Below are 284169 nucleotides of genomic sequence, written 5' to 3'. Positions count from 1 at the left end.
GTTTGTGATTACATACAGTACACACTCACTGTACATTTCCTCATATGTACACACAATCAGATAAAACCTTCTCAACTGCTGCTATTCATTCCTCCTCCCTCCTCTGCCTTCCTCTCATCTGACCCTTAAATAATGAAAACAAGATGTTCCTATGCTCTTAAAACAGAGGGTAGTAGCAATTCAACCAGAATCATGAGTCACTTTCTTTTCACAGCCCTTAAGTCTCATAACTTTCTTAAATATGTGATTCAGAAATGCACTGATAGAGTGTTGGCACACACAGAGTGCTCTTTGAAAGAAGAAGGCGAAGTGGCATCTGAGTTTGTGGACCTCCAATGGTCCAAGATGGCCCCTTGAATGGAACATGAGAAAACAAGCAGTTTCTGTGCCTCTAGGCACAGAAACTGTGCGTGTGTACATACAGTAAGCGTCTGAGTATGGAGTTTTCACTGGCAGAGGTGAATATTGCTACCAGACTCTGCACCTGACCTTCATTTTTCAATTTGTAAACCAATCTTCGTACAATTGGGCACCAAATTTGAGCATAAACACACAAGATATTCATCTTGTTTACATCAAAGGCCCTAAACATCAGTATGCTTGCCTTGCTTTGACTTCCCTACTTAAGCCCCCATCAGCAGTATCCCACCCAGGCAAAAAATCTGCTTTGGTAACTGCTACTGCTTCTTTTCCTGTCAGACATTAGTCCTAATCAAGGTCAATTCCTCTCTTTTTTAACTTTATTTAGATTGAAGCCAGTCATTGCTTGTCTCTGTAGTAAGGGTGTAATGACGATAAATAGCACACATTTGAGGATGTGGCGAACGTCCCAGGCACAACAGTTTGTACACGCCAAAGCCAGAGTGGTAAGTTTTAGATGACTGGATCTTCTGTTTGGGCCTGTCAGTCTTGAACACAAAAGTACAGTTTAAAAAGATATGTAGCTTTGAAATGTCAGCAATTAAATACAAAACAAAGTTTACTTTATTATGCAGCTCTTATTTGCTTAGTAATCTCAGTGGCTCTTGATCGAATGAATGAATAAAAATAGTTGCATTAATATCGACAGGGAATATTTCACTTTTAATGTTCTTCTCACATTGTGCAGAACAAAGAGCACTGTTCTTTTCATATAATTCACTTTACCAGAGGTTCCCTCAAGAGAACCCCTGCCACCATGTGAGAACACTCTGTGCCTTATGGAGCAAGCCTGTGTTCGTAATTAAAGCCAAAATCCCTGACTGACAGGCGTGTGTAGCTGAAACCACAGTTGCACTTAACACTGCTGCCCAGAGATGTTGAGTAGAGAGGAAATACTGTGTTCTCCTTCCATGTGTGATTACCATGAGGTTTTATTTATGGTAGTTTTATCTTTTGCTATTCTTTGACAAGAATTCATTTTGTTGTGGCTCTACTTTAGTAAATCTATGCTTCAAAACTTCTGTTTTTCAAGTGTTAGTTCATCTTAAATAATTTAACAATCCACATCATTTAATTAAAAATAGGGAGATTTTGAGCCAGCATCATCTGAAAGAGAAGACATATCACAAGCACAACACGATGGCAGAAATGATGCAAATAAAGTGTTTTTTTATCTAAAAATACACGCTATACACAATTACAGGAAGAAATCCGTTCACTCTTTCCATTAATGAACTTAAATGTCCCCAGAAGCAGATCATAAATTAACAAGATTGATATATGCCTGTTCCTTTGGAACACACCATTTTGATTTTTGCTTGTTGACAGCAAATTTATAAAAAAACAACATTCCAGAAAAAGCATGAGTTAGGCTTCATTCAACAAACTAAAGAAACATAAAGTCATTTTGGTGGATTATTTAAGTTTACAGCTTGCAACCAAAACTTGTCGATTTCTTTTTCGGGTGATACAGACTAAAAGTGTAGGAGAAGTTTGACTGTGTCTTAAAATGATGTACAAAACATTCTGGCTCAAATCATTTTTACTCTTCCACACCTTTGTGACATTCTTTCAGTGAGCAGGCCATATCTAATCATCTTACGTAAATTATTTACTAACACACATTTGACAGGTAGTTTATGGATTATGAAAGATGAAAACAAAAAATAGCCAATTGACCAGTGGAGTTTTGCCAGAGTCAATAGCTAACACGAAGCACTACTTTGTGTAAAGGGACAAAAATACAGGGTTTTCAAACTTTTTTTTAATAAATAAAACTCTGGAAAGTGTTGCATGCATATTTGTTGTAATATGTAAAGCACATGGTGGAGACCAAATAAACAAGCCAAACTTGTCAGGCCTGAAGCTGCAGTTTAAACCAGAGTTACATTGTAAAACATCCCAGGCTTTTAGCATATCAAAGAAAACCTTTCAGTTCATCATGAGAAAATGGAAAGAGTATGTCACACCTTCAAACTTTCTGACATGACTGTCCACCTAAACACACAGGCCAGGTAAGGAGAGCATCAATCAGCAATGCAGCCAAGAAGCTCATGGTAACTCTGGGAGACCTGCAAAGATCCACAACTCGGCTGGAAAATCTGTTGACAGGAAACCATTACTCGTGCTCTATGGAAAATCTGAGCTTCACTGAAGAGTGGCCTGAAGAGGTCATGAGTAGTCCCCTTTGGAGTTTTCCGTAAACAATGAAGGGAACACAACAATTGTGAATGACGGACCACAGGTTAGAAGAGACAAAAAACGAGCTATTTGGGATGCATCAAAACCACTGCAGGTGACTGAAACAATCCCTGCACATCACCCAAACCACACAATTCCTAAATTGGTCACAAAAGACTCGTTTTACCTTATAACAAGAAAACAGGATGAAACACACAGCCAACCCCACAATGAAATTATTTTTATGAAGAATATTAATGAGAATGATCTCATCAAAGTCCGAACTCATGAGAATTTGTGGCATGACTTGTTTTGTGAATACCAATGGACTAAATTCAGATATATAAAGACTTGCAGCTATAATTGCAGTGAAAGGCAGCTCTATAAAATATCTGTATGAAATAAGATTTTTTGAACAAGTATATGAACTCAAAATCACAACAATCATAAGACAATTATTACTTGATAAATTTTTCTGCAGTTAGTACCATATTTTTCGGACTATAAGGCTCATCAGATTATAAGACGCAGTATCAGTGAACGGATCTATTTTTATGTATAAGACAGACCGGATTATAAGGTGCATAAAGTGAAACAAAATACTGTAGTCAGATGGGTCAGAGTTTATTCAAGTCATTAACAATAACTGTCAATATTACACAAAAAAGTACACTCACTTTTTCAATTATTAAATCTTCTACAAATCCATCAAATTCCTGGTCTTCTGTGTCGGAATTTAACAGTTGGGCGACAGCGGCATCAAGCAAGCCTGGATCCCTCTCGTCATCATCCGATTCAGTCTCATTGCTGTTGCTTGGTTGTTCCGGTCTTCGTGAAAGCTCAGATGACAGTTGAGAAGTGGTTCGCCACCCCAAAGCAAGTCTGTCTAGACAGCATAGAAAGCTGACTTCAGGTTTCTGACCAGCAGCGATTATGTTTTGACAATCAAGGGGAGTGGCTTCGTCGCCTACCAAAGCCGTAATAAAACATATGGTACACTGTTCATACATGAGGTGCACCGGAATATAAGGTATTGTCGATTTTTTTTTTTTTTTTTTTTGCAAATATAGGGATTTTATGTGCAGCTTATAGTCCAAAAAATACGGTACAAACATGCATGTCTGTGCATTCTTGTTTCCCTTTTGTAAGTCTTCAAACGTCCAAGGACAAATGTGTAGTGACTGTCTCTAAACATTTTGGGCTGACTGGTACTTTAGGCCTTCCTTTGTATAATTCCTGTTCTCTTAAATGTATTTAGTATTAGTTTACATCCCTTCTGTGTTTTGGAAAATCATTTATCTCAATCAGCAGCCCATTAATCTTACCAAGCACTCATCCACATAGCTACTTTTGTGCTCAAGCTTCTATAAAGCCACAGGGGTCCAGTGTAACTCAAGTCACTTGTATGAGCCTTGAGGATAAAGTAGACTCATAGAGTCTACTTTCATAAACACAGAAGAGCCCATTTGCACGGGCCAGGTCAGTTAGTGGCAATCTAAATACTGAAAGATGAAACTTCCCTAAAATGATGTTCTCTAAAACGTTTATTCTTCAAAGTAGACAAATTTTGTGCTTACGGTTTTGATTAGTATAAGCAGCAATAAGATTTCAAATGAGAGGTGAATGAGTGCAATGACCTGGTGAAGTGATTAGAGTGAAAACTCACAGCATAGGAGTTTTCTCCAAAAAGAAGTTTTGTCTTTCCACACAAGAAACAGTTTTGAGTAACTGAAAACTGACATTTTAAAAACATAGCAGAATGAAGATATTCAGAAGCTCAGTTGATAAGAGACATGCTTACAGTACCTGTTTATTCACCATTTATTATTATTATTATTATTATTATTATTATTATTATTATTATTATTATTATTATTATTGTTGTTGTTGTATTTATTTATTTTTACACCAGCTTCTACTTATTTTTCTTGTTGGTTTGTTTGTTTGTTTTGTTTGTTTTTGATAAGAAAACCACTTTGAGTTTTTATTTTAGGAGCAAAAGAAAAGTTGATCTTGCATGTCTTAAAATAAAACAGACAATTCCTAAAAAGGGAAGAGGAGCATTTAGGGATTTTTGAAGTAGAACATTAGTCACACAGCAACTACAGACAAAATATGCTATCCCTCTTTAAAGTTTTTCTGCATATTATTACATTTTGCACATTCCATAAAAATACTACATCCCAATATTTGATCCCTAATAAAACTGAGCATAAAAATATTTCTAAAATAGAATGTCACTAAGAAACAACACTATCTAACAATGTTAGAAACTTGTTTTATTATAGGAAATAAAACAAGATTTAAACCGCTGGCCATTGGCTTCTCTGCAAGTGTGTAATTATGCACATCTGATCTGGTCACAAACACACTCCGATTTCAGCACACACAGCCTTACTTTGGCTCTAGCTCTAAAATGGATCATTTCAAATAAATAATTCCAAATAATTTTTTAGGGGTTTGTCCAAAAAGATGAAAATTCTTTTCCGCAAACCAGTCTCTGTACTCCCATCAACAAGCAGACAATGTCAACCAACAACTAGGTACACAGTGACATACAGCACTAGACAAAACATAACATAACATCACAGCACAAGTTTCAAAATATAATGATATCCTCAGCGGGTCCTCTTGTTCAGGGCTGCTATAACTGTGGGCACCAGGCTTTTCCCAAATCAAGCCCTCCTCCACTGCAATGTCCTACATCTGTATCCCTGTCAACATTTTTACAATATGATTCAATTCAATCTAATTACAAAATTATTTCTTTATGATAAAATAAAATTTAATGTTGTTGGAACTCATATTAAGCAATGTTCTATATAGACTTGTAGATGATGTCTTAAAAATTGTATGCTTTATTCTATGATTGAGCACAAGGTAATTAGAAATAACTAATTGCAATAAAATGTTCGTTCTGTGGAAAAGGACAGATGCACACTGTTTTCATGCAATGCAAGATTTGAAAGGCTAATTTTACATATTGGCCAAACTTCACCGTTGCAAAATACACAGCTTTAACTCTTTCAAAAGTAGGTTATGCTAGCAATAAAATTTAAGGTGCCTATATAATATGTAAAGTGCTGAATGGTACATGGTGATGTTGGAGCGAACACCAAAATAGTGAGAACTCTCAGAAAATTGCTGCTGTAGTATGTTATGAAAAAAAAAATCAAGGGCATATTTAAAATAAAGAACAGCAATCCAGAACAAATATAAATGTAGACTTTAAGCTCTTTAATGGCCCTCATACCAAGATTTGGCCTCAACTGGAGTTATGAGTAATATTGTCTACAGGCACCTACTTCATTTAAGAGATGAGTAATAAATGGCTTAGGGAAGAAGAGGATTAGGGGTTCTGTCTGTAGTTAAGTTTTTATGTTGTACACACTTATCTGTTTTTAGGTTTGTTTGTTTTTATTTTCAAGTTCCTGAATGAAAATAAAATCGTAAATGATAAAAATTAGCCATTATTTTGTGATTGAGCCTGAACACCACCTTCACTGAAAACAAAAAAGCCTGCAGCATGTAACCAAATCCAGATTTTTGGATGAAAAGTTTGAAGGCATCAGAAAGTTAAAGCTATGCATTCTATCTCTCATTCTTATTGACCAATAGTTCTCTTCAACAATAAAAAAAACACCCAATACATTTTAGCAGTGACACATTTAAAAAAAAGCATTTCTTCTCTTCCCCCTCTCATATTCCCCAGTCTCCTTTTTTCTTTTTTCCGTTTTTTTTATTGAAGCAGTCCTCATGTTTATTCCAGTGGTGCCTGTCCTAACCTTGGGGAAAAGCCCATTTCCTCCTGGTTCCAAGTTCTCCCACTGAGGGACAAAGTGTGTCGTTAAGTTCAAGCAGGACCCCAGGCAGTGAGGACTGGTGAGTAGAACTGAGGTGGACCAGATCTAGAGACAGGCAATGCTAACCAGTGTGTGGGAGAAAATTGCGGGGTGACTGACCTCACAGGGAAATAAGAAAGGCTTGAGAAAATACACAACAAACAAGAGGCAGATCACAATCATCTTCAAGTCATGGTCCTTATAAAAATTGTCTGCCTGACATGGAGAGGGCACATCATGGGTCAGTCGTTCAGCTTTAGGGGATAGTGGCTGCTTTCTGTTTAAGCTTTCTGCTTTAGATTAGAAGAAATGACAATTGCAGACCATGAATCATTGATAATGCCAACATAAAATGAGTTTGTAGTTCTTAGGAGGAAAAACAGCTAACCAGTGTGTGGGAGGACATTGTGGGGTGACTGACCTCACAGGGAAATCACTTCGCAAATATTAATGAACAAATTAGTTTTGCTTCAGAAATACAAAAATTATTATGTGCTAAATGGTTTGGTAGTTCCGATAAGGTTAAGATAATTGTATTGCTGCTATCCAACTACAAAAATGGCAGAATGGCGTGAAGTGGAAAGGTCTGCAACCTGAAGTGGGGCAGGGCATGAAATGTCTCAGTCACATTTAAGAAGACGGCACCAAAATGATGAGTTGCTCTAAGAAGCTCCTCAGAACAGGGATAAACAAGGAGTCTGTGAATATGCAATAAGGAGAAATTCAGACCAAAGCATTGCAGTTTTACTTTATATAGACTGTAAGTGAACGACTTACATGTTTTGTTTTCATGATATCAAACAAGTATTCCGCATTCCAACCAATCTCTAATATTTTTCTGAAGGACAAACAGAACAACAAAATATCATGGTGGTAAATCATATAGTCACCTGATGATCCTTCATTTACAGCCCTGTATGGATTTGTCTTCGCATACATGAACAAATATTGAAAATGTTAGGCTTTCTCTAAATGTGGTCTAATTAATTGGCCCAGAATTCTTCCTCTTTCCTTACTGAGCATGCTCACAACTTTAGTTCAGTTGTGAACTAAAGTTCACAGTCTTCCAGAATGCATTTTAGCCAGTTTGAACAAGGCTAAAGAAAAGTCAATTTCTTTCAGGAGCATGTTACTTCTTACATTCATTCCTAATAAAGTCCAGCTAAACGATATATGACTTACTTGTTAAAATGTCAGAGATGTACCAGGAAATTGTCTGGTCCCCCGAATTTGTCTTTATTCAGCCAAATTTCCTCTGTAAGTGAGCAGCCACTGAGTGATCAGCCTCTCAAAAACTCCTATCCTTTTCAGACAAGTGAAATAACTATACTTGAGAGTTTCAAGAAGCAACAACACTCTTCAGTGTTAGTAGGTGTTACCAAGACAAAAACATTCAAAGTTTGCCTTGTTTGAGATGTTTCTTAGAGAAGTCAGAGGAAGCATAGAAATGAAAGAAATATTTTAAAAGCAAATTACATTTCTATGACATTTTGGCATATCTGCAATTCTTCCAGATGGTGTGAGACCAAGATAGTGTGACACATTTTAAGCAGATAAGATAGGTAATTTTGAACAATAAATATCTGAATCAAATATTTTGATTGTTGTTCTATTGTCTTAAATAAATTATTTTAACAAGTTTTATCTTTTTTGCCCTTTAAAGCAGATAGTTATTTTAGTTTGTTTTATCATATTTTAAAAGGTGCCGGTCTCATTTTATCAGAATCAGAGGTCTTATGGAAATAAAAATTATTTTTGTTATAAATCTGCCAGAGCTATGAATAATTTTTGCCTCACCCTTGAAATCATTTCTAGTGTGCTGACATATTTTACATAACACAAACTCACAGGATGGAAAAACAGAAGACTCTCTGGACAATTGGAGAGGAAGGAAATGAGTTGTGAATATTTTTTATTACAAACCATCAATACAAGTTTTTCATAATACTGTAAATGTAGAGTCAAATATTGTTGATGTGACAGGAAGTAGTGTCATATGAAAGACAGATTTGCAGCCCTGCTTATTAAGAAGGAGGCACTACTTCTGACCAACTGATTAGCAAAGCAGATTCCATCAGACTCCGGACACAGAATTATGAGGAGGACAGGGACTAAAAGACAATTTTTGCCTCAGGACAAGATTAGACGGCAGTCAAATGGATGTTCCGCTGCTTCTAATGAAGCTCCTGCCTTGTATTAGCCTTGGGTGAAGGAAACAAAAAGGAAGGGAAGGGCAGGAGGCTGTAGCATAGGGCCAAGAGGAGAGTTATCTCATGATAACTTAGTTAGCTGATAGACTCCAGGGATACAAGAGGAGAGGGGTCAAGACCCCTACCAACGTCCCCCAAGTGACGAAAGCACATTGAAGTCAGCATTCCTGAGAAACTAAGAAACCTTCTTCCCCCGGAGAGATGGAGAGATGAGGGAAAAGCTGACGGGACGAGGGAAAAGAGAGCCTAAGAGAGAAAAGGAATGGCACGACTTTGCATGTTCTTTCCATTTGTCTCCGTATGCTAAGCAGAAAAGACAGTGCCGCACATTTTTAAACACTTTCCCATTTGTTTGTTTCTTATTAACGTGCTGAAAAATTCATTGGCATTTTCAATGACATGAACTCAAACTAACCTATTATTTTTTTATGAAATGTTTTTATTAAATCCCCAAAATAGTCCAACTTCCCTATTTTTCCCCGCCTTCATTTTGATCAGTCATTTCCAGCTCACTGGTTGCTGGCGCCTGCAGAAGTCTGAGGGGCAAGAGGAATTCTTACAAGATGTTTGGCAGTGAGCCGTTTTTCTAACAATGTCAGGTTTATCACTTACATACACATGCAAAAGCAATTTGCATAATCCCTGCCTTTACTAACCTTCTTAAAAGGAATATGTGCACACAGCTGAATAGTTTGGCAGCTATGAGTTTCCGCTGAAATCTTGAATGTAGGACACTGGTCATAATATACATACTCGTTACATTATTCATCAACTTTATTTTAAATGCTCACTCAGTTGATATTGTACTTGAGCAGGCATGGGCTACCAAAAGTGATACTACACTTTTAGAGGTGTGTTGCAGTTTCTTGCAGCACACTTGTCAGCTCTTTGTTTACTTTTGGCTTTATGTACCAGGATTAAATTAAGGCCCAATAAAATGGGCCATAAGGTGGAAAACTTAAAATCAGTGGCATGGTATTGTCAACAGGTGACGTTTTAGATATAAGAAAGTTCCCTGCAACAAAAAAGTTTAGATTTGTCTTTACTGTTCTTTTTTTTTTTTTTGAGTATTTTTTTTAAGTATTTAGTAAGAAATAGCATTTCATTTTATTTCATTTATAAATAATGCTAATATTTTTAGTGGATAGCTACTTTCAAAGGTGTCAATGATAACAAGCAAACAAAGAAAGGTGTTTACAAAACCAAAACCATGTTTCCTTTTGAAAAGCTGACTGTTTTGTAACAGTAATTTTTGTAACTTTAGTTATTGTAGGATTTTACGGCTGCATATGGAGTTTCTAGTTTTTATTCTTTTCTGTCATTTTTTAAAAATGTTTTGGTTTTTTTTTCTTTGCCTGCTTCATTGGTGTTTTGTTTTGGATTTGTTTTCTAAAGTATATCAACATTTGTATAAGTTATGTAGACGTGGGTTTTATTTCTTTTGTGTTTTCCTGTATCAGGACGATGGAATCTTTTTACTTTCAAATTTTAATGTCTGGGACTTTGTCTTTTTCCTCCTACTGTACAAACAGCTTTCAGTTTTTGAACAAATTTAAATCTATGCAGTATGCTTAATCATAATCATGAAAAAAATTATTATCACATGCGATACAGCTCTATCATTCCTAATGAGCGGACTTGCAACTTTGTTTGTTTTTGTGACAACAAGCAGCTGTGAACTGACATGCTAGTCAGAGAATCTGTAAAAATACAACAAAAACATTGTTTTGGTTTCTATACCATTTCCCAGTATAGAATACAGAAGCACCAACAACATGGATTCCTAGCTGTTCTTTGGTGTGAACATTATTTTGACATCTTTGACAGCCCTCATTCTGTTCACAATTCTTAGTTTGTCCTTTGCGTCTTTCTCTTGACAGCCCCCACTATAGAATCTTCTCCAGAGATTTAGGAATGTATGGGAGACACAGCTCGGAATGCCACTCACAATTTCTGTCAATCAAGAGAGAATAAGATACATTTAAGATACATTTATTTTGAATAAATGTATTCAAAAACTCCAGACCATCTTTACAGCATTTTCAAACTCTAAAAGCTCTATTTTGCTTCCTAATCTGGATTGTAAGAAGAAAAATGAAGTAAATGTTGCATTGCCTGTAATGACACAGTGCCATCTGGCTGATTTGCCATTGAGTTTCTGGCATCGCCTGTTGATGTGCACAAGGGCTAAAGGGATATTCAAACATTATGCGATGGCTAAAAATAGCTTTGCACTCTGCCTTGAATAAAAAAAGACAGTCCTGCTAATAATCACAGCTCTGTACAGGCTGACCAAAGCATCTGGTCTGAGAATGTGTCATTTTTTAGGAGTAGCCTGGGAAACTTTAGACACCACGCTTGCTGCCCGGAATAAGAACCATGGGAATGATTGAAGAGGTAGTTTTATGAGTGTGGGCCAGAACCTAGAGCTAGTCCACTCCGAGATTAGACTGCCTTCCCCTCTTCTTTGTGGCCAACAATCCAGGCATAATTCACTCAATGACTGGTTTGCGAGAAACAGATGATTTTATGGTAAAGTAAATGGCAATGTACACAATGAGGTCAGGGAATCATGGGCTGTAGGGAGAAGTCACATCTTGCTCAGACATGGTCTTATATCACTTGGTAAGAGATTTTTCAATGGTTTACGGCATGGTTGCACAGAAATGTTAAACTGCAACCAAACAGCAACCAGTAAGCCATCACTTCCAAGGAAGAAACAATTGTGACTGCTGAAAAAGACAAAAAAAAAAAAAACAATATTTAGACCCTCTTTCATCTTTCTATATTGTACTTCTGCCAGTCGCTTCTTTGAATATTCCATGTTATAGGTTTCATGTGCAATTACTTACAAGACATTACAAGTATATGTATACAGTACAGTCAAAGATGTTTAGTAATTGGCATAGTCACACTATGACATATAGCAGGGTTGCCTATTGATAGCATATCCTGCCATAAGACAGGACATTCCATATTTTACTGGAAATACATCTTCTTACATTACTGTAGATAAAGTGCCGAGGTAAAAATTAAGATTTAGTTTTTTATGACTTAAAATGTTTCTGACAGTTTTGAATAGTTTTTATACATACTAAAAGATAAAAAAGGGCGTATGGCATCCATTTCATTAGTTAATGTGTTGCAGATATTATCTTGAATTTTTGCAAAGAAAAAGCAATGCCATTGCTTGACTGAGAAAGAAAATGCTTTTGTTAATATAGCTAAAAATTAGCTTTTAGAGCAGGGAGAGGTGTTCAAGGGCAACAAACTGGTTAATGAGTGCGGTCAGACAGGAACTTGTAAGGCCTTCTGAAGGTACCTTTACGGAGAAGACAGGTTTTAGAAACTCGATTTTAGTTTTTCTGTTTAGCTTTATCTATAGGTAAATGAATGGTTTTTGTATTGTATTAGGGATTATCATTTCCATGTCTCGTGATTCTCTGGCTTTTTAACAATATTAAAACATTACAATGGAAGTAAAGGCAATTGCTAAACTAAAAAAGTAAATAGAATGCTTAGATAGTAATTGTCAATGTCCGAAATCTCTTATGAATTTGTGTACAATATTAACTACCAGTATGCTTATACTGTCTTGGGAACAAAACATTATATGAGACAATATGGAGTTAATTTGCGCTTTCATTGATACATTGATTGCATGTCCTACAAAGATTATGTAATAGCAACTGTTTAAGTATTAGCTTACTATGTACAGTAGAAGTGTGTCTTGTGCCTGCAAAAATAGTGTCACCTAATTTAAATTTACTTCATTTGAACAGTGGGGTTTATAAGAAATATCCCCTATTTAAATAAACATTTGAAAAATGCTTGAAATAGATATGATTTGTTAATTCAGTAATGAGCTATGATCAGTTCTCATAACTTTGGGGTTTTCTACTCTACTACTTCATTTTGTGGCGGCACCACAATGAGCAAGTGACAAACTGTGAGTGAAGCAGTCATTTGGCATCCTTTTTCCTTTGTCGGCTTCGTTGAGTGCCAAAATAATATAATTGGTCACAGATTTGTTTGAAACAAATGAAACCAATGCAAAATATAAACTGAATGAATCACAAACTAAAACTAGTGTCTTTGAAGATTGGTGGGACCCATGTTTAAAAAACAAAATAAATATTTGCAGGTGCTGAACAGGACAGTGCTGTTTAATGTGCAACTCCCCCATAATAGTAGTAAAGCAGAGGAATAAGGCACTCCCAGTTATACTGTAACTCATATAGAATTATAAGATTTAAGTGTGACAAACAGAGTTCTTGAGAAAGGTTTTGAGATGAGTAAAAATTGGACAGATTATGTGCAGAATGGTGAAGCTCTCGCTGGCTTTGGTTCACTTTATATTGCAGAGGTAGTACAGAGCTCTCTAATAGAACTAGTTCAAGTAAAACTGATGTTCTTTTGTAAGGAGTACTGAAGTATCCCCATGCTGTTTTGATTATTTACTTTTTCCACAATGGGCCAGGTTGAATTGGATTTTAATGTTGTTTTTTTTGTTTGTTTGTTTGTTTTGTTTATTTGACTAAAAAGACTGGTACCCACCTTTTTCTCAGTCACTGGTACCAGATGATTATGAAGTCAACAAATAGATAGTTGGATGACTCTTAACTTAAAAACAATGGTTAAACAAAGGACCACTATGCTTTAATTGCAATCTATAGTTAAATATTTAGGACTTGAAATGGTTTTAAGCTGTATTTCAAACAATTATAAGTAAATTTGTGGAACATATGTGTTAAGACATTTTTTAAAGAGGTAGCTGGAAAAAAATATGATTTGTGTACCTGTATTTTCAATGTTTAAAAGTGAAAATGATGGCTGTCATCAGTTATGTGTGTCAGCACTGTTTCATCATTGTAGAAATAAGTTACCCATAAATTTCCAATGAGTTACACAGTAGGTAGTGCTTAACCACAGATAAGGGCAGTATTACACAGTCTTTATCATGTCATCTGGTCTTCATTGGTATTGGGATTCTTTTCCAGATACAAATGTTGTTATTTGTGATCATAAAGTGTCTTCACAGAAAATCTCAGTGTGTTTTTTGTTATATTTTTTTTATTATTATCATTTCCAAACTACATAATTTAGTGAAGGGTTATTCCTAAATTGTCAGATATATTTATCATAGTTATTTTGGGTAATCTTTTTAAATTTCTGAAATATTTGTTCTTTCCAGCATAGAGAAGGAGTTTTGTGTCTGTGTGTTTGTGTTTGTAATGTGCATGTATCCACTTACTACCAATCAAAGCTCCATTACTACTGCTTTTAAGGCATTAGAGATGTCAACATTGTTAAGGCATGCGTATTGTTTTTCCAGTCAAGGAAAATTAGAAAATGAATTCCTCTGGGCTTGAAGTAAAGTGTGTTCACCAGGGGTGTGGGGAAGAGGGCCAGAGAAGGCAATGATAACGTGTGGTTAGGGGGTGGGGACTGCTGCTGGTGAGAAGGTGGGGGTGAAAGAAATGCCAAATTGTGCTCAGTCACCAGCTGATTATTTTTAAAGAGAGCTAAAAGGTGAGAAAAGAAGATACCATTGTGGCTCTGCCATTTGTTTACTGATACTTTACACTGATATGCTGAATGCATGCTAATTTAATACAGTAATATCCTGCTTTCTGTATACAGTACAGAATTCTAATTCTAATTGAATTGCAATTCAATTAGAATTAGGTGTGTCCAAAGTTTTGGTCTGTACTGTACATATATAGTTAAATATTTAGGACTTGAAATGGTTTTAAGTTGCATTATAATCCATTATAAGTAAATTTGTGGAACATATGTGTTAAGACATTTTTTAAAGATGTAGCTGGAAAAAAAATATGATTTGTATACCTGTATGTTCAATGTTTAAAAGTGAAAATGATGGCTGTCATCAGTTATGTGTGTCAGCACTGTTTCATTATTGTAGAAATAAGTTACCCATAAATTTCCAATGAGTTATACAGTAGGTAGTCCCCACATAAGATCATCCCTACATGACCCAAAGAACGTTTTGAGAATTAAAGCACAAATGTCCCAGCAGGAATCAAAAAAACTCACTCATACGTTTGTCTTTGATTATTGCAACAGTGCCCTTACTGGTCTGCCTTAAAAAAATCAAGAACAATGCTGCTTCTCAATAAATCCAGGAAGAGTGAGCACATCAAACCAGTTCTTAAGTCCTTTCACTGGCTTCCTGTCTCTCAGAAAATAGATTTGAAAATGTTATTGTTAGTTTATAAATCACTGAACAACTAAGGACCAAAATACATTAAAGATGTTTAATTGACCTTCCAGATCTCAACAAATATGAGATCTAGAAGCTGTAGTGCACCACAAATCTGGAACAACCTTCCAGAAAACGGCAAAACATTTTGAACCATGATAAATATAACATTGACTATAAAATGTTCATTAAAATCTCACGGTTGTCACAGGTTTCTCTATTGTCGACTGTATATTTTTTTCAGATTTTTTTTTTTTTTTTTTTGTGTTATTATGATGTAAAGCAGTTTGAACTGCTTTGCTGCTAAAATCTTTTATATAAATATATTTTATTGATTAATATATGTTAACCTAAACCAATATAAACCATAATCAACATTTGGGGTGTGTCCAGCCTCAAGCGAAGGAACAAATTGTAGGTAAGGGAGGAGGGCTAAGAGCCAGCAATGACATGGGATACGGGGTCAAGCTACAGTCCCAACCATGTGAACAGGAAAGGTGTGTGAACTTTTGCCTTGTCCCCTTCTGTCTATCATTTAGCAAATGGAGCACATCAGCCTCACTGGGGGAGAGAACCTGGCTGAGTAGGAGAGTGAGAGCTGGGAGGTGGGGTTGGTTTAACACCTCACACAGACTCCCTTTGTGCTGTGGGCAAAGGTTAGCATTGCTTTTGGAGGCGGGGGGAGATGTAGGGGGCGGCAATATGGAGTGAAAGGTGTTAGTTGCAAATAGCGGGGTAGCACAAAGAGGTGACCAAACTCATGGAACAATTACCAGTTGGTCATTACCAAACTCAAACATTCTGTCATCCATCTTGTCACCTTGCCTAATCTGACAAGATCAAAGCTCTAAACCTTGACTTAAACCTCCTTTTTTCTGATTGCAAAGACGGTGTAGAAAACAAAAAAGGTCAACGTTACTAATTATTTTGTTGATCTCTGATTATGATGCTTTTTGTATTTCCTTTTTATTATTTATTACTACATATTCCATCATTAAATGGAACATGTAGTGATGGAACATAGAAATGTCCAGCTTTTCTCAGATTGCATATGGATTAAAACAAAACAAGATACCTGATTAGACAAGACATAACTAAGTCATAATTTGGCATATACAGGAAGTTTTGTCTAACAATATTGACCTTAGATGCAGAAAAAAATATATATATATACTGATCTTCACATCTGGGTTTAAAACCTGCCCCAAGTATTTACATGCAAATAAGCTCACAGAGTGGGCTATCCATTGAGCAATCTACATATCTGCAGGTGTTTCTGTAACTTTAAACATTTATATCTTATAAACCTGTTTCATAAGATATAGTTTAGTTTTTGAGCTTATTAAACAAATAAACTACTGATGAATTGTTTGCCCATTTTTTTTTTTTTCTTATAGGTAAGTAACATATTACTGTATAAAAGTGGTCTAACATTCCACATAAAGAGGTGTTCTGCCCTATGCCTAAGTCCTTTTATGCAGCACATTCAGTCAGTCCAGATATCAAATTTAAAGATATTTAAATTTCACATTCTCATCTTTTGATGTACAATTATTGAAACACTTTTTATATCATCAATAGGATTTATGGACTTTAAAACACTCATCTGATACACATATTTCCCCAAAAGCTCCATTTTAAACAGCTTTTAATGCTGGTTTATGTTTGTACTTTTTTGAACTTATCATTCAATCCACTCCATACATCTATTCCACACACCGATAAACAAAATCTCTATTGGTTGTTCTAATACATTGTTTTTAAAATGTCCTTCTCCTCTTAAATTGTAACCCCCCTCTCTGTCACAAAACATTTTTTGTATATTGGGTGGAAGTTGATGATTTCTTACCTTAAAAATTAATTGTACAGTTTTAAATCTTACAAGGTCCCAGAATTTCAGTATATTTGATTTGAAAAATAACAGGTTTGTGTGTTCCCAATATCCCACTTTATGTAGTATTCGGATTGATTTTTTTTTGTATGATGTATAATGGCTGTAATTGGGTAAGGTTGTCAATCATTGAACAGAATTTTAAGAGTAAAAGAATTTCAGATTTTGTCCCTCCATACGATTGATTTAATTACCTGCAAATCTCTGGCTGTGACCCCTGTAATCCTGTTTTTTTCACCCAGTAAAAATTAAAGTTTAACTATAAATAGAGGGGGATAATGCAGTTGACCCAAGGGGTTAATTCTCAGTCTTTTGGATGCTTTCATCCCCTGTAGGCTCTCTGTCCATGTTCTCCTCAGGTTACATTACCATGAACCCGAGAACTACCACAAGGAAATGAGTTCATATGGAGAAATTAAGCTAGGATTTGGTCCGCTTGGGCACTTTCACAAGCACTCCCAACATGAGAGTCTGGAACAGAACATGCCTATAAACTATAGTTAATGCCTCCACTCCACTCTACATCATGAGGTCAGTGGGAATTAAACTAAAGTAGAACCTGTGAAACAAACAAACAAAAGAAAACATTAAATCACTGAAGGTCTGCAGTAGACAGGAACCGAATGTGGAGTAGCCTTCTTCTTTCAACGCCTGTCAGAAAAACAGACAAACATGCATTTGAGAAGAAAGAAAGTTAAATGAAATATTTCAATTAATACCAGATGAAATGGTTTGCTGAGTACAGCCAGTGCACAGTTTGTCCTTGCAGTTTACATAGCCAGCAACTTTTCTGACTAATTGTTCCTGTCTATAATCCTTAAATGTTTTACATGTTCCCAAATATTGTTTAGATTTGAAAACTCCTGCAGGATCTGTTTTATAAAGTACTTCATGGTGCCAAGATAAATATACATCTCATGGTACTGGGCCCAATCGTTTTAGCATTTATCTTCCTACATTTGTTCACCTAATCAAAATACATTTGGTTAAATAGATATATGTGGCCTGAGTACACATACAGAAGTCAAACAGCTGATGACACATCAGTCGCTCTTTATTGCCCAGTGTTTGTTTTTCTATGGTGGTGACACTTTTAGCCTGAAGCCAATGGATTTATGTCACACAAATATGATAAATGCATGATGCTAAACATGTTCACACACCACAAGCTACACAAACTCCCAGAGTACAAACAAGCACACGTGTCTACGGTTTCACCAATTAGAAAAACACTGATTGCCAAAGCAGCTGAGGTCTGGAGGTTCCATTGGAAGTGCTACTGCCTCCTGAGGTGTTGAGCTAAGAAAAAAAATGACCAATGAAAATTTGCTACAAACAGATTCAAGTAACACGAAGTCTGGACTCTATGGCAGGTGTCTTGCCAACATATGTGATTGTATAACAAGTAAAGTTAATTTGTTGCTGAAAGAGTAGATTCAACAGATTTTAAGATTAAAAAAGGATTTGAGAAATAATAATCCATCAGACAGCCACAGCTCAGAAAACAATTAACTGAAGCAAAAGTCAATAAAAGCAAAGGATAATTGGAAAAATGAAATTACATAGGCTATGTATGTCTTTTTATTCAGGGTGTACAAATAAATAAAATTTTTTGGTTTTTTGTTTTCTTATTATTTTTTAATCCACTCTCACTGTTCTGTCTCAATTTGATTAGGAATGTCAAGATGTTATACCTTCATTTAGTTTGACAAACCACACTTTTGATAGCACATCAAAAACATCCTGCACTATATTAAAATACTTGACCGTTTGGGATGTTGTCATTCAAAGCTATCCCAGTTTGAAAGAGCGAAGCAGCTAGCTATCCAGTTTGTTCCAGTTTGTTGCTTCTTTTTATGAAAGAAGTAGATGGTATATCTGAAATCTTCTTTTTGTGGGTTTGAAACTTGCATAAAAAGCATTTCCACTCATAACTATCTAATATAAAGGTCGGCTTTACATTCACACAAGACAGCTGAGCTTAAGAGAAATGTTTTTACATCTTTTTTACTCAGCATTTTCCCCACTGATACAGCCTTTCATAATGTTGACATTACTTTGTAATGGTGTTGGAGTTTTGAGATGGTTAAAGTCCACTTTGGTGTTATACCTGTGTTAAGCTAATCTGGATTTGTAATAAATAATAACATAGAGAGAATTATACACTACAGGTAAAGTAAAAACTCCTCAAAACCTTTTCACAGAGCCTCAGTTCAGAAACCAGTTAGAGCTTTTAGACAGTGACTCTTACTCTATGTTGGAAATGACAAAATAACCAAGCAATAACATCACTGAAAGTTTTGCTTTAAGGGTAAACCTTTTTGATATTTTAGGTAATTAAATATTTCAAATAAATTTAGCTAATTTTCCTATCTTTCACTAGTCCTTTTAAAATCTTTAGACATATCTCAAACCATTCTTACTTGAAATCCATATGCCTCTATAACTTCTTACTGCCTATGTTCCTCTAAACCCCCAGTGCATGCATTAATCTTGTCGACTCAAGAGGGAAAAATTCAGCAGCTGCCATCGCAGTCCCACCCAGAAAGCTGTGTCCCAGGAGTTCTACTAATTCCAAGGTCATGTGCATGCCTCCACCCCTTTCCTCTCACCCTGTCTGCTTACTTCAGGGAGGAGGATGTAGGATGGAATGGCAGAAGGGGACAGAGAATGCAAGGTTTCATAAGTTTCTCTGTCACACAGACCTTTGGCTGAAGGGAAAGCAGAGATTATTAAGGTGTGACGGGGCACGTATTTCTGGAGGTGGGAGGACAGGGGAGGCCCAGTGCTGTCCACTGGCCTCTCTCCATCTTCAGTGATTGAATACTTCATCAGTGGCGCCCAGACCAGTACCAGACATTCCTAAGATTTCCCTCCTCCTCTTCCTCGGTGACCCCTGGTAATGACAGAAAGAGATGTGACCACTATTAATTTGCTCCACCAAGAAACTGTGGCCTATCAAATTCTGCTTTGCTTTTGGGGATTTGTGAGAAAAATCTCTGACAAAATTCATTTATATATATATATATATATATATATATATATATATATATATATATATATATATATATATATATATATATATATATATATATGGTATGTGGTAAAATTCTGGCAATTGCAGAATTGCTGGTATTTTACCAAAATTTGAGACTGTTCTCTTAACAATATATTGTCTCCATCTGATGATAGCCCAACCTAATTGCTGATGACAAACTTTGCAATAAAGCTAAAACAATACGTTTTATTGCAGCAATCTTCACATCCTCACATGTTCACGTTTTCATGAAGTACATAGGAAAAAATGATAATGTCAAGAAAAAAAATTCATACTCCTTTCTGATCCAGAGATTACCATATGTCAAACTCTTCATCCAAATTTTAATGCACACTTGCACAAATACTGACATAGGCTTGTCAACATCAGAAGTTAACATTTACTGTTTGCATATTTAAATGTTTTCTACAGTATCTTTCTCATTTGTACATCATTGTGGAATGTTAAGTTATATATTGTGGTTTGTTAAGTTACATAAATCTTAAATACTTGTAGCCTATGGTTTTCTACAAATATTAGAAGAAATGTTTTATGTCACCTGACCATGCACCCCGGGGCTTTGAGTAAGATAAATAAAAATTTATAAAGTGTGACAGCCCAAACAGTGAAGTGCTGCCTGAGGGCTTGCAATTTCTGAATATTCAAACAGCAAATTTCTGCAGTGTGTATAGTTTACAGATAGTATTGTATACAACCAATTATAAAATGTATTATCTCAAACTGGAAACTTAAATAATGTCTAGTATTAATATCCTAATTGCTCCAGAAACATTTATACAGCTAAGTCATGTTTGTTTGGTCCTGCTTCCTGAACACACTTTAATGCATGACATGTGCTGAAAAGACAGTCTCCATACTGGTTACAGGTGAGATATTCATTATAAGAATAAGCAACTTTTGTCAGCAGCATTAACTCTCTGGCTAACCTTCATCAAACACTGTTCTATCAAACTTTGAACAGTGTGCTAACTTCTCTCAAGCTGGGAAAATATTTCTTCTCCACCATGATGTAAAGTGTAATGGGAATAAATGTTATGCATCCAACAAAAGTCATTTTAAAATAAGGTCTTTTCTTAGCTTTTCTTTTCTTGAGTAACTTTATTTGTGTATTTTCTTTCCAATGAGATATAGGGAGTTAAATAAATTGTGGTCTGTATGCCTGGTCTCCCTCCAGTATTTGGTAAAGCTGTAGTTTTTGCTTAATCCAAGCTGTGGCAGGCATAAATCCTTTTCAGGCGGGCAGATTATAGTATAGAACAACCATGGAAGAAATTATCAGCTCAGTCATTCACAATTAATTGACTTGCCTACAAAAGGCAGATGTGGAGACTTAGAGGAGAGAGAAAAAAGCCTAAACCTTGGTGTCAACAAGGTCCATCATCTTTAGCCCAGGTTGGTGGGGTTGTGGGACGCTGACAGTGGGAGATAAATGGGAGGGAATTATCTACTCACTCGGCCAGATAATTGCTCCATTTGGCCCTGAGTTAGAGAATAGCTTCTAATTAGCTCCCTGCAGTCCCCTAGAACTTCGTTCAACCCCCTAAAAGAAAACACTCACACACATGTTGGAGGTTTAACCAACTGGGTGACTTTAATGACACCTAAAAGTTTCTAACTCATCAGCCAGTTGGCAGCATGTCTGATTCAATTGTCCACTTTGGAAAACAAAGAAAATGCTTGACAAATTTGACATAAGGTGCAAGTTAGATTTCAAACTGCCCTTGGCTAGCAAATGACATTCAAGTTTTCACTGTTTTGTTAGTCATTGTGGTAGATATTTCCAAAGACCATAAAGTGATGATATAATTGAAATAAACATCTCTGAATAACTCTTCCTTTAGGAAAAAGTGGAGAAAGTAAAAGTTAGCTTCCAGGAGAACTTCTTAAACTTTTAAATTATTTTTCATCAGTAATTTATACTGAGAAACAGTATATATGCAATATATATGTACCGGTATATTAAATATAATTTAACTGTAGTCATTTGTATTTCAGTTATTGTGATAGATGATTTTTGCTTTTTAGTTCAGTCAAAGGATTGAAAATAGCTCTCTTGAATAAAAGCAAGACCCTTGATGAGCAGTCTTCCTTATTTGGGCCTTTACAATTACACCTATCTAGAGTAGCATTATTTGCTCCTTGACACACCTCAGCTGTTTCTTTATGTTGCTTAATTCTTGTAAATAGAGACACATTTGTAGTGTAATCTAAAAGAATTACATATATTTTTGAACAAACAAAATTCTGCTAAATCTCAGAGTTCCAAATCAAAATAGAGAAAACTGTGTTCAGCACCACACTTTGAATTGGGAGTATTTCTGTTGCTGTGAGTTTGGTTCCATAAATCTTGGCAGCTTTTGTGAAGAGTCCAGATGGACATAGTTGGATTAGCATCACATATGATCAGTGAAAGAATTCACCCTTTATCCTGAGAAGTTGTACTGTAGGGATGCTAGGGCATCTGGCTGGCAAGGGTGGTGTTGCATTTCTTGAACTTCAGATACCTGGAGATGGTTAGGGAAAGCACAATGAACAGGAATGAGAAAGGAAGAGAAGGACTCACTCACTGGAGACATAATGGAAGATTTGAATTTGGTTTTGAGAGACAGGGACTCAGGAATGTAAGCAACTTTAGTCATCTAGAAAAAAAGCAGTAGGGTAAACGTCTTTACTGAGACATTAATCTAGCAGAGAGCAGAGGTTCATTCTAGTCTTCTTAAAGTCTTCAGTTGCAACAGTCTTGATTGTAGTTATTGAAGATGACTGTGCTCCCAGAAGAGCAACATTACCACAAGAAGGAAGTGAGCGGAAGTAGAAAAAAAAGATATATATTAAGAAAAACAAAGTCAACCCAACCATCCAGTGGTCATGACACAAACTTTTTTCTTTGTCTAATTGTCTAATCAGTGTGAATCAGTGTTCCTTTCTCATGCACCTCTGGATCCAGAAAAAAATATATCTTGGTGGGGAAATAAATATGTGGATAAAAGAGAGCTATTACAAAGTAACTCATCACTTTAGACTGAAGCCATTCTGCCCCAATGATGCAAATATAACATCCCAGTTAAGTAGGTACTCTTTCCTTATGGCAGTTCACAAAGATAAAGCTCAGCTTGAAAACAAGAAGCCTCCATTGTAAACCAGTAGAGTGACATCAATTTTGCCATTACGGCTATGTAAATAAATCTGTTACTGGACAACAGAACATATAGCCATATGATTAACTTTGTCTCTTTACTCCATGTACTTTCATGTGATAGCCATGTGAAAAAAGCATGTTGGTCCCATGGCTGAAAAAAGGGCTTGAGACTACTTTAGCTGCCAACTTAGAGGGATACTTTAACTTGACCAAACTAGAGATGTTTTGTTGGCTATGCAACAATGTCCTTCCCTGTATTAAAAGCTTAATCCCAGTATGAAAATATGTTTTTGAACATTTCATTCTGATGAACTCTGTAATCAGTCCACATATAAATTTTGGTGACATAAGAGGCTTCTGTAGGGAAGACAACCCCCGGTGCTGGCACGTGAAGAAGGTGGTGACAGTTTTAGAGCGCATATCTCTGTCCTTGCGTCTGGACTGCAGAGGAACCTCTGCCATGTGTTCGCCTGCAAAGAGTGCCTCATCTCTGGCCTGCTGTTAGGGTTGAGTGGGGTTAAAGTGGGTGATGATGGCTACAAGGATAGATGAGTTGCAAAAGGTTTACAACTTTGCGATAATCACTTTGATGATTTCTTGCGTTAGTCTTGGAAGCAAGAAGGACAGAAGGTCACTTTAGGCATTGAATGCATTTTATCCTGCATGATGTGTTTCCAGAACCACCATTAAAACTGACTTGGTTGGATGTCGGATTGTGAAGCACTCTCAGTTTAGGAGATGCTGCAGAGTGCTGTTTCACTGTCCACTTTAAAACTGATTAATATAGCCATTAAAACTTTCATTAGAGCCTCACATTCAAGTCTCTACTTTAATTTTTTCAAAGTTTCTTCTCCAGTATCAGCTGTTTGTTTGAAGGGATTTGAGATATCCCAATCTAACCACAGTAACTAAGAGCTACGGAGATTTCACTGGCAAATGGGTGGGGATAATGGGAAGGGCAGCCTGGGAAAATAAACTACAGCACGTTATCCCTGTATGCAACACAATCCTTTCTCAAGCTCCCCATGTTTATGGATGTTGGGATTTCATCTGCAAGTGTGACATATTTCTGACCCCAAACATAAGATCATTCATCCAAATAAAGATGGTATTTATAAAGGCAATGATTTGTCCATTAACCAGACATGTTCAACTGCAGGAAAACTCTTGGTCACTAAATGATGGCACTACACCAGGGGTCCTCAGAGAGAGTGGTATATCATTAAGTCATTAGTCAATTGTTTTGTTTGAAATCCAGGGATTTATCACTTTTCTTTTAAAAGTGGTTTGGGGTAAATGAGGGTCAAGATAATATAAAGATTTACCAAACAAAAGAGACGGAAGACTTGTTAGCTGTTACCTTATTGTCGTGAGTAACTTCAGCAGCATGTAACCTTCTTTTGGTGATTTAAATTCCTATAAATCACCCCGTAAAGCTGGTATTGGCGAGTTGAGAATGTGTCACACATCACCTCTGTGAGAATGAGCATAGCAGAGCTCAGCAAAGTGGATGGAGCTGATAAAGCTGGATTGTCTGGCTGTAATCAGAGCCAGATGTGGTCAGGCTCTCGCCACGGTGGTCCAACCACATCTGCTATTTCAGGAGGAGGGAGCGGAGGGGGAGTCACAGCTGGATGACCCCTGACCCAAAGAAAGGAACCACGAGCCAAGGCTGACAGCCTCCATAGTAGAGGCAGGCGACCTGCTCTCATCTCCTTCATTTATATTGTTAACAATTCAGCTCAAACGTTCTAGATGAACCCGTTATAGCTGAGGTGATTTTAACTTCTCAAGCAAGCTAAGGACAAATTAAAAATAATCTGATTTGCTGCTGAGTAACTGAGTCTTATTTTATAAACACAGCAACTATTTCAAATTGATTAACGTTATTAGTAACTGTTGTTATAATTATAAAAATTATTCATAGAGAAAGATCAAACAGTTGAAATATAAAGTCAACATATTTTGTAGAAGCTAAAATCAAATAAAAATAAATTTAATTCATTCTTTAGTTAAAGGTTTATAAGGTATAAAAATTTTATATAGTTATACCAATCAAACCTGAATAGAAATATTCTACAATGATTACAGATTCTTTATGATATGTTTTGGATTTGCTAAACCTATTTGTGAGACCCCACCATAAAATTCTTTCTTTTCTCCCAAGAATTTTATGATGTAATCACACTCATAAAAACTCAGTATTGTGCAAATGTGTATGCCATATACACATTATAACAAAACTGTTATAAAGTCACTTTAGTTTTCAACTCTGGATAATTAACTAACATTTAGTCTCCTTTGAGTTTTTCCCCCAATTTTTTTCATTGGATAATGTCACACCTTTATTGTACACTGGATTTTTAACACAGGTCAATCTAAGGTGGAATGTACGTAGAAAGTATTTCGCTGAATGTGTTTCATATATGTCATCAGTTCCCCACAGGGTAACACCCCATTTCAGCCAAAAGAATGATACAATAAAGGCTTTTCATATTTGGTTTTGATGGATAAGGTGGGCAGGCAGTCAGACGTAACTCCCTACACTTGGGTGATAGGGGTAAGTCAGTGTCGCTGTGACAGCTGGCCTTCTATCTCCTGGACCTGATGATGGAATTGGCATTAAAAAATAGATGTATCTGTCTTCAAGGCACAAGAGACAAACGAGGTGCTGCGTAAATATCTCCACAGTAACCTCTCCACTTACTTTCAATTCTCCTCCACTTTTCCCTCACGTTTTACTTGAGTAAAGGCATGCAGTTGAAGCTATTGGAATGCAATGGCTAAATTGGGTGGAAACACAAACTTGCAGCGAAGCATACACATACACAAAATATGTTGACAGGACAACTATTAGTTCCGCTCTATACAAATCTGACCTTTATCTAAAATGGATGAGTAAGTCTCAGGTGAGAGGCTGAGACTTAGGCAGAATTTCACCTTTTAACAGAACATAGACCCTACTCATGCAACCAAAGCTGCAGCTCAAGTGTTTTGGTCAAAGAATCTTCAATTGTTGCAACAGTGCAGCTAAAATCCAGGTACTAGTCCAACTGAGAATACTTTCCCAGACTTGAATATAAAAATTAACAAACTCTAATTAACTGATCCTTGAGTTAACCAAGAGGTTGAGCTATTTTCTCTAAACTTGCAAAACTATTTGAGGCAAAATAATAATAATAATAATAATAATAATAATAATAATAATAATAATAATAATAATAATAATAATAATAATAATAATAATAATAATAATAATAATAAGACTTGCAGCTTTAATTGCAACAAGTAAAGTAGAGCTTAGACTTTTTCTATCAATAAAATTTTAATGAAATGCAATGTGAAAAATGTGGAAAAGTAAATATAAGCAAATACAACTGTTTAGAATCATTATAGTAAGGATTTTGTCATAATCAGTGTTGTTAAATGTGAACAAGTCCATCTAAATTTCACTTTATTTCTAATTACATATGCAATTAAATAATTGAGCAAAAGGTTAATATTATTTACTCCCATCTTAATTTAACACTACAATAGACATAATCATTTTATGGGGTTTCATCTGACTAAACTTCAGGTTTGTTGTTGAAAATCAAACATTTATTACTTGATGCTTGCCTTAAATAAAACAGAAAGAGCCTTTTAAGATCAGTAACAAAAAAGATAAAGACACTGTGTCTTCAATTAGTTTGCCTGTATAAACAATTGTATAAAATTAAATAATTCAGTGTGCTTTTTTCACCATTTGTCAAAAATTAACTGTGTGAGATGATCAGTCGTAAACTTTGCCACCAAAAAACTTGTTAAGGTTAATAGTCTTGTTATGAAGGAGGGAGAGTCAGTGTGATTTCTTCTGACATCCTGTTATCAGCACCAAATTACATAAGAGTGATAACACCCAGGACAATGCCAAACGCAGTGAGGGGAAGATACAAAGCACAGGCACCTCCTTCAGACCTCAGGCATTTCCTTCTGGGATATCCCCCCATTATGACCCACGATAGTAAAAGGAGAGATGGTGGTGAGGGGAAAAGTAAATGTCAAACTGGCAGGGCCCATTAGGAAGTGTCCTCCTGGGAGGGTTTGCGGGTAGTAAGCTACACTGACCTATAATGGGTTTGAGTGACAGGCAGTCAGAGTTGGATCAGCCGGTAAGGAGTGGCTCGAAAGAGGCCCTTTCTCTATTGTTCTTTCTATACTCCCTGCAATGCTTGAGTGAGGGCAGGTGCTTCAGAGTGTCAAAATAGGAAGACCCACAGACAGGCCTGGCTGCAGTCCATGCTCTTCTGACATATGACAAAAGCTCACCTCTCACCTTAGTACAAAAGGGACTTAAGTGAGAGCTGGTCATTTTACAAATAGTGGCTGGAGACTTTTTGACTTGCTTGGGTAGGAAAAGCTAAATAACTGATCCAAATAATCCATATAATTTTGTTTAGTCACAGGAGTTAGTCAAACCATACTTCAATATCTTTGGAGTTATCTTTTTCATTCAGTGTCAATCTGATATAAATTAAAGAGAAATTAAAATTCAATAGTACATTTAGCACTTCATAACTATGTGCGAGCCTCAGAGAAGAAGTGAATTCAGAACAGTTTCTGAATTATGGCCAGAAGAAGTAGCATAGTTGTTATCAGAGACCAAGTGATTATTTTCCACAAGATTTTCCTGTCAGGATGTTATGAATGTCTCCATCTGCAGTGGTCAGTGATAAATGGTGTCCCTTTTGCTGAGCTGATGTCATAGTCAAGGACTTTCTTCCCCTTCGGTGAGTGAGAGAGGGCCGAAGAGTGAACTCACAATGTCCTGTCCAGGACACATGGCTAATATCTGTGTGTCAGTGTGGCACCAAGGGCTTTATGTTTCCATATTTTCCACCACTATAAAAAGTATCTTGGGGGATTCTAGTCTTTTCCAAGCCACATGACCCCCCCTCCATACACCCACTCTTGGAGTACTGGAAGTCCTGAGCACATTTCTGTACAGAAGCAATTGGATCTTTCGTCATTACATCTGCACCAGGGGGCATTATTTACACTAGATACAACTTTATTGATTGCTTTTAATTCCCAGTGTGAGACTGGAATGTATTTATGTTGGCAGCCAGGAATGCTTCCTCCAGAATAATTTATGTCATAGCATTACATTAACAAGTCTCAGAGCTTTGTTTGTTTTCATTGGGTATCTTGCCTTTGCTTTGCATTTGGGTGACTGGGGGTTAGGTTTCCTGCTGTACAAAGGAACCAATGACAGCAATGTTTTCATTTGACTGGTTGCACTTGAGAAGAGAGTGACATAAATTTAGCAAAAATGGATTTCAGCAGGTTTAAGTGTAAACACTTATTACTCCATTCTGCGCAAAGAGAATACAAAGTCATTTAAGCTATGAAAGGAAACATATTGAGTTCATATTGACGTAATGTACTTTGCAGTTTATTCAAACATGTGACTTTTTTTATTACACACATAGACTGATGATTTTATTCGGAGTCGGTCTGAGGCGCAAGCAAAACACTTATAAGAGTTCCCAAATCAACAGGAGACCACTCAGCAATCCTACAATTTTACCAGAAAGTTCTGAAAACTTAATATTTGTATTTATAAGCACTTAATTGTTTTGTTAAACTAGAACCTTTATTTAGAAATAACAAATTTAAAGCAATTTCAGATTATTTCAAGTCACATTTATTTAAGATTTAGAGGAACTGGAAGTTGTATTATTTCTAAGCAAAAGAAAACGTATGTAGTTTGATGTTTACGTTACCATAAATAGTATCTTTCCATAACAGTTTTTTTTTTTACTCTTGCTGTTTTGTCACAATTAAATCTTTCAGATCATCTGACAAATCTTAATCTAAAACTCTGCAATTTCTCACTTTTGTTTAAAATATGAGTGGCAAATTATCACTACTGTTTTAGTTCAATAATCATTGCTGTATCTTCCCAGGCTTCACATCCTTTGTAACTGTCATTTGTGATTCTTCCAAGTTCGTATTAAAAAATCGAGACACAACTGCCAGACCAAATAGGTAAGAAAAGGAAAGTGTTAAAGTGACAGTCCCATGCCACACTGTGAATTTATTAAATGTATTGCTATCTAACTAAACCTGTAATGAATGTACAAACCGTAAATGATCAAGCTTGCACAATTCATTAAACATTTAAGTAGTGACTGATGATTGGTGGTAAATAGGCTTGCAATTTCAATTCTCCTTTAAGCCCTATAATGCTTTGGGACAGTTCTGCTTTAATTTAAATATCTGGACATGGTATGACCACATGTGCCTCTGTAAAGCCAATTTCCCTGATTACTTTCTTTTATTTTCCTGTTAACTTTATCTTCTCTTTTCCTGCCAGTGAGATTACGCACTGAGTCAGTTTTTCCCAGTACCAGAGGGAGTCTGTGGCCATTGTTCTAGACTGTGACGGCAGCAGGGCTGTCGTTAATGGACAGCAACACTGATTCGCCTCAACTTCCTGTGCAGACTTTGACAGAGCTCATACCTCGCTTCTCTGCACCTACAGCATTCTTCACCATACCAAAAGAGAAAAAATGGAGTGAAACTTTAGGATACAAGACATGTATTTATTATTATTATTATTATTATTATTATTATTATTATTATTATTATTATTATTATTATTATTATTATTATTATTATTATTATTATTATTATTATTATTATTATTATTATTATTTGAGTCCTTTCCTGGAAAAAGAGTTGATGTTTAACTACAACATCCTACAAGTTGCAAATTAGTTTCATTATTAATGTGCACAATGTTGTGGAGGAGTGTAAAGCTGCAAGACCACTTTCATGAAAGTTCTTTTACTCCCTGTTTGGGCACGACTCAATGTCAGATTGTTGCTGCTGATTAGATAAGAATGTTGCAGCCGTCAGCTCTGGTCGCTGGTGCAGAAGGAGGAAATTCCGATCTGATGGGGTTTAGAAATTGAATTCTAGATGGTCAGGCTGGAAAAAGAAAAATATTTACATAAATGACATCTCCGTCCCTCTCAGTTGTAGGCATGGCCTATTCACCATATTATAAACAACTGAAATTCATACAATTAAACTGGGAAGGTTTACAAAGACACTCGTCTTTAAAAATTTGATAAAACTTATAGCTCACATTATATTCATGACACTGGTTTTGATGTCAAAGATTTAAAATCCAATAATTCTTTATTAAAGATTGTGTTTGTTCAATTTCCACAAAATTATTAAGTGATACTAACTTTCTGTGTAGGGTTTTGCTATTGTTTTAGGACAGTGCCATTTTTATTTCATCTTTACCATCTACAGTGCCATCAAAAGGCTTTACATGTTGTTGATCACAGGAACAAACTTCATTGTATTTTATTAGTATTTTCCGTCATAGGTCAACACAAAGTAGCTTTGCACATCTACAATTTGAAAATACGATATTATTTTAGCAAAAATACCTCAAGGTAAGTCACATTTGAAGGATACCATCCTTGACAGCATCCTTTTTTAAGTCTTACCTCAGATTCTCAATTGGATTTTAGTAAAGACAATGACCTTGAAAGGAAATATCATAAAAATAAAGCAGTGTTGTGTTTTTAGGGTGGAAGGTGAAACTCTGCTTCAGTATTAAATCTTTTATAAACACTAAATAGATTTTCTTCAGAGGTTACCTTGTATTTGGTTACATCCATCTTTCAATTAACTCAGACCAGTTTCCTTTTCCCTGTTGAATAAAAGAATGCAAAAGCCCACATAACGATGCCATGTTTCCCCATGGGGGTGGTGTGCTGTATTCATTCTTAAATTAAATTGCTTACAAGTAGACTACATCTGCAAATAAAGTGACTTCTGAATGACATTGATTGCACTGGATTCGGGGAAATCAAAGTAAAGAAAGCCTAACACACCACATCTTTCTGATTGTTACTTATAAAACTAAACACATGTATTCTTTGCCTTTCTTTTCTCTATTGTCCTAGTTTGTGTTGATCCATTTTGCTTTTTGGTTCCACTTTTTCTTGCTTCCTTTTTTGACTTCAATGTTTTGACGCAAATACCTATGCTGCATTTTGGGATTTCATTTTCTATATTGTTAAGGGAGCATTTTATGTTTTATTTGCAATGCAGAGTAATGCATTGTCTGCTTTGCTTGTGAAACACTTTGGTTAACCTCAGTTGTTTTTAAATGTGCTATACAAATAAGTTGTATAGCACAGTGTCATATCACCGATATCAGTGCTGAAAGAAAAACACAAGAAGCCATTAGTTGTTCAACAACCCGCATTAGAAAGGTGAAACCTGTTCGTACTCCTGAGATACAGATACGGTGCCTTTCTCTCTGGTCTTAGATAAGTTATCATGAAATACTCCCAACACACACATACGTTTATTTTATGTTTTATTTATTTTTATTTTTTGCTGTTTTTTGTTTTGTTTTTTTCTTTCAGTAAAAAGGAACCATAGTTGCCTTTCCAGGTCAGATATTCAAGATGAGGCTTGTGGAAGAAACAGAGCTTCAAGGACATAAGAAAATTCTGTAATGGCAGCATACATCTTGTACATAAATGAATTATGGTGACCTATTCACATTATCATATCACATGAGTCACTTACATAATGTTTCCATTGTGTGCATTCTCCCTGGCAAGAACAACGCTTCCTGAAAGAAGCGTGTGCTGCTTGGATCCCTTTCAACTTCTTTTGCCAAATGCCAGAACACCACAAACAGAAGCTCAGTTCAAGTGAACTGGCTTACTGGATTCTTGACCTCACTGTCAAGCATTGATCAGACCCCATACATTTGTTCTGACACATGGCAGAGGCAAGTCAATTGTTCACAAAATGCATGAACGGAGTGGCTCGATGTGTTTCTTAGAGGTCAATTTAAGAGAGCAACTTCCCAACAGCATCATGCCAACCAATTAGAGAACACAGCTTGGGAGTTTTATAAACTTCTGAGCGGCTGGAAGCCCTGGCCCTCAGTTTAAAGGATGTGCTTTGCCAGGTGGCTGCAGCACAGAGCTGTTTATTTCTGTGAACTGCTGGGGATTGCAGTCCTGCAAAGCTGCCCGAGCGCTTTCATGTTTCCATATACTGCATGCCCCATGCAATCCGCTCGCCTGTTATGAACATGAAGTAAACAAAACATTAGGTCATCATAAATCACCAGCCAATGACATGTCTGGAACTGAGATTAGACAGCCAGAGTGGAGCAGTGGAGCACGAGTAGACTGGCCTCTCCTCCAGCAGCTCCTCCTCGGTCCCAATGTGTAAGATCATTATTAAAATTGCTGCTCAATTAAGATAAGGCTAAATGACTTTCTCTGTCTACTGCTTTGATGTACAGGGGATTTTTCTTCTTTCGAAATCTAAAAAAAAAGGCAGTTTAGAAGGAGCAAAGGGGTAGACAATTGCTCTAAGCACGCTTTGATGTTTGAAGTCACAGCACATTGCACGGGATTTGGATTTGATTGGAAACGTGCATGATTTCTTTTTTTTTTTTTTTTTTTTTTTTTTTTACCAGATTATTTTCAGACAAACCTCCATCTTCAGAAGTAAATGTTACAACTCATTTGCTCCACTGCAAAGAAAATGTAGCCGTCTGTAACAGTGTGTATGTTAGGGTGTGTATTTGTGTGCCCTTTTTTTATTCCTAAATTTCTCATTTGGGTTGCTGCAGGCTCTGAGTGCTGAAGAGAGGCTCAGCCGATGGCTATGCTGAATCAGTGTAATTGAACATGTTTCCTACTGTTGCTGGTGTACAGACCCTGTGATAATTTTGTTTTTATAAAGTTTCAACTTCCATGAATATTTGAAAATTTTTGCTGGAAAGGTAATATTTAATACAAGAACCATAGATTTTCAGAAGTAATGCACATCAGTCAGCAATTTTTGTTTGGTAAAAAAGTTTATTCTTTTTTTTTTCTTTCAAGAAAATTATAAATGCTGCATCATAAAAAGTATAATGTTTCTCTGGAACTCATTCAAGCAGAAAGCTTCTCCTTCTATTGTTCATCCCTGTTCTCTTTGTCCCAAAGTTCACATATTTGCTTGACTTCTCACTGTAAACACAAAGGCAGAAACATCAGAGGCCCATGGACTGGGGATGTTTATATGAGCAGAGAGCCTGGAGATGGAACAGAGATATGAGTGCTGATCTGTGAAAGGAACCACTGCAGTAAATCGCTGCTGCTTGCCATCACACACAAATGCCATCTGGCTGTTTCACGAATCACGGAAACAACCTCACACCTGGACACCTCCTCAGAAACTCACAAAGAACCACAGCAAATATATGTAGCTCTTTGAGACTTAGTTGATTTTTGACAACAACTGCTTTTGTGGTTTCCACAAGGATGATTTTCCATTTTTGAGCTGTTTATGATCTGTCATTCCTGTGCATGGAAGAGTTGACTTAAAGCAAAATGACTGCTGAAAAGAGTCACCGAGATGAAGAGCTTCTACTCTCAGAAATCAGTGTGGAGTTTGTCTGCAGTCAAAAGTTCAGACAACTCCTCTGTGTTGACCTCTGCTGAGCTCTCCATATATGGAATGTTATATAGACATTAATTTCTCAGCCCTATACTGAGTACCTCCACTGTTTTAGGTCTCAGGAAATATGCTCAGATTGATGCTGCCATGTTTGAAACAATAACTTTGCAAGACATAAAACCATGTTGTGGCATGTAAAGATAAGCACAGAACAATTCTACATTTTCTTTTAAAACTTAATTTAAAACAGGTTTTGTCTACATTTATTTCCATCCATTCTATAATCAAATCTGACCAGGTTTCCTATACCTGATAAAGACAAGCACTCCCACAGAATACTATCAACCCCTTTTTAAGTTGTCAAGCTCATGTTATCAGGGTGATGTACAATGTTACTTTTTAATGAGAAAATGTATTTTTTAAAAACTTTGTCTTCTTTGCCAGTGTACATATTATTGAAATAATGGGCCTCAAGTCTTTTTTTGTTTTGTTTTGTGTTGTTTTTTTTTCTTTTTCCATCCCAACGTAATGTTTGTAAAACCATATACACATTAATAGTTGAAGAAACAATCGTTTTGGCAAGCTCTTAAGTTTGGGGATGTATCTTCCATATTTTTCAGATGTTGTCCGGGTTTTTAGTGCATTTTTTAAAACCAAACTGGCTTTATAATAATTTCAATTGTTCATAATTATTTGGAGTTTTCCTCATATATTTATTCCAAACAGACAAACTTGCAATTTAACAATGTGTTGTTTAATTTTTTTTCTTTGGAATTTTTTTAAGACCTAAAATCTGTGGAAGAAGCACTAGCTTATCGATCCTGGTGATGCCCATTGCAGTGAAAATGTGAAACATTTGAAGTGCTTGGATTTTTTTAAAGAAAAATAAATGTTTTGGGTTTTTTTTTTTTTTTTTTTCTATACTCACCAATGTTTCAACTTAAAATTTTCTTCCTGCAAAATAGTTCACCTTGTAATGTGACTTGCTGAAATTTGTTGGAGGAGGTGAAGATGATGCTTTTTGTTTCAGTGGTGTTGCAAGTGTTCAAGTTGTATCGAATGTGAACGATAAATTGGGGGAAAAAAAGAAAATGCATTTGCACAAGCATGGTTAGTTAGCATGCTTGTAAAATTAGTTTTTAGAGACTAACAGAGTAAAATACATCTGATGAAAATCCAGGAGTACTGTAATGAAATGAGATATTCCTTTGAACCTTATTTGACGGAACAGCTCATATCCACTCTGTCAGCAGTACTATAAAAACAGGACACACTGAGGCCAAGATAGAGGAAAAAACTGTTTTCCCACTGAATATGTTATTATTATTGTGTAATTAGGTCTAGTAGCTCTGAATCTGATAACTTTATGACCTGGTGACCGCTGTAGAAAATCAACAGTTAAAGTGTTATCTGATATATAAATCTCTAGGCTGATCTGCTCAAGTATCTATTTTCCATGAATAAATCACTTAATACCAGAGAACAGAGTGCTGATTTTGCTGTTATCTTTATTTTCAGCTTTGAAGCTACTGCAAAATAATCCAACCAGAGTAATATCTTTAAATAAGCTTTATTTGTAAATTTCAGGTAACACAGTTCATGCTCCTGGGACTGTTTGGCTGGTTTATACACACAAGTACGTGTGCACACATGCCTTATTTAAATTAAATTTCAAGGTTGTTTTCCAATTGGTTTCCTCCTCCACTCCATTTTTTTCCTCATTTTTGGGGAAAATTCATCAATGCCTCTGTCTCTGGATTATGTGACACTCTAGGGATTATTGTTAGTATCAATCCCCCATCCCTGATTCTTCTCCCTTTTTTTGTCTTTTCATTTTTTGACTTACTTTAAATGAATTTGGCAAGATGTGCTGACAAATACTGAATGAACCAGAGGTAGATGTTATATCAAAACATCTTTCTTGTCTATACAGGCTGTACCTATAGTACTATACTTAGAAAATCCTTAGGAAAAAGCAGTTTGGAGTTCTATTACCAATTTTTCAATGTTATACGTTTTATTCAAAATTTTCATTTTATTCTTTTGACCATGTTTGAGGGAAATTGCACTGGAGATATTTCTTGAACAACTCTTACAAACCATTATTTTATTTATTTATTTATTTATTTATTTATTTATTTATTTATTTATTTATTTATTTATTTATTTATTTATTTATTTATTTATTTATTTATTTATAAAAAGAAGATAAAGGATAAACTAATTGTGGATCGTATTATTAAAAAATGTAGTCATAAAAATGTTATTAATATTAGTGTATGAGTTGTTTAATCTCTAGTGTGTAAATAAATCCTACTTAAGCATAGTGATAATACATTAACCCGAGATGTATTAGCTGTTCTCATACATTGTGTTGAATGTCCAACAAAGAACAGTATGGCCAAAAATTGCATACATAGTATTGTGAATTAATTTTATTCAAGGTTTTCTCTTTAGGAGATTTTTTTTTTCTGGGGTGAGAGGGTGGCAGAAAGAATTTAGATATATTCCAAGTTTTGCTAGTTTTGCAGCAGCACCAATGCTACAGTAGCAAGATGAATTTTGCTATTCTCCTAGCAAGGTTCAGCTTGCAATGAGACTGTGCAATTCATAGCTAATAATTGCACCCCCTTAGATAAGGTTGTGAAGAAAAAATGTTTCAATATTAATTTAAAATTTGTATCTGGCTTAGTAGCAGTTTTAATTCTTAAAATAATAATACAAATATCTAGAAAGCCATACTAACCCCAGTTGTTAGTATGGCTGTAAATTTCATATTTTTAGAATAGGATTTCATATAAAATAGGATTCTATAGCTAGAAACCTATACTATTTTTTGTTTACTTAAAAGTAGAAGTGAGTTCGTTTAGCAAAGTGCTCATAATGGCGGAAATGTACCATCCAGTGAGAAAAAATTTGTTAAAATTAAACTTGTGACTTTAACTGCACTTTAAGTTATTCAACTTACATAATTTATCATCCGAAATATTGATCCGAATCTATCAACAAATAAAATCCACGCAAATTGTTTAACCTGTATTATTGATAAAAAAAAATTTAACAGTTAGGATCTTTTTCAGTGCAGTGGACGAATCACATGCAGGGAAGGTTCTATCGCGGCCTTGTAGTAAAAGTGGTCTGCTGCTGACGTTTACACGGCTCAGTGCTCGCCTTGCACTATAAAATGAGATGGGACCCTCAAAAGACACAGACAACTGCTACTGTGGCTCAGATAGCAGGAGCCGAACTGCTTTGAAGTGATACAGAGTTCAAGTCTGTTCTTTTTGACCCTCTCTGAAAGTGAATTTGCTCCTCCCTTCGACTTCATGTCATAACCTAATTGCTCACATGTAAAATACTGAAGCTGTCGTATATTGTTTTTTATTATTTTTCAAACCACAAAAAATGGCTATTTTTAATTGCTTGCATTTTTATTGAATTGATTTAATTTATTAGAAAATACATACTGTCCTTTAATCAGAAGCGATGCTATAGAGACGTACTTAGGTATCATATGAATACAATTATGTTCAGACGCAAGCTTTGCCTTTTATTTCTCTATATGTGAATAACTATTATGATGTTTTAAATACAAAAAAATGTATTTTGCAGTTTGACTTTGTTATTAACGTGCTCCAAACACATATGGACTGATACGGAAAATATGACAATCAAATTACCAAAGGCAATACATTTTGAACAACTTGCTTTCCTTCGGAAATGATCAAATTCACTAATATTAGGTTTTCTAAAGCATCGTATAATGTTTTTTGAAAATCATCTTCCAAGTGGACCTGAAACATTTTCACCAACTCCTGACTTCCAATACGAAACATTTGTTAAATGCTCTCCACGTTTTTCATTTTCTAGATATAACTGGCCACACTGTGCAACCTCATCTAGCACTGCATGATTGTACAGTCTAAACCTGTCGGACTGTCATACAGTCCTTTTAAGACACGTGACCAAACTATTGCATTAAATTATCAGAATTTTACAGATTTATTTATGTGACTGTTGTAAAAAAAATAATAATAATAAAATAAACAGCCCATTATATATGCTACTCTGAATACACTGCAGACGCTTCATATTTAAAATTAAACTATACGGTTGAAAATGTGTTACCGTATTTCCTGCTGTTCTATAATTGAAACATTCATTTACTCGCTCCTGGCGTGAAATTCCCATAGTTTGAAACCGCGGGGCCGAGCTGCAGAAAAGCAGGTTTTGTGTGGCGGTCTTGAAGGCAACTCTGTTCCTTTCTCAGTCTGCCGGGTTATTCGCAGGTCGGCAGTTTCCTCCTGGTCTGAATCCACACTACTCCATTATCCCACCAGAAGGAGTTAGTTTTATTTAATATGAATACAATCTCAGCATAACTGGCCATAGCCTTATTTAGGCCCCAACATTTCCTCTACACCAAAAAACAACGATCGGTCTATTCACTTAAAAGAAAGATAACTGATCTTTTGCCTTAAAAAAGTATATATAATAAAACTTGCAACATATGAGGCTGCATGTGGTGATTATATTTCCCTCTGAGAGACAAGTGTTGTACCTCCAGCCTTTCCCTCGGCTGGCTGTACAGCAGAGCAGACAGAATTTGCGTCTGTGAGCTCCTAATTAGAAACAGATGGGTGCTTGGAGCAACCGAGAGCTGAAGCAAGGCATTTTCCATCCTGAGCTGCGGTCACTCAGCCATACAGGTGCATACAAAGTCTGCAGGGACTCCCCGACTGGCCTTAAGTCCATTTATATTCCCATAGTCTCCCCGCGGAGAACTTAGTGAAACGAAGTTAGTGTAAAGCAGTATTTTTAGTGGAATTTTGTGATAGTAAAAGTAAAGCTGACACAGATTTCATTTTGGAGCAAAATGCACTGCGAGAAATGATAAAGTCGTCGGGGGGAGGGGGAATGATTGAGTCCCAGGTTGGCAGATAACACCACAATTTCTCAACTGCCTCCTAGTATAACTGCGACTAAAAAAAACTGCGCTGGTAAATAGTCAACAACATGATAAAAAAAAAAAAAAAACTTAAAATATACAAATAATTATCTTCAAACGTCGTGGTTTGAATAGTCTAATTTGGGATATGAAGGAAAAAAACTCAGAAACTAACCCAACCAGATCAATTATACTCTGTCTTTGTTTGTGATTATTTGGGATAAACAGGACAAAATGTGATCACGGAGGTAATGGGTTTAGCTTAGGTAGGTCACTTAGTAAAAGTGACACTAGTTTTTAAATCCATGAAATGATCATGTTTTCGTGTCTTCTGTACATTTCAGGAACTTTTAGTGACCTTTAACAAGCTGCATTGGCCGCATCAATCCGAACGTAAACAAACCAATATAATTTTGGTGATTTCCTTGGCACTATAAAATCATGGTTCAGGGTGATGGAGTGTCGATGATATGCGTCTTTAAAAATAACATTCAAAACACCAAGAATTAATATGCACCATTTTTTAAATCAACTAAACAATCCCGATTCTGGACTAATATGAAAGGCAGGCCCGACAGTGCGGCTTTTGTCTCTGGCATTTGACCCGAAGCACTGAGGGAAGTTGTGCATTTTCAGGAATGTGGCGGAACGCTTCAGGAAGACGCAGAGTATAAAGTCTGGAGACAGACTCGCACTGTGGCCTTCAGATTTTCTGTATGTTTGGGTGCCCCAGAAAGACGCGAGCCCTAGCTTAATGACGTCTAATCCCCACGAGCCCCATCTGATTGTTGTGTTTTGTGTGAGAAAGGATTTTTATCTTTACCATATCTGCTTTAGGTGGGGCACAAACAACAGGCTGATGGCAAGTTAATTCTTACTACCACCTCTGAAAAAGGGAAATGAAAGTGAAATTAAATTTGTGCTTTATTTTTGCTGTGGCTCAGAGACTCAGACAGAGCAGCAGGACCCACTAGGAGAAACTACAGGCCTGGTGCCAATTGTTCAATACGTTCAGTGCCAAAAGCTCTGTTTTTTGACATTGAGTCTGTAGGCCTTCTCGATAATAAAAACAAATATCATCCAATTGCAATTAAGAAAAAAAATGAATAAAATCAGAACGTATAGGCTCCCTGTCCTGTTCCTTCTTTGTTTGAGCTTCGTCCTGTTGTATTGTTGATGATGGCGCTCTGGCGGCCGACATCCTCCTCATTGACCTCCGTCTCCCTCTCTGCCTTTTCCGTCTCATGAAAAACGATTCCAGCTCTCTGATTGAATTTTATTCCTTCCTGACCTGGTCCGTTCTCTGAGAGCGCCATCAATCTTTCGACTAACACGACGTTTGTTTATTGGGCCCATACACTCGAAAGGGAATCTAGGAGTCTGATTGAGCTCCAGTTGGAGAGGCTGCGCACATTAAAGGATTTTGGCGATAGCATCAATAATTAGATCAGAGACAGATTAAAATCCACAGATGTTGATTGCGTGGATCGTGTGTTAAACGTGGTTACACTCAGATATATGAACGTGCGCTAGATTAACTCTGAACACTTCGAATTCTAATTTTGCCTTGATGATCTGCATTTTATTTTTATTTTTATTTCATTTTATTTATTTACTTATTTTTGTAGCATACAAAGCAACAGATTGACAGGTGTGTCTTGAATTGTATTTTGAAGTTTGCAAGAAGAAGCTACCAGCCAGTGCGTAAATAATTCTATTAACGGATTGTAAATTTTGGGATTAAAATGTGCTAATTATTCAAGTGTTTAAATTTTGAAAAGTAAAAAAAAAAAAAAAACAAAAAAAAAAAAAAACTAAGTTTAATTTAAATTAAACTTATATTTTTTTGTTATCCTTAAAATTACCGGATATTTTTACAATCCATATTATCGCAGTGGTATTGCAAAGATAATGTAGTGTTTATTATTATTATTATTATTATTATTATTATTATTATTATTATTATTATTATTATTATTATTATTATTATTAAGAATAATTTTCTTAATATTATTATGTATTGTTGTTATTATAATAATAACAATAATAATAATTTGTTTGTTTATTTAATTTGTTAGTTAATTATTATAACGCTCCTGCGGCACGCCTTTTGAAGTATACTTGCCAACTTGTCTTTGAAATATAATTCAGAAATATTTTCAGCACTCAAAACCAACATAGCATATAGTCTAATATATGTTCCAGCATGTAAAAAAAATCAGAAATGTGGATTATTGATGTATATATAAAAGGATTTTAGATTGACTTGATAAAAGATATTTTACAAACCTTTTATGATAGCTCTACTGATACAACACACAATCAGTGAAAGTCTGCAGTTGAGATTTCCAAAATAGCCGTCTTAAACACACAGACTCAGAGTTAATAAAAACGTGCTGGTCACATTTTCTCTTCCTTTGAGTCAACAACCTGTCAGACTCGAGAGAATCGAAACGTCCAATCTAAAGTGACAACGGGAATATCTTTGGCATGTTTGGTATGATATTAAATCAGCAGCGGTGTGAGCCAGTAACACACGACGCAGTCCAAAACAAAGTTGTGATGTGTGTACGGCTGACCTCCATGCTTCATAGCTGCTGGTTCAGGTTAATTTCATTTATTCTGTTACACATTCTGATGATACAGACTGAAACAATTTAAATTCAGTTATGTCAACCGAAGAAAAAACGTAAACACGCTATTTATGGCGCTATTTGTTTAGAAACACTCAGCAAGATGCGTTTTAAATTATGAAACTCTTTGTGAAAAAGAGGCCTATATTTTAGGATACTTTGATAAACATGTGAATTTAAAAATTAAAACTACAAAAATTTCAACATGGACGAGACTGCATGTAAGTTACCATCCTAAATTCTTGTTTGTAAGAAATGAGGCGCAACTCTAACTCACATAAAATGACAATTTATTTAACAAAGAAACAAATCCTTCAGAATACTTTTCAACATTTAATTAAAATATCACGGTGATATACACGTTCCATTTCTTCTTCTTTACTTTTATAGTGGAACATACGTTTGGACAGGTATGGCAATTCAATTTAGAAACACTTTTGGAGTGTTTGGTCCATAATATTTGGCGACAGTTTTAGAAATAAATTACTATCTATGCAATACACGTCCAAGACAAGTGACACATCTCTAAAATATCACATAAAGCCAGAAAAGCAAAAAAAGGAAAAAAAGAAAAAAAAAGAAAAGAAAGAAAGAAACTTACGTGTTATTTGATGTAACACTGTTCTTTAGAAAAAACCAAGATCAAGTCTTTTCTGTCTTTTTATGTCTCACATTTGTCCATACTGTCATGGGGCAGGAAAAAGAGGTAAAAAGGGGTTTTAATGACAGAGTTCAAACACCGTGTGGTTAAGAAAATACTGAGCTTTCCTTCTTTCTTTTCATTTTTCTTTGGTTTTTGGTCAGAATTTGCTGCAGTCGTATACAAAAGCTCCCGAAGTGCGATAGATGGACTGACTCGGTGGGAATGACATCTGACAGCTGTTATTCCCATTCACCGGTGAGTTATTCAAGCCAATCCTCTGGGATTCGAACATCTCACGGACTGAGTGGAAGTTCTGCTGCTGCGCCGGGTACGTTGCACCCAGATGGCCCAGGTCTCCGGCCTGGTTCAGGTACCATGACGCTAGCCTCCCTTGGTGGGTATGAGGGCCCTCCTGCCCTGAGTTCAGGTTAGCGTGGGTCAAGGAGGACGAGGTGGTTGTGACTGAGTAATCTGGCAACGTTTCGTCCACGGTGCTCGGTGCCAAGTGGCTCGACCTGTCCCCAGCGTAAAGGCTCATGTTACAATGATAGGTAGCGTTGGAGGTAGTAGAGATGGAGTTCTGGTTACAAGGCGAGCTATAGACAGATGTCTGATTTGGAGAATAGTTTAGGGACAAAGATGGCGTTATACCTGTTGTTCTAGTGGAAGCGGTCAGGCTGGAGGGGAGCTCGGTGACCCCTTGTGGAGACCCCCGGAGGGAGGTCATGATGTTGTCCACACTGAAGCCCTGCGTAGAGGCCTGACTGTGGTGCTGCTGCTGGTGGTGCTCGGAGCTGTCCATAGCGATGGACCTGCTGGAAGGGATGCTGTGCGGGCTCCCGCTGGACATGCTGCTGCTGCTATCTGGACTCTCGATTTTGGGCACTGCGTTCAAAGAGGGCGAGTCGGCCTGCGGCGGCGTGACGGCCCCGTTTTCTGTCTTAATATCCTGGATCCGTACGGGCTGGGAGCCTTGCACTGGCTGGTCCTGATCCCTGCCCTGCTGTCTCGGCGGCAAGTCCTTCTGCAGCCGCTCCTCTTTCTCCTTCAGCGCGTCCTTCTTCTTGAACCGCCGCCTCCTCCTCAGGAAGCTCCCATTCTCGAACATGTTGTAGGAGTCCGGGTCCAAGGTCCAGTAGCTGCCTTTGCCGGGCTTCTTATCATCGCGGGGCACCTTGACAAAACACTCATTCAGAGACAGATTATGTCTAATGCTGTTCTGCCAGCCCTGCTTATTGTCTCGGTAGAATGGAAACCTCTCCATGATGAACTGGTAAATCCCATTCAGGGTCACTTTCTTGTCGGGCGAGTTTTGGATCGCCATGGTGATGAGCGCGATGTAGCTGTAAGGGGGCTTCACCATGTCCTTGGGCTGAGGCTGGGGAGTGTATGGTCCGTAAGCCCGGGCCATGCTGGCGGGGTACTGGTCATGAGCCGCATGAGAGTACATGTTCATAGGCGCTGCCATCCCCGTGTAGCCCCCACCGGCAGCGGCCCTGTAGTAGCTGGGGTCGCTGCTGATGTACGGAACGACGCCCAGAGAATTGGGGCTGGAGACGGAGTAGCGAGCCTGCATGTCTTCGCTTTGATCCGGAGTCTGCAAAGGGTGAGCTCCACTTCTCCCTCCGATGATGGTTCAAATCACAGCGCCTTGCTGCTTTACTTTAAAAAAAAAAAAATAATAACAATATTTATAATGAAAAAAAGAAACGTCTTCAAGCGGTCCCCATCCTTGGAACTATTCGGAAAAAGTTCTGAACTTTGAGACATCCGTCACCACACAGGACTTTTTGCGCAGTTAAATTCTTTCCTCCTTTTTTTGCTGGCCGGGATGCCCCGCCCCCTTTGCCAGAGTGTACGGGTTGTCCAATGGGAGGCCAGCCCGTGCACTTGCCTGGCCGCACTCACAGCTCTCAGGGAGAAGGTTTCAGGAGGTGTCGGTAACTCCCAGCGCGCTCCTGCCAAAAAGCTTCAGACGTAACAGAGCAACTAATACGAACACTGAGACACAACATGATCGCATGTTCCTGCGCGGTGCATCCTCTGTCAGTTAAAGCTGTTGCTGTTAAGGTGAAAGGAAGAAACACAGCGCGAGACGTTGACATTCCAGGGATAGGTTGTTTCATTTCTGTTTTGAAAAAAAAAAAAAAAAAAATCCATTTTTTCCCCCCTCAATTTCAAACTTATTTTATAATACTAAAATATAGCATACCCATTTTAAAATATTATTATTTAGTTTTATATATGTTGTTAAATTATAGCTGATGGTTTAATTAAGTTATCTAGCAAAGCAAATGGTGTGTCTTACACCCATGGAAACGTCTCTAGGGTGTTGACAAAAGAGCTCCAAATGTGGCTCAGTGTGAGATCAAAGGAGGAAATAAATGTCCTTTTTTATTGAGCAGTTAGATGCGATCTTATTCAGACCAGAATTAGAGACAATTTGGGTTGAAACTCACACCCTGCAGATGTGAGAAACGTGAGGAAGTAACAGAGATCAGCACAGCACGGTACGAAACATTTTAAATAAAACGGTTTTGTTTTTTTGTGTCGGAAACCAAACAAACACTGTGAAGATATTTTTTGTAATCTTTTAATTAAACATTGCTTTATTTATTCTTACAATATAGAAAAAAATCCATATTAAAATATGGATTTATATCATCACATGTATTAACGTGAATGCTATAGTTTAAGAGCCTAAAATAGAAAAGAAAAATAATTAAATGTAATTTTTTTTTTTTTTCACTAAAACACAAAAGGTTCAAAAATGCCGACACGTAAGGCCTTTCTGCTTTAGGTCGACAGTTGCTGCTCCTCTGACTGTCGGGAAGAGCTGCGCATTGAAATCAGCACCGAACACCCTGAGACAACAGTAATAGTCCCAGTTTCACTGAAATCCTCCTCAGGTCTTCTTAATTAAATGTCCGTGCGGTGGCCTGCAGCGTTCCGCTGGTTTCTCCTTACATGGACCCGGGCATGAACTTTTTCCACCGCCCTGGGTTGTTTACACAGTTCACGACGGGCCTTTTACTTAATGCGGAGCTCTGCCCACCCAGTCCCCCCAAAACTCCTGATAATTTAAACTATTCGCAACTGAGGCACCGTGACAGGCATAACAGAGTGTCAAATTATTTCACACAAAAAGACGACGCAATGATCATGAATATTTCTTTGAAGAAAGGTAAATTTTAGGGGTCACTTAAACGCCTTCAGTATGGTACTGCACATGTTTTGGTGTAATGTCATATTGGATCAAATTTAGCTCACTATAGTTTTAGAATTATTTTTGATCTTATGTTTTCATTACATTTAACCACAAATATATGTCTGAAATAGCAATAAATAAATAGAAGCATGTTTATATGTAATCAAAATACAGCATATTGTGATGTATTGAGATTACTGTACAGTATACACTAAAGTCTATATATATTAATAACAAAAGTCCTGATTGTGTAATCAGTGTAATCAAATTATAATTTTGATGACAAACTTGAGTGATGAACATGTGACTAACAAATGGAACAAATTATTGTAACATAGAAATGCAGTGACTTTACTATCGTACAAATTACTCTCCTACGACTTTAAAAGTGAGCAAGAAGAAAGACCACGTTGTTTAAGTCTTACCACCAAAATCAAGAGCTCGGTTCCCTCTGGTGGACAGGAAGGGAACATTGTACAGAAGGTGAAAATAATATTGTCATTTTTAGGCCTGTATGGGATTTCAACTTGATATTTGTTAGTAACCATGGCTTGTTTATTTTTTAAGGCCATGCAATTATAAGAAAAAAAAAAGTAAAAAAATTAACAAAGAAATTTTAAAAAGCACGTGTCAAGTATTCCTCACCCTCATATTCATTTTTTAAAACCATTTTTTAAATCACATACTTAGTATTGGACAATTTCTCAACATAGACAGAACAGAGTTGCAGGAAGTTTCTGATGGGTTGCTGCCATCTCTTGATACACTTTAGTACTACATCCCTGCACTCAGATGAAGTATAAATCTCAGCGGTTTTTCTCAGTCGCTTCTTGAATCATCATGCATTTTGCAAAGCAATAAGTGCATCTCTCAAAACATTTCATACAAATAGCAACACGCTGTGTATTTTCTGCAAAAGCCAGGGTCTTTCTCAAAATACTTAGTTGATCTCTCAAACGTAAACATCTGTCAATGCACGTCAGCACCATTAGTATGACAAGTTCTTCCTACAGGGATACAGTTTTTTATTGCTTTGACGCCGTTCTCAACTCAAACTCCACATTTTAGACTCAGTTAATAGTTACAGCTTGGGAAAAAAATGTTTTGCAATCAATACAATTTGCATTCAAGCATTTCTGATTCTGGATTTATGCCTGTGTGAGAGACAGAATTGATTGACTTTTAGTATCTAAAGCTACAGAGTCTGGGCAAATAAAAATAATGAAGTATTACCATGATTACGTAAAGTTGGAATTTTCATGGCTTAGATCTAAAGACACCCCACTGTCAGTGTTGGGTTTGATAGGTTTGATAGGAGGCTGATTGAACTGCGATCACAGCAGAAAGAGTTAATCATTTCAGCACTGTAAAGGACAAGGCTACATGAAATTATGCTTCAATGGCCTTGCCCATTACACTACCAAATTCTCCTCTTGCTAAGAGTTGGATCCAGAATCAGAAATGCTTAAATGTAAAGCTCATGCACTATTTATTTTAACTGTGACTTGTAAATGAAATACTATAAATAATATGCAAAATAAAGTAAATGTAAAGCAAAATAGAAACCCAAGAATAAGAAAGTTAGAAAACACCGCACTCTAGAGCACAAAAACATGCTCTGCCTGTAGAGCAGGCAGAGCAGGAGGAATTCTCCTGTGCTCTCCATCTCCATACTGAAGAAAATAACTCAGTGGGTTTAATTAATGAGAGGAACTCCATCACCATCTTGTTGTGGATTACAATCCATTACCTGGTGATGTTGGGGCTTAAGTCCTTCCAGTGTTTTGCCTCCTAACTTCTCTGCCACGTCCTTGTTCCTCTTCCTCCTATTCTTCTCTCTGGCTGTTGATCACGTCAAAATCTTTGTCCTTCTATCTGTAACACTTCAACACAGTGTTACAGAACTGTAACACTGTGCTGTTCTCTGCCGCACATTATGCTTGATTGGCAGTTGATGGTTCATGAGCCATACCTTTGAGCTATTTCAGAAAATGGCTGATTATATCTAATGTTTCACATAATTTACCTATATTGGAGAAATTCAGGACTCACCCGGGAGCAATTCACCAATTCAGTACAGATCAATACGTTCAACATGCATGTTTTCTACTCTGTTATCTTTTTTCTTCATTACAGGCTGTTTGGAGAGTCATTCCAAATCATGTTTTGACAGCCTGAAAACACTGTAAGGACGAAATACTGAAGCAAACACCTGGGGAGACTAAAAGGGAATTCAATAAAATGCCACTGATGGACAAAATCATTATACATTACCTTTATTTTCTGGTGTATTACAACAATTATCATGAAAGTTAGATGTCAGTAGCTGAAAATCAAGATTCTAACTTCTGTAAAGTTGGTGTTTGATGAGCAATGAGTTGTACATTTTTTGAGTTACATGGAAAGATTTGGCCATCAAGTATCCACAAAAGATTAAATGTTCAACCTCCAAAATTATTAATTTAATTTTCTTCCTTCTACAGAAATAGTAGTGTCACATTTGTGTTTCTTTAACTCACATTAAGCTTAACTTCCAGGACTATGCACAGTAAAGAAACAGGTTGCTGAAAGTGAAAGAAACCCATGCACAATTCTTAGAAAATAAATAACATTGTTTTCAGAATGTTTTAACGATGATTCGAGAATAGACTTTTAGTTAGCTGCATGCACTCGCACTTCTGCATCTGCACATTACCAGTTCAACGAAACCAGAATTTCTTATAGAAGCATGCACGCATCATTAAAGCCTCTTTTGCCAGACATTTTATTACAACTTGGCTGTTGCTAAATGCCCTGAAACCGCGTCTTTACATTTAGACACCTCAAGATGGCAGTGCAGAACAAGTCAATTGGATCGAAGGATTTGAACTTTGCAGTAGCGCTAAGTTGATAAAATGACATCTCAACTGAATAAGCATAAGAAACTGGGTATTTCAAATAGATTTCAAAAGATAAATTACATTTTGTATGCAGAAAAGGGAGAAAGAGTCTAAGATTGAAAGCAAGACAATCATTGAACGGAAAGGAAAAGAAATGGGTTATGTGTAAATGTGTGGTCAACGAGGCACACATGGCTTTACGTCCTGGCAGTCGCTGTGGTTGTGGTGGTGATGAAGCTGAGGGTAATCGGATTCTCCGGTACTCGGATGGAAGGAAGAGATTCCATTTAGGTTCAAAACTAATTTTTTCCTTTCCGTCACTTGAACAGCTGAGGGGCTGCAATATCGAGGCGATCCCGCTGGAAACAAACAGAACCAAAGGCAGAATCAGCATGCGTGTGGTGGTGTTGGAGCTTATGGCAAAGCCACGCGGCATTTTTTTATTTGAAGGACAGCTTTTAAAAAAATGTCAACAGATCTTTCATGTTTTGTTTTTGTTGCTACAAGGAATATCGCATAGCATATGTAGGACGTACCAAAGGTCACAGATAATTAAAAATCTTCTCAAATTGCACCACACAGTTTTTAGGCCCTGAAATATAGCCAGTTCTCTCTTCGAGCAGTTTAGCTTCCTTTTCACTTATCTGTTATTCTTTTTTTTTTTTTTTATTATGACAGGTGCCATTTTAAATGGAATAAATTTATCAACATTAAAATGTATCACAATTGAAGAAGCTTCTATAATTCACCCTCAATATAACGTCCTAACGTTTAGGATCAATCATCGTCTTTTTTGGAAGACTTTTAGAAATAGGCGTTATTTTCTGAAATGTATTAAAACATTATATTAATAACATTTAGAATCAAATATTTAAAACACACTACAGGAAAATGTCAAGAATATACATCCACATTTTTAATTCAAAATTAGAAATATACTGGACAAAAAATTTAAACTCGTTTAAGACAAGCCAACACCAAATAAGTGACTAAAGTGCAACGCAGATATCAGCATCATAAAACAGTTTTCTTTAAGTGGATTTTCTACCTGCCACCTCAGATGATTCTCGTGTGTTATGATGAAAATGGATTTGAGGCAAAAAATAAGGTGAAGTTGCGGGATTGTTGCATCTTGATGGCAGAACATGCTGTTTTCTGTGTGAGGACACCCCGGGTGCGTTCCATTGCGAGGCGGCATTTTCATACGCACATGTACGGTCCAGAGTGGCTCTTGTCGTTGATGAAGAGTGTAAGGGACAGCTGCTACCGCTGCTGTCTGGGTAATAATTGGTGTGAGATGCTGTCTCACATGCCGTCACGTAGGATGTCATGGAGGTGGGTGAAATATGCGGGATGTGATGGCCTACTCCAAGTCCTTCAAATCCCCCTTGAACTGCACTACCCACTAAATCTAGGTTGTAGTTACTATGGTATGATATTGAGGCTTGAGGAGATTGGAAATCAAAGTTCTGCGCTAGCATGGACGCGCCAAACCCGATGCCATTCATCATCCTGTGCACTGGTTTCACAGCTTGGCTTTTCCTCCGGAATCCTCGCGGTCTGCGGCGAAAGGACCCCTCCTCGAACATGAACTCGCTTCCTGCGTCTATGGTCCAGTAGTGACCCTTGCCAGGTCTTCCCAGACTTTTGGGCAGTTTTATAAAGCATTCGTTGAGAGACAGGTTATGTCTGATGGAGTTCTTCCATCCCTGGTACGTTCCTCTAAAAAAGGAGAATGTGGCCTGCAGGAACTGATAAATTTCGCTCAGAGTTACTCTTTTGCTCGGTGAGTTTTGGATTGCCATTACTATGAGTGCGATATAAGAGTAGGGCGGTTTTTCAGGGCGCCTCAAGCTGCTGGTGGATTTTTTCCCTCTTAGTGCGCCCTGAGCGTTCTCCAGGTCTGGCTGCGGGCTGAGCAGCGCGGCGCAGGAGCGCGCAGAATCACAGGGATCCAGCTGTTGCTGCTGAGGCATCTCAGCAGTCATCTTCGCGCTTCTGTTTGAATGCAAGCACTCCCGCTTCCCTGTGTAACGTAGTTTACTCCGCTTTCCTGACGCAGCCTTTCAAGAAGTTCCTTTAAAATGCTTTGCGAGGTTTACAGCCGTGGCAATAAGCGGTCCTCTGCCGTCATTCGTCTCACTGGCCATGTTGGCAATCATCCTTTATAGACAAGAAGAATAAAGATCTTGCACTTCACTTGTGCATTTGTTTCCCGGCCAAACAGAACTCGACTGTATCCGTTTTCTCCTCTGTGCCCTTAGCCCCATTACGCATCGTTTCCCCCAAAATCCCAGCAAGAAATCAGGAAATACTCCCTGCCCCACTGGCCAAGATCCAGACAAGGAGTCGGACACAGCGCATTAGAGCAAGACTAATCCCCACCCACGATTCACTCTTCAAAGCATTGCTGTCCACATTTGATAAACAAATATCTTACGTTTCAAAAATGACTTTGACAGTTTGTGCAGAAGTTGTTTAGTATTAGAGTATTTCTTTCTGTGTTATCTACAAGACTGGATTTTATTTTTGTTTTGTCAAAACATGCAGCTTGCTTAAGAATACCACACACACAGATTCCATGTGTTGTGTTTCCTCTTGAGTTTGGACTCGATCCCTTGATAAATTAATTCTTAAGCAAAAATTCTTTTTAAATGAAAAATTGCTCAAAATTGCAAGGGGTGTGGGGTCTTTAAAGGGCTTTCTTAGAGGGTGGACTGAAGGGGTTCACTGATGTTCATGTGTCAGGTGACACTCAAAAGATATGAGCAAAAACAGAATTTCAAGTGTTTTATTAGCCTCTCCAGCAAATTGAAAAAGCAAACAAAAACATAAAATAGTCATAGATAAATGACAAAAAAGAACCCCAAACCTGGAAATATGTAACCTATTTTCCTCTCCCCAAATTAATGTAAAAAATTGGTTAAGCATTGATTAAGTGGTATTTGGCAGCAAAGTCACAGTCCAATCTCCCCATTTGCTACAATTGTTTGGCACCACTGTTGTCTTGCAGAAAGAGAAAGTCTATCCTGGATTTGAACACTGTGGGTTCAGTCTGTGCCCCTGCTTCCTCCCACAGTGCAAAAGCTTGGCTTCTCAATTTTAGAGAAATTGATCTAAGATCAGTTTCTCTAAAATTGATCTTAGATGTATGCAATGTTGCCCAGGATGGAACGGTAACCTGTCCATTGTGTGAACCCCGCCTCTGCCCCCCCCCACCCCCTGCAAGGACAAAGGTATAGACCAAGGGTCTCAAAATGTAGGCTTCAAGATCCAATGTCCAGCAGCTTTTAAATGTGCCACTGATCCAACACACATGAATCAAAGAACCAAATTACATAATCAATAGTCTTGATAATTACCTGATTATTTGACTCAAGTGTGTTGAAGCAGAGGCATCTAAAAGGTACAGGACACAGAACCCTGAGGCTTTGATTTTAAGGCCCTGGATGGATGGATGGATGGATGGATGGATGGATGGATGGATGGATGGATGGATGGATGGATGGATGGATGGATGGATGGATGGATGGATGGATGGATGGATGGATGGATGGATGGATGGATGGATGGATGGATGGATGGATGGATGGATGTAATAGGACAGCATTCAAAATGAACTCCATCCAAATTTCCAAGATTTATATAAACGAGCAAGCAAATAAATGAACACTGTTGCTTTGGTATCTGAGGAGCTTTTTATTGGTTCCAATAAGAATAAGACACACAACAACACCATTGTAACGTTGTTTTTTTTTTTTTGTTTGTTTGGTTGGTTTTGCTGTTTATATTTAATGATAGAGGTTTTGACAAAGAATACAAAGTGCATTTTGAGACTTTTTGACTATCAAATAATAAAAGTGTTAGTGTAGTGTACACAGTCACATTTACAATTAATTGTTGTCAACAAAGTAATAAATAAAGAAAAGGTGTCATGTAAAGGTAAAAAAACAAAACATGCCAGCATCAATATGGTAATAAATTAAAGTATCACTCACTGATGACTTTCAATTCTCAAACAAGAAAAAAAAAAAAACAGTAACAAAATGAGTCTGTCTTTTGTTCTGTTCGTAAAGAAAAGCATTCCAGCACCAGGTTCAACCAGCGGTCCAGCTAAACGGATGGGGGAAAGCAGATGCACTTGAGTGATGCAGCATAAGTTCAGAGTATGGCCAGATAAATGCAGGGTAAAATGGCTGCTTGGTTGAGTCTCTTTTGAAAGGTTTGCTGAGGATACTCTCAATAGCAAACGAGCTTGTAAACTTGGGACGAGGCTCAGTCTTGCTGCTTGGGTCAGGCTTGTCGGTACCCTGAGGATCCTCTGCGCTCTCCGACACGTCCTGCACTCGATTGAACTGCTTACTGATGCGCTTCCTCCTGCGCCGGAACACCCCATCAGCGAACGTGTACTCGCTGTTAGGGTTGATCATCCAGTAATTGTCTTTTCCCCAGGGCCTGGATGGGTCCCTGAGCACTTTCAGAAAGCAATCATTCAGAGACAGATTGTGTCGCACAGAGTTCCTCCAGCCAGTGTAGCTGCCCCTGAAGAAAGGGAACTTTTTCATCAAGTAGTCGTTTATCTCCGCCAAAGTCAGACGTCCGGTGGGGGAATCTCTGATAGCCATGGCGATCAGGGCGATGTAGGAAAGAGGGGGCTTGGGTCTCCGTGTGTATGGTTTCGATTTGCTGTTCCCACTTGGAGCAACCAGTGGAGGGCTGTGGGCCACGCAGTCTCCATCGGACCCCAGCTCCTCCTCTGCAGAAAGGACGGACTTCTCTTTCCCCTCTCCATCCCTGGGAATCTCAAGCTGCGTCATTTCATGGCTTCCACACAACACTTCTAACTTCATGCTGATAGAAGTGCTGAGTTGCAAGATCCAGCGTAAAATGCAGAAAAGTTGTTTGCGTAAAAGTGGTTTGTGCGTCAAGACGCGCGGTGCATTGGAGAGTCTCTCAGGGCCAGTATCTTACCAGTCATACCTGTCAGAGCGCAACAATCCTTCTCACCTTTACTCTAAGGACTATTGTTTATATCATCCTCACCTCAGGACCAACCCAAAAAAGGCGGAGCTTTATGTTTTGTAATTTTTTAAAAAAGAAAAATGCATTTTTACCATTTGAATCGGTATTACAAATAGAGTACAGGCGTAATAGTGTATAGAATAACATAAATAAAGACTGACTGATCATGTAATATAAAACGAATATAAAGAGACAACAACAACACTCACACTGCACCGTACCTGCTGAAGGTGTTCAGTCAAACCCTCTAGACCTATCTCACCTGTAACAACCAGGGGGCGTAACTCTCTACTGTAAGATAGGTGCTTAGTGTTAATTTCAAGAGGCAGCATAAACAACGAGTTACATGAAATAGGTGCATCTAAAAGAAATTATATAGCTTAAAAGTTTGCAGCTTTTGTTCTACAAGTGTTATACCTTTTGGAATGATTTTCTATGTCTGGTCAATACAAGGAAGCATTTTGTTTTTGTTCTTTCAGTTTGTTTGTTGCAAGTGGGATTACTTATGGGTTTTATTTAATAATGACTTCATTTTTTGACTCAAGAAAAGTTGATCTAGGGAGCTTCTTCAAAGTTTTGATGTGCGTTTTGAACACATATCTTTATTAATGCTCTCATTGTCATGTCACTAACTTTAGTTGGAAAATCCACGTCTGGGCTGTGGTTATGTTATACCCTTTCCAGTTTCACATGATAAATTTGAGCTTTGTGAGATGTCTGCAGCTTGAGAAATTGTTTGAACCAAACCCTGCTTGAAGGTAATTGATCACACTGTAATTTACTGAGGAGCTAGAATTATCAGAGTAAAAGGGGAGGTCACTACAAATTTCTGATTTTTATTTACAGAAAAAAATAAACCATATTTCAGTTTCCCTCTATTTTATAAACATGTTACTTTCACACTATATGCTAATAAAATACATTTAACTTTGTAGTTGTAGCAGGAGAAAATGTGAAACGATTCAAGGGGTGTGAATATTTTTATGAAGCACTGTAAAAATTTCTACAGTCTATAGTGGGTTTTAAACTCACTAGTATGACATTCAGACAAGTCAACAGAAGTGCTGTTTGTGCCATCAATATTTAGACAGTTCAATGCACTCATTATCTGTCACATCAAATCTGTCAGCAGGTTGTAGCTTTCACAGAGTAGAAACCAGTGCTACAAAAACTGAGTCCTGTTCATCTTGTTGCTCAGTGCCAAGAGGATGATTAATGACAAATTTCTTCCAGTGATTTATGTTCTCTCTAAATGAAAAGCTTCTGTATTAGACAATTTAAGTCAAGGCTACAAACCAAACAAACCAATTAAAGTCTGGACTCTCCCTTAAAGTCCTTAAAGCTAATGTTTAGGTCTTCTTACTATTTCAACAAATTATCCTCATAGTCATATATTTCCCTGGGAGTTTGGTTCAGCTAAAATAACTATTTGTTTAGGAGTCACCGTTGCTCTGTAAAAACAAAACACCAACACTGCTTTTTTCTCTGTTCTCCAGCAGCAAAAGGTTGTCTGAAAAACAATACCTTTTAGACACACCTGCAGACAGAAACAGACATAATAGTCATGCTACATATAGTCACCAACTGCTTCCATAGAGGAGTGTGCAAACCATGGTTTAAAACTGTTGCTTACACATGTTTGTACTGGTGTGGATGTTTGGATTGTCCATGTAGTAATCTGTTTGTGTTAAGTGTGACACCTGAAGCTGTGGTAAGGTCACTATTTTCAATGGTGGCATGTCAAGTGGAGATTCCTTTAAGCCAACCACACAATGACAGGAGCCCAAACAGTAGGTATTTGTTTGCTTCACTGCAAGTAGGAGCTTGTGAGAGCACAGGGTGCAACTCTGTGAGTTCTCTCATGCATTGTGATTTGCTGAAGGAGAGCTTAAGCCATAAGTTACAGCGTCATAGCTGGAATTTCAAGTATGAATGCACAGTGTAAATAAGGCGTACAAAGTGCGATCTATGGCTATATTTAAACACCATGTTGCTAAGCTGAGACAAGCTAAGGTATCAGTATGAAGTGTGTTTCTAAAATAATATAATATTCTAAATATATTCTGCCATTAACTAGTGTCAGAATTAATTTTTTATATATTTTTTTTCCAAAATCTGTTTATTGGTTTTTATATTTCAAAAGAGACACACAGGCAAGTAACTCATAAAAGCACAAAACACCTAACAAGATCAAAATAAAACACATTAACAGCTTAAACATTCAAGGTGACAAACATTAGTTGGTTGCAGTGAGACAGAGAACTTTAAGTTTGCTATCTCAGGGGTGTATGTTGAGACTTAGTCCAAGAGATTTAATCACAGTCCACAAGCTAGGTATCAGGTGACTGCATTGTCCTCCCCAAATCTAAGCATCCCAACATCAGTTTCAGTTTTGTACATTTTTCGAGCAAGGGAGTACATTTGGAATTAACATGAAGATAACAGACTTACAGCCACTATAAGAATAAAAACATGAGCAAAATTAGCCAGAGTACATTCAGTCAATCATCATTATGAGTATTTATATTTTCAAAGAATAGCAAAAACTTTTCCCATATCTTTTTGAACACACAATATTTACCCTTAATCATAAAGGTGAGTTTGATAATGTATAAAGAGAGCTTGATAATGTAGACATCCAAGTTTTTAATTGAGGTCTGGTTACAGACTTCCAGGACCTGGCTATACTATTTTTGGCCTGCATCAAACAGTAAATTATGGACTTTTAATCAACCTTGCTTATTTGAGTTTGAGTGTATCCTATGATACACAACCTAGGACAGGGATTAAGTTTAATACCAACGATAAGTGAAATTTTATCCAAAACCTCTTTCCAAACATTTTGAATCTCAGGACATTCCCAAAGGCAGTGAATCAAATTGCCTTTATCTCCACATTTAGCACATGTATCCGGGATATTGGAATTAAATTTATTTAGTAATGTTGGAGTAACACATGTTCTCATCAACCATTTGCATTGGATTAATTCAAATTGATTATTAATAGACTGTGTCTGTGCCTTCAGACAGGCCCTCTGCCATTCCTCTACTGATATGTCAAGTCTTCACATCATGCCACTCGTCTGGGAGCTGTCTTTTTTTAGTAAAAAACCCGTCGGGAGGATTAAGAGGGATAGCCTGGAAAAAATATAGAAATTTAGGGAGTAAGTTCATTTTGAGAATATTTATATGACCAATTATAGATATAGGCAAGATAGACCATCTATCAAGTGATTCCATATTGAATTAACCACTGGCGTGTAGTTTGCCCGAACCAGATCATTTATGTTTGGAGTAATTTTTATGCCTAAGTAGGTAAGGCTGTCTTTTGCCACCTGAAATGTTGTGTGAATTGTTGGATTGCTTCTTTCACTCTGTTTTAAAAATATGATGGCAGATTTAGATCCGTTTAGTTTATAACAGGAAATATAGCTAAACTCTTTAATAGTTTTAAGTAGGTGGGGGATTGAGCAATTTAGATTGGACAACATTAAAATAATATCATCGGCAAATAGTCAACTAGTGTCAGAATTACTTAACTTGTGAAAATGTATTTTTTTATGAAGAGAAGAAGTTTCCCAAGCTTTGAACATTCTATGCTTTTGTTTCAGAAAGCTTTTGTCTTTTCTACTTACACCCATTGCCCAGATTTTTGCCTGCACAAAAAAGTGATTCTTGGCACATAAATTCAATACAGTGTAGTTCAATTTGAAAGTTATTGCTTTGCTAGTTTCACTTTGTGTCTTCTAATATTTGAATTATGAAACTATTACCGTACATAAAATAGTAATAATAATAGTTTGTGCAGATACACAATCAGATAGCATCTTCACCTTTCATGAACTCATTTTTTCTAGCTAAAATATTATCAAGCGTTATGGTGAAAACTTCCTCAGTACATTTTTTTTTTTGTCTGAGCTGAACAAGTATGTCAACTATGGTTCCTTTTTAACAGCACCAACTGTAAAATAGTTATTCTGGGTTTGACACTTGTCTGGAAATTTTAGAATGAGGAAATCAATGACGCAAATAATCATGTCTTGGCGCACACCACTCCCACACATGCAAAACATAGCGCAACAGTACACCTGACCATTTGATTAGAAAGCACATAGGAATCCCAGGCATCTGCCAAATTAAATAAAACTTCCACAAACAGATTTCAAAATAGATGACTTTATTGTGTGTATGAGTATTAATAAGCAGGAGTTGGACTAAGTCACTAACGTTCAAGTCTTTCCGTGCAATTGAAGTCACAAGCAAAAACATTTCATTAATTTCTCATCAAACACTAAAATACTAAATTAAAATAAGTTGAAGCCTAAATATGTCAAAGGTATGGATAACTTTTGACTTAACTGTACAAAACTTTGATTGGGAGATTGTTGTGCGGTGCATCATGCACATTATTTTTTCCCATGAACATACTTTGGACAAGTCACATTAAAGTCCACAGAGACTTACCAGACCATAAACTTCACCCATGAGTGGTTTCTTTTGTAGCTCTTATAATTGAAAATAGATTAAAGTTGATAAAGTGACATATGCCACCAATGTGTTTGACATTTTAGAATTGGATATCTTCAGCAAACTGAGCAGCACATCATACAGACCCAGCTGAGTTTCACTGGACACCTCTATTGGTTTTCCAATGCTGGCTTCTCCAAGTTCACATATGCACAGGACATGGCCAGTTTGACTGATGTCTTATGAATGGCCAGAGGTAACTGAAGGATGAGTTCCTCCTTGCAGCATTATGATACTGTCTTATGATTTTGTCCTATGAAAGGACAAGGTGTTCTTATTAAAAATTTCTGAACACAAATGCAAGGCACACAAATATATAATTTCCTGGAAAGAATCCTAAAAAGGTACAGTTGTCGAGCAGCACTAAGTTGGTCTTGAGGAGCCTGTAACCTGTAATCTCTAGCCTATAAACTGGCTCATAAATTTATTCTCCTGTGTTTTTAAGGAGTGTAACAAACCAGTCTTATAGACTAAAATCAAACCAGCAATGTGTTTTACTGACTGGATGGCAACCTTTAAGTTGCAGTTTTGTGTTGTTATTCAGTCAACTTTCTTTAAGTTCCCCAGTTAGAATTTGTTTAAAGAAACACAGAAGTGAATCAAGAAAGTTGCCCATGACTAAATGTTGGCAATGGAATTTCTTCCAGTCCCTTGTTTGAAAGTATGAGGAAGAGTACACAGACTTGGATGACTACATGTGTATGGAGTTAAACTGTTGCTAAAAACAGCTCAAAAAGAGTAAGACACAACAAAATGTTCAGAGGTGTTGCAGTGTGAATGTCAGCTTAGCCTTATAATTTTTTTTTCTAATGCCATCAACAAATTAGGAGTGGTCCGCACACCATTCAAACATTGATTAGCTCCTCGGTGACGTAAAGAGCTGCAGCACATACCACTTTGTCCAAAATGAAACGTATGATGATGTCAGCAACTCTATCGGAAAGATTTCAATAATAACAAAAAGCCTTTGCGTGCAAAACTGTGAATGACTTCAGATGGCCAGATGTCTTGCACTTGATTAGAAGTATTGAAAGTCAGTGTCTGGAAGACAGTTATGGCTCTACCCATTCCTTAGAAGGGCAATTCTAAGACGTTCAGAAGCACCATAGAGAGCATTCTGACCAGCTGCCTCTCTGTGTGGTGTGGAGGCTGCAGCGCCTCCGACTGGAAGAACGTGAGGAGAGTGGTGCGAACAGCAGAAAGGATCATCGGGGCCCCCCTTCCCTCCATTCAGGACATTTCATCCCAGCGCTGCGTGTCCCGAGGCCGAAACATCGTCAGTGACCCCTCACACCCCCGCCATGGACTGTTCTCCCTGTTGCCCTCTGGAAAGAGGTTCCGCAGCATCCGGTGCAGGTCCACCAGGTTCCGAAACAACTTTTTCCCACTTGCCATCAGACTGCTGAACTCTTAACTGGACTGCACTCAAAAACTGGTCTCCACTTCATGTACATAGCTAAATAACTTCTATTTTACTGTCATTCCTGCACTTTATATTTAATATTTATATTTATATTTATATTTTATATTGTATTTTATTTATTCTGGAGTAACCAAATAACATTAAAACCTCAAAACATTGTCCTGAGCCATATGCAACGAAATTTCGTTCTGTATTTACCCCTGTGCATACAAAATGACAATAAAGTCAGTCTAAGTCTAAGTCTAAGTCTAATTAAAATGTAATTTGGATCTAAATCCAAAGAGTTCCCCATATTACATATGCTGTTGTGCAACTCACCAAAAATACACCTCAAAAGGCATTCTAGAACTAATTATAGTTTTTGTTCCTGTCAGGTCATGATAATATGCTGACAGGCTTTCAGTGTGTTAATATTCTATACATTGCTAAAAGATAATGGCTGCTGATTACATGTATGTGTTTTCACAAGCTGAAGACTGAAACCATGTCAGCATATTGTCATTATGTGACAGAAAAAAAATATCTATGATTAGCTACCGAGTATGCATTTTGAGGTGTATTTTTGATGTGTTGCACAACAGCTTAAATATTATAAAGAAACTTGGGATTTAGGTAAAATTTTCATTACACTTTTTAATTACACAGCTGGCAGAACCCCAACCGTCTTCCATTGACTTTCAGCAGCTCTGATCTTGTGAGGAGCATCTGCAAAGTTCATTCCAAAACACACCAGGATTCAAACCCAAAGTGGAAAAGCTGCAAGGCAGGAGGGCTACCAGCTGTTCCACTCTGCAACCCTGCAAAAAAACTTTTGCTCCTTTAAGTATTTATCTTTGTATTACATTGGTATTTTGTGTACTAGACTAACATAAAACATGGCATTTTGAAGCAAAAGAATAGTGATCTAAATGTGAAATAAAACTAAAAAGTGAATTGTATTTATTTGATTAAATGCAACAGCTCAAATGGGACTGAGTCATTTATTTTTGCAGTGATTGCAGCAGAGAGTCTTTTTGCCAGGTTTCTACCAGCGTTGCACTTTCAGAAGCAAATAATTACGGCCATTTGTCTTCAGATGGATATAATTTGCAAACATAATTTTTGCAAGTTTTGCCACATATTTGCATTTCACTTTAGGTCTGAACGTTGAATGCGCCATTTTAAGGCATGAATACTTTGATCTAAACATTTTATTTGTACATTTGGCTAATTGTTCAGGGTATCCTGCTGGAAGATGACCCTACATTTAAGTTTGAAGTCTTGTGCTGCTTCTTACAGGTTTTCTTCCATGATTACTATATCTTCAGCTCCATCTAACTTTCCATCAAATGATTTTTTTTTCTGTCCCTGCTGATCAAAATCAATCCTACAGCATGATGCTTAAACCACTGCACATATCATTCACCACTGGGACAAGCTAAGGCATTGATCAGGCATGATGTGCACATTGGGATAAGATAGATGTTTTCTTTTATTTTCTTTTTCTTTTTTTCCCCTTTTTTTGCATGTAGGTAAATAAATTTGGTGTTGGACCTATTAGATCAGAACACATCTTTCACAAGTTTACTGCGTCCATAAATGGCTTATGGCCGACTATAAAAGGGAAACCATCTAAATTTCTTTCAGAAGTGGTTTTCTTAATGTAATTTCTATCCCCTTTTTTACCAACAAACATATATGGTACACAGTTGGACACTATTTACCGCTAAGGTAACTTCTGAAGGCCATTTGTTGCACTAGGTTTTATTTAGGGGTATCAGAGTACAGATAACTGAATGCAAATGCATGCAACATTTCTGATTCTTAATTACCAGCCATGCTTGAAATGCTCACTGGAAGTCATTTTAGGTCAGGCATACATGGCTTTGTGGTGAGCTCAGATGCCCTGTGTGAAGGACTTATAAAAAGCAGACGTCTAAATGTTTTCCAAGCCATATTGTAGAGCAGCCTACATTCCAAACTTCTCTTAAATAAACTTACTCTAACCAATAATTTTTTTAAACAGCAAAATGAGGGTAATTCAGCCAAAAACATATCACAGAATGTTCAGAAAACATCATTGGTATAACATCATAACAGCCTTAGCGATGACAGAGAAAGAATCAAAAGACCAAGTCTTTCTCTGTTTGTTATCTGAAGGTTTCTATTTGTAGTGATGTCGGTGCTGAGTCTCTCTTAGTGCAGACAAACGCCCATAAGCTGTTACTGACAAGCAACAGAGCTTCAAAACCACTGCCAGCCTCTCTGGATGATGACTAAACGTTGCAATCTGTGTAAGGGAGGCGGTGTGGGAGCAAAGGAAGATCCATTTCAACACTGGAACGGAAACTGTTACAGTTTGGACAATTTTTACAGATTAACTGCAATTATAAAATAATAAAGTCTAATAAGAACTTTGGTACCATTCCTTTGGGTTCATATGCTTTTTAAGTGCCAATGAAGCAGCTCTCTAGTACTGTCACTTTCCCCAAAGTCACAGTTTACAGACAGTTTCCCACGGAACAACATTAGAGGAAAAATTAACAAAGATATGATTAGATCTTAGATCTAATTATTACAAGCTATGTAGGTGTTTCCCGAAAATTACATCTTGTGGCATTCTGTGATTCCTGTGGTTACAGATAATTGTAATCACTGGTCAGAGTGATGGCCAGTAAACCATTAAAAGAAAAGTTATTATTTTTTGTGCCAAAAAATCTTTAGAAGATTTCTTCACTGAAACACAAAAACATTTTAACCAATTTGAATAAGTAACTGAACTCGACTGCAATGTTTGATTAAATGGAAAATGTACTTTTTTAGAAATCAGTCTGTATGATTCGATTGAATTGACTTTTGTTTTCTGAATACTTTGACATGATGTGTGCTGTGAATTGGAACTATACAAATAAACTGAACTGAATTGTATTGTATTTACTCAGGAATCAATGTAATTTATTGGTGTTGCATGCTGTCATAGAACCAAATTTTTTTAAGTGAGAGAGGGACATGATATTTAAAAACAACTCCATTAATTACATTAGTCTTTGCATAACCAAAGACACTAACCATTTTCTGGTGATAAAAACCTCAGATCTTCTTCATATGAGCATACGATTTAAACTTTTACACCCTATTAGGATGTTGAACACAGTAAAAATCTTTTATATAACAGTTTTGTTGACCTGCTGGAAAGTCAACCGCTGCCTGTGTAAGTCAGCCTCAAAAAGGTTTTCTTCCTGGATGGCTCTGTCCAGAATTGCCCTGTATTTCCAAAATTATGAATCAATTTTCTTCAACTTCCCAACTATGTGGCACTTTGCATTAATGGAGAACATAAAATACCAAAGAAAAAATCTTGAAACTTGTGGATGTGACAAGATAAGATGTAAAGAAATAAATAGATAAATAAGAATTACTGTAAAAACAAAATTGTTTCAAAATACTTTGAACTGTACAAGACAAAACATCACAATTATTGTGTTTTTTACTTGTTGAACCTGTATGACCTTCAACATCTCCAACCTTAATCTCGAATGGACAACTGTTGCGTGAGGTCATGGTCTGGTGCCCTGTACCTAAACATTTCAGTCCTTTTATAGATGTCTGTATGTGGAATCTTGATGGGAAAAAGTTATGGCAAAAGTGTTCAAGTTTGTTGGTGCATAATTGTTGAATGAAGCCTGAAATATAGCAAAAAATTTTAATTGACATCTCACATGTGAAATCACAGCAACTACTTGAAAACAGAACAAAAATATCTCAAAGCTGTTAACAGGATTTAACCTGTTCCAACTGTGCTCAACCTGTTTTTGTTGCCTCCAGGCACTCCAGTCCTATTTATAAAAAGAAAAACACACAAACAAAAAAAAAGAAAAACCTGTGACTGGGATTCCCTTCAAGCAAAGCATGCTTAGATAATATCAAAGTTACTAAGTCTGCAGGTCTTGTTTGGGTGAGTTTCAAACAAGATAAAAAAGAAGGTATGAGAAAAGTAATGCCTTGGCGTGTAGACAACAAAAGGCCCTGCGTGCCAATGAGAGGAGGAACTCCCTTCAGGTGAGTGCCTGTAAATTGTTCGCTTTGCACGAAACCGACACTGATCTTCTAACACACACCTTATTCACACCTACTCCGAAAGGAGTCATTGAAAGGCCAAATGCCATCTTTTCAAAGTGATTTAGAGCTGTATGGTTTCAGAGCAATCATAATGTTAATAATCCCATTTTATTTTTAGTGTTTGATGGCTATATTTGTTGTTGCTGTTGCCAGGGTTGTCTACCAAGTTTAATTGCTTTGTTTCTACAAAACATCACAAAGCAAAGTTAAAAATATTAACCGTTATTTACTTAGCCACAAAGCAGTTCTTGTTGTTTTCCCTCTGGGCTTTTTGTTGTTTTATTTTATTTTATTTTATTTTAACTGAGTACTTTTTCCAGTGACATAAGATGTTTGGTAGTTGAAAGTAATCCAAAGTGATTCGTGTTTTGTCGTATTCAGTAAAACAACGCATTTCACTAGTACTTGAAAGAACCTGCATATGCATGAAGTAACATTTATCTATTTAAGTGATGGTGGAGCACGCTTATGTTAAAAAAGGGAAGGAATAGATAAAAGCAGCACATCCACTGGAGGACAGCCAAGCTGTCTTGGCAGCACACTCTGCAGAGTAAAACACAATCTGACAGCTAAGTCAAATGGTATTCACTTCCTAGCAACTCACTTCCAGACTTGTTCTGGATCCTTTCTTTTGACAAGTTAAGTTGAATACTTAAAGTTTGTGAGTTTACTCATAATGCCTGTAAACAGAGACTGTTTACACAATGGTTACAGCAGTGTGTGTTCCAACTACAAGAGCATGAGAGCATTGTGTTGTTTGTTTACTGATTCTCTGTGTTTTTGCACAAGCGCTGAAAACAGTAATGGATCATTTCTGACGATTTAAATACACAAGCTGTCCTGAGGGGGAAAGCCTTCTCCTACCTGCCATGCTATGAAGATTAAGCATCTCAGCTGTAGTCCACAATTTGCTGTCCCACTTTGGCTCTTCACATAGCTGTATCAAATTAGCACTCAATGTTTCATTAGTTTAAAGGGGTTTTATGTATTTTCCAGTCACATAGTGCCATTTTATAATGCAATGAAGTAACTATGTTACCGTCAGTTTTTCTAAAAATACTGTGCGCGTCAAATATAATTAAAAAGAAACTTCACTTTGCAGACTGACAAATTAGTTGTTGTAAAAACAAATATAAATACAGCCATTTTGTAAAGACAGCAGTGGTTTGTTATAGAGGGTTGATGAACAAACTGATTCATAAAAAACAAAAAACACTCCAGGTTGTCAGGGCTAAACTTTTAGGGAAGTTTAAAGGAAGAGTACACCCTGAAAAGATCATTTCATCTGCAACGCACGTCATGCTGTTGGGAAGCTTTTCCTTATCAGGGATAGATAACTTGATACAGCAAAAAAAGCTTGAGAGTGGGGTTTAAAACACCTTCCAGCAAGTCAAATGTACTAAAGTAAACGGCCATTTTAATAGACGCACGTTTTATTGTTTAAGATTTCACTGTCTATTAACTTAGCAAAGTGGACACTTGAAAACTAGAACAAAGTTTAAAGAGGCAATGTTATCTTACTGCATTTACGATTTGGATTTTAAATGATGTTTTCAGTGCCTCCAATGTTCTTGTGTTGTTGGAGAGGTGCTGAGCTCAGCACTGGGAATGATGTCACACCGAACCTAATCTAACCTAACCATGCTCAGCTTGCAAGTTGTAAAACCAGGATTTGCTAAATGTTGTGCCTATTTGCGTTTTCAGGAACTTTGAGAAGTACAAGCTGGTAACATATCGAGCTGCATTTAGCATATATAAAAATGCCAAAGGGTTGACATCAAAACCACGGATTATTCAAACCAAGGTCATGGTTTTAAGGATTTTATGTAAGATTTATCTTTCATAAAGTTATAGGATCAGTTAAATAATAATAAAAAAGGTTTGGCCAAATTAAGTAAGACTCTTTTTATGTTTAATGTAGCATCTTCACACCAAGTGGAAGGATTAGATTTCTTCAACAATATGCAATAATATTTAAATGCATGAAAGTAATACTTTTTGATTTTATGGAGATTTGTTTAAATAGGTTGACATCGTAATAATCTCTAAGTCAAGCAATTATAACTTTTCTTCAAAAATAGCAGTACATTTTAAAGCGCTGCTATTTTACACTAGCTATGATTCCAGATTTGTCTGCTGTGAAGAGAATAAAAATTTTATGTTTCTAAATTTTTTCCATAGACTAAGAAGACACATTGTATCAGAATTCATAACTTATAATTGGTGTTACAGTCTTAGTGGATATGGCAGACTATGAGATTTTCTCTTTCACTAAATGAACTCAAGCTACAAGGACATTCTTGCAGCAAGACTTTCCAAATCTTCCAAATATTTTTTTTTTTCCCAATCATGCCCTTGCAACCAATGGCAGTTGGTGAAGGTGTGTGACAGATTTGGTTCCACCCTTTGGCATGAATCTTTTCTCATCTAACTGATCAGTAACTTCAGATAAAGCAAAAAATTATTCAGTTCTTTACATAAACATTCCCGAGTGTGAGAAGAAGGTGGGTTTGAGTGCTTGAAAAAAAAAGCCAAGTTGGCTTATGAATCATGAGGGTAGAGCTTGAACATGAAGACAGGAACATCAAATCTTCACCCTGGTTTTCGGTTAACTAGAAATTAACTCATGTAAATACAAATATTCTTTGCAGGAAAGATTGGAAGGAAAGCCAAACACAAAGTTTCTGAGTAACTAAAATCTGACATCAAGTGTACATGTCAAACACTACAATTCCAAACCAAATTTTATTTAAGAAAAGGGAAAAAATAAGGTTTGTAAAACCTTTACAGTCTCCCAAACCAGGAAGTCTAGACAAGGTACATTTCATTCTTCAGATGGAAAAATATCGACAAAATGGAGAAATAGCACCTTGTGCTTTAACCTCGACTCCACTGTGAGTATTGTCCGCATGTCATCTACCATTACACTTTGTTTATTTTTATTTATTTTAACTTTTTTTGGACAATATCATGTCAGGGTTTTTCTGGAAACAGTTTATTGCTTTTATCTTTTAGATGAATCAACCGAGAAAATCAGTAATGATCATGATAAGTTACAGTCAACACTTTCATAGTTCCAGTTCTTTCCATTGGGACAACTTGCTTATTATGATGAAAGACTTTTGTATACCCACAGGTACACACTTAAAGCTAGTGTGTAACTTTTATAAAAACAAACATGTTTTTTTAAATATGTGCTAAAACTGTTGATATGTCAGTTTACTATGTTATGAGACAGAAAATCTTTGAAAAAAATGAAGGTCTACCACCTCCTCCCTGAGCTACTGTAGTTATCTGAAAAAAATGACTCACCCCTGAGATCCCTAAGCCTGCTGGATATTATCCTACATCACACAGATCACACTCATTAAACATCCACTTCCCCATAATACTACTGGGTCTTGACTTCTGATCTGATTGTGACTGAGGTTTTAGGAGATCCTTTGGTGAGCCGGGAACATAAAAACACAATGCAGGGCCATTTCCCATCAGTTGACTTGGTCATGCCCAGCTTGTGAAATTTCTAAAGGAGATGGAAACAAAGCATTTGAAATCTGATCTCTATTCAGCATCAAACAGTCAGCACCAGCAGGACACAAGACAGTAAAAGAACATTCATAGTTTGGAGAAGGGCAAGAACATAATGCCTTAGTGAGTGTAAAAAAGAAACCAAATACCAGATTTTTTTTATTATTATTTTCAAATTGGAGTAAGTGTTTTATATTTGGTATAAATTGATTTAGTTAAGTTTAATTGCTTTGTAAAATTCGTAGTAAGTACAGAAAACAGGTGACTGACAAGAATTTCAAGGATCAAATGTCTTCTGAGACAGTAAATGTTGATCTCTATCTCACACACACACACACACACACGCACACACTAAAAAAACAATTAACAGTCTCATCAAGTTACAAAGAAAGCAAAAAAAAAAAAAAAAAGAACGATGGAAATTCCTCACAACTCAGATCCAAGTTAGAGTATCTTCACCTCATCCAGAATGAATGCAAGTTTCCCAGGCTAAAGGAATGTGTCTCTTTTTACCACCCTTCAAAAATAGACCAGCAAAAGAAATATTCATGTATCTTGTTCAGTTATAACTTATTTGGCTCAGTTCACCTAAACATATTCCATAAGTGTACATTCAGTGCAGAAAAGGTGAGTCCAGAACAACAACGATCGACTAATGAATGCTTACAGTTGAAAAACCAGCAAACACTCCCTGATTGTAGGAGGTGATGAGGTCTATTTAGAAAAGCATAAACACTGTGTGACTCATGATGACACATTGACTCAACTTTACAAAAACAGTTTTCTGTGGCTTCCTTTGGTAAACACAGCATTCAAATATCGTATAGAAGGGTGTTGTTTGAAGTCATACAAAAAGAATAACACAATAAGAGTATTGAAAAGAATGAAAGATGTTTTTAGCAGCTGTCACATGACAAAAAGTAGTGTTACGTTTAGTTTAACATTTTTACTGTCGACGGAAATGCTTGCAACACGTGTGTAAACTGTTTTTAAACTATCATTTTATACCCAAATGGGATAAAATTAAAGGGCTTATGCCAGAGTTAATTCTCACTTAATCTTGAACAAAATAAAATTAAAATTAAATTGTGTTTCTGTTGTGCAGGAAAAAAGAAGTTGTATCTTCAGATACTGCTTTACTAGCATGTGCTCAAGCAGCACATGTTAGTAAAGTAGCACTCATCACATCTCTTGATAACAAAACTGAAGGAGATCTTGTCAAAAAACAACAACAAAAAAATGACACTTCCTGATTAACAATCTCTGCCCAGCTGGTTGTGTAACCCCACATTGTATTGGGCTATAGCTGGTAATTTGCATAATTTTTCATTATAGTTTTGGGCTTTATAACTCAGATTTGCACCTAAGCATCTGGGAAGGATGTTGCTAGCTGTCAGCCTGTTGGTATGTCTGGCTAGATGTTCCAACATCAAGTTAGATACAGCAGTGTGGTAAGAGGCAGTCAAAAGCAAAAACCCAGCAGTCCCTTTCTAGTGGGTGTATGTGCTTGGTGGCTGTTAATCAAACATCATAACATTCAAGCAAACCACATAGAACTCTTAACATTAACATATGCACACAGCATTTAACTCCTCAAACATGCAACCAGGATGGGATCTAAATGTTTCCGATACTCTCTCAGAAGAAAATGTTTCAAAAGAATGTTTAAATCATAGAACACATTGAGCCTCTTTTAAAAAAATCTATAATAATTTTTCACTGTGTCGGCTCACCATTAGCATCTTATACTCATGCATCATTGTGTTTCTGTGCAAAATATATCAACCTGCCAAGCATCCAAGCACTTTGTTTTTTTCTTCTTTAAAGTAGTCCCAAACATTTGAATCCTTAAGTCTCGGAAAACCTTAAGATCTTTGCTAAGTGATCTAAGGCTGAGTGTACTTATTGCACCTTTATGAAGTGACAGGCTATATTTGGTGAGTCATCGCGATATGTTTTATTATATAACAATATCTTATGCATGTACAATAAGGCACAGCAAACTGCCTGCCTGTTAGGAAAATTAAACTTGTTCAACACCTGAACATAAACATGCTTTCTGTTGTACCAAAGAAACAGTTCCAAAACAAAACCAGAGTTTCTTCTGCGGGAGCTGTCAGTTAGGGTGAGGCCCAAACAACCCAATGAGAAGCAGGGAGACACACATTCATACAAGCAACCTTGAAATTCTTCAGTGTAATCCTCCAGGAGATTTTACAGCTAAGGTGACTGATGACCAAGACACAAAGCAACGACACAAACATTGGATATAGTAAACAGTAATGACTAATGTCTCCATTCGAGGGAATTCTATGATTTGAGATTGGTGTTGACATGGGTGACTGCTGTCTGGCACGCGATGTGGGATTAAGGACATAAACAAACCTGCGTCTGGCTCCACCCAAGACTCACATGCCCAAACTCCCTCAGTCAGGAATGTTTCCCCAGGTCCACAAAGAAGCAGGTTTACAGGGATACTACCTCAGATCTTGTCAATCAAAGTACAGCTCAAAGAAATATGTGCATTCCACATCAAATAAATAACATTATACATTTTATTTAGCATTAAGCAGTAAAGCATTGAATCAAAAAGGCAAGGAAAAGATGGAGGGAGAAACTAATAGTGATTTGTTTTGGAAAAATCTTATTTTTGGTACTAAATGACAATCATCTTTAAGGAACCTGTTTGGCCCTCTTATCCCCAGTTGTATGCAAAAGTTTATGGAGAATGCATCCATCCATCTATTATCTGAACCTGCTTGTCCTTCCAGGGCTTTGGGGGCTGGTCCAGAAGTTATCAGGTAGGAAGGGGGTAAGACCTGGACACGTCACCGGTTCATCACAGGGCAAAATAGGGATACAAAGGACAAACAATTGCACACACACATAATCACACAGGGAGACTAATCAATCCAATAGTCATGCTTTTGCACTGCAGGAGGAAGTTGGAACCCAAGATTTAAGTAACTACCTGTCCAAAACATGCAAACACTTCATAACATGTAGACAGGTGTCTGAGGCTGAAGCCGTTCACCCAGAGAGGAGGCGCCATGCTGAAAAGCTAATAATAATAATAATAATAATAATAATAATAATAATAATAATAATAATAATAATAATAATAATAATAATAATAATAATAATAATAATAATAATAATAATAATAATAATAATAATAATAATAATAATAATGTCTATGTGTATATAGATATTTCTATATATAGGCATATAAAGACAATTGCAAACAGTTATAGATCATATTATAATTATATGTAAACATAAATGATGCTTCCTTCAGATAGTTCTGAAAAGCTTCACATAGGTTAGTAAACAGGAACTTTTATCTTGCTTTCTGATGTTACATCTGCTTCTGTCTTTGTCAACATTTACAGTAAGTAAACAAGTGGTTTCAAGAACTTGATGTACAATCAAACCATTAACTTGTTTAACTTTACCAGCAGTAATATCAGTAGTGAGAAGTAATGGGAACGCTGACAAGGTTTTACTGCTCGGTAAGAAGTTATTCATAAGGCCATAAAAATCACCTGATAAAACAAAAAAGTGTCTGCAATTGTGTCTATTGTCTGTGTATGTAAGAAGGGAGAGACATAGAGAGAGAGATAGAAAGATAGAGAGTGAAACCATTTCCAGCAAACCATTTTCCAGCAAACCATTTTAGAGCAAGCAGGGTGGGATTTAAAGGAAGAAACTTGAGATGAACGACTGTGTTGGCAGATCTAATGGGAAACAGTTATAATGAGCCTGTGTGAATTATTATATTCACCTATTTCAATTTTCAGGATTTTCATTATACAGCTGGAGATAGGCACCACCACCCCACCCAACCCCAATGGGATAAGAGTGCAAGAAAATGGATGGATGGATGGATGGATGGATGGATGGATGGATGGATGGATGGATGGATGGATGGATGGATGGATTTTCATTACCTGCTTTATTGAGGACTATAATTTAGACAATCTCAGACCTGAGACCTTATAATTTCCACATTTAAGCAATCCTCTTTTATGGAACAATTTGTTACTGCTTATAAAATCACAGTGACTTTCTAGAGTGACACAATAAAACACACCCCCTACCGGACGAAAGAGAAAACGTGTTTGTAAGTTTACTTTTCATATTAGAGTCTGTACAATGAACGTGATATAATTACTTTTAAAAGACATCTTTAACTATATATTTCCAACAGAAAGTCCGTTATAAAAATGATATATTGTGTTTTGACTATTCTTACTTTGCATGCTTTTAGCGATGCTTGTCTTTAAGGTATTTAGACAATATGAAAGAAAACATATCTGTGACAGAATCCAATATTGATTGCTTTAGAGCTTTCAGTGGCCTTGCTCAAAATTTGCACAAGACTGTCCAAACAACATAAAAAAACAATCTTACCACAAAAAAGCTACATTCACAGAGTACCGACAGATCGGCTCATCACTAAACAGTGTTATTATACAAATCCAAAGATATTCTGTAGCTAAGTACACCTGTGTGATTTTCTTATTGATGTTCATAACATTGTCCTATCTAACATGTGCAGGGCTGCAGCATGTTGTTCTAACCTGAGTTGTTAAAACAACCTCACTGCTATAAAAGTACAACCCCTGGTGGGTCTTCATAGGTCTTAATGTTAAAGAAGGAGAGAAGGCTTTGGGTCTCATTTTAATAGAAGATCAATATTAGTTTGAGGATTACAGTCTTTCTCATTTCTTCACGTTGAGAAATTCAACTCCTGTCACGTAGTTTATAATGATTTTGCATGCATTTGTCTGTTTTCTTCATTCAGATGAGCAGGTTTGAATTTATAGGGATCCATGATTAGTTGAACATGTTGGCCTAAATATGTTATAATTGTCCTATTTATTTAAAAATAAGTAATTACTTCAAAAATGTTATATCTTTCAGCCATAGAGGTCGCCATATTTTATTTTATTTTTTTCTTTTGTTTTGAAGGTCTGTTCAGAACTGGAATACAGAGTAAGCACAGTAAGGTTAATATTATCCAAGTTGTTTGTTTATTATTATTATTATTATTATTATTATTATTATTATTATTATTATTATTATTATTATTATTATTATTATTATTATTATTATTATTATTATTATTATTATTAAATTGTGTTTGACTGGTGTAAGCTGTTGGCTGTATAAAAACAAAAAACTGAAATAGTGAGGTGAGGCTTCTTTGCTTCCTACTTTGCATGCTATTTTTTGTTGATCTAAGAAATCAATAACTTCATCATGTTTGTCACTATTTATAATTCTGTTGATAATAAATAGGCACCAGTTCCCTGTGAAATGCTCTGTTCTCTCCTTGTTTAAAATAAGACAACTAAGTTTCTTTTGTGACTGAAACATTAGGCAGGTGCATAATAATGTGACAAGGATATAATGCCGACTTCAGAAAGCTGATTGAACATTATTTTTCTGCGTGCACAGGATATTAATTCTGCTGAACTATGAAGCCATTAATCAGTATTAAGCAAATGCTTTCAAAAACTAATACTTCTTATTTTAACAAGAAATAGAATCTTGATCAGGACAGTCTTTCAAAGTGCTTATCATCAAGCAGTTGATGTTGTGAGACCACTTTCCTATAAATTGCTTTAAAGGTCAATATGTCAATATGCAGATGAAGAACAACAAAATCCTAGTTCGTGTACGTGTTTCTCTTGACACTTTGACCACTGTCTTTTTCAGCGATTGCTTAAGTTTTACATGGAAATTTCAAAAATGATTTTCTGGTGTTTAGGCAAAGCTTCTGGAGCTCCTGAGTCAAATCAAGAGAGGATCTGCTTATCCCTGTGTTTATGCTCCCCGCTTCCTGTGCTGCTCTTTGGTAGCCGGTGTGGGAAGAAATACTGCATCAGGAGACCAATTAAACATCAACAATGAATAAATAACAGAAGAAAGGACATTTATTACAAGAGTAAGTGTTTTCCGGTGGGTAAATCAAATTCACTATTGACTTCTGAGGATAGCTTAATGTGGTGGCAAAAATGTTGTTAATTGCTCGGCATATATAGACACGCCAGGTAAATCATTACCCTTCCTTGCTTCTTTAAGCGTTATCTAAATGAGTTCAACCCTTTCCGGCTGAATTATAGTCATTAAGAAACATTGTGGTCTCCCCTTAAGCGTATCTTGGAGTGAAAGTGACTTTCATGACACAGCTCTTTGGCTATAGGGTAATTACACTAAGCTGTGTTTATGTCAACTAATAGGCCCCATGATGTTTACTGGTTGACCTCAACCGAAGCAGCGACTGTAAGGGATGTTAGCCTGATGGAGGTAGCTCAATAATAGACATTGATATACAGTACCATGCCTCTTGCTTCACTGTCAAATCACTTTCTCGGCTTAGTCTCCTTATCGTTACAAGAACTTAGCCTGCCCTCTGTAAGTGCATTTATTCTCCTGGGTGGTCTCAGGGCTACAGCTGTGTAATACTGGTGTCTTGCTGTTCCAAGGACGATGTGAAATACAGTGAGAATGCCTAATTTTAGTCAGATAGGAATAGCACATGAGCTTGAATGGACTGATCAGAGGTGATTCCCGTATTTGTGGTTTGGGAAAAGGCTTTTGAGTTCAGCTCGCCAGGTAGATTACAAAAGAGGACCAGAGAGGAGTGGGACGTTGCGCAAGAACCAGTTATAATCAGAGTGTGGAGGTCTGTCTTGTCTCTGACCTGGACCTGGACTCCTTTTGGGAGGATTGAGAAGAAGGTGTGGTCTCCTTCAGTCTACCCCATTTCCTGCCGACAACACAAGCTCTAATTGAAAATTTGGGTGGGCTTGTTTATTTACATGGTTGAAATGTGGCGAGGTTGTATTTATATTTTCATGTTCTCAGCAGTACTGCATTACAAAACCTTCCCATGAGAATGCCATGGGAGTGGAAGAGGAGCATAGAGCTGTGGAGCACTACAAGGGCTTAATATATCTGTGCATCTGGTATGCATGTCTTAGACAAATTATGGATATCGTGACTGAATTTAATTTGAAGCCAGCAATACAGGGATTATGAAGTCAAGCATGTCATGTCTCCATTGCTTTTAATATTTAACTAGATCCATCTGAAGATTACAGTGCCTAGAAAAAGTGTTACCCTTTGAACTTTTTCCCCTTAGGTGAATTTTTAACCAAAAATGTCAGAGAATTTTATTTGGTTTCTTTTGTTACAGACCAACAGAAGATGGCGCATAATTCTCAAGTGGAACAAACTGTATTTATGTTTTTAAAATAACATAACATTTTAAAAGGGCTGTATTAGTTTATATCCAGCTCCCATTACAGTTATGACCTTAACTTATTTATTGTAACTAATCTGTCAGCAATTTTGTAAATAGGGTTCAACATTTTTTAATTTAATGTAAAAAATTAAAAAATTGTTCCTTCTACAAAGGTCACAAAGCACTGCTTAATCCATAATCTGAAAAAAGACAGGCCATAATCCCTGTTAATATTTAGTTACCATTACAGATTAAAAATTAATTTAACTGTAAAACTGTACTTATTGTTGGTGAGAGGGCCCATTTAAAATTTTGATAAAACTTATTATAGAATGTGGACAAACACCACAAACACATTCAAGAAGGGAGTATAGTTAGATGAAATTAAGGCTTACATTTTGGAAAACTGTGCAAAACTGACACCTGCACGTCACCCTGAACATATCATCCAATTCAAACATGGTGGTTGCTGCATAACTTTGTGAGGATGTTTTTCTTCAATGTGACAAAATATGAAAAAGTTAAATCACTATCACTGCGGTCCTCTAGCTGACAAATCTCTCAATGTGAGTAATCAAAACTTTCTTTCAGTTGTGTCAGACTGGTCGAATTGTGTGTTTGTGTATGATTAGCTAAGTAGCGAAAGGTACATCTTTTTAGAAGAGACATGGTAACAGAGTGACTGGACCTATTCGAATAAATACATGAAAAGACATAGACATATGCACACACACACACACACACACACATATGCAAATACATACTCCAGGGCTCTACCGTCCTACCTACCCGTCTGCTGCAGACCACACACCCAGACCACACAGAGTCTGAGAACAGCTCAAGAGCCACTCACTTACGAATAAACCTCAGAGCTACCACTCTGACCACTTCTGTTTCTCTGAATCTGTTACTTGATTCATAAAACAAGAACGGGGGACCGTATGTTAATGGAAGGCTTTCAATTTAGGAAGATGTTCAATGTACTGATGTGGATTGTCACATTGTCATTTAGCTTCACTTTAGTGGCACTTATAATTTCTCTTTCATTCACAATAACAACAGCATCCAAAGGGTCAGCAATGACGAAATGCAAGAATTATGGTTATTAATTTAACTTCTTCCGATAGCTGGCAATATATCGCTCTCTGCTGGCCATTTTCCTAACTCCACCTTTGTCCATACACGGAACTTTGTCGAATCTATATGTCGAATAATTGCACTTGTTGTTTGTTTCTTTGAATAGAAAGAAAATGTAGATTGTTAAAAAAAAAAATTTCCTACTCTGTCAACTAATATTTCTATCTAATATTCCTTATGTTCAAAGGTCATGCACATTCTTAGCCAAATTAAGCAAACAATATAGCCCCATGGATCAGTGCCACGTAATGTACCATATTGTTCTGCTCATCAAGTTTTATCTGTTTACAGTTATGTGTTTTCCATTACACTGGCTCTCCTTATCCGACAACTGTTGGTGCTTTCCTGTCATCATAATGTATTGAGCCAGGAGCATTGTTGTCTGAAGACACTTGTATAAACAAAGACCTCTCAAACAATTCACTTGAATTATTTGTACTAATAAAAACGTAATAGATTTTTTGGAAATAGAGCAATTCTCATGATTTTGGTAGGTCACATACAGATAATTATTCGTGCTACAACAGGAGGCTACAATCATTTTAATTGCACAATAAAATATAAAGTACCTGGGGAGCGATGAGGAAATTATAGGAACTCAGCTTCGAGGTCAGCTTACAGGCAGTTGCCCATTTTGTTATGACGAATGTTTATTTAATTTGCTATCTCTCAAACTTTTACGACTGCCTTGCTAAGCTCACACTTGGAGGAATGCCAAAAAGAGGAACAACTTGGTAAGCCTACACAACATTAGATGTCATGTACATCTCAACATGTTGCTAGAAAGTGACGGCATGAAAGCAAATTTTTTGGAGCTAGCATCACAACTGCAAAACAGTTGAGAGTTTGCTGAATTTTAGCAGAACATGAAATGATATTTGATGAGATAAAACAGTCAGTAACAAATTATTCAAGATAGCTTGATGTAAAAAGGGACAGTATGTGGAAAAGGCGCCTCATAGTCACTGTTGCTTGCAAGCATCAGCTTTGTTTCCCAATTGGGGCATAAGCTACATTAACCAGCAGATGTCAGCAAAGCACAACAAAGTGTTTTCTGTGACATAATCTTATTATTGACTTGCATAAAAACCTTGCTGTGTTTTCACAGATCAAATTCTCTTTTAAATGTTTGTTTGTTTGTTTGTTTGTTTGTTTTTTGGATGTGAGCAATTAAGCAAGTGAAAATAATACTGGAATGGATAAATTTAAAAATGTAATTACTGCAGAGGATATAATGTTTCCGGTTTCTAATTATTTAAAATTAAATCTTCAGTGGGATTTACTTGTATTCTGTATGGCTGTAGAAAAAAAAAAAGTCTGAGAGAAGGGAACTGGTGTGAACAAATTTTACTTTCATAGACCAAATATAATGCTAAAAGACTGATGATCGATTCAGTTGAATATGTTTCTCCAATGTGACTGCAAATGAAACATGATTTAGAGTTCTTGACTGTGATACAAAGATATGTTTTTAATTACAACACAAAGAGCAAGGTTTGCTCTAACAAGACATAATTAAGTTCTCTGCTCTATGTATACACTTTGTAAAGTGTTTAATTAATACAACAAATGACTTGTATGCTGGGTGTGTGATTGCTGTGCTGCCATGAACGAGATAAACTCTTTATATGGTGGAGAAACTCACACAGAAATTAGAGAGTTTTATTTGATTTGGAGGTAGATTTGTTTGGTGCTCGGACCATGAATGAACTGGTCAGGATGAGGATTAGTTTTTCTTGGAGTGGAGACTGGAAAGGAGAGCCGAAGTTGGAGGATGGGGAGAGATAAAGAGATTGTTGAATGATGATTGGCTGAGGTGGAGAGAGCACTGCATGCTGGTTAGCTGTAGCGGAGACAGCCATTGGATGAAGGCAAAGCTGGTCTAATTATCAGCAAATTAAGAGCCGCTCCTATTTAAGTCATTTTACCTTTATTCGATAGACTATGCATATACCATTTCTTTGTTACCAGCCCTTTATTATAGCTTACAACCCCCAAATGATATCAAAAACTGCTTACCTCCTGTATGTCTTGGGGCAGCCACTGTAACTTCTGATAGTATTTACACTTACTATGTTATACCTTCTTGCATTTCCACATCCAAGTTCTGACTTTAGGGCGTCACAGAAGGTTCCTCAATTTTCTTTGGAATATACTTTTCCTTTTAAAACAGTTTGACTGAGGCATAATATGTTTGAACTACTCATCTCTTTGGCTGTTTGCTAGCTTTAGATTACACTTCAGCTTTCAATGGCCAAACTGCCTTACATGTAGTGTGTAAGTAGTTGAAACTAAAATGTGTCAGGCTTTCAGACGGGTACGACAAAAGGCAGCCAAGTACCGTCAGCTGTACTTATACCACAGTTTGACCACAATGGCTTTAGTGTGAAATGTAGTAGAACAATTGAGATGCTTCATAATATTGTTAGTCTCACAATTATTATTTTTTTACATTTAATTTATCTCTGCACAACATTGTTTGATCAAAGATAAATAAAGAAGCAAGTACAATCAATCTCACTACTCTTATGAAAGAAATCATATTGTAAATTGTCTCAACATGAAAATCGCTAAAGTTCATGCTAGTGATTCTGTAGAAACCAGTGCAGCATCATAATATGTTTTTCAGGATGCAGATATTATATTTGGGGTTTTATTTTTTTATAAACCCTTTTTAATAACAATATATATGATCATCCCTTATAGGACACAAACAATGTCACTACTAGCAACAGCTTCTACAGACGGAAAAACTAAAAGCCTAACTACGAATGATGTGGCTTCCTGCAAAAGGGGAAACACCATGACAAATACTTGAATGTATGTTTTTCTTCTGTTTTTTTTTTTATCTTTCTAACCAAGTATCACTCTCATTCTTGCTCTCAGTGTCTGCAAAAGTTGACAGCAGACATAAAGTGCTTTGAGTAGAATAAGGCCAGCTTTTATTTATTTGTTTAAATAAAAGCGTTTTGATTTGTTTTTTTGATTGTCATGATTTTTAGCATTTTCTCTGATTTGCTCTTTACTGTAAGTTATTAAGTGTGATGTGAAATACGTGTCTGTTTTTGAGTCACCGATGCTGTAGGTGGGGGAGTCACATGCTTTATCCTAACTCCATAAATGTCAATTCCTGATAACAGTAATACCACAACTGTGAACCCACCCACACATAAGCATCTGGTCCTTCACTATGCATACTCGCGCACATGCACATATGCAATGCTGACAGCAAGAATAGGAACTCGTCGGCTGAATCATTTGGAGTTTTTGACTGTGATATAAAGACTGAATTTTACTCATTAGACAGTCCGGGGGCTCACTGGCAAGACATTTGAGGTAAAAAGGATTTATGGTTGATGAAAAAAGAAAGCATTCCAGACTGTGATTTTGGTCAAAGTTTGTGAAAGGGATGTGGTTTAAGTGTGAGGGAAGTAAACGCAAAGATCGAAACTCAGGACCACAGAAGAAAAACATTTCAATGTTTAAATCTCCTCTACTTTGCCTTTTGACATTAACGACATCAGCAGAAAGAGGAATTTTACTAAAATAATCAGTGCATTCCATGTTTATGGCATAGTTAGGGACCTAGTTTGGCAAGGTTCTTGTGTAATATTTAAGCTGTGAGCATCTGCATCAGAGATGCCCAAATTCAGGATCTGCAGGATGGTTTAAAATAAATATCTTTTCCACTGCAATTGCAGCAATGAATTTTAATTGGCTTGGCTTTTCTGTCTTAACTTTACTTCTGGTAACACTGCATTATTAAGGAGCTTCCAGTTTCTCTGCATAGAAGTCAGACTGCAACAAAAATAAACAAGCCAGAGAAAAATACTGAAAGTTCTAGCAGAAACTTTTTTTACATTAAGAAGAAAAGTGGTAAAAGAAAATAGCATTGCTTTATTTTACCCTTGAGGGACACTGCAGAGACAGCAATTTGAACTTAAGTCTGCAAATCAATTTGCAACATACTAACATATTTAAAAGAATGGCGTATTAATTTATCTTCCTTGGTAATTAACTATTTTGAGGAATAACAGAGGTGAGCTGTGATGATTATCCATTCAGTAGACAAATTCAGACCTTTCTCAACATAAGTCTCCCATTACACCTGTTATCAATATTTACCATACATTCTGCTCCGATTGTCCGACCATGAGTTCATGACCTTAGATTCAGTGCTGGAGTCATGCAGTGGCACTATGACACAAAATACACTAATCAGTCCACCCGCAAAGAGACAATGTGGCTGAATTGAAAAATAAAACAGCAAAGAAATGTGGGTTCAAATTCATCCATGGTAATATAAAAACTATCGTTATTCATTATGGCAAACACTTTAGATCAGCAATCGCCAAACGTGGCACACCCAGGTACTGGAGTTGGACAATAACTTCCTTTTTTAATATATATACTTGTAAGTCTGATTAGTTTAGCTTGGGTAGTATTTTTTTTTTTTCTTACATCAGGTTTCATCATTTGAAAACTGTATTTTGTGTTAACTCAGGCACACTTTGTCTGATAATAAATTTACTCAGTGAAAAGGATCTGAAGTTTGATTGTGAACCACTGCTCTAAATGAAGGACCTCATGCATGGGAACCACTGCTCCTTGTGTGCACAATCTGCACTCCGACCGTCAAGGTAGTTTTCCTTCCCACTTGTGAGGCCACTAGTTTCAGGTCAAGAGGAACAGGTATCGTTTCCCTGTAAGTTACGGGATGAGTGCTATTTTCCAGTCAACGTGGCCCACCTCCACTGAGACAGGGCTTGAACCACAGATTGTTCTCTGATAATTTGCTGTGCACCATTTGTCCACTTCTGTTGTGTGGGTAAATACCACAGAGAAAGTTGTAGCTACAACTTGATGTGAAGCACTTTGAAATGCCTTGCTGCTGAAATATGCTATACAAATAACGTTTGATTTGATTTGATTTTGATTTAACTTCTGACATGCTGCTTGTCTACAGGGTTAGGTAAAAAAAAAAGAAAAAAAAGACGTTCAAATCAAAGTTTAAAAAATATTTATTACTACCCTTGAAGAAGTTAAACTATACAATATTTCACAAGGAACAGGGCAGTCAAAAGGCCAGAATAAACAAGGGATGTGTCAATAACACATGAAAACAACAACAACAAAAAAAACTACCTTTGAACCAATCACTGTTGTAAGTTATTGTTTTCTGTAAGCATATGTCTTTTTTCCTCTTTGTAGACTATAAAGTAAATGAGCTGCATTAAGAGTGGATAACCGGAAACTGTCCTCAGTGCCAGTAAAAAAAAAAAAGAAGAATTACTGATGTCTGCAAATAAGTATTCATTCACACCGGCTTATCTCACAGACGTATCAATGTTTGTCTTGGGGGCCATTCTTCCTGTGCACCTGTGCTAGTACTTCCTGTCTCAGTTTGCCCTCCGCTCCGCTCATCTCCCCCACCCTCAAACCGCATCCTTCACACTGTCACAATAATATTTGCTGAAGAAGAAAAACTTCAGTCTACTCCCCAGGCCCTGATACAAAAAGCATGTAAAAACTTAAAGGGTCTTCCCCATCTCAACCCCTCAGTGCCTAAATGAATAATTTACAGTACACATGGCTGCAGCAATAGTAAGGCACAATATAAATTCACAGCTTTACATTCACATTAATACTCTTCCTGCTTATGTGATTGTGTGGCGAGTTGGTATTTTTAGCATGCTTTTCACTCCTGAATATGCTGTATGGGTCTCTGGGGAGGATAGTCAATAGCTGGAGCGGTGCTTGGTTCCTGAATGTGATCGTAGGCTCGCAGGTAGTGACCAGTGTTCTGTTGGTAATAGTAGACCAGTTTCTTGGCAAACATTGGCTCTATCTGAAAAGAAACAACGCACAACATAGGAGCAATTCTTCTAAAAATGGGAACTAAAAGTGCATATTCAAGTTGATTTAAACAGCAATATTTTTTTTCTTTTTGATTTTTACATTAATTTTATTTTTTCTTAAAAATGCAGATATAAGTTGCTTTAGTAGAGAGTCTTATTAGAGTATTGTATTAAATGTTGCACTTTCTTTATTCAAAGAGCTAATTTGTGAGATGTTTAAATCCATTACAACTATTATTTATGAAAATACTGCATCGCCAACAAACAGTTCTGACCATAATATAGATGCATGTTTCAAGAAAGGGGAAAAATGGGTAAAATTTATGTGAAGATTTTAACAACTCTCACATTCCACAGAGAACAATAAAGCAATTTCACTTCAGCATTTTGTAAGGACAGTAATATAAACTCTAAAAAAAAAAATATATCAGTGCCTGACAGAAAAGTAAATGTATCTGTTCTTATGTTTTGCTTGCAATCCATTTAGTTTCTTGTTTTCTCAAGTTATCTGAAGACTGAGATGCAATACACTATCTCGAAACCTCATTTGTGATTTTTGACAGATATTTTTTGATCTGCTTTAAAATAATAAGTATGACTAAGTATGTTAAAATCATAAGTATGACTACTGCTAGCCAGGGATCAAATATGTAGCTGCCAATTGCCAAATAAATATTAATTTGAATGTTAAAAGATCCCGAGTTGGCTTGAAAAAATGTTCTATCCACACATCACTTTATTTAAAAAGATACTATTGATTCTGCTTTGCTCATCATATAATGTTTTTAGAATCTTCTCTGCTTTTGTTTCCAAGGTAAAGTTTTTTTTTGTTTTGCATTTACCTGCGCTGTGATGAGCTTCCTGGGGCGTTGCGGGTCTGGATATTCGTCTCCAAAGCAAAGGACCACATGGTGTCGTGGTATGTGACGACCATTATGGACAAAATCTTGTAGATCTGAAAAGAGGATCAAGAGAAGATTAGTGCTAACTTGACATTTTGACCCCACAAACACACTGACGTGTCACACTGGACATTTAAAAAACATATAAAAAAAAAAAAAACATTTTAACTGTATGTCATATCCTCAATCACAAAGACATTTCTGGTAACTACTAGTAAGTTTGATGGAAATTCAGAGCGAAATGGCATTAAAAAAAAACAGTCTCTTGTGTGGTGTGGACCACATGTGGGTGGGGACTCCACGCACTTTGGCCCCCTGATGAGAAGATGAGCAATGTCTTTGTGCTACTTCAACACTAAGAGAGGGAATTACCCAACTCAAGCACCTGCAGCATCTCTTTCATCATTGTCATCTCATTCCCAATGACCTCAACTATTGTTTTTGAATGGCTAGTGGAGCATTACCGCTTCAAAACTGTTTGCTACAAGGCAAACATATTTTATCTATTTAAAGGGGAAAGAATCTGTATTTAAAAGGTGGGAAAACTCCTACAGTATTTTTCCCAATGCTGTAAGAGTAGTTCTCCAATGCTTTTTCTGATGAACTTGAACTACTAAAAGTACAAATGAATGCTGTACAAAAGCAGTCTAAGATCTAGGACATAAATAAATGTTAAAATCTTCTGACCACTTTTAAAATGATCCGAACACTTGGAATAACCACACATACTGTGCACTTGAGTGTTCTTGAACAACAGTTGAGGATAATTTTCTATCACATTTCTTTTACAATAAATTGTATTATCAGTACAGATCCAATATTTGATCATTAAAAAAAATACCATAGATTTTATTTAATTCAATTTTCTATTAAGTCATTAACACTGATTTATGAAATGCTTAAGAACAAAAACAACGCAACTAACGTAAACTTTATAGTATCATGTCTATAAAGAAACTACTTTCAGGACGTTTGATGTTTCCACAAACATCGCCTAATTTGAGTGTCAATTCTTGAGCTGCATCATGAGAAAACGTCAAGCACAGCACAACTGGGCAAGCATGAAAGAATGTTTTCAGTGAGATTGCACCCAAAGAGTTTTCAGACAAGAAATTGTCACATCTGAGCAGTGCTACATGTACTGAAATAATTTGAGGAAACAGAGTCCAGAGAAGAAAAGAAGAAGTGGCAGGCCTAAAATACTAGCAGATTAGCAGCATCTGAAAAGGCGGAGAATCTGTAAAAAGAATTGCAATGATCTGACGCAGGTCCTCAGAGATGTGTCATCTACGAGTTGATGCAAAGCTGCAAACATCTGCATGTTTCTGCTTACCAACAAGAAACTGATGGGTGTCAAACAGTTTGCATGGTTGCTCCTTCTCCAGCTTGTTGGGCTTGTCCACATATGGAGCCAGCGGTCCTTCCCAGTACACCCGTCCCTGACACAAGCGCTTGGCATACAGCCCATCAGCAGTCATCCACAGGAGCACCCCTTTCTCCAGGATGTTGGGAAGCAGCTCGGCTCCTTGCCTCTGAGACTCGGGGTAGGGGGCTGGAAAAAGAACGATTTCTGCGCCGCTGTGGAACCTGTCCTCTGAGCATGGAGAAGAAGAGGAGGAAGAGGAGGGAGAGGATGGGGAGGTGGAGGTGATCCGACAACCTTCTGGAGTGGTAACAGTGACTTCCTTCACCAGTGTTTCTCTGTAGTAAAGGGACACGTGGAGGCTGAAATCTGTGAGAAGGAGGGAGACGTGTTTAACGAATGCACCAAAAGGAAAATGACAGAAGCTTGATCAAAACTCAACCCATAGCAACAACACTGAAAAATAGAGCATTACTCTATTCACTCAGAGCTTTTTAGATTGAAAATTGTGCACAGACACATTAAAACAACCAGTGAGTCTTTCTGTAATGTTTGCTTTACAGTATATAAATACAATCATGTATTTGTAGATGATGTTTCACCTGATATGGCATTGTTGTGGTCCATTGTATACATTGGTGGCTGAGACTCTGAAAAGTATGTGTGGAATGAGAGCTGGAAACCTGGAATTGATCAATAAAGAGGGTAAATACACTAATTAACGGACCAAATGAAAATCCACAAAAATCTGAAAGGTTGTCAATTGTACAACTAATATTTATAGAGATCTTTTAAACACTCCATCCCCAATAGATATCAAAAAAATGTCTGATTTTGTCAAAAATCTGACTCATTTATGTCAAATTATGCTTAATCGATAATTTTGTCAAAAAAATAAAAATAATAATAGGTCAAGCTAACACACAGAAATTCATCAAAAACTTACTAATTAGTGAATTTGCTTTTTATTTTAGATTTCATATATAGGAATAGGGATTTCAACAGCCCTATCCATTTATAGATAAATCATCTTATATATTAGACATGTAACATTTTAAATTACTTGAACACAAATATTAATTTGCCTTCACATAATAACATAAACAAGCACATCTTCAACATGTCTTTCTCCTTTGACTCGGCAGCATCATGCATTTCAATGTGTTTAGCTGCATGATGTTAAGTTTACAATAAAAGTTATCTCAGTATAATATGCAAGAAAAAAAAGGCAAAGATCCACAGGATGCAAACCTGGTTTGTCAACTCCTCCCTTAAACCAATTCAAATCCTGCTACATGCAATCCAGTTCATTTCAATTGTATGCCTGCTTACCATTTTCTGTGTGCGAACTGGGCCAAACTCGGCTGATTGGCGACTGATAGTGGCACTGACCATACTGCAGGTCTGTGTGTTGTCCATGGTGGTTTGCATTAGGAAGAGAATGTTGTTCTGATGGTGCGTGGAAATCTCTCCAGTCCCTTCTTTCTGGAGAAACAACAAAGCTGGGTACCTAAGGTGGAGGGGGACAGGGGCTGTCACTCAGAGAAACAACTGTTTCTTTCTTTTTAAAACCGATTGCTTGTGGGGTTTTAGTTTTAGAATTGTAGCTACGGTAAATCTACTGACCTGGTTGTGAAGTGACGTGTATGGTGGAACATAACCAAGCGGGTGAGATGGTGTCTCCTCCACACGGTTCATCTTCATACCTACTTACGGTCAAAAACAGACAAGTCAAATCTAAAAACATTGCATTAAGATTGTGTCAATTAACACAACTCACTGATTAACAGCACTCAGTGAGTTAATATGGATTTTGCAATAATATGTTGCAATCTTTGATCCACAGAATAAAGATGTTTCGTGCACATGTAAAGTGTGCTCTTTCTATTTAGGGGATATCTTGCAGAGAGTGCAACGGACCACAAAGTGCATCAAGTTAGTCAATTAACATAAAGTCCATGCAGCTAAAGCTGCTCATGTGTGACAATGGCTGTTGTATGATGGTAGAAACTTAGTTATGCAAGGCTGAGGTTGTCTTGTTGTGTTCTGTGCACTCTGCGCTTAGTAACCGTAGCCCTCTAAAAAAAGCACTACGGCCCTTTTGGTTCATGCGTTTGCTTCCTGTGCTTCCTGCCTCACCAGAATCAGCAGTGGTGCAAAATGTATGTAAAAAATAACCAGTAGAGTATAAACAGTTAGTTGCTGTGTAAAATGCGGGCATATTTTGAGTATTTCTGCAACTGCACAGGCTTGAAGCAGACTTTATGATTTGCTTTCAAAACCTAACCACAAATCGTCTTACACTTACGACTTTCTCTCATCTTCGATGCACATGTAATTGATCTACATGTTGACTGCTAGGTTGCATGAACAGCTTTTAACACTCACCCTTTTTGGTCCCCTCTGGGATGATTCTGTAAACTTTGTATGGTTCTGAGATGTCCAGTTGGCTTCTTTCCACTATTTCATCAAAGTCATTGCTCTTATTAAGGGCACAGCGTAGTCTGGTTTTCCATGTGGGGGGATCAGGTTTGTCAACTCCTTCCTTAAACTTTCCCTTGAACATCGCCCAAGCCTGTTAACAGCAGAATCATAAAATTCAAGAACTGATTAGATTTATTTCTAACTTCCTCTTTCTCCGGGACAAACTAAGTTGGAACTATGTTAATCGAGCAAAACTTAGCTTTTGCTAAGGAAAATCTTAAAATTTACTAAGCTTTTTTTCATGTTTTCATTTTTTTTTACTTGTGAATTTTGTACATTATATTTGCTTTTGCAGCATGAGCCAGCAGGTAAAGACAAAACTGTCTAACCTTAAAGAGCGCAGCATCCTCCTCTCTGTTGTAGTCCTGTTTTCCTGCATGTTTCCATGGAATCCTAAAGATGGTTTTTTCCTCATTTTCCCAAACCAGGCCAGGATATCTCCTGCTGTCAATCTGATCTATGAGCCACTGCCTCAGCTTGCCATTGCCGCAACTGCCTGACAGACCACCGTCTTCATCCAGGTTCATCTCTGCAAACAAATGAATTAAATTGAGATACAAAGAAATGTGGCAACATTAAGATATTTACAATTACACCTAATGATTCCAGAAAGGTTTTGAAGAACAAATAGGATACAAGACATCGAGATGCCAGATTTAGTTTAGATGAGTTATAATTTAATTTTCCACTTAATCCTATGCAGTATTTTACTGCAAGAGCACCAGATTTTCATTTAGTAATAAATACAAACTGGTTTCTAGGCCACCTAATTTCTCTTTTGGAGTACGTCACATCACTTTGGTTACATGTCATCTATACATTTACTTCTTTGCATGCACATTTAGAGTTTAAAGGATGAAGACATGGATGCTGAAATGAGTGCTTTTCCTCATCACATTTGGTGGTTTTGGCAAATAAATAAATAAATAATCTGACTCATTTATGTCAAATGTGTGAATAATAACGTAATTCATCAAGATATGAAAAGCTTAAACACAATAAATGAAGGAAGAAAATATTTTTAAGAGGTGCCCAGATATTACACTATCATCAAACAAGAATACTTGATGAAAGTGTGGCGTATTCGTTCCTGAGTGTAGAAATGTTCTGACAGAAACTTTTTTTAGTTGACCCGATGTAGTAAAAATTTGTGTTCTGGTTGTAATTTGAAATCATTTGAAATCGGTCTGCAGCCGCTTACCTTTAGAGATGTAGGGTCCACTGCGGAAATCTCTAATGCGGCTCTCGGGGTCCTATAAACGTTATCACGTCTTTTTTTTTTTTTTTTTTGCTCACAGGGAGGAGTCTGTCGGAGGTTCAACAGGAGATGAGGCGCAAACACAACTTCTTTTCTGTAAAACTCTCAGCTCAACCCACGCAGCTCTCAGGTGGGGAATCCCTTTAGAAACACCCAGAGCGAAGATCAGGACGAAATGGAACAATCATACCTGTACAGTCACATACATATCCCCCGTGTTTATTTTATAAAACCATTCAAGTCCAAACCATTTTCAACTGCAAACTATCCTTTGTGGAAATACTTACAACGCATTTAACGTTAACATAATACGTGTTCATGGATGACATCCGCAAAATACGTCAAGAAAAAAAAAAAAAAAAGCACACACATTTCAAAATAAAAAAACGCACACACACCAGACTTTGTCCGTTAGTAATACTGCCACCCAGTGGTCACACCATGTCATTATACCAAATATAAGACTTATGGTAAATTTTAAAAGTAAAACAGAACTTTTATTGCTGTTCTGCGGCTTATGAAAAATAACTAAGACCAGGTTGATAAAAGGGTGTGATCTTGATGTTTGTAATGCCACCATGCATGACTTCTCTTGCACATGAGACAAACAGGAAGAGAACCAGGAAACCAAGTAGCAGAAGGCGTAGAATGTCTTATCACCTCCAACCTTACAGACCATCGACCGACAACCTCTACGCAAGCAGTTGGCTTGACTTCTTTTATTTATCAATTTCAGATCACACAGACGCATTGGAAAAAATAAAACATTTACAAGTAAAAAAAAAACAAAAAAAACTAATCTTACAATCAATTCAATATTAGAAACATATGCAATGCATGTAAGAAGTCCATGACAGTCATTGAATGTGTAAGAAAGAGTCAGAGAACAGTGCATTTCAGACTTCCACCCAGGTGCAAACCTCTTCAGGATGTGACAGTCAGTTTGGTTGAGCTGCAAAAGATCTCAGCTCAGTTCAAATACCTTCAGGCGGAGTAGACACATGGTTTTCCATCCCCTCATTGTTGACATCAGGCACCCTGCCCAGTAGCTTAAGTATGTCCGCAGTATCATTGAAGGGATTGTTCTCGTATTTCATTTGAAACCATTCCCTGAACTTAAGGGGGAGAGAAGGAAAGATTGGAAACAAAAACTTAAAAAGATGCACAGAAATGCACAAATCACCTTCCAATAGAATCTCATCCCCCCCCCCCCCCTAAATCAGATCAGCTGTGTGATCTGAGAGTCTGAAAAATCTGATTTTTCCCCCATCTATTTTTATTATTTGTATGAAAACAAAGAACTCTCATTCTTTCAATCTACAAACTTGTCAATTAACGGTATGCAATTAGATGCACTTTTTGAGTCAAAAGTGAATGAGGTTAAAGATGTACTTTGACTCATGAACGGCATTGATCACCCATTTCCATCACTTTCTTTTGTATCTGAAGCTACAATCTCAAAGTCTAAAAGGATCCAGATAATTTTTCTCTCTTTTATGTGTTACAAAAAAAAAGAAAAAAAAAAACAAAAAAACAGCTCTACTTTCTCATCTAACCAACCTCTTTAGCTTTAGTATCTTCAAACTCCTGCAGCTGCTTCTGAAAACCCAAATTGGGGTTGGCGCAGGGCCGGACCACTCTCACCGCATTGAGCACGTCCTGCCAGCCCAGGCCAGTCATTGTCATGATGTAGGCTATTACCAGGGTGACGCTGCGAGACACTCCTGCCAAACTGAGGGAAAACCAAACTACATGACTTTCAGCTTTCACCAACATTCCATATACCTGCATTTTGGTAAAAATAAATAAATAAATAAATACATTTTGTTATTTATTGTTTGAAGTAGGTATAACAGAAGATATATTTTTTAACATTATACACACAGAGTTCATTATGTATTATTGTTATTTCACGAAATTCTTCTGATGACTACATTTTTGAAATTCAGTCTGTTCTGTTGCTGTTCCACCACCAACCTACAGAAAACTGTTCAAATGCTAATACTACAAATGTGTGTATTTAAGTTTCATTTAAATTGACATATTTTTTACACATGTATTTCTGAATATTATGACAGCAAACAGGACAATAATTCTGCAAAGAAGGAGCTGCATATAATTTAATCAGCATGTCAGCAGATGTGACCCGTTTTAGGGTAGAGGGGCGAGGAAATAAGAGATGCGAGCAATGAGAGACGCCATAGAGTAAGACTTTGACTTGACTGGTTGAAAACAGAATGTATGAATAACCTACAGAGAGAAGTCTGTGCTGATACAGACAAGTGCCAAATAGTGTATTAATGTGAATAAGAGAAAAAAAAAAGATTCATAATTTTACTTTAAAAAAAAACAACAAAAAAAAAACATGTGGCTTCCATTTGTATTAAGCTCCCCTGAATACATGCCGTGCATGACCACATCCCATCTTGTGATGAAGTTGTTTTTAAGTTCTCCAGGGTTCAACAAAACCAATGCCAATACATGAATGTGCTTTGTTTTAAGCCAGACTGCTGTAGCACTAAAAGTCTGCTTAGGTTGATGGTGCCTTCACATAAAGGCCCGATCTGTGCAGTGGAAAACTAACAGATGTTGTAAAGGGTGGCTCCTCCCCTCTGAGTGTAGGGCTACAGCCTCAGACACGTCTATTTGGTTGGGTTGTACTGAGTGCGAGTTTCCCTCTTGAATTAATAAAGTATATCCATTCTTGTCATATTTAGAAGCTGAGCTGAGAAGAATCTGTAAATGGCAACTCTGCAGCTCCTCCCTGCTTGCATGGGAAGCTTAGACAGGTAACAAAATGAAAATGTTGCCTGTTTATTATTGTTAGCAAATGCATTATAATCATTATGGTTTTGCTAAAATGTATTGAATATGAAAAAATAAAAATCAAGAGTATGTTCACTTATTCACAACAAAGTCTTTAAATGAAATGATATATTATATTCTTTAAAAAAAAAGTAATTTAATAAATAACACAGACATGATGTGCCTACCATCTAAACTCTTGAGTTTTTACAAGTAAAAGGTTAAAGTTACTGTAAGCAGTTTTGGACTTTTAAAAGCACATATTTTACGATTACAACTCTTATTAGGAAAATCTACAGGAAGTTATGTCTCACTTCATTTAGTGTACTGGTTGACCTGTTTCATGGAATATGCCAGTTTTGTTTTGGTAGTCCTCCTGAGTATTATCTACAACACCAGAAGCCCAAGAAACCTGACAAGTTATAAACAAGTTAAAGAGATAAATTATTTTCAAGATCACAAAAATCCAGCTGAAATTTATTTGCTAATAGGCAGCCTGTGGCATCGACTTTCTTTTTCCATCTTTGAAAACCTTCCTTATGTGGTTATTACTTTCAAAATATAGCTCTATTTATCACCGTACATGTCGGTATTTGAATTCCGTCTTACTGAGCCTCTGCAAAATGCTCAGGGCATTCAAATCTTTTTAACAGTAATGTAATCTCTAACCACTATAACTACACGTGGGGGCTAAATACAGATGTAAATGGGTGAAAATTTTTGAAAGTCATGCATTTTCTTTCAATTCATTTTATACACTACTTGTTGGTCTGTCACATTAAACCCAGATAACAGATTTGTGGCTGTAAAGTAGTAAAAATGTGAAGTATAAAAAGCAGGCATACGTTTGCAACACAGTAAGAATGCAGCAAAATGGTTACTGTGGTAATACACCTTTAAATGTAAACACATTTTGAACAAAAAACAAAAATGAAACTAATACTCTGTCATGTGTGCTTTCTGAGCAACAGTGTTTCTCTGTGAGTCAGAACAGTTGTCGTGATGAAACATGCGTTTGGAACATGAATGAAAAGTGCATTTTTAGAAGAGGCTTAATTAAGATGCACCCAACTAAAGGAGTCTTTAAGAGGAGCTTTAAAGGTTGCACTCCGATATGGATATGGCCTTCTCAGTTAGCAGCAGTTATTTTCTGCATATGTCGACACCCTCCTAGATTACACAGATGCCACACTCACTGGTCCAGCATAATAACAAAGTATGGTAATCTCAGACCAGAAAACACAAAAAAAATGCTTCACTTTCTGCCAACTTTCATTTGAAAGGCAACTGAAACAAAGTCAATTTTGCAGAGTTGAAGATATTCAATTTTTTTTTTGTTGGAAACGCAACTGAAGAATGACTTTTTATATCAAGTCGTTCTGTGACTTGATATAAAAAATGGATATTCATTAAATGTGATACCAATCATATAGTATTGTACATAGGGACAGACATAGAAAAGGAAACTCAGGAACTACTGGGTAATATAGTGGAAGTAAGATCTAGATACTGATTAAATAAACACATTAAAAGTTTGCTATAAATTAATAGCTTTTAGAAAAGTTTCTTTGAAGTCAAATTTTTGTGTCAAGAAACTTTTGACTCAAGAAGTCTTTATAAATAGCCAAATGGATTTCTGAGAAGACCCTCTGTCCAACTAAATATAGTTGTAGTCTTTTAACACATAAGAGGGCTATCGCACCACACAAATACAATGTGGTAAGCCTTGCTACTGTACTCAGTTTTGGGAAGTTCAAGAATAGGCCTTCCTTTTTCTTTTTAATCTTGCCAGTGCAGAGGTTACACATGACTTCACTAGTGAGCAGTAATCAGACGTATAAAAGAACTGAACACACATAAGTTGGTGACTTCATGGAAAATAACATAGCTGTGCAAAATGTAGCTGGAATCTAAGGAATGATGAAAAGCATGATGAAAAAGTGATTTTGAACTCACCAGTGAACGAGGCAGCCTTCTCCTTTCAGCCGGCACTCGTGCATGAACATTATACTCTCTTTAAAGTGCTGAGTTCTAAAGGGTGATAAAATATGTAAATAGTACTTATTATAGGTCATGACCGCAATAATTAAGGGAACATCACAAGTTGTACAATGAAAACTATATACACACGCCACCATTACAACTAATTATTCATTTACACACTTGATCACATTTGCAGATTTTACACATTTTCATTTTAAAACTCTTGCAAAAGGAAAGAGTAGCTCGGCGAGAAGCTGCACAGTTATTCATGTTCAAAACCCAAATCAAATTACTAAATGAGACACAGATATCAGGTTTGATAAATTATCCAATTTTGCATGCAAGCAAGTAAATGTTTAATAATCTTATAGAAGCCTTGTACATCAACTTAGCAAAAAATAATCCCTTCACTGCCATCATGTTTTGCTCGTTAAAATTGGCATTTCACAACAAAATACTAAACAGCCTTTAGATTCTAAAGCTTAGTATTGCCTACAAATTATGGCAACGCTAACTGAAGAAACTTTCATTTACTGTGTACTTTTGTTGATAATTACAAAAAATCTAAATATATCCAGTTGGCCGTGGATGGACAGATGGACGGATGGATTTTAGATCGATTGTGCTTACAAATCGTACTGACACATTATGGTTGTCCCAATGAGCTTCTTTGCATCATCTTGTCCTCAAAAGAGTAATCTTCTTTGTGTGACTTCTGTTCTTGAAGTTAGTCAATTCCCAAGTGGTTCTTTGGATACTTCGAACACCAGCATTAGCAATTGCATCAGAAAAAACATTATAAAAAAGTAAAACCCCCTTACATGTAACCCAGGGGTGGGCAATCCTGGTCCTCGAGGGCAACTCATGTCCAGCAACTCTTAGATTTCTCCCTGATCCAACACACTTGAATCCAACAGTTGAATCACCTCGTAAGTGCAGTCAAGGCCTGGAGTTGCCCACCCCTGATGTAAACCTTTATTTATGTCTAAGGAACAGTTGCTCATCAGCAACTGAATGTGGTTGTGTTACTCTGGGTCATGCGAGAGATTGAGTTCACAGTCAAATATTAAACTTGTGAAATCATATCATTTACACGTCAACTTATGGAAAATGAACCTTAGACACCCACAGAGCACAGCCCTATGTGAACGCCCTCTTTCTGGTTGGCTCGCCTTTCCATTGTTGCATGCTGAGCTCCGTGAATAGTACTTACAGATCCTGTGAGGGCATGTCTGTTGCTGTAAGGCAGAGATAGGTCATCTCCTGGTGGACAAAGCACACTGGTTACCTGCTAGCTGCCCCTAAGAATTTGGAATAACATAACATCCAAATTGTCACAATTATGGTTTCACAATTATACCATCATTCTTGCAACTGGATTTATTCAAAACATAGGCAAAATGTGGGTGACGTTTTAATTTTTCTTTAATAACTTCATTATTCTTTTTTTTTTCCAATTTGTAAACAAAACAAACAAACTAAAACTAACACACATCTAGAAAAAATAAATAAACAAATAAATTGCTGGCATCCCTAACAATCAATTTAAAATAACAGAATAGGGCTTTTTCATTAATATTATTTATACTAATCCGTGTTTCTGGTTTTACACAACAAAAGACAAATTTATTCCAGAGCTATCCTTATGTGTGCAATAATAAATGTAACTGCATTTCACAGTGGCAAAATATAAAGCAGCTTAAGGTTCATTTTGATGCTCCATGTTGTTGTTATACACAGCAAGAACAACTGCCCACTCTGACGCCTACACAAACTGACAGCTAAGCACAACACCATGACTACATCGGCTGCCGATGATTGGCACAGTGCAGGATACTCTGAAAAGCACCAGAGAGAGCTCCAGTGACTGGTGGAGCACTTCTGCACAGCCTGGTCAGTTGGCTTTCTCTAACTGGACTTAACTTCTCTTTAGCTACATTTATCTCCCTACTCTGCTAGAAGAACCGTGATTTTAGTAGAAGCAGCTGAGAGCTGGGTGTTATCACAGGAAAACAGGGGAGCATCTCACCGGTAGCATAGGAGCTGCACACTCATGAACAGACAGGATGTGTGTAATGTTGTTTCTGGCTAACTGTTCTCTATCTCTTGCATCTAAAGAAAACAGACAGGAGCACAGTAAGCAACATCGAAAAGTGGGCACATAAAGGGAGCAAGGAGATAAAGCTTCAACACACCTTTAAAGTTTCCCAAGTACAAATCTGGAAGAACCTTAAGGAGGAGGGGAAAACAGCTAAGAATTTTCCAACGCCAAAGAGAACGTGATGAATAAATACATCATATCTGGTTGGATAACTTTATTCTCATACACATAACTTTTAACAAATGAAAGCAAATACTGATACTAACGCCACTAAATGCGAAAAAATTAACTTATTTGCGTAGTCTACCAGCTAAACTAGTACCTTATTGATGCCGTTCCCCATGTCGTAACTCCGAGTCGGAACTCCAACACAACAAATACGCACAGTGTACCCTTGTTTGCTAAAGATCTGTATCCCGCCTTTAATCGCTTCCAAATTCTCACTTCCAGTGAGAGTAAAGGCGGCAGCCTAAATACGAGTGAGGCTGAGGCGATTAAGCAAACCGCCAGAGCTTCTTCGCGCAAGGAATCCTGGGAATTGTAGTATCACAGGTGAAACGGCTTTGCAAGCGTGTCTTTATAAAAACAATGTCCACCAACAAGAGAAGAGCGATAGCAATGCCTTTGGGACAATGTTGTAGGAACTCATGAATGGCTTCTTAATAAATACGCAACTTTGATATGAAACTGGGAAATGTTTGAATACAAACCTTTATGATTTTTATTTTGATTAGATTATGAAAATCATCATAAAGCATATTCTGCATAGAGGGGTTTTGTAAATTTTAGATTTACTGAGTGCCACACCAAGATCTATGCAAATTTACTGCTGTAACTTACTGTTACAAAATATTTACAATTTAGCTGCAGTAATATTTTATGAATCCCTATTTTCACATAACCCTAAAAATGAGGTCAGTTAAACATGGTATTGGCGAGATGGTCTGGAGTCAGTTTGCTTCATCAGTGTCTAGTCAATATGATGTTGTCAACGGAAAAGACTAGCCCAAAGGCGAATGTCTGGCCATCAGTGTTTGATTACAAACTCACTTTGGTTTGACAGAAGAGCCACAGCACAGCAGCAAGTCTTCTGCTAAAAGGTAAAAAAAAAAAAAAAAAGAGGAAAAGAACAGATATTCAGATGTAGGTTAGTCAAAGCTGGGACTTCATGTAATTGAGATGCTGGGGCATCATCATGTTTGAAAACCCTTAAAGGTGGTTGAATTGGAATAATTTTGCAAAATTAATCTTCCGCAGTGATGTAATAGATTTACTGACAGATTTTGCAACAAAAAAAAAAATATATCAAGATGTTGCTGCCTGGGTTCACACAACCAGCTTTGTGATTTAAGACCCAATTACTTTTCAGATAGAAGTTGGTTTCCATAGATTCTTTTTTAATAAAGATAATTTGAAAACAACTTCTTGTATTTAGTCAGGTTACCTATGTCTTATGTTTAAATGTATTTGTTGATTTGTGACATTTAGGTGCAACCAGAACGAAAAGAATAAATAAAACTGTAAATAGGCAAAAGCTTTTTCACCAAATGTGTCAGTTTTACCAGGAAGTTTTATCTGCTTTTGCTCTTTCATCACAACCATTAACTCACAAGAGCAACCCAATTCTCTCTGAGCAAAACAGAAACAGATCAAAAACTAGTCACAATAGGAAACAACTGTGCGACTTTTACAGCGTGATGGCACATGACTATGCTGCTCTGATTATTATCATCATTTGTAAAAACATCAACAGGAAGTTCTGCTACCCACTGCCCCACATTAGTCTCACAGATTGGTTCTACTTCCTGGTGATCGGATGCAGTGAGTTGGCTTGGCTAATGTTTGAATGGCAGTAGGTGCAATGTAGTAGACAAGACATGATGGATATCTTATGTAAACCGCTTATTAAATGTTTTTATTGCATGGCCAACAAAAAATAAAATGAACTTCTAAAGAACTGCAAAAAGTTTGCAAAAATCTAATACAAGCTTATAGGAAAAACAAAACATCTGATCTCACTGATCTCAAATATTCTACAAACATTTAGAAGCTTATATCAGATTCCATTATTGCAATCAGCTAACCATGTTGCTGATGTAATTGTCAGTAACAAAGCTCAGGTACTTGTTATGTATAACAGACTGGTGGAGAAGTTTCTGAATAGCCTACAAATTACCAGCAATGTATGTGAGTAACAACAAGAAAAAAAAAAAAAAAGAAAGAAACAGAAAAACACATAAGCCACTAAACTGACACAACACAAGACAGGTAAATATGATACTGCTTTGTTGTGGCTTTAGTGTGCAAAAAGGAGGAATTTATAGTGTGGGTGTTTGAAGATAGGCAGCCCAAAATGTAGGCCTGCATGTCAGACTTCGCCCACACTCCCAGAGGTTACAACACAGGTGGTTTCCCGCTCTAGTTTCACATAAATGCTTTTTTTTTTATCAATGAACTTGATTTATTTATTTATTTTATTTATTTATTTTCATTGGTAAACAATGATAAACAATGGTAAAATTCCATTTGTGCTGTGATACCTATATCAAATAGGCCTGTTGATGCATTTGCTGCATATACAAGTCTGAAGTCAGCATAATCATTTAGGCTTTTCAACATAGTTTGGCAATACATCTATACATCTACATACTAATATATTTGGATTATTGTCAAATCTTAATAAAATAATTGAATACAAGCTTGTAAAATTCTAGTTGTAAAATGTTAAAATAATTAACTCCACCACTAGGTGGAAACAAAGTCACACACATACACCATTTATTCCTCACAGAAGTTAAATGAGACGGAACTTCATCTAGTTTGAGGTTGGTTAGAATCGCCAAAATTATTATTTTTTTTTCTAAATTCCTCAATATTATGAGAAAGAATACATTGTAGATGTATTCATTACTTTTTTTTTTATCAAAAGTTTACATGCAGAATAATTATTGTCTATTTAAACAATGAAGGAGAGCCCAGATGATTACGTCATGGCTTTGAAAACTTCTGATAAATTAACTGACTCAGCTAAGTTACTTGGAGGCACACCCGTGGAAGTATTTTAAGGACATACCTCCAATACACTTCTTTCTCGTTTGACACAATAAGATAAAAATAAATAAAAAATCAGCCAAAACATCATGAAGAGAATTGTGGAGCTGCACATGTCTAGGTCGTCTTTGGAAATAATTTTCGCAAAGTGTTAAATTGCTGTGCTCATCTGTTCAAACAATTATGCAAGCTCAAACATGATAAGATATCCAACTATCCTACACTCAGGAAGGCGACAGGTGAACCCAATTGTGAATTGTGGGAGTGGCAGCATTACGTTGTGGGGCTTTTAAGCTGCAAAAGAAACTGGTGTTCTTCATAAAATATACACATTATGAGGAAATAACATTATGTGGAGATATTGAAACAACACCAAAAGATTAGGAAGTTAAAGCTGGGTGGAAAATGGCTCTTCCAAGTGAATAATTTGACCTTGATTTGATTTTAGCACAGCCATCATAAATACCTACTCTCAATCCTGTAGAGAATTTGGCAGACCTGAGTCGACATGAGTTAGTGAGGTGGCATACAATCCTGATTTAATTACATCTGTTCTGTAATGAGGAACTGGCTACAATTCCTCCAAAGTATTGTGACAAGCTTGTGGATGAAAACCCAAAACATGTGAAACAAGACATACAGTTCAAAAACAACTAAATACTACGGGGATGCATATAGATGTTTGAATTTGAAGACATTAGTAAATAAATCTAACCTCAGACATAAGAGAAATAGTTTGTTAGTTTTGTTGTTTTTTTTAATCCAGCGTATCTAAACTTCTGGTTTCTACTATCTTCAGCGGTTATTGGATGAGAGCTGGAGCGTATCCTGTGTACCCAGCCTTTGATGAATAATGACATCATTGTTCAGTCCAAAATTAAATATAATTTAAAGAAAACTGTTATGTTTAAGTGTAGTGAGTGTGTCATTGGTTTTCTTTGCGATGTAAACTAAAATTGGATTAACTTGTTTGCTATGTCTTCATAAATCTTCAGAGATAAAGTAAGATTAATTCTAGCAATCTTGCTTTCTAAAAGTAAGATTACTAAACTATACAAGGATATTTCATGCGCTGAACAGTTCAGTTTCTATTTATTTATTTGGTTGTTTTTAGTTAGTTTGTTTGTAAAAATCCCAGTTTTTAAGAAAATATGTGGTTTTCAAGTCGAACTTGCCACTTACAATATGGCGGACTAATTGACGTATGGCTTAGACTGGGGAGTGAATCCAACACTAATGTGAGACCACTTCTCAGAAGAATTCGGCATTAAATTTTTTTTAAAAAGATGACAGAAAGGTGGAGTCGGTAGTATGATTGCGTGTTTTGTTGAGTTACTTGAAAGCATCGCATACTAAAATCTACTAGTCATCCTGTCGGTGTATTTTTCTGACCTCAATCTGTAATGCCTGTTTGTAGTCTGATGTATGTTTAGCATTTAACTTCGATGTTTGACGACACTTTACCGGAAATACAAAGATTGTGCGGCTTTATTTGGATTTTAAGGCAGTTTTTAATATTTGTTTTACATCTTTGTTTCAGTATTAATGCTATAAGACACTTTAATCAATTACCCGTTTTGGTAAAAAGTAAAGTAAAGAAAGCCAAAGTTTGTTTAGTCATAAAATTTAGCTTCCAGCTTTCCTCTTGAGACTGTCACAGTGTTTTGAGTGTTACGGGTGAGTAATTCACCGGGCCATTCATGTAGTTTATAACATTTGCTTATTTTTATGCATGATCAACTCTCTGTTAAGTTTTTAATCACTATGTTTTATGTTTTTGAGCAGTAGTTTTTGTAACTCCGACAGTGGCAGCGGTGATGGCTACCGCGCCTGAGATATCGCTTCATATGAGGTCAACAGATCTCATCAAAAGGGAACCTCTGGATTATGGGGGATTTGGAGAGGTCTATTTGTGTTACCATGCTACCCTGGGCCAAGTGGTGTTGAAGACCGTGTATACAGGTCCACTTCGCAACGAGTAAGTATTCAATGTGCCCAGCACCAGACTGGGTATTCCCCTTCCTCTAACTTGTATCACGAGTGCAGTCTGTTTAAAGAAAGTATTTCTAATCTGGAAGTGCAAAAAAAAGAAGAAAATATGAAGTTGGTGTGCTTCTCAGATGTGCAAAGAGACGTGTTAAGTATCACAAATTATGATTCTTCTGTGAAAAAGCATGCACCGATTTCTTTTTTGATCACTTCCTTTTCATTCAGAATGAAATGTAGGTACATCTGAAATGCGGATGTCTGACATCCTTTTTTCAGACCAGAAGCAACACATACATTTAAAGGTCTTCTAAGAATTTCTATTATAGCAATGTGGGATTGCATGTATGCATTGCCATTTACAGTTATTAGGCTGGCATTGGCAGCTTAAAATTTTATTTTAGTCAGATGCTGTCAGTTATATACAGTTTTCTTTGCATTATTTCTTGTGCAACTTTGCCCACAAATGCATTCAGGAAGTGTAGGTGAGAAAGGGAAATGATGTACTTTCATGTGTTATGAGTTACATTAATCAAATCAGTGTTTTTATCAACATGTTCCAACAGTCAGAGTCAGATCAGCACAGAGATTTATATCTATCACCCATGAGACAGTGGTCTGTAGAACCAATTATTTCTGCAATTATTTTTTACTATTTTTAGCAACTGAAAAGTCGATTTATGTTTTTTCTGTAAAATAGCTAAAGACCAGTCAGATTAGAGGGAGAACCTTTATTAACATCAGCAGTTAACAAGTATTGCCTCAGATTCTAAATTGAATTTAGGTCTAATGCATCCTTAAGTATAATTTGATTTAAACCATTCTGCTGTAGCTCTGGTTGTTTATGATTGTTGTCCTGATGAAAGATGAACATCTGCCCTAATCTCTTTCAGTTATTAGCAGGTCTTCATTGATTTAGCAAGTGTTCAGCTCAATCAGTCCTTTCCATCTGAAGAAAGGCATCCTCACAGCATGATGTTGCCTCCACCATGTTTAACAGTGTGGCTGGTTTATGGTGATACGCAATGTTAATTTTCTGCCACATAGAGCTCTGCATTTAGACAGAAATGATTAATCTCAGGAGAGCATCTTTCTTCATAAAAGGTCCATAAAACACAGATTATTTGCACACATGATAGTTGTTTTTGGAGATTATTCCCTCCTGCACTGTTGATTTATGCATGTCCTTCAGAGCTATAATATATCTCTTGTCTGCTTCTCTGATTGATACTGTCTTTGCCTGGCATGACATTTTAAGAGAGAAATCATGTCTTGATAGGTTTGCAGTTGCAGTTGTGCCATGCTTTTCCCCGTAAGACAAAGAAATATAGTGTTTTTCCATACAATGATTTTTATCCAACGTCCCTGTGTGATGTATGTTTCTAGAGTGCCTTTATTTACAATCTGGCCTTCTGTTTACAATTTACCTCCCAGAGAAAACAAAAAGTCGCTGCTGGAGGAGGGAAGTATCATGGCAAGCCTCAACCACAACCGTGTGGTCAAGTTGCTTGGTGTGATCATGGAGGACAGAGATTGCTCTCTTATTATAGAGCTTCTACCCAGAGGCAACTTGCTGGTCATGCTGGAGAAGGTCAGTCTAGGACCAGTATAGGGCAATGTTACATGTCTCGAAATGATAATCAATTTTAATCTGTGGGATTACTGTGCTGTTGTGTTATTCTTAGGTCACTGTGCCAATCTCCATTAAGGGAAGAATCATCTTAGAGATCCTGGAGGGGATGGTGTATCTGACAGAGCGGCATGTCATTCACAAGGACATAAAGCCAGAAAATATTCTGGTGGATAAGGATTTTCACATCAAAGTATGCGATATGCAAAGCATTTATTATGCATTAATTACTTGGTCAGTTCATGTAAAAAAATAAAATTAAAATAAAATAAAAAACAACCTCTCCTGCTGTGCTTAGATTGCTGACCTTGGCCTGGCCACCTGCCAGACATGGAACAAGCTCACAAGACAGGAGTCTCGCAAGAAAAGCCTCAGGGGGCCGACAGCTGGGGAGAGAGGTGCTGGCACATTAAGCTACATGGCCCCAGAGCACCTGGAAAGCATTAATACACCTTCCTCTGACAAGTCTGATGTGTACAGCTTCGCCATTGTGGTTTGGGTCATTCTGACCGGGAAAGAACCATATGAAAGTGAGCTGTGATGATTAATCTAAGAATGGTTACACACCATTCTTTTATCAAACAGTGACCAAAGATCTCTTTCTGCAGATGCAAGGAGTGACGACCATATTACCCAGTGTGTTCGACTCGGTAACCGACCTGCACTGGAGCCCATCCCAGAAGACACGCCTGCAGAGATAATTGATCTTATGAAGAGATGCTGGGCTCAGGATCCCAAAGAAAGACCAACATTTAAAGGTATTCTTTTTTGTGGACACCTTAGTGTCCACAAAAAACAAAGACTTGGGTTGCAGAGCACAAATAATAAAAATGAGTGAAGAAGTGAAAGAAATGAACATTTTTGTGCTCTGATTGTTTGATGTAAAGCTGTTTTAAATCACATCGTTGCCATCTGTCGAGTGAGACGGCAACAAGATGGAGGTGGGGCGCTGGTATTATTAAAGATGAGCTGGTTGGACCTTTTTAAGTTGAAGATGGACTCAAAATCAACTCTCAAACCTGTTTTCCAGTTTTTAAGCGCTGATGAAGTCTGAATGTTTCAAAAAGACAATGATTTTTATGAAGAGCAATTCTCTGTCACATGCGTCCAATTACAGCTCTGTTTGACCAGCCATTAAAAGCGTTAAACTTGAAAAACCCGTGGCATGGCACCCGTCCTCACCTGACCTGAACCCAACTGAGAACACTTCTCTTAATACAGTGGGATACATTATGGCAACCGCAGCATCCTGACATGTAGATCTGTTGGCTGACAACAGATCTAGAAACCAACAGACTTCATAAATGGAAGACCCATCACTATCATTTAAAAGAAGATATATATTTCAACATACTTATAATTCTCAGTCAAACAAATGAAAATATAAATTAGATGAAAAAACAATTCCATTTAGTTGCATAGCAATTTTTGTGCAATAATAGTTGCCCAATAATCGTGAACATATTGATATTTTCTAAGAAAGCCAAAATCTTACTTTTGCTTGAAGTCTATTAACATTATGCATTAATATAGACCACAGTAGCTGGTGATTAATAAAAATAATTCTAAAAAAAACAAGACTCCCCTAATAATTGTTCACATCATGTTCTTGGACTGAGAGGAAGCTGGAGTACACACACATGCACACACAGAATATACAAGCACCAGAGGTTTTTCATCTAACAAGTGCACAGACGTCTAGCTCTTTAAACAGACAATAAAAAAAAAAATACAAAAAACGCTCAAATATAAAGAACTCACCTTTTCTCTTCTATGATCTCTCTCTGGCAGAGGCCTATGACAGCTTCCTTCCTTTCTACAAGGAAAAGCTTGAACCACTTGTAGAGAAAGATGTATGCCTTTTGCAGGTAAGTATGATCTTCATAACAGATCTTAAGTCGCAGGAATGGAAAACCTGAACCAGTTTTGACAGTTTTATGATTCGAAAATGTCTATTGAACATGTTAATGTTTTTTAGTTAACATTTGTAATCATGCCAAAGAAATTAATCAACACCACATGTTGATAAGTAATTTTCACTCACAAAGACATCAAAGCAAATTAGTTCATACATTAAATTAGGTAGAAATACAGAGGAATGATGCAAGGAATAATTACATATTTAGCATAATTTCCTGTCTATTGAGCACATCTGAATGTAAGCTGTACCTACTAACTTTGAAAAGAAAAAAGTACATGAATAGGATGGACTTGTCTATAAGACACAAGTGTCCATGTTTTCAACACAGGATATTTACACAGACAGTTTTGTTTTAAATTTAATGAAATATTTCAATGTCACCTGTGTAGAAAAACTTTCATTGCTGATGTGTAAATTTGTCCTGCTCTTCAAAATAAACTGTCATCAAATCTCAGCGGTTCTGTGGACCTCCTCCATGTGCTCTGGTCTTCAGCTCTTGCCATGAAGGCTTTTGAATGGACACGAGTCAAATGATTGACTGGACCATGTTAGCCACTCTTTTTGGTTCCTTTGCTGTAAGATGGCTTTTCTGAAAAAGCTGTCTTTTTTTTTTTTTTTTGTCTTCAGATTCTCGCTCAGAATGTCACAATACATTTCTCTAGTCACTTAATCAATAAGATTTGCAACTATGTGTTCATAAACTGCCCCCCACCATAATGCTCTCACCTCCAGACTTCAGACTTTGTATCGTGCCATTTCTTCCCCAGACATAGTTATTGTAACGACATCCAAATAGTTCAATCTCAGTATTATCTGGCCTTACTGTATTCTTCAGTCATTTAGTCGACCTGTCCAAACACACTTCACCAGGATTTGTTATTTCCTCAGTGGCATGCCAAGAGGACATTGTGTTCATTACTTACTATTTTCACAGAAAAATTGTATCTGCTAATTCCAGGTATTTCTGAAGCAGTGTGCATGTGTTCCTTAAGTCTTTGGGATGTCTTTTGAAAGATCGCTTTCTAAATGCTTAAAGAGTACAATGTTTATCTTTCTGTGTCTGTTTGCAGTTTCCTCCCTTCATATGTGCGTTGCATTGGACCTCTGTCATTCCATTTTTTTAATGCTTAACTTCATATGCAGATTAATTTGTTTTGTTTACTTTGTACTGACACCTGGTGTAAATTTTATTTGCCAAGAAAAATGTTGACATGTTGGATTTATATTTTTACAGGAACAATATGAAGGTCCAGATGAGCTTGTTGAGAAGATTAAATCATTGTCAATGACCCATGACAATTTTTCAGCGACAGATCAAGGTGGGTAAAGTTGAAAGTTTACTTTTTATGCTGTTCTTTGAACATTTCAGCAGCATTATTGATGTAACCTCCCTGTTTTATTTTTAATTTAGGTTTCATTTCTTTATTTATTTTAATTTTTTTAGATGGACCAGCTCCTTTGAGTTCACACAGAGATTTATCAATGCCAGTTGAAGCCAGCATTGAGGACCTACGTAACATCAATGATCAACCATCTGGGGATCCTCTTGAGACAGATGCAAGGATACTGAGGACGCCCTCAGAGCTGCAGGAGAAACTAGACCGGGAGTTTAACTACCACAAACATGGCAGTTACGCTTGTAATAACCAACCCGAATCTGCCCAGGGTCTTCAGAAAAATCCCTCAAATCCTTTCTTTCAAAACCCTTTCAACTTTTCTGACAATAGCTTTAGGCTTCCAGCTCAAGAAAATTCCTCTGTCCATTCTTGGACAAAACCAGAACAGGAACAGCCCACCAGCCAGACGGAGGCTTATCGTCGGCCCACATCAGATCTCTATGAGTCCATGACCTCCTGCTCGTCTAATCCCTCATATTTGCACCCGTCTCTCAGCACTCCTTCTCTGTCGCAGTTTAACCAGCAGCAACCACATTTACTGGACCGCCAGCAGTCCTGGCCAATCTACCCAGTGTCCGACACCTTTGACCCCAACCAAAATGCTGGCCATCATTTGACCTCTTCAAAGAGCGGTTCTCTGCAGGACCCAGGTACATATAAACCCAAATCTCCTATGAGTAGGTTCCTCACTGACACCTTATTTATGCTTTTGATCAACTTTTCTATGGTGTGTTTATCTCGTGTCTTCCAGCTTCTCTCTACATTCAGAATGCCAGTGGGATCCAGATAGGAAATAACAACGCAATGAGCATTAGAGGTAGTGTGTTACCTCAGGGTTTGTTTGATGGCAACACTGCCTCTCCAATCCAAGAAGGCATCTCTAAATATGGTAAATCATCACACTCATTACATAAAACACATTTATTAGGTCTTTCCCTAAGGTTTGGAGTTGATTATTCTGTTTCCCAGAGCCATTTAGTTTTGTTTTGCAAGAGCTCTGTCAACAGATAAAACAGGAACACCAACATGTTCAGAGTGGAGTCAATAAATGAAGTTTTTGAGATCATGAAAGCTTTTTGAAGTAGGTTTGAACTTTATGGGGAAGTGTAAAAACCTGTGCTACCTTTTCAAGCCTTTTCCTCTTTTTAATTCAGAGAACAATGTTACCACTGTACTAATAACTGTAGAAGCAAGCAAAGAGCTCTGTAATATTGTTTTAATATAGATTGAACATTTTTCAAAGACACACATGAAGGTTAACTTCACAACAACTTTAAAGATGGAAGATTGCAGTACTTATGTTATTTAATTAAACAAAAAGACATGTTTGACTCAAAAATGTTGCCATCAAGCATACAGTGTTTTTTTTCCTTTGTACACTTAGCAAAACTAATCTGGGGCATATAAGGAAAAGATCAAATTCAGAATTTAAAGAAGGGAATGTTTGATGACTAATCTGCATTTAGTGTTACTCTGTGAGTAGGAGAGATAAGGACAAATCATTTGAACCAGTCTGATAATGTCTCAAGGCTGAGTGGCTGCATTTCTCCTCTTTGCTAAAGCCAAATTCAATACGAAGTGGTCCAAAGCGGAGCTTCTTTCAAAGTACGGTTCTGTTGAAGTGAACTCTGGCGCGGTTTGAAAGCATATATGGATGCAAGTGGACCGGAAACTGTCATTTACCATAGACAATAACAGAATATAGATAGCGGAGGTGTGGTGTCGTTTGCCATGGCAACGGGTCTACGTATAGAGTAAGTCTTTATTTACAGCGTATTTCATGGTATGCATTGAATATGAATGTTTACTGTACAAAAATAGCTTCCTCAGGAGATAATAAACCATGTGAACTAAATGATTGATCAAAACATTGGTTAACAAGAGGTTGCTCGTAACAGAACTTCACCCATCCTCTTTATGTACCAATGTGTTGGTCCAGGAATTTACTACAGCTCAGCTGCTACAACAGATTGTACTTAAAGCAGTTTCTCTCTATTTGAGGACTTGTCATTTATCCATGGCTGCCTTATCTTTCATTTAGCGGACTATGTGGTCAAAGAGTCGCAGCTGGACATGCTGAGGGAGAACATGGGGAAGAAATGGAAAGGCTGCGCGCGACGCCTGGGCCTGACAGAGGTGGAAATAGAAACCATAGACCACGACTACTACCGCGACGGCTTACCAGAGATTGTGCACCAGATGTTGGAATACTGGAAAAGAAAGCAGGGATCTTTAAACTGTACAATTGGGAGGCTTTGCCAAGCTCTTCAAGGAAATATAAAAGTAGACGTCATTCAGAAAATACTGGACTTGTGCGAGTCCTCTGAGTAATTTTTGCTCTTTTTATTTAACAGGGGTCATATTTTCAAAACTATTTTTAAGTCGCTGAGGCCAATTTACTTTTGGTTTTATGGGAAACGGAGTAACAATATCGTAGCAGTAAGTGTATTGGTGTGGTTTTAAAATCTGAAATATTACCTACTTTTTAGTAGTTATTAAGATGGGCAATTTTGGTAAGTATGGACCTTTTTGGAGGGTGCTCTAAAATAAACGTTCACATTGACTGTAATTGTTTGTAACTAGGTCAAAAAGACACTTTTAAATTTCTGCTGGACCAGTTTTGATAAAACAAAGACGATATGCAAACTTTTTTTTATTATGTTATTTCAATATTATCTTTGTAGCTCATTTTACATATATGTGGTCTGAGCAAAACTGACATTCTTAATAGGGGTTTTCTGATGTTTTTCTTTTGTTTTCTTTTTGTTAGGCGGTGGAATAATAATGATTAAAAGCCATCATGTTTGAGCAAATTGAACCTTCAAGATAGGTTGAGTCAAAAATAATGAGCATAGTACAAAATGGTATGTTGAACATACAAAAGCATGACAATCTTGTGGTGAAATATTTCTACAATAATGTTTTGTAAATTTAAGGCTTGTTGTGCATTTTGAACTGTGAGAATGTAAACCCAGTGACAGTGAAAAGTAAGCATAAATTACTTCTCACCTTTCTGTTTGATGGCTCATTGCACAAATTACTGTAATTTTCACAATATTTTCTTTCTAATGAGCTGTTTCTAGGAACTATTGCAGATGATGGACTGTTTTGAGATATGTTCAGGTTTTTGAATTGGCTTTCTGGACTTCTGCTTGATTAAGATTAAGGTTACATATATTTGCACAATCAGTGGTACATTTCTACAAATTCAAAGCCCTTGTCGGTAGTGCTCTGCTGGAAGAATATTATAATAAATATTGTCCATGTGTGTCTGTATATCTGGTTTTGTTCCCAGTATTTATTGATTTATTGATTTTAAAAGCTCATTTCAAAGGCTTTGTAGACTTTAACAAACCACAGTGAGTCATTATATACAGTTGGAGACAACATGAAGTTGTGGGGAAACCTTCCCAGGAGGGTCCAGACCACCAAAATTATTTAAACAGCACTGATTCAGGAAGTTACAATAAATAAATAAATCAGAACTGCAGGCATCACTGGCCTTAGATAAGGTCAGAGTTCATTTTTCAACAAACATTTAAATCTTAAAACCTATTTTTATTTTATCACATCAAGATCCTCTTTTAGTTACTGGAAGACTTGACCAAACTTATTCTGTCCATAGCAAAATGAAATAAAAAGAAGATGACAAACATAGCTGTTGCCAAAAAAGCCATAACGGTACAATATAAATTTCTGAATCTTGAAAAATTGTTGCAGGCTGTAAGGAAGGGTAGTTACTAGCTTCTTGTTGTTAGCACTGGTGCAGGATGATTCCAGATTCATATTGCACATGTAGCCTCTCACTTTTACTGGTTGAATGGATGGATATTTCCACATCTTCTAAACATGTCAGACACATTCTAAATATTATCAGGGCCAAGCCTCCTTTGTGTACCTGGGAACCATCTCCAAACTGATATTGAAATAGTTCGTATCTGATGTCCTTACGGTGGCCATCAGGGACTTCTTTGGATGCTCACTCTCAGACATCTGGCTAAACGTTTGCAAAACCGGAGTTTCTTGATCTCTTGAAGAGTCCGTGTTGGCGGCTGGATTAGCAATCCCACACATTTGAGGGTAATGTCTGAAGCATTCAAAATTGTCCATGCACCTCTGACACCTGACATCCCTCATAGTCACTATAGGCGGTTGAGTAGAGGAGATGGATAAGGGCGGCTGGTTGGTCTGTCTGTGAGCTGTGCGACGTCTGAACATGACGTTTGGTTTCGGGCAGCACTTCGCTTGGCCCTTAAACACGAGACATCCCTTCAGACATCTCTGGAATAGCATTCCCAGGTCCCTGCACATGATTTGTCGAAAATTAGGCCTCAGCATTAGGTAGATCATCGGGTTGTAGATAGTCGACGACTTTGCAAACATAGCTGGCATTGCAAACGCAAGAGGGGGAATGCTTTCGATTTCTCCAAAGGCGGCCCACATTGAAACTATGGCGTATGGACTCCATGCTGTAAAGAATCCAATGCAGACAGCAACGCTTAGCTTGAAGAAGAAAAAAAGCAAGCACAGTAGAAAGTGAATACATAAGTACAACTCTATGAAAAAGTGACATCTCTACATAGTAGAATTAAAGGAGGTTAAAATGTGACTTTCAGACTTGCTACCCCAATTTACCAGGTGCAGCAGTAATTGAAGAGGGAGCTGTCATTTTGAATAATTTTTAATGATACTTTATTTTTTTGTTATCAATATCCCCAATAAACTTCATACACTACCAATGCATGTTATTGTCTAAATAAGATGTTAACTGTCTTTTCTTTTGTTTTCCTGTTGAGTCAAATATTATTAGGCAGAATGTTGTTTTATTTTTGTTTTAGCATTTAAGGATAATGCAGCATATCAGGGATGAAAGCCAACCCAAAAATATTAGATCAGTCTTCAAGTAAACTGCGATGTGATTCTTAAATCATTTCTGAGCCTCTCACCTCACCTTGATAATAATCGTCTGGATGCTGCTCATGTTCGTCTGCCTTGGTGCATGCTGCTCCATGGTCTTCCTGGACACCTGCACAGTCACCAAGATGCTCGTGTAGGACGCAACAATTACGCAGCATGGGAGGATGTAGCAGAAAACAAAGAGCGCCACAGTGTACGAGCGGGCCGTGCTGAGCTTATTGGACAAACGCCAGTCGATGCAGCAGGCGGTTCCATAAGGCTCTGGTCCGTACTCTCCCCAGTGGACCAGTGGAGAGCAGGCAAACAGCAACGCATAGATCCAGGCACAGGCTATGAGCAGCTGGCCGTGAAAAGGCTTGAACCTGTTTCCTGTCAAAACAGACAGGGATTCCAATTTATTGCTAATTATTTTAAGACAAGTATTTAATCAACTTTCCACAAACCGCTTATTTTAGGATACATTTAGAAAATTTTACACCACAGTCCTGCTCAGTTATTATTAGTTGAAAAGTGTTAGTTTCTATCAAGAGACGGTAAACAAAAATGAAGAGTTGACCGCTTAAGAAGTAACAAAGAACATGAATTTCTGTCTGCCTTGTACAAAGCACAATTGTCAATTATTGAAATAATTGCTGTGAAAGTTAGAACAAAAAAAATAAATATAAATATATTTGTTGGCAAACTCATATTGTCCTTACTGTCTTACCCCAGAACAGAAAGGCACTTTTGGTTTTTCACGAGCTCCTTGTGCCTATTATCTATTTTGTTCTATGGTATTCAAACCAGAAGTCTGACTCAAGCCGGATCAACCAAGATTCACAAAGAAAAAAGAGCACTGAACAGCAGTGGGATGGGTCAAAAATGTTAAATTGCTAAGCAATTTTCTGGATCTAGCGCATTGAGGGGGATGTTTCCCTCTCAAAGAGAGATGTGCTTCACTGCACACGTATGCCGAGGTTGTGAAATTGGTCCAAGTCTTTCAAGTTTGTCATGTGCAGATCCTTACTGGTGACTCATAGTCAAACTTCACACAGAACAATTTACTCCTTCAAATACTGAAAAATACTATAAATGAATTTTAGTGGGTTTTGGACTGGCTTACAAAGGTTTCCCTAATTTTAAAACTTTCTAATGTTGCCGTTATTCAACCTGGAACTTTATTGTAAATTATTGAGATTTTGTGAGACAAACCACAAATCTGTCTCAGTAATGTGAACTTGTGAAAATAGCAGCAAAATCATGTGCCTTTTCATTTTGCTCTACAAACATAAATATGAGCAAAATAGCATTCAGCCCATGAAATATTAATGTTGGGTGGAAAGAACATAGCATTAATATAGTCATAAAACTTGAAAAGATGTAACAACCTAATAGGCCTGCTGTAATGAATGTTCCCCCTAGTGCAAATGTTGCTCCACATTCAGTTGAACACTCTGTTTTTTAAACAGGCAATTGTGAACCAGCAAACAAAATGCAAATGACTGCATGGAATGGAATTGTTTTGAAATTCAATTATAGGAAAAACATTGTGTACTTTTTGTAAGCAGTCCGGATAACTGTTTACAGAAATACAACCACCATGTTGGGATAATGTAATTTAATCCACATATGCTAAATAGAAACCAAAATTCTTGTGCCAGCAAAACTGTTTACATCTTTAAAGGATAGTCTCTCTGTGGAATGCTCTCAAACTGTGATGGGCTAATCTGATAACCAACAAAATACCAAATTTGGGTTAAACTTTAACAGAAATTAAAACAAATGTAATTTTCTTTTTAAATTCAGGAAGCAACTTCTTATTTATGAGAAAGAATTTTGATGATATGAAACATTAATGTGGGATAAAAAAGAATAAAACAAACAAACAAACAAACAAACATTAAAGCTTATTCACAAAACTTCAGGTATGTTAAGACCTTTCTATGAGATTAAATAGAAGACACTTTCTTCAGGCCAGATTAAAGAACCCCCACACAACATCAAGCAACATCACAAGTGAGTCATATCAACTGCAGCCCTTTCACTTGACAGTCACAAAGGAAGGCAAATGTGTGCTTCACTGAAGGCTCATTCTGCTATTTCTGTCAATAAATCAACTACTGGCCTCTTCTCTTATAGGGACCTGATGGTGGTTAATAATATTAGATTGCAAACATAACTTTCTTGAAAAGCTTACCATAAAGCGGACAGCACACTTTCACAAAGCACACCATGCTTAGCAGGGTTAGAGTGGTCAGACTGCAGAGGCCAAACAGTATGCCACAGAATGCGTATAAGGAGCACAAAGTTTTCCCATACAGCCACCTGCGTAGGAGGGTAAGGGGTGTGAGAAAGCAGAACAGCAGAAATGATCAATGAGGGAGAAGGCGAGAAAAGACAAAGAAAAGAGTAGTTTGAACTATATTTGCAGTGTGAGTCCACTGGCAATCACAGGGTTCATCAATCATGCATTAAACAATCATGAAATGTTAAAGAGTGTCTCTTTAAAAACCTGTTTTTCATCGGTCATGATGAAAAACATTTTGTCTTTGTTTGTTTTTCTCATTAATTGCAATCCTACAGCACATGCTAGGTTCATTACCTGTGGTAGAAACTTGAGGTTATGGCCATGGGATAAAGGGACAACGTGAGACCCAGGTCACTAACAGCCAGATTGACGATGAAGTACTCCGCAGGCTTCAGCAGGTGCTTTTTCTTGTAGGAGATATAAAGCAGTGTGCTATTTCCAAATAGTGAGCATACTCCTGCAAAACAACAAAACCACAATTTCATGTTTTCTGGGAAACAGCTAGCCTACCTCATAGAACGGTAGGAAGACTGAAGAATACATTTAAGGTTTTGAAGCATATTTGGTTTTAATGTTGTATACTTAAAATCATAAATCACTTAACCACAAGCATCCAAGACACCAGCTATATTATTTCCTGTATTTGAAAAAAAAAGAAAAAAAGATTGGATTCTGACCAGGAGTGTTGAAATAAATAACCTTAACATTAGCACCAATTATGTTGAAAAGCTGAAGACCCTGAGCATGACCAAAGTAACGTCAGACTGCATTGCCTGTGCTCCAGTAGCATTACGCCATTTATAGCTGACTAATTAATTTTGCAATAAAAGCATTAACCTTGGGGGGGGGAAATAAATAAATAAATAAATAAACATTTAGAAATTGACTGAATTAATTAGTTGGATTTAAAACCTCAGGTAAAACAGGTGCATTAAGTGGAATAGGATTGTTTAAGGATGGAATTGTTACTACATGATGCATCACAACTTTGTACATGTTAGAAAAGGACATTTAAGAACATTCCTGTTCAAGTGCCATTCAGGTAACAGCTGACACTAAATAGAGTATGGCGCATTCATATGCAAACTCCATCTGCAGCAACATAGAATGTAGACTTTTCTTGGAAATACAACCAAGATCAAAACATCGGATGAAAGTCAACTCTGGGAGCAGAGAATTGGCTATCAGAGGCCTTTCATAGTATTGTGTCAGATAAAATTACATGAACACCTGCCTTTTTGAACCCATAGTGAATATAAACTGGAGCAATAATTAAATAAGAAGATAAGTGGCAATGTAATGTAAAAAGACTGGCATCCATAACACCTAACAGCAGAAGTGAGATTGCATGGCTTCACGTTGGGCTGTACTTTTCTCATGCTCTGATTCATTCCCGCTTGAGTAGAACTCAAAGAAAACTCATTTACAACATTATTAACTCAGCTGTTGGTCTGTTCAAGAATCATTTAAAAACAGAAAAAAAAACATTACCTTTGAAGTTCTGCAGATTTAACTCACCGAAAATTGAGTAGACTACAGCCACAGTTATATCCAGAGGCACGGGTATGCTGGAGTGGAACACCATGTCTTCAGCCAAGAGTCCCATCTAAAATACATTGTTTTCATTTGTTAAGTCCAGGTATTACAGTTTCAGTCTGTTTTAGCGTTGTTTTAGAATCTCTGTTAATAAATAATTGCAACTGAACAATTCCTTATTTTGTGAACATGTCAACCACTAAGACACCTTGCCTCATCATGTACAGAAACATTAAAGCATAAACCCAGACACATGTGCTCAAGAGGTTAACAACATGCTGCCAACTTGACCGCTTCTCTGCCCCAGATGATATAGTAACCACTTTCAATGGCACTCTCCTTTCTACATTTGAGTCCCTTGCCAAATATACATAAACTGATGCCGAATGAAAGGGATACAATCTAACAATCATTACAATTGACCAAAAGCTGAATTCCCATAGAATAACCTACATGCAGCAGTAAACTTTTGATGTAGGTTGAGAATATGATTTCCAGATGTGGATGACTAAAAATAAACAACAAAAAACATATATTTATTACAATTATACATCTGTCTTAGCGTTAATTGGCATCTCATTAAGCTTTTTGTTAATTAAATTGTTCAATGAGATAAAAAAAAAAAAAAAAAAAATCATCCCCTTTTCTCATCAGTTAAATAATATCACAGTATAAATAAAACGTACCTTAAATAATTACTTTCCAACAGTCCACGATGCGTTCATCAAACTTTGATCTTTTCCCTCACACCTCCAATACTACTAACGCCAAATAAAGTGAGTCCACTCCTAACAAAGCGGCGGCAGCAGCAGCAGCGCCTATCAGTTTGGATTTTACTATGCGTCTGTGTCGAGAGGCTTCACTACAGAGCAGAAGATCCAGATGCCCCTTAACAGCGTCATTAATTGCTCTCAGCAATTGCTCTAAGCAATTAATGACGTCAATAACCGCTGAAGTCCAAGTGGGCAGGTTCGTGTCTACGGGGGGTGCAGAAGCTGACTGTGCCTCGCTCCATTAAGCGTCACAGCACCTCCAACGAAATTAATTTTGATGAAAAAGTGGCAAGCAAACAGTTGAGCGCATCCACGCGTCGGTAGGATGCGAGTGTGTGAAAAGTCATCGTGATCTAGCCAGGTGTTGATCACTGCAACTATGGCTGCAGGACAATGAACACTTTTTATTTATTTATTGTCAAATCTAAAATTTAATAAGACTCTCCAGTCCAACTTTCTCTTCTCACTCATGGAGCGATGGCTTCTAGATTTGACCACCTTGAAAAAAAAAGATACGCAGCATATACTTTTACATTTATGATCGTGGGATTTTGTGATTTAGTGAAATTGGAAAGTTACTATATTTGAACTTTGAATGAGGTTTTCCAATGACAGTTTGTTCATCAGTGTGTTCATTAATAATGGTTTAAGTGTTTTAGACTTCAGTTTAGTATAAAATTTTGCGCTGATTTATCAGAGCTTGTTAATGGATGATGTCTCTGAATTAGGAGCTTTTAAGTCTGCACCATATATCTTATTATATAATCTGACAAATAATGACTCTTGTGCCTAAATGTGATTGAAATTTAATCATTTTTATCCAATGCTCTTTCAAATGTACCCAAATTCTTGCAACTTGTTACACAAATCTTAGTGGCTAAAGCTGCAATAAGTAACTTTTGTAAAACAAAACAAAACAAGCAAACAACAACAAAGTATTCACATACTTGTTAAGAATGTCACTATGTTGTGACGTGATAAAAATGAGAAAGATAATTTGTGAATCCTATGAAGTACCATGTACCAAGAAAGGATTCTTTACCAGGAAACGTTTCACAATGTGAGACTTAAACTAGAGCCTTTACTACCAGTCATTGATTTCTTTCATTTGAAGCCCTGGAGGACAAGGATAAATGTACATTATCAGTTGTGATAATGTGCTTTTCACTGTCAATACTATCTTTAGTAACATTGAAATTCTCCAAGCCGTGTGTCCTCTGATTTTTGTAACATAATAATAATAATAATAATAATAATAATAATAATAATAATAATAATAATAATAATAATAATAATAATAATAATAATAATAATAATAACAATAATAATAATAATAATAATAATAATAATAATAATAATAATAATTAGCAACTATTCCTTTCATGTATCTTAGTTACCAAAGACAGCGATGTGGCTCTTTTAATTAGAAGTGCACAAACATTTCTGGCATCAGTCAAACAGGGTCAAAAGGAACATGTTGTGGCAGCTTCAAAATTAATTTTGTGTGTTCCAGAAAGAGCAGAACGAGAAACAATCCACTCTGTCACGCTTTGAAAGCAGGTAGGAATTATCTTCAAAAGAATATCGCTTTGTGAAAATACTGCCTCTTGTGATTCACCCCATGAAATCACCCTCATACTCACATTACCAACAGGCAGGTGAGCCTGAAATTGATTGAGGACAAATTTGAGATGAAAGCACTATTCCAGTTGTAATGGTGCTGTCAATGAATTCAATTGTCATGTCCGCAGAAGGAAGTGAGAAATGAAGGCACACGATAAGATAAACCACAGCGTGGACATCAAAGTGGTCCGGTGGGATTACAGAATGAGCGCTTAGGAGGATTTCACCTGGTGGGGAAAAAAGCCACAGGCACTTATCTGTAGTCGTGACTACAGATAAGCGGACTAACTTCCAATTCTTGTCGTGAAACACCTTTCATTTTAAACAGAATTCACAATTCATATTGCAATTCATGCTTGACGTCAGAGAAGAAAGGGACTTTAAATCACAGGTTTTTAAATGAACTGCTCCTGGTGACTAAAGTAAAGCTGCAATAACATGCTTTAGATTATCATCTTTACTTTAATCAAATCAAATTAATCCCTGTAGCCAATCTTTGTGTTGTAATATTCCCTTTCTCTGCAGTTGTTTTCCTTATTGTAGCTGAACTCTGCCTTTAATTTTATCCAGGTTTTGAACTATGTAATCTGATTTAGACTTTTTTCCCCCCCTGAGTGTGTTGTAGGTTTTCACTCTATGTTTGTTATGTTATTTCTCCCCTACCAAATGCTACTTTGTAATTATTGTTGTTTGTTTGGTTGTCAAAGACTTTGGACTCTGTAATTAATTGGGAGATAAGAAATGTGATAAAGTCCTTCCGGATATTATGAGGCATAAAAATGAAACATAAAATTTCAGGTAAAGGCTAAAGTAGTTAGAACAAGATTTTTAGAAAGCTTAGATAAAAAAAAATGCTCTTACAATCTTTTTGACCGGAGGAACTTCCATTTGAATTTCAACACTTCCATTTCTGAATAGTAACGATTCCTCATCATTAATTAACAAAGGCTTATACTCCAATCGTTCAGGATGGATATTCAGCTTGGGAATTTGCAGAAGATTAAAAATCTACTGCGGTCAATGAGGCAAAGCAAGAAAGTTTTATCAGTGGCATTTCCTGCTATGCCCACCTGCTGGTGGGGCGGCTTTGACAGACTTGCCCACTGGACACAGGTAATGAGGGGTGGAAGAGGCAGACAAACCTTGAAAAATGACAGCACAGTTTTACATCCAGAGTTATTAAAAAATATTTTCTCACCACAATTAAATAGAATATTAACTGTATGAATATATGTATTAGTTTTATGTTACTTTTCAAATCACAACCAGTTACATCCATCCATGGAAGATCTGCTCATGAGTGAAACATGGGTGAAACTGTTTGGTTTGTCATATAACATCTGTAGTAAAGGTTATGCATACAGGATTCTGGAAACAGAAATAAAGCAACTTCGACACATTTCAGCCAAAAAAAAAAAAATCTTTACTTTAACTAAGCATGATATATTCCAACCAACTCATATTGAAACTGTGAATATCCAGTTTATATTGGAACTGGATATGCACAGTTCCAACATGAATAGGTTCATATTAGAACCGTTGTGTGCATATTCATAGCATTTTCTCTTATCCTATAAAAAAATCAGCTTATTTTGTCTTGGTGAGAAAAAACCCCAAAATATAATACCTAAGGTTCAGCACTTTAAATCACTAAGGTTTATATCTGAGCAGTTTTTATTTATGAATCAGTTCACAGCTTACTGAGTTCGAATGCAACAAAATAAAAATGATGCAAGAGAAACTGTATTTGAAGTTTTTTTGTATGGGCTTCAAGGGTCATAAACACTGAATGGTTTTGAAAACCATGAAGTGCATTATCTTTGGAATTAAAGTTTATTCTTAACTCATTTTATGTTGCCATCAAAGGCTTCTGCAAAAGGGTCCATCAGACCTCTAAAGTGAGCAAAAGGTCTGATTTATGAGGGTTAATATTGCAAGAATGACTGGTTAGAAATACATATAAATCCTGTAGCTTAAAGTAAACTCCAAGGAAAATATTGCCAGTGACCTAGATGTATCAGTTCAGCTTCACTGGCTTCATCTATCATGTAAACCCATTTTTTAAGGAATATAAAGCAGGGCTGAGGAAATATCAATAGGTAATCACTTAAGCCAAACTATACAAAGTCTGCTCTGTGGCATTGCTGTGTAATTGTGTTCCCTTTGCTTGTCCTATTTCCACCATAATCACAGACAAAATGGGAGCTTTTTTTACAGAAAGAAACAACAATTTCAGCATACAATGTGTTATTTTGTGTATTTATTAATTTGATTGTAAAAAAAAAAAAAAAAATCATGAATATGGTACAAATAGTTTTTCACAAATTTGAGTCAGATGATTCAGAGCTATTCCTCAAGAGAGACGGTCTAAATCTAGTGAGGTGTCCATCTTCCAAATCAGCTGGAAAGTGTTCTCCCCCTGATCAAGTACAATGATACTGTGGTTAAAAAAGCATTTCTACCTCTGGCAGTATGGATAGGTGTCAAGTATTTCTGGAAAATGAAATCAGTCTCCAAGAAGCTTATCAGTCACAGGTTTCCTTTCACTCAATTTTCCAAAAGATATGCTTGAATAAAGCATTCTATAAACAGTCGGTGTCTTTTGTAGTCACTTTTTACTCTTTACTATTTGCTGATTGATAATTAATTAAGATGAGTAATTGAATTATGGGTGTGTAATGAATATACAAGTAAATTACTGATAAAAATGAACTTTTGAAAGATTTCCAGATTTGTGATGTACATATGCCATCTACACATAAAAGCAAATGGTCAAATATTATTGATAATTTCACCTACATACAGCAAATCCTACAATAATACCAGATTAAAAACTAAAACAGGTCAAATCACAGGATGTTTGTACATTAACATCACCGTACTTACATAAATACATACAGTTCACCTTGTTACTGACATGTGTCTCTTTTTGTTAGTCTAACATTGACGTCTGTGGAGACATTCCAGTGCCGGGGGCACAGACAGCAAAGTATTTTTTAACAACCAGCTGCATTTGATTTGAAAGAGAGTGAGCAGGTAACCATAGTGATGAAAAGAAGCACACTGAACAGGCAGGTGTACAGCTTAAAAAAGTCCGTTCCTGCAAAAGACTTTGCTGCACTGGTAAAGGGAAAAATACAAATAAAAAATAAATAAACTTGATCTGTAGATGAAATAAAGAAAGCAAAATATTTTCACACTCAGTGTGAAAATATCAAAATAAAAAAATCTAATAAAAGTCTAAAAAAAAAATCTTTAAAAATGTACATCAGTACTTAAAGATAACATGACCACTTCCAAAGAAGCTAAATAATTTATTATTTCACAGTTTCCTAAGTATGAAAATATAACTTATGCCAACACTATTTAATGTGACCTGCATGTGAGACAGCGACATTAAGCATCCTGCCATCAAAACTCCTGGTAGAAGCAAATATTAAGACATACATGACTACCAATACTTGGGGGGGCTTTGCATTAATTTGATTTTTTTTTCCCTTCCAGAGATTCTCTTCCAGGACTTCCCAGTATTTTGCTCCTGAACTCTCTGACTTCCCTGTTCCTGTTGAGGAAAAGTAACCACATGGTGTGATGCTGCTGCCACCATTTTTCACAATAGGGATGGTGTGTCCTCTGATCTGTTAGAGGCCAAGAACCATTTAAAGGTCTCATGTGACCGGTACTACATGGCTTGTGCTAAGTTGCCAAAGGGACTTATTGTCTTGCAACAAGTGGCTTTCTGCTTGTCACTACAACTCCAAAGGGCATTATTGTTTTCTGCCCAGGTGGAGTGCACGGGTTGTGCTGTCAATAAATTCTCCAGCCTGAGTTGTGCAGCTCCTCCAGAGTTACCAAAAACCTATTAGTTGCTCTGGTTAATGTTCTCCTTCCTCAACTTGTCAGCTGTGTCTAAAGGCAAAAGAAATTTGAAGGGGGTCTTAAAATTGTATAAAACACTTTTAAGACACAAGATTTTTCATTATTATATTTTAAACACCATGTGTCCTGTTTCTTTCTCTTCACAAGTATATATTACTTAACCTTGCTTAATTAGAATCCAAGTATAATGCACTAAAGTTTTTGGTTACTTCATAACAAGATGTGAAAAAGTTGAGTTTGTGAATACTTTTTCGCAGGGCTGAGATATACTCTGTTGGCTGTTCTGAGGTACTTTGCCAAGGTGTAAAGATTTATTGGCATAAAAGCTGAGGGGAGCAAAGTTGTTGTGTAACTTTACCGTTTATGGCTCTGTCAGTTATTGACTTGTGAAATCTGTGCTTTATCATCAACATACACCTTTGTAATTTCTGCCTCCTTAGCATTAACTTTGCACGGTCACTGCCATTTATTTACTTCTCAATGAAGACAGTACAACATGGCAGGAAGACAACCAATTGGTGTTCTTGTACTTCACATTTGTTGCCTTCTCTGTGTTACCACCCTTTGTTTGGTAAGAGATTGATTTCACTTAATGGTATGGGATTTAAAAATGTGAAAAAAAAAGAAAGTTGTAATTACTCTGTTATTTAATACTTTCTACCCTTTTACTATCCATCACGTAGCCGACTGCAAAGATACCAGGTAAGCATTTTCTGTAGAAACCTATGGACTTTGCTCTTTCATAGTGCTAAGCACAAATGTCTTCAACATGTTTATTTATTTCTGTTTTCCGCAGACTTTGATGTAGATGGTGGACGAGACCTTGACATTTTTGACATCAATGAAGGTAAGTCGAGACAACAGTTTGGGTCACTTCATTCCCCGTTTTGGTTCGCACTTGGTTACCCTTTGAACTGATACTGTGTGTGCTCTTTGTGCTCACAGAGGCAGGGCTGAATCTGGTAGAGGGAGACATTGTACTTGATGAGGTAGATCTTAATGTTTTGTTTAATTTTTGTCTGCACATGTGGAACTTGTAAAATCACATTTCTCTCTCTATTGGGATTGGTTTATTCTTGCCGCCACAGAGACAAACACGGAATTCTATCATTGGGGATGAGTACAAGTGGCCAAAAACTGTTCCCTATTACATGGAAGATGACTTAGGTAAGAATGTCTGTTGAAACATTTGGTAAAATATAGCCTGAAAATAACTTCATGTAAACAGATTTACTCAATATATGCATTTAATTTCAGTATGACTTGGCAACAGTGCATAGTTTTTACCTGTGCTACATATTTGCAAATTTATTTTGTTTATTAACATTTTCGTAACAAATTTTACTTTAAGTGTTTTAGAATACAATTGTGCATAAAACATGCTGGCGCCCTACTGATGAAACACTGTGAACTTAACATGTTGTGCCATCTTCTCATTGTACAAGCTTTAAAGCTGATAGAGATCCAAGATTACTGTCAGTTAATCAACAATCATTATCATAAGTGTCATAAGTGTGCTGACGATCTTAAAGTTGTTTGTTCATAATCCTGCACCGGGATCTGTGTGGTTTTGACCCCCCCCATCCCCCCCACCTTTGATGTTGAAGAACATTTAAGCTTTAATAGACCTGATTTGCCTGTGTTGTCTCTTCTGAAGAGATCAATGCAAAAGGTGTAATTCTAAAGGCCTTTGAACAGTACCGCCTCAAGACCTGCATTGACTTCAAGCCATGGAGCGGGGAAGAAAACTACATTTCCATCTTTAAAGGAAACGGGTAAGACAAAAAGAACCCTTTTTTTTTTACCCTTTTAGAAAGTAAGACAAGCTGCACCTTCTTGGGGATTAAAGCATTATTAATTCAGCACATGAGAAGGAGTCGTTGAGATAAGACTCTGCTGGTTTTATTTGATGTTCATAAAAGCTTTTTCTCCCTTTCCCAAAGCTGCTTCTCCTCTGTTGGTAATCGCAAGGTCGGGAAGCAGAGGTTGTCAATAGGAACGAACTGCGACCGCATTGCTACGATAGAACATGAGTTCCTTCATGCTCTGGGCTTCTGGCATGAGCAGTCCAGGTCAGACCGCGATGACTATGTGCAGATCATGTGGGACCGCATCTCGGAAGGTATTAAATAGTTTTCTTTTTATGACAAAAAATGATTCTTTTTGTAAAATCTTGACTGCGATTGCATATGCAGTGCCTTGCAAAAGTAGTCTTACCTCTTAGAATGTTTCACACATTGTTACAAAAACTTCAGTATTTCATCAGTACTTTAAATGAAATATATACAAAGTAGTCGGTAATGTCCTTTCTGTGCTATGCATAAATAAATTCCAGAGTAATAGAAGTCAACTAGCTAGTAAATAATTTTCCCTTGTGTACAATACACTATGAGAAATTTATTGCTGCCTCAGAGTTTTATTGCAACTTTTAGTGCACCAATTGTTTTATTGTATACATGATAAGTATATCCACAAGAAATTTACCTATGCTCATCAAATTGCTAATGTATCATCTCCTTTAAACTGTAGTCAAAGCACATTTTCCCCAGACAGGTCGACAATTTTGAGAACATCTTTAAACATCTATGAATAAACAAACTTTTTAAGAATTTTCTTTTCTTTTTATTTTCTGTAGGCAAAGAACACAACTTCAACACATATGATGACACCGTTTCCAGCTCTTTGGGCGTGCCCTACGACTACAACTCCATGATGCACTACAGCAAAGGTGCTTTCCAGAACGGTTCTGAGTCCACCATCGTCACCAAGATCCCTGCTTTCAGCGATGTCATCGGACAGCGAATGGAGTTCAGTGACAGTGACCTGCTGAAGTTGAACCGCCTCTACAAGTGCAGTAAGAGTCAACACCATACAGGGCTTTTTTTTCTTAGCAAAAACAAAAGTACTTCACTTTTTTTCAGTTGGGCCACATTGAAACATGTGGACAAACAGAATGACGCCATGCTGAGTTTATTGGTGTTCCTACGTGTGCTTACCACATTTTTTCTAGCTCAAGGCTCCACCTTCCTGGACTCGTGTGACTTTGAGCGTGAGAATATCTGTGGAATGATCCAAGGACATGGGGACAAGGCTGACTGGGTGAGGGTCACTAGTGCTGCTGGAGGGCCCGACACGGACTATTCCAACATGGGCAAATGCACAGGTGAGATTGATTTTAGAGAGATATAAGACACTGTTTAAATAAACATAGCATTTCTACATTAAATAGAGTTTAATTTAAATTAAATTTCAAAAGTATCTTTCATAATCTTTTATTTTCATTCTTTAATGGGATAAAAATAAAGAGAAAGTCAACACATAATTTTCAAAAATTCCTTTTTAATAATTTTTTTTCATCCCTTACCTTTACATCTACCTGTACTTTTAAATGTTTTGAAAAATCTAAACCAGACATCTACATAGAAAAAAAATATTTTTGAACTTCACTTTCATCTCCAACATTATGATGATACGATACATTTCCAACATGCCTACTCCATCCAGATTTTGCAAAAAAAGTTAAAATAAGTGCATTATGTTTTTTCTAAGTTAAAAGGTTTTTACACAGCTTTACCAGTGATGCTAAAGTGAGTCTGCTACTGTCACATCCACATTGCAAATACAATACGTTACTATTGACATAAATTTTTTATGCCCTTGTTCTAGGATCAGGATACTTTATGCACTTTAGCACCGGTACGGCCAACACTGGAGACACAGCCGTGCTGGAGAGCAGGCTTGTTTATCCAAAAAGAGGTTATCAGTGTTTGGAGTTTTTCTACTACAACAGTGCTGGACCCAGCGACACCCTGAAGATCCACGTCAGGGAGTACGATGATGCTAATCCCAATGGAACGCTGCGCTTTATAACAACACTAACTGGTGACTGCGTCAAAGCCATGCTGCTCACACACTTCTGCTGGAGAAATGAAGCCATCGAGTGATTTCTAATTTCAATCCTCTTTTTTTTTTTTTTTTCTCATTTTCACATAGGATCTTCTCAGGATTTGTGGCAGCTGCACCATGTGAGTCTAGATGTGAAAAAAAAGTTCAGAGTTGTCTTTGAAGGGACAAAGGGGGGCGCGGGTCCGGCAGCAGGAGGACTCTCACTGGATGACATTAATCTTTCTGAGACCACCTGCCCCGAGTTTGTATGGCGGGTGAAAAACTTCAACCAGGTCATGGACACAACCCCACCCAACACCTCTATCTTTAGCCCCCCCTTCACCTCCAAGGAGGGCTACACCTTCCAGATGCAGCTTTACCCCAGCGGTAAAGAGGGCTATCCTGGGCAGTTGTCTACCTACGCTCACCTCGTGGCGCGGGAGGGGGACACCGGACAAACATGGCCTTGCCCTTGGAAGCAGATGACCATGATGCTGATGGATCAGCACCCTCACATTCAAAAGCGCATGTCCAATCAGCGCAGCGTCACCACTGACCCAACCATGAAGGCAACAGGTGAGGCTGTCACAGAGAAGAATCTTGTAACATACCCTAAGCTGCTCTTTATAGTTTAAACTTCACGCAACCTTTCAACATCGTTTCAGATTCTGACCTTTTTTTCTGGGACGATCCACGGAAGGTTGGCACTGAGGTGACGGATACCGATGGGTCCAAGTATTTCCGAGGGCCGGGTTTTGGTACTCCAGTGTATCTCACACACCTCAGAGCTAAGAGCAGAGACTTTATGAAGGGAGGAGATGCCATCTTTTTACTCACAATGGAAGGTAAAGGCAAGAGATTACTACATAAACTCAACATCAGCTCCTCTGAAAATGCTCCAACTCCCATTTGTCCTAACCAATTACTTACACATCAACACCACTGCATTCTGATGCGTACAATAAATCTACGTCAGCACAACACTTATTCCTGGAGCTGACAAATAAGAGTTCTCTTGGGCAATGGGTGGGGAATTGCTTGCTTTTCTGAACCTGTCCCATCATCACTATTCCCCATTTTATCCACATCTATCATAATTCTTCCCTTTGTCATAAGAAAAATTATGACACTTTTCTCTGCTTGGATGATTTTTTTCCTTGATTTTGTTACGACTTTTAGCTCAACTCAAGTAAAATCATTCTTGTACAAGTAACGAGAATGTAAGGAGTTCAATACAGATATTTGTGTTCAGATGTAGGGACCAAAAGTAAAGTCATTCTAATAATAATTACAATGCAGTTATCTGTTCTTTAAGAAAAGTACAGATAACTGCAAAAAATGCTTAAGTACTGTAATAAAGTTTTGTACTGTGCTATCTCCCACCTCTGGATCTGATTACATAGGCCTATACAGATCAAGCCAATATAAACAATTCAAAGCGTGCTATCATAAAAGAATAAGTGTGATCTGAGAACCTGGTGATACCATCAGGGTTGTAACTGTGCCGAAAAGACATTCCCTTGCCCATATGAAAGCATGTAAGGATATAATCGCTCATTTATCTTATATTTGTTTATAGATGTGGCCCATCTGACACAAACCCAGCCTGTGCCTTCGACCACCTTAAAACCTACCACATCCATAACAACTAATGCTTCAGATATTTGCCACAATGTGCTGTGTCAGAATGGTGGAATCTGCATTGGGGATCAAGGGAAGCCTTCTTGCAGGTGAGCAAGTTTTGACTGTAAAAAATAACAATAGTCAGTGCTAAGCTATTTTTTTTTTTTAATGATACAACAAAATACCCATATTATACCAAAGATGAGTTATTTTCCTTCGTAAACTCTGCTTTTGTTATTGACACATTGACAGGTATAAGACTTATCAATGCCTTCTGAAAAACACTCGTATGAATTTAAGACCTACATGGATTATGAGAAATAATTAGTTTAAAACTGTCTCAATTTCCTAAAAAGGTTACAAAAAAACAGAAAAACAGTTTCAAGAGAATGCTTGATGGTTCACAAGCTGGAAGGAATAAGTTATACTGCAAAATTAATTTTGTCACAGTATAAGGCATTTTAGTTATTTTAGCCAGGAACAGAATTAATGAATGGCACCAATCCATAATAATTATTATTATTTTTAATTAGTAATTGTTTAAAAAAAAAAAAAACATCAGCATGAGATAATGTAATTTATGAGTTTTATCAGAATAATATCCGAATGCCTTTAAGACATTTTAAGGTGTAAAAATTTATATTCTTACATTTAAAACAATTTAGGACTCTTTAAGACCCCTTAGAAACCTTGAAACTACATAAGGATACTGAAAACACAACAGTCAGATTTTCTTATTTCTTTCCCCTTTCATCTGCCCTGCAGGTGTGTGGTGGGCAATGACTGGTGGTACTACGGGAATGTCTGTCAGCACAAAGGCTCCATGCAGGATAAAACCACTCTAGCACTGGCCTCCTCCCTGTCTGTGCTGGGAGCAATGTTAGTGATCACAGTAGTCAGCGTCCTCTGTGTTAAGAAGAAGTACAAGAGAAAGATTATGAACAGCAGTAGTAACATGTACATGCAAAATGTGCATGCCAATGATGGACCCTAGCGATAACTTGGACTTTTTTTCAATGAAAACATTACAGCTGTTGATGGAGAGCTGGATTAAATCTAATGTTGCCCTAGAGTGCCACCTATTGCTCATTTGATGTAAAGACATGGAAGCGATGGAGGACGTTTTAATGTGTAAATGGAGATATTCTAAATTAAGATTTTATTAAGGTTGTGATCTTTGCATAATCCTGTCAACATGTCCCAAAAAATAAATAAATAAATAAATAAATAAATAAATAAAGTCTCAGACAACAACGCTTATATTCACAAATTTAAAATTTATTATACCAAAGACTGGAACATTTTGTAGTGTCTCTTTTCCGAGTGGCTATACTTGTTGGTGTTACTGAACTAGACACAGTCATGCCGGTGATAACAGTTACTGTAGGAGGGAGGTGGGACTAAATTACCTGTGAGTATCCATGTATGTCAATGTCTCATGTGTGTAGGTGTGTGTGTGTGTGTGTGTGATTGTTTGCGTGTGCATGCAAATACCTATTAGTGTTCAGTAGATACAGTGATGACTACAGGACATCACAGTTCAACAAAGTGGAGCAAACCATTGCAACTTAGTGTATAAATGTTTTTACGGAATGTTAGTTTCCATCCTGCAATTGCACATTTACATTTGTGTGTGTGTGTCTGTTGTGATGTTGATGTTGTATTTGTGGGTTTACACCATAAGATAAAGGGGGGCACGCCTCCATAACAGCAAACAATAAATCCTCCCCACTGCTAAAAGCCTTCACCGACATACAGTTCCTTTAAAAGCATCAGTATACAACATTTTTCTTATTTACAATCATTGAAAAAGAATCACCATTTCTCTCAGAGAAGATTAGTAAAAAAGTGACTGAGTCACCATAAAGAGTATGCAACTCCTAGGAGTTAGTATTGGAAATTTTCTACAAAAAAATCTCTATGTCATTTTACAGGCCAAGAGCTGTGATTTACTGAAGAAATACAGTATTTTAAATGCCCTATCTAAAACAGTTAGGTGTGGTATTAATGGCATATGATTCTGCAAAAGTTGATTGATAATAAAAAGATGAGCCTGTATTTCAAAAGGTTCCTTTTAGCAACTTCACTGTGATCACACTGATTTAAGTTCTTACAAAACAAAATAAACCATGGAATCATTATCCATATTAAGTACAGTGACAAGCTAATGCTATTTGCAAATAGACTAGTGTTGATTATGTACTGGAAAAACAAAAACAAACAAAAAGAAACATCGGGTCTGCGAGAAGGGCGCGTGGAATTTGTGTCCTCTCAGGCGATTTGAGGAGGTTGAGGATCATTAAAGGGCTCATTTGCTTGTTTCACTCTGAGAATGCTTCATTACATGTTCCTCTAAAGAGATGGCGCATGGCAGAGAAGCCTGTTGTGAAACACTTTCACATGTGCATTCTACAGCCTCCAGGCGAAACCCACCCGGAAGAATCACGGCGCGCTGTAGAGGAGATGAATCTGTGACCGTCTACAGAGGGGTGTCGTAGTAATCAGTGGGCTGATCCGTCCCGGCTGGCTTCTGCTGTTTCTGCTGATGCTGCTTCATGATCTCCTTCACCTCTTCCTCCAGCTCAGGGGGGATGATGAACTGGTCGTCCGGATCGGGCTGAGCTGGAGCTGTGAAGTAACCCCCTGATTTCTTGGACGGGGCGTCGGCTGCCACCTCGATCAGGTTGTGACTCTTCTCTTGACGCGCCACCGAACCGTTAACCCTCCTCTTCCCCAGAAACTTCCCACCATCCCCAGCTCCTGCTCCCACACCTTGCCACGACTCGTCTCTCTCCAGGCCGTTCTCGGCCTCTGCCAGGTTCAGGTCGATACTGTCCTCCAGGGGCTCGGGGGTGCACGGGGGTGGAGGCGGTGGAGGTGGAGGAAGGTTGAGCAAGGTACGTTCCTGGCTGGATGATGCGGGTAGGAGGCTTTGGGACGGTGACAACTGCGAGAGCTCTGCTTTCAGACAGTGAACGTCTGCCTCCACTTCTACTCGGCTCCCGTTGGAGAAGACACCGGCGATGGGCTCCTCGTCCTCGCTGTCCAGCCCATTGTCGGACAAGGCGCTGGAGAAGGTGGCGCTGGACAGCTGCCTCTGAAAGGAGCCGGCCAGGCAGGCTGGGTGGAGCGCACAGCAGTTCCGAGCGGAAGCCAGCTCTGAACCTGGGAGGAGATACTGGCAGGACTGGGAGGTGGTGTGGGACTGCTGCTGCTGTAGAGACAGCAGCTGGGCTTGATGGTGCAAGTGAAGCTGAGGGTGGTGAGGCTGTTCCTGCAGCAGGACAAAGGAGCTCTGCAGGGGCTCGTCGGACGAGGCCGTGGAGCCCACCTCGCTGCTCATCTCGCTGGTGCTGATCTCGCTGCTGATTTCGCTGCAGGAAGACGGCGGAACGGGCAGGGAGCCGTCCGAGGGTCGATCCTTAATGGCAGTAGACGACGATGGGTAGGTGCCCAGGCCGGGACTAGGGGGAGGCTGGGGCGGGTCAGAGCAGCAGCAGGAGCAGCAGTCCTCACTCACGCTGAGCTGCACCACGACTGCACTCAGGCTGTCGGTACAGCCGTAGCCTTGAGCCAGGGTGCAGAGCTTCTTAGCTGCAGCGAGACCGTCCGGAACATTCCGAACCGCCTCCACCGCTTCTGTGGGAGACACGGCGTCCCACAGCCCGCGGCTGCCCAGGATGAAGAACTCATCCTGAGGGCTGAGAGTCACCGTCTGCACATACGGGCAAGGAATGACTGAGGGGTAAAGGAAGGAGTAGCCCATGATCCTCGTGGAGTCAGTCACCCCATTCACCTTGTTGTCCTGGAAGAAAGGAGGACAGAAATCAATACAGAGAACATTTGAAACTAGATTTGCTTCAGTTTTTTTTTTTGTGTAACCTCTACCTCAGTCACGATGGCTCTGTGCTGCCTGATCCTACGGTATTCCTCCTCAAGGCCCACATTGTGAAGCAGCGACAGGGACATGGGCTTCCCGTCCCGGCACAGGATGGCCTGGCACTTTCCCACATTAGCTGCTGTGAGGATGAAGCAGCCACTGGGGTCGGTGGGGTCGTGGCGGATGTGACACAGGGCTGCAGAGCCGCCAAGTTTCTGTCCGGCTGTTCCCAATTTCCTTCAAAGGGAAAAAGGATGGAAAAAAAAAAGAGAGAGGACGACGATTTATTAGACAGATTTTAAGTTGCAAATATTCAGGAGGGTACAAACATAATTATGATGCCATTCAAAACCCAAAAATTAAAGCCCTGGGACTGGGACAGGTTTGGTCAACAGATTAATTTTCCATCCATAATCTCTGACAACTTGATGGTAGGGACGGGTGATCTGTGGTTAAGAGTTCACCATAATATTTTGTGGCATTTATTGCGATAATTAAACTGATGATAAAAAGTATTTAAAAATCTGCTAAACTCTTTTTGGAAATAGACTGTGAACCAACCCCACTGTAGTCAAACCCCAAACAAAAACCAAAACAAAACAAAGTACTGATTATTAAACAGACTGCTTCAGGAAAACACAACTTTAAATTGTGCAGTGTTATCACTAAACACACACAAAAACAACATTTAACCACATTTTTTTTTATATATCTATTGCCACTCTCTTGTAAAATCCAAAAATTCACAAAGACCACCAAAATTCTCTTCCTCCATCAAAAAAAATCACTTGCTTGACATGTCCAGTTGTTTAGAGAACATAGAGCGTTACTGCTGGTCATGTACCTTTGCATGACGAGGAAGGTGTTGGTCATGTAATCCTCTTCGCTTTTTGTCTTGTGGATTTCCTCGGCCAGGACGTCATTCATCGTGCACTGCAGCAGGTAGGGCACTTCCACGTTCCTGTCTCCGTCGAACACGCCGTACAGAGCTTCCCGACTCCCACAGAAACTGTTCACTGAAAGGGCGGCAACGCAGAGTCTGAAAAGGAACAGACAATCACTCTGTAAGGAAATGACAAGAGCTTAACAAAAAAAAAAATGAAGTAATGCTTATTATGACCAGTTTGGATGAATATCTAAATATCTGCTAAGGTTCCCAAACATCTTTTATGCAGAGATGTGGTTTAAATCTTCCAAGTTCTCAGTCCATGATTTGAATTCAAAAATATAAAATGCCAAACTTTCCTTTGAATTTACAGCATATATTCTAGAATGGGCAGACTTTAAATATGAAAACTCAAACATACAAGAAACTGAAATAAAAGAAGCAACGGAGATAAGAAGCAAGAAAGCAAACACTGAAAGAAAAAAAAAAGAACAAAGAAGCAAAGAAAGAAGAAAGGAAGAGAGAGGAAGAAGTCATGAGAAAAAAGGGGAGAAGGAAGAATGGCAAGAAAGGAAATGAAGACAAGGAGGACAGATTAAAGAAAGAAAGGACAGACGCATAGGAGCTAAAACAAAAAGAAGGACATAAAAAGGAAAGAAAGAAGGACACAAGAAAGTATTCGAGGAAGGAGAAAAGCATGGAGAACATTCAGACAGTGGGGTAGGGAATAAAGTTTTTAAAAATAAAGTTTCCAAACATGGAAAATTCTGAAACCAAATTCCAGACTTTTAAAGGCTACAGTAACCCTTTCTGCCATCAAAGGAAATATCTAATTTGTTCATTGCTTTGTAGGTCTAGTTTTCCCCAACAAAGAGATTCTGCAGCCAGTGCTCATGTTTTAGAAGAGCACTGCTTCCATATTTCTTTCATTAAAGTTATAGTTTAGAACACAAATTCTCAGAAGGATTATATTAGCGAGGCTTTGCAGCACAAACGCGATGGAGGTTGTTCTTTTCACTCTTGACTGAATTTAGCTCACTTGTTCTTTACGCCTGAGGCCTCTGTGTAACCATGACTCCACACAGCGGGCCCCCCAGATGCCTCACTCGATGAAAAGGTTGGTGGTGGATCAATATGGAAACAGCGAATGTTACTGGAAGACAAAAAAACACAAACACGAAGCAAATCAAAATCATTCCCTTCTCTTCAGGCACATAAATACATAAACTAAAGCCGTATGTTATTATAAACAAACAGGAGAGAAATAATAAACATAAAGGAAAACTAGATAATATATCGCAAGGTAAAACAGAGTAAATTGAGAAAGAGCTTCAAGTGGAAAATGAAAAGGTGTGCTCAGATGAAGTTGGCGTACTTAAGCTGCTCGAGGGTTTTATGGTCCAGGTTGAGGCGAGGGTTGCCAGTGAGGTCCAGCTCCTGAAGTTTTGGAGGCAGATTCTCTGGGAGAGTGATCTCACTCAGCTCATTACAGCTCAGGTCCACACACTGAAAAACAGAATGTTGCAGATGGAGGTTCAGAGCTGCAAAACCACAGAGACTCTGTAAAGATGAGCTGCTGCTGAAGCCTTACCTTCATCTCCATCAGCTGCATGACCTCCGGGAAGACCTCGATGGAGTTGGAATGGGCAATAAGCGTGTGCATCCGTCTACAGTTTATGATGGTGGTGGGAACAGTCTTCAGCATGTTTCCACTCAGGTCCACCTCCTCCAGCTCCTCCAACTTGGCCATTTTACTGAAGGGTAAGAAGGAAACAGATGAGCTGAAGCATGAACTAATTACCTCCGATTCTTTAAAGAACAGAGAAGTTCACAGATGAGGTCAGCTGTCATAATGTGATCTTTTCCTTGCATGTGTGTGCTGACTGTGCTCCAAACAAAACATTCAGTCAAATGTCATATCGCAACAGAAGTACATAGTTTTGTCTAAATCACTCTTCCTGTACATTTCCAGGCTTGGAAAATGCTCAAATTAAATTTTATACTTTCCAGGACCACATACAAACACTGTTAGCAAGCATGTTAGATGGTGATGTAGATGCAGGTAAAGCTAAAATGTATCCCAAACTTTTCTAGGAATTACAAATTTTTCATTTATGAATAAAAAAAACCTCCAGAACATTTATAATCATCTTTATAATACATGTTCAGATTTTCTCCATACAATTCTTGAAAAATGAAATATTTCTTTTTACTGACTGGTGATGACATTCCTTCAAAATAAAAAAGTGTCAAAAGGACAATAAAATAAAAATTTTAATTATTCCAGGAGGGGAAATTGCTGTGAAGGAACTCTTTACCTCGCTGGGAAGGTTTGGAGGTGGTTGTATGCCATGTGCAAAACCCGCAGGTGTGTGTGACCCGTGAGCATCGGTACACACTTGTCCGTCAGCCAGTTATTGGTCAGGTAGAGCTCCTGCAGGATGCTGTGGCTTTCCTCTGACAGACTGGAGGGCGGCAGTTGCTCCAGCTTGTTGGCTGATGCATTTACGCATCGTAAACTGAACCCAAAACACACGAGAAGTCCTCAGTTATTTCATGGTATTCAAGGGACAGAAAAACAGAGATGCAAATCTAAACTGGGAAACACACCCAATGATTTACTATATCATGTCAACTTTCAAGCTGCCACATTTCAGAGTTTGATGCAGAATTAATCAGAGGCAATGCAGATGTATTTTATTTATTTGAGCTGTATTTGAGAAAACTTCATGGGGTTCAGGAATATTTTGAGATAATATAAACTCAAAGGGCCGAATGAGACTAGAATAACCAGATTATTCAGTGACTATATTTTTTGGCCAAGTTGTTAAAATACGATGCTGCCTCATTGATGCAATCTAGATTGGTTATCAGTATTCTTCCCATGTCAGCTGATCAGCTGATTCTTGTTCCTCTAGTATCGAAAACAAACATAAAAAATTATTTTATTTTTTTCTTCAGTTGGCTTTTAACAAGTTTGCATTTGAATAAACCTTCAGTGGAAAATCCTATACATTATTAAAAAAACACACCAATGAGTAGCTTTGTTAAAATACTGATTTTCCTCTCGGGCTGTTTGTAGATTTAATCTCCCTTTGTAAAGTTTTCTTCAGTTAGTTTTGTCTTTGATCTTCGTACACCTGAAGTTCTCGTTCCCTCAAGCTCCTCTTTGACTTAAGAATGCAGAATTAAAAAAAAAAAAGAAAAGAAAAGAAAACCAGTCCCTTTCAGCTAATTCTTAAAGCTACCTGTTGGATTTGAGGAACAGGTTGCAGGGAAGTTCCACCAGTTGATTATGCTGGACATCCAAAACCTCCAGCAGAGGGCGCTCCACTCTTTCAGGCAGCTTCTGCAGCTGGTTATGTCCAGCACTCAGCTTTCTTATACTGTTGCTGCAGAACAACCTGCAGCATGAGAAATATCCAGAGAGCTGGGTCAGCACTGACATGTGATGGATAAGCAATTTCAACAGACAGATAGATGATTAAGATGGATTGATTGCTCAGATTCTGTAGGGTGGGCAGACAAGTAGATATAGATAAATTGAGGTAGACTGCAGTTATTGAAGAGAGAGTAAAAAGGGAAAGTGAAGGACAAAGCTGGATGTGCGGATGAGGAAGGAAGAAAATTTGAGAGTAGCAGCGCCTCTGGTGCCTCCTGTAACTGAAATTCATCATCCTGACACTTATTGGGTAAAAAATAAATGTCCAGACAAAAAGGAGACCAGCGGTAGGAAGAGAGAGAGAGAGAAAGAGGAGGACAGGAGAGAAACCAAGAGAGCAAGGTTGATGCAAAGCATGGCAAAGAGTAAAAGGTGCATCTGAACTAACCTTCTAAAAATGCTACATAAAGAAAAGAAGCCAGTTCAAAAAGCATCTAGAGGTTAGCGGCTATCAGTGTGATTTATGAGGCTCTATGGGGGATAGATACATCACTTGACAAAGGGCAGAGAGAATAACGCAGCATTGCTCCACATTTACAGGCATGTTTGCGGCGAGAGGGAGACTCACCTCGCCGGGAGCTCGGTGATGAGGTTGTGGCTCACGTCCAGGACTTCCAGTTTCTTCGCTTCACACAGCCAGTCTGGCAAGGACTCCATGTGGTTCCTGGTGGGGGACAGGGGGTGATGATGATGATGAATGATGTGCTGTTTTCAAACTGTGTTACTTAGATGGAATATGAGTTAGCGTGAATAAATGTCCTTTTTCTGCATTACGTAGCTCTATAGATTTAGGTAAATGGAGTCCTGGCAATTCTGTCTTACACTCAGATGGGAAACTCTTCTTCATTATGCGACTCTCTGAAGGCCACTTGGTTTAGTCAAATTTTAAAATACATTATAAATCAAACATAGTCTCAATGTCGAGGTATGTCAAATGTCAATGTCAAAACATTAAAATAAAAGTTTCCATCATTGTAAAGAGTAAAACAATTCACTGTAGGGTTAGGGATAGCAGCTTTTTTTACAATGTCCATTTACATCCTTCTTCAGTAATCTTTATTCTCATGCAGTTATATGATCTTAAAAGCATGACCACTCATCATCTCTTCATCATGGCAAACGGATATTTTACAAGTAAATGAACAGCGTGTCCTGAAAAATAATATGTTCAAAGCATAAAAAAATGGCCAAATTTAAAAAGTTCAGGAAACTAGACAATGTCCAGAGTGCAATGGCTAGCCAAGCTAGTTTAGCTCAAAATGCTAAAGAAGTTGATGCTGTTTCAGAGAGCAAGACAGTGGAAATGTTATTCTCTGATGGCTGTGGGCTCTTTCAGCTGGATAAGGCCACGAAGCAAAGTGGGATCTCAATTCAATCAAGTGAGATCCATGGAGGCCCCACCCCAAAGGACTTAAAGGATCTGCTGCTAACATTTTGGTGCCAGATACCACAGAACACCTTCAGCTGTCTACTGGAGTCTGGGCAACCTGTGTGTTTTCATGAATAAGCAAATGGTACATAAGAGATCTAATTTTTACTTATGATTAGCTTTTTTATTCTTACTTGTTTTCGGACGGGTTAGGTAGTTATGAATATATACTGGATGTACGTTAATCCATCAGTCATTTGACTATTTTATTACAGTTCCTTTTTTACGAAACACAAATATTTTTTTACTCACCTCGAGATATCCATGTAGGTGAGATTGGAGGGCACAGGACTTACATCCAGTTGTTGTAATTCTGTGGGGAGAAATCCAAACACATTAACCTACAGCAAGGACGGCCTAATAAAGAAGCAGGAAGATCTAAAATGGAGGAGAGGACTGGAGAGGGAGCCGCATGGCGATGATGAGCAAAGGGGAATGATGGAGAGGGACAATTAGGGGTTTTATTGATGAGAAAATCGAAAGAATGAGAACAGATGAACGTCAGAGACACATCTGAGATGACACATCTATGGTATAAAACACCCACAGAGAAGGGATTCAGGTATAGCTGAGAAACAAGTGAGGATGTGGTTCAAAAGGAAAAGCTCTACCTACAAATTCAGAGCCACGCTCACCGTTGTTTGAGGCGTAGATGCCTTTGAGCAGGGAACCTTTGACCTTAAGACACGTTATGTGGTTCCTCTCGCAGTGAAGGACCTCCAGCCTGGGGAAGATGGAGGCATCAAGCTCTGTCAGCTGGTTATCCCTCAGGTCCAGCTGGGTCACGTGCCTCAGCAGGTCCGGCTCATCCGGCACCACGACGGAGATCTTATTCAACCTAACAGAGGAGGAAAGAAGTTCATCTTCAGCTGGACCAGACTGTGAATCGTGTTTACATATTAGTGGTGGATTTCTGTTGCACACGTAGTAGGAGATATTGTTGCCTTCTATTCAGTAAGAGTGTGATTTACAAAATAGGATGAAAGCTGAAGAAGAGTAATAACTGCAGCTGATTTCAAAATTTCTTCGACAAACTTTTAGTGAAGCATTAACTGTGAAATAGTGCAAGTCACTCCAGCTTTGCGTTTACCCAGACGACAAGAGGGGACCTAATGGGTAGGCAAATGATTTCTTTATTTCGTGCTCTTTAGCCATCTAGCTCTGTGACAGAATCCGTCTGATGTTTTTGTTTCCATAATTAGTGAGATTAAAGCATGTCAATGTGTATAACAGTTGAGACAGGAATGACTGGAAAATCAAAGTCATGCATTGTTCTGGGCAGAGTTCAATGGGTTCATTCAGAAAATCCCTTCTAAATGGAAAACCTACAGAGTGAGCTGGCTGTGCTGTTTTACCTTAGATCGATGTGTTTGACATGGAGCAGTCTGAAATTCTGCAGGGTGAGCGTTTCCTGGTTGTTTCCAGCCATGCAAAGCTTCTCCATGGAGGCCAAGCGCTCGAGCACCTGGGGCACGTGGCTGAACTGGTTGAAGGAAAGGCCTAAGTAGCTCAGCCTCTGCAGGGACCCCAGCTCACATGGCAGCTCACTTAAACTGTTTCCGTCCAACAGGAACGTCTGCAAACTGAAAAAGGAACGATCAGGGATTTTGACAAGGACACATCTAATGTTGTCTCAGGATTTTATCAAGCAACATCAGATCAACATGTAGCATGTTGTGCCTCAATAATCAGCTGACTTAATGTCCAGTAGATGGCAGCAGCAGAATAGCTACCCTACTGGTCACTTTAGGAATTTACAGACATTCCAGATCCGTCCTGCAGATTACCTTCTCATCTTCAAAAGCTCATACCCTGCATACCACCACGTTTGGCTTCAACTGAGGTCTGAATATGAAGAAGTGTTCTGAAATGTAATCCCAGAACTCGTTCACATTTTGTGTTTTTACGACCACAAAGTTTAGCTTAGATTAACGTGATTTTATGACAGACCAAGAAAAGATCCATGTATTTGTTTAAAGCCTTCCTGAGTCAAAGCTCAGTTGAAAATCTTTTAGGATATGGCTCTACAAGCTTTGCATATTTTGAGATAGACCTTTAATAAACCTGGTAAAAACATTATATTCCCAGTTAGACTGAATGAAGTGTCAATTTTCAAGTGTTGCTACAGATTCTGAGGTGCATGCAGGTCTGGAATTTGACTGGGCAAGTCTAATATAAGGAAGCATCATGTTCTTAACCATTTCAGCTCCTGCTCTGTTGAGGGCAGTTGTCCTACTTGAAGGCGGACCTTCATTCAGTTTCATGTTTTATGCTGCCTCTGACGGATTTTCTTCCTGGAATGTCCTGTAGTTAGCGTCCTCAAAAAATAGAATCTCCACACCAACTTCCATGGTTGGGATGGTGTCTTAAATAAAAGTACGAGAAATAAGATGATTTCTGAAAATATTCAGAAGTTTCATTGGAATTTACTTAGGGGTGTCAGTGTACTGATACCCCTAAGCTGAAAACCAATGCACACTATATTTCTCTGAATTTTATTTGGGAAAGAACTTGAAAACCATCTAGGTGTTTCCTTTTACTGCTTAATCACATATTGTTTGTGCTGATCTTTCACATAAAATCCCAACAAAAGACACTGAAGTTGATTGCTTCAGAGCTGTGACTCCTTACTTAAGGTATTTCATACTGTCTGTTATTGTCAGCACGTGGCTGACAATTACAGCTAAGCCCTGGTAATGTTTGTAGAGGTAATGTTTGTCAGAATTGTGTAGAAAAAAGAATTTTTGGCAGCTTAAGGAGATTAATAAAATCTGTCAGCAAATGTGTCCAAGCCCAACTCATAGCTGATCAAAAAGGATTTTTTATCAAAGTGAAATGTGCATTGAAGTTGACAGACAAAGCAAGCTTATTACCCACTGATCAGGCCATTGTTAAGCTGAGATCATTGCAAACACAATACAAAAATAAATAAATAAGTAAACCAACTTGAGTAAGGTCACCATTCGCCCTTTTAAAATCCACACATTTGGCTATGCAAACATTTGACACTGACACAAAGAGAAATGTGGTGCACTGTTGCAAAAAGTGTATCTACAGAAACTAATAGCAGATAGAGGAAGGTTAACATCAAAAGGAAACAAAATATAAAATATATATTACTTTTGCTTTTTGACACTGGTATAAAAAATATATATATAAAGTTTTCCTTCCATTGCTTCTGTGTAAATTGCTTTTTTTTCTTACTTGCTCATGGCCCCCACAGAGCTGGGCACAGAGTCCATGTAGTTACAGCTGAGGTTGACCTCTGTCAGGGTGGGGATGTCACAAATGGTCAACGGGAACTGACCAAGGTGGTTATTGGAGAGGTTGAGGCTGCGGAGACGAGAGAACCTGGAGAAGAGAACGGAGATGGAGAGGGTAAATGGAAAAGCTTCCTTATATGTTGTAAGGATTAATATTGCAATAAAAAAAATAATGCATTCATGAATATATACAGAGCAAAGTCTAGCTTCAATACATATAGATAAATTTAAAAAATACAATGAATTTCAACACTCCCAAAGACAGAGTAGTTTTAAAGATTCATGTTGATTTGTTGAGTAAACAAATGAAGCACGAGTGTCTGTTATTTATTTAAACATCAGAGGCCAGTGGCATTCAGTGTGTATTACATGTACATATTAACGACCCTTATAGGAGCCAAGCCCTTGAGAGACCAAAACTAAAGTGAACTTTGTAGAATGTGCTTTTCTTTATTTATCAAACAAACAACTTTTTTTTCCACAGTAGGTGCTATACACCTAACAGCATTTGATCATATTTTTTCCAAACTCAAATACATTCACACAATATATCATGATAATGATAAGGACGTCGGAGCTATTGATTAGGGTGGCCAAGTGATTCCATCTGAGGGTGGCTCCTGCTTGAAATTGGTGGAGATTATGTCAGAAAACACCTCTTGATTACTAAATTAGTCTCTGCAAATGGCTGAGAAAAAGAGTCATGCCTCAGTCTCTCTGTGTCTCCTCCATTATATCATGTTAGGTCATTCCGACATGTCACATAAGATACTAACTAGATAGTTTAAAACCTGATCTTGGTAGTCACATTGTCTTATTACTGAAATAACAGTAAAACTGTGTTACAGAGACTGCTCTCTGAGGCACAGCATAATGTCGCCTCTGCTCCAATTGTAAATAATTCATCACGGCTGAGCGAGAAAGAAATATCTTGAATGTTCTTACTTATCCACCTTCGTTGCAATGCTAACAAAGCACTGATTAAGTGAGCAACTCCCAGCATGATAGCATCATTTTGGTTTATTTTGGTATGTTAGCTTTACTTACCATACTTATTTTGGTTTGTAAAGTACTGCTTTGCATATAGGCTGAATTTTATTTATTTATTTATTTTTGTCTGTAACAATAAAACACTTGCTCTATGTTGCATTGTGTTTCTGTGTTTGATTTGATGTTAAGCACTTTGAAATGCCTTGATGCTGAAATGTGCTATACAAATAAAATTTGATTGATTGATTGTTTGATTGATTGATTGTGCTCTCAGTAATTGTAGACATCTACCCTACAAGAACAGAGCAATTTGTTCTTCCGTGGTAGCAAGAACAAGAACAAAGTTCTGGACATGTATTTCATATTGCTAAAAAATTTAAGTGCGGAAATCTTACAAAGTCCTCATATGACCTTTATTCTGCAGCATTTGTACAGAATAATTTCCAGACACCATACAGGAAAAAAAATGTTCTGTATGGCTGAAGTGTCACAAACAAGCTGCTAGAACTCACAAACCCAGACTCCAACTGTAATTTTGTTCTTCAGTCCTGGGAGAGAGAACAAATTATTCTGTTGCTGCTGAGTTTGTAAAGGTCTGTAGACGGATAGTTCTTAAAGAAAAACTTGAATCAGCTACAATTGATTCAAGCACAGGTCTGTGCTTTACATTAACAGAGATTGAAAATCAGCCAAAACACCCAACTGGTGCATTTCTATTACATTAAAGCAACCAGAGGAAATGCTCATCTCACCATAATGACTTAAAATGGTGAACTCTAATCTGATGAAGCGTTGTCAAAACATTTCAAATTTTCAAGATTTATTTTGCGTCAGAATAGGCAAAAATTAAATTATATCACATTTTTCCCTCTGTAGTCCACATTTAATACTAACACAATTTAAAGAGAAGAAATCTACTGACTATTACAAGATTTTTGATAATCTTGTAATATCAAGATTACAAGATGGGCATATTTCTGTTACAAAAACATGCAAAGCAGATAATTTTGAAATTTAGTTCTGAATATCCTACTTCCAGAATAGACACTTAAAATGCTACAACAACATCACTGGATTATGGAGACCGAATATGCTTAAGTTCTTTAAAAGAGACAAGCTGATCAAGAATCCAATAACTGATCACAAAACAAACACTTCGTCCAAATACAACCTCAGATGTGAATACATTTAACTGTCCTGTGAAGAAAGCAGTAGACCTGTCATTCAATAACAAAAACAGAAATATTACTTGAACAATAAAACAACAACAAAAACACCAAAACAAAAAAACAGACGGTTTTGTTTGTGCTGTTCTGTAATGACAATATCAGTTTGTTAGTTTTGCCCCAACATCTGTCAGAATAAAATACATGTTTCAAAAAGTTAGAGATATGAAAATGAGAAGGTAATGTGTTGATTTAGTATTTGCTTCTGGGTCATAATGGTTGCCTCCTTTTTTGTGCACAAATTCCCAACAGGGAACAACCAATCACAGCACTCTCCCTCCCTAACTGACCTGCACACACAGGAGAGTTTCACACTCAGAAAACATTCAGACATTTTCAGATGTTTGAGATGTGACTGATGGCTAATTGCTCCTTCAAGTAGAGGTAATGCTTTACTAAAAGGTTCATGATAGTCCACTGGGAAAAATACCAAAAGGAACCTGATGCTTCTTAGATCTAATCACAAAAATCTCATTTAATTACTTGAAGTGCTGTTTTAAATGTTAATAAAACAAATCAACATTTCCTGCCAAAATTGAAAAAAAAAAAAAAAAAGAAATCTGGAAGTATTTAGCAAGTAATACCCAGATGTGTCATATTGGAGGCCAAATTAGACCAAAAGGGAGAGAGTATAGGAGTACTATTACATTAGTAAGCTGGCTTGAACTAAAAAGAAATGCTTATAAATGCCACCAAGAAACTGTCAGTTAGCTCATTGTTTCAAAGGTCCAGCCAAGAAGTCCATTTATAGCTTTTTGAGCAGCTGCTGTGTTTTGGGCAAATCTCTGATAAACCCCTGGTACGGCGTGCCAAGCTCTAAAATGGCCAAAAGACAAAGCGGGCATCTAGCTGGTGAACGCTATGGAGCATTTAGCAGTTGAAAAGCAAGAAATCCTCTGATGAAGAGAAAATATACAATGAAGAGGAAATGAATATTTTGTTAGGTGAACCAAGAATCAATTTCATTTTTTTGTTACAAAGTTTTAGAGATAGAGTATAAAAGCATAAAATTCAAATTTGTGATTTCTGCCAAGATTTAAAATTCCATTACAGATACTACCTAATAGCTATAACATAAAATAAAATATTTAAATTTTTAAAATATTTTAAAATATTTGTCTAGCATTTCTGCCTCAACTATTTATATTAGAAGCAGAAAAAGATGTCACATCACTATGTAAAAGAGGAATCGTCATAAAAAAATAAATAAAAATAAAAAATAGATTTTAAATTTGTTTTAAACAAAGTGTAATGAATAAAGACTGTTTTGGGGATTTCACACCTTACTATTAGTGAATCGCGAAGATAGTATTACTACAACTATAACCTGCTGTTAACAATTACCTCCCAGAATGTAGATCTTTAACAGATTTCTAAATCCATTAAGTGAACATAATGACAGCGAGAGGATAAAAATTCAAAAGAATAAACAGAGCAATGTTGCTGTACTCTGTTCCGTTTAGCCTTCCGGTTATCTGCATAAGGGCTTGCTCTCTTGGAGCCTGTATGAACATATAAAAAATAGTTTTTATAATAAATTTTCAAAATAGTTCCCACTCTAGTGACATCTACTTTGGTGCATTAACAAAACAAAGATTGGATTTTTGAGTTATATAATACATATATATATATCTATATATAGATATCTATATATATCTATATATATATGTAGATATATATATAGATATATATCTATATATATATATATATTGCCTCTGCATATATAAATAAATGCAGAGGCAATACACAATGTAGTACACTTCTTAACCTCGCCTGCTTGATACAGGCCTCTCAAGGGAAATGTGGAAACTCAAGTAACTCTGCATGTTTCTGTCAAAATCCCTCTATTTTCAGCTAAACTATTCATCTCTTTCTCATTACTGACCTCATTTTCTGTCATGCTGGGTCAAATGCGGATGAGCCTACTTAGATTTGGCAAAGCAAACTAGATGCTATCTCCCTTGACCAGCAGGGGAGCTGTGCATCCCATATTCTGAGTTAAAAACCGGTTTTCCCTCCCATGTCATCCTCCTTTTAACATCAGTCATTATTACCCTGGAGATTAAAAACGAAACAAAGATGAGTCAAACTAATATTACCATGACAGGGACTCATAACAATTTGACCCCATTTGTCAGGAAGGCACAAAAGCATGTCAGATTATACACGCACTGCCACGCAAACACAGAGTTCTCCAGGGCAGCTAAAAATAAAATAAAATTTAAAAAAACACAACAAAAAACATAAAAATGTCATACTGTATCATGACTTTGCATGCACTGACCCCAAATCTACAGCCTGCAGCCAAATTTACAGGCAAGTGACTTCTCCACTAGCACACTCTCCGCTTTGTATACATGCATGCAGTACAGAGTTACAGTGACAAGCATAAAAGTGAAGCAGGATATTTTACATTATATATGGCTACACACACACACACGCAAACACACATGACCACACAGGCAGCATCCAGTGTCTTGCCTGTGGTCTTTAATCTGGGACCATGATAAGCGCGCAGCAGATGGTGCTCACAGAGAGAAAGAATAAGACAGGCAAGGCACATTAAAAGCTTCCCTGCAGTCGCTTCTATCCTTCTGGGCTCTTTAGGCCTACACTCCAACAACCCTGGCTGGCTTCGTTGGTCCTCTTGTGCCAATGGCTCTTGTCCTAGTCTGGTCAGGTTGATGACTTGCAAGTATGCAGCTAAAACCCAATTCTCTCCAAGTCAGACAGCAATGTCCTGCTGTTTTCAATGAAGTCTCGTCGTCAATGTCTCGTCTCTCATCTTTTCATATCACAAGTTTCTTTTAGCACATGGTTTATGATTCGCTTTCCTAAACCTCACCTTGCCACAAAGTTCATCATCTGAGCCACAACATTCAATTCAAAACCAACTTGACCTATTATAACGTTCCCATCATTTATTTATTTATTTTTTTGCCCTTTGTCATGTTGCAGACACAAAGTTTATTTTCCGTGATGATGGATAAAGTGCATGCTTATAAAGTGGAAAGAAAATAAAACATGGTTTTCAAACTTTGTTTTACAAAACAATGTCTGAAAAAATGTTGCGTCAACTCTTGGTAGAATCACCTTTTCACTGCAATTATAGCTGTAAATGTTTGGAGGCATGTCTCAATGACCTTTTTACATCCAGAGAGAAATCTTGCTGTGGTTCTCTGTAGCTGCTCTGGCACTTCTGTGGACCTCTTGGCTGCTTCTCTGATTTACGCTCTCCTTGGACAGCCTGTTACTTCGGGTGGATACTTAACCCTAACACATAGATCTGCAGGTACGCCACATACTTTCCAATTTCAGGAGACGTAGTGAACAATACTTCTTAGGAATGAGTAACATTTTATAACTTTACCCTAGTTTAAACTTCTCCACAAATTTATCCCTGACCCGACTGCTTTGTTTTTTTTTTTATAATTATGTTGCTGTCTGCTCATTAATATTCTCTAACCTCTAAGGCCTTAACAGAATAGCAATTTTTTTCACAAAATGTGGAAGAGTTGAAGTGACATAAATACAGCAATGATACGTGAAAAAGTATACATTTCCAGAAATCACCCCCTTGATGTCTAGCCTTAGGTGTTTTTCCTGTAGGTAAGTCACAGTATCATACCTTTGCAGTTGCTGAAGGCGATGGTCTGCAGGCAGGAAGTTGTGTTTTAGGTTGAGGTGGGTGAGGTCGTGGCTATAAAAGAGGTTGGGGGGAAGAAGTTCCAGACTGCAGCAGGACAAATCAACTGAGTTGATTCTCTGGGACACCATCTAATAGGAAGTAGGGAGAAGAAAAGTGTAAAAAATGGATGGGATAAATAAAAACAGAGTTGAACAGTATTATCTCCATAATATGAGAACTGTAGTCATGTTGCTGACTACAGCTGACTACCCCATGATAGGGGTCAAACATCAGAAAAAAAAGATTTTGACCTAAAATTGAGAACTTCACATTGTTCGATTCACCTAAATGTCGAAGAGTGAAGTAGCATTTTTGTGTTTCCTTAGAGTGAACAGAGACACCAAAAGCATCATATTTAAAAGGTCAGAATAAATGTCTCTTATATTAAGGAGGAAATTCTACAATTTGTGAACTTGAGCCTTTAAGAGTGGAGTTAGCCTGCAGCTCTGTAGTCATCGCTGAAGCACGTGCCATCTTTATCCAAGCATCTATTCTGAGTGTTCCTTTGGGTACCGGTGACATGCACGTCCCTGTTAATATTTAGAAAAGAGGTTTTCTGGCTATGTCCTACTTGAGTTCAAATGAGATACGGGAGAGAGAGAGAGACACTGTGTGTGAGGACACCTAGAGACAATGGCTTTATACACCACATGACAGTGCCTGTAGTCAGCTACAAAATGTTTTTGAACTGTTAAATGAATGTAATTCTGATTAAGCAATCTAAATTGTTCTAATTAGCAATTACAGTAAAGAAAAAAAACTTATTACTATACATAAATATATGAATATTTGGTAAATTTCACTATTTGGCCTTCTCAGATAATTATATAATATCTCAACCCAGTTGCTGTAATTGTCATTAAATATTTTGAAAAGTTAAAGTAATCTTCAACATGCTATTTTTGTTAAAATATTAAGAAACACGGGCAACAAATACACATGGCTTCAATATCTAGTGGGAGAAATCTGTCATTTTCAATCCAAAACAAAACCTTTTGTCCACTGAAGCGTTTCCATTAGAAAGTTCTAAATTGGATTTTAGTCATTTCATCAATCTCCTTAGATATTTTGCTTGCATGATGCATGGTAATAGTTTGACCCCTCACATACAAACAAGAATCTTTTTCATTCCAACCTGATGTGTCTTCCGATGTCAATGTCTTGTGTGACATTGTTGAAAGAGAAAGTTACTCACTGCATCAGTTGGGATTAAATTACTTGGTGCCAGCTGAAACATAATCATCCATGCAGCAATTTAATGGAAATTTTTCCACTTAGTTCGCTTTGATAAATCCAGGTGGTAAGTTTTTTTGGAAAGGCTGTGTACTTTATATTTTCATCTCAGGGACTCCATTTAATCAGCAAAAACACAAAAATCTTTGTGAATGGGTTAAAAAATATTTGTTTACAACCTTGTCTGCAATTTTATGCCCCTGTTGGCCACTCCATAGTAAACTACAGCTGACATACAGTGCATGTCAGCTAAATAAATACAAAACGGACCTGACACTTTTGTAGTGCAGAAGAAACACATACTTTTGTTCGTTTTTCCTGTTCCAACTCTCTCACACACTCCGTACCTTGGCAGCGTGTCTGTGCCAGCGCAGGTGCTCTGTGAAGCTGTCAAAGCTGACATAGTAGGTTTGACTTTGAGGCCCTGCCGAGCTGAAGGCCAAACAGTGATTGTGCTTCTTCACCTCCTCCACCTGTAGTCAAGGTAAATATAAGAGTGACAACAAGCTTTGAACCACTTTGACCACACACACAAAAAAATGAGCTATTTGTAAAATAGATGAGAGGAAACAAGGAACAAAACTAAGACAGGGATGACTAATTTGAAATGACTTTTGTTGAAGCAGAAAAATACTGAACACCTGCAGGGTAGATTAACTCAGTCACCAGGACAGTTATGAAAATATGCAAAGCACACACTCTTCTGACAAACACCTGTGCGTGACAGAGTCAACAAATGTAAGTGAAACGTCCTTTTTGAAAATGCAGTCACACTTGATCATCGGATAGCATTTGTGAATGAATAGCTGATTGAGTATGGAGCTTGAATGGAACACCAGCACACACACTCAGAATGTAAACAAATGCGGTCTTGTGAGTGAGAGGTTTAGAAACAGGGTGTGGCAGGGGTATGACGTGTTCTTTGTGCCAGGCATAAAAGTAGATCATTATTTTCTTGAAAACCCTTGGACCTTATTGGCAAGTAGGCATACAAGGCTATGAATGGATAAAGGTGAATTTATTGAATGCTATTGCACAAAAGGTTAAAGTGTGTCATGACTTCAGATTAGAAAGGAACAATACATTCTAATAAAGCTGAAAACATTCAGATGGAACGAGTGGCTCTCTAATCTGAATTTAATAAAACACAAACAATATAAATATCAAACTCAAACCAAAGAACAAACAGTAACTTAAGGTCACATCTTCAGGTCATTTCACAGGTGGTACGACAATATCATTTTACGATTCGAAGCATAAACCATAAAAGATTGAAACAAAATTGATAAGCAGGAAAATGTGCGTCATGTTTCCTTTACATACCTTCCCGCCGATGAGCGGCAGGATGTGCATCTTCCCAATCTGGCTCTCCTTGACAGAGGAGACAATGAGGCAGGTGCCGCATAGAATGACCTGCCGTCTGGTCCAGCGGTTGACTGGCAGCTGGAGCTTCCCTTTCCGGACGTTGTAGGTCCCTGAAAGCTGGACCCGCTCAGAGCTCTCAATACTTTGGGGCTTCCCTGTAAAAAAAAAAAAAAAAAGAAAATAAGAAATGATTTAATACAAAATACATTGGCAAGTACATAGGTAAATAGGCATGGTAGTGCATTTAAAAGTACATTTGAAAGAAAACCTATGACTACTGACTGTATAAAACATAACTAAAATCATAATTGGCTTTTCTGTCAAATCAGATAAGTAATTTTACATGCATTTATTTATTTATTTATTTTTTACAAATGAGTTCATGTAGTAATGCCTTTCTTAAAAACAGGAAGTGACTATATGGATAGTAAGTAATCTAGATCCGTAGTCCCCGACCTATTTATGTTATTGAATATATAACAGACCATATTCTTGATATATTAAAAATATTAACCTGCTCCTATATAGGGAGCAGGTTAATCCTCTCAAACAAAATTTATCCTGGTTTTCTCTTCCTCACTAGTGACCATGCAAGTCCTCCCTTTATGAACTCAAGCTGGAGACTTTGGCATCACCACTCTTGGGTTAATACGTTGCTATGCTCTAATGTCCAAGTTTAGCATTCCAAATACCACTTGGTAACTTTTTTTTTAGCTTTTGGCTAAGAAAACTTGCAGTTTTCAATTCATGATCTTTTACTTTTAAGTAGTTAAAATAGTAAAAGTAGTGAAAATGAGTATATACAGTATGTGACTTTTATCTATACAAACAACCAGTGCATGGAATCATGTGTTGGTCCGGATATTTGCTACCTGTCATTTGAGCATTAGCTGTCGATAGTAGAAGGCTCGCCTGTCACTCTCAGATGTTTTCTGACTAGGGCTAATAAGTAGCCAAACTGTAACAAAACTGACTTCAGTGACATTTTGCAAAGTATTGCCTATCTTTTGTGTATCTAAAATATCATCTATGCAGAGCCAAAGGTGATAAAAAGCTTTATTACCACACAACCAAGCAAACCAGAGGAACAGCAAAAGATCCATCACCTTCAAGATAAATGTTAGGCTTGGATGGCCTACTTTTGTAGACAGAGTATAACAGTGCTGTTTTACATCCAGTGAGGCACCTCTTACATCATTATTGACTCAAATAAAATTCCAGCTGTGCGTCTCCTTAATTAGGCTTGGAAATCCTGAGCTCCCTCAGTTTTATCCATTTGTCTGCCTTTTATTTTTATTTTATTTTTACCCAGTTCAGTCTTACCACCGCAACCCTGCCAAACCTGACTTTCAGACTGCTTATCAGGCGTTCTGTCAGCTGAGGATGTGTTATCACCCTGTCTAAACACCCAACTGCTTTCTGTCTACCTCCACCTCCACAAAAACTTTTTCAGGCTGGCACGCACTGTACTCCCTCCTCCCCTTCATCAGTTTTTCCCTCCTAGATCTGCCTCCCTTGCCTGGATTTCAATTTCGCCATTCCATCTATAGACTGTGTTTTGCACTTGCTGTATCTCTAACCACATTGTTTTTTTGTATTCAGTCAACTAATATATCTCAATGGTGACGACGTTTACCTCCAAGATGTTGTCCAAAGAGCTTCACAGAAAATAATTTTAGTCCTTTTTATGGTGGACTAGCTCATCGCTGGCACACATTTCCATTGACACTAAACACAGAGTCACTAGGGTGAGCAAGTGTGAACTTGCACATAGTCTTGTTGCTGTAAATAATTCAGGTCTTTCACATGCCAACTGGGGGCTAAGGTAGTGTATGTAGTGCTGTAAGGTATTTCAATATGGTGGTAGGCCAACACAAGCTGATCAAACCTGAACCTTTTTTGATGACCTGACTTTTTTCACAACATTCACATCAATAACAGACAGGAAAGAAGAACTGATTTTTTATTTTTTTTTTTGTAGATATTAATCTTTTGTTCACAGCAGACTCACTCATTTTGAATATGATGCTCGACAAAATGCTGAGCATGTGATATAAAAGCTAAACATACATACTTAACTGCAAGTGTCAGCTATTTTGTGATGTACTAGAACATTTTGAGGGCATATAGAATAACTCAAGATACGAAAAAAATCAATGGAAAATAAAATATTAAGTATCTCATGAACAAGCTGCAGATTATAAAGTAACAACGCACAAAATGTAATATTTTTCAAATGTTTACATCATATAACCATACAATCTTCCATTAGTGGAAAACGCAGCAACAAATTAGTTGATGTAGCAATATTATCAACAATAAAAACATCATAAAACACACCTCTTTGGGCTAAAGTCACATGTCTTGGCATCAAGACTGAACTCTTGTCCAACAACTGAAAGCCAGCAATAATAAATTGAAGTTAATTGCTAATGAATATGTATGAGACGTAATGATATAAACAAGATCTTTAATTGTAATGTGGTGCAAAAAAAAAAAATAAATCCAGTGACCCATTATTAGCGATTTTCCTTCAATATCTTTATTAAAAACAAGATTTGCTTGAGTCCTAATTCCCTTGATTTCTACTGCTGCTCTCCAAATCCATTTACTTGCACTTCTAAACCAAGTGGGGTGTGAAGGCAGAGAAGGAAATTGCAGGTTTTTATTGCTTTTTGAGGACACTTTATTATCACCACCCACTCCAGGTAAAAGCTGTAAAACGACTGGATGTTTGTGTTGCTATCATAATGTGTACACAAAGGTAGAGGTGTTGGCTGATGATTTTTCTTATAAGCATCCTTTTTTTCAAATTTAAGACGATAAATGTGAAAAAAAGAAACAGCTGAGTAATATAAGTAAAGCAAGGTTCCAATTTAAGTTCTACTAGAAAAGTTCTACTACAACTAAAGTTGGGAAAATTTTAAAAAGGTTTGAGGAAGTGGTCTATAAAAAATTAAAAAATAACAGTATATAAAGTACTGTTAATTTTTAACAGTACTTTTTAATTAAACTTTAGTTGTAGTATTTTCACAAAACTGTAACTCACTTTTAATCAGTACTTAGTCGTTGATCATCACCAAATGTTTTGCAAACGCTGTTGAATAATATATTATTATACTAATATTTATTTAAGGATTCTTAAGTCTTATCAGGAAATATTTTATTCAAAGGTAAAAAAAAAATTCACTAATGGAAAGCACTGTTTTACATTATACAGACACAAATATTTACTTTTATTACTAGAAAAAACCCCTTAGACTAAGTCCCAGTTTGCCAAGTTTTTGTCTTAGAAAATAGATGATTAATGAATAATACTGAACATTTATTTAATCAACAGAATGAATACTGCTATTTATAGGGTTCATTCCCCTCTTATCCAATTTGTATTCCCTAATTTTTATTTTATTTTATGGTACCCTTTTTTTTTCTTGAGTGTTTTTCATCAATGTTTGAGAAATTATGAAACTTTTCTGATGGATTTATGTATTCATTTATAAATATCTTTTAAACCATCCTATTTCCAATAACTGTGGTTGTGACCCAATGTAAGACCAGTTGACATTTATGAATATGACAGATCATGACCAGTGATTAGGTAAAAAACCTTAAATTGACCTCCAGCAGCTTTATGTCATTTGTTGGAATCAAATAATGCTACTTCTTTCCAGCAGACAACTATCAAATGATAGAATTTTACTTTAAATCATCCCCCAGGTGGGGAAGAATTGATTTGCGACTAGTACAAAATGTTCAGTGGAAGACAGCTGCAAAAGTATTAAAGAAATGAAGGGGCAAAAAAAAAAAAAAACGCATTTAGAAGAAGCCTTCTTCAGCTGCAAACAATTTTTTGAAAGTTTTTAATCCCTTCAATGTATAAAAAGCTGTATCCAAAATGTCACAAAAGTCTATGAGACGAAACAGGGTTAATGGAACAGACTGTCCCCCCTTCCAATTTTGTGGCTAGCAAAGGTTACCAGCAGGAGAATATTTGCATGGCTGATCTAAGGAAGAGAGAATATGTTGCGTTTAGCAAATTATTCACAAGCTTTTAGCTTTCGTATGTCACATGGGCATATTCCTACTATTTTTAGGCTTTTGTTGGAGCATGCTCACTCCCACACATGCGTATGCACAAAAGACAGACACACACACACACCCCTATGCCTCTTCAAATACCTCTGCATGCGACCACACATTCAGACACGGATACATTTGGAGCTTACAACTATCTGACATGGACTTGTGGGATGTTAGAGGACACACTTTAACAGTCAGACCGTGGGAAAGCATCCTGGAGGAAACAGCGGGATAGGTGGGAATCCCAAGTGAGCATCCTGTGCACAGTGGAGGGCAGGAGAACAGCAGGATGACCCTGCGACAGGGGGCAGGAAATTATAACAGGCATTTGCCGTATCAGAAATTCATGAACTACAGACGCACTTAGGCTGGAAATTTTTTGAGAGCCGATGATGTTAGTCATTAAGGTCATAATCTACGGGGAAATCTATGGGGAATGAATAAGGAGTGAAAGTAAAAATAGTAGGGGCCTACAAGGTGGGTGTGTTTGTGTGCAGAAGTCAATCTATTCCCAGTCTTACACTATGAAGAAGCAGGAGTACAGTGTGTGTTTGTGTGTAAGAAACTAAAGATAGTTTCCTTCCTTTCCCCCAGGCAGAGGAAGTGACGGTTTCCCTTCCACACCGGGATCCAATAACGTGTGTTCACCCCTGCTGCTTAAATACAAACCAAACACACACACACACACACGTTTGTGCAGCTATCTTTGTGGGGACTTTCCATTGACTTCCATTCATTTCTACAGCCTAAACATTACCTCTACCCTTATCCTAACCCTAACCATTATGTACCTAACCCTAACTCTAACCAAAACTCAATTCACACCTTAGTATTAAATCTGACCCCTGACCCAAAAACAGCGTTTTCCCTTGTGGTGACCAGGCTTCGGTCCCCACAAGGAGCAGTTGGTCCCCACAACGTAGTATGTTTCAGGAAAATATTCCCCACAAAGTATTAGAAACAAACGCATAGCGGACCAATGAAAACTAAGCTAGTCAATACCTATTTGGATTTATGTCCAAAACAAGTGTACTGATGTAAATATATAGAAAGAGGAATCTACAACTTAGATCCATGTTATTTTAATGTGGTTTATCTCTTAAGGAAAGGAGGTAAAAATTGGGATGAGTGGTTTCCCATAATTTTAGTTTAGTAAATGCTTAGTTCTAGTTTTTGATTTACAATCCAATCAAGCAGAGATGAGGGTATGTTCTATTTGATAGACTTCACTATGATACATTCATTCTTGTCACTTGCGACAACACTAATTAGTGTTTATAAAAGTACCAAAAGCTCTTGAAGTGAAGCAGAATTATGTTCAAGAGTTTCCAGGAAAACCTGAATATGGGCCGTGTAGTTTTATCACAAGGTAAACAGAGACACAAGTATTTTAGCAGGGAACAGAACAAACGGAACAAGTCATCACAGTAAATAGGGCTGCACAGTAGCACAGTTGGTAGAGCTGTTGCCTTGCAGCAAGAAGGTCCTGGGATCGATTCCCGGCCCGGGGTCTTTCTGCATGGAGTTTGCATGTTCTCCCTGTGCATGCGTGGGTTCTCTCCGGATTCTCCGGCTTCCTCCCACAGTCCAAAAACATGACTGTCAGGTTAATTGGGCTCTCTAAATTCTCCCTAGGTGTGAGTGTGTGTGCACATGGTTGTTTGTCTTGTATGTCTCTGTGTTGCCCTGCGACAGACTGGTGACCTGTTCAGGGTGAACCCCGCCTCTCGCCCAGGACGCAGCTGGAGATAGGCACCAGCAACCCTCCCGACCCCATTAGGGAAGAAGGGTGTTCAGGGTGGATGGATGGTTCACAGTAAATAAAAACAAATGAAACAAAAGTTGAAGATTTAAAGAATGAATGATGCAAATTTAAGACGTCACTAAATGTAATTTAAGACGTTGTGGATGTATAAGATTGCATTTGAGATCATTAAATTAAATTACTATGTTTTAAAGCTACAGAAAAGTTGTTTTCCTATAAATGGGCTCAAAAAATCTAATATTTACTAAAAGCTTTACTTACTCTGATTAAAATATTTTAAACACAACAAAGCAAGACCAAACTTCCTTCTTTGAATATGTTGTGCAGCATAAACATCTTATTAATTATAAACAGTACGTTCTCAGCTGGGAATTGTAAAAAAATAAAAATAAAGAAAATGTTACTGTTGCTATGGTAATTCTAGATTTATTTTACATGATTAATAATTAAGAACAGCTCACATGAACTGAACAACCTGATGTTTATAATGCATGTGCTACAACAATATATGTTGTTTTAACATAACACAAGTAATAGAAGATCAAACATCTGAAAGAAAATGTTAAAACCTCACTTTGACATTTGACTGGCATGTTAACCAATAGTGACATTGTTGTAATCAGATTACTAAATCATGTACATCCCACATGACATGCAAACACTAACATTACTTCAACCACTAGTGCCATTTTTGTTTTTGGCACACCAATCCTTGAGGACTGGAGTTTGACACCTGGTATTTAGGTCATTCATTCATTTAGAATAGCCAAGTCAAAGTCCAAAGATTGATCTATTAAAAATGGTAAGATTTTCTATATCAAATATGCAAATATTGATTAACACACAATAGCCTAGTGGCACATGGCTTTACAGGTTAAAACGCGAGCATCCACATCTGCAACGGCCTCTAATCTGTGTATTTTAAAACACAATATGAAAAACAAAATATTTTAGAGTAACATATAACATATAATCAATTAATAATAAACAACGGTCTGAACTAGTGATGTCTCTCATTTTTCCACATGAGATATTCAAAATAACACCCACGATTGCTTCATTGATCTTTCATTTAGCAGTTCAACACTTCACTACTCTAGAGCCTATATGCAATGAGAAGAATAAACCCCAGATTAATCACTGTGCCCTGCTAAATGCAACCTGACATTGGCACACCTCCGTTTCAGGACTGGGCAAGCCATACCGTAGGGCATCTATGACCCACATAAGTCACAACAGAACATCAACCGACATATATGCAACTGTGACGTGCAGGATAGAAAGTCTCACTTCTAATCTGCAGCAACCATTTAATAGAAGACAAAGTATAAAAAAAAATCTTATCAGACACTAGGTGTGGTGCTGTTGGAGGGTAATAAATAGATTAAAGGAAGAAAGAAGAACAAGATAAGTGTTAAACCTAGGAACGGGAACAGTTAGCTCTCGGATACAACTGCCTCATTTTTCTGGTTCACAGGACGTCCAGGTGTGCTCATAAAACACCAAAATGTATTTGCTTTAAAACGTGGGGGTTTTATGCAAGAAAAGAACGTGCTTCCTGGACTATGCCATTCCTTTATTTACTTCTCCACTGCTCCTCTTGTACTACGCTTGATTTGAGGTGATTACACAGATTCAAAGTGACAGACCGTGCAAGGCCAGCTGCCTGGCAGGGGCTGACGAGCCTCACAAGAAGGTGGCAAAGGCCATCATTGGTGACAGGTCACTCACTGCACTCAGTTAAAGTGCCCCACAGTTTTTCCTCTCGCAATACATTTTACCACTCTGTGTACATTTTAGGCAGACACATGCCTTCAGCTGATCACGTGAAGCACTAAAACAACAATGTGGCTTTTAAGAAACCCTATTTAAAAACACCAACTTTCTGAAATTAGAAATTCCAATTAGTAGGCGCTTAATCCTACAACCCTCTTTAAAAATTCACAGATGTTCTCACACAAACAGGTCAATACAGCAAGAGGGGGCTGACTCTCCCTCGGGGATTGGCAATGTGCTGATGTGTGAAATGTATCAAGCTGTACTTTGCCTAAGAGTGATAAGAAGATGGGGAACATTTGCATGGGAAATTAGTGAAATGTTCCTACATTATCGCAGTGTGACGCCACAGTTGCACAACCTCATCTTGAGTTACCCGTTTTCTTGAATCGAGTTGTGCTCGGCATAAATAGGCAGGGTTAAAAATACAAGGCTGAAGTTGTAATATTTTGACTGTAAAGGAGGTAGAATTAAACAAAAATGTCCAGCAGTCAAAACACTACTCAAGGACACGCTGAGGTGTGTTTACTTAGCTTCATTTCATCCCCACAAAACGGTTGAGGAAAAGACGCTAACTTGCTTACATCATTTGAGCCTGACAGTGAGGTTCTACACCACTTCAGTCCAGTACCATAGAGATATTGTAGCTCAGCATTAGCTTTGGATTGTGTTGGGTGATAAATGGAAAATGTTAGCATGCTGAGATGGTGAACCACATTACAAGCACACATTACGCTAATTTATAAGTCCAACCATTTACTTTCAGTGTCTGCTAAAATAGATTTTCTAACCGTCCGGTCATGCATTACACAGCAGTAATATGCTGATCATCCTCGTGACATTTTAGATTCTAGCAGTTTAGGCTGAAAAGAGTAATAAAACTGCTATCACTTGATGACCTAAGTAATTTAGTCATTTCACTCTACAGTATTAGCAAACTATTATGTACATAAATGCAAAGGTTTCCTACACAATTTTTTCATTTTAAAAATATGTTTTTGTTGACTTTTTATGCAAAATTAACAACCTTCTGGACATTTTTATGTTTTCTGTGGAAGATATCAATTTCCAATTTCCTTGCCAATTGAGATTTTGATTGATTTCCTTTGTTTTCCCAAGCCCTATACCCAAAGTAAAAAAAAAAAAGTTGCAGCTTTTTTTTTTTGCCAACAACCCCGCACAAACACATTCAAAACTGAATCAAAGTACAAACTGTTGGTCCATTTATAGACCATAAGCAGAGGAAGTTCTTAAATCAATTGGTGATGTTTCTTTCTCAAACCACAGTATTGCATCTTGAGGGCATTTACACATAATTGCATCATCCTCAGATAAAACAACAATTCCACAAGGCTCCATAGGATGGACAATTTATCTTGGAAGACTGAATCAGATCACAACTAAAGATGTAAATTAAACAGCATTAAACTGCATGTTTAATGAACATGCATGTTATACACTTACTCATGTTGTATTGTGTTTACATTATCTGTGCTAAATACCTTTTAACAGTAAGTAATTAGAAAACAAGTGACAGTCTGTGTGTGAGTACTTATTTATCAAGAGCACACTGAAGAGACCTCCGAATCCCTCGAGGAAAAGCTGAACAACACAGCTTACTCTGTGAAACACAGAGTATCCTTCAGCTTTAACAGCACCGCCAGGGTGACACCCCCACCACAACCTCAAACATTAATGATTGTGGCCAATGAAACCAGACACTGAGTAAATTTATGTGTTTGCCTGTGACCATGAGACTTTGAGACATCAATCGTTTCCACCAGAGGAGGAGGCATGCAGTTAATAGTTTGATGAATGATTAAATTTGCTCATCTCTTTCAATCTTGTAACCGCAAAGGATGCCATCACACAGGGTGCACATGTGCACGTAGATATTGTACAAAAGAAATCCTCTGTCCAGTGACACAAATCCTGAATCCAAATGAGGTCACAGTCGGCAGCATCTTCCCCATCACACCATTATTACCCTCTCCCCCAGGGGAGAAGAAACTACACAGCTCTCTGCTTTTAAAGGCATTGTGCAGCTTTGTTTTTCAGGTCATCACAGTACCACTTGCAAACAAAGGAGGCAGTGTGAGGAGAACTTAAAACAGGAGGAAGGATGTTGTCTCCGGTGCCATACAGCCAGGGTTCCTATCAGTTACATTAAAATTTTACCCTGTCTCAAATTCATATTTCCAGAATTCTAAGTGACGTTTAGCACTTTTTTAAAGCAAAAAGAAAGTTCATTGCTAACATTTCTACAGTTTTCAAACTTTAAATATGAAATCTAGTAAACCTAAATATGGATTAGAGCAAGGGCAGGAAGATACTAAAGAAAGAACAGGGATTTACACCAGATCAAAATCTCTGACTTTAAATACCTCCTCATGTCAACCTGCTGCAAATCTTTTGCTTATCAGCAGAAGCTAATGCAAACTATGTACAGTATGCAGACAGATCTTATGTTAGCATGAATGAGGAACTACAAAGTTCCACAACAGGCTAGTGAATCACATTTTTCAGCTATGAATTATTTTGTTAGAGAAAAAACAAATGACTAGATTCTCTTGCAGCAGCACAAAAACAGCTACAATATATGAACATGATTCATCACCAGGTTGATGAAACAAAAAGCACAAAAATCAAACTGAAACCTCCTACACAGGGGAGAAGTATTAATGCTTTAGAAAGAAATTACGGGCCCTGGTAAAGGTGTGTGAAAACAGATAGATTTCCCTTAAGATTGCCTGTCCACTGACGTACATGGATGTGTGTTCCCCTCTCTCCTGCCTTCGCTCCATTCCTGCCTCCGTTATGTAATGAGTGTGTTGTTATGAAACTGCACTGGAAAACACAGGCCCACTGATCAGCTACCTCAAAGCTCACACAGACACACTGGAGCTCCGGGGATCGTTTTATAGCCGTTTGTGTGTGTGAGACAGAGAGAGAGAGAGAGAAAGAAGAGTGAATGCAAATGCTTCATACGATCTGTTTGTATGAGACTTCGCTACAAATTAATTGAATGCATAAGTGTAAATATAATTATGACTGCAACTCACAGAGAACCCCACAACTCACCCAATCAGCTCTTTCAGACTAGCCAGTAGTAATTAGCAAACACCAGGTGTAACTGCACATATGTTGAGCTCATTAGACGAGCTACTTCCCACTGCAATGCTGGTAAAATTTTTACAAAAGGGCTAATAGAAGAACGCTGTTGAGAAGAATTCCTGAAGGCGGAATTACAGAAGGAGCAGAAGTTTTCGATTTCAAGGTGATAAATTACAAAGTAAAAAATGTTTTAAATATATACAGTATTTTTATAACAACTAAAGGTAACATAGTTACTTGATTGTCCTATAAAGTGGCATTATGTTCCTTGAAAATACATAATACTGTCCCTTTAACTTTATGAAATATACGATATACTGTAGATATAGATAACATTACTGCAATAATCAATCTTATAATATTTTAGCAGCATTAAAGTTAATTGTTGCTGTCCTGCTTCCACTATGAGCAGCATAACCATGATATCCAGCTTTAAATTTTCAAGTAAATACAGTAATGCAGATAAATGGTCATTTTAATCAAGATTATCATTCTGTGAGAATGTCATATGAGCCCATGCCTAATTATTTAAACATTAATCTTATTTTAACCTGTATAAGACCCATGCGTTTACACAAAATACAAGGTGATTACTGTGAGAAAAAGCTTAGAAAATGTTTCAGTAAACTCTACTGATTAAAGTGTAAACAAACAACACCTACCAAATAGTATTACCTACTCCAATAAACTGAAACCAAACCATTCAGGATTGGTTTCAATTCTTCTGGTGTGTGTAACCAATGTTTTGTCAGGCGCCTTCTGTGACAGATAAGGATCTCATCATGGCAAACCTGATTTTGTAATCTGTCATGCTGAAAACCAAAGTAAATAACCTGGTTTATTCTCAATAAAAGAGGCAAGGGCCCGGTAAGGCTAATTTAACAGTCATCTACTTTTTCTTTGATTTTTAATCAGCTCAGAAAAATCTTTGAAGACGCTGTCACTTGCATTTACAGAATAAAGACCAGGATGATTTTCTACTAAACCGTGTCATATTTTCTATGCTAAAATGCACAACAGTCTCGTTCAGTGGAGCAAAAGATAGAAGCTACTGTATGGAGAAAAAAAAGATATTAGCAGGTCATGAACATGAGAAAATAGGAAATTGCACATTCACACACAAGTTGAACTAAGCCTGCACATGTGTGAATTGAGTTGCTGTTGTCCGCTACTAAACTGGCGGGAGACCCACACTAGTACTAGTTATGTAATGAGTCTGTTTAACTTCCTTTCTCTCATTCTATCCATTCATCTATCCATTTTCTGTGCACCCTTGTCCCTAGTGGGGTCGGAGGGGCGCTGGTGCCTATCTTCAGCTAACATTCCAGGCGAGAGGCAGGGTTCACCCTGGACAGGTCGCCTGTCTGTTGCAGGGTAACAGAGACAGACAGGACAACCAACCATGCACACTCACACCTAGGGAGAATTTGGAGAGATTGATTAACCTGACAGTGATGTTTTTGGATGCACAGTGGCACAGTTGGTAGAGCTGTTGCCTTGCAGCAAGAAGTGCATATACACATGCAACAGCTTCAGAGTTTAGATTTAGAAAAAAATAAAATTATTGCATCTTCTCAGGGGAAAAAAAAGAGAGGGAAAGAAGCAACAAGATAATTTTCTTTAAAACAGAACATTTATGTCATGCAATGCAATAGCTTTTTTATATTCTCTGGGTTTCTTTTTGCCCCCGATGGGCCCACCGAGCCCCTGGCCCCTCCCATAGCCTCCACACTCCAGCAGGCTCTGCAGTTGTCCTCGGCACAGCCTGTGCCATCATGCTCAAGGATACTCCGCTGACAGCTACGGGTCACTGCAGTCCAGGCACAGGGTGGCACACACTCATGAATGATGCAGCGCTGGCCTTTATTTTAACAGTCCTCTCACTAACACTTAAGGACACATAATCAGGCTTACAAACAGGCCTGATTCTTGTCATTCCCAATGACAAGAAAGCAAAGGCAGGATGTGGCGTGCGACGCAGACGAATCCGAAGTGAATCCAAAAGACAGCAAACGTAATGTGTCAGTGCTGAGAGAGCCTCAGCCTGCGGGGAGATTCCAAACAAACTGCGATCTGTGGCCCACATCTGCACTGTTTACACTTTATGTTGATGAAGTTGTATCACTGCAGGATACCATATGGGGTCAGACTACTGGGAGAGCAGATGGAAAATACATATTACAAAGAGCATCCTGCACACGTTTCCATTGTTTCGCGCAATTCCAGAGTAATCAGCGAATGAATCCATATCAAGTAATCAAAGGACGTTTTTGCTTTCAGAAACAATGCTTAAACTACATACAAAAAAGCTCCACTACAGGTATGTAATGACTTATAAAATAACTTCAGAGACTATTCTTCTTATCAAATGTGTGGGGATTAAGTCTCAGATGGGCACATAATGTACACAGATAAATACATTAATAAGTCTGCTAAATTATAGTTTATTTTATGTATAAAAAGAACTATAATGAAGCCCCACACTATGGAAGTTGATCTTCACCAAAAGACTCTAAACACCTTCTTGGACCACATTACAAGACGAGTTCTGTTTTCCTCAAACAAAGCTTATACAAATTCATGAGAGTATGCTTTTAGAGAAATATTCAAAGCAATTTGTCTTTTATAGGATAGATGCATGCATGGATGAAAACATAAATGGAAACCTCTGTTGTTAGGTTGCTAATTAGAACGAAATAAAATAATTCTATAAAGATTAAGTTCTAAAAATGCACTGATCGGATGTTCATGGCCTATTTCCAATTTTGTCCCCATTTTGTTCTATTCTGTTTTCACTTTAAAACCCATAATATAAGAAGATATAGCAACAAGCTCAAATACTTTTTCTAGCCTTCCTGCTCTGAGTGGTGAGTAATAAATTATGTTATTATTTAGATAAAGAGCAGAAACAATTGTTGTTAAACAGGGTATTAGACAATGTGATTATAGGGATTAGATTTTAAACTTCACTATCCCAATATTTGCATATGGCAGCCTCTGTATGTAACCTCAAGACCAGTACAAAAGTCGGCTTCTGATTAGCAAAATAACAGTGAATGAGAATTTTGACAATATTGTTTGAGTATGCAACCGTTTTTACTAAGGTATTGCAGAATGACAACAAAATATACTTACACATATAGTTGGAAGTAATTTTGTTTTTATGTCTTTACAGTGTGAATATGATTGAAAATGATCTTTTTGCTATTTAGGTTCGTTTCAGAAGAGGATCTCGAGACGCTCCCAACGCTTGTTGATTGACAGAACCCTGTGGAGCACCACTCCAAACTTGGAAACCATCTCCATAGGGAATGAAGATCCTTCACTAGTATTTCCAAGGAGCATGTTTCATGATAAAGCTCAAAAAGGTTACAGTATATCTATCTTGTTCAACCCTATTAAGTCTTCCGGTTATCTACTGCTATCAACCTCTCTTGCAGCCTGAATGTTATGCAGACATGTCTTGACATTTAGACAATATTCTCTTTTAAATAGCTTCTCACATATCTGTGCTTCCTTTGAGCCTCCTTCACAAAGTAACAACAGAAGAGTATTGTTGTTACTCTTCTGTGAGAACATCATTTATGATGTTCTCACTGATGGGTAAAATATCAAATCCTTACGTTTCTGATGGCCCGGATACCAGTCAGGGCTGATCTAGCTGAAAATTGTCGTATTCCGGTCACCAATGATTTCTTGCTACATATCTAGTGAAATTGAGGTTTGAATTTACCAACATTAATGTTTCATCATTTTAAAGACCACGTTTTAGGAAATGGGTAGCTGTTATCACAAAAAAGATAAGACTGTAGATATTTTCAACACTTCTTGGATTAATATAAGAGCTTCCCCAGCCTCACATATTATCTTTTCACTCAGGACACTGGTTGCTCATCACCGGTATCACTGTGTCACTTCAGCCTCCGCATTCTGTCACTCAGAAGTTGCTAATAGCCTGTATTCAGCAGCAGCCTGTCTGCAGTCTCCTTCTGTATACAGCTTTAATAAAGCACAGCATCTTATGCTATACAGCAGGGCTAAAAGACACCGAAAATGAGATGGGAATGGGGTATTGTCATCTTAAGGACTATACAATACTCTCAGAGGTTTAGGCTTACCCACCCAGCATTCAACTGCCCCGGGAAGCACATCGGGGTGGATGTAACATGAGAGCAGGGGTGATGGGAGAGCAGCGATAAGAAAGAGGCTGACAACACCTCCCCCTGATACCAAGGCTAAAGAGGTGAGATGTGATCGCTAATTGGTGAGCCAGTGTGCAGCTTTGATGTAGTGCAGAAGGTTACTGCTCTTTGAGGCCAACAGCCTAAATATTTCTGGATAACTTTTATGGTGTTAGCTTGCAGGGATCCCAACATGTTTATCATTCTGGAATCCCTTTTTTTTGTTTGTTTTTTACACCATAGCATTAAAAACAACTTTGTGAAATATGATGCCATTATCTACCATTTACATTGACTTAGCTTTAAAAGTCTTTGTATACTTTTGTGAGGATCTGTGTTTTTCTATGTGTTTATTTTGGGTTTCTGTGTTTCTAAGTCACCGTGTTGTCCTGTCGCCCCTTGATTCTTTCCCAGGTGTGTCTCGTTCCCTGATTACCTCTTGTGTATTTAATGTCACCTTTGTCTCAGCGACTCTGTCCGGTCCTAGTCGTTTGTTGTCGAAGCTGTCTTTCCAGTCTCTTTGTCCATTTGTGTAGCCTGTTGCTACCAGTGCTGAGCCCTATTCTTCCGCTCAACTGTGCTGCCAGGTTTTTGGACTTCTTGGATTCTGTTTGGTCAGTGTATTTTGGATTTTCATCATTAAATTTCATCATCTCATTTCAACCTGGGTGTACAAGCGTCTGCCTCACCACTGCCTCACACCACTTCCTGACGTTTTTTAAATTTATTATTTCATGTTTTCTTGCCATATTTTAATCTCACAAAGTACTTCACTTTGTGACAGATTCTTATATGTGGAAGGTGCTGGAGGGATGGAATAAGAGGGTTAAAAGTTATCAAAATAATTAGTTGATAAAAATGGTGTGGAAGTGGAGCTACATCTATATTTCATGTTATTTTATGTAAATGGTCTCAAATACCAAATACCTGAGTGTTGAATGAGATCCAAACACTCAGTCTAACAACTTGCCCCGATTTTGGTCCATAAACGCATCAACCCATTACTCTGATTTTTGAGTTGGTTGATTTATGAGCCCACCAAGAACACTGGGTGGGCTATATCCTTACTGGGACCTACATGGGTGTGCCTCCATTAGGCTCTTTATGTAGGGCCACCATGGACAAAAACTTATAGGTCCCATATTGTTTGTCCTCTTTTATCCCATATGGGGCCCACCGAGGTGTGCTGGCTAGATTGTAATCACTGTTGCCATGCAGCAAGGGGAGTCTGGGTTTGAATCCCAGCCTGAGGTGCTTCTTGCAGCCCAGTCTGTGGTCCTTGAGTTTCTATAATTCACAGTCATATTAGCATATTACCTGTTTTTACATGAATGTTTTACAGCTTGTATTAATTAAACTCCATGTCAACTTCAAGAAAGGATAATTGAAATAAAAGTAGGTTTGAGAAAATACTTGGTGTCATTTGGAATGTCTTCTTAAGAGAGAGAGAAAAAAATGATTAAAATCATAAATCATACATCAGACCTGGTATAAAAAAGTTGGGAGATTTTTATTTTTAAACAATATAACCCAGTCGTGATAATCTGCAACCTGGCCCCATTGTACTGGTTCTGCTGCCGAAAGGCCGCTGCTGTTGAGCAGCAGTTTCTCATGACTGCATGAATAAGCGGGTATAAACAACACGTTGATGAATGATTCCAAAACAAGGACAAATTGGAGGTATTAAAGTTTAAAGTTATTGCAATTATTATTTTTGTTTATTTTACTGGTATAGTAATTTAGTAATTTACTTATTTATGTATTTAGCTACACTTATGGTAGGCTTTGTCCTCCTCATAAAGATGTTTATTGTTGATACACATTAAAAAGAGGCATTACAAGGCCTTCTTTTTGTCCTTTTTATCATAGGCTTTTATCATTCCCCCTGTTGTCAAAATACTAAGATGGTCAGAGGGCCAAAGTCTCTAATCTTGTACAAAAGTGGTAATAAAAATAGATTTTGTTAGGGAGAAAAATTAAGCTATCTCAGAAGTAAAAATGATGATCATAATTTTCCTCTATAATACAGCAGGAGCCTCCATTAAGCTCTTCTGAATATTGTTAATTAAATAACCTAATGAACAAGTTGCCTAAAGGCCGATGGAAATGTGAGCTAGAAGATCCCTTAAAAAGGTCAAAATTGAGATGAACTGATGCACATAATCTAATTGTCAAAGTTGTATCACACAGACAGACATGACAATTAAGTTTTTTTATTCTTGTTTTTCTGATACGAGTAAGTGACACACTTGATCATTTTTGGACAGTTAGACATTCCAGCTCCCCATCCCAAGATCCTAATCTGTAAAACGTAAAACTAAAAGGAATTCAGGCTAAAATTATTGCCATCCTTTGCAAAACTCCTAATTATGGGTGCATCAGATCTGACAACCTGAGACACAAACAATGTCAGAAGTTACTCCCACGCTGATTCAACTGCTGCTCTCCCACAAAAGCTTCATCTCCTTACTCTTTTTGCGATCAAAACTGGGCCTATATCTCTCTCAGTGAAGCTGATGCAACAGTAACTCAAAATCTAAGTCTTTAAAAAATACACAGAAACAATGGGGTCACAAGCAGATCAAAAGTGGAAACAATGTGAGATTAGCCATCAAAATGAATATGACTTCCCTGTTTCACTTTAATATCTGTTAAAATATGGAAAACAAACTTTAACAAGTTTTATTTTTACTGCTGTAATTTTTTTTTATCCCAATTTTGTAGGGCAGCATTATTACAGTAAATCATAAAATAATTGTGTGCGGCATAGTGATAATCACCATTACAAATGTGATTTTATGTCTTCAGTGTGCACTGAGCATGTGCAACAAATCACAGAGCAGACAGTTTCCTTAACAGAGGAGACCCATTTAAGTACGCAGCAGCAACATTTTCATAGATGCAGAACTAGAATAGGGCTGGCATGAGAAAGAAACCACTGTACTGTAAAATCAGAAGGAAGTGTTTTTGTGTGTGTGTTTGTGTGCGTGTGCATACGTGTGTGTGACTGGTGGGATAAACAGAATGCTGCAGTCTGCTTCGGGCTCCTGTCTGAACTTGTTTTACTCACATACGAGGATATGAGCATGAAACATTTGTGGCATTTGATATCAGAACTCCACAAGCTGAAAGTCCTCTTCGTAAGATTGTCATGACTAACTGTAGGTCATAAAAGCAATAAAGAATTTTACTTTATTTACCATTACTCTCCTTATCATTGCTAAATAGCAATAATTTAAACAGATCCATAATATTTATAAGTTATGTACATATAAATATATAACTTATAAATATATAAGTTATATAGTTATATTATATATGTTTTTCCTGTTAAAGAAAACTGTTGCTGAAATAACGCATGTCAGCACAATGCATAATACCAGGAAGGTTCCATTGCAACATGTATGTATGATCACAATGATAGAAATTGTATCCCCTGATTGATTAGCTTCAACATCAGATACATAAAGTACATTTTTTGGTAAGGTTTGTATATATTGTTATTCAGGATTAAGGACTAAAAACTGAGTTCAGCCTTCCTCTTCAATTCATGTTTAAAGAGGGGCAGGTAGCAGTCGGTGTTTCTTACCAAAACCTGATTATCTGATCATCAGCACACATTACCACCAATATTATGTCAAGATGGAAAGACATCAGCAAGGAGCCTTAGAGAAGTCATCTTTGCCATTCCCATACAAATCTGGGAATGATTAAAAAGCAAATTTTAGAAAGTAATGTTATAGCGAGAAACATCACTTATATGTTAGCCGCTCTTTCTAAGACAGAACTTCTCAGTTTATTAACCCAAATATCTGGCTGTAGAAAGCAAGAATTTCCAAAAAACAAAAAAACAATATTTCAGACTTCACAGACCTCAGTTAGAATGTCAGATGTTAAAGTTCATTACTGCACAGTAAGAAAAAGGGGGGGTTTAGAAAGGCTATGAAGATAAACCTTTTTCTCTCACAAACAATGATGTTAGCATCACTATCAGGCTTGCATACATGCTTTTGCAAAAGCTAAAACATATTGAACAATGAATTTTGGAAAGATGAAAACAAAATTAAGAAGTCTGTACACAGCATATTAGCGCAAACACCTCAAACCAACTGTTAACAGTCAAGTGTAGCTGTCAATGAAAGAAATCCAGGTGCCCAGTCAAAGTCAAGATGCCAACTTGATTGAAATGGTGTGGCAGGATGTTAAGAGAGTTATACAGAAACAAATTCCCACAAACCTTACAGAACAGCAGTGCTGAAGGCAAAAGTGGGCCAAAATTCCTTCACAATGATATTGACTGATGAAGTTATAAAAAACAAAAAAAAAACAAAAAAAAAACGACAACTTCAAGGTAGTTCTAGAGGCTGGTAAGGCTGCACACACTCCTTTTCCATTGCAGTGTGTTTGTTTTCCGTTATCCTCTGACATGCCAAATGTCTGATGCAGAAGGCAGCCATACAAAATTATTTCTCTGACAGTGAAAAAGTTACCGGTAATGAGCGTATGAGAATACCCAATATATATAAAAAAAACTACAGTAAACTTCTTTCATAGTTTTCTGAAATTTTAGATTTCAATGTGTGCATGTGGCAATTATGGGAAAGAAGCTGCCATTGCAAAAGCTCTTAAATACCATCAGAGGACAAGACTGGAGGTAATCAGACCCCAGATCTGAGGTTAAGGCCACATTCAGAAGCAACCAGAACCAGAAGCAGGACATTCACAGAGCAAGGAGGGAGAGGGAGAGCAGGAGAGCAGGAGAGCACAAGAATCAAAGTGCCGTGCTTGCCTGATGATGCATAGGGGATAGAGCGAGTAATGAATGAGTTTGTGATGTTGCTGCACATTCCCCCAACCCCACGTGCTCACTTTTCTCCTTCTTTTCTTTCTCCCTTTTTCCCTTCCCTTTTGTTTTGTTTAAAATTTAACAAGGCCTGGAACAGCGGAGGGCTGAGACGGGCATCCGGGGTGTTCTGGCACAGCTTTGTGTCACATGCAGGGGCCATGTGAACAAAGTGGCACTGAGGGAGAAGTGGAGGGAGAGGGTGTGGGCAGTGGGAGCTTAGAGGGGGGTGTAATAGTTAAAGGGAGTGACAGTGAGAAAACTAAAGAGCGAACGCTTTCAACCAGATGGACAAGCAGTAAGCAATGCAAGAAAAGAAAAATTTAAATAAACAATTTAAAAAACAAAACAGAAGCTACAGTTGGAGGCTGGGTCATGCAAGACAAGCTTGTACAAGGAAAAGCACGTGATGATGGAAAGTGACAGGATACTTCCTGGTACAAAAGGTGCCCGTCACGTTTTTTTTTGTTTTTTTTTCCAGAACTTGGGTAATTATCAAACTGCTGCCACAGGAGACAATTTCCAGGTAAATGATTGAGATCAGCAGGAGTATAGTTTGGCTGAAACATACTTCTCCAGAATTCAGACACACTGACGTAACACTAGTGCCATTTAATACAATATAACAGTCTTGCTTATATTCTTACCTTGTTTTCATAAATTTAGTGTTTTAAGAGTCTTTAAATTTACAGACTAACTTACAAAGTTTTAGAAAAGGTATAGTTTAATGACAAACTGTTAAACCTTCAAAAGGCTGACTGTTTTTCTAACAATAACAAGCTGATACAAAATATAAATGTTATAATATGTTCTGTTACCTGATGAATTCAAGCATATAATTTATGTAATTTATCGAAGTTATAAGTTATGGGAGTATTACAGAAGAGTCAAAGGCCACTTTTTGACTCTCAAACGTGACCAAAAATAATATTTTATTACAATTCTAATGTCAAATAATAACCTGTCAGTTTCAGTTTAAAATCCTTCTACTATAAGGGTTGATAAAGTTTATGAACAGCCTGACTTTCCTCTAGCAGAATGGAGTAACTGGGATAAGCCCCCCATCTCCCATTATGTTGCTACACACTGCCCGACAGCTGGATGCACTTGCTCAAAAACATGAAAGACATTCTGGTAATATATTAATTTATTCGGCAAATATTTCCAAATATTTGAAAAAGTTATTGAATTTCATGTTCTGTTTTCAAGTCAATCCCAAGTGCAGACTTGTTGCAATCTGAGCAGACAGGCTGACTTGTCATTTTTTTAATACATGATGTGAAACCTCGAAACCTGGCACATTACTTCTTTGTGTAATCATTTGGAGAACACAGCTGCCAAAAACACGTACCTAATGGCAACACAAAAAAAGCATTACAAAATTATGGCATGCTAACTGAGTCTGGGTTCATAATGACAACCACAAGCGTGTCACTCACAGCTTTAAGCAACTGCTTTGTGGTCTTGCAGAATATGTATTATAAAAACTATTTTTCAGTGCAGAACATTTTCTGTTATCACCTCTGCCTTCCCCCACATTTTAGTGGATATTATTGAGAGTTAATCAAAAAACTAACGTTGCATATTAAAGGTGAGAAAAATAGAATGATGTGGATTTATCTGTAAAATGCAAAGTGAGCTGAAGTTCTCTGCATCTGTAAAATATGTACATTTGCATATGGCTGTATCATGGCAGCTCCTTTTAAACCTTTTATCTTAGACTCAGTTGCCAATAAGGAAGCATTAGACTTGTACTTCAGCATTTTCTGAGAAGTACAGATGAGCTTTAAACTAGGTCAGTTCATACTAACAACTATGTCCTCTTTTATTAGGAACATAGCCCAAGCTCCACCCAAACAGTTTATCTTGCTGTATCCTGATGATGCAAACATAAAGTTGGCATCAGTCTCCTCACACTTCAGTAACAATCATTGTTTGCTCAAAAAAATTATTTGCCTTTTGTTTCTGACAGGTCTGTTTTTTTTTTCTTTTTGGCTCTGATAACTAAATGTTTAATTTAGTGGACCAAAGCAGTGCAAATACAGTTGGTTTTTTTTTTTTTTTTTTTTTTTTTTTTTTTTTTTGCTCAGGGAATGTTAGACAAAATGAAATGCTAAGAAGCAACAGCGCAAAAACCCCTCTCTAGAGACCCTGGCTTTGTAAAACAACTCAGCATAAGCACCAGTGGAGTGGTGGTATTTAAAAACCTCCTATCCAGGAACTGACACACTTCTGTCCTGTACACTAGCAGGCATGCAGGCCTCATGTTCCCTAATCGGAATTTTTGGGCCTCTTTAATGCAGAGAGGTGCAGATGTTGTCTGGTATTAGACTGTGCTGTTACTGATCAAAGCCACGGATATTGAGCTCCTGCTGGCATGCCTCTAATCCTCCCTCATGCATGCAGTCCAAACTGCGGCTGGTGCTCAGGTTGAGAACAGTCGGACTTCCCCATGGAGGAATCCTTTTCAATGCCTTTGCTGATGGGCAACAACAAGTTCAACCATGTGAAGATTTTGGGGAGCAGTTGGCAAGGGCAGCTTGGAAGACAGCTGAGAGGTCAGGATTCTCCCACAAGGCCAAAGAAGCCGCTTCCCCTTACAGCTAATTTTCCTAGTTCTATTTCTAAGAGGTGCCTATTCAGCCTGACATTGTTTGGCCTAGATAAGAGCAAAGCAAAAAGGACTTTAGTTAAATCATTTCCCCTTCTGTTTCTGCCAACTTCCCTGCACCAAATACAGCTTTGCGTTCTGTTAATGTATTTCTCCTTAAATGGGAAGAAGAAAATATGGGGACTAGACACTGCATGGCCAGTTACCATTTTCAAGGTATACCAAGATAACAAGAAACTAGGATTTCAAGACAGCTGTAATTTTCCATCCTTTATAGTTTAAAGTCAGTTTAATGATGTGTGACTTTGTGGAGAATTTAGCAATGTAGGGCTGCTTCTTCCCACCTGTTGATGCGCACTGCTGGTCAGCTGACTAAAGGAAAGTTACACTTATCCCTTTCTTGCAAGAAAGACAAATTTGCTCATTTGGAAAAGTGTTGCAAAAAATAGATAATCCTAGCTAAGACACCATCACCCATCACTCTTGTTAACGTAAATAGCCATAGGGGCATTTTAAAAAAAATAAATGTGCCATTATAAACTTGCAAAGGATTGTACAAAAAGACAAGGTCTTTAAATTGCTGGCTAGAAAACAATGGAGAGATTCCAATGTAGATTCTGAAGCAATCTCATCTGGTCTAAAGAACTTTCTTTTTTTTTTTTTTCTATTTTAGAGGAAAATAACTTATACGGAAGGAGCAATCAACCAGCAAGCTTTGTATACAAGCAAGAATCTTATTCTGACAAGCCACATGCCCTGATTTTAGTAATGTGCAAGCGGAGGATGAAGCAAACTGTGAATAATGATCATCTTGAAAACTTATATTGCCAAGAATCTCGTTATAGCCCTTGTTGAAGTTTCTCATGTGATGAATTTCCATGCAGGTTTGCACCACATAAACACAATATTCTCCTGGTATTGCATTAACTGGTAAAATTACTCTGCAAAGTGCATAAACAATGCAGAAAACTTAATGTTGTGATTTGTGCATTTCTGCGCTGGATGCCACTTTTTAAATGGTTACTCATTTATTCGATGTAATATTTTTGTTGTAATTAATGGACATCATATCATATGATGTAATTAGTGAAATACCTCAAATCAAAAAAACTAAAAGAGGCAGTAAAGTAACAGGGTGCAGGCAGGCTAACTATGCAGGTATCTTGAAAAATAAATCAGCAATTATCAACTTGCTATACTTCTACATGCTGCTACATTTAGCTTGTTTGTATTACATTTTTATACTATTTATCTAAATCAAAATAAACAACTTACAGAAATCATAAACTCATGGAACAATTGTATATTATTTTAACAGTAAAAATAAATTGTTGCTTTTCTTATATAATTTTATATAATTTTTTGTTGTACATTTTTGTGTAAGCAGGTGGAGACCATGGTCACACCACCCCACACCTAAGAGACAATTTACAACCTCCTGGTACAGTAGCTGTGTTTTGTCATGTCCTTTCATGAATGCTTTTAAAGACATTTATGAGGGCGACCAGCAGATCTTAGAATGGAAGGCAATAATATAGAGGAAAACAGAGATATGGGAAGATAAATGGAATCTGTCAGATGGTGTGAGGGAGGAGGAGATGCAAGAAAAGATAGCGAGAGGAGGGGGAGGTGGATCGATCATGAGAGAAATTGAGAGAGGGAGGAAGATGATTTGGTCTGAAAGTAGGGAGTGGATGGAATGTCGGCCATGTAAGCAATCTATATTAAACAAAAACAGTTCCACTAGTTTTAACACCCAGGAACTGAAAATGCTATCATTTCAAAGTCTGACTCAGCCGACGCACAGATCCAGTTGAAGATTCAGGTTGATTTGACCAACTTGCACATAAAAAAACCCTCAACCCTTGTAAGGTGTTCATATTTTGTTTACACGGCCACTGGTGTGTAGACAAACACCAGTTTAAGTGTGTAAACAAACAGTTCAAAATTAACATAAAAAAAGGCTGTTTATATTAAAATACAAAAACATGTTCATTTCACTTCAATTCCATCAAAAGAAACAGCAAATATGGTTGATCTTTTTGGATTATAACTTACAAAAAACTTTACTACTTGTTCATGTTTGTTTTAAAACAAAAAATAAATTTATATTCAATATGAATTCACATTTATTTTTATCTTGAAATTTATCGGTAAGGCTTTATGACAAGCTATTGAATGCCAAACTTAGACATTTTCCTAACTCTAACTGTTGCAAGAATATTCCTAATCCTAACCTTTACCAAAACTTTTTTCTCACTCTACCTCAAACCTAAATAGTAGAGCGCAGTATAATTGAACAAAATAAAGATCAGGAAAATGTCCTCAGTTTCCACGAATGACCTCCCTTTGTGGGTGAAAATGGTCCTCTATATGTAGTACACACAAGCACACACACAAACCCAGAGGACCCCCCCCTTCCACTTCTTCCTCCCACACATACACACTAAAAGACAAACACGCACACACACACACACAAGCCCACGCACAAACAACAGGCCTAGAAAGAAGCACAGCATAAAAAGACACACTTTTATCAGCTCTGGGTCTGGTGGACCCGAACACCCTGAAAGTAATGTAAATGTGTAGGGAGGGTGTATAGTGGGTGGTCATCAAATCTTTTTCTGATTTATGTTCTTCACAGAAAATGACCCAAGGCCAATGAGTCTCAGTTTGAATTACTTCGATTTGCTTTGCTACAATAAAAAGTTAAAATAGGTCCCACAGACTTGAACATTTAACAAGGGGTAAAATAAAAGAAAAACATTTTGCTTACTTTGTTTTTTCTGAGAGAAAACGCTTCACAGAGGCTAAATGGCATGAGAAATAAACTTGAGCTCCTAAAAGTGTGAAATCTTATGCCATAACTGCAAAATACCTGCAAAAGGCCATTAAAAAATCCTTTTAGAAAGCATAATTAAAGGTATGAATCAGGGAGCCTTAATTCTGCAAGTGATATTTGCAGATTCCTTCACATACAGGGGGGATAAATGATTATTCAAATGTAATAAATCTAAGAGAAAATGACACCCGAACATCAAACTTCATAATAGATTATTTCAATATACCAAAATGCAAGTGAACGAACCAAAATGAGGGGATATTAACACAATGGACAGCAGCCTTCAAAGAACAAATGGAAATGACAACAACAACAAATAAGACTCTACAGCTTGTTGATGGGAATTTGAGAATTATTTTCATAGAAGTGCAAAAAGTGCGAGTGTGGGAGCAATCTGGCGCGCTGACTGTACAAAAGGAGCGACGTGGCACAGACAAGACAGAGAGACTGGTTCTTCACTTAATAGCTGCCACAGAGCCTGCTGGAGAAAGCTGGGAGCTTCATTAAGCCTTTAAACCCTGCAGAGACATTTTAAGTCATCACGCCACTGGCTGCTGCATCCTCAGACATTCCCAGAGGCAACAAGGCAAATATGGAGTTCACAGCTGAGATTTCAGAACGATCTGCACAAGTAAGTTTCATGACGACTATTTTTGAAAACAACAACATGCTGAGAAGTGGAATGCTGACTTTTATTTATGAGGCCATATGCCATCTATCTCTCTCACCTACACTGAGAAAATGTTTTTGCATTTTGCAAAATTTCTTTTTTGAATTACAATTTTAATCTGAACAAAGGCAACAACATTTGTGTTTTCAAACTAAGCGTCATCTTGGAGTTGCGCACTTATTAAAGCTTCTACCGATCTGACATCAAAATGTAAACTCTAAACAGGTTTCTAGTGATAAGGAAAGTCATAAGAAAGTAAATGAGCCTTATTATAAGTGTGAGGCTTCTCCTTGCTTCTTTGAGTAAATGACGTGACAGTCATTTACTGTTCAGATTCATAAAAACACTAAACTTGTAAATTAAAATAAAATGCATTTGGACTTAACCCAGATACTCCTGGAAATGTTTGCTGTGGAGTTGTGCTTGAGCTTAAAGCAATAAACTTGAGATGTTGTTGGGATTTGCTGAGTAAGAAATTCAATAACAGTGAGCCAACAAGCATTAAAATATTATTTATTTCAAGTCAAGAACATTGGCAATGAATTTTTGATGTAATAAAAAAGTAATGCACTATAAATGTTATTTTGAGAAACCAAGCTTCACAGTTATAACGGGTGTTATTTTTACTATTATGGTTTAGTGCTGTATGTCCTAGTCCACCTATTTCTCATGAAGGAAGACTCATCATGAGCAGTCCCACTGTGCATTACCACTTTCTTCTGCAAGAATCATTTTTCATGCCAAGCTTAAGTAGTTGGTAAACAGTGGCACATTGTAAAAATTGCCATCAGCTTTTATGGACAAAAAGTAATACCTTATAGGTTTCTAGGTCAACAGATCAATGAGGTTTTAATTACTCTTTTTAGGAACAACACTGTTTTCAAAACAGCTAAGAAACATTTTGGATTTAAAAATCTCATTCATGGTGGTTGAAAACACCAACCTAAGCAGGAGATGCTCTCAATACTTGGTGAAATCATTATCTACTGCATGTTTTTACACATATGGGTAAATAAACCGGAACAGAAAAAAAAAAAAAAAAAAAAAAAAATCAAATCTCCAGAAAGGCCAGACTTTATATAGTTGTCAAATTGTGGACTTGTCTGGAACATAATTTGCATGATCTAATTAACTTTTAGTTTCTTTTTTTTTTTTTAAACCAATCTTTCTTATGACAGATTTTCTTTTCTTACTTCTTTCTTCTCTAATAAAGCTGACCAGGCATTACAAGAGACTCCTCTGTGGGCAGTTCTGAAAGGATCCCTCATCGGCCTGCCAAAGAGGACAGCGGCCCTTTGATCTAGTCGTCCTTCTATATGTGTGTGTGCATGAGTGTGTGTATGAGGGGCAAAGTGTGTTTTCTCATCTGGCCTCTGCAGAATCGGTTCACTCGAAGCATGCCCTGACCTCTTCCAAGTCAAACCGATCTTTGCATTGTCCAGACAATCTGGCATAATGCACCATGGCAACTGTTCCATTTAACAGGCTCCTTATATCTTAGTACTCCAAGCCTAATCATGCTGAGTACCTCATGTGTCACTCATATTAGCACTATAACAAAGCACACTGCCTTTCTGTTAAATGTATTTGTGTACCAATAAAATTTGCATTACACTGTTGTTCAGCAACTAGCTAATTATGCATGGTTTGTATGTTGGACTTCTTGTATCAAAGGTCGCTCAGCGTGAACGGCCATGCAGAGAGAGAGAAAAAAAAAAAAGGCCTCTGGAGTGACAGGGGACCGGCCTTGCTGTCAGCCGAGGTCAGTCGTATCTTCCCTATCTGTTTTGAACAACCATTCAAAACAAGCCCAACATGTGTCTGCACACTATCACCCTCATGCATCCCCGCCTCCAAAGTCCCCTTCCTCCACTTCCTGCTCAGCAGACGTGCCTAACATTCTAGAGAAGCCAGCGTACATTCCTCACATGCTTCAGCTGCATAAAGAAATGGTCAAGGAGCCAACAGACATGTCACAGGAGCATCAGTCCTTTTTTCTCAAATGCAGGACAAGCTTGTGTGCCTGGGAGTCCTAGTCATTGTCCTTCCACATACGTGCTTGGGAGTTAGGTCACTTGCAGAATGAGCAGCCTGGGTTTTGAGTGGTGCTGTCGAGGATAGGAGAGCTGGAGGCTATCTCAAGTGACCGCTGTTGAGCTGTCTCACATGAGATGTAGAGGCATTACCTTAAGAAGAGCATCAAGGCATCTTTGACCCACTGCATCGTTTGATCTCCCTACACAGGCTCATGTATGCTTCATCTGAGACATTTTTTTAATACACTTCCCAATTAACTTCCATGAATTTTTATATAGCCAATCATATAATGTCATCCTAACTAAATCAATCATGCACACTAGTAAGGGAGTTTAAGGATCGCCACAGGTTGTTGAATGTGTGTGATTGCGAACTCAAAAACATGAGGCCATTTTTAGCCTGCAGGAGCTCTCAATATGTCAAACTTTAGTGCCAACAATTGCTCATCAAACTTCTTTACTAGACGCACATTTCAGCCACTCCCCGGCTCCTCTTCCAACAACCGTAGCAATACTGGTGAAGAAAAAGGGGGCTTCCTGAGCTTCGGAGGAGCAGCATGTTAACTCAGCTTGGCAAGCAGTAAGTGTGACAGTAGTTGTGCTGGATGCCAATAGGACAGGCATTGCACAGCATCTCAATGACTTAAACTCACAGAGTCCACAGAGGGGGCTTATGGTCCACTCAGGCCATACCGCTCCCACTGCTATTCTCCATCCAACCACAAAGGCATTCAGGCTTTTCATTTGGATGATAATGGGCCAAAAGCCGGAAAGGGCCCCTTATGTCTGCACACCATAAGTTGCGCTGAATGCCTTTGTGGCAGTGTCGTGCATGTTCACGGGAGCAAAGTGGGCTGCTTCAGGCCAACAAAGACAGTTAAAGCCGGAAGAAACAGAAAATAAATACGTTGATTGATCAGAGGAAGTTCCTGAGGCAAGGTAGATTTAGACAAGCGCTAACAAATTCTGCATCACAATCCCACTTGTAACATTGTGACCAAAGAGCAAACAGTCAGAATAGGAAATATTAAATAACATCCATCCAAAGTAGAGATGCAGCAATTAGTCATCCCAGTATTGGAAATGGACAATTTCTCCCATTCTCTGATCAGTAATCACCAAGTCAGTTACTGAACAATGTGATCTTATATTTTTTTTTTTTATTTTGTGCATCCATCTCCCACCAAAAGCCAAATGTGTATACTTTGATGCACTTTTGAGTTTTAATACAAATCAGATAAAGGTTAGGCACATAAGCTTTGATGAATAAACTGTGGATCTTGTAATTCCTTCATTTCCTGTTTGATTCAAAACTTCTGCCTCCAAGAAGGAAACTGTAGCCCTTTTATAAACTTTGTAGTCATTGTGATAATTTAAATAGTCTGAATCAAAAAGTCAAATTTCTACAAGAACAAACAAGAATGAAAATCAGCATTAGCTGCCAAAAACTTAACCAGTGCATCTCTAATCTAAAGTAACATAGCATGTATCTTGTCAAAGAAGCACTGTTTGTAGAGCATCTTCGGTCCCCCTGAGAAATCAACAGAATGACATGTACCTGTCATAGGCCTAGATACAGGTTAACAACCAGTTATAAACACTGCGGTATTAATCACCATAATCAAAATGCATCCTCAACACGTTTTGGTGTGAGCAGAAACACAATATGTAAAAACTTACCTGCATAAAAACGTAACAGGGAACCAATTTCTGTGTTGAGTCCTTCCTCTTGAACTCTCCAAGGGTCCTTAAATCCAAGCTTAAACAGAAAATCATTCTGGATCTGCAGAGGCCTCTCATCTGGACTAAGCCTTCTCACAGCCTCACCATGCAGCTGAACATACAGTGTGGGGCTGGTATCACTACAATCTCCATTTTGGAGTACTGTCGGCTCCTGTTTCACAGCATCTTGACCACAATCTTGAATGCCAGGTGTAATATCTGTGGAGCAAAATCTTGACAATGAGCCGGCACTACTGCTGGGTGGCAGGCTGCCCAAACTGTGTGAGTTCAGTCTGCTATCAGGGCCCACGTTTTTCGTCATGTCATTTAAATGTCCCATGCTGCACTGCGTGTAGCTCCCAGTGATAGCTGAGATGCCATTACTGTGGTCAATGCCTGAGCCAGACACTGGACAGTCGAGCTCCAGCTCGTCTGAGGAACTTCCATACATGTCGTGGCCCTCTGTGGCACTGTCAAATGAGGGGCTGAGGATGGATGCTTCTGTTCCCAGGATCATGTCATCACTCAGGGAATCTCTGTGCTCACTGAGGCGGGCCCCTGAGCTCAGGTCATCAAACGCACTGCTCTCCACATCTGAGCCAGAGTTTAATCCGTAGCTGTCCACGCCATTCCTATGCTCCGAATCGTCATCATTATGTATATCCATATTGGAGTTCAGGTCTGACAGCGAGCAGGTTATGTTATCCTGTGACTCTGATTCGGGGGTGAAAAGTTTCCCATCAACTTCCTGTTGCTTTTGCCTGTCATTTGCATTCTCCATAAGCAGCAGCCTCAATCTGTCACCGGGGTGCCCACTCACTTCTGCAGATCCTAAGGAAGTCTGCTGGTTGCACGTTCTTAGTGACCCGTCTTTCACATGAAAGGAATCGTCATTAAACTCACACTTCACATTGCAGTTGCCATTTTGGTCAGTCTTGGAGGTATCTTTACAAAATATGCGTATCACCGAGCTCGACTTGCTGCAGAGTTTACTCAAACGGAGCGCCACCTCGCCGGCTGTGTTGTCCATAGTGCAAAGGACTGGCCTGGGATATGAGGACGTCAGCCTATCGTGTACGTGAATGCAGCCCCGGTGCAAATCCGCTCTCACCCACTCGCGATCCGCTGGCTGCAGCTGCAGGTTCAGGCGGTGCTTCAGCAGGGTCTTCCTGTCCAGGCTCCGGGTGTGAAGGGACGCGGAGGACAGGGCCGAGCTCATCTTCGCAGTGACAGCTGAGCTGCCGGCGGTAGTTGTTGCTGAGCTGCCGGCGGTAGTTGTTGCTGCAGCTGCGGCGGAGAGGTTCCTCTTCAAGCGCCGCCGTCTCAACAGGAGGGAGCTGGAGTTACTGGACGAGCCCCGGCCATTAGACGCCACGGCCCGGTTTGACGCACTAGTCGCCGGCATGGAGGCGGAATGAGATAGGCTATTCCCGTTCTTAGTCTCAGCGCGGGAGGGTGCCGACCGTCTACCGCCATCATCCGCTGGAGTCCCCCGGGCGACAGACGGCCCGCCGGGTTTCTTCATTAACTTGGTCGCGCCTCCATCTGACGGCGCATCCTCGGCGACAGCCTGCACACTTTCCATCTCTGTCAGAGAAAAGTACCCCCCACTCTCAATAAATAGCAGTGCGCAGTGGGTTATTCCTGAAACCCCCTACATTTAAAAGCCTTAAAATGTTCCCAACGTGATAAATGTCCGCCAACTAGGCGGCGTTGCCGAGTTCTGCCCTTAGTTGTCATTCACTTCTCGCCGTCTTTTCCCCGTCGAAGTGCTCTCCGCGGTTCCAAAAAAACATTTTACCCGATTAAATTCGCTGGGAAGAGGCAGGGCGCTAAGGGGGCAGATCGGGGCGGAGACGTGACTGTACCGTGCGTCCCAAAATACAGTGCTAGAATATGAAATGAACGTCGGCAGACCTCCTACGCAAATACTGGCTGATATATATTCATGAGGAGGGCACAAGATGGGGTCGCTAACAACAACGCAGGGAATTCTGGGAAACGTGTTCGCCACAACAAGAATACTACTGAGGAAAATGATGCAAGAACTACTTTTCCCATAATTTCTTTGTTCCGTTTTAGTTGAGCAGGGCGGTGAACTGAGGAGAGGCGTAAACATAGCTCCTATAAATGTTTGGCATTAGCCTGAGGTAGTTGTATGCTATAGTTTTCTTTACTTGTTGCGTGAACCCTGTTTGTAATGAAAATGAAAGCACAATTTTCCTACAGCGAACTGCTATCTAAACTGTTCAAAAATGCACCCATATTTTCTAATAATTCAACAAAAACAGCCTGTTTAATTCATTGTATTACAAATAATTAACATTCCAATCCTTGGCTAAAATAAACTTGGTTGTGTATCTTGTTACTTGCGACTAGTGGTGGCGACTAGTGGAGAAGAGTGAAACTACTTCGGCACCATCTCATCAGGACGCCATTTCACAAGGCCACGGCTCAGATACGCTCTCATCTTGTTGTATTTGTTGCCATCTAGTGGAGAGCATTTTTTTTTTCTTTAAATTCAGCTAGAAAAAAGCTGTTATAGTCTGAAGCACAATTTCAAAAATAGTTTGTTTTTTTTGTGTGTGTTGTTTGTATTGGTGCATTTAAATAACTTGCTTAGCTGAAGAAACGTGATAAAAACACCACTTTTAAGCCCGTTTTCTGTGCCACCATATAAGATTAAAAAGTACCTAGTTAATTTTAGAGTAGTTAAAAATATCCAGAGATTATTACATTTGTGCACTTTTATTGTCTCACTGTTCTATTTAACTAATGAATTTATTGTCTGAGTTAAAATTTTCAGGCTGGGAAAAGAAAAGATCTTCCATTTGGAACACATACTTCTGACCTGTTGTGATTTGCTAGGGTTAAAGACTTATAATTCACATAATGCTTTATGATCTTGCAGACTGTAAGAGACCAGTAACTTGACAAACTAGCTCTTGCAGTGTCTTGAAACAGTATTTTCACATCCCCTAAATTAAAATAAAAATGTGGCAATTTACGCTATGGATCAACACAAAGTTATACATAATTTTGATAGAGAAGCAAAACAACTTGTTTTTTTTATTCAAAACCCACTCTGAAAGAACTTCTTCCAGACTTCTCTGTATTTATATTCACTCATCTTGACCCAGCAACTCTGATCAGGATCCATGTCCTTGATTAAAAGCATATTTCCCACAGCATGACACTGCCACCATCAGTTCACCATGGGAGTGGTTGCATAGAATGTAGGCTAAATGCAAATGCATGTCACAATTTTCACATTATTTGTAAAAACATTAACTAAATATTTGCACTATTTCCTCCACTTAACTATTTTTACATAAAATCTAAATGCTGTACATTGAAGTTTTAGCTCAGTGGTTGCTACAAGCAAAATCTGGAACAAGTGGTAAGAATAATTTTGCAAGGCATTCATAGCAAATAATTTAACCTCCCATTTATAACATTGAACTAGGGATTAAGAACTATAACTAAAAGGTATTAAAACCTTGTTTTAAATCATTGACACCTGATGTGTTGTAATTGTCCCGTACCACATCTCTGGAATGCCTCAGGTTTAAATCAGTGAATAATTCTTTAAAATGCAAGCAATGTCTAATGCCAGTGTGATAATACCCTCCTTAGTTGGTAACATTTAACAATGTTTATTGATAATAAATATCCCAAGTTATCTTTTTAAATGTTGTTTTAGTCAAAGCCCATTATACTCTTTCCTGCTGGGTCAAGTGTTCACATTTGTCAAAATCAGACATGCCATAATAAAGACACCTTTCTGATTTGAAAAATTCCTCACTTCATTTTTCAATTAGAATCAGTAATTCACTGGTTCAAGCATTCATACTCCTTTACTAAAGCAAATATCAAATCTAGGTCATTAGGTCTATGCCACTCATCAATATTGGCATTAACGGAGTATGTAATTAGTTTGCAAGTTGCTTTTTGGAAATTAGCATTAGTATGCATAGAATGTATTGCATAATTCAAAAGTATTCATTTAGTCCCAAAGGAAAAAAAAAGTACATTCAAATGCCTAAAAGTTAACGCTTTGAAATATCTTAAAATGACAAGTCAAACTATTTAAATGCATTCAGAAATAGAATTTTATTGGCATGATGTGTTCCTTACATGGTATTCTGCATTTCAGGAATTAAAAAACAAAAAAACAAAAACAAGACTACTTTGAGTCTCACTGCCAACTTGTTAAAGGAAACCGATTATTGCTGATATCATGTTCCTTGATTCCAGCAAAATGCCAAACCTCATGCTTGATCCACTGGCTCGGGTCGTGATATAACAACTTCAAAATAGTGTATGTTCATTTCTATAATGTTCCATTTTTCTGAACCTGCAAATATATATATCTATATATTTTTTGAAAGGGGACCAACTACAGTTCTGCAGAAAGTGAATTTAACATAAAACACTGCATGTGTGTGTAAGAAGAGATGGCCTAATCAAATCAGGATTGTTTTCCACTAAGTGGTATTGATAAGAGAGATGACTGGAACAACATCCCTTTTCTGGCATATAAAACACATGCAGAACAAAGAAATTTAATGTTTTTCATCCCCAGATACAATCAGTTCACCTAACGCTGTTTAGGTTTTTAAAATAATACAGAACCCATGTTCCTTTATAGAGATGAGTGGCAATAGGAACAGATTCTAATCTCTGCTGCTGATGAAAATGTCATTCACAACTTTTAAAGTAATACAGCATAAAAAATAACAATAAAAAAATAAGCAAAAAGCATAAGTGTTGAAATACTGGCTTAGGGATCAATTATCAGAAAAACAAAACAAAAAAAAATTAGAATTCTGAAAAAAAAAAATAAGCTGAACTCTTAACAGTACAAAGTATATAAGCAGTAAAAGATCTTCAAAATGGTCATTCAGAACAGGGTAAAGTTAGAGCCCGTTAAATGCAGTGTGCATCACAAGCCATGACACTTTCATTGCACCTTGTCCGAACGTGTTGGTAAAGCTATCCAGGCAGATTTTACGTGGTCCTTTAAGGAAAACTTGCTCTGCAAAAACTCTGAAGGAAACATCCATATAAAACAAACTGCTAGACCCTGAAGACAGAAACGTGTCTGCACTGAAAAAGAACAAAAACAATATACAAATGGTGGGGGGAGAATTCATCTGAACCTCCTCTACAAAGGGTATTGCTTTGTTAAAAGCTTCAAGGACATAAGTATAAAATTAAAGTGTATAATACAGTGCACAATTTAAAGCCAACATACATAACCAAACACACTTAAAAATAATAATAAAAAAAGAGAAATGTGGCAAGCAATCACTTAATACTCTCTTCAAAGCGCTGGAATGCCTACAGAAATTTAAATTAGGTGTTCATGGTGGAAATGGTTCTATTAAAAACATAAAAATTGACCAACTTAAAAAAAAAACAAAAAAAAAACTAAAACAATATTGTTGTACACTAAAATCAGAAAATTTCTGTGAGCTGCAAATTTAACTGTAAAATGCATAAGACATTAATAAAAGTTGTCTAAACAGAATTTTTTTATTCCTTAAATTTAACCCTCCTTCTCGAGTATCAACAAAATATACATCTGGAGAGAGTCTGGCAATTGTCCAGACTCTCAAATTCACAGTTAGCAATTAGATGTCAGCATTGCTGGTTACAGTTAGAATTGCACATATGGAGGAGCAGGATCAGGACTACATTTGACTCACAGAACTCCAGAGGGCGCTGTAGTCTGGGAAAAGCAGAAAGAAAAAAATTGCACATGATTCTAATGCTGGAGGCTTTTCCTCCTTTATGTTTCCTTCTAAAATCCCAGCAGGAACAGTAGAGATTGAGTCTCTTCTCTCTTAATCAGCTTGGAACAATTAACTCTCCATCCTCACTCAGGATTGTCCACAAGAGCTAAAACGAGTTCATAGTGACAGCCTAATGGAGAGGAGGGGATTAAAAACATGTCCACTGAGACTAGTCCACCGGTCTTGTTGATGAACTCAAGTAGGTTTGCCGCAAGTATCAATCAACTGAAAACAAGGACTCTTTCGGCTGTCCAGTCTCCACACCACTGAGCGCCATCCTGAGAGCTCAGCAGAGAGGTTTAAAAGACAGTTGAATGAGCCCCTTACAGGGGCAATGTGCATTACCTAGAGTTGTTTTGTGCTACTATAAGGGACTGAACAGTGGCTGTCAGCACCTTGGTGTGCAGCGCTGACTCAGATGTATAAATCCTGAACAGGCATTTCAGAATACATGGCCTTATTGAAGAGACGGGCACCGTTTTACTGTCCAGCACTTAAGGTTCTCCAGAGGAGCAGACTGGATTGCTTGAGACAGTTGTGGTCTACTATGGTCTGTGAAACCTGTAAAAACAAATTAAAAATGTTTTATTAAAACTATGCACAAGTTCATTACCCAAAACTACAAACATCAACACAAAGTAGAAAAAGTGAATAAGTGAAGTGGATATAACCCCAGTTAAAGTGGACAGAGAGCATTAGTTAACAGGAAGTCTTGACACAGCTTATCGGATTTAGGACTGGACTTTAACAGGGCCCCTTTGTAACACTTTCTCCTTTGATCTATTCCATTCCATTGTCGGTGTAGTCTTCTGTTAGAGGCAGCAAAAGACCATAGCCATATATGTTTTCTTCCAAGATTGTCCTGCATTTATCTTCAGCTATCTCCCAGTCATCTTTGATTGGCTTTTCTGTCTCTGCTGAAATAATAATAATTTAAAAAAAGCATCCCTGTAGACAGGTTCAGACCTGGTTGGTCTCGTCTGACAAGCACAACATTTTCCACATTTGCTGTATCCCCTACATGGATTGTGGTAAACAGCTTCATTCTTACTACTCTTCCAGAAAGGTCAGATTTATGAATTTAAAACAGATTCTCCCATCTGAGCTATAGATCTGTAAGGGCCCTTCGGAGTAACCCTTAGCTGTTTCTCTGATTAATGGTCTCCTTGACTGGTCAGCCTGTTTCGGCGGACAGCTATATCTTGGTGGGTTTGTAGCAGTGACCCAACCTGTCTATTTTCAGACAATGGAACAAGCATGGTTGTGAGAGACATCCAAAGCTTATTAGATGGTTTTGTAACCAAATCCAGCATCAGACAGCCCCACAACCTCTAATTCACTTTCACAAAATACTATACTGAGATTACATTTCACACAAGTGGAGCATTTACCAACTAGATGACTGCAGAAAGAAACTGGTTGTACAAGATCTTGCTTAGGGTTTTCAAGTTCAAGCACAAAGGGGTGAAAATAAATGCACACTACAATTTTCTGATTTTTATTTGTGAAGAACTTTGACTGTTATATATACTTTTCCTTGCACTTCACAATCAAGCACTACTTTGTGTTGATTCCACACTTTAAAATGCAAAGTTTATGGCTTAAATGGAACAAACTGCAAAAAGGTTCAAGGGTAACAATTACTTCTGCAAGATACTGTAACAATACAGGTGAGGGGTACAATAACCTAAGGAAAGTCAGATGCAAAATTACATTCCTCTAATTACCTGGTTAAATGACGACTGGACTCATGGACTTCCATCTCGTTGCTCTTAAAATCATTGAGTTCTTTCCTGATTGCTGCCTGTAGACATGAAATAAGATTCAGAAAAGTAGCAATAGCTTTTCAGAAAAAAAAACAACGCCCTGCAGTCTCTAAGCCATGTACTCCAACACTTTTTTGTGCACTTCATGCATTATTTATACTTCACTCAAGGCCATGAACAATTCCTCTGAGTTCTCTCTCCACACCATAAGACCCGCATATTTTCCCTCTGCAGACAATCATGAGCCCTAATATGATAAGCAGTCCTCTTCTGGTCCAATTATGCCTCTGTGAATAAATTTAGGAAATTCAACATGCCTAAAAAGCACAAAGAAATGTAGACCCTTCACAATAGCCACAGCCTTTCATTCACTCACACAGATGATTCATTGACATGTCATGTTCTCTTCCCTTTCCTATTTTTAACAGTGGCCAAAACAAATGGGCCTCAGTGTTATATAAGTATAGGTTTATTAAACAGTAAGTCATAGATTACTAATTGCAAGTTTCTCAATACTTTGATCAACTTATAGTTTGCCAATTACATTTATATAATAAGAATTGTTAACAGTGCCAATACATGTGGCTTTTTATAATCAATTAATGTGAAATGTATTTTTTAATACAATTTCAGGTGCAAAATGATGGTCCTACACACACACACATATATATATATATATATATATATATATATATATATATATATATATATATATATATATATATATATATCATATATATATATATATATATATATATATATATATATATATATATATATATATATATATATATATATATATATATATATATATATATATATATATATATATATATATATATATATATATATATATATATATATATATATATATATATATATATATATATATATATATATATATATATATATATATATATATATATATATATGTATATATATATATATAGCAAGTGGAGATGGAATCATATCAGTAAACTCAGTCAATTTATAATTCAGGTCACCCAAACTGTAAATGCCTGTGTGTGCAGGTTTATAAAATACATTTTTGTGCTAAGGAATTGTGGTTCTTAGACAATGGCATAAAAGCAAATATCAAAGCTAGGTTTCAGGAGTGGTGGTTTCAGTATGCTTGTTAATTAGGCAAGTCACATCAGCCCTCACCCTCTGCTAATGATCCATCCTCTGAGAAGTTTTGAACCCAGCTCACATATTGAGCACCATATTACTGCGTCAGAAGTCCATGTCCGCTGAATTACTGCCTTTATGAGATACGTCTTCAGCAGTGGAAACGTTCAGGACATAAATCGGTTTGCCAGGGGGACTTTAAATCCAATTTAAAATGTTATGTGTGACGGAAATCCAGCAAGGTGATGTTATTGCTTTACTATTTAACATGACTCAGGGGGACATCTAGAGCTTCAGGGAGCAAGTACTGAGGACAGCAGAACAAAAATTCTCTACCCAATGAAAGAAAAAAGGAGAGGAAAACGTCAGCAGAACAGCACCATGGTTAGGGGTCCCGAGGCGTGGTTTATCCAATTATTCTCTTATGTAAAGGACTTAGTTGCGTAATAAAAATGCTGATTCCCTATGATGTTCTCAAGAGTTCCTCAGGTGTGACCTGGGGTGATCTGAGTCACGAGTCAGCAAACTGAAAGAAGGTAGAAGATGCACTCAGCACAAGTCTGGCTCTCATTAAAAGTCAGCGGCGTAGATCGGTGGACAGTCAGCAGCCGCACCGCTTCAGGATGTTTACTCGCTTTCAGAAACAAAACAGCTGAAGTGGAACATGACACTACAAGACAGGGGAAACATTAAATCTAGCTGAGTCATGGTTCGCCTGCGTCAGGGGCTACATCATGTGAAGCAGCCATGAGGAAGCTCAACTTCAATTTGAACAGAATGAAATTTAGGTTAAAAAAAAAAATTAAAAGATTACATCAGTTTAATTAAAATAGTCAAAGTAATACTAGCCTTATCAGCTGCGGTGAGTCGGGTCCAGGGTTTGTCGGCTCGCCGGTCATAGTCCTGGGCGTCCGAGACCTCTACATAGTCACTGAATCTGATAAGAATTTTGGCTTGTCTCAGCTCCTCTACAGTGGGCCTCTGGCTCAACTGGAACAGGAGGGGAAAAAAAAAAATTATGAAACAGAAAAATGTAAATCAATCTGAAGCTGCTGGATTAGACGAACATCAAGTCTTTTTATATAATCAAGGTCACAAAAGGAGGACTTGCAAATTATATGGATAACAGAGTTCTACAAATCATGTTATTCTGGACAAGACCTTCAAAGTTTTAGATCCTGTGCATCATCTTTAAGAACATCTATTTGAAAAAAATTTCTAATAACCTTAAATGACCAGGTGAAAGTTCAGGTATTTAAGAAATAGAATTCAGTTAATAAAAGAATAGGATACTTCAGCTAAAGCGGACTGTGCTTCATTATAAACCAACCAATTAGAAAAATTACATTATAAACATTGCAACATTACAGTATTCTTCAGCATGGTAATCGACATCTCTCATCTGAAAAATAACGACCGTTTATGGTCTGTTACTATACTCAGACGGATGTAAAAATATATCTTGCTATTCAAAAATCTGCAAATAATAACACACTTCACTGATATTAATAAAAAGGTTTATCCAAGTCAACTTAAACTTTCAAAATGATTATTCTAAGAATTCAGCCCCAAGATTCCCAAAATTTTTAATACAGAACAGGAACCAGTGTTTTTAGAAATCAAGTTTCTGGTGGAATCCCCTTCAGAAAAAGGAATCATTTTTTAATTTTGCTTTTTTTTTAAAATTATTTGCAGAACTACATGCCAACATATCAAGAAGAACTCTAGGTCAAAGGGAAATTTAAGCCTTAAGTTTGTCAACTAAGGAACCTGTGTATTTTTATGGCCGTGACAAATTCTCAATAACATTAAATACGTGAACTCCAACTGGTCCATTCTAACAGATATGTGAACACCTGGCTGAACACCTGCCCCAGTTTCATGTCCTTTTGCAGTCCTTAAAGTGTTGTCTTTCAAGACTGGCTTGTGTTTACCTCCTGCCATGTTCCAATTAGTCCTGACCAGCTTCCCCGTCTCTGCTGGGAAAAAAGTCCCCAAATCCTTAAGGGCAGCCACCACCATATGTCATTGCAGAGAGAGTTTTTTTTACCAAATTACTTCTGACTAACATTAGTCAGAAAGACTAATGTTAGTCAACTTCAAAGGACACTGTATTTTTTTTCACTCTTACTGCTTCACTTTCCTTTCACTTAATTGATTCTGAAGGAGCAAAGTGTTCACATCACCAGTTCAGAGTGTTTTTCTTCCCAACTATTGTTTGCAAAGAAGAATTCAGAGTTATTTGTCACTATGTAGTACTAAATTAACCTTAAAAGTATAATTACGCTCCAGTTTAATATTACATTGACTTAATTCAGAGACTTTCTTACAGTAGACATTTCATTTATTAAATACCATGTTTGGAAACCCAAACATTTAGATTCTTTTAAAAAAATGCTAATTGATTAATATTTCTTTAACTTGGTTTTATTTGATCCGCACATCTCAGCTCAACAACATTAGAGATTGTACTCCAGTGCAGTGTGTCTGTTGGTGAGCAGAAAGTGTTACTGTCTAAACAACATTGAGGGGAACAACACCTCTCTATGGGGTCAAAATATTTGGAAGCCAACATGCTGAAGGAGCAAGGGCAGCAAGGACATGAAGCTCTCCTGTGAAAAAGCTAAAAAAAGAAAACAACAACAAAAAACACACAAGATTTTTTTCACTGTTCTAAGTGTTTATTTACCCTGACCTTTCATTTGCTCCCGTCAGTGGTTTGAACAGCAAGTGTGAGTTTGCACCTTCAGAGCTATTTTGGACTCACCTTTCGTGTCAGCCTTCGTTTTATTTCCCTCTTTTCCTCCATCTCTTCCTGCTCATTGCGAGCTGCAGAGATTAAGAGTAGCTGGTTTACTTTACAGCAGGCAGATACAAAAAAAGAGGCTCTTTGTGGGATTTTAATGAAACTGTTGAAGGGATAAAAACACCATTTACAGAAAGTGGCTCATTAGAATGACACTTGACTGGAAAACACTTCTTAATGCTATAAATAGTTCAGTTATTGACCATATTGCTGTTTGACTTGGGTTTGACAATTATTGCTTTGTTCCTTTCAAGTCCTCTTTGTGTTTTACGGGGACTGTGGTTTTAATTTAGCGAGTGGTCCACTTTCTGCGTTGCACTGTAGATTTTCACCACATCACATGCACACAAACATCAAACTCAGCAGGCAGTTACAGAAACAACTGTCAACAAGAATCCTCCTGGAATCCTGTTTGCAAAAGCTCCGCCAGTCAAACATGTATTGGTGCTCAACATGTATGCACTGAAGTCGCTGCTTCTGTATTCTAGATGGCTCCTTACTAAAACAGAGAAAAAAAAGCCGTTTGTTTAACCTTGGTGTTGGTGTGTGTGCAGAAGCGATGGATTTATCACTCATTTGTGCTTTCCTTCTGTGCTCTGCCTATCATGCAGGAGCCCCAGGGAAAGCAGGAACTGCTGGTAAGCTTGTCTTTGATGTGAGAGCGGCAAAGTCCCAGGCAACAGAGCTGCTTCTCTCTGATACGGTGTACGCCTGAACTAAGACACAGGTCTCTGTAGACATGGTTTCTCAGGGAGTCCTGTTGCTTGCCTGCTTCGCGAGAAAATGACTGACCAAGGAGGAAGAAAGCACCAAATGTATGTCAATCGCAAAATCCATGTCAAACTGCTGAACTGCATGAAAAACGGGGTTCACAGTTGGCCAAAGTAAATGTTGACGTCATTTTGTTTTTATGAAGTTTCATTTCTTACAGTTTGGGGAAAATTCAAACACTTACGTTTGAGGATGTTCCTTTGTTCTAGTTCCTCTGCTGTTGGTCTCTGGCTCAAGCGCCTGACAAGAAACACATGCACTGTCAGAACGCTACCCTTTGGAAAAGCTCAGGCAGAAAAAAAAACAAAAAACTGCGCAAAATGGCAAAAGCTTTCATCCACTTTGCAATGATCATGTAATGATTACATTTTGAAAATATTCAGGTGAATTTGGATTTCTATATAGAAAACACTGGTAAAAGCAACCCAATGGCTTTAAAACTGATATTTGACTGTCCTGCAAAACCTTTTTTTTTTCCTCCTTGAGCTGTTTTCATATTTTGTAACCACAAGCTTCAATGGACTTCATAAGGATGTTTTAATATTCCTAAAATGAAACATCACATATCTGTGAAGCAGAATAAAATCAGTTTTCAAAATCTGTTACAAATATAAATCTGAAGACTGATACATGAATTTGTATTCGGCTCCCGTTCTTCTAATATCTGTGAATAAAATCCAGTGCAACCAGTTGTGTAAAGGTGTCACTTAGGTAAAAGATGTGAGTATTTTAATATCAGCATAACTATAGACCTCAAATGTTTGTTAGAGATGCTTATTAACATGAAGACTAAGGAACACAGTAGACAAGAATAAAGTTATGGATTTGTTTAAATAGTGACTCATGATTAAAAAATAACAACAATATTCTCTGCTCTGAATATTTTAGGGAGAATACTCATGTTCAGAGAAGATGGGAAGAGCTTACAGGAAAACTGACCGAGTTCAGCAAAATGAAATTCTGAAATGAAGGCTTCAGTTTGATGTTGGAGTTTAACCTGCTAACCCTACAATAACCCAAGCATAAAGTCAGATCAACTTGGGGCGTGCTGGGGTGGCGTAGGGGATAGTGCAACCCACATTTGGAGGCCTTGAGTCCTCGACGCGGCCGTCGCAAGTTCGATTCCCGGACCTGGCCTACATTTGCCGCATGTCTTCCCCCCTCTTCTTCCCCCTTTCCTGTCAGCCTACTGTCATATAAGGGACACTAGAGCCCACAAAAAGATCCCCTGGTGGGGGAAAAAAAAAAGTGAGATCATCTTGTATCCATTTGTTAGAATGGCCTAGTCAAAGACCATACCAAAATACAACTGAGAATCTGTGACAAGACTTTCAAACATGTGCTTACAGATGCGTTCCATCCCGTCTGACTTTGATTAATCTACTATGTAAACAAAAGGCCACACATAACTGCATGTATTAGTTTCTTTTACTTCACAATTATTTTGTGCTTCATGTTGGCCCATCACATACAAGAAAATTAGTTAAAAATTGCATACAATTTTGTGGTTGGAATCTGACAATATGTGAAAGTGAAGTTCAAGATCTTTGTTCTCTTTTGGTCTCAAACAAGCAGCAAATTAAAAAAAAAATATGTCAGACTGGTTTGAAACAGAAAACATCTTGATTTTCATCCACTCTCAGTGTAAAGCAAAAGCAACACACTGCTAAACTAAGTTCAGTAGGGGGGAAAAAAGCCTCCCATAAACAGTGACAGAACAGAACAGCCAGGGCTACTTCCCGCAGACACAATGTCTGCTAATCCTCAGATAACAGATCTTGACAAATGAGCAGTTCAGGTTCTCGAAATGCACATGTCTAGCACTTGAGTAGATGAGCTACAACAGTGGAAGAGCACGTCCAGTTCCATTGCTGTCAGCTAAGATCATTCAGCTGAGGCTGTACTGTGCCCAAGCTCACCAAAAAAAGTGAAATAATAATAAAAAAAAACAAAAAACAGCTGAAGTCTGAAAATATGCACTTTAGTCTGCATATGATAAAGTTTTATTTTTGCTGAGGCTGCAGAAGATGTAGTTAGAATTTGGTGTTGACAGCACAAATCCATCGACCCATGGAAGCTGCTGCTACTGGTGAAATGGTGCAAAGGGTCTGGGGGGCAGTTTCTTGGCGGATGCCTACCAACCGATCGTAAATTGCATGCTTTGAGCGATCAAAAGAATTTTTTGCTGATCATCATTATGTTGATCATGTCTGCATTCTCTTTTGGCATTTTCTAATGGGTACAGAGTTGTTGCTCAAACAACCACATACCATTAGTAACAATGAAGCATGGTGTAGGTGACTAATGGGTACATTATTGTTGTTTTCCATTTTTCAGTTGATTTAGGCGACTATTCAAAAGGTAAATCAAATGGAATAACATCCTACTTCAGAGGGAAAACATTTTTGCCTGGTTTCATGAACAAACGCATATTTCAGCACTCATCAGATCTAACTTCAGTTAAATACTATTGTAATCAGGTGCTAAACCTCAAGCCAAAATCCAACACATTTTAGATACAATTAAGGCCAAGAAGTGCCCTACTTAGTATGAGTATGGCAAGTGAAGCTCAGGAAAACTTGGCTCCCTCTGTTCTCTTCCCTGTATTTATTCTCTAGTTTTTTGACAGCAAGTCCCTGGAAAGTTATGTAGTTGACATTCACAGAGCAAGTTCTTCTACAACTGACAATGAGATTTAGAATGAAACACCTCAACTTGGTCCCAAACTGAATTAAATACAAATAACTTCAGAACCTTTTTTAGTTTTTACTTTTCAGATGCTTTCAACACAGCGGTGGCTCATTTGACACCATTAAAAGATACAATGCGAATCCTGACACCAGCTTGACAGGGGCATGCCTAAACCTACTGGACCGGTGTCCAACTGAATGTATGATAATCCATCAATGCAATGCAGTAATTAAAATCGTCAAGAGCCATACCATATGCTTGCTTTGATCCAGCATAGGGCAAATCAGATGCTATATAAATATAAATAAAACACCTTTATTAAAGCTAACAGAAAGGCTATCAGAAATTCAAACATTCGAAGAGACAAAGTCATATAAAAAAAAAGGTACAGGATAATCATGTTCTTACATAACTTTCGGATCAGTAAACTCTAGACAATCTCCTTTAGGCACAGCTTGTCTTCGTACCCCATTTTTGCCTTAAGAACGGTCTTAGTTGAGGCATAGATTCAACATGGTATTACAAATATTCCTCAGAGAATTTGGTCCATATCAAGGAGTTTCAGTCCCCGCTCTGTCTGTCTCCATTGATGAGTCCTCGGGCAAGACACTTCACACGCCTTTCCTGCTGATGGTGGTCAGAGGGCCCAATGGCGCCGGTGCATGGCAGCCCCACTGGTACAGCGTGGTAGCTCACCACCATCAGGGTGTGAATGTGTGCATGAACGGGTGACTGATTGCAGGTAATGTGAAACGCCATACAAGGCAATAGAGGCCATTTACCATTTGTTACTGAATTTCTTTGGATCTTGGCATGATGCCTAGCTTTTGAAGATCATCTGGTGTACTTCACTTTGTCAAGCAGGTCCTATTTAAGTGATGTATTGGTTGAGAACAGGTGGGGCAGTAATCTTGCCTGGGTGATAAAGGTGTGACAAACCATATTTAAGCTATGTTTTAACAGGGGGTACGAGCCAGTTTTTTTTACAGCTTATTAGTTGTTTCTTCTTTAATAATAAACACCATAATTTAAAAAACTGCACTTTGTGTTTACTTATATTGTCTTTGACTAGTATTTAAATTAAACATGCAAAGAAATAGGAAATCAAGAAGAGGACAAACACATTTTCACACCACTGTATGAGCTCAGCAAATAAATACTCATTTGTGTGGTTTAAAGCATCAGCTCCAGCATCATGTGAGATTGTAAAATTGCTGGTATGAGGAAAAAAAAAAAGATTTTCATGTCACTGTTGTGAAAAACTGGAGTGGAGCTAGTTTGGCACATGCATCACCGTGGTGATTCAGTGAGCGAGGGAGGAAGTCAGGCAGGAGAAAGAAAGAGGAGAGAGATAGTGAGCACACACTGGAGAGAAGACAAGAGGAGACAAGAAGGGAGGGAGGATGCATCACTGAAATTAGGTCAGCTCCATTTTCAGAGACTTCTTAACGAGATAAAGCATGTCTCCTTATCAAATGTTTAGAAGACAAGATGAAAAAACAAAAGGGTTTAAAAAAAAAAACAGAGCGATCCATTTTGAATCCCGTAGCACAATCTAACCCAAAATCCTCGCTTTAGTTGAAATGAGCCATTGCCCATCAGTTGAACTCATATAAAAAGTTATAGTACGTGTAAAGTAATTGTATTTAGGTTAGAGTACAATTCACCTTGTGAGTTTGGTGCCTATTTGCTGCCTTGATTCCAGCCTCTCCTCATCTGTCTGCATAGGCAAGATGTTTTTCTCCTCCAGCTCTCTTTTTGATGGACGATTGCTCAGCTTGATGGCCAGAGAATCTTTTCGTAGCACTTTCTTAGCCAGAGTACCTTTAAAAATAAAAAGGCCATATTAATGATTTAAAGTTCTTTCATTTTGAGCCCAAACGTGAAAGTTTACAATATACACAGCACATTCAGTAGTAAATGTCTTTCTCCTGAAAGACCCCATAGTTGCTCTACCATTAGAAGGGAGGATGCCACAAATTTTAATTTCAAAACATATATAATTATCTTGACTATAACATGTTAAATGTCCCTTGTAATTGATTGAGTTTAAAAACTCCATCAATATAAGCTACAGCCTCGCTCACTTGTGAATATGGAGTCGTCGTCTTCATCATCTTCCTCATCGTCATCCACATCATCCTCTTCATCCTTGTACATACTGGGCAGGTCTTCGTAGTCAGACTCGTTGGGCATATTCTCCTTGTCGTCCTCGTACTCGATTATCACTGATGGCACTTCTCTCCGGTCCAAGGGAGCACACTGAACACTGCCCAGTAAAGCAGAGCTATGGATGAAAAAGGAAATTTCGTTATGAATTTTATTTTTATTAGAGTTTAACCATCTGGTTTAAAGAAAAACATTTTTAATATAGAGTGATATGTTAAACGAACAAAAGATGTAATTTCGTTGGTAAACCTTAAATTCGATTTTATTTATTCGGTTTATTAAACATATGTGTTGGTAAGTAAGCCTAAAAAATATAGAAAAACACATTGAAATACAACATGCTGGATATTAAGCTTTCATTCTATCACTACACAACTATGAATGTACAGCAGACATTTTCTGTAGTGATCAGAAAGGCCATCCAATCAAACTGAAAGACGTATGGACATTGGGAAGTCAAATAAATGCAGAAAAAATTGACGAATTAAAATTTTTTTAGAAAGTGACCGATGAAAGAAAGGCAAAATGGCTCAACGGACAAATTGACAGACTACGAGTAACAAATAGAAGGACAAACAAACAAAACGATGGATCATCAGACTGTTGGACAGACAAATGAACAAAGCAGTAGATAATGGATCAATGGACGGACAAACAAATGGACAGAGGAACAAACATCACGAGAGGTGAAAGGACAAATAAATGGATTGATGGCCGGAGAGAAGGACAAACAGATGGAAAGATGGCCAGGCGCAATCGGGCAAATAGAGAAAGGGATGGACAGAAGAACTGAAACAGAAAGACAGAAGGATACTGTGAGCTTGAACAGGCGGACAAAGAAATAGACCTGTGAATAAAAAGACAAATGGACAAAGAAATGAGCAGATGAAAAAAAACAACATTAATACAGGAGGTGAAGTATGGAAATACTAACTTGTTCTGTGCTCCAAATCTTTTTCTATACAAACTCAAGTCTGGAAAACACTTTGCTTAACTCCCATACTTTTCCAGACTAGGAACCCTGAGGTTCATAAACCACCTAATCAAAAACTTAACACAAAACCATAAAATCCAGTCCAATGTGATTCTGCCACAATAAGGTAAAAACCTGTCTAAGTAATTCAAAAGAAATCCTGAAGAAACTTCAGTTTCCTGAGGCATCACAGGTTAACCAGCTGCATATTTGACAGAACCATTAATGATTGTTGCCTGGTTGAAGCTTCTTATGATGAGCCACTGTTATGCAACCACTCCAAGCTTTTAGACTAATTGTGAGCTCTGTCAGGAGCATTACTTCCTTATCCCTGCCCAAACAGCTCTGGTGAAAAAACAGAGATCCTAATGCAAGAGGTTACATAATGTCCAATCTACTACCGTGTCACTCTTCTCCAAACATGAAGAAGCTCGGCTCTCGTCAAGAGCAGCTGGTCATGTTATGTCAGGCCAAACTGCTGGAGGGACGCCTACTCCATGCGCTTGTGCCCACACATACACACATTTCACTGAAAAAAACCAGGGCAGGCTGCCCTGAGAGGCAGTGTGCTGATTTAGACCTGTACAACAGAGCAACATAGCTGCCAGGATGAGACCTCAATGAAAACAGAAGATTCTTTTGGAAAATAAGTTAACACTGAACTCAGTGCCAACAAATGGACAGAAAAATTCAAACCTGGAAAACAGTTTTTTTTGTTGTTTTTTTTTCCCTTTAGTTGATAAGTGTTGTGGGGCATTTTTTTATTTATTTATTTATTTATTTTTTTACAGAGGATTAATGCTAGTTAGAAGTCTACAGACTTATTGGCATTTTGTTTTAAATTATGTTTCAGTCAGCACACATGTTCAGCAATGTTTAGTCAAATCCAACTAAGACACTGTGAATCAGATTATACAGGAAGTTAGACCAACATCAACTCCTAATCCATCCTTTCCTCCCCCCAGACAGATTTAACAAGACAGAAGCTGACCTTTCAAACCGCTGCATGGATAGTGCCAGGGTTTTATTGAGCTCCTCTATGATCCGGCTGGGGGCGTGCAGGCCGCCGTATTGGAGCTGGAGCGGGTGGCCGTGGCTCTGGTGGAGCCCGGCGAGCTGGGAGGGCAGAAGCGTGCCGTGGTGAGACGGCAAACCCTGGGGAGGCGCGCACTTTGGTGGGAGCGTGCTGAGGGGGTTTAGAGAAGGTGACGGCGAGGAGTCCAGCCCGCCTGGAGGCACGCAGATCATCACTTTTTTAGGAGGCAAGGGTGGGGAGTGCTTTGCCCCGGGCATGCAGGGCAACTTCATTGGCTGGCAAGAATCTTGAGCAAAACAAAAATAACAGGGAGAAAAAGGAATGCATAACATTTAGGATGCGCTTGCATCAAATCTCTTAAGAACTGCCAACTAAGAGGGATAAACAAAGGTTGTAAATGGTCACACATGGCTACCAACGTCAATGCCGAGGGAGTGGGAATAAGGCCAGAAAAATGGCTCTTCCTGCACCAACAGATTGGGAATGACAGTGGGAGCCCAGCTGAGTTAACTGCAGGGGACTTTAATGAGACTAGTATAATCCTATGAGCATGTGTGGCGCAGGTACGGCATTAGGAACGAGCAGTCACTGGTTATGAACTGTTTGGCAGGCTCAGATGATGAGGCAAGCTTATAATTAAGGCAGCAAATCCCAAGGAAACATTCGACTGACCTGTGCTATGGTTTGGGATCCTAGAGAAAGGCTTTGGAGGCAGGGCAGGAGGCTGCTTGTGGTAAAGTGGGGGCTTGGCTGGGGTCTCCTGATGGTCATTTGGAAAAGATACAGATTTCTTGGTGGGCAGGACCATAGATGTCTTCATGGAGGGTTCCTGAGGGCAAATACTGCCATCCATAGAGGATCGGAATTCAACAGTAGCTGAAGGAGGAGAAAAAAAACAACAAAACAGAGCATACATCATCATCAAAAGCATGCATTATTGCAGTGGTGAACAGTTATTTGAATGTGCTATTAATTTGCACTATGTGCCTGGAAAGTACACAATTCCTCCCCTTTAAGGCAACCTGGGATTCCTAGAAACCTCAGGAAAGTGACAGGGTGATTCCCTCTGTATCAGGATGCATTAAAGCAGTAATTTAAGCAGTCCTGATCTGGTATTGTGATTAGATACTGCATAGTATATGGACACATTTTTCAAAAACTAAACTCTGTGTTCTCAAGAGTTTTATGCAACTTGCTAGAGCTTAAAGAATTCCTGAAACATTTTAATCATGTATACAGCAGATCATGAAACTGTGGCAGGGAAATGGATAAACTCAAATTGTATTATTATTCTTTAGTCTCCAACTGCAGATTTCAAAGCATTTGTTTCTAAATGTTTGCAATAATCTTTAATACGCATTTTCAGACATGTTCTCAAGAAAGAATCTGGTTGTACTCTCTTTAGTCTCACTGAGACGACTCTCCGCTGTCTGCAGCATGAAATTTGAATTAATTTCTTACTCTTATTACGTATGAAAAAAAAGGGAAAATTTTCTTATCTTCTCTCCCCACATTTTGGCAAGAGCAAGTGGACTTTTACAGCCTTGCCAGCTTTTTTTCTCCTTTAAAGCCCTAAGGCACAGACTTTGTTTGACTCCGATACAGAATGTTTTTAATAGAGGCTACTGAAATCCAACAAAATTTCAATAATGAAAGATTATATCGTTGGAAGCTCCATGTCAAATGTTTAAAAAGGAAGATCAGAGAGCGAGGACTTATGACACGGTAAATAAAAGGGTAATTCAGCATGCAACTCACCTTTTTCAAAGATCTCCTTCAGAACTCCTCTCTTGATGAGTTCGTCTCTGCTCTGTCGCAAGGACATCTTCCTCTCCAAAGCTGGGAGTGTAAAAGGAGAAGTTTGTTAAATGTTTGTGAATTCCTACCATCCACAAAAACATCACTATCTTTTATCTTTAGTGCCTTTTAGAAAGCACTTCATAAGACAAGCAGGTCCACATCGATCATAAGCATGTTCACTTACAAGCATTTCAATTTGATTATGCTCTCTAAAAAGTAATTTTTTTGTAGGAGGCCTGGTTGACTGTGTTCAGCTGCTGACTTTAAGAAATCTATTCACAAAATCAGAGTTTACTTGCTGTACCATTGAAACAAGATATTTTGCATCTCATTGTTGAGCAAAATATGAGTGCTTTCAAAATGTCAAACACCACTGTATTGGATGTGTGCAGAAAGATGCTAGAGCTGCAGCTCATTGTTAGTGGTCGTCATGGTAACACAGTATGCTTTACTGTGCTTTTAAGGAGCTTAGCAGGCAGAAAAAAATAGATTTGACCTGTCCAGCAGAGATCAATGAAATAAAGGTTCATCACACCATCAGCAGAGCAATTCAAGTCAATGAAGCTGGTCTGTCGCCAACACTGCTAAAATACTTACTAATTTTTTAGAAAATATTTTGTATTAAAGGAGGCTAAGAAAACAACAAGACATTTTGACTTTCAAACTTCACAGAAAAGCTTAAAGCTGCAGCAGGTAGTCTTAATCAAAATGTTTTTTATGGAATTTGTTAAAACTGTCACAATGCTGTGAGAGTATATAAAAGACAATTTGTGGGACAAAATATTACATATACACATAAATAAACAAGCAATCAGAGCCAGCCAGGAGGAAGATCTCATCACTGTCAATTGCGCTCATACATAAAATTCTTTTCACAAATTATAGCTGCAGGTTAATTTACTGGTTTCAGTATAATAATGGCACCCCATGCACAGAGACAAACATTTCAGAAATGTAAGCCATGCTAATCACAAATATTAGATGCTAAAAGTAGCTTGAAATAAAATCTCCACAATTGTGTTTTCTTTATTTTAAAATATATTAGTAGAACACTGTTTTACAGTGAATTGTTTCTCACATGCATGGTGACATTAATTCTGATAATATAAATAAATAAAGACCACACTTGGCAGAAGGGCTAACTAAAAGATAACAGTTATCACTGTTCTTCTCTCTTCCTAAATTCTAGATCTGAAACAGAGAAAATTGGTACTGGTAGGGCAAAGCACAAAAACTGGAGACAAGCCACAAAATTCTGATCTCTGCTTTGCTTCCATTTTTAGGTTTTAGAAAATGCAGCACTTGTCCTCTCACCTACCTAAGGTGAATATATCCAAATCTGCCCCTGCATAGGAACCAGGTAAGAGTGAGAAATGAGGATGTGCAACAACACTGCCCAGAGAGGACTCCCACCAGGCTTCTGTACTTTGGCTTCTGCTTATGAGAAGGATCACAGCTTCCGCCATCTGTGCTTTTGATTCAAGAGTCCTAACTCTGCCTGATATTTTTTGGCATTGTGTTCCAAAAACAATGACGGTAAGTCGACGGTAAGTTGCACTACTGAGCTGATTTGTGACAATAACAGCACCCTGACCATCTTCGTCACTGCACAGCAGACTTGAGGACAAAAGCTCCAGAAGAAATTCAAAAGTACAAAAATCTGACAGACAAGATTGCAAGACAATAATTTTGATAATAATGAGGCTCAAATGATCCATAGTCTAGCATGTTACTAGCAACAAACATGTTGTGCTAGATTTTAAACGTAGCTAAAACATGCCAAACATCACAGAGTATGTAAAAGCTTTCAAACGTAAGCCAGTCTGAGATCGGAGCCAATCGTGAAATTAGTTATTACATAACTGTCTAATCTTTCCCCATTTTCAAAAAGGAGACTGATCAGAATACCCCCCTGTATGGTGCATAAAATAAAAACCCCGCCACTACTGGAACCCGGTAATGTGGTTAATTGAAGTCTTTGAAATCCAAATAAATTGTGCCTTTTGCAGATGCTATTTTGAGCTTTTCCTGTAAGCATCCACATTAAAAATTGATTATGCCCCACATGAGGGAGCAAATTTAACATTAGGTCATGCATATCAAGGGGATAGTAAACAGAGCTATCAAAGAGTTGACCCAGAATCAACACAGCTCAATTTTTAAGCAAATTGTACAAGCAGTAACTTCACCAGACTGCTTTCCTCAAGCACTGCAGGGACTGCATGGAGAAAGGATTAATATCATATCCATGCTTTCAACTTGTACTTTGATACAAATCAACAAATACTGAAAAGTACACTGGCCATGACGGCAACAGGCAGGAAATTATTACAATTACTTAAATGCTTTGGATATAATTACTAGGCACAGTGTGGTGAAGTACTTGTAAATTTACAGAGAAACATAAAAAGAAAACAAGTAAGATAAAGATGGTAAAGATGATATTAATTTTAATAAATTATTTATTTACAATTCATTAGTATTTTATTCATTAGTATTTTTCAAAGTCACCCCACTGTACCACAGATTTTTCTGATATCCAATCTTACATTGAACTGGGGGAAGGAAAATGCATTATGGCACAAAATGAAATTAGAGGTTGACTTTCCTGATCTGTATGATTGCCGTCTAATTATGAAACCTGCAAAAACATTGCCAGTAAGTAACCAAACAGGGAGAAACCCGGGGTAAATTGTAACTTTTAAAAAGGCAGTTTAATCATCCATTCAAGGATTATTCTTCGTTTCCCATCCTAAATGAAAAACAATTATCCAAGGTTTTATGACATAACTGTGATGGGCAAGGGATGTGCACACTTATGCAATACCATTAACTCAAAAGCTTGAGTGAGAATATTAGGTCCTCAGATCCGAAAGACCAGCCACGTGCAATCAGGAAATAAAAGTCAAATTGAAGTGGACATGTCTAACACCACCTGAGCATGAAGACAAAATAATTCTCCTTATCCCCTCAAAACGTTTTACGTAATATGCATTCATTATTAGATGGTAATAGGTAAATTTTAATTTCAATATCATCAGGATGGTTTAGTAGAGAACATTCTACTCAAATTTCACAATCAGTCATAGCAATCTGTCTTTTCTTGAGCAAGACTGGTTTTTGCTTTTTCTTGATTGCGGATTTTTTATTTTTTTTTTAGAAGCAGACTCCCTAAAAGAGATTAAATTTTCTTCCTCCTTCTCTCATGGATGTAGTAGTATAGGATTAAAACATAAATTAATAACATTATCGTCATGCTGTATGCATCAATGAAGACAATTGAAATTATATTTGAAATACCCCATAGGAAACCTTTATTCCTTTACTGATAAACTGATATTTTTGATTTGCTGAATGGCATTAATATGAGAAATACTTTTTTTGTTGTTCTTTTTTCCCCCTCATTGTCCTTCAAATCCAGATGGTTTTCATATATTTTTTGTAATATTTGGCAAAGTCATCTTTTAAAGGCAAATGTCTTGGGTAATTATTTTGGGCATTCTTTAGCATATATAAAGAATGCCCAAAATAGATGCAAATACTGTATAAATGTTTCACTTGCACATGACCCATTCAGTCATCTGAACAGTGAGTTTCCATTCCCCCATCCCCAAAAAAGTAACCTGCATTTAAGCTGTAAATAATTTCGATGTTAGATGGATACTTAAAAGGTCTCGAGGTCAAAAGAAGCCTAGTCTATTTAATCTGAGAAAGAAATAGGCACTTACTTACTCTGCTTACAGCATAATAAATGCGGCCACAATATCCAACCTCCTCTTCTATTGATTTCAGTGCTGCACTTGGATTTTTAGAAGAAAAAAAGGCAAGGATATTCGACTGTGAAGTGACCCAGATAGTCAGAACATATTCTACCAACCCTGAGGCTCAGTAGCTCAAAGTGAGCGTTACAAAAACGGCATTAAAACTTTTATGAAGAATTTCATCAACAGGGAGCCAAAAGCGCTCATCTTGAGAAGTTTTGTCAAAACAAGATCTCTGCACCTACAGATGTCCTGCCAAGCTTTTGATATGTATAGTGCATAATCAGCTTGTACATACAAAATGTGTACTTTATATTGAAATTTACTACTTAATCCAGTGAAACGTGGCCCTCAGAGAAATGCTGTTCATCTGCTAATGAGATTAAAAATACGACACAAAGATAACATCAGAGAAACCAGATGCCTGTTCTGATGAGTCCTTAGATCTATTACTGATACAAGCTTACTGTGAAAACTGTGCACAGCGCTCCGAGTCAAAATGACAATGCGTGCAACAGTCCGCCCATCCTCCACCTTTCCTGAGGTGAAGACTACAGTCGCTCTGTGCTGGAATTCATCTACTTAATATCATGCCACATCTATAATCCTCTATATCAGAGGATCAGCATCCAATTATTCATAACAACATCTGCATAGGCAGGTTTGCTCCCTGCTGGAGCAGGAATCGTTATAAACAGTTACGCTTCGAGGGCAAATGTGAAGACAAAAAACAACACTGACATCGGAAACATGAAAAATTACAGATTGTTAATTTAAAAAGCAAACATACCAAAACGTTACCGTCAGTACAAAGTAAGAGAATTAAGGTCTTTGTAGGCCCAAGACAGGTAAAACAAAACGGAAAGTTTAGTCAAATTTCTGGAACAGCACAGAACAAAACAACGTACTATTTCCCACAGATCACTGACAGATAATTTAGATTATGGTTTCAGAAGTTTTATAATCTCCATTAGCAAAGCAGAAAGTATATTAATAAGGTGCCAGAGCAAGTGACTGGATGAACGGAGCTTTAGAGTACTGCCTCGCCCAGGGGCACATTGCCATGTGACCTGAGGAAGCAGGAAGGAAACCCTCAACTTCTGGATCACAACATAATTACCTTTTCCATTGAGGAACAGTTTTCCTCAGAAAACAACAATTGGAAAATGCTATTGGTTACTATAAGGGATATTAATTCCATATTATACTTTTGAAATTGCATGTTTTGGGTTTGTCTTTTTTTTACTCAAGGTCATCATACTGTGAATCTCTTAGCAGCATTCTTGTGGAAAGGTAGACATGCTTCAATGTTCAATGAAAATCAAGGTCACCACTGCTACAGTTGCCAATATTTGGGCTTTTTTTTAACCAGTTCTTTTGTTTTGGTCCCTCATAAATTTCTAAATTTCTATGTTCATCTTTTGTCTCCCCTCTCTCCCATTTTCTCTTTCTCCTTCCTCACTCTTATAATGGAGTGTCATCTACTTGTTTTGTTTGGCGTCAGCTGTCGCCAAATAATGTTGGTGCCTACATTGTTCACACTGAATTCTCTTTCACAGCCAGTGATAACCTGCCACGTCTAACTGCACTGCCTCAAAGGAAAATTTCCATGCTGTTTTCAGTGTTAAAGCACAGCATAAGCAAGTAGCTCCCTAAGCTCAGATAGCTGCTTCAGCTTTACTCAATCCTCCATGAAACATACAGACCATTTTATTTCGTGCATATAGCTGACCTATAAGGTGACCTATTTTTTCCGAACGTTCAAAACTAGTTAGTTCTGAGAAAACAGCCGCTGTGCTCACAGAATGTCATATCTGTGAAAATCTCAGGACAGTACCCAGAAAGTTCCAGGAATGCATATGATAAGTTCTGGGGAAATCTGTTTCATGCGATTTCTAGCATTTTTGTCTATAGATGCAAGAGCCAGCTTTAGTCCCTGCTTTTTGCAAGAGGAAAAAAAAAAGTCACATTCCTTTTATTTGGGGTTATAAGAGTTTAGTTTCATGATTCAGCCTAAAACGGATGTGACAGGGAATTGTCTCTCCAGAAACACAGACAGACTACAGCAGCTGCCTGAGCTTTGGGAGCTACTTGGGAGACCACTTATCACTGAAAACATCGTGGAAACTTTACTTTGAGGCAGTGCAGTTAGACGTGGCAGGTTATCACTGGCTTTGAAAGAGGATTCAGTGTGAACAATAGAGGCACCAAAATTATTTGGCAACGGCAGCATTATGCAAACAAAACAAGTGGATAACAAAAGAATGAAAAGAGCCATTTCTCTCAGCTCCACTGTGCATTAACACCATGAATAAAAAGCATCTTTTGTTTCTTGGTTCTTGATTATTGCCCCTCACCACAAAAGGGAGATGCTGTTATCACAGGGCAAGCATAAATGCACCAACGAGGATTTACAGCAACTCCGTCATTGTTTTATCAAGCAGGCTCTCTGGTGTGATACAGCAAAACCTCAAAACAGTCAAGCATCTAAAGCAGCAGAATGTTTTTGATCAGCTTTTTTGTACAGAGCTGAATGCCCGACAAATCCGAGAAAGAGAAGTTGGTTGATGCATTGGGGTATGTAGGGGTAAAGATAAACTAGAGCCAAATCTTTATTAAAAAAAAGAATAGAGTGAACCAAAAAGTACAATCCGGCTCATGTTTGCTGGAAGGCGATAAAATCAAAATTAAATCTGTTATCTCAGAGAACAGGATCAAATTAGACTCTGGCTGAATCATTCAGCAAGCTCACTCTGGGGAACCCTAAATTTCATATCCAGTATCTGAACAGCTTGTCCTGTTCAGCCTGGAATTAGACTAATTGCTCAGAATCTGCAAAGGGGAGAATTTTGTGTCCAGTCCGGGAAGTGCAGCCTGACAAACTGCCTTGCAAGGTTCAAGCATACTGGCAGACACTTTCAGGATGAGTCTGGTCATAAAAACAAACACAGCCACAAATGAGGCCACCGTGTCCTTCAATTGCACCGCCCAGACAATCACCGAGTTGTAAATATCTGAGAACATTTTAAAGAGCACATTTAAATTAAATAAAACAATGCTGTTATATCCATGCTTTGTTTTGTGTTTTTATTGTCTCTATGCAACAAAACAACACATCAAATGAAATGAAGAAGAATACTAATATTTTACCTGCAGATGTCTGCTTGAACTTTTCACTCTTCTTCTTTCTCCACTTCCAGGGCTTGAGGAGTCTGCCAAGAGTCGCAAACTTGCTCCGGTGACGGATGGGCGGAGTGTGTGTGCCAGAAACCAGGGACTCGGAGCGCATGGCAGACAGCCGCTCTACTTCCTCAGCTGTAAATAAATGATTAAACAAATAAATAAATAAATAAAAAAAACAAGCTTATCTTCTGGTAAACTGTGGTGCACACTGAACCAGGAATTGGAAGAAGGTCCTGGCGGTGGGTAACGTGTGCTGAGTGGCTTCCTGAAATCTGTACCGTAGTAACTTAATGAGACTGAACCAAGAGCATAAACAAACCTGCACGTCAGATATCATTATGCAGAACTCGCTCCGAGTACAAACAGTTTGAGGCTGCGCCCCATTCCGAGCAATTGATGTGTCACTCAAAAAAATGAAAAAAAACAACAACACACTAAACAGACTGACAAGCAGCTCATTATGGAGGGAATTTTTCAGCTCTTCATGAAATATTCACGAAGCCCAGCCTTCTGACTTTAAAGTACTGTCTGACATCAAAAGCAAAGAATGTACAGCATTTTGTACCAATGCAAACTGTTACACAGAAATGTGATGCAACTGCAAAGAGCAACAAACCACACTAATGAGACAAAACCTTTGGCCAGACCCAAAATGCTGAAAAAATGTGAGAGGTACATGATAACACACAGCACCATGCTGAATCTTTTCAAATTTTGCCACATTACAACCTTATGATCCATGGGTTTAATTTTTCTTACAAATAAATGCCTCAAACTCTGTTGGGCATTTGTTTCTTATAGATCGAGCTGCAAGTGCTTTGGAACAGCTAAAGACTGAAATGTTTTCTCACGAGATCAAGCTCTGTCAAATTGCTGTAAGATGCCTGCCACTTAATTTGCAACTATTGCCACATATTTTCAATTGTATTTCGATCTGGACTTTGACTGGGTGGTTCTTAGAAAAATATCTTTAGATCCAAATATTTGGGCTTATTGTCCTGCTATTTTCATCTTGGTCTCAAGTCTTTTGAAGCCTCTAATATGTTTTCTAACAGGATTGACCAGCAGTTAAAAAGACCACCTCTGCATTAGCAGCATTACTATCCTACCTTAAGAAAAGCAATCCTGCAGCAAAAGAGTGCCAACATGCAACAAAGCTTCATTTTTGTCTAATCCTAAGAATATGTTCTTCCACATTTGTCATGTACACAATAAAGATTGGAGCAAACTTTAAACAAGACTTCTTTTGGATAAATAAATAAATAAAAAATTCACCTGCTGCTCACATTTTTCCAAAAACCTCTGTTTGAACTCAAAAGTGAGATTTTACTCACTTTTACAGTTTCTCCCACCTGAGTAGCAAACTTTATTTAAATCCTAAATATTTATTTTATTAAATCCAAAAAGTAAATGTGATTGCAATTGGGCATTTTCTCTTGTATGGTACTTTAGATAAGCTCAAACTCAATCGACTAATGCAGATTAATATCTACACATTTTTTTTGTGTAAGCTAAAAGTGCTGAAATATTTGTATTGATCATTAGTGGGACAGTGTTTCAAGTATTCTAATTTATAAAAGTAATATATATAAAGCAAATAACATTCAAAAGGTTTTAATTCCTTCACAATGATGTATATGATTATAGAACCTAACATTAACATTTCAAAATAGCTGAACAGCTCAACTGAAAATTTCAAAAAACAGGAAAGCACTTGAAAATTTACATTTTGAATTTATTTTTTAAATACCATACAGTATTGCATTTACCTTAAAGTCATACACTGCCAATCATTTATTTTTATACTGGGAAATAATTGGGTTGCTGAATAGATTGATTAACTAACTGGATTTATTTTTATGTATAATTTTTAGATGTATTCGGTTAAGAGTTAGTCTTCTGTTTATAAAAGAAGACTTCTAGCAGGATCAGAATTCATCCATGACATTCTTTCAGTTAATCCTGACATAAAATAATATGTTTCTTTCATACTGTTTCCTAACAAAGACAGACATAAGGCAGCCTTATCCCTCAGGAAAAGAATGACTGGATAAATAATCTGACAGTAATACAGTGCACACATCTCTCCAACAGATTGATACTGAGTGCAATCTTGCTTGTTTGCTGATCTATAAATAACTTCACAATGGGTGCTGATTTTAAAAAATTTTCTTCATTAGAGGTCTAGCAACAGAAAAGAACTTGAAGCAGAGTGACTTTAAATACCCACATGATGGTGTGCCATGTTTTTCTTTTTTTAGAAACTTCACTGAAGTCCAAGTGATGGCTTGATACATCAAACACCTTCAAAGGCTTCATCACTGTAATATGTGTGACACTTTGGGTGCAAGAGTAGGTTTGAAATGAGTTCAAAGCGATTAAGATTAAATATATTCTCCACCCAAGAGGTTTTCAAATAAACAAACTGGAGCATTTTCAAGCAGGAAACACATGACCACACGTTGAGCAGTCACTGTGATGGTGCAACGTTCTACAATCTGTTCAAGATCCTGGCAGATGAGACAGAGACTCAATCTGCAAAATGAAAGGAGACCGAGAAAAAAATTTACAATTTATCTCTTAGTAATGTGGTTAAAGTGCCGAGGTTCCTTCGAGACATACGATCACTGACCCCAGCATTTTCTCCCACTTTGTCTTCATCACGATCCACACTACTCTCTTCCCCTGTTGTAGTCCTACAATGTGTCTACTTTTAATTAAAAACACTAGTTTGCCTACCAAGATGGCTGAGTGATGATGTAATGACTTTGAATTAGGAAATGCTTGAAGCAAACAGGCTGTAAAAGCTGCATGGCCTCTATGGAGTAAAAACAGGGGAGGGGAAACTATTGAAATATTTCAAATTACTTCATCTGAATGTCTATTTTTGGTGGGAAGGAAAGCAGTCCTGAAGTTGTCCTCTGCTCAGACAGATTCTATTCACTTTAATGACATTATTAGAAATCGAGCCACTCTAAATAAAACAATTAACCGTTTGAGAGAGACCTATCTGCCCATCAAACGCCCCTATAGAGCCTTGAGGTGCAGTCACACCGCACGGCGTGCTAAGGGCGAAGCCCCACAAGCCTACTCACCGTCCTGCGTGTTATTCCCACGGCTGCAGTTGCTGCAAATGTGCTTGATTTCCTTCCCGATCTGACAGTGGATGGTGAAAGGCATGTTGTTATTGTGGTGGTGGTGGTGGTGGTTCTGCTGCTGGTGCGGATTCTGGCCGCGGTCCTTCTTGTTACTTAGAGACATTATTTTGACCAGGCTGAACGCCTTTTTCTTAGGTTTTTCCACCGCCACGGGCGTGTTTTCTCGGTACCCCGTGGGAAGCCAGGCGCCGTGCATGATGGTAAACGCGGGGTCCACCGCTGCGTAATTTGCCGTTTTAAACATACGGACGAGGGGGGGAAAAAATCGGAGCGACGTTACTACGATGCGGGGATTCAATTTAAAGGGCCATCTTTCGAGTCCAACCTGACCTACTGCGTGGACCCCAAGTCGATCGCTCTTCCGTAATTCCACACCTTTTTACCTGAGATCCGTATTGTGCTCTGGGGTAGATTCTGTTGCGCAAAGTCGCAGCTGCTGGCAGATCCAAGAGAGCTAATAATACGAGAGTCTGAGTAGTGAATGGCAGTGACTATCTCTCCCTCCTTGTGCTGTGGACTGCAGTAGGTTGTGGCTAATCCACGATTAACGGATGTGAGCACTGGCTGCAGCTGATTGGCTGCGCAGTGCGCTCCTTTAACAATCCTGTGTGAACGGAGCAAAAGTTGGTTGTTCTCCATCTACTGTACAGGTCGCCAAGCTGCACTACCCTACATATTGCGATCATCGTCTGTCATGTTAAATCAGCACTAAGATTATTCCTAATTAAGAAAACGTCAGCACAACAAATTACAGCGATCACCACATTCAGGAGACCACATGAACAAACCTAATTCTGACACTCACTGATTTGCATAAATCAGCATAGACAATAAATAAATAAATAAAAAGTGGAGAAATAGGTTTTAAAAACATAGAAATAAACACAAATAATAACTTAAACAATTTTTAAAATGAATGCTTTCTATGCATGGCAAAATCTTCCTTTTCTGCTTAATTGCCTGTTATGTCTCACTTTGTTGTTATTTGTAATAATTTTTTTAAATTTCCTGCTGCATTGTTACATTTTCCTTCACAATGAATACAAATCACTGTAACAGTTCAAAGATCATTTAACCCTTTCTCATCCATCTCATTCTGTAACAACACATTTTGCCTCAACCTCCTTCCATTTTACTCTCATACAAAATCCGTTTGTACTAGGTACTCAACCACATAGTTGAGTACCTAGTACAACTCTGTATAGTTTTGTTTTTCTGAGTGGTATGGATGCACAGTACAGTATTATAACATCAGCATGTGGAAATTGTATTGTTTGAAATGGTGATATCGCTTATTATTAACCCACATCTCGTTCTCTTCCTTCTTTTATTTCTGACATCACATTATCTCCACCACTGTCCCTGAGCTTTCCTATCTTGGTCAAAAAGATCTTGATCAGTGGTAAAGGACCCTCTAGGTACTTCAAAACATATTATTGAAAAGCAGAATTAGAATGTATTCCACCTGAAATTTCTTATACTATCAAATATTGCGTTCAAGCAAAGTTCCAATATTTCACACATTGATGCTGCATATTTTTTTTCTATTTGAGTCACATTACCAAATTTTCTTGCAGCAAATTATAACAAAATCCACCTTGAGGATGGCAAACATCCTTGAATGCCCTGTGTATAAATACAACCAAAATGACAAAGAAATGAACTAGTAAAGAGGTAAAATTACCAGGGATGGTTGCATTTCCTCTTAGCAATAAACAAACAGCTAAAATCAGAATATCAGCACTGACTGTCATTCTATATTTTGGTGTATAATTACTTAATTACAACATAGAAAGCGACATAGAAAGCGAATGGAGAATCTAATCACTAGATTCAATAAATCCTGCGGAAGCAAGATTCAATAAGAACCATCAAGTAATTCAAGAATTAATGCGATGTGATGGTTATTTTATTTGAGCTGCTTTTATTTACACACACATGCTTGTTTTACATCTGCTCCCTGATGTTCCATGATCTGAGTATCTAAAACTTATATGCAGAGCCATTCTAAAGGCAAAATGTATAGATGAAATAATTAAAGCCTCATAAGAAACAATAGAATTAACATTTCTAATGGGAAATTACTATCCATCCATCCATCCATTTTCTATACACCCTTCTTCCCTAATGGGGTTGGGAGGGTTGCTGGTGCCTATCCCCAGCTAACGTTCCGGGCGAGAGGCGGGGTTCACCCTGGACAGGTTGCCAGTCTGTCGCAGTGGGAAATTACTAAACTTAAAATAATAGACCACTCACTAAAAAGACTTTGAATAATATCATTCTTCAAAAAATTTTAATACCCACCAATTTGATTCCAAAAGCGTTTTGTGTAAATTCTTCTGATCATTGCAAATATTAACAGTCCATTAATGACCCATTAATAATGCAAAAGACAGGGGACCCCCAGGGCACGTCCCAGCACATTTCCTGTAGAGCAGTGACTGATAATGGACTGAAGGCTGAGATGGGATTGTTGTGGGGGAGGAAGGAGTGTCTTTGATGTTCCCACAATGAGCCCCAGCTTATTCCAGTGGCATCAAAGCTCTCTCTGAAATGAGATGGAGGCACACACATCTACTCCCATCACATTGCAATGCAGTGCTTGCATTGCCTTGCCGTCAGTTGCCTACTTTATGACAAAAAAGGTGCCATGTTGTGTTTTGTTACACCTTTAAATAATATAATTTGTGAAAAACGAGCTTCTTCTAAGCAAGAGCTCATTTGTAAACTATTTGAAAAGGTTACAAAATTGTTTTAATGCGTATTGTTTTCACCAGAATGATTAAAATGCTTTTTCATCTATCCCTTGTCTATATCTGCTTGTTCTTGCAGGGTCGCGAGGAGGTTGGCTGCTGTTGCCAGTGATCACTTGGCTAAGAAGCAGGGTACACTCTGGACCGGTTTCCAGTCTATCACAACATAGGGACACAGAGGACAAACAACCAGGCTAGTGCAACATAGTATTCAGTTTAGAGTAAGGGCAATTTAGAGTATTCAATTAACCTAAAGATTTGTTTTTCGACTCTGGCAAGAAGCCAGAATAGCCAGAAAAAACTCCACACATTTACAGGGAGTATATGCAAACTCCAAGGCTTCATACAGACTGTTGTAGTTCAATCATTTTTATCTCTGTACACCACCCAGGTCTGTTTACCAGTTTCTGGACCCTCCCAGAATGCCTCAGTGTTAATATCATGAGAAATAACGAGATTTAGTTAAGAGATTTGCCGAAAAATGGTCAAATGTTTCAAGCCATACAAATCATACAAATGCAACAGATACAGAGTGGCATTCAGAGTGGCATTAGCCTCATTTAGCACACCTTAGGGGTAACACCAAGTCAGGCAAAGTTTGTAGAGCGAGTATAGCTTTTATTCTTCTATGTAATCTGTACCCTCCCTAAAGGGTAGTCTAATCAGTTTCAGTATGTTTATGTATGACTGGTGACAGTCGCACACAAACATGGTTGTGTTAGCTGTCGCAGTGTGCGTGTAAACAGATAAAAGAGACAGAGGAAAACACAGAATCAATATCAAGACTAAGATTCAAACCCAAGAACCTCTTCCTGCAAAGTACCAGTGATACCAACTGCTCCATTAAGCTGAAAATGCCTGATTCGAGAACATAGTCGCATGATGTATTTTCCGTATATATTTGTCTTGTTTCTACTTCTTATTATGCTTATTTACATTTCTCACTTATTTAAATCCAAGCAATTCGAAATTGACCCCATATATTGTGATACAAAAGTATGTGCACATTACTTCTGCAAGGAGTTACTGACTTTTACTTCTCTTTAAGCATTACACATAATCTTTGCATAGTGTAGCTGGTGTTTAGGATTTCTTGCTTTACCAGATAAATCTTAGAAAACCAGATAAAATGGGGCCATCTGTTAGCTGTAAACCGTAATGATAGCATGCAGCACTATCCTTATGTTAGGTTAGGTTGGTGAGAAATTGCCACCACCTTTTTCCAAAAAATCTCATAAAGTGACTGGAAGCTTATCATATAACTGGACTCTCTTTGTTAACAGATACATAACAGTCAATTACTTAACTTTAAGTGGACTTTTAGTCTTCAAGGAAGCCTCTAAGAAGTTGCAGCTAATCCTACTTGACCTACATAAGAATTTTCAGTGTTGTTTTACAGTGTATTTTACTTGAAGGATGGATTCTAGATTTAACTGGTTTCCATGGCTGTGGTGAAGGTTTTGGGTGAAACAATCTTACAACTTCAGACAAAGCAGCCTGTCACTACAAATCTGCTGTACCCATTCGCCATGTTATCTCTCTGTCTCTTCCCATCTGTCACTTGCTCTCTGCGTTATTCTCTGTCTAACTCAATGTAAGAATATAACACAATTCTATGTCAAAGTCTAAATGACATAAGATAAAAAGATACTGAACATAGATTTATCTTCATAATATGACTATTTTCACAGCCTTTTGATGATGGTTTTGTCTCCACCTTCTGTGATGTCAGCTTCAGTTTGTCAGACAGTAGATTTATATTATATGAAGCAGATGGAAATGCTTGCAAAAATCTGGACATTTTTATTCAGACGAGAAGCTAAACAGAACAAGTAGAGCAGAAATGACAAACAACTGGGAGATAAAATGTATCTGCTTTTTTAAATGCACAACATCGCTCTCTCTTGACATTATTAGTCACCGTGAATATTATTCAGTTCAACCACTGACACCAAGAGAAAAATAAAAAAATACTGTTGCTAACTGTTAGGGACTGTGTTCAGCTGTTTGACTATTACTTCCCAATGGAATAAACAGAAGGATGTTAATTTTTCATTGCTGTTATCATTTAGAGCTTTAGTCTTTCTGTTTTAGTCTATCTAAATATGAATCTAACTTTCCATTTTTTTATATAAATGCAAACAACTTTTCATTTTTGTGTATAAGTGAATTGAAATTGTATATAGTTCAGTGAAAGACTTTTAAGTGATTGTGAGGAATAACAAACTAAAAAAAAAACATATTCATTAATAATAAAGATGATTAAATAATACATATCTTATTAATAATCTGTGCTACAGTTATTCTGCTACAAACAGTTAAAAGCATAGAAAATGTGAAATGATGCTCACTGCAGTGCTGCTCAGCATATGGATCCGACTGTTAAGATGTCGCCCTCTAGTGGCTATAGTTGATAATGTTGTAGCAGTGACGTGCGGTGAGGTTCATAGCTGGTGAGGCACTGACGTCATCAGAATCAGATTTGCAAATAGATGCATAGATTGACAGCAGTTTACAGGTTATGTTTCACTTCTGCATCCTTACACATACAAACTGTAGCTCACAAAACACACATATTATCTCCTGCTTCGATTGAAAGTCCACTTGAGAAAACTTTTTTAGTGTTGTAATGTAGTCATCCATGTCGAAAGTCGGGATAAGCGAGAGGAAAAAAATCACTATCTCTATTATAATCTATCGCTGCACTTGACTTGCTTCCCGAATCGTTTAGCCTAGCTCGCTGTCACTTACTCGGCAGTTGAGGAGTGAACAAGACGAACGTCTGGGATCTTGAGCGCCCCCTGCCATGAGGCAAGAGAACTGCCTGCCTCACCTCGAACCTGTTCTCTGCCGTTTATAATCGCTCATTACACGAAACACGTTACACAAACACAGTTGGTGACAAAAAGCACTGTACATTATATACATAAGCTAAATTATTGGAAATAAGTTCACATATTAAATTTGTTTAAACCATTTTATTGACGCCGTACAGCAACATGCTCTCTCCGCTTAGCAGCCAGCGCAGAGCCAGGGGTTGCGCAATCCAAGGTGAGGCAGAGCTCGCTGCTGCCTCACCGGCATCGCTTCCAAGCATTTGAATGGGAAAATAAGAAAATTCAGCGATTTTGAACAAATAAAAATCGAAATTGGTGAAGCTACATGAAAAATAAATATTTTTTAGTACAAACCACCGGATGAATATAACAATTTAAATTACTTTATGATTATATATTTTCTTTCTTTCCATGATGGCTGGTGAGGCACTGCCTCACCTGCCTCCCCTGACCGCACGTCACTGCGTTGTAGCAAATACGGTTGACGCCAAATTGGAAGTTTTAAAATGTTAGAAATCCTAATTTGGGGAAAGACATTCCGTGCTTTACAAAACATAAAAAAATGCAGAAACTGCTGAGACATTTTTGATCAGTTTTGCAGGTTCAAATTGTTTGTGTGACACTCATGCCCTATGTTTAGTACACAATTTTACCTAAATAAGCGTGATTTTAACAAATCTCTTTATATGTTAATCACTCAACTGAGCCCTGAATGTTGTTTTTGTACCCACATAAGTTCTTCTTTATGTGGTTAGAAGAATAGAAAAACTGAAAAGAAAAAAAAAATCTGAGAAAATGGAATTGAAAATCTGTTCTATTTTAAGTTACTTAGAAAAATCCAAAGACAAATTTACACTCAGGAAAAAAACCAAAAAACATTAAAATGTACATTTCTGTCCGTAAATAAGTAAATAAATAAATAAATAAATAAATGACTAAGTAAATGTATTTACCGGTAGTCATTCTTTCAAAAGAAGAAACAAACTCAGTGAGGAGTTTTCCTTTCGGCCAACTGTGAATGATATTAATTAATTCTGAATCATTTCAAAATGTTACTGAGTAAGCTAACAGAAAAAATCCTTTACTATAAGAAATATTTTGGCAGGTATCTAAGTAATCAGCTTCTGTCCATCACAGCTTTAGTTTTATAAACAATATATTTTTAACAATCTCAGCAACATTATTTGTGAAATATAGGATTATATAAGTTCAAATTAATATCACTAGGTAAACTTTCTTCAAATGTCTTGGAGAGAGGGGGAAATGTCTGCAAAAAGGTTAATTTAGAGTTCATATGACTACACTACCCTTCACTAAAAAAGAGAGAAGTTTGATAAAGATAATAAAATAAGCCTTCTTAAAAAGAAGGAAGAACATTAAACTGCATTCTACAGTAAATATTTGTACTAGAATAAGCAAAAAAAAAGAAAAAAAAAGTGAAATTGTGTTTTACTCTCAAAACAACAACATTCAGTTTTCCCTGAAATAATTTCTTACCTACTCAAGAAATTGTACAGTCAATGCTAAACAACAGATACAACAAGGCCCAAGTTGAGACTACAAGCTTGACTGACACCTCATAAAAAGAGTGTTGAAAAGCTGGTTTCAGCTTTTCAACGACTAAAGTCTTTTGTGTAGTTTAGAAGGAAAGGCAGTACATGCTCCTCTTACAGGGAATATATTTTACTAACTCTGATGTCTTGAAAAACACAGAGGAGAAACCAAACTAAGAACCGTCCTCAAATGTAATGCTGTTCCAGGGAAGACTTTGATACTTTCAGAAGTACATGCATCACCAGAAAGGTAAATGCCAAGTTTCACACCAACATCTGCAGGCAAAGAATATATTCTCACAGGAGCTTCATACAACACAAGAAAAGCATAACACAGAATACATTTGTTCCAGGTCATGCATCTTGTTAGAAGTACATGAAATAGTGCCTTCCAGAAGCATTCAGTCTGCCTTATACCAAAAGCTTTAGACTCTTTTATTGAGGTTTTATTTGATAGCAAAACACACAGTTGTGCATAGGTGTGATATGGAAGAAAAATTCTACATGGTTCATAAAACGACCTTAAACAAAATCAAAAATTTGTAGTTTGTACTTAGATGTAGCCCTCTGTGGTCTGATACCCCTAAATAAAATTAAGTGTTTCCAACTGTATAAGGAGGTCACTTAATTAGGAAACAGAGCCCACCTGTTTGTAATTTATTCTTAGTAAAATAAATCAAGCAGTGAAGATCTCATGGTCTTGTTAGAAAGTAATCAAACAGCAGACAGGCCTGGGATAAGGTTGTTGAGAAGGTAAAATCAGGGCTACAGTAGAAAAGCAATTTTCCAAAGCTCAAACATCTCAGAGAGCACTGTTTGATTCATCATAAAGTAAAAAACAATTATTAAACAACTGTAAATGCACCAAGCTGCGGCCATCTACTAAACTGGCAGACTGGGTGAATAGAAACCAGAGAAGCAACCAAGGGAAGCCATGGTAACTCTGGAGGAGCTGCAAAAAGCAAACAAACAAACAAACAAAAAAAAACCTCAGCTTGAAGAATCTGTGATCAGGAGGATGATTCGTCACTCACTTCACAATTCTGACCTTCAGGAAAAACTGATGAGGATCAAACCATAACCAAGTCATTTCTTTGCAAGTTATATAGTGTGGAGAGAACAAATGTAACCTTTATGGCCTGCCTGCAGAGGGGTACATGCAGGAGAAAACAAACACTGCACATCACCCTAAACATGTCGTCATCAAGACAAGACATAGTAGTGACCGGGTCATGATGTGGAGGTTCGTTTGAGAAGAGAAAGACTAAAAGATCTAAAGACACTGCAATTCTGAAGAAATGTGGAAAAGTATTTCTGTAAGAAAATACATATCACACTTCAGATTGTTTCTAGAAATGACAAAAATACAGGGTAAGATTTTGCAGGTTTTTTTGTGAGCTTTTTCAGCTTGAAAGGGCTTTCTAGTATTTTTAGGTTTGAAGTGGTCAAAAGTTTCCATATAAATAAATCCCTGGATATTTTTTTGCTTTACTACTACAGGGTTCATCTGGCTGATATAATTTCTTGCAGATTATTAAGGAAATACATACCACAATTTAGACTGTTATTTTGTAAAGAATAAAATTTAATCCAGGTGAGTTTTTCCATCCATCTCACAACAAAATAACAAGGTTTTATGCTCTAATGTTTCAAAATGAAAAAAAAAAAGTGTTTTAGGTATGAATATGTTTGTAAGGCACTGTATGCCATGAATGTGGTCAAGGTTTAGCAAGTGTCAAAAAACAGATAATAAGTGAAGAAAAAAATACAACTGAACACACACCTTTTTGTAATAAATGTGTGCAATGTCCAGATTGTTAAAAAAAGACAGTAAGGTTCCTGCTGAGTGAAGTTCTGCAGCAAGCAGAAAGTGAAACTGCAACTCTTTGACATTCTACAGATGGCAGAGTGAAAAAATCTCATCATGTGAAAGAAGGATTAGTTTAGAGCCTCTCGCATGTGACTTGCATGTTGTTCTGAAGAAAAGAAGAAAGCAATGTTAAGGTTTTGCTAATTACTTTATAAAAAGAAAATAAGATATACAATGTTGGTCCTTCCAAACATTTTTTTTTCCATATCTAGGTTTTCTGAATTATAAGAAACAAACTGCTAGTAAAGCATAAACATAAAACAAACTGTAAGAGCTTTAATAACTTTGTAAATGTGATACCGCCTGTTGTCTACTACTGGAAACTGCTTGACGCAAAAAGCTAATAAAGATAAAGAACCTACTGTTACTATAACTACATCGGGATCTTAATGTTCCCACAGAAAAACATTTTTCTGATCAATCAATAAAAATTTCTGGTGAAATGATTTTGCAAGTCAAGACTTATCAAGCTGTTTGAGATAAAAAAATAAATAAAAAAATATTGTTATCTATTGACAATGGATAATGATGAAGTTTAGGAAAATTGAAAAAAAAAAGTTTAAATTAAGAATAATTTTCTACTACCATTATTTTTTTTTAGTTCATTTAAATATTTTAGTAGTATTAAGAAATAAGTTATTTTTATCTGATTATTAAAAAACTGGTCAGCTATGTCTGTTTGTGTCTGTATATATTTCACCTTTTCTAGGAGGAAGTGATGTAAAAAAAAAACCTCCACTAGAGAGCAGTGTTGCACCAAGGCTTGCAGAAACTTCACAATCTAGACTCACAAGTTTATCTATAATGTATATCATCCATTTTATAAGTTATTTAAAATTTTACAGGTTACCATTACTGAAATTCAAACAAGCAACCAATCTACCAAGTTGGCTTGTACGGCAGCTTTATGAAACATTTCATATTGAAAACTATTAGGGACTAAAAAAACAACTTTAAAGACTAAAGTTTCAGGCTGTTCAATTTTCGATTTGATCTATAAATTAAGAGTCTTTCTCCCATATTTTTTGGTGTCCAATGTAAGGATACTTACAGCAGAGTATTTGTCATTTTAAATTCTAAGTCCTTTTGGCTAAATTGGTGTAATTAAGACAGAGAGCTTCAGGCGAGGTGATTAAGAATCACAGGCACCAGCTTGCCTCGGAAAGGAGGAAATTAACATCTCTGTTAGGGAAGCAGAGTCTGTGCTGGTGTCGTATAATGAAAGGTGCAGTGAAGTCGAAAGTGAACAATGCTTGCCTTCCTATTTCTCTGCAGCCACAGCCTTCTGAACAGGTTGCGACCAGGCAACCAAATCTCGATGCAATCACACCACTTGACAGCAGGCAAGTGAAAATCAAAAGCCAAGAAATTGCAAAAAATGAAAGCAACCTCCTGCAAGCTCGGCCACATATTTAAACTGACAAGCAGAACTGCAGCATTCCTCTGAGAGGCTCTCTATCTGCACAGATGCTTCTGTTTCTTTGACAGAAATTTGAGGGGTTTTTTCTGTTCAATAAGTGCCACACTGTTGGAGGAACAAAATCTCAGAGAAGTTCAGGTTTCCCTTGACCTCATTTTGTTCTGCTGAAGTTAAAGTTAATATCGCTCTTTGTTTCAGGCACAGATAACATTACATAATCTTTTTCTTCCTTCTGTTTAGAAATGACCTGTAGCTCCTACAATATATCTTCATAATTTCAATTATTACAGCATAATAATTTACACTGCAATACTTTCCTCCCATATCCATTAAGAAGATGCTTCCAACCTGATCTCCAAGTTCTAAGTTCCTTGTTTCTGAAGGAAATAACTGAAATATATATATATATATATATATATATATATATATATATATATATATATATATATATGTGTGTGTGTGTGTGTGTGTGTGTGTTTGCTATTCTATTATTGCTATTTTAATTTTTAATAAATGAGACAAGCAGTAGTTCTTGCACTACTTTGAGCAATTAAATATTGTGTAAGATTTTTAACTGCAGTTGTTTAAAAAAGCGTTTCTCCCTTAAAGCTTTTTTTTTTTTTGGGGTTATACTCAGTTGTTTCAGGCCATCAAGCATATTTGGATAGATAACCTTAAGAAACACAAAAGTAAGTTTTCAAATGATTTCATGCATTATGTGGAATAACTTTCCAAACCAATCAGGGCCTGTTTGAAAAGGTAATTGCCCCTAAATCTATAACTTGTTGCACTGCCCTTACCAACAACAGCTGGCAATAAGAGTTTGTAGCGATGAGTCTTTAACATGAATGCTAAGAAATTTTGGCCCACACTCCTTTGCAGATGTGTTTTTATTCAGCCTCGCTAAAGGCTTTACAAGTATGAACTGCGTGTTAAAGGTCATATTAGGGTATCTGAATTTAATTTATTTTCAGACTGTGTCTAAATTAGATGTCTTCAATTAACTAGCGGGCTAACTCTCGCTTATCTTGATCTTCAATTCATACATGTGCCAATATAACCACAGACTGCTACAAAAGGCTTAGTCAAAGTGTGACTTTCTAGGGTATTTTTTATATAAACATTAGCAGGGGTGAACGTAAATATCTGAGTCTGTATACGTGGCACAACCCTTTGTGTAGATTTGAGAAAATTTACATTCAATCAAAAGTAGATCACTCAAATTTTAGTTTTAAAATTTATTGAATTTTTAAACAGTATATCATCCCACCTCCCCCCCAAAAAATCTATTAATCATTAAAAGCAAACTTAATAGTGCATTCATGCCAATTATATGTAACCTTTCTACTAATTTATGAGCACACATCAAAACTGGTTTGATTTTTATTTTACTTGACGAGAAAAAAAGATGTACGAGAGATTTTTAATATTTTTTTGAGTACCATCCTATGCATTAGGGACTGTCAAGTGCTTTATGTCCAAATGTTTTAGTTCCAAAATGAATCCTGGGATTTATGGTACACTTTGGAGGGAGTGCTGAATGCTGCAGTGCAGCTTCAATTGAACTCGTCTCAGGTTTGCAGCTGCATTGAGGGGAGTCTGACTCTGAGAAGGCACTTAGTCAGCAGAATGGTCCTAAAGAGCTGCTGCACCGTGGGGACTGCACTGGTGACACCTGCAACTAATGCCTGTGGTTAAACATTCATCATCTGCCTGATGCATGAAATTCTTGTCCAAAAAATATAGAAATTTTGCCCTCACTGAAAATATCTAACATCATTCCCAGTCATTGAACATTTAAACGTCTTTTTTCACAAGAGTAAACAAAATGCATGTTGTCTTAAAGCACTTGAAATCAGCATTAGAGAGTAAAATATGATGCTCTCCCTGCAGCATTTCAGTCTTCTTTTCTTCTTTCTGCTCTGCATGCATTCATAGTTTCTATAAATATGAGCCATCATGCTGCTTTCAGAGGCATTCAGAAACAACCATTTACATATCTTCCTCCACGTAGAAAGCACATCACAGAACAAACATCTTCCCTCAACATGTACTAAACAGCCTCTCAGCTTAAACCATCTTGCTACAGGGGTTGGTAGATGTTCTGGCCAGGTGGCAGAGACGTTTGATTGAAACTGTGAGCAGCAAGGGTCCTTGATGTAGTGCTGCTATTTTTTACTCTGATTTTCCCACTCATGTTTTATTCAAACTCAGGATGCATCAGCACAAGAAGGTCTATTTGATGCCAACTACGGATGCTGGGTGCTTGGCTTCTGTGCTTCTGTCCGTCCCATGATCGTCTTTCTTAGTGCCGGCCAGGTGCTTTGTGACAAGGAGGAGCAATTTGAAACAGAAACTGACAACTGGTATACATGTCTTGCTTCTAATTATTGCCACTTTGTTCACCAGATTTGCAAATAGCACCCAGCGTTGCGACAAACAGCTAAAAAACATTACAAATTCAACTGGCTCCAGCTCAGCTGCGTAATCAGAAATTCCCTTTCTGTTTGAGAAAAAAAAACAAAAACATTTGACAGATTGGATTGATGACTAGAGTCTGTTTGTACCCTAGACACTTGTAACTGTAATTTGTATTCCCAAGCCAGATATTTGATCTGACGGGATACATGCAAAACACAAGATTAGTTTGTGCATCAGCTAAGTTTGTATGCGGTATTGTAGTGCTGGGTAACACAGAGTGCTATGAAACAATGACCTAACATGCATCTGGTGTGTATTGATTTTCTTTTAGGCAGCCAAGCTCACTCTATGATGGAACTGCAACAGAAGTAGTGAAGGAGGGAGAGGTGGGTGGTGAATGAGAGGAGTTTAGCTTTTTTTTTTTTTTCCCTTGCTTGTTGTGGCTGCATTACAATAAGCACACATGTAACACATTCCAGGGTTATATCTTTCTTTGCATTTGCTTCATATCAACACTTGCTCTGATCAGAAATTGGAATACGAGGTATGCATCTAGTATACATGCATGCAAATACACATTCCTGCAATACACCATGCTATTTTATCTCTACAACATCCGCCAAAGCAGCCAAGTCTATGTTGGGACTTTGCCTCATTGTATGCAGCTCAGCATTAGCATAATATAAATGAAGGAGCTCCAGCTTCTGGCACATACCCCCTCATGTTCCAGATGCTTACAACAGCTGGCACACAAACAAACGGACACCAAATATGGTCCCTTTAATAATTCAGATTAGAATAGAAAGTTAAGAACAGAGGCTAAGTCTCGTTTTCATGGACACTATTTGATAAGTTTTGCTCTGTGATTCATTTTCAAAGGTAATTTGTAAAATATTTTTTTTTTTTTTTTCCCATCTACTGTTTAATGCCATCGCAATGTTGTTCAATTTTCTGGGAATGTGTTTTGCATCTGTTATTGTTTGTTTTTTCTAAATGTTATTTTGCTAAATGTGAGAGCCATCAAGTTTAGTAACATTTTTGCTTGTAAAATGTCATGGTCCAGCAAGCGCAAATTATGTTGTATTATGTAGCAGACTATTCTACAACATTAAACCTTTTTTTTCTTCATTTACTCATTTTATCTGCACACTGAAATAAGATAAAGCTCTTGCCCAAATAATTCAAAATGAGGTGACTGAAATTTAAAAGATCATTTTATTTTGTTTCATTTGACTTCAAATGCTGTACGATACAGTTTTAACAGAGTTTAAACAATTTAAACTGTGTGTTTATGAAAAAGACACAAGAGCTTTTTTACTGTTTGGGAATAAGTTAGGCTAAATCTTTACCGTAAAATGACCTAAAATAATTGTATTTAGTTACTTTTTTCAGTTTCAGAATTTCATACTAATTTTAAACAATTTGGAAGAGCCCAGATGATGATGTCAGAACTTTGTAAGTTTCTAATTGTTTATCTTACAACATCTGAATTAATTGACCGCACACCTGTAAATAAATATTAAGTCGGCGCCTCAAACATCCTTGTGCGACAATAACAGTAAACCAACGTAAATCAGCCAAGATATAAGGGATCTCTATCCAAAAGGGTACAAAGTTCATCTGTTCAGACAATTACTTTAAAGTTATTAGCATAAAAATATCCAGTCATCTTATTGTTTAGGCAGAAGATGGGTTCTGTGTTCCAGAGGTTAGGGTTAGGGTGCAAATGTGTGCATCAACACCCAAACAAAAGCACAAGACCTTGTGGAGATGCTGGCTGAAGCTGCTAAAAGGGTTTTCTTATCCACAGTGAAATAAGTATTTTACCAGCCCAACCCCAAAGGCAACTCAACGAGGAAGAAGCAATTGCTCCAAAGGCAACATAGAAAATCCCTATTACAGTTTAGAAATTCAGCCAGAAATGCACCAAGGAACACAGCACTCCACTTTTGGTAACATTTTCTATGATCTGTTTAAAATAAAATTTAAGTGTTTGGCCATAATGACATAGCCCTGGTTTGAGACTGAGACAATTTGTGGGCAAAACTAAAAATAACTGCGTGTGAGCAAGTTGGTAAACAAAACCGACTCTGTATCATCTGTTTGATCCGGAGGAATAGATCAGAATTCCAGCAAATGATTGTGAAAAGCTTGTGGAATGATATATGATCAAAGTCTAACAGATTAAAAGACAAATATATATATATATATATATATATATATATATATATATATATATTATTATTATTTTTTTTTTTTTTGGTAATCCTAACAGAAAAAGATTACTCTGATCAACTGTCGGCCGTTGGGAAAAACTATTTATACTAACAGAAGTTAAATTTCATCGGGTCGTCAACTAATCCCCAGTTTGCAGTTCCTTAAACTTTTTAGGGTTTCATACAGCGTATGTAAACATTTGATTCAATTATATATAAAACCTAAACACAAATGTTTCAAAACCTATAAATGTCTAGTCCTTTTGCGAGAGCCCTTTGTTGAATTTATTGTGTAAAACATGAGTCTGCAGGCAGAAATCACATTGCTGCTGAGATGAGCTTTTGACAAATAGACAAATCAGAACACTCAGACACTACTATTCCTGGCAAGCTCCACAAAGAATGTAGGCTCTCAGCTGCTATGCTCTTGTTTGTTTGTGAGATCTCTAATGACATAAAGCTTTGCGATGCTTAACGATGATTGAAATCAAACAACGTTAACTAGGTCATCCATCCATCCTCACCTCCGGCCTTTTGTGTTTTACGGCAAATCACACAATCGTTGAAAGCTGTGCACCGAATGATTCCATTAGGGTGGATTATGTCTTTATGTCTGTGTGCAGAGCTGGTTAACTGTCGAACAAATTAGTTTAGTGGTGACTCTAAGCAGGCTACTCCAATAAATCCATTCTCTTTTATTTCATTAGGAAGCCACGGGATATCTGTCATTTGTGCTATGGCCTTGGAAGATAGTGTTGTCACAAGGAGAGGGCACCTACAGGGTTAACTGATTAACTATAAATCATGAAAGCAGTAGCAAATTACTCAAAGCATAAATCGCCTGGTGTGGTGTTAAATATACACGGTCTACTCTTTATGAAGATGCTATTATGCATAAAAACCACTGATTTAATAACAAAATATTTAACTGGACTGTAAGAGGTGGGATTCCTCTCTTACACTCTTTACAAAGGCAAACATGCTTATTTATGAGCATCATTACAGAAAAACATTAACAGGAATCAAAACAATTGGCCTGCTTTAAGAACAAATCACTTGGTTCTTGTTTTGCATTCCCAGCAGCCTAGGTTATTTATTATTGTTAAGCACCTCACCACACAACCACTTGACTTTTGGTTTCCTTGGCAATAAGCAAGCTAAATTCTGCTCCACTTCTTCAGGTGGAAGTGAGTCAACCGAGCTGTTGTACAAATCGCCCCCGTACCATCCTCACGCTTTCGCATGAGCTAGTTGTGGAGCACAGAGAAAACTGGAACAAAAACAGGAGCACGGAGACAAATGACAGTCTGTTGTAATCGACAGCAGCGTTTCTCCACAGGCAAAACACTCCTTGGCACCAGCATGCTAAGCCTCGAAGCATCCTTTCATTCATTGATCAAGAATGCACAAATCTTTTCCGCTGATGCCTTGGCTCATGAAGCAGTCACAGGAGCTTTTAAAAACAGCTGACAAATTGTTGGCAAATGAAAAGCTGCATTGGAGCCGTAGGTTTTCGTTCTTATTTACGATCATATAAATCCAGCTTATTGTCCTCCCAGTAGGACAAGAGAATAAACCCGAAACAAAATCATTACTTAATTATTCAGTTCCATTATGCAGCATTTCAAATGATGTACTAAAATCTTCTACGTTGGAACCTGTATTTTCATTTTTTTTTTTTAATTACTATTTCAGCTTTTGAGAATGTTGGGAATCATGCTCTGCTTAGTACATGCAGTGCCTTGTAAAAGTATTCAGAAGCCCTTTTTCACATTTTGCCGCAGCACAACCACAAACTACTGGGGTTTTCTGAAATAGAGCAACATAAAGTTGCACATACACCAGACAGCAACACATCAGACAGGTTAGAGATAAAGCTGTGGAGAGTTTCAAAGCAGGATTAGGGTATAACAAAAATATTTGAAGCTTGGAAATTTTCATAAAGGACAATTTGATCTACTGTCTGAAAACGGAAACAGGTCTCCATAACTGCAAACATCCCAAAATATTCCACTATCTCCACCTAAAATGACAGAAAAGCTGCCAAAAGGCCCAGTTCAGGTGAGAGAAACTTTTGACAACATAATTGTGAGCTATGCTCCCCAGAAATATTCCCTTTTATGGAAGAGCACAATGGAATGGCTTGGATCAGAGCACATGTATGTGATAATGGCTGAGTCAAATTCCAGACTTAGAGAAGTTTCCTCAATATGTAAATGTAAGAAGATCATTATTGGCATCCTTTCCAATATTATTATCCTGTCCAGGATTGATGCTGATAAACTACTCCATGCATTTGTAACTTTAAGGCTAGACTACTGATTTCTGATTCTTTACTATCAGAAAGTCCATAAAATGTAATTACCATATTTTCTGGACTATAGAGTGCACCTCACTATAAGATGCACCCACAAAGTTTTTTTTTGTTTTTTTCTAGGAACATAATGTCAAATAAAAATCTAATGTTTTAACAAGATAGCTGTTGGAGAACTGAAAATTTCTTCCTGTTAAAGGAAGGTTTTTTTCCACCACTGTTGCTCCATGCTTGCTCAATATGAGAAATTGCTGTAAAGTCAATGACACAACACAGTTGTCTGCTGTTGCTAAATTCCAGGTGCAGAGAATGCTTCAAAGACTGCTGGATTTCCTTAGAAAGAAAACCGTTTAAACTAATTTGAATAATACACTGAGCTTAGTGCACTGTTTTATAATAAGGACCTATTGCAATGTATGTATGAATGAATTGAAATTACTTTTTTATAAAGTTCCTTAAGATTGCATTTGTTGAGAAATGTTCCATATAAATAAACTGAATTTAATTAAATTGAACAGACAAAACTCCAAATACCGGTACTTTTAGCTTTAATAGAATCGAATCCATACGGGCACCATAAGATTTTCAAAATTTCAGATCACTGTGAGAGATTAATCTTTTGTGTTTATCGGACACATACAATTCCAGGATGTAGTGCAAGGAACAAAGTCTGTAACCGTAATGTGGCAAATGTGGAAAAAGTTATGAATATTTTGCATAGTACTGTTGCTGCATATAGACACAGCACCTCTTGCATGTGATGAATTGGTACAGGTTATTATGGACATTGTTAAAGAAGAAGCATCATATTTGTAATGTCATTAGTTATCAGATACAGCATAGACAAATTTTAAATGTTTCAAAAAAAATTTATATTTTGCTTGAGTTGAGTAAATCACAGGAAGGACTTTTATGAGATCTAAAACAGACTGCTGGATGCAGCATGTGTCCCAATTTCACTGTAGTGCAAAAGATCTGAATCCTGTTGACTCAGTCAGCATAAAATGCCAAGTCACCATGGTAACAGAGTATGCAACACACATGGATGATGGACAGAGAGAGCTATTGTCGTACCTTTGTTACAAGTTGAAAACTGAAATTAAAATGTGGGGAATGTTGACAGTTTTGACTAATAATTGGAATTAAAAACAAAAAAATAACTCGTTTCCCCATTCTGGATTTATGCATCACAAGCCTGAGCCACTGCAGGCCACGTTGGAGCGCTTCTTCGTATTATGTAATTGCGTTCAACAACAGTGATGGTAATAGCAAAATCCACACAAAACCGTTGTTCAAGCGATTAAAAAGAAATGTTCACTTGTTATTTATTTTGGACTAAGGAAGCTAATTGCCCTTAGTGTCGGTCCATAAAGTTGCATAACATTTCAGTCACTGCCCCTCTGATTACCAACAAGCGTCGCTGCCCATTGATAATTTCTGGAGGAATAAACCTCACCGCACAACTGTAACACCGGTCCACGAGGGGGAAATAAGATGCGGTCGTTTTCCTCGCTTAAAACAGGGGCGTATTGAACCATAACAACTACCCCAGTGGACACCGCGACATCAGGCGTGCGTCTAACACTGAGGATCAGAGCGCAGGGCGGGCATGTGCTCCTACCTGTCCGCAGATTGAAAGATCTTCTGGCTTCAACCAGATATGGGATGTCGCTCGTGGAGCGGAGCCTCCTGAGCGGTCTTCGGTCTGAATTGCTGGCCGGTGTGGTCGCCATCAATTTGAACCAGTGTCCAGAGATGACTGCTGGCCGACTGGGACAGAAGCACGGCCACTCGCGCGCTGGGAGGCAGCGATCGATGAAGAGGAGGAGGAGGGAGTACACATGCACGGGAGAAGAAGGCAAGAGAGAGAGAGAGAGCAGGAGGGAGAGGCGTTGGTGTAAAATGATAAAAATGTAAAAAATAAAAAAAAATAATAAAAAGAAGAGTTTTTTAAAACAAGAAAGTAATAAATAAACTAATATTGCGATTGGGAATCAGCTAGTTTAAAAAGAATAAAATAGAATAAAGTGATTCGGTCACAATTCAATGAAGTGTAATTTAGTTTAGTTTTTAGATCAAAAAATTATAAAATTCTAAACAAATTCAATTTAAAAATTTTGAAAAAACTTCATTTTTTTGTATTTCTATTTTTTATTTATACATTCAGTTTATTAGTATTTTCACGTAGAAAATGAAAGTGAAGTCCACAGTTGAAATAAATGAAACAGTTTGGAATATGTTTGATTTTATCAATAGCAGTACTACCTTTATTATTATTATTATTATTATTATTATTATTATTATTATTATTATTATTATTATTATTATTATTATTATTATTATTATTATTATTATTATTATTATTGTTGTTGTTGTTGTTGTTGTTGTTGTTGTTGTTGTTGTTGTTGTTGTTGTTGTAAACTGAGCCAAAATTGTTTTGGAGAGTGAATAATTATACCTGCCTGGGCGACAGTTAAGGATATCCGACACTAGAGGGCGCACTCGAATTACACATATTCTTGGCTTTACGACACTCTTGTTCCTTTGCGGCCCCTCCTGATAATTGAGGACAGATAGGTAAACAAGCCCAGCGTGTCTTTCTCGTCAGACAAAAAGAAACTCCTGTCGAAGTCGGTGCGATTTAGCTCCACATGTAAGTTCCTTCAAAAAAGTGCTGTCGTCCACGTTGTTTTTTTCTCGATGCAAGTTAAGGTTACGTGCTTTTCTTTGCTCCGACGACATCTTTAGGAGCCAGTCACGTACTTCACGACTGTTGGGCAACACAATACTTGTGCATTTTGTAAAAAAAAAATAATCCTGAAATATAACGGCATTAGGCTGCTACTTAAAAACTATGCTTGCGAGTTTTCAAGTTAAAAATGTAGGTAACATCAGAAAAAAACGCTGCGTAATGTCAGAATACCGACAGAGATTTAAGGGGTGTATAATCCTTGTTTTGAATGGAAGATCTGGCATTCACTTCAACCTGTTTCCATTTGTTTGACTTTTTTTGTGTTGATAGGTGTGTCAGTTCAAGTATTTGTTTTCTCCCGTTTCCCAATTGTTGGGTATTACGTTAAACAAACATATTCTTAAGCTTTCCTCTGTGTGTACATTACTTGCCTTATCAGTGTAAAGATCCACAGACTCTGTCGGCACTGTTGCAGCTTCTTGCTGCAATAAAAATACCTCTCGGACAGCACAGTATTTTTGCACAATATCCTATTGTCATTTAGACGACATGTTGACACGAGAAGCTACAAAAAGCATCAAGAGCAAACTCATCCATTTGTTTCATTGCCCAAAACCAAAATGCTGGAAGCTCTCTTTGGTGGTTTTTAAATTGTGTAACTTTATCATCTGAACTGTATTTGATGGTGTCTAATTTGTCAAGGAATGCAGTGGAAACGGGCTTTGATAGGATACATTTTCCTGGGAATGCATATAAAGTATTCTAATGTGACATGTGCTCTGCTGGCTAACAATATGTTTGGCCAGTTGTATGGGTTTTCAGTGTCCTAGTTTACAGTTTTGGCCAGGAGCAATCCAATAAGTGTAGGTTTTATTGCAGCCAAAATTGCCAATAATATTGCAGGTTTATGTACACCTTATATGAGGCAGCTCTGCAATAAGACAGAAAACTGTTTTTGATGATAAAATACTAGTCATTTGGGTCTTGCTTTCTGAAATGTGTTTCGGTAAAGTTTTTGGGCTGGTGTCTATTTTTTATTTTTACATTTGTAACACTTGTAAATCACAACTAATTGGGTGATATTCTTAATTGAAAAATATTCATATAAAAGCTACATTCAGGAGCAAAACATAGTCTTTGTTTTAGCATAATGGATATTTAAATCTCATAAGAAATATTACAAACCTTAAAGAAGTCTGACACTATGTGTGGAAAGTAAAATGACATGCTATTAAAAAAGGTTGGCATGTTTTTGTTTCTTCTGATCTTTTAGTGACAATGCTTCTCAAAAGCCGAGCTGTCTTTTCACTTGGTCTTCGCATGTGCTCCACACATGTGACAACAGGACCAGTGATTGAACCAGGAAGACCCAGTTCAGGTAAAACGAGAGCTTTTTAGAACCACATAGACCCACTCTTTCTACCAGGCTGTATCTAGTAGAAAATTGTTTTTCCATCCATCCATCAATCAGTCTATCCGTCCGTCAGTCCAGGGTCGGGTCGCGGGGGTAGCAGCTTAAGAAGGGAGGCCCAGACTTCCTTCTCCCCGGCCACTTGTTCCAGCTCCTCCGGGGGAAATCCCAAGGCATTTCCAGACCAGCCGAGAAACATAGTCCCTCCAGCGTGTTCTGGGTCTCCCCTCCTCCCGGTGGGATGTGCCCCGAACACCTCACCGGGGAAGCGTCCAGGAGGCATCCTACCCAGATGCCCGAGCCACCTCAACTGGCTCTTCTCGACGTGAAGGAGCAGCGGCTCTACTCTGAATCCCTCCCGGATGACCAAGCTTTTCACCCTGTATCTAAGGGAAAACCCAGACACCCTACAGGTGCAGATGCTGCACCAATTTGTCTGTCGATCTCACGCTCCCTTTTTCCCTCATTTGTATACAAGATCCCGAGATACTTAAACTCCTTCATTTGGGGCAGGACAACTTCCGCCGACCCAGAGAAGGCACTCTATCCTTTTTCTGCTCAAGACCATGGCCTTGGATTTGGAGGCACTGATCCTCATCCCGGCCGCTTCACACTCAGCTGCGAACCACTCCAGCGAAAGCTGCAGATCATCATCTGATGAAGCCAACAGGACCACATCACCTGCAAAAAGCAGAGATGCAAGCCTAAGGCCACCAAAACGAATCGCCTCAACACCTCGGCCGCACCTAGAAAGACCCTCCTCTCTAGGACTCCTCAATAGTCCTTGCCAGGGAGGCTAAAGAGTGTGACCCCCCTGTTGGAGCACACCCTCCGGCCCCCCTTTTTGAAGCCACCACCCCAGTCTCCTGTACCCCCTCAAAGGACTCCAAGAAGGGTCATCTGAACTGCCGTTCGGCCTGTAAGCACAAACTTTCAGAACTTGTCCCCCCACCCATAGGCAGAGGGAAGATACCCTCTCATGGGGAGCAACAAGTATGCCCACTCCTGCCCGATGCCTCTCACCATGGGCAACTTCAGAGTAGAAGTTTGTCCAGCACCTCTCAAGGAGACTGTATCCAGAACCAGAGCCATGTGTTGAGGTTAGATTGACTATTTCTAGCCGGAACCTCTCAACCTCACATACTAGCTCAGGCTCCTTCCCCACCAGAGAGGTGACATTCCACATCCCAAGAGCTAGCTTCTGTAACCAAGGATCAGATCGCCAGGGCCCCCTCCCTTGGTCACCATCCATCCCACACTGCCCCGACCCCTTTGGCCTTTCTCACAGGTGGTGGGCCGATGGGAGGGGTGACCCATGTCTCCTCTTTGGGCTGAGCCCGGACTAGACTAGACATTATTGAGTTGTTTTTTTTAAAGATATTAGTGCTATTTTAGGAAAACCCATGACGTGTTTTCAACTTTTATTATGCTTTTTTCATTCATTACATTAATGATTGTGAGGCGTGGCCATCGTGCCCCCCCTCCAGGCCTGGCTCCAGAGTGCGGTCCCATGACCCGCATCTGGGCGAGGGAACACCATATCCAACGTTCACATCCGTCAAAGGGGTCTAAAAATGTTTAGGCATTGCAATATTCAATGTAACTGGGATATACTGCATCTTAAAGACAAATAAATAAGTATTACTCTATTCACTAAATTGAGATTTTGGGTGAATTTTATTTAAATGAACAATGTTCTTGGTATAGGGTACCGTAATTTAAATCCTAACATTATGGAGGTGAGAAAATTCTAAAAACAACATGACTGTTAGACTACAAAAATTTAGTTTTAACAGTTTTGTAAGTTTCCAGCTTTTCATTTTTACAATTTTTTAAAACATAGCAAAAAATGTACCTCCTTTTGTTTAATTAAGATGATTTAAACTTTAATTTGTTGGATATTGATAAGTTCTTATTTGACTCTCAGACATGTCTGAATTCCGAAAGGCCTTCGCTAAAGCCAAGAACATAGCAATCATCACCGGAGCAGGTGTGAGTGCAGAGAGTGGCATACCGACTTTCAGGGGAGAACATGAGAAGTGGAGGAAGTGGCATTCCCAGGTACATTTAATCAAAGAAGCTTTGTCTGATTACAACATTCTTCCCTCTGAGCTCCATTCTTTAAACTTGTCCATGCGGATCTACCCCCCCACAGGACCTTGCTTCTCCAGAGGCCTTCTCTCGCAACCCTTCTCGGGTCTGGGAATTTTATCACTACAGGAGAGAGCTTGTGTTGGATAAGAAGCCCAGCGCCGTCCATCTGGCCATTGCAGAGTGCGAAGCTCGTCTGAAGAAGCAGGGGCGCTCAGTGGTAGTCATCACCCAGTGCCAAGATGATTTGCACCGACAGGCTGGGTCAAAGCATGTGCTCAAGGTTCACGGTGAGTATTAGTAGGAAATTCTGTAGTGATGAAAGTTGTAAGAACATGACGAGCAATTGTCTAGATTTTTTTCTGCACATTTTTAATTGACCATATCAAAATGTGATTTGAATTTTTCTGTTGGAAGCTGATCCTTTCACTTGAAACGTAAAATAAAATCAGTATAATAGAGAAAAAATATCATGAAGGTTCTTCATAGCTAATGAAGTGTTAAGGGTCTTAGACACTCGATGAGCATATGAAGTGCACAAATTCACTGCTATAACACATTTTGTCAGCCATTTGGTCAATATGTCCTCATGTCATAAAGAGTGCAAAGAAAGAGACATGGTTGTGTTTGAGTTTTGGATTTTGTTGTGACCTTAAACATTCAAAGAATTCTTCACAATTAAGAGGGATAAATATTTTAGCATAGTATTTCTAAAAGTATTTTTAGAAATACTATGTCTGCCTTTGCTTTCTTAGGAGTTTAAGAGATGCCCCATGTTTATTTCACATACTGTAATGTCAGACCAACCTTTGCAATTATAACAGTTTAAACTCTTCTGGATTTGCTTCCTGTGAAGCTAAGGAGTTGTTGTAATGTTTGACTGTTCTTCCTGAACCGCATTTGTTTGGCCAGACTGTGATGTAATCTCATCCTAAAAGATTTTCTGCTATGTTAAGATTACGGCTCTTTGCTGGTCAGCCTCGTTCTTTCACACCAAATCTCCTCGTCCTTGTCTTGCTCTTGCTTTGTGCTCTAGTGCAGAATCTTGTTGAAAAATAAGGGCTTATTCCCAAACTGCTTCCACAGAGTCATAAAATTACCCAAAAAATGTCTTTATATGGTGAAGCCTTATGACTTTGACTTGAACTAAAGGGATGATTTCAGCTCCTGAAAAGGAGCCCTACGCCATAATCCTCTTTGCACCAAACTTGACGTGTGACACAATGCAGTCAGGCAAGTGCTGTTCTCCTGGTAAATGCCAAAGACAGACCTGCACATTAGTTTGCCAGACTGAGACTCATGATCATGGTCATTACTGCCAGGGACTTGTCTCCATTGCCCCAGAGTTCAGTGACAGTGTTCTTTACCCCACTACATTCAACACTTTACATTGAACTATTTGGTGTAAAGCTTCACTGCAGCTGCTCAGCCATGGATACTCATTTTTTATGAAGTTCTTTGTAATATTACGTGAAGCTTGCAGGTCTGTAGCTACTGATCATTCACAATGTTGGTGACACTTTGAACCTCAGCATCTGCTGCATTGCATCCCTCTTTATTTACAGCTGGAGTTTACTGGTTCCCAAGAGGGACCCATTCTGTAAAATGTTTCTAAAAAGAGTCTGCATCTCTATGCGCTTGTTTGGATACCTGTGTCATGAAAGCAATTACAACACCTGCATTCAACAATTAGGATGATGGAGTAAACATGTTTTTGACAATATCATGCATCTTGTTTTTGGAAAGAGATTACGGTATTCCAGTGAAACATTAAGACTCAGCACTGAATGTTTGGAATGTTTTTTTCTCAAGATCCCAATCAGCACCACAACTATTAAAAAGATGGTATTATTTTTGTGTTCATTGCATTTTGTGTATGTGTGCATTTGTGCGTACGCAACTGCAGGCAGTCTGCTGGAGACACGCTGTATGAGTTGTGGACAAGTGACCGTGAACAAGCAAAGCCCCATATGTGCTGCTTTAAAGAGCAAAGGGTAGGCAGCCCTCCATGAATATACACACACTAATGAACATTCAGAATTTGTGGTCTGATCCCTTCTGTTTGACTTTACACATTTTGTTTGTTTTCAGAGCACCTGGTGCAAATGTTCTTGATGCACAGATTCCTGTAGATAAACTGCCAAGGTGAGAGTACCTACACACCATATTATTAACACTGACAAATATATTTCCTAAGCTTTTTGGCTCCCCTTTTTACTGATTTCAGGGGAGTGTTCCTTATGTCTATGACCTGAAATATTTTGACAGAAGAACCTTTAATCGCCTTGCCTTCAAGCTGGTTAAATATGTATACATAGTAAAAAATAACTATTAAAAATTGTGATAAGTTTTATTTTTAAAACACTTAAGCAATTTCACTCATTTGCTCTTATATGGTACAAAAAGTCCATGTTTTATATTCTATTTATTTTATATGCTTTCTAGATTTTAATAACATAAAAAGCAAAATGAAAACCGGTTATGCCTCGCCCTAAAAGAACAAAGAAACAACCAAACTAAAACATTCAGTTCATTTTGGTTTAGCTGAATGTCATTTTATGCTCTTCTGATTAGAGTAAACAGGCGATCTAATGCATGAGCGTGGTACATATACGCACAAACACAGCGTAAAAAGAATACAGCTTGAGAAACATTGTTCCCAAACAGCCCTCTGTTCTGATTTAAATGTTTAGCTTTGCTTTACTTCATTTGTGCCCTCCAGGCTGACAGCATTATTGGAGCATCACTCAGTAGGGATAATTTTTCAATAGAAGATGCAGAAGAAGAATGAGAGAAACTATGAAAGGAACTGTCTGCTAACACATTTGCATGAAAGCATTTGTTTAATGGCACATCTTACGAAGCTGTCCCACTTATCGTATTCTCATTTCAACTCTGTTGTGAATCAAACCTTCATAAATGAATGGCTGAATGATGAGTAGGCGTTATACATGTTTTACACGAAAGGTTTGGCTCCAGGAGATATGACGCAACTCCACATGCCCTTTGAATTCAGTGGCAACACAAAGAATTGAACTTGTCCACCAGAGGGCAGTGATGTTCTTCGAGGTCAAATTTTGCCTAAATATGACCAAAATGTTCTGTATTAATTTCTCAGACTTTTAGGTGATTGCCCCATTTTTATTTTTGACGTTGCCTTTGTACAGTGGCACAGTTGGTAGTACTGTTGCCTTGCAGCAAGAAGGTCCTGGCTTTGATTCCCAGCCCGGGGTCTTTCTGCATGCGTAGGTTCTCTCCGGGTTCTCCGGCTTCCACCCACAGTCCAAAACCATGACTGTCAGGTTAATTGGTTTCTCTAAATTCTCCCTAGGTGTGAGGGTGTGTGAATGGTTGTGTGTCCTGTATGTCTTTGTGTTGCCCTGCGACAGACTGTCGACCCCGTCCAGGGCGAACCCCACCTCTCGCCCGGAACGTAGCTGGAGATAGACACCAGCAACTCTCCCAACCCCATTAGGGACAATGAATGGATGGATGGATGGACGGACGGACATTGCCTTTGAAACATGTTTCTCAGCTGACTGAATCCTCATTGTTTTGTTGTGTTTCTTTTTTGTTTTTACTGTAAGTAGGAGCTGAATTAACCTATACTTCTTGCTGCTCTTCTATAAAGATGTGAGGAGAGAGACTGCCACGGTCTTCTGAGGCCCAATGTCGTCTTCTTTGGGGAGACCTTGGACTCTCACATTCTGACTAATGTGGAAAAGGAAATTGAAATCTGTGACCTCTGTCTGGTGGTAAGTGGTCTTTTATGTGGCAGAAGAACCTTTGTACATTACTTTGTACAACTACATTTCACCTGTTTGACAGTTTTATGTAATGCTGTATTTTTCCAGAGTGTTAAGGACTTGACCTGAATTGCAGCATTGTCCAGAGAAATCTGAAGTTGACTCTTGGGTCATTGCTCCCTGTTTACTTGCAGGTGGGGACGTCATCCATTGTTTACCCAGCAGCCATGTTTGGTCCCCGGGTTGCATCCAGAGGTGTTCCGGTTGCAGAATTTAATATGAATACAACACCAAAGACTGAATATTTCATGTAAGTCAGTAACAACTCTAAACTTCTATTTTAAAAACATGTGATAGTCTGCATTTATAATGTTAGCTTCAAAAGAAACCAAAAGAATCATTAGCAGATATATCAGCACTACTCCTCAGCGTTCTAACATTTGTGTTATCTTTTACTTTGTTTGATGGGACACAGGTACCATTTCCAGGGTCCATGTGGAACCACGCTGCCTCCGGCTCTGGCACCACATGAGTTGGAGGAATTGTAAAAATCTTTAGGTTGTTTTTTTTTGTAGATGAAAGTTAGTGGTTTATTCTACATTCTAATGCAATCTAAAGCTGTTGTATTTCATCACAGTTTATCAAATGGCAAACTGCCCAAAAAAAAACTGTTTATTTTTTTAGATGTTATGAATTTCTTAATACTTGAAAATCTTGCTAACAAACTGGAATCAGATCAGAGAACTTTTTAAACAAATATTCTCTTAGAATAAAGGTGGGAAAATGCAACTTCATAATGAAAGGGAATGCATTCCACATTTACTTACTTTCATAGGAAATGATCTTCCTTCTTCAGATTGAATGTTTAGAGGAGATTCTTCTATCAGTAGAAACAATTATGCTTTAGAAAGAACTAATATTCTTTCTTGTGCCGATGGTTGGGATTCTTCTGTTCCTTTGCGATCCAGTGAACAGGTGTGCAGACATGCTCTTGTGCCTTTTCAAGCTGTTGATTCAACTTTGACCAAATGCTTCCTTATAAACCTCTAGTGCAAATCAACCAATGTTACAGAGATTTAGTCAAATGTTTAGTTTACTGAAAATGGTAAAAGGTAAAGCAGAATAATCTACTTCTCGTTGTGTTTGACGGTGTTTGATATTATGTCTGAAGTCATCTGGTTACATGTATGAAATATTCAGGAGACATTAGATGCATTTTTATATTGTGCTACATCTTGTTTTCTCAATCTTATATGGTTAGAACAAAAAGTAACATGATTTTTTTTTTTTTTACATATTCATTGTATACGCACAGCTACTTTTAAAAAGTATTAATACTGCTGTCGCATTTACACAAAGCATTATTATTAAAATTCTTCAGTGATGCATACTGATTTTTGTGCTGTTTATTTTTCTCCTGATTCTCAGTAAAAGACTACAGTCCTGCATGTGCTTAATGTGAACACTAGAGGCCAGCACTTAGCTTTCTTTGAGTTTTATTTTCTTCTGGGGAGGGGAGATGGAAACAATTTTGCAGTTTTGTTCATTTGTTATTCCTGACTGTTCTATCATAAGGCTGTTGAAAGAAAAGTAGTCAACATAAAATATTTGCATTCCGTACCTTTCACAGTTGAAATAGGTTGTAATACAGAAACATTTGTGCTAGAGCTGCACTGTTTGTAACAGGAGTTCCCAAATTTTTCTGCTCCTGACCCATAAAAGAACAATGGAAGACTCTTGGGACCCCAGCTGTCAACCGAGTATGCAAAAAAAAATTGAAATTGAGATGGTGTTTTGTGACCACACAAACAATGTCAACACTCAACATTGTGTAATATAGTTATTAGTATTGATTCTTTTTTATGTTTTAACATTTACAGCATGGCTTTTTTTCTGTACCATCATTTCTGAGAATCACAATATTTCAAATGGGTTAATTTGAGACCCAATGTGGGGTCCCAACCCTAACTTGGAAACCATTGGTTTATTAAATTGAAATATAATTAGCATGATATCACATGATTGCAATGAACTGCTTGGATGCAATACCTAGCAGGCTATAGCATCCAATAGCAGGCTATGATAGGCTGTGCTTTGAAAAAGTATTTGCTGCCCCACAGATTTCTTCCGTTTTTGCTTTTTTTTGACAATTTGAAGATTTCCATTTCACTTCATCAAACAATTTTTAAAAGTTACTAATGTCAACCTGCCCCTACAAAAAAGGGAAGGTTGACATTAATAACCTGCCCCAGGGGGTAATTACTGAAGCAGTAACAAGCCCATTAACAATTGTGGTAACTGGCAATATATATTTTACCTTGATGTGGAGGAATTTTGGCCAACTCTGTTTTTTTATCAACAAACTGTTTAAGGTTGTACCACAACATCTAAATCTAATTTAAGTTTCCATTTAGGTAAGGCCACTCCAATACCCGTATTCAGGTATTTTGTTTGCCATTCAGGGGTAAACATATCTTGGATTTTTTTTGGTGTGGCCTAATCCAAGTTTGCTTGAGTTTGAGGTCAGAAAATGATGTTTGGACATTATCCATCCATCCGTGAGTCAATCAATCAATCAGTCAATTATTTTACACGCTTATCCCTAGTGCGGTGGTGCCTATCTCCAGAGGTCACAGGTGAGAGGCGGGGTTTAGATCCCACCTTCTCAAGTCACTTGACCTATCCCATCATCCTTCCATAAAAGGATAAGAAAAAGATTCACTTTCACTTAAACATCAGTAATTGTATTTACCTATAATGACATTAAGAAACTGTTTTATGCATACACACACAATTTTTTAAAGTAATTTTAAACCCCTCTTAATCACTTTGAATCTCTAAACATTGTCCATAAATCAAACTCCGACTCTTACTAGCCTACATCCCATAAAATAGCTGCATTTGAGGCAAGTCTCTCCTTTACCTTTATTGTAACATGGGTGCCACGCAAAACACACTCAGATATTGATGTTTGGCCTGACTGACTTAAATATAACATCCAAGTGTTTTACTAGTACTCTAATGCACAATGAAGTGTTTAGCACTCATTTTAGAACACTTAAGAACTACCATAAAGTGGTTTGGGAAGAGCACTCAGTTTTCAGTAAAACTATAATTTGTTGCTTATTTTTAGTTTTTAAAGATTGGTTTATTGTCTTTAGTTAACAAGTATGTCCTCTTTGCTTTGTTGCTTAAAATCTCTCCATACATCCTTTTTAAAATGCTTGTCATAGTCTGCACTTGAGGTTAGGAAGCACTGGTCTGCTCATGGCAGTCTATGTCCAAAATGCTCCTGCATGACTAAGTTTTACAGTTTTTCTTTTTAGTACAAATAATTGTGATACATGGTTAGAAATAACTTAGACTATGGAAGGTTATGTTCAATAGACAGTCATAAAGAGACTCTTTCAAGAGAGCCATTTATGCCTGTGGCCAAAAGGAAGAATGGTGTGCGAGTATAAGTATGATCTCAGGAGAGCCTCTTATTGTAGGTTTGTTTCATGGCCACTATAGTTTTAGCTCTCATGATGAATTTTTTAGTTCACAAAGCAGAGCGGCACTACACAAACTGATCTCGGGCCACTTTGGCAAGAAGCGTTATTTGTGGCTCCTTTTTTTTTATTATTTCTCAAACATGGCATCTAAAATCACATGCTTTTGTCTTTTAAAATATCGCTGTTATTGCATCCCATCATCATTATCTAGATTAGATCTTCCACATCTGCTTTTCTATCACTGGTGCCTTCCTGGAGGCAGAAGTAAGGCCACCTTCTATTTGTCACTATGGAGAAAAAAAACAAAAAAAAACAGAGAGGCACTTAGTGAAAATCTCAGCTGTCACTTTTGGAGCAGCTTTGACCTGAGAACTCAACTTCCACCTTCTTTGTCTTTCTCCTCGTGGATATGAAGTGGAAAACAGTTTTTGAGACCTAAATTGTTTAGGGTAATAGATTTGTCATTGGTGGCAGCTTAACAGATATTTATTTTTATTTAAATACATTTTATTGACACGCATCTCTGCAATATTAATTTCAAACTTATGTTAAATACAGGACAGAAATGCAAAATTCCTGGTAAGAAACAACCAATCAGAACCAATCAGACATGATTGACAATTTTAGCACTGTCAATCATGCTTGTGTATGTGCTGCTCACACCCACCCCCTTGCTATTACAACTCCTCACAGCAGAGCCTCTCATGAATGTGCAGACTACTTCGGATGGCCACTGATGACCGTTGCAGTAAATCAGCAATCTTGAGCAGCGCTTACATGAGCATGATTGATGATGCTAAGACCATCCTCCTGGCTCTGATTGGTTGTTTCTGATCTAGAGAGGTGTAATTCTGCCCTCATGCTACTAAGGAAAACGGAGTTCTCCTGTAAGCAGTATATGAATGTATATGAACATATATGAATGTATTCTCATTTATGCTGAGCCCAGCTATTATTTTATAGGAGTTTGCTCTTACTAATTCACCACAAAACATTAACACTAGTGATAGGTCATGCTCTTGAGCATGACCTATCACTTTTACACAGTTCCATACTGAAGCCATCCTGTTACACAGCACATGTCCACATCTGTTTAGAAAGACACGGTTTACTCTGCCATGTTAGCAATGCAGGATGTATTTTATTCAACAGGCAGTCCTTTCAAATGGCTAGTAGTTCCTGTCTTAGCTGGATCGTGTTATGGTCTTCTTTTCCATAACCATTGAAAAAGAAAGTAATTTTGTAATAATTCATTATTGCACTCTTCTGTTGATTATGAGGTATTTTAATATTGCCACACTTAAAATTCATTTGGTCATTTTAAGTCTTTTAACAGCTCTATAATAGCTAACAAAAGCAACACTTGAAGGTCCACAAATCCAAAATGGCATGAGCTGAACACAGCTAAACTAAATACCTTCAGAAACAAACCACAACAAATTTAAAGCAGAGTCAAGCAAAGGCGAGCAGTGGAGAATAGATGAACCAATAAAATAAAATAAAACGGGAGAGGTTAAATGCTTAGGGGTGAGTGGAAATAGACATAAAATTCAAGTGTGGTAATTGGATGATTATTAACAGCGGTGGAACCGACAGTCAGAAGAGAGATGAATAATAACACGAAAGAAGCTACTAAACACTACAAACCATAGGTGAAAAGACTTGATATAATCTAAGAGTCAGAAATGTAATTGCCCAAAGAACAGTACCCAAGAATAACTAAAAACTAAACAAACACATGAACTACTATGGGAAAACCTTAATGACAATATTATTATTGTCATTTTTATTAAATTAAAAAGCATCACAAAACAAATTCAATTCTCAAACACTTTCACTTTGTTATATTCTGCATCGGCCATTGTCTTAGTCTTTTGGTCAGTCTCTCTGTGTATTTCCTTGCCATGCATTGCATGCAGCAAACTGTAGCTGCTTGGATTCAGTGTGGCACGTGATCCTTCGAAAGACAACCTTACGTACAATGGAGGACACTTAAACTGGACACAAAGACACATGCGCAAATGCACGTACACACTCAGATTATCTGAATTATCTAAAGCTTTAAGAGGATTTCTGAAAAGTGGGTGTTGTACTTGAATCTCATGTGCCTGATGGCTATTGATCTACTCAAAGCTTACAAACAGAACCGTGTGCAACAAGTGCAGGTACTCCTTGCAATCATAAACAAGTTTCCTACTTCTTTTTGTTTAGGCATCTAATGTTGTCATCTGCTATATTACACTACATACTTACATATACACTCAAGTTATATCAAAAACTCTGAAATATATTTAAAAAAAATCCTCTTTCCAGAAATGTGTGTGATCAGAAATCCTACCTCTTCGTTAACAACCCTGGTGTATAATCATCTAGGTATGGTGATGCTTTCTCACTTGACAGTTTGCTGAATACAAGCTGTGGCTCGTCAGCCTGCACTTCTGAGGAATTCAATCAACACCCTGCAGCACTCTGCCTCCTATATATATATATCTATATGTATGTATATATATGTATGTATATATATATATAGATATATATATAATGTGTGTGTAGTTATTGTCTTTAATTTGTAGAAATCAGTTTTCACTTTTTGGGGTCATTTTGTTTGAAAAAAGCCAATTTTTGTTGATTTTTATTTATTTTTTTGTAAAAAAAAATAAATAAAGAAATGTAAAAAGCTGATTATCTAATTGACACTGTATATACCATAGAAGGATTTCCCACTTGATATTCAATAAATTTCTGTAAGTATATGCAGTGCATATTCCCTGTGCTGGCACATTCTTTTCCCCATTTTTTATTATTATTTTTTTTACCCATAATTCCTATGAAACCTCTCTCATGTGGATTATTTTTTTCTTTAATTCTTTTGTACGTGTGGATTACTAGGGTTGCTGCTGACATCTGGTTCAAATTGAATTTCAAACGTGTTACAAAGAAAGACTTTAACTGTATATATTTCTCTAAGCTTTGTTTTCTGCCAGAATCAGAATCGAAATGTAACACACTGTATGATTTTCACAGGAAATAGTTGGATAATAGTCGAGATTTAAAGAAAAACAGTGACAATTTGCCTGTCATTTAATGTAATTATATTATTACTAGTTAAAATGAGATTAGGGAATTCATCTCAGTGGATGCATTTTTTTTTCAACTGAATTGTGTTTGATTGCTTTACATTATTTGGATAGCCACCATAATGTTACACAAAGAAGCCTGTCGACAGGTTACATTGCATGCTTCTTCAGGGGTAATACAACTTATTGATCTGTTGTGACCACTAGCATGTTCTGCAGAGAACTCAAATGACTTGATGTGCTAAATGAAGAATATTGTTCCATACTTTCAGAATTGAGTCAAGTTTTGATTTGGTAATTATGAGTGGATTTTGTCAGTCATGACTAACGGTCTTCAGCAGATTTCTGCTCAAGGCCAATTGGGTCAATACTTTCAGATTTTAGTGAAAACTGCTCAGACTGTTAATTTTCATTGTACTTCCCACATAAATGATAAAAGAGAAATTGATTTACCATTAGGTCGTAATGCAAATGTATAAAAAACATACATGCTACACGCTATGTTGGCTTTTCTTCATTGTTGCTATTTCTCTGCAGTCAACACTCTAAAGTGACACCGCAGGGAAAACAAACTTTACTTCATTTTGGCTTAGCACATTGTAATTATAGCTGACATTAGCTAATTTACAGCTTGTGTTGCTAGTCCCTCCTGGGTATGTCTTGGCTGTTTCATTTGCTGCTGTTGAGCCAGCAGATGAAACAGCCAGTGTGCAGATGTCCTGTGTCTGTGTACTGCTGGGGATTGCTGGTTTCTCAGCTATCATTACAAACAATCTTCTGATGACAGCAAGTGCAAACTACTATTTAGATGGGGGGTAACACGTCTAAATATTCTCACTGATATGTACTCCACATTTTCTTTTCATCCTTTTTTTTTGTCCCTGTGGAGAAGTAATTTATGTGTGAACTGTTTCTAGATGCTGAACATCCCTGTTCCATGGTAATAGACACTTATATTCACAGGGTAATTTGTGGCCCGTCTTTCTACTTTTACTATAGAAGAAGGCAACCCCCATTTAGATTGAAAATACATATTTAGATCGAAAATACATTTTGTTCTTGACATATTTATCAACAAAAGTCAAAAATGATTTTGACCCCTTGGATAAAAAGTGGAAGAAAAAGGATGCATCATTTTTAAAATGTTTTATTTTTATTTTTTGCAAACAATCAGGAAGGTTTGGCTTGCATTTGTATTCAGTGCCCCAGAGCCAACACTTTGTAGAAGAGTTTTTTTTTTACTGTAACTGTATTTTGTGGCATGTCTCTACTGGCTTCACTCGAGTCTTCTGTATCTTCATATTGCATATAGTTTTTTTTTTTTTTTTTTGTGGCTCGTTTCCTTTATTTGACATTCAAATTGGAAAAGAAAGAAGCCTATAAGTCGTAAGATTAAGATTTTCTATATATTTGCTGTGACCTGTAGATGGTTTGTGAAAAACTTTTAATAATAATAACTTGTAAACTTTTAAGTTAAAACATTTTGGTTTTAACTTGTAAAAAAATATTGAAAACCATTTATCCTTCCGTTTTTACTGTAATACTTTATATTGAAATATTTCATAACCTCCCATTAAATCACAATATCTTTTGTGGTTGCAACATGAGAAGTTAGGTTACAAACAGCTTTGTAAGGCACTGTGGAGGAGCTCCATGAAAATATACATCTCATGTCAAAGAAAATAATTTTTCATGAGCTGAGGCTAATATTTAGACATATTGTGATGGAAAAAGATCTGAGACACATGCTTATATTTTCACTTCATATTAGATGTGTAGATAGTTTCTATCTTTTGCTTTCATTTATTTTTTTTTTTGTATTGAAAAAGTCAAAGACACAATTAGAAATGAAGGCGGAAAAGAAGAGAATAATGTTTTAGAAGCAAAGCATACGGCAGGAAGCTGGATTCCTGCCCCCTTTGTCTGGTGCCCTTGGAGTGCAGCTTTGTGCTGTGAACTCCCATAAGACCTCTCTTTGTTCTCAGAAGATGAGGCCTGACAGAGTGTGATCGTCCACTTACACCTGAAGTCACCAAAAGTGTAAAGAATAACAGGTACACACAGAACGATGCTCTATTCCTGCTTAGCCAAAATCAGACCAAGAGGCTCCCCAGCAATACGGCACTCAATCAAACAACAAAATAAGTGCAAAATAGTGACCTAAAAATTAATTATTTCAGAACATTGGTTGGAATGCTATTGAAGGTGATATAAAAAAAAATTAATATACAGCAGCTTTGTCATTGGGATTCATTTTGGAGTCGCAAGTCTCAAAATGTTGAATTATGGTTATTGGCAGTGACAGAAAATCAGTAACAGATTAATTACAGCCTGGTTGACAGACTACAAATTATAAGAGCGTGTTATTTCATTTGCATATCACCTTGGTGAGAAGCCCCTGCTGACAGGTGACATACAATAGCATGATTGTCATGTTTATGTGTCAGCTTATTAAGTCCAGTGGAGGGACATCTTTGTAGATAAGACAGAATATCAGTGTGAAGGCAAGGTGTCCTACATCCTGTGTCCCACATCTCAGTGTCTCTCTCACTCTCAGAGGAGGAAATGCTGAGAAGACAGACAGGGAAGGCAGACAGGAGAAAAGGTTGAAACAGAAGATTTGAATCAAATTTGTTTGATGTGACAGAAAGCAAACTGATGATCTGTTTGTTCTCATGATTATTGCTCTTTGATTAAATATTCAATTTTCCCTTTTTTCATTTGAACTAGTCTATGTTGTTGTTTATCTTTATACTGCTACACTTTTAATGTACATAATGTTCAAACTTTGCAACTAATAGCAACGATTTATGTTTATCAGAAAACTTTGACTTATAAATGCGAATAAATGAGGTGAAAAACACTAAACTTGATGAAAAAAATCACCATACCTAAAAATGTCTTACTCTGTTAAGAGTAAGACATTTACTAACTCTCTCTCTCTCTCTCTCTCTCTCTCTCTCTCTCTCTCTCTTTGTTTCTCTCTCTCTCATTCTCAAAAGAATTATGCAAGAATGAAACAAAACAAAGCATAAATTTTCCAAGCCTGACAACTTCACAACAACATAACAAAAACAATAATAACAATGATTCAATTTTACCACTTTCAAAACAATAAATTACACTAAATATAATCACAAAAATGTCACAAATGTCTTGCTTTGAATTCTGTCTGTATACCACTTTTTTTTTCCTTTTTTTTTTCTTTAAATAAAACAGCTTCCTTTTTTGTTTCTCAATTCGGCAGGCAGCCCTAAACTAAACCTCCTTGATTCTATTTTTCATCCCATCCATTCCCCCCTCGCTCCTTTGTTTATCTGCCACACTCTATAAACTCACTCAATTTCTGTGCTGGATCAGCGAAAGCTGGGACACAAACAGCTGAGCCAAAGAGACACACAGACAGGGAGAGCTGTCGGATGGATGACAGGGAGAGGGACAGAAGGCGTGCGGGAGTCGCCGTAGCATGGTCGAGTGCTGGACTTTGGCACTGGCCGTCCATCTGTCACTTACTTCCACCCTCTCTGTGGCACTGACGGGTCGTGGCGATGGCAGCCAGTGACGGATGACTAATCTGCTGGTAATGAATGAGACACCTCCCTCGGAATGCCAAAAACGTTGCATGTGTGGAGGGTCCTGCAGTGAATGGGATGGGATTTCTAATGTAGTGCCAGTACCAAGCAAATACATTGATCACTTTCTTGTATGCTGATTCACAAGGTAGGACGAGCACTCATAGATTTAGCAAAGATTAGATTGTCAGGGTTTGTTTTGATGGAAACACGTGATGAGCAGGTGAAATGGAGAAAAGGACACTTTCGTTATGAAAGACGACGACGACGATGATGATGATGCGCTGCTCATTTTGTTTGACTGTCTGTCTCCAGTCAATCCGTCTTGACTCTGTGCGCTGAGTATCTCAAACGTGTCTTGTATTCAGCTCATAATGCGCAGGCGTGATCCTATCAGAGCCCCGCAAAAAAAAAGAAGAAGAAGCTGTAACCATCCAGAACTAGACGTCGTGTGTGTTGTTCCTCATGTGGCGCTCAAGTGAAAGCTGAAACATCCGTTTTGCTGGTCGACTTAAGAGACTGTATAACGGGAATGAAGATTTCCTTTCTCGGTAAACCTTTAGGGCAACACAGTCCAACCTGTGGATAGTACACAGAGCGCGTCCGTCCAGTCCCAGCGATCTGGGACGCTCTGCTTTCCCTAAAGCTTGCTAAGCGCGGATTCCTTTTTTCCACCGTTGGCGGCTCGGGGTGGGATCTGCGGTTCGAACTGAGCCTTGTGCAGGTATTCAGTTTATGAATGGCACTAACATGGAGGAAATACCGTTTCAGAAAGTCAAAACCAGGCGGAAGAGAAGTCACTGTCCACCGGGTGTCCCCCTGACCACCATCGCTTGCGAGGATGAGTTCGACTGCAAGGAACTGGAGTCTCTCTTCCAAAACTACAACCTGAAACTGGAGCAGACATCCACGCTCAAAGCACTGGCTGTCCTCATCTTCACGTCCGCGACGCTGGCTTTAGTGGAGCTGCTGTCCGGTCCGACCTTCACCATCTCCAAGGGGTCCCATCCGGTCCACTGTGTCATCTTCCTCTCCCTCTTCATTGTAACTAACGTCAAGTACCTACAAGTGACTCAGCTCCAGCAGATCGTTAACCTGACACTTCTCTTCAGCTTCACTTTTTCCTTCCTCTGTTGCCCCTTCTCCCTGGGCGCCATGGGACTGGAGCCCCCGACGTCCCCGGAGCAGGGCGTGTGGCAGCTCATCCTGGTCACCTTCGTCGCCTACACGCTCCTGCCTGTGAGGACGCTCCTGGCTGTTGTGTTTGGAGTAATGGTCTCCATCTCGCATCTGATTGTGACTGCCACTTCTGTCACGGTGAAAACTCAAAAACTGTGGAGAACGGTGAGTATACGTTCACTCACATTTCGATGTGTGTGTACTGTTTTTATTTTTTATTTTATTATTTTTTTATTTTATTTTTTTATTGCAATGATTGTTTGAAGTATGCTATTAGTATGCTTCATACCAACACCAGTACCCACAGTAGTTAGTTAGTTAGTTATACCCAATCCCGGCCGCAGGCACAGATTGGATGTCAGTTCAGCACCGAGGACAGCTCCCCGTCGGGAGGCCTGATGGGCTTTGTTTAACCAAAACAGGCCACAAATAAAACATTACCTGTAATCAGTTCAATTCAACATATCATCTATTGTCAGAACAACTGATTATCAAATAGACATACACATTATGATAAAAAGCACAATTAACTAAGAAATAACATGCTTACATCAAAATCCCATGTATTCCTGCAAAACACAAATACTAGTCAACACAAAATAAAATGCACATAAATAGTTATTGGTTTATCATAATAATCAATAATAATATATATATATATTTTACTTTAAAGTACATGGCTGTCCATGGAGTTGAAACACTACTCTTCTCAGGCTTATTCCTGGTTTTATCTTAGTTTAACTTGCCATAGTGACATGGTTTAGATATCTTACAGTATATGCGTAAAGTTTTGAGAAGTTATGAACTTTATCTTGCAGAATAAATATCTGACATAGTCCTTTTATGTCAAGAGATTAAAAATATTTTATCTGCATCAGTGTATGTCGAAAGTACTGCGAAAGCATTCCCCAAAGTAAACAATAAGGGTAATCCATTAACTTCTTGTTTAATTTGTGTAATTGTTCTTGTTCTTACATTGTTCTTGACACTTCAGAATATCCTGTCATAAATGAAAGTAATACATTAAGCCCTGATCCATGTTATACCTTCAAGGTATAACCTCAACCCATATGTGAGTTCAGCAGACATGGACCAAATAACCACCTGAATCAATTATGTCTCGTCAAAGGGAATAAGTACTGTGAACCTGAAGGTAATAACTTGAACTCAGAATAAAGAGGGTGAACATTGATGTAGTAGATTTAGCTCAAAAAAACCCAAATGAATTATACGAGTCTAAAAGGCTATTTTGATAAGAAGATTTTTTATTTTGTCATGATTTTGGAGTTTAAAAAAAACAAAAAAAACAAAATTAACTCAAACACTTGACCAAAAATACTCTAATGTATAAATGTGATAGGTTGAAATAAGAAGTGGCATTTTGTAAGTATATACCTTCTATTTAATTAAAAATTAAAATGTTTTCTAATATAACATTTGAGAGAGCTTTGAGATTCTCAAACACTTTTCCAAGTTTTAAGTGCAGGCTAGAAAACAGAGGAGACTGGGGCTTGGTGGTTGCAGTGGAATCTGCCCATGAATAAAATAAGTTCTGCTCAGGAATATGAGGAATTAAAAAATCTTAAAGCTCATATCTATGGGTTCTTGCTTTGGTTGAGTATAATACATAGGCTTTTTATGGATTTTTGATACATTCTTCATCTACTGGTGGACTTTTCACGTTTTTTTTTTTCCATTTACGCATATAAATAAGTGAAAGAAAACAAAAGCCGACAGGTGTGCTTTACGTCACAACTAAACCAGCATGTAAACCACTGACAGTTCCCCTAGGTATAGCTTTCTGTTCCAAAGGGACTTGGATTTTAATTTAGAACTAAGTGACACCCTTCCAAAACCAAAAGTAGGCCAACTTACAGAGCCACAGCCATGAACCACTTGGACCACATGTATTAGTTGTAGAAAATAGGACAAAGTCATCTCAGTCATACCCTGTGCATCTTGGTATTTCTGTTTACTTTCATGTCTGACTGTCATTTGGTACCTTGGAGGAAAATCCATCACACCAGTTACAACCTTTCAGGCATATTGGAACATTTAAGCCTTCATGTCACTTATGACATAAGTATTTTACTGTTCTTACAGCAGCTAAGAACTGAGATCCAATCAGCTCTTCACATCATCCGCCATGAGTGCATACTTGAAGAGGAAATTGTTTTTTTTCTGTGCGGTACCTAAGAGATACCTGTGTAGCACAGTGAAGGACAGTGATAGCAAAGCAACCACAGATAGCTAATCCATTAAGCTCAGAGATGAGCTGTGTAGCATGACCCTGCACGTCCCAGGTTTGGACCAACCACCCACTATAGGTCTCAGTTATTCAGCCTATGCTTCTTTCTATCAGCACAGCTCAGTTTGCATCTCAGTTCGTGTCGTATTACTGAAATTTGTATGAGATTGAACTAGCTTCCTTTTGCTCATCTTTAGGTCTCGAAGTCTAACTTAGATCAATGTAAACACATATACATATTAGCATATTAATTTTATATTTTAAACAGGGAGGTCTTGACAAATCAAGTCTTTGTCCTTGATTTTATTACAATTAGAAAATGCAACACTTTTCATAACCTTAATTTCAAGCAGCTTGTTAAAAACAAAAACATAAATTTTATACATGTTCATAGGAACAAATAGATTTTTCTAACTTTTGCTAATTGAGCTTTGTTAATGTTTTTTTCTTCTTACATAGGCAATTATTATTATTATTATTATTATTTTATCGTTGCTGATATGTTCTACCTCTGAAAAACACAACAAATGACATAATTCAGATTAAGTCAACCTAGTATATAGCAGTTTATTGCTTTTTTATTTATTAAGTTGAAAGGAGAAGTCAGTAGCTAACTGCTGCAAGAATGTCACTTGTAGCCAAATTAACACGACAAATAGGAAGAACACAACAGGGAAGAAAAAATAATACATGCATAAATTATTTTATTTATTTCCCTGGGCACTTAATTACTGTCAACAGTGAAAGTGTGCTGTGCACACTTTGGAGGTGTGTATTTTGTTCATAAAGTCAGCATCAGCTAGCCCTATTCAGGTAAAAGAAGTTGTGTCCTGGACAAGGTTAAAAGGAGTCACACAGCTGCAGCCTCTGTGGTGATGGATGATCAGAGCAAGGGGTCACCAGTGATTAAATTCCACAAATACATAAAATGAAGAACTAGGCTACATCTATTTTTGACCTTATGGTAGCATGGGGTCTTCTTCTGTATATTTAAATTAGAAAATGAAAGTGGTGTTACTTGTTTTAAAAGAAGAAATGATCAGCAAAAAACTATTAGTTGTTTGCAGGGGCGCTGCCAGGAATCTTGGGCCCCATGACAAAAAATTTAATTTGGCCCCCCCACGCAGCTGCTGTTACAATTTTTTGAGTCTATCTGACTCATCAAAAGCATCACAATTTTAAAGTCTTGCAATGACCTTGCTTTCTTTGGCTCAATACTGATACTAGACAATATTTACTGCTCATGAATTTAACATCCAACAGTCCACATACAGTGTGCAAGTAGGTTGCTCAACTTTTTTCTATTAGTTTTAGCTTACTGAAATGTCTCTCCCCACCAGCAACAATCATAGGCAATGTGCAAAATATACACGAAGCAATCCAGACTTCTCAAAAAATGCTATGTAGTTGCATTTTATTAAAGCTGCAGAATATAACTTTAATTAAAAAGAAAAGTTTTCTCCATATTTGTTAAGAGCTGCCACCACGTTGTATTAGTTTGTTATGAGACAGATAATCTATGAAAACAATCAATCTCCTCCACCTGCTCCCTGAGGTACTATTGCTAGCTATAGTGCAACGCTCCGAACAAAACAGAGGACAGTCTTAGTGCTGTCATTCAGCCTCAGTCACTCACTGCTAATGCGCTAATAGTGGGAAAACAACTTATCTTTACAGGAAAGATGTTTATCTGCTGTCATTGGTAGCTATGCTAACTAGACTGAGCATTTACAACAGGCTGCGCTAGCCACAGCATAGCACAGAGTGAGGGAGAGGAGGATGAGCTGCCACATGAGATTGTGATTGACAGCACTAAAACTGCCACTGATTAGTTGTTTCTAGATAGCACTGGGAGAAAGCAGATGAAATAAAATTTTCACAGATTATCTCTCATGTCACAACATAATGACAATTTGAACAGATATGTAAAAATATTTTTATAAAAGTTACATATTGCAGCTTGCCCTATACGGTGCCCCTGCTGTTTGTGCCACTCTTGCTTACAAGCGTTGGCTGCACATTCAACTGGCACTCAATGTTTCAGGGTTTTAAAGTATGAGTATGAGTTACAACCTTTAATGTCCCTTTGAGATTAATACCATCTATGTTAGCACAAACAAAACAAGCGGATATTTATTTTATCTGTTTTCATCTTGCCCTACTCCGTTTCAGCAATTATTTACCAATATATATATATTTCCTTTATTCACAGCTAGTTGCAAACACGGTGCTGTTCACTAGTGTCAACCTGTCAGGGCTGTTTGTTCGCATCCTGACTGAGCGAGCCCAGAGAAAAGCCTTCCTTCAGGCCCGCAACTGCATTGAAGAACGGCTCCGAATGGACGACGAGAACGAGAAACAGGTAAATGCATCTGTGCTCTGAGTAAAACCTGGGCTCACATCAAGATGTACATCATATATTTCTGTGATTTCTATCAAGACCTGTTCTTATTCCTGGGAACACATTTATTCGTAGTAATAATGTTTCTGCATTGCACTATATATATGAAAAGTGCTTCATATTCTCCCCCCCACCGTTTATTTTCTTTTTTTAAACAAACACATGCACTCAGGAGCGCCTGCTAATGAGTCTGTTGCCCAGGAACGTAGCTATGGAGATGAAAGAGGATTTCCTGAAGCCCCCTGAAAGGATCTTTCACAAAATCTACATCCAGCGTCATGACAATGTCAGGTAGGACCTGATCATGCAGCATCGCTGTTGAACAGCACAGCTGTGCACCAACTAATTCACCACAAGCTGATATTTTTAAAATACTCATCCTCTGAATATGATTAGAATATCATCCTCATAAAACTTTACTGCTGTACTTTTTTGGGGGCTCAATCAAGCTTTCTATGTAAAATCAACAAAACAATGGAACGTCCTACCAGAAGATGTGAGAAGATTTAACTCTTTTAGATCCTTTCAAAAGTTTGTTAGATATTACTCAAAGCCACTATCATTGAAAAGGATGTTTTAAAACTAAAGTGTGGTGCAGTGGGTTTAGAGTTGTGTAGAAAACATGCATGCAGTATGCAACGATGTTGCTGAATTCTGTCTACTTTGTTTATTTTACTGATTATTCTTTCTTCATTCTTAACTGTTCTTAATCTTTTTCTTATCATGATGCATCAGGGCATTCTGGATGGAAATGTCTTTTAAGCTGTAGCCTGGTACTGTGCGTCAATTGGTAGCATTTCTACTTAAAATGTACATTCTTCGTTTTTAGTACACACATTCTTAATGGTGATTTTTGAAACAATAAATCTGCCAAGAGTTTGCTAGAGAAATAAAAGTTTCTTTAGCAAGACTCCCACTTTCAGAAGCCTTTAAAATTACAGCACCTTCTGCAAAATGATCTGATCAGTCATGTGACAGATGAGAATCCATTGCAATTATTATTGTTGTTATTTTTCTGTGGCTGCCTGGGTGAAAACAACACTTTAATGCATCACAAAACCACGATGTTATTCTCTAGAAACATTAACATTGCACCATAATTGGTTCCAACTAATACACAATATTATCTTGGAGTGATTCAACTGTTTTTTTTTTTTATTTAGTGATTTCAAAGTTGCAAATTATCAGCTCTACTTGATTTATTTGTCTAATCTTTTGCCTCTAATTTCTCACACCAAATAAGATAAAATAATCTCAAAATGTGCATTCAGTGCAGGACTTTGTTACAATTCTCTACTTTAGTTTTCTTATGAGGTTCTGCTGTTCTGTCAGTGTGTTGTACCTTTAACCCTTTGTCAGATGAAGAGTCATTTTCTTGCAGGAACATGCATTTTCTCTATCCTCCTTCCACTTTTTCCTCTCTGTTTCTCTGACTTCATTGTCAAATCTGCCCTTTCAGCTCCAGCATTTCATTGTTTTGTCTTGTCTTATCTTATCTTCAGCTCTTCCTCCTTCCTTTCTTCTGTGCTCTCAGAGCAGCAGCAGGGAGGCTTGAGGAGGAGAATTTGCTTAGCCCTGGGATTAAGTTGCTACAGGGGATTAAATGCAATGGAGACTAGATTCTTGTTGCATAACTCTCTTGGTATGTGTACGTGTGCTCATGTGTGCTCACGCACGCTAGTTAAATACAGAAAGACCTTGCTGGAGAACAGCTGATTGCTTTTTGCCTTGAACTCCATTGAAGCCAGCTTTTAGGGGTGACATACAAAGGGGGGGGGACTTGACTTGGAGTAGTCTTTTATTTCTAAATAGATTCTTTGTTTCTTCCTTTTGTGACGGGAACATTTGAGAGCTTGCTGTATATGGACATAAGTGGTAAAATATGTTCCCATTTATATTTAAAAAAGTAAAATATGACACATCTCATCATTTGAAAAAAAAAAACAAAAAAACAAACAAACAAAAAAAAAAAAAACAGATAGTAGTCACCATCCAAAATAGTGCAGCCAATTACCGGTATGCTTTTTGTCTATCACCTCAAACAAATTAATTTACTCTAATAAAATGACAAAACAAACTATTTCTAGCCTGTTCTTGTCCTTTGGTCTTATAAGTAAAAAGATATGTTCAGTTAGCTTTACTTATCATCATCTAAATTAAAAGGTTTTCATCACTTTTTGTCTTACTGTAACTTTCACACCAAATCTACCATTCATTTCTCCCTACTTTGCAAAAGTAATACACCCAAATACAACCTTAATACAGATTAATACATTACCACATTCACATCAAGGTTTGAGTGACTCAGACGCACTTTTATTAAAACAATAACGTAACATTGCATCGTCTGGTATAAAATAGTTCTTAAAAATAAATTTGCAACAAGCAGTTTACTGCACTGAGTGGGTTTACTTTGAAATGAAATCAAAACAATTAAAAATAAACTATCAGAGTGACTGACTGGCAGTTCGTTAATCATACAAGCCCACTCGAAAAAAATAAAAAAGAGAGCATCTTATATAGTCAAATTTTGTTGCAAACATATTGCGCTTTTGTTGACTTGCCGTCAGCACATCCTCTGCCCACACTGTATCTCCAGAGGGGCCTATCCAGCGCTAACCCCGAAGCCGGCTCCTTGCTCATATCTTTGACTGTGTGATTAAATTGACATCACATCTGCCAGAGCAGCTACAGTGATGCCTCCTGGAGCGGGAAAGAAGATATTTGCATAATTGGGCAAATAACTCTTCAAATAAGTGCCACTGGAGAGGAAATGATGAATGAATGTGGGTGTGTGTCAATGTGTGTGTTTGGTCATGGTGGCGGCACAGTTTGTCAGACGATATCAGGTGTAACATTCTAATCACCACAGGATTAATGCACAGGATGATCTTTGGAATTTGTGGTTGATTCAGGTCCAGTTTGGCACCATGTAACTGTAAATCATTCAAATCATAATGATGTATATAGATGAACTTATTAATCTATATTGGCTTCATATACAATTTCAGAATCCCTACTGTAATCTGATTCTTGCTCTTATTATGTGCCTTACATTTTCTATAGCAAAGAAACTTAGAATGCAAGATGAGCAGCCAAGTAAACACATTGCAGTTCTATGCTGGAAGTTGTACTGAATGAGCTCTTGCACTTACAGGAATAACTGAACCTCCTGGGAAAAGGCATCACCTTGACTGTAGCAGGAGTTTCTTTAGAATTCCAATTGGCACTCCAATGCTACAGTACCACAACATGCAGGTCACATATACAGTGTTTCTCTATTTTTCACCTCTCTTAAAATATCATAACACTGTGATATAAAAAAGGGCCAAAAAAGGCGAACTTTTTCTACAAATAATGTGACATTTGTCCTGTGTAGTTTAACTGAAAATGAAGAAAATTTGTTAGAAGGAAAAATGTGAGCCAACTTTTACAGTAGTATTTTTTTCAAAGCTCCTTGTGACTCAATTCCAACATGTTCTTTGGTAGGAGTCCGTCAGCTCCGACATCTCAACTCAGTGATTTGCCCCATATGAAAGTTGTCTAGATACACTAGACTCTGAGGATGCCTCATGTCCAAAATCCTCTTCGAATGGCTTCCAGGGATTTTATCTGTCAAATTTAGTTCAAACAAGGCTATTCCAATATGTTATTTTTCCTCTCAAGTCATTCTTTTGTTGCTTTTACTGTATTTTTGTTTTGACTAAACTCACTTTGATCCTGTAGAATGAAATTCAACGCCATTTTTCTATCAGACACTTGCATTTTCTAATTGACTAGTGTTTGGAACTGTATACTACAGTGTTTGGAACTGTAGTATACAGTTCCAAACACTAGTCAGTATTTTATCCTGAGTTTGGTTTTCTTTTGGTGATGTGCACTGTTAATGAGCTGAACAGACAATTTAAATTTACAGATCAGACATTTGATTTGGTGTCAGTACACCTATTTCTGACAGGTGTTTTTAATACAGTTGCTTGGTCAAGGTTGAATTGTTATTTTTCATACAGTGTCTACAACTGAGTCTAACCAAAATTTTAGTGAGGTCTCTTTTGTCTTAATTTTAATTTTTAATTTTTTTTGGAGTCGCTTAAAACTGTCAGAATCTCATCACAAGCGTGATAGATGATGATAGGCATTTTTGCACATTTTCTTATTTTATATTATCTGTGAACTGATTAATGATTCTTTGGCAAAATTTGACTAAAATGTATGCACTCATTTTATAACTAACACTGACACCTTAGTTGCAGCTAATTAATCAGCTAGGCACTAATAGTTTAGTCTTTTTTATGCTACTGTTGTGTTAAAAAATATTATGCAATGAAAAACAAATCATTATTCACATGTTTCAAAGACTGTAATTTTTTTACCTTCTAATCTTCTGGCTTATGAACAGTTATATTTAACATAAAATAACATGACTTTTCTTTCAACCATCTGACTTGGAAAAAGGTCAAACTCTTTGGGGAAGAAAATCCTTTGGAGTTTTACTCTAAATTTCTCTCTCAGAGGGTCTGATAAGACTGAAAGTTCAGTCTTATTCTGAATGAGCAGGAAATTGTTCAGTACATTCAAAACATTCAAAAAGTGCATAATCTGTGCAAGACATTTGTTTTAATGAACAATGTGGCAAATTTACAAAAGAGCTGTTTTCTGGGTGAAACATATTAGTTCTATCATTTCAGGGCAGCTTCTGGTAACGGCAGTAAGTCTTATTTGTGGCCTATCATGTCATATTTATAAATTAAATACCATCTTGATTTAGCAACATTAAAATGGGTTACTGCTGCAGATGCTGAACAGAGAAATCGATTTTGAGGACTTTTTAATTGCATTTTTTTTTACCACTAAAAATGCTTAGTTTTAATTCAGACTAGAAACAAGCTTTGTACTTTTGTTGGGGCTAAAGTACAATAGCCCCACAATAGGTAGCACTGTTGCCCTGCAGCAAGATGGTCCTAGGGTCTTTCTGCATGGAGTTTGCATATTTCCCTGTGCGTGCGTGGGTTCTCTCTGGGTACTCTGGCTTCCTCCCACAGTCCAAAACCATGACTGTCAGGTTAATTGGTCTCTCTAAATTTTTCCTTGGTGAGTGTGTGTGCGTGCGTGTGCGTGCGTGCGTGTGTGTGTGTGTGTGCTTGGTTGTTTATCCTCTCTGTCTGTGTTGCCCTGCAACAGACTGCCGACTTGTCCAGGGTGAACCCCGCCTCTCGCCTGAAACATTCGTTGGAGATAGACACCAGCAACCCTCCTAACCCCACTAGGGACAAGGGTGTAAGAAAATGAATGGATGGATGGATTTTAGTTCTTTATACACTTAATGCACATACTTAATGTAGAGCTTCTAAAATAAAATAAAAACATACTACAAGTTTTGTTGATAATCCTGACTTTATTTCATGTTTTAGCCACTGTTTGGAGAGAGAAAAAAAACTCAACATGAGATGCGTAGGAAGTTGGATTATTCCATCTCTTTCTGAGTCAATGATTGTATAACTCAAGGCATACAGCACATCATTTATTACTTTATTTGTTAATAGACTGCATCTCAAATGGCTTCCTACTAATTTAAAAGTTGCCTGGAGTTCGTTCAGAATGACGAATCTAAGAAGGATCTCATCAAATGGATTGTTTCTTTCTGTGAGAAGATACTTCCTTTGAATTGCCTCAAGTTCTTTGCTTGTTCTTTATGTCTTTCCTCTTTTATTTAAAAGTGTGCTGCAAGCAACATACATGTTTTGATTCCTGCCTGGTGTCTATTGGTGTCTATGTTGCATACCTACTATAATCACTGGCCCTTGGCTTTTTTTCTTGCCACAGGGATCTATTGTTACTTTGACTACTTCACATAAATCTCACCAAGAAACAACAAAAAATAATATTTGCAACCTGTTTTCATTAGAGTGATGAAAAGATTTTCCCTCTTGCAGATTTCTTCTTTGATTGTGTTTTGTTCTTAAATGTTTCAGATTATCATAAAAACTGTATCAGACACAGATAACCTGAAAAAATGGAAAAAAGCAATTTTTTAAATGAGGATTTAATTAAATCACAAAAAAGGCTTTCCCAAAAAAATTTGAATTCAGGTAAAAATATAATTACTGTCTTTGTTAAATTATTATTAAATTTAATTGACCATGCAGTTTTTTGTTCCACTACTTGTAACTAGCCTTGATTATTTTCAGACCTGTGGAATCCATGAATCACTTAAGTACAACCTATTTGGACTTAAAATACAAGTTGTCAAAGAGAGGCCATGATCAAAAAAAGAGATGAGCTGAGAAACAAAGTCAAGACTTATATCAATTTGGAAAGGATTGCAAAACAATTTCTAAGCCTTTGGGACTTTGCAAAGCCACAGCGAGAGCCATTATCCACAAATGGAGAAAAATATTGAACAATGGTAAAGCTTCCAAGGAGTGGGTGCCTAATAAAAATTACACCAAGATTGCATCAACAACTTACCCAGCTCAAAAAACAAAAAAATAAATAGGACTGGTAAATTGGGAGCTTCGCTATTGACTCGACTCTCTCTTTACCACACCAGACTGACACAGCACCCGCTTCACTGCAGATGCTGCACCAACCCGTCTGTTGATCTTCTGCTCCATTTTGCCCTCATTCATGAATAAGATCCTGAGATACTTGGAGCAGGATGTATGTACCTGGAGAAGGCACTGAACTCTTTTTGGGCTGAAGACTATGGCCTCAGATTTGGAGACACCGATCCTCATCCTGGCTTCTTGACACTAGGCTCTAAACCGTTCCAGTGAAACCTGTAGATCATGACCAGATGAAGCCAATAAGACCACATCATCCGCAAAATTCAGAGACAGAATCCTAAACCCACTAAAACGGATCCCCTCAACACAATGGCTGTGCCTAGAATTCTGTCCATAAACATTGTGAACATAATTGCTGACATTGGTGGAGTCCAACGCTCACCGGAAACAAGCCCAACTTACTGCCGGTAATTCAGGCCAAACTCTGACACCGGTCACACAGGGACCTAACAACCTGTATCAAACGGCCTGGTATCCCATTCTGCTGGAGTCCCCCCAGCCACGTTTTACACGTTTTAGGACAGTAGTGTTAAACAACACAACCCTACAACATCAACACCATAACCTCATTGCAGAATTTTAATGACATTGGCCCAAAGTGTTTACAGAAACATGGTATTTAATACGCTACATTTTTAACAGCCACAGATGGTTGTTGGATAAACTATTTAGCACACACTGAATCCACTGCCCCTCATTATGGCGACATCTGTGAGACAACAAAGTGACATTTAGCGGCTCTCTCTCAGAGATCCAGCACTCTGTCATGCTGTGAAATCTCAAGCCCACGTGAAGGTAACAGTCGGCAATCAGTACAAGAGCTGCAGACGTGTAAGTTGTTTGGGACAGTTTTATGACTAATCCCCTTCACACCACCAACTAGCACACAGCACTCAGGCCCAATCTTTTAGAAACTTTTCCTCTGCCTTGTTACAAAACATGAGGAATAAATGAGGACAGCACAGTTTTTGGGCCAAGGAACAAATTGGATGTCTTAACTGTTCCAGAATTATCAGCATGTGATTTTGCTCAGACGTAAAGATGATTTGATTTCGAGAGCAGCTTGGGTTTTACTTCTTTATGTGTTGCTCTGACATTTATTTCAATGAAACGTGTAATTTAAGAGGATAAAATGAAAAATATGTCCTCCAGCATATTAAAGCAGACAGTTTTAGAGCATCATCTCACATCTGAAGGGAGGTGGATTTGTTTTCTGACATACTGTACTATCATTAATTAACTGGATTTGAATGAACTTTAAAAAAGACCGTAATGATACATTCAGCTTAAAAAGGAGACAATGGATAATACTTGGTTCAGTAGAAGAAGATGGAACATTTAAGTGTACTTTTAAGAAAACTAAGAATCATCATTTTATGAATAGCAAAAGCCTGTTGCAAATTGTTTGAGAAAATATACTGGTATTAATCAATAATAATTCAGTCAAAGGCCCAAAATCATTTATAACCCTGAAAAATTTTGATTGAAAAATTCTTTCATAAAACCATAATGTTTGTATCTAGTTAATAAAACAAATACTATATCAAACATTAGTCATGCTCTCATCAATGCTAAATGTAAAAAAATGGAGAAATGTTTGATTGTAGTACAGCAATCAAACAATTTTTCTATTTCCTCTTTATCTTTTGTGATTAGTTCCAGATTGTGAGTTTTAAAAGCAAAACAAGCCATTACCATACCATCAGCATAGTTAGGAACGTTTTAGGACATTATTCCTGGGTTGAAACCCTGCATCATCTACAACAGCAGAAGGAAGATGTTTAGCTCTAAAACACACAGTGTGTTAATTATAGAACTTGTCCTGTCTGACTTTTCACTGAGGTGATTGTTAAATAATTGTTTTTTCCCCACCTAACTTTTTATTGATGTGCTGTCCATTGGGGTGTTTGTAGATGATCCAGAAGGATCTATTTTCTGCCAGCAAGAGAAATCTGTGCAGCAGAATGGTTGATTTGTCCTCTGTAAGAGCTTGCTTGAAGGTGGCAATAAATAATGAACAAATATCGGAACTTCTATCATGGAGGCATAATGGAGAGAGAACTTCCTGCATGTTGTAAGTCAGGTCACCATGACTACAATGCTTTGAGATTGGGCAGTAAAGCTAACCCCCCAAAAAAATTCAATTTGCACAAATCTTTGAATTATTTCCAAATATATAAAGTGATCTATATCCAAAAGATCACTTTGTGCTACATTTGGCATTTGATTGTGGACTTTGATTCTTTCTTTTCACATAGCCTTTTCCTAAGTCAGCTTCAGTCTTACATGCAGCCTGCTAAGATTGAAAATAAAGTTCCCTTGAAAACAGTGACAGCCCCTTACTGTTGCACGATGTCTTAGAATGACTACGCTGCAGCTCCTAACAGGCCATGTCTCAGATCCCCATGAGATGCTCCTGCTGCTTTTTTTAATTTGCTCTGCTTGACTGCGTGCATCGCCTGTCAGTTGGAGAATGAAACAGATTCTGTCTGTCTCCTTTCTTTTCATTCTTTCCCATTTTTTTGAAGGTTATCCATGTATTTTTTTTTCTGATCCATGTGCAAATTTCAAAATGTTGTTATTTCTGTCAAGAACAGTGATTAGTTTCTTTAATACTGTGTGATCTTATTATAAATAATCAATACTGACTTCATTTGTCCCTCTCTTTCTCTGTTGCAGCATTCTTTTTGCAGATATAGTTGGTTTCACCAGCCTGGCCTCTCAGTGCACAGCTCAGGAACTGGTTAAGCTGCTAAATGAGCTGTTTGGAAAGTTTGATGAGCTTGCCACGGTGAGTCTGTCTCGCTTCCTTGAAGCCATATTCCCTCAATTATAGTCACTGTTGGCATTCAAAACAACACTCCCTGCGCAAAGAGTGCTTTGTCCAAACTCTGACACAGCAATGACTGTGTGCGTGCGTGTGTGTGTGTGTGTGCGTGCGTGTGCGTGCGTGTGCGTGTGTGTGTGTGTGTGCATGCATGTATGTGAGCTTGTGGATCTGTTTGGCCACAGGCTATTGGCACGCTCCTGTAGCTTAGCATGATGTCACAGTGAATATTGGAAGCCCATATGATGCCTAATATGATTATCCAGTGCTTCATTTGAGGAAGAGTTGACAGACCTCTTTAATCTCAGCCAGATTTACCCATGGCTAAAGCTTGCCTCCTCTCTTGTTGTGTGAATGAACTGAATAGAGTGGATAGCAGGGGAGACGGGTTATACTCATCTCTAGTTGCTCTTGTTATGGACGAGGAAAATATTTCAGCAATCCAATCTGTTAATATTTTGTTTTGTGGGTTATGGGTCAGGGTTGATAACTCATCTGACCATTTTTTTTTTTTTTTACACAAAAAACTTGTACTGCTCTTATTAATTTGTTTTCCACTCCAGTTCATTTAATAGAATAGCACAGGGTTTTCATAATTAGATTTTTTTATTTTTGAGATTTGGTTGAGACAGCATCCATGTGATTCCATAACCTGCGCATGGCCTTGTCAAATCCATTAATCTGCAGGATTGCAGCAAACCTTGGTTTTTTTTTCTGCTTTTACAGTAGGATTTTCTTTGGCCATGTGGGAGCTTCTATTTTTGACTTGCTTGTTTATAGGTACAAATTTAGGACTAGCTAAAAAAAGACAAGAGTTTTGTTATCAGTTGTTACTGTCATTATTTTTGTAATAAATTGTGAATAAATTGCTGTCTCTTTGGGGTCCTTGAAAACAATTTGATTTACCTCTATTTTGGTTTCTTCCTGCTGCAGTTTTTTAGCTTTAGAGTAATTTTTTTTTCACTTTCATTTTTAAAACTAAAACAAGGCAGTTGCATCTTTAGATTTAGGTTTCCAAGCTGTTTTGATAATACTAGTTGCACAGTTGAATAAATGGCTGTGTCCAGTACTTGGCAGCTAGCTTATAGCATTATAGTGCCTTGAAAGGCTTGTCCCCAGCTATTAAACTTGCCCTGACCCAAAGCCACAGTCATTCTTATCCACTTTGGCAGGAAGTGGCAATGCCAGTGACTCATAGCCGTGGTCACTTTGGGCACACAAACTCTCTTTCGTCCCATACGAAGAGCGGGCGATGCCACATGGCCACTGGGCATCATCTCATGGTACAATTCCAGCACCATCCCCACACCACCTGTCCACTCTTTGGACTTGTCAAGCTGCATGGGAAGCGGGCCAGGAACACAGTGTTCTCCTGTAGTGCTGGTGATGTAGCAGACCAAGTCTGCTCTTCTCCTCTCTCTCTAAATTTTTTAGCATGAATGAATCTAAGCTAGGCATTATCTGAATTCTTGCCCTGAGTCCAACCTCAGCATCTCTCCCCCTGTAAACAACGGTGGTCAGTAAATTTCTTATTTTTTTTTCCCAAAATTGACACAATCTCCACATCAAAGCATGATAAATATTTTTTGTGATTCAGAAAGACTAACACAACTTATCCTCCTTTCTTTTTATCTTCCTGACACAGGGAGAAAATACAAACATTGCTGTCTTAACAAATAATTCTATTTCCTTCCAAACTCACATCGCATGTCACAAAAGTGACACACAAAGCTTCATTAGCTTGCATTTAGACACGTTTTCCTGCCACCAGAGTGTACAGGTTCATTACTGACACCTCTTCAGGCTCTGATGTTGTCTCTGCCAGCTCTTAACTAATTAGGACTGAATGCACCACGCGTAAATTTCTCTTTCATTCCAAGAAACATTTCCCTGTTTCTCACCTGTTTTGAAAGGCTTTTCAGTGCCAAAGTGCTAGTGAGTTTCAAAGTGGGGTTTGACTGCCCCTCTCTAACAAGTAAATATACTTTGATCTAAATCTCTGCTGCGATCTCAAGTGTTTTGCAGCCTCTAACAGTTATTCTTTTAGGATTGCCATGTATTTACTGTCACCCATATTCCCATCCACTCTGACTAGTTTCCCCTGTCACAGTTAAAGAGAAGTACCCCCACATCACTGTCACCCCCATGTTTACATTAGATGTTCAGTTGTAGTTGTCTGCCCAACATTCCATATTACATGTTGGCCAAAAAGTCTAATCTAATCAAATAATCTTCTCCCTCTATTATTGAGTTCCCAACATGGCTTGTGGTACTGAGAAGCCTCTTATAACTTCCTGTGGGTTTGGATTTTGCTGCTTTTACATCAAGACTGCATTTATGGACTGCATAGCAAATCGTTTAGAAACAGATTCTCCCACCTGAGCTTTGTATCTCTACAGCTCCTTGAGAGTTACCATGATCTTCATACATGCTTCTCTAATCGTGTTTCTCCTTGACTGACTCGCCACCTTATTTTGGTTTAGAGTAGTCGTGTTGCATCATAGTTTTGGTTGATGGATTGACTATTGCTCTTTTCTTGCACAACTCTTTTAAAACTTAACGCTTTAAGCTCACCTGCAACTTTTCTCATTACCTCTCTTGTACGATGCTATTTAGTTTCCTTAACAGACCCTCTCAAAGGCATGTTCTGTGTTTGGTAGTGACAAAGTTTAAATGAGAAGATGCTCATTGGTACAGATACAGTCCAGAATCTGTTCAATGATATGCAACCTTCTTGTTTATGTCTGGTTACCACATTTCTATAGAGAAAAGCTCGTGTCAGTGTGGCAATATAGATATTTGCACCAGAGCTCTTATTCTGTTTTGTGCTCTTGTTACTACTCAGCAAACCCGTTGTTACTTTGATCTCCTCACACTTGACTTTGCATCCTCTTGCATAAATACTTTTAAAATCAATTAGATATATGTTGTTGTTTATACTGAAATCACTACAAAGCCTAGGAGGAGGAAGAGTAAGAAGCAAGCCAAACTCAGAAACAGCTGTGTTTCTGTGTTTGAAACACACTGTTGCTTAAAAATGCATATGCATCTCCAGTGCATTCTTCGGGAATCAATCTGACCTTAAAATTGCAGCTAGTAGCAGCCTACCTTTGGAGCAAGTGATCTTAAAGTACAGTATGTGGTTATCTTTTACTTGAATACTACAAAACCTAACTCCATCAGTTTTAACAAGAATTGCCATATCAAAATTTTTTTGGGATATGTTGAATTGTACCACAATGTTACTTAATCTCATGCTTCACTGTGCAGTTGGTTTGTCAGAACTGATTCGTGCAGAATGTTAGACTTTTCAGACATTGCTTTATTTTCTGATCAAGGCAGAAGATCCTCAAGCTTGTTCACTCTTTTACAAGCTTGCAAAAGTAACTAACTCTCTAACTGTAAAACATACTGTATATGCTTTTGATCCCAATGTATAATTTTCAGGCAAATGACAATAATTTGAAAAGTTAATTAATTTTCGGACTTGAATTCAGAAAGTGAAACCCGACATGCACGTAGTTTGCAAAAGGGCGACATTTTTCTATTAAATTGCTTTTTTAAATGCTCTTATGTAATATTCATGTGAAACTGAGTTTTGACTTTTTATTAACTGTAGGCCATGATCACGAAAATCAAGAATAACAATGCTTGAACTACACCTCTCTGTGTTCAATGAACCCATGTAATATAAATGTTTCATATTGTCTGTTGAATTAATGATTATATCAACTGTTCAATAATATTCTGATTATTAAGAGGAACATTATATGGAGGAGCATCACACAAGAGAAACACAGTTCATATGCTCAACAGAACTTAATATTTCAAAGAATGTGCTTCATTCATTCATATTTGGGTTCAGCTGCAGAATGTTTTGAGATACTCCAGCCTTTTGTACATAGCAAGACAAGCAAAACTGTGACTGCTGTAGTACCATAAAACAACAAAAAACTTTTATTGGACATTGCTGAAGTGATCATTTCTGTAGAACTCCACTCTTTTAATCATATGTTGATGTGATTTTTTATTTTTACTTTAAAAACATAAATGTAATCTTTCACACCAGTTGTTTTTTATGGGACCTCCTCGCCCGCCCTTCTCTCTATAAACACTTTGAGCTGGTTGTGTTTCAAACAGTCTGTCCAGTGCTCTATGTAACATTAATAGCTCTGTACTAGATCAGCCTTGGTGTGTTCGTGCACACAGTCTACCATTGCTATTTCCCTGGCGGAGTTTCACAAAGCTTTTTATTCTTGTCCCTCTTTTCTCTCCTCTTGCAACACCTCCCTGCATCACAGCTTTCAGACTCCTCCGCTCCTTGTTTCTCAGCTTTTTGATTGACATGCAGCAGCCTACTTCCTTCAACTGTGTCTTTTAAGCCCTGTGGTTCTCTGCACTCTCTTTGCTTTTCATGTTTCCATTTTTAGAATGGCTCAATGATGGATTTATCTACTGTCTCTCACTTTCTTCGCAAGTGAGAGATTTGTTTTAGTTCCCTCATATATGACTGTGAAAGCTCACAGAATATTTCCCAATAAGCATGCTGCACTTTAGATACTTCAGCGGGATCTAAAGTAAAATCTGGTTTTACTTCAAATATAAAAAGTTTGAAGAAAAAGCTTTCTCTCTTACTTTAACAAAACATTGGTGAAGTATGTATAATCATTTGAAAGAATTATTTGATCAGGACAAAAAAAAAACAAACATGTTTTGGTAATGATTTCATTAGTTAAAAACAACATAGTGGCAAGTATCTGTATATGAAAACATCATAAGTCTGCTAAGATAATGGAGCAAATACACAAGCAAGACTTTATACACTCTTTGCATAAATAGACACATGACCACATTCTGTCCTGAAAACAGAGTTCATATTTTCTGTAACCCTTTGGTATTTCCAATAAACCTTTAAAAGGTAAAGTTTAGTCTAAGTGACAAGGGAAAAAAAAAAAAAACTTGTGTATCTCAATATCTGGTTTTAGCTGTAGTTTCATTGCCCTTAATTTTAGGACAGGAAGTATTCACTCTGCACATGGTGATAGCTGCCTTCCAGAAAACAAAACCTGGGCTTATACACAGCCAAATAATTCTGTCTTGTTTGTCTCATGAGCAGATGAAAGGATCATTCACCAATCCTGCTGTTTCCCCTCAGACGTCTGTGTACTTAAAACTGTAGTCTGAAGCAAAACTCAAAACATTTACGGATCTTTTAAGGAAACATTTAAGGACATTTAAGGACATTGGATCCTTGACAGCAGAGTAAGTAGGATAAATGCCTCTAAGAAAAAGCACCCTGACAATGATTTGTGTTGCTGTAATTGTAGCGTAAGGCCTCCTGAGCTAACATCATTTGTCACACAAAGCAAATTTAGCCCAATATGACCTGAACCAGCTTTTCCACAGACACACTGCTGTAACATTCTCAGGTAGCATACCATTTAATTGTTTTCACAAATTAATTTGTATAACGACCTTACAATTAAAGAGAAATGCTTGACACCACTGAGAGTCAACCTTATTGTTCATTTCTGCCAAAAGAAGGAGTATTGTGTTGCAGACATTTTCCATTTAATAAATTTGTATACATACGTTTATGTGACTTGTGGCAAACTGAAAACTAGAACTCTTGCTACTCCTCCAGACAAGCTAGATTTGTAGAGCACACAAGTAATAGTTCTTCTTTCAAGAGATTCTCCCACCTGAACTTTAGAGTCAGCTACAGTTCACATCAGCTTCTTGTAATTCAATCCATGACACAACCTGTAATTTTGGTCATTTAGCATTATATGTTTCAGTCTATTTCTGTGTTTTGTATGTTTCAGTTTACTAGTTTTAGATTCTTCCTTCGGTACCTCAGTTTACTCTCTTCCTCATGTGTGTTTCATCGCCTGCATAGCATTCATCCAATTCTTCAGTAGATCATAAATATCCCTTTGTTTACTTACATCATTATCAGATGCCATGTTTCTCCAGGCTGCTGTTGATGATGCCAAGCTGTTCCTGGTTTTCAAATTAAAGTCTTTAGTTCAACATTCCCGTCTGGTCCTCATCTCTGCATTTGGGTCCTCAACAATAGGACCCAAATGCATTTGAGAATTTTCTTATTGAAATTATTATTAGTTAGCATAAATTGCGATATGTTGATTGGTTTTGTGCCATACTCTTTACATTTTCAACTGATAGATTAAACTCATCAATTGATTGTTTTATACTGTAACGCTGCTGTAAACTTATCCACAACTTTATCCCCAACATGCCCGCTGTGTTCCTTGGTCTTCATGATGCTGTTTGTACATAAATCACAATTGTTTCTCATTGTAACATGAAAAAAAGTGGTAAAGGTAAAGAGGTGTGACCATTCAGTATATTATTAAGTAAATAGTGATAACATATTAATAATAATTAATAATTTTAAATATAAAACATTTTTGTTAAAATTATTCAAGTATAAAATCTTTAAAAATATATAGTTATACTTCTTGAAAATTAGGATGAATTTGGTATTTGGTTTGAGAACAGTTCAGGAAAATAAAACAATACTGAAAGCAGGTTAAAATAAACATCTTACTGGCAATTGGACTGACTTACAATGAGAGAGAAAAGCTGTTGGACGAAAACAGATTGGATGGATCAAAAAGAAAACTAAAATAAAAGAACAAAGGTGGACCTACTGTTAAAATACAAAGTCATACTTAACCCAGAGAAAGGGGCACATCTTTCTTTCAAAACAGAGGCTGGTTCCTTGAAGCACAGATCCTCACTAAACATTATCAGAGGAAAGAGCTGATGTAACACAGATGCAAGGTCTGTCCTGTCATGATTTCTTTGAAACAAATGCTCTTGAAAGCATCAAAAACATATGTCAAAACATATGTCTATAACATATGTTTAGACATGTTACAGAAACTTTTTCTTTCTTTAATGCCTGGGATTAAATCAAGCTGAACGTATTCTGTTTTGGGTCATTTGGGATTACCTTTGTGAATTGTTTCATTGTGCAAAATGACATTCAGTCAGCATCTTTACAAGATCGTCTGCTTTTTTCTGCATGTCGGTAAGCACATTTTGCACTAAAACACGCTTGAAAGGTAGACATGGAACCCATCTCCATCTTGAACAGTGTAATGGCTGAATATTATTGTGTTTTCTTTCATTCCTTTTTTTTTCTTTTTTTACTTTTTAAACACAGCGTTTTAGCACCTTTGGTCTTGTGGTAATTGTGCCGAAGCACAACTGAGACTTACGGAAGCCCTCCATTTTCTTCCTGATGTCTTTCCTGTTTTCTGTTTCTTATTTCCATGATGTCGAACAAGAAAACAGTGAATTTGGGGTGTTGTCTTAAAATACATCCAAAGCTGTAACTTAACTCAGATGTTGTGAATTAACCCCTTACAACTTAAAACAAATTTTTAAAACAAGAAAATCTTGGTGAAACCAATGATCTTAAAGAAAGACATAGAAATGATCTGAAAGATCCCTTTTCTCTTGATATCCTGACATTTTGGTTATTTTGGAAATCTTCACTGACCTAAAATAGGAAACATTTGGTCTGCTTGAATTTCACATGGTAAGAACAAAGACAGGGTTTATACAGGTTTGGATAGTTATGGTTTTATTTGTACAGAAAGTAAATAAAAAGAAAGCAAAAATATTCCCTTCCCCCATCCTTTAATCTTTCTCTATTGCTCGAATGATTTGCAATCTCAATCTGTTGTTGTGAATCATATTTTTGTACAGCATCCCAATTCATTTGCAAAACAACTTTTTCTTCCAAACTGAAATGTCGTTGGCAAATTCATGCAAAACTGTTCAGTATCTTATTGTCCACAAATATATTACCAACTTCTCAAAAATATATCACCATTTTCTATATGTCAGTCCAAGAAAACAGTGTTGTTGTTTTTTTTTTACTTTTTTTTTATGAATCATATCAGCTGTCCAAAAAGCCAATGCCATCCTTAGAAATGAAGCAGTTTTGGCAGACTAAGCATTTGTTATTTGCCATATCTGTTAATACATCAAGGTTTCCTTCACATATCTCACCCACTCGCTCCAACCCGCTACAGTGGAGTGAGAGAAGGAAGTGTTGAAAGATTTTTCATTTGCTATAAAATAGCTGGTGTAAACCAGTGAAGAGCAATTGTTACTGGAGACAGAGAAAGATTATAACAACTCTTACAAACTCTTTTACTAATATTCTACATCCCTAACTTTCATTATTGCAAAAAAAAAAGAAAAAACTTTTCTGAATTATTAAATAATATTAACAATAAACACAAGAAAGAAGAAGCCAGTTTAAGTTAAAAAAAATCCAAGTTGTCAAATTGAATGAAAAAAAAGAAAAGAAATGTAATTACTTATTTGAAATAGCAGTGTATCTTACTGTTATTAAACACTGCATAAATTTGCAGACCGGTAGCAAACATTTCTTCCAAGTTGTTGCAGAGGAAGCCCTTACATTCAGCAGTATCAGCACAGCAGTCATCTGTGCTGCTGTATCAAAAGCAAAGCACAATGTGTTCCACTCTCCCCTTTGGGAACTTAGAGGAAATGAACTGCTACCCTCAGCTGGCTCATATTTTTCTTCATTATCATTTATTGAATGTTCTTCCTCCCTGCATTAATGCCTTGGTATTTGCCTTGTTTGTCTCTTTCTATTTTTATGCATGAACAAGACATGGGCCAGTATGAGATTCGCTAACCTTGGATGATAACCTTAAGTATTTATCGCTGATTCACAGTATCACCATGAAAACAAAAAATGTGCAACACTACCAAATTTCTGTTATCTGCAATAGGAAAAAAACTGTTTGTCCCAGTTTTGCTATGGCAGTAACAACAATATTTATTATGGTCGTACCAATTTATAAAAAGATAATTCTAACAAAATGGCCACATACAGGATGCTTTTTAGAATTTACTTTTCAAATGAAACTGTGAATAAGGGTTACATTCTAAAGCTTTTTTTCTATCTGCTTATGTCTATGACCACCCAGACTGCTCACAGTGCTGCAGTCACATGATGGTGGTAATCCTGCTTGAGTCTGAATCAGCTTCTAAAGCCTCACACAGCAGATTAGCAAAAGGAAAAGTACAGTGTAGGAGACTCTTTAAGTACAAGGGCTTCCCCTGCTTCCTGTAGCGTCGCCAGGCCTCACCAACACACCATCTGTTTCTGCACTACCCCAACCCCAAGTTACCCCAAGGGGAGAAAACCTGCTCTCTGATAACAACAAAAAAAACAAGCATACTTGAAATATGTTGATAAAGAGAAAAAGATTTTTTTTTTTTAATGTTAGTTAGAATTATGTAGTTGTTGAGCAGCTAGATTCTTGCAGTTGGTTCAATAAGAATAGATAGGTAACCATATGTCAGAAGCTAATTTAAAATAAAGCACTGTATAAAAAGGGAGCAATAATGATAATAATCTCAATTTTAATAATAATAACTTTTATAAAACACTTTTAAACAAAGTCCTGATTATTTAACAATTTGTAAAGAACAAGTTAAAAACATAAGAAAACACATACAACAAAGAAATTGTATGCTTTGTATATTTGTGTGGTCTCAAACTGTTGTGATACTAAAGTTTTAACAAAAGTTGAGATGGAAATTGAATTTAAGCTTTTAGCTTCTCCACACCAGAGCCACACAAGCTCCCAACCTGTTTCAGTAGCTCTCAGCTAATTCTTGAGTTTTTCCTCATGCTTTTAGTCTGTTTTTACGTTTGTTATGTTGTTCTGTGATCCCTACTCTTTTGTTCACAATGGAGCAGAATGGAGCTCCTTCACATCAAGAGGGGCCAGTTGAGGTGGCTCGGGCATCTGGTTAGGATGCCTCCTGGATGCCTCCCTGGTGAGGTGTTCCAGACACGTCCCACCGGGAGGAGGCCCCGGGGAAGACCCAGGACACACTGGAGGGACTATGTCTCTCAGCTGGCCTGGGAATGGCTTGGGATTCCCCCAGAAGAGCTGGAACAAGTGGCAGGGGAGAGGGAAGTCTGGGCCTCTCCCGACCCCAGATAAGCGGAAGAAGATGGATGGATGGATGGATAGAGCAGAATTCCCTCTGGACTCCTTTGTTATTTTTCTTTTTTAAGTTGTTTTGTTTGGACACAATGACCAAGCTCCTGTTGTTTACACCAGAGATCAGCTGCTTCCTCTGGATAGCTTTGCTCCATTGTCTCTCTCTGTGCAACCAGATATTACCTGCTTTTCCACATTAAACAGACACACCCACCAAGTTCTGACCAATCACAATAGTTTCACAGGCAGATAGTGGCAAAAAAGGTCACCAGAGGGGTTGTGACAAGAAGGGATGGCCAACATGAGGATGAGAACAAAGTGGATGATGTCATCTTCTACCAAAGACCAAGTCTATGTCTTCAGCTAATTCGGAATGTCATTCTTTGCAAGAACTTCATTTGAATTTAGCAGTAATTATGTGTCTAACAACATGAGCAGCCAGAGAGTTTTCCGTGATGTACATTCAGGATTTTTGTAGGTTAGTGTCTAAGAATAAATGCTTCCTCCTTTCCACAGCAGGTAAATCTTCTGAGACATGGAACAACCTCTAACTGTTCAGCTCTACTAAAACTCTCATGGTTTCCGTGTTAAAAATAGAGTGTCCATCCTGTCTCATACCCACCAGTGTGCATAATTATGAGTCTTTGTGCTCTACACATGCACGGGCAGCAATCCCATTACCTTAATGGAAACAATGAAGGGTTATGAGGAGGCGCCCACGGTAACCTGGTCTCCCTGGTAAAATGAATGTCTGTTGTTAATATCCTCTAATGAAAGGCTATATTTGTAAGCCATCTTTCCACACTGCTGCTTATTGTTCCAAAGAGTGAGTGACTCACCTTATTTCCTAAAATGAGACAGATCCATCGCATCGTGGGAACTGTTAGTGCCAGTGCAATTTAAACGTCTAAAAAAATGTTTATTAGGTAATAGATTAGGAAATGGACATGTCAGCCCAAGAGAAGCCGCTGAACAACAATGTATATGTAAACTGTAAACTGTAAACTGTAAACTGTGCAGTTAAACCATTTTTAAGTGATGGGGAGGTTCTCTCAAGAGCAGATCCTTTTACACAAAGCAAAGCAGGATGTGTTGGTTTAAATTCTTGGGCTAGACAAACTTTGTATCATGCTTTTTTTAATGGATAAAATATTTCAAAGTTTCCAGTATCGTTTCCAAGCTGATTCTGCTTTAAACTTTAACACAACTTTATTCCTGAACTGTTTGAACAAACAGAACCATGGTCTTCATGCTTTGTTAACCTTCCCCAACCATTTATATTTATATTGAGAATGACAAGAGAAGTCTACATAACTACATAATAATAAGGTGACTTCTGAAAGAACATGTTTGCAGCGGAATTTATTGTGGAGTAATTTGGTTTTTCAAAAAAGTGTCAAAAACCATGTTTCATTTACCCTCTACTTCACAGCTAAGCATTATTTTTGCATCGGTCTATTACAAAATGCATTACTTTTTTTGGTTGATTTGTGTGACAAAGTAACTGTCAAGCTGTACCTTTCCAAGGTACTGTAAGGTAAGAATATATTGACCTGAGACTGATATAGTCAACAAACTTTTCAATTTGAAAATATAAAATTTAACATGACATAAGAGCTGTAAAGTTTAACATTTGTGTTGTTTGTAACAATGCCAAACATGTAATGGAGTTTAATAGACATGTTTTAAAGGAATTATTGAACATTTCTTGGTGAACTTGGTGAAAAAAAAAATAAAAATGAAACTGTAGAACCAAAAAAGAAATGCCTAAAACTTATATGTCTCTGAATCACATACAGATTCATCCTTTTTCGATATTGGATAACAACTTATCAACTTGTTCAATCTCTCTTTTTGATTAATAGGAGAACCACTGTCGCAGGATTAAGATACTGGGGGATTGTTACTACTGCGTGTCAGGGCTGACTCAACCCAAGACTGACCATGCTCACTGCTGTGTTGAAATGGGTTTGGACATGATCGACACTATAACGTGAGTTTTTCTTAGATAGTGTCTGATTTCATCTAAGCACTATGAGTGGGAAGAACAATATGAGCTATGTTTTATCGTTGAATGTACATTTCAAACTCTGAATTGCTGTTATTCTTGAGGGAAATACTTTTTTAGAGAAAGTGCATACACAGTGTTACTTTTGTCATCAACTAGTTTGGGAGATAGATTAGGGCCCAAATGATGGATAAACATTGAGACAAAGTTAAATCTGCCGTATTTATTCGGCTAGAAACATTTAGACATATTTTTCCTCCAACAGTAACATAGAAAATTGCCCAAAGTATGTCATGTTTGAGATTTTGAGACTAAATAATGACACGTACTTTCTTTACCCTCTTTGAGTGGTGGTAGTATATTTTAGAGAAGATTGATCACTATTAGGTTGTGCTTACTTATAGTAAGTGAAGATTTTATACATCACTTTTACATGGTGGGTTGATTGAAGCTTATGCTCATAAAATTTCTTGCGCAAGATGGAGGCTCTATTAATTAAAACAGCAATTGTTGTATATTTGGAGACATAGCTCCAAATATTAATACACACATCCTGCAATAATGAGCTAGAAAACTGTCTTGCAAGTCTGTGGATTCATCTTTATGCAAGTACTTACAATATATTTTGGGAAAAACAGAAAATAATCTTTTTCACGTTGCCTAATTATCAAAGGAATCATCACTTGCCACCCAGTTATTTTTCATCATAAGAGACATCAGATATAATGAATAGACCTATTTTCAAGTTGTCTCATATGGATAAAAGATGACGACAAAAGTGTTGTGATTTCAAATAATTACTTATGATATGTTTGTTCAAGTTTTAAATTGTGGAAAAGGGTCCAGCTATTCCTTTTCCATTTTCCAAAACAAAAAAAAAAAAACAGTTGACAATCATTTTGTTGTGAAACAATCCATCATTAAAACTTTATTGTCTTGTACTTTTACTGTATATAGTTCCTAAATATACTTTATATTTACAGTACCATATATACTCTTCCATGACATTTTCACCATTTTATGCATGGTCCCGCAGGTCAGTTGCAGAGGCAACAGAAGTCAACCTTAACATGCGTGTGGGTCTGCACACTGGCCGAGTGCTGTGTGGAGTGCTGGGGCTCAGGAAATGGCAGTATGACGTCTGGTCAAATGATGTAACGCTGGCCAATGTGATGGAAGCTGGAGGACTACCAGGGTTAGTACAATTATTGAAAAGTGTTTATATGTAGAGGCCTTAAAAGGTTTAATCAGAATCAGAATTGCTAAATTAGTGGCACAGATTTTTTTTTGTATGAAGAGGAAAATAGTAGGACTCCCGAGCTCCTGTCAATTTTCTTTGTGAGGATCATGGGCATTGTTGAGGTGGCTCAGGCATCTGTTGGGCTGTCTACCAGAGGCCTCTTCTGGGCACATCCCACTGGAGGGAGACCCCAGAGGAAGACCCAGGACATACCAAAGGGACAATGTTGGTAGATGAGGAGAGGGAACTCTTGGTCTCTCAGTGTAGACTGCTGCCCCCACTACCCGACCCCAGATTAAGCACAAGATAATGAATTGATAGATGGATAGATTTTAATAATTTCTCTCTGCTGTTGAGTTGAATTTTTTTTCCAGATTTGCCTCATTTATGTTAAACTTGCCTTGTTTGGATTGCAGGAAAGTTCACATCACCAGATCAACACTTGAGTGCCTAAATGGAGACTATGAGGTAGAGCCTGGAAATGGCCATGAAAGGAACGCCTTTCTCCAGAAGCATGAAATAGAAACTTTCTTTATTGTGCCATCTCACCGACGGAAGGTATTTTCTATTTGGAATGACTGATTAATATTGTACAATGCATGTTTCGTTTTACTATGATCTATTATTGAGACCCAGTTTTTAGTTCAAACATTTAGAGCCTCCAATATAGCTTAGGAAAGCATGTACATTATGTCAGGGCACAGTGGAACTTTAGCTGTCATTATTATTGTGCCAAGATCTACAAACTAATGTACTCTTCATCTTGAACTAGGATTTTCTCAGGACATGTAATGCATTTTGCTAGATTCATGTAATGCATTTTGCAAGATTATAAAGAAAAGAAACACATCCATCATCTCAAATTTGTTCAAGATAAATACACATAACTCCAGCAGATGTGCCACAAGCAGGGAATTTCAATACTCTGTTCAACTCTCCCCTTTTTTCAGCTTGAATGTATCATTCTACTTTCTTCATTATTTCTGTCAGCCATTTTTTTTTTTTTTTAAGATAAGGCTTGCATGTAGGTTCACAGTTTCATATCCCAGTATTTTTTCCTCTCTTTGCAATATAATATACTTTACTAATCTGATTATTGTAGCTAATGGCTTAGCTTCATAAAAGTAATGGCTCAGGCAAAGATATGCTCAAACTGTGGTGCTTGATAGACTGCCACTTCTGCAGGGACGGATCTCAAACAAAGCATATAAATTATGTTGCAAATCCCAGTAGCGCTTCCTCAAACTCTTTAATGTACACTTAATCTTTTTCACATTTTCTAAAACAGGTTTGAGGTCAGTTGTCCTAAAATTAAAAAGAGGTCCTATGGGATTAGACTGCCTCAGTTTAACCACTTCTAAGCTCTGTGATAAAGATTGCATGTGTGTCTGTATGCTCTGTGGTTGTCTATGAGTTGTAGTCATAGACTTGCACATAGTCAAGATTTTACTGCAGGGTTTTGTGACTTAATCCTTGTTCTCATTCTGGTGACAGATATTTCCAGGATTGATTCTTTCGGATATAAAGCCTGCCAAAAAGATGAAGTTCAAAACCGTTTGCTACTTACTGGTGCAACTCATGCACTGCAGGAAGATGTTCAAGGCTGAGATTCCGTTCTCCAATGTCATGAATTGTGAGGATGGCGATAAGGTAATGAAACTGCTTTGGGTTGACCTATTGGTTATGTGGCTAAAATGGATGTTACCACCATCAAGGTACTTTTAAATGGACATAAGTAATTGAAATGAACAACCGATCGGAATAAAAATGTGTCATTTAAACACCCCAATCAGTATATTCTGATCAGAAAGGATGCATATTTAGATCCTGACAAACCTACTGTAGCACAACAAGCACATTAGTCTTTGATTTAGGTTCAATGCCCAATACTCTGGGTGCTGAAAACACATAGACAGAATGTGATGCTTTTAATAATAAACTTAAGTATCAACGTTCTCATTTGAAAGTATAATCAACTGCTCTTATTTACGCTTGACTCTTATTTATCTTTGTTTTTAATATAATAATAATGAAGTACTGAGTAGAATAAACAGTTCAGCAATGTATTTGTTGTGATTGTTTTTTTATTTTATTTTATTATTTTGTTTTATTTTATTTTTTGCTTCATTCCAGCGGAGGGCCATGCGAACAGCTCCACAAAAGCTGAGGAACCGCACCAATGCTAACCAGGCTAACTTGATCCAGAGCAGTCCTAGAACCAGGGTCAACCGCTACATTGGCCGGCTGATTGAGGCCCGCCAAACGGAGTCCGACACAGCAGACCTCAACTTCCTCACACTTATGTATAAGTGCTCTGAGCGGGAACAAAGGGTGAGGCATCCAACGTCCTACCTAAATTGAGGATTAGGAAAGACTAGAACCTCTGTTTATGTCTTGATATCTTGTTTCCAGTAAAGATACATTTTTTTGTCATAATCAAAAGCTGACATTAGTTTTCCAGGGAATCTGAAAGTTCTGAAAATATCTTCTTCTTTTTTTTTTCTTGGGCTACTTAAATTTTAGTTGTTCTCATATTTCTAAGAGAAAACATTTTGGTAGTAGGAAAAAATACATGTAAACTAATTGAAAAAACAAACCTTAATGTTTAGACATACTTCAGCTCCCTTTAAGTAAAAATGTCTTCTGGATACTTTAATAGAATCTATTAACTGGTGGATTTACTGTATACAAAATGAAGATTAAGTTATTTCATGGGGAAATAATTATGTATTTTTACCCTAATAAGTTGTGGCTTTAAAAGCTTTTAACTGAAATTAAATGAATTAATTTAATTAAACAAAAACATAAATTCAAAAATACTTTGTAAATCATTAACAGCATTTAATCCTATATGTTTTATTTTTTTCCTAACTCCAATCATTTAATCCTGTCCGGTCTTTTACATTAGTACCACCAGGTTCCCGATGAGTACTTCACCAGCGCAGTGGTTCTATCTCTGATCCTAGCGGCCTTGTTTGGAATTGTTTATCTTCTCATCATACCACAGTATGTTCATCAGATAATATTTGTTCTTCTCATGAAACTTTTTAAATTCTCTAAGGCTCATTAACTTTTTTCGCTTATCTGTGTTTTTTGTTTGTTTTTTATTGAATTCAGGGGCACAGTTGTACTTGTCCTTCTCGTCTTCTGCATCTGTTTCCTTGTAGCTTGTATTATGTACCTGCATATCACGAGAGTACAGGTAAACACAGATCCTGTTTTAGCTTTTATGTAGGTTGTTTAAATTTGCTTAGCACACTTCTTTCTAATATACTGATTGTCTTCTGTTATCAGAAATTTACAAAGCTGTATTGTTAAATATTATTTATGTATATACTGTGCTTTGCATATGTGTTTTATTATATTATTATGCCTGTTGATTTTTAATTAAGCATGCTTTACTAAACTATCTCTAGCTGTGCAAAGCAAATACAAACATGCACTAAACACTTGCAGCTGTAATTGAATCATTCTTGTGCTGTTAATTATTAGTTGAAGTTCTTTTTTAATATTTTCTTACTGTTCTATTCTATAATATGCCCTATCATCTTCGATTTTTTTTCTTGTTGAACATTAACAGCAGTGTATAAAATATAAGCATGCTGGTCTCTGGTAATGATTTAATGTCTTTGTCTTTTTCTTTCTTACATTCAGTGTTTTCCGGGGTGCCTGACCATTCAGATTCGAACTGCTCTGTGTCTTCTTATAGTGCTTTTGATTTACGCTGTGGCCCAGGCTTGTGTTGTAAGTCCCAAAAGGAATATTCATCATGTGACATTAGATTTCAGGTTTTTTCAAGTTTTTTTTTTTTCTTTTATAGGTTTTAGAGAAATATAAGCTGCTCTTTAGTGTTTCTTCCAAGAAATGCCTTGCTTACTTCAGCAAGACATGGACAAGCAACATTTATCTGTTTTTAAAAGTGAAATTGCTTGCATTCTTAGATTTATGTTGCTTTTCATTTGATATTCATTATGCAAAGTGCAGACAGTATTGATGGTATTTGCAGTTTAGAATAATGTTCTCAAGTATAACTCCCATACTGTGTATATTTATGCATTCTTTGTCTCTATTCATAGGTGGGTTGTATGCCCTGGATGTGGGGAAGTGCCAATACAAACAGTTCCATTATCATCATTGATGTGGACAGGGGAGCCAACCGCACCATGGCCGAGCTGCCCTGTGATGGGGCCCGCTATGCTTTTCTTTCCTGTGTAGTGGGCACCCTCACTTTAGCGCTTTTCCTGCGAGTATCCTGGTTGCCAAAGATGGCGTTGATGCTCCTTTTGGGAGTGCTGTACATCACTGTGCTGGAGCTCAGTGGCTTTCGCAAGTCTGCAGGGTAAGGTTCAAAACATGCCATACATTAAACATACACTTTTATATATATGTATATATATTGTTTAGCGCTTATTTATTTTGCATCGATGAAAAGGAAATGAAATGAGTTCTGGACTGACTCAGTTTAAACCATATCTTGGGACATGTTTACTATTTCAACTTGGCAATAATAGTTTTAAATGCAAACTCACAACAAGCTTTCTAAGTAATCACTTTATAAAGCACTGTGTAATGAATGGGTGGACAATATGAACACATGGATTAACTTTTTTCTTAAAAGAAAAAAGAAACATCAAATAGGAAAAGTAAAAGGCACTTTCTTAAAAGGCATATTGACTTTTCCATTATGGTAAATGTTACATTTTAACAGTCCTAAAGGTAATTTCAAGGGGTGTACAACTCTTCTTGCATACCGAGTTAAATGTGAAGCTACTGAATAGTAACTTTTGATAAATGGTAAAAGACTGAAACTTAATTTTTAAATATCTCTGTGCAACATTATGCCTAAGAACTGACAATAAGATTTAAATTCATAGCCTGCAGCTTTGCAGTCTTATTAACAAAATGGATAGAATATATTTCTTAAAAAAATATTTCTTTCAGTCGTCAAAAAATTACAACTTGATTTGCAGCAAACCACTGGAGTCTTGACCTAAATTTGAGGGAACAAAAAGATTTGTGGGCATCCTTACAACAATGCATGTACAGCTTAATGGGGAAATGATGTTCTATGAGTTGTGTGGGTCATTCCATCATCACATTGCTTTAAATGCTAAGTGTTATTCTTTGTTTGCTCAATACAGGAAGTGCACAGATAAACAAGATTTGCAGGAACATTTACAGTATGTGTGCTGTGATGTACTGTATGTGTGTAGAGGAGTTGTTGCTTGTCTTCAGCCCACACACTCTTTCATTTTCCACCCTTTGAAGCAGCACACATGCTTATTAGTTCCAAATCAGAAGCCTGAAAGGACAATGTGGGTTGGATGATGGGACCACATTAGTTCAGAGTGGAGGGGCTTGGACAGTATTATTGGAGCTTGGATTAGAAATTTGCTTTGGAAAATTCTGGCTCAAGTTTAGAATGACTTCTCTTTTTGTGTACTTTATATTGTTGATGTGCAATTACAACCAAATACATTATCTGCATGACAATTCATTTTGAGAAATTTTATAAGTAAATCAAATTAATCTTGACTTGCGATCTCTCTCTCTTAGCGCTGTGGTGGGTCCAGTCAACCCTCCTGTGTTGTTTTCTTTGTGGTCTGGTCTATTGCTAACGTCTGTGTTGGTCTCTTCCACAGTGGGGGGTCTTTCCACATCCGGGGTTATGAGCCCATCCTGTCTCTGTTGCTCTTTGTCAGTGCCCTGGCCCTCCACTCCAGACAACTTGACCTCAAGCTGCGCTTGGACTTCCTTTGGGCTGTACAGGTTTGGAAGAGTGTACCGATGTGCAAAGTGTAACGGACTGTGCATGTTTTGAGGCATAAATTTGTGAATTTTAATCAAAGTTTAAGCACAAGTGCCATATTTCTGTCATTTCAGATTTATTATGTTGGGTAAAATGAGGGGGTTCAATGCTACTGGCAGCAACCAGTTTTTTTTTTTTTTTGGTAAAAACAAGAGTAAGAACATTTTATTGGCCTTGTTTCACTTGGAATCACTTACTCTTGTATGTGCACACTGTGTCATTAAAGTTCTAACTTTTAAATCTAAAACTTAAGCTGTTTTTGACCTTTTAAGTAGCTGCTATGTAATTTTGAATTGGGGTTTTTATGAGAAGGCTTTTTACTGACCCCATGTGGTAAAAATGTGAAAAAGACTCAGGCATTCTCTGCTCGTTTCTTTTTTGTGTGCTGCCAGGCGGAGGAGGAACGAGATGGGATGGAGAAAGTAAAGCTGGACAACAGGAGGATTCTCTTCAATCTACTGCCTGCCCATGTGGCTCAGCACTTCTTAATGTCAAACCCCAGAAACATGGTGAGCCATGCTAATAAACAGGCATGCAGGCAGACTGCCCAACAGGTAGATGAAAATAGAGGAAACAAGACAAATAATAAAGACGCAAAGGGACATCTTGTCTTTTTCTTTTACGGGGTTCTGTGTTTTTATTAGGATCTGTACTATCAGTCCTACGCCCAAGTTGGTGTCCTGTTTGCCTCAATTCCAAACTTTAACGATTTCTACATTGAACTGGATGGCAACAACATGGGAGTGGAATGCCTGAGGCTGCTAAATGAAATCATTGCTGACTTTGATGAGGTATGTTTCTCATCTTATGATTTACTTGACTTTTTCTTGCTTGAATGTGGTTTTCATTTTAATATGTATTGCTTAAATGTGCATTTTGCAGCTTATGGACAAGGAGTGCTATAAAGACATCGAGAAAATCAAAACTATTGGCAGTACATACATGGCAGCTGTTGGGCTTGTCCCCACCATTGGCACCAAGGTGGCTGTTTGTCTATTTTGTGTTCTGAATGTTTAAGAGTTTGTTTGGGCTTTTGAAAGAAAATGTATGTATTGGAAGTATTAGTTCCCTTACGTGTTTCGGAAGGAGGTCATATTGCAGGAAATTGGTAGAAAAATTGTGAAAGACTCACATTTAATCAAGTTTGGGATAATATTAACTAACTACACTACCAGAACTGGCCATTGTTGCTGTTGGAAGCCAGTTTCCCACCTAAACAACATCTGTGTTACTACACAAAATCACATTGGCAAAGGCTGAAGACCATATTCTTATCTTGGAGGACAATTTCAAGACTTGAATAAGTACAAGGATGTACCAATTTTGATGTTGCACAAATGATAGCCTGATGCAAAATCCACAAGTTTAATCTGCTCTTGTCAAACTCAGCAGATTGCCACAGCTGATGCAATACAAACATTAATTTAGCTTAGTAACTCAGAGGTATTTTGGATTGGAAACTTAATACATGGGAATATAACATTATGCCTGACAAACATCAACACTTTCAGTTGGAGCTGATATTAATTGTAAAATGAATGAAAAGAAGAGTCTGCCTGATTTTATATTAGCCTTCCATGAGCATATGGCATCTTTCTACCACAAGTAATGGATTTGTGGATTCTGTTAATAACTTTATACAACCTCACCTTAATATTGGAGACACATTTGTATGAAAAGCCTTACTCTTTCTCTGTTCTATAGGCCAAAAAATCGGTTTATGACCATTTGAGCACAATCGCCGACTACGCCATAGAAATGTTTGACGTGTTGGATGAAATCAACTACCAATCGTACAATGAATTTGTCCTCAGAGTGGGTAAGTGGACCTGCAAAATAACTCTCAATGTGAATAGGAATACTAAGGTAATTTGGTGTAAATTGATACCTGGGTAGGTATCAATGTTGGTCCTGTAGTTGCTGGGGTGATTGGAGCACGGAGACCACAGTATGACATCTGGGGTAATACAGTGAATGTGGCCAGTCGGATGGATAGCACCGGTGTACCAGGAAAAATTCAGGTAGATAAAACACTAAATGGTGCATTGTGTTTTACTTGTGTAAGTAAAATACAATCTTATACATATCTCTAAATCATAGATTTCTAAATGAAAGTGTCACTTACCACCCAACTTATTTTTAGTTAATTTTCTGTAGTTTTGTTTGAAATAGTTTAATACAATTAAACCAAAATCCAATTTAAGTTGAGTATTAATTTCCAATGAGTGTGCATTTTTTAAAAAGAAATGGTAAGGTTCAATGTTTGTGTTTTCCAGGTGACAGAGGAGGTATATCGTATGCTGAATAGCAACTATGATTTAGTCTGCCGTGGTAAAGTCAGTGTAAAAGGTAAAGGTGAGATGCTGACATACTTTCTGGAAGGTAAAGTGCAGGGCATTGGCACTGCAACCACTTCATCGGTGATGCGTTCCACCACCCTGGCACGCCGCATCCATTCCTGTGGCAAGACAAGCGTGCCGACCCATCTGGGCAGCGTCTCCTCCGCTGCCAGCCTGGCTGCTCAAGCCAGCATGGGTGGCAACTTTCAGACGAGCTCTGCCAACATTAGCAACACCCAAGCAACATGCCTCCCCTCACCCTGTGTGCTAGGTGAAGTGGAAGATGGAGACAATGTAGAGGTGACAGAGATTCAACTCGAGGCTGTGGCAGCCATTGCGGATGTAGCAGTGTAGGAGGAATGACAAGACAGTTTCAAATGGAGCAGGAAAACCTGGAGAAGTCAGCGCTGTCCACGGATTTCTCATGCATCCTAGGATCCTGACATTATCCAAGATGTTTTCGGTCAGGAAAACGTGCTGAGGTATTATAAAACTGACAATCACACTTGCTATCAGAGATTTTCTTAACTGATTGCCTCTATTCAGAGTTGAGATGTGAAGGGAAGAAAGATGCACCGAACTGCTCAACCTTTCTATGAACATCGCTATACCAGATGATTAGATTTGTGGTGTTCTCGGGTTCCTGTGCAGGTATATCCAGGTAATGTGTGCAACTTTGTTTTATATGAAGTACATATTCCCATGTACAAGGAATATGAGTATTGATACCCAGACAAAGACTGATCATGCATTTGCTTTTGCACTGTCTTTCTGATTATGCCAAGGATATATTACATTATTTGCAGACAAAACAGTTTATTTATATTTTGATGTATGAAGGCATGCATGTTTATAATTATAAGTGTGTGTATGCATGTATGTTCAGTTTGAAATTGTAACAAAGCAGCACAAAATCCTTTTTGTACTCACCTTTCACCGGATGAAGCTGGCTTTTTATGGAATACGGCAGTTTGTCTTAGTGCACGATTTTTAAAAAAACGTCAAGAGCCATAAATGATGATACTCTGCTCGAGAGAAAAAAACCAAAGTAATGATTTTAAGTTTTAGAAATTTCATAGAGATGGGATCTTGCACTTGTTACTTTCAAACATTATTAACCAATTTAAAAAAGTGTCTTGTCTTGAAATCACCTGGATTTACAGAGTCTAAGTAATGTGTATGAAAACAGCATACACTGGTGGGGGCTGTTTTCGCGGTCGGTATGCACTAAAAGAGCAAGAAGGAGTGAAAAAGGTTAGCTGAATGTTGACTGCGTGCTGCCACAGAAACTAGTTGATGCCAAAATGAGAAGGTTCACTAAAAAAAAAAAAAAAACACTACACAGAACACCAATAAGCACACATGAAGATACAGTGCCTTGAAAATGAATTCATACCACTTGAACATTTCCGCATTTTGTCACATTACAGCCATATACTTTCATGGATTTTAATATGATTTTATGTGAAAGACCAACTCAAAAGTAGAGCATAGCTCTGAAGTGGAGTAAAAAAATATTTTAGTTTATTTATATAGCATCAATCACAGAAACAATGCTAGATTTACATTCCTACTCTTCTATGAAGGACACATCTGTGGAGTTCGCCACTAAAAGCTGTTCTGTCAACAGTTTCTCCCACCTACGCTGTGGATCTCTGCAGCCCATCAAGACTCACCAGGGGCTTTCTTGTTCCTTCTGAATAATCTTCTTGCACATCTTTCAATTCAGACAGAGGAGAGAAACTTTGCTTCTTTTGTTAAATTGTGCTCTTTCCAATTTTTGGCAGATGGACTGAGAAGTGCATCAGCAGATGTTCAAAGTTTGGAATATTTGTTCTAAAATCTAGCCCTTCTTTATTGCTGGGTTTTTCTACTGTGTTTGTTGGTTTCTGCTTACCCACTAATGCTCACAAACAAACCTCTGATGCTTATCAGTAATGCTCTACTTTGTGATGGTCTAGAAAATCCTAGAAAAATGGACATTAATGTTTGTGATTGTTATATGAGAAAATGTGAAAATCCAAGGGGTACAGCTACTTTAACAAGGCACTGTAGACTAATGGGATAAGGATGGCATTCATCCATACAGAAGGGAGCACTTACATGGTAATAAGCACACCACTTTTATAAATGCATGACCTTTAAGTGTTTTAAATCCTTAGTCTGTGTACATTACCTTATTTTCTTGAGGCTGCAGAAACTTCGGTGCCGTGTCTATAGCTGCTAATGTTTTTCTTCAGGCTCATACATTACTGTACAACTGCTTTTCAGTATAATAAAGCTAGAGTTTAAGAATAACATTTAGCACATATCTCTCAGATGCAGTTTCATAAATATGAGGCATGTCAGATATCTTTATAGCCTGTATCTTTAAGTGCATAGACATCTTCACTTGATATGGAAAAGTGTGATGACATCACGTTTCAAGTTTTTTGCCTTACTCAATAAGCTTACAGTGATTGCAAATTGCCTTTTTAGATTTATTCACTTTGATATGCAGATCATAATCTTTTTTTGTAAATAGCCAAAACATGTAAACTATGTTGTATCTTGTACAGTGTAAAGTTATTGAATATTTTGTAATAAAGACAATATTGGTGCATAAAATATGAGAGCGCTTTGTGAATTTCAAGAAATGAAATAACTTCTGTCTGACTGTATAAAATGGAAATGTTCTGACCAGCAGTGTAAAGGAGAACCTGTTTTACTTTTGAAGGTGCAATTTTTAGAGTCACCCAATAGAGTTTCCTTCCTGAAACAACCAAGCATGCAGTGAACAAACAGCTTTGTGTGTGGATCTTTCCTTGTAAGTCACACTCAATAGATTTTTATTCTACACAATCTATTCTCTCCACGTAATTGGTCTTAAAATAACAGTTTTTGGCTTACGCAGCTGAATGCACGAGACAATAAATATTTTGTGGGAGCTCCTTGGCAAGCTGGGAGCCAGATGAATATCATCACGTCTTAAACTCTGGGCAGCAGCCAAAAATTGTTTTCCCAGCACTGATGCAGAGTTTGTGTAGAGTTCACTCGGTGTAACAGTTAAGTCAACAAACATGTATCTTGTGCAATATTTGACAGAAAGTACAGCATGGGAGTTGTTATTGGTCTGCAGAGGAATTTAACTAATTCTGGTCAGTTGTCAATGACCTGTAGACCGCTCTACAAAGGTTTTAGTATGAAACACAAGAAAATTACAACAGTGAAAGCAAAGTATGAATAATTTGGAGAAAACAAAATGAAGATCAACATGCTAATGTTATTGACATGCTAAATATAGGATAAATAAGGCACAGCATTTTTTGTTGTTTTATGAGTGCATTATGATTAAATTTTAAGACATGAAATAAAAAATCTTCAAAACAAATATAATTTAATTACCATCTTTCAATACATTTTTGACACCATGCTATGGGTGACTGATACTAATTATTAATATAAATACACCTGGTGTTTGTTGTTTTTTTTTTTTTTTTAAATAACCCATAAACTGGATTATTGGGTTTGGTATTGGGTTGAATCAATTATTTTTAACCTTTCGGCGGTCTTCAGATATGGGGTCATCAAGACCCATCTAGGTTTTTTTACTCTGTGTGTGGTCTGGCGGGGTCGCACTGACCCTGTGTGCACTTTTATATAGTTTTTTTGTGTCTTTTCAAAAACTGATGATCTGACTGGACAACCCCCCTGCTTCACCTTTGATATTTTCTGCGCTCCTTCTGAGAATTGTGCTAACACTAGGATTAAAGGGTTAAAGACAATTTCCTAAAGCTTATTCACAGTTGCAAGGCTCTATGAAGATTGTGTGCAGATGAAGTTAGTCAGTTTTAATCCTATGTCTCCAAATAAAATCTCTAGCAGCCTTGAAAGTTACTAAGCAGTCCACTTCAGTAAATTTTATTCTTTGCATGAATATACATGAGTTGTGGATAAGGTTGAAGCAGTTTCGGGCAGCTTAGGTTAT

At 37.5% G+C, this 284169-nt stretch overlaps 12 protein-coding genes across 19 annotated transcripts; 4 read left to right on the top strand and 8 right to left on the bottom strand.

The window, feature by feature from the left end:
* Positions 1-41300: 41300 nt before the first annotated feature.
* Positions 41301-43468, bottom strand: foxc1a (forkhead box C1a). The gene has a single exon (XM_044134388.1). It carries the CDS (start codon positions 43244-43246, stop codon positions 41828-41830), a length of 1419 nt encoding a protein of 472 aa, XP_043990323.1. The 5' UTR covers positions 43247-43468; the 3' UTR covers positions 41301-41827.
* A 3673-nt stretch (positions 43469-47141) lies between these two features.
* On the bottom strand, positions 47142-50026 carry LOC122841243 (forkhead box protein F2-like). Of its 2 annotated transcripts, none has more exons than XM_044134386.1 (2): positions 48806-50026; positions 47142-48116 (listed from the first exon to the last, which is right to left on the bottom strand). In XM_044134386.1, exons 1-2 carry the CDS (start codon positions 49743-49745, stop codon positions 47935-47937), a joined length of 1122 nt encoding a protein of 373 aa, XP_043990321.1. In that variant the 5' UTR covers positions 49746-50026; the 3' UTR covers positions 47142-47934. The 2 variants fall into 2 exon arrangements, with proteins under 2 accessions (XP_043990321.1, XP_043990322.1); XM_044134387.1 differs by having other exon boundaries at positions 47154-48116; positions 48968-50026.
* A 1416-nt stretch (positions 50027-51442) lies between these two features.
* Positions 51443-52759, bottom strand: foxq1a (forkhead box Q1a). Its single transcript, XM_044134384.1, has one exon. It carries the CDS (start codon positions 52605-52607, stop codon positions 51855-51857), a length of 753 nt encoding a protein of 250 aa, XP_043990319.1. The 5' UTR covers positions 52608-52759; the 3' UTR covers positions 51443-51854.
* Positions 52760-79751: 26992 nt separating this feature from the next.
* Positions 79752-87204, bottom strand: irf4a (interferon regulatory factor 4a). Of its 2 annotated transcripts, XM_044134380.1 has the most exons (9): positions 86555-87204; positions 85683-85882; positions 85258-85444; positions 84496-84575; positions 84202-84379; positions 83472-83552; positions 82840-83238; positions 81447-81559; positions 79752-80594 (listed from the first exon to the last, which is right to left on the bottom strand). In XM_044134380.1, the coding sequence occupies exons 2-9, from the start codon at positions 85878-85880 to the stop codon at positions 80445-80447; spliced, it is 1386 nt and encodes a 461-aa protein (XP_043990315.1). In that variant the 5' UTR covers positions 85881-85882; positions 86555-87204; the 3' UTR covers positions 79752-80444. The 2 variants fall into 2 exon arrangements, with proteins under 2 accessions (XP_043990315.1, XP_043990316.1); XM_044134381.1 differs by lacking the exon at positions 86555-87204 and having other exon boundaries at positions 85683-86520.
* Positions 87205-87315: 111 nt separating this feature from the next.
* Positions 87316-94072, bottom strand: dusp22b (dual specificity phosphatase 22b). 2 transcript variants are annotated; one of them, XM_044134382.1, is made up of 7 exons: positions 93823-94072; positions 93595-93628; positions 93429-93511; positions 92613-92662; positions 91373-91447; positions 88172-88343; positions 87316-87726 (listed from the first exon to the last, which is right to left on the bottom strand). In XM_044134382.1, exons 1-7 carry the CDS (start codon positions 93841-93843, stop codon positions 87586-87588), a joined length of 576 nt encoding a protein of 191 aa, XP_043990317.1. In that variant the 5' UTR covers positions 93844-94072; the 3' UTR covers positions 87316-87585. The 2 variants fall into 2 exon arrangements, with proteins under 2 accessions (XP_043990317.1, XP_043990318.1); XM_044134383.1 differs by lacking the exons at positions 93429-93511; positions 93595-93628 and having other exon boundaries at positions 91373-92662; positions 93823-94064.
* A 3834-nt stretch (positions 94073-97906) lies between these two features.
* Positions 97907-106761, top strand: ripk1l (receptor (TNFRSF)-interacting serine-threonine kinase 1, like). 3 transcript variants are annotated; one of them, XM_044134377.1, is made up of 11 exons: positions 97907-98228; positions 98358-98529; positions 99972-100128; positions 100223-100360; positions 100466-100697; positions 100776-100925; positions 101959-102035; positions 103323-103407; positions 103533-104135; positions 104237-104374; positions 105527-106761. In XM_044134377.1, exons 2-11 carry the CDS (start codon positions 98369-98371, stop codon positions 105814-105816), a joined length of 2031 nt encoding a protein of 676 aa, XP_043990312.1. In that variant the 5' UTR covers positions 97907-98228; positions 98358-98368; the 3' UTR covers positions 105817-106761. The 3 variants fall into 3 exon arrangements, with proteins under 3 accessions (XP_043990312.1, XP_043990314.1, XP_043990313.1); XM_044134379.1 differs by having other exon boundaries at positions 98304-98529; XM_044134378.1 differs by having other exon boundaries at positions 97908-98228; positions 98337-98529.
* Positions 106762-107259: 498 nt separating this feature from the next.
* opn7a (opsin 7, group member a) lies at positions 107260-112295 on the bottom strand. The gene is made up of 5 exons (XM_044134375.1): positions 112208-112295; positions 110984-111146; positions 110579-110706; positions 108437-108771; positions 107260-107988 (listed from the first exon to the last, which is right to left on the bottom strand). The coding sequence occupies exons 1-5, from the start codon at positions 112293-112295 to the stop codon at positions 107359-107361; spliced, it is 1344 nt and encodes a 447-aa protein (XP_043990310.1). The 3' UTR covers positions 107260-107358.
* Positions 112296-118988: 6693 nt separating this feature from the next.
* On the top strand, positions 118989-125211 carry mep1bb (meprin A subunit beta b). The gene is made up of 14 exons (XM_044134374.1): positions 118989-119071; positions 119184-119202; positions 119297-119347; positions 119446-119489; positions 119589-119667; positions 120158-120275; positions 120444-120622; positions 121136-121354; positions 121511-121663; positions 122167-122382; positions 122494-122961; positions 123051-123230; positions 123965-124115; positions 124774-125211. Exons 1-14 carry the CDS (start codon positions 118997-118999, stop codon positions 125000-125002), a joined length of 2181 nt encoding a protein of 726 aa, XP_043990309.1. The 5' UTR covers positions 118989-118996; the 3' UTR covers positions 125003-125211.
* A 54-nt stretch (positions 125212-125265) lies between these two features.
* On the bottom strand, positions 125266-176956 carry phlpp1 (PH domain and leucine rich repeat protein phosphatase 1). The gene is made up of 17 exons (XM_044134373.1): positions 175009-176956; positions 145369-145565; positions 144393-144518; positions 142753-142901; positions 136850-136996; positions 135001-135228; positions 134281-134483; positions 133898-133958; positions 132785-132880; positions 132023-132178; positions 131093-131293; positions 130366-130528; positions 130150-130280; positions 129814-129927; positions 128733-128927; positions 127897-128125; positions 125266-127813 (listed from the first exon to the last, which is right to left on the bottom strand). The coding sequence occupies exons 1-17, from the start codon at positions 176633-176635 to the stop codon at positions 126488-126490; spliced, it is 5349 nt and encodes a 1782-aa protein (XP_043990308.1). The 5' UTR covers positions 176636-176956; the 3' UTR covers positions 125266-126487.
* A 2188-nt stretch (positions 176957-179144) lies between these two features.
* Positions 179145-225290, bottom strand: LOC122841234 (phosphatase and actin regulator 1-like). 2 transcript variants are annotated; one of them, XM_044134372.1, is made up of 12 exons: positions 225096-225290; positions 202900-203064; positions 195947-196027; positions 194861-195064; positions 194144-194474; positions 192098-192297; positions 191678-191834; positions 187504-187559; positions 186510-186571; positions 184592-184732; positions 182576-182652; positions 179145-181409 (listed from the first exon to the last, which is right to left on the bottom strand). In XM_044134372.1, exons 1-12 carry the CDS (start codon positions 225205-225207, stop codon positions 181394-181396), a joined length of 1602 nt encoding a protein of 533 aa, XP_043990307.1. In that variant the 5' UTR covers positions 225208-225290; the 3' UTR covers positions 179145-181393. The 2 variants fall into 2 exon arrangements, with proteins under 2 accessions (XP_043990307.1, XP_043990306.1); XM_044134371.1 differs by lacking the exon at positions 225096-225290 and adding an exon at positions 206028-206662.
* A 693-nt stretch (positions 225291-225983) lies between these two features.
* LOC122841233 (NAD-dependent protein deacylase sirtuin-5, mitochondrial-like) lies at positions 225984-234808 on the top strand. Its single transcript, XM_044134370.1, has 9 exons — positions 225984-226127; positions 227440-227544; positions 229505-229638; positions 229733-229958; positions 231575-231662; positions 231760-231813; positions 233300-233423; positions 233609-233724; positions 233890-234808. Exons 2-9 carry the CDS (start codon positions 227445-227447, stop codon positions 233960-233962), a joined length of 915 nt encoding a protein of 304 aa, XP_043990305.1. The 5' UTR covers positions 225984-226127; positions 227440-227444; the 3' UTR covers positions 233963-234808.
* Positions 234809-243129: 8321 nt separating this feature from the next.
* On the top strand, positions 243130-282809 carry LOC122841230 (adenylate cyclase type 1-like). 2 transcript variants are annotated; one of them, XM_044134364.1, is made up of 20 exons: positions 243130-244901; positions 249197-249346; positions 249558-249676; positions 258631-258742; positions 270672-270799; positions 271851-272009; positions 272471-272612; positions 273549-273704; positions 274188-274385; positions 274963-275060; positions 275172-275256; positions 275709-275798; positions 276131-276393; positions 277697-277823; positions 278256-278417; positions 278508-278654; positions 278746-278844; positions 279568-279682; positions 279760-279884; positions 280140-282809. In XM_044134364.1, the coding sequence occupies exons 1-20, from the start codon at positions 244293-244295 to the stop codon at positions 280554-280556; spliced, it is 3501 nt and encodes a 1166-aa protein (XP_043990299.1). In that variant the 5' UTR covers positions 243130-244292; the 3' UTR covers positions 280557-282809. The 2 variants fall into 2 exon arrangements, with proteins under 2 accessions (XP_043990299.1, XP_043990300.1); XM_044134365.1 differs by having other exon boundaries at positions 243131-244901; positions 278256-278372.
* The last annotated feature ends 1360 nt before the right edge of the window (positions 282810-284169 follow it).

This window comes from Gambusia affinis, linkage group LG12 (genome assembly GCF_019740435.1).
Source record: "Gambusia affinis linkage group LG12, SWU_Gaff_1.0, whole genome shotgun sequence".
In the NCBI taxonomy this organism is placed as follows: Eukaryota; Metazoa; Chordata; class Actinopteri; order Cyprinodontiformes; family Poeciliidae; genus Gambusia; species Gambusia affinis.
This window is presented reverse-complemented; position numbering and strand designations above follow the sequence as displayed.

Excerpts from the sequence above, each read along its gene's own strand:
- foxc1a (XM_044134388.1), bottom strand. The coding sequence starts at position 43,246 with ATGCAGGCTCGCTACTCCGTCTCCAGCCCCAATTCTCTGGGCGTCGTT.
- LOC122841243 (XM_044134386.1), bottom strand. The coding sequence starts at position 49,745 with ATGACTGCTGAGATGCCTCAGCAGCAACAGCTGGATCCCTGTGATTCT. Across the intron at positions 48,117-48,805 it reads AGAATCATCTGAGGTGGCAG|CGGGATCGCCTCGATATTGC; the intron begins GTAGAAAATCCA and ends GTTTGTTTCCAG.
- foxq1a (XM_044134384.1), bottom strand. The coding sequence starts at position 52,607 with ATGAAGTTAGAAGTGTTGTGTGGAAGCCATGAAATGACGCAGCTTGAG.
- irf4a (XM_044134380.1), bottom strand. The coding sequence starts at position 85,880 with ATGAACCTGGATGAAGACGGTGGTCTGTCAGGCAGTTGCGGCAATGGC. Across the intron at positions 84,576-85,257 it reads CCCAGAGGGGACCAAAAAGG|GTATGAAGATGAACCGTGTG; the intron begins GTGAGTGTTAAA and ends GACCGTAAGTAG. Across the intron at positions 80,595-81,446 it reads GGAAGCTCATCACAGCGCAG|ATAGAGCCAATGTTTGCCAA; the intron begins GTAAATGCAAAA and ends GTTTCTTTTCAG.
- dusp22b (XM_044134382.1), bottom strand. The coding sequence starts at position 93,843 with ATGGGGAACGGCATCAATAAG. Across the intron at positions 93,629-93,822 it reads TGGGGAACGGCATCAATAAG|GTTCTTCCAGATTTGTACTT; the intron begins GTACTAGTTTAG and ends CTCCTCCTTAAG. Across the intron at positions 93,512-93,594 it reads GTACTTGGGAAACTTTAAAG|ATGCAAGAGATAGAGAACAG; the intron begins GTGTGTTGAAGC and ends TGTTTTCTTTAG.
- ripk1l (XM_044134377.1), top strand. The coding sequence starts at position 98,369 with ATGGCTACCGCGCCTGAGATATCGCTTCATATGAGGTCAACAGATCTC. Across the intron at positions 102,036-103,322 it reads AAGATGTATGCCTTTTGCAG|GAACAATATGAAGGTCCAGA; the intron begins GTAAGTATGATC and ends ATATTTTTACAG. Across the intron at positions 104,136-104,236 it reads CGGTTCTCTGCAGGACCCAG|CTTCTCTCTACATTCAGAAT; the intron begins GTACATATAAAC and ends CGTGTCTTCCAG.
- opn7a (XM_044134375.1), bottom strand. The coding sequence starts at position 112,295 with ATGGGACTCTTGGCTGAAGACATGGTGTTCCACTCCAGCATACCCGTG. Across the intron at positions 110,707-110,983 it reads ACCTCAAGTTTCTACCACAG|GTGGCTGTATGGGAAAACTT; the intron begins GTAATGAACCTA and ends CCTCCTACGCAG. Across the intron at positions 107,989-108,436 it reads TCCAGACGATTATTATCAAG|CTAAGCGTTGCTGTCTGCAT; the intron begins GTGAGGTGAGAG and ends TTCTTCTTCAAG.
- mep1bb (XM_044134374.1), top strand. The coding sequence starts at position 118,997 with ATGGCAGGAAGACAACCAATTGGTGTTCTTGTACTTCACATTTGTTGC. Across the intron at positions 122,383-122,493 it reads CTTTATAACAACACTAACTG|GATCTTCTCAGGATTTGTGG; the intron begins GTGACTGCGTCA and ends ATTTTCACATAG. Across the intron at positions 124,116-124,773 it reads CAAGGGAAGCCTTCTTGCAG|GTGTGTGGTGGGCAATGACT; the intron begins GTGAGCAAGTTT and ends TCTGCCCTGCAG.
- phlpp1 (XM_044134373.1), bottom strand. The coding sequence starts at position 176,635 with ATGGAAAGTGTGCAGGCTGTCGCCGAGGATGCGCCGTCAGATGGAGGC. Across the intron at positions 130,529-131,092 it reads CTCCAAACCTTCCCAGCGAG|TAAAATGGCCAAGTTGGAGG; the intron begins GTAAAGAGTTCC and ends CTTACCCTTCAG. Across the intron at positions 128,928-129,813 it reads GCCTCAGGCGTAAAGAACAA|ACTCTGCGTTGCCGCCCTTT; the intron begins GTGAGCTAAATT and ends GTTCCTTTTCAG.
- LOC122841234 (XM_044134371.1), bottom strand. The coding sequence starts at position 206,334 with ATGTTTAAAACGGCAAATTACGCAGCGGTGGACCCCGCGTTTACCATC. Across the intron at positions 194,475-194,860 it reads GATCCCAAACCATAGCACAG|ATTCTTGCCAGCCAATGAAG; the intron begins GTCAGTCGAATG and ends GTTTTGCTCAAG. Across the intron at positions 187,560-191,677 it reads ATAGGCACCAAACTCACAAG|GCGCTTGAGCCAGAGACCAA; the intron begins GTGAATTGTACT and ends GTTTCTTGTCAG.
- LOC122841233 (XM_044134370.1), top strand. The coding sequence starts at position 227,445 with ATGCTTCTCAAAAGCCGAGCTGTCTTTTCACTTGGTCTTCGCATGTGC. Across the intron at positions 229,959-231,574 it reads GCATGTGCTCAAGGTTCACG|GCAGTCTGCTGGAGACACGC; the intron begins GTGAGTATTAGT and ends ACGCAACTGCAG. Across the intron at positions 231,663-231,759 it reads GCTGCTTTAAAGAGCAAAGG|AGCACCTGGTGCAAATGTTC; the intron begins GTAGGCAGCCCT and ends GTTTGTTTTCAG.
- LOC122841230 (XM_044134364.1), top strand. The coding sequence starts at position 244,293 with ATGAATGGCACTAACATGGAGGAAATACCGTTTCAGAAAGTCAAAACC. Across the intron at positions 249,347-249,557 it reads ACGACGAGAACGAGAAACAG|GAGCGCCTGCTAATGAGTCT; the intron begins GTAAATGCATCT and ends ACATGCACTCAG. Across the intron at positions 258,743-270,671 it reads AGTTTGATGAGCTTGCCACG|GAGAACCACTGTCGCAGGAT; the intron begins GTGAGTCTGTCT and ends TTTGATTAATAG.